Genomic DNA, 288358 nt, shown 5'->3' on the forward strand with positions numbered 1-288358 from the left:
AATATATGTGTTTGCATACATATGGGCACAGTTCAGTTCTCTCATAACACATGGGTTCTAGAGATTGAACTCAAATCTTCAGCCTTGTGGCAAACATCTTTACCTGATAAACTGTCCCACCAGCCGTGAGACACATTTTTTCTAGCTTGCTGTTTCTGTGACAAACACCATGAACCAAAGCAACTTGGGGAGGAAAAGGCTCTTTTCAGGCCTACAGGTTACAGTCCTGTTGACACCAATTAGCAATTGAGAAAGTGTCCTAGAATTATGCCCACAGGCCGATCTAATGGAAGCAATCCTCAACTGTGGTTCTTTCTTCCAAGGTGACTCTTTGTCAAATTGACAAAAGCTCACCAGCATACATATATTTTGAAAACTAAATTTTAACTAAAAGAGAGAAACATATTACCTATCTAAATAACCATAACTTTCACTGCTTCAAAGGCAAAATATTTTCATATAGATTTCAGATAGAGAGAAAATTTCAATATTACTTTGGCACAAAGTTATTGTTAACATTTTTCTTAAATCACTTACCCTTTTCTCTGTATAGTTTATATAAACACAATTACTATCACATGGGCCTAAATCCTGTTTGCTTACAAATAAAATGTTTTAATGCTTACTGCAAATAAATTTCACCTACATCTATAAAATAATGAAAAATAATCTTTGGATTATGAATAAAAAGCCCAGCAAGCCTGGTCTACAGAGAAAGTTCCAGGACAGAAAAGGCTACACAGAGAAGACTTGCCTAAAACAATAAAATGTAAAAAATGCCCCAAAGCAACCAAATAGTCATAAAGCAAAGGCATTCAACAGGTAAGAATTCAGATTCATTTTAATCACAAAAATCAACATTAAAAGGTCAATAAATTACAGAAACTGGTAGCAGCAGCTATTAAAATGAATAAATCTTCTTGTCTGAAACCTAATAGGTAATTTCCCCTAACATCTTGGTTTTACACACATAAACTCCTTAAGGAGACGGAGCATTTTGTTAATATATTAGAATTGTTTCCTATATAGTAGTTGCAGACTCTAAAACAAAAGCATGAACAGGAGCAACAGAAATCTTATTTCTAGTTCCAAAAACTAAGTCAATTATTTTAATACAACTCACGGCAACATAACGACAGGGTTAAAAGAGTCTGAATACACAAAGATTGAGATTGGGGCCTAGAGTTACTTCATGTTCATTCACAAAAAGTAAAAGCAAATAGAAAACAAAGAAAACTAAGTTTGACAGTTGGGCACATTTGAATGCAAGTCCCACACATCAAGTAGCACAGGGAGTCTGCAACAAGGTTGGCAATGTTTCTTGAGCTGTTTCTGAATTGTAAATGAGAATGATCATAGGCACTTCAAAAACTTAGAGAACTAGAATAAGAGATGTGTGTATCACAGTCTGAAAGCAGCATGTGTTCAAAGAATGGTAGCTAATACTTCCGTTGTGATCTGAATCATGAAAAATAAATAAATGGCATGACTACTCTTTAGAGAAAACTTAGAAAGATTCTATAAGGAGAAACAGATAAGAAATGATTCTCGGGAAAGGGAATATTTAGAAAACTAATGAAGATAAAAAGATGACAAAATTGAAAACAAAATCCCTGCTGTGGCACTATGAGGTAAGGAAACTCCAGAGATGACACTGGGCTCATTTCCTGTTGGCTGGGTATGAAACCCACCCTTAAGAGTAGCTTGTCCCCAGAGAGTATCCACTTGGAGGAAAAGGAAATTTTCATTTGCAAGTGGTTATCAACTGGAGATAGCTCTGCATCTATAGCTGTGTCTTTTGCCTTTTCTTGGGCTCTTATCCTTCTGTTTGTTTGTTTCTCTTAATCTTACTATATTTTATTTTATTATTATACCTTAAAACCTGTTTGTTTTCTAGAGACAGAACGGAGGTGGACCCAGATGGGAGGAAATGAAAAAGGTAGACTGAGGGGAAGCCATAATCAGAATATATTAAGAAATCTATTTTCAATAAAATGGGGGAAGGAAAATAATTAAGGTATCTTAGGTGACTTTTTTAATAATAAATGTTGGTGTACAGATTGGTGGGAAGACATTTCAGACAGAGAAGAGGTTTTGTTAAAGAAACATGTTAGATAACAATCTTTGGTTATTTTAACATGCTGTCACTTCATAGGAATGAGTTATAGGAGTTTTGAAACCAAATCAAAAAATATAATTTGATTCTTAACATATGATAGCAATTGGGAAGTTCTGAACAGATTAAGTATCATTATTAATCAATGTTTTGTTTACCGAGATCATTTCTGTCACAAAACTACTATGAATATCTAACACTAAATTTTCAGCAAGTGTATAAATTAAAAGTTTTCTATATTAACATTTTCTTAAAGCCTGTGGTGTTAGGAAAATGCTTGTGAAGGTTCATTTGTGCCTTAGCAATATTTCTATTAATAATTTCCCTACAATCATTCCTCTATCAAAAAGGACATAACAAGACGGATATTCAAAACGCTTTAAAAAATATTACAAAATTTGAGAATGTTACCAGAAACTCCAAAAGCATGAACTCATGATGAACCATGCTCCTTCTCTCTTTGAAAGGCCTCTGGGTCCCTTTGGAATACACAACACTTCCTTGCTACTGTGTAATAAAGACAGGATGATCCCCACACAGTAAACATTCCTTGGAAATAAAACAGCTGGAGTATGAAAGAGAAGCCTGCGTACATGTTTCAGCATAACTTCCGATTAGATGCATCTTTAGAATATTCTAAACCACAGTGTTTCTGGCTTGAATATGAAACAAATTTGTTCCTAGGAGTACTGTTTGGTTCTGAATGCTAAGCTGTGTTCAGCCTAGCAGAAAGGCTTCTTATCCCTGTGGGCTCCCACAGGCTTGTGGAATAAAAGTAAGCTGTGCATCGCTGGTTTGCTGTGGTCTTTGAGACCATATCAAACTGCCTATGTCATGCTCTTCATTCAACAGATGGAAAATATTGCCTTGCAGCTCAGTGTCAGGAAGGGAGGCTCATTGAGAGAGGTGAATGGGCCCCAGATCACCTCAGAGGCTGTGCACATTCCAGGGAGGGGTTGACAGTCAAGAAAAGTAGGAGTTCACTGAGGCAAGACAGAGGAATGGCTGGGTTGCTTTTGTGATTGATGGCCGATGGAATGCAAAGAAATAAGAGAAAGTTAGCAGAGAAAGCCATTTCAGTAAGGAGAGCAGGCACCAATAAATAGAAACCATCACAACCAACCCTAAGGATGATGTATAGTGTGACTCTGAGGTAAATCTCCTCATCTGGGGCTGCTAAGAATGTAGTCTGAAAACATTCTCAAGAAAGAGCAAAGTTCACAACCATCACAAAAGTCTTTTTTTTAGAATTTAGGGGCTTCTCTTGGTATTTTAGGTCATCATTCTGTATCTGTAGCCAACCATTTAGACACAATTGCATGGAAAACACGTGTGTAATGTCAGCCAATGTTATGCACCGCTCACAGCCATCTGCCCATTTCTCACTAGCCTCCAGGTAAATGAGGTCTTCATATCCCTATTGGGCTGCACTTTATTGTTCCTACTTTTGCACATTGTGACATAATTTGCTCTCAGTAGCTATCCCAGAGTATCACAAGGTGCCCAAGCCTAAGCAAGCCGTTTGACCTTTTACAAATACACATGGCGGTTCTCAGTGAACTCACCCTTCTTTATGGAGATGCTGCATAGAAGAAAGTGTGATTCACCCTACAGAGGTGCATTCTCCTCCCTGTGTCATCAACATATGATGCACAAATAACTTTAGGGGGCAGAGGCATGGATCCCATAAATCCAGCTCCATGCTAAAAATTCGTGAACACCTGAACATCTAATCATTCCCAGCTCTGTGTTTTGTTTTTAGTTTCGTTTTTACTTTGCTTGAACATTTTTTTTCTGGCAGGGAGGGTGTGTTTGTTTGATTTCTCATTTTTGCTAGAATTATTATATGCTCATTGCCTCTTGCAATGAGCTAGAAAGTAGGTGAAGAATAGCTTTGACAACATCAAATACATTTTGCAAAGAGGTTAAAAAAATAAATAGATGCTAAGTAGATAGGTAGGTAAGTAGATGGGTCAACTGATAAGCAGTTGACTACATATTTTCACTCAATATATTGTTACTTCTCAGGTGCACACCACAAATCTTAAACCTTATATTACTTCTCTGGAATGTTACTTAAGGCTACAGACTTTGGGTCTTACTGCAGTGTGTGCATGTGTGTGTGTGTGTGTGTGTGTGTGTGTGTGTGTGTGTGTGTGAGTGCCAGAGATCAATGTATGATGTCTTCCTATTCCATTGTCTACCTAATCTTTTGAGATAGTGGTTTCTCTCTGAACCTAGAGGCTCTAGGTTCTGCCAAATTGTATGTGATTACAGTTGTTTATTTAGTTGGGTGAAGGTGAGTTCCACAGTACTCATGGAAGCGAGAGGACAACTTGCAAATATTTCGTTCTATACTTCCATCATGTAGGTCCCAGGGATGAAGCTCAGGTTTTCAGGCTCGACAGCAAGTGCATTAACTCACTAAGCATCTTTCCTACATTGCAGTCTAAATACTGCAGACAAGTGCCCCATCTTCTTTAGATACCTTTCTTTCTCATCACGCATTCAAACACTAACAGAAAGACAGCTGTACATATACATACACAAAGATATACGGCAATTTCTGTACATGAAAGAAGAAATATTTGCCTTGATGAGTTTGACTTATTTCATTTAACATAATCTCTAGTTCATTCGTTTTTTTCCTAATGACATAATTGTTGTTTCTATGACTGAACAAAATTCTGGTGCAATACATATACCTTTCATTTATCTGTTGGTGGATCTCTAGGCTCTATAGCTTGATTTTATAACTTGGCCATTGTGAAAAGAACCACAATAAACATAGATTTGCAAGTGTTTTTGCAATGCTGACTTAGATTCCTCCATATCTACCTATGTCTATAGATATAGTTACACACAAACACACACACACACACAGTAGTAGTATAGCTGAATCACATGGTAATTCTATTATTTAGTTTTTTAAGAAACCACTAGGCTGATTGCATAATGATTACACTAATTTATGTCCCCCATATCAGTGTATAAGAATTGTGCTTCTCATCACCACCACCATTTGTTGCTGTTTGTTTTCTTGATAGTAATTCTGACTGAAGTGAGATGGAATGTAAATGCACTCTATTCTCATTTTCCTAGTGGTAAATTAGTTTTAGCTTTAGCCTTTGAGTTTAAACAAAAAAGCCATTTGTTTAGATGTACAGAAATGGAAATATGGAAAAAGAATGAGAAATAGCTAATGGAATGCTGCAAGTAGGCAACGTATTAACACGATTCCTTCAGTTTCTTTTCCTGGGAACTTCTACCTGTTTGATACAGTGACCCACACTTTATACAATCACTTGGCTGAAATAGGATAAGTATTCCACCTGTCTAAATGTGTTGCCTAGTTCCCTAATATAGCATTGAGCTTAATTATTTTTTTCAGGAGAAAAATAATACATCTTTTTACAATCATGAAAGCTGTAAACTTAATATGAACAATAGAAGCCTTCATAGTAAGAATAAACATGTGGTTTCAATATGCAAGCATTGGCATGCAATATGATAAAGATGTTTTAAGTTCAATTTGCTGTGAAATGGAGTAGTTAGTACACACACAGATACACACACACACACACACACACCTTTTCTTCTTTGGATTGTTTTCTGTCTTGCTGTACATTCAAACACTAGCAGAAACATAAAGGTATATATACAAACACAGAGATACATACATTTTGATACATAACTACCATTTCGTTCCTGTTCACTTATACTTTTGAATTATGAAAGGAAGAAAATGTCAAATAGACAAAGCAAGTCTGAAAGACCAGCAATCTGGGTAGGGGGTTAATAACAGAATAAGGTATTAGCATGTTTAAGCATAGCCACCTTATTGAATGATTCTTTTGCTTTCGATCTCTTCTGATAATATAGTCTTCCAAACAGAGACTTGCAGTTTCTGAACCATGAGCATCTATTAGCAGTGGTATTCCTCAACTGTTTTTCAGACCCAAGAAAGCAGGAACTCCACTAAAGCCCAGGGTCTGGTATTTTATCATGTCCTATAATTTATATCATTAATTTTCAAAAAGTAGCCAAGAAAATTATATTATTATTGCTATTATTATTTTTAAATTGAAGGCAAATATTTAGAATGGAAAAGACACATTATAGTATAAATTAATTTTGTGCATATTTTTACTAATTATTACTTACAAATGCCCAGCCTTAACTTTGATTATTTCTTGTCAGCTTTTATTAACTTAAATTATCCAGACTACCATTTGGCTCTGGGCTTTTTCCATTTCTTACTTTTTCATTTTCTTACTTCTGTATATCCTACTTAGTCTGTGGCTGGCTGGGTGGTTGGGTGGTTGGCCCTGATGTCCTCCTCCCCTTGTTCTCATGCCTCCACTACTCTAATGCTGTGAACTCCTCCATGCCTCCACTACTGTAATAGACTTATCCCTCTTGAACAAGAACCCAATAAATCCTCCTTCATTTAAGCTTTTGTTGTATATTTTGTCACAACAATGAGAAAAGTAACACTAACATTACCTACTTTATAATCCTGTTACTGGCTCAAATTATTGATCTGAATATATCATTATAAATAAGTTAATCTTCTAATGTACAGAGTTAAATGATGTTGTGTATTAACTAAGTAATTTATATTCATAGGAAGAAAAGTCAGCAAAAGCTGGGAAAAAAACCAAAGCAAAAAAGCCCCTGTAAAACTCATTGCTTTAATTCTAAGAGGAGAGATCTAAACTGGATTGATCCATTTCTGCTTTTTCCTCTCCCTTTTTCTCACTGATCTAATCTTAACACTGGATAACACACCAATATGTTACATGTACATATATTGTTCTAGAGTACATTTTTTCAATAGTAGGAAAAAGATTGTAACTGTAACACTAATATTACATGACCTACATCTTTTCATAAGGAGCATTCTAAATGAAGCTGAAGCGTTAATGGTCATGACTGCTTTTAACTCCATGATCTGTTTGTTACCCCCCTAGGAGGTATGTGTTTAATCTGTCAAGCATTGGTGAAACACCACAAACAAAGTGGCCTTTGACCTTGATCACTAAAATTGGCCCTCATTCTACTAGCTTTTTGATTTCACCCACCAGGTCCCATGCATTTGTATCATGCCTTATGAACCATTCAGGCAGAGTAAGCTCTTTGACCTCTGACCACCTGTGTGTCACACTTCTTCTGTGAAAGAAATAAAAGACAAGCTGGGAGATTACATTCAAGTATATTGCTAGCTGAGCTGAGTGACCCAAAGGTACCTTAATTTGTAATCTTTACCATTATAACCTGTAGAAATAAATGTGCTGCCGAAAAATTATCTTAAAATTCAGTGTCACAAGTGGATTCTATTCTTTGTAAAGAAGGTATGTGAATTCCGTAAAACATCTAACATTGTGCATGCATGCAGAGAAACATCCTGATTACTACATTTGTTTTACATATTAATACTATTAGAATTCTTTTTATTTAATCTAGGATCTTTGATATTTTGGAAAACTTCAAAGGCATTTAAAAGTGTATTTAGTGTATTCCAGACCTCTCTAGAGTAACATTGACAGAGAAAATCCTCTAAAGAAATGGAAAAAAAGACAAACCAAAAAAAATTGCAAGAAATAATTCAAACAGTGCAAGGTTTGAAAGGTGAAATAGAGAAAATTTAAAAAAAAACACAGTCTGAGGGAATGCTGAAATTAGAAAAAATTGGTAAACAATCAGGAACTACAAATACAAGCATAACCAACAGAATACAAGAGATGGAAGAGAGAATCTGAGGCAATGAAGATACACTAGGAGAAATAGATTCATTGACCAAAGAAAATCTTAAGTCCAACAAATCCCTAAGGCAAAATATTCAGGAAATATTGAACACCATGAAAAGACCAAACCCAAGAATAAAAGGTATAGAAGAAAGTAAAGAAACCCAAAACCCAACTTAAAGGTGAAGAAAACATATTCAACAAAATCATAGAAGAAAACTTTTCCAACCTAAAGAAAGACATGCCAATGAAAGTACAAGAAACCTACAGAACACCAAATAGAGTAGACCACAAAAAAATTCTCCTTGGCACATAATAATTAAAACACCAAACATACAGAATAAAGAGAGAATATTAAGAGCAACAAAGGAAAAAGGCCAACTAACAAATAAAGGCAAACCTATCAGAATTACACCTGACTGTATGTAAAAGCCAGAAGGTCCTGGATAGATATTCTACCACCACTAAGAGACCATGGATGCCAGCCCAGACTACTACACCTAGCAAAGCTTTAAATCACTATAGATGGTGAAAACAAGGCATTCCATGAAAAAAACCATATTTAAACAATCCATATCCACTAATCAACCACCACAGAAAGTACTGGAAGGAAAACTCCAACCTAAGTAAGTTAACTACACTCACAAAAACATAGGCAATAGATAATCCTACTTTAACAAAAGCCAAAAGAAAAAGCAGGGTAAATCCACACACAACACCACCATCAACAAAAAATCAAAAACAAACAAGAATTAATTTCCCTCAATATTAATGGTCTTAACTTGCCCATAAAAAGACACAGGCTAACAGAATATATATGAAGACAGAATCCATCCTTCTGTTGCATATAACAAACACACTTCAACTTCAAAGACAGATGTTACCTCAGAGTAAAGGATTGGGATAAGATTTTCCAAACAAATGAACCCAAGAAACAAGCTGGTATAGATATCCTAGTATCTAACAATCTAGACTTCAAACTAAAATAAATCAAAAGAGATGAAGAATGTCATTTCATATTCATCACAGGAAAAAATCCATCAGGAAGAAGTCTCAATTCTGAACATCTATGCCCCATATACAAAAGAACCCATGTTCATAAAAGAAACATAACTAAAACTCAAATCACACATAAGAACTCACGCAGTTATAGTGGGAGAATCCAACACCCCATTTTCATCACCAGACAGGACCACCAGACAGAAACATAACAAAGAAATAAAGGAACTAACAGAAGTTATGACCCAATTGGGATTAACAAACATCTATAGAACATTCCATACAAACGAAAGAATATACCTTCTTCTCGGCGCTGCATGGGACCTTCTCTAAAACTGACCACATATTGGGCAACATAGCAAACCTCCACAGATACAAAACAAAATTGAATAACTCTGTGTATCTTATCAGACCATCATGCTTTAAAGTTAGAATTTAACAACAGAAAAATGTAAAAAACCTAAAACTCATGGAAGTTGAACAATGTACAATTGCACCATTCCTGGGTCAAGGAAGAAATAAAAAAAGAAATTAAAGACTTCCTGGAACTCAATGAGAATGATGACATAACATACCCAAACTGGTTTCAACAGAGGGATGCAGAGAAGATTTAACATATGATAATCTATCAATGTTATCCACCATATAAACAAACTGCAAGAAAAACAACATAATCTCACTACATGCTAAAAGAGCCTGTGGAAAAGTTCAACACCCCTTCATTATAAAGGTCCTGGAGAGATCAAGGATAACAAGAACATACCTGAACATAGTAAAAGCAATACACAGTAAACCAACAGCCAACATCAAACTAAATGGAGAGAAAATCAATGTGATTCTTCTTAAATCAGGAACAAGACAAGGCTGTCTACTCTCTCCATGTCTCTTCAATATTGTACTTGAAATTCTTTTTTTTTTGTATTCACTTAAATCACGAGATTTTTGTTGTTTGCTTTTGTTTGTTTTTTTTTTAATTTTATTTTCCAGTTTAAATTTAGATAAGAATCAAGGTTGCTTCACAAGTCAGTTCCAGGTCCCTCTCCCCTTCCCTCCCTTCCTCCCATGCCCTCCCCCCCCCGTTATCCTCTCATTTCTCCAGGGAGGGTGAGGCCCTCCATGGGGGTGTCCATAGTGTGTCATTTCATATAGGGCAGGGCCTAGACCCTTTCCCAAGAGTTCTGGGTGAGAGTGCACCTCACATTGTTCTATTGGAGTCCAAAGTCCGTGTGTATACTTGGGATGGGTACTGATCTGCTGCCCAAGGCTCAATAGATTCCCTAGGCCTCTTCACTGACACCCAGATTCAGGGGGTCTTGATCAGTCCCATGCTGGCTTCCCAGGCTAATGCCTGGGTCTTACTAGAGTAATCAGACAACGAAAGGAGATAAAGAGGACACAAATTGGAAAGGAAAAAGTCAAGCTTTCAGTATTTGCAGATGATATGATAGTTTACATAAGTGACCTGGAAAATGCTACCAGAGAACTCCTACAACTGATAAATACCTTCATCAAAGTGGCAGGATACAAGATTAACTAAAAAAAATCAGTAGCCCTACTATACACAGAAGATAAATCGGCTGAGAAAGAAATCAGGGAAACATCACTCTTTACAATTGCCTGAAAAACATAAAGTATCATGGGGTAATGTTAATCAAAAAAGTGAAAGACCTGTATAGCAAGAAAAGAAAGTGATTAAACAAGATACCAGAAAATTGAGAGATCTCCCTTGCTCTTGGATAGGTAGAATCAACATAGTAAAAATGGCAATCTTGGCAAAAGCATTCTACAGATTCAATGCAATCCCCATTTAAAAATCCAGCACAATTCTTCACAGACCTTGAAAGAACAATAATCAAATTTATATGGAAAAACAAAAAGACCCAGGATGGCCAAAATAACCATGTACAATAAAGGAACTCATAGAAGCATCACCATCATAGAGCTATGGTCCTGAAAGCAGCTTGGTATTGACACAAAAAGAGGCAGGTAGACCAATGAAATAGAATTGAACACCCCAATATTAACCCACACACCTATGAACACCTGATTTTTGACAAAGAAGCTAAAATTATATCATGTAAAAGAGAAAGCATCTTCAACAAATGGTGCTGGCAAGACTTCATATAGATCCATGTCTATCACCATGCACAAAACTTAAGTCCAAATGGATCAAAGGCCTCAACATAAATCTAGCCACACTGAACCTCTTAGAAGAGAAAGTGGGAGGTACTCTTGAACAAATTGGTACAGGAGACTACTTCCTGAACATAACACCAGTAGCACAGACAGTGAGATCAACAATTAATAAATGGAACCTCCTGAAACTGAGAAGCTTCTGTAAGGCAAAGGACACAGTCAGCAAGACAAAAAGGCAGCCCACAGAATGGGAAAAATATTCACTAACCCCACATCTGACAGAGGGCTGATCTCCAAAATTTACAAAGAACCCAAGAAGCAAGTCTCCAAAACGCCAAAGGATCCAATTAAAAAGTGGGCTGCAGAACTAAATAGAGAATTTTCAATAGAGGAGTCTAAAATGACTAAGAGACACTTAAGAAAGTGCTCAACATCAGGGAAATGAAAATCAAAACAACTCTGAGATATCATCTTACTCCTGTAAGAATGGCTAAAATCAAAAACACCAATGACTTTTATGCTGGATAGGATGTGGAGAAAGGGGAACACTCCTCCACTGCTGGTGGGAGTGAAAATTTGTACAGTCACTTTGGAAATCAGTATGGAGATTCCTCAGGAAAATGAGAATCAGTCTACCACGAGATCTAGAAATTCCACTCTTAGGCATATATCCAAAAGATGCACATTCATACAAGAATATTTGTTCATCTATGTTCATAGCAGCATTATTTGTAATAGCCAGAACCTGGAAGCAACCTAGATGCCCCTCAACTGAAGATTGGATAGAGAAAATGTGGTACATTTACACAATAGAGTATTACCCAGCAGAAAGAAACAATGGAATCTAGAAATTTGGAGGCAAATGGATGGCACTAGAAGAAACTATCCTGAGTGAGGTAACCCAGTCACAAAAATAGAAACATTGTATGTACTCACTCATATATGGATTTTAGTCATAGATCTACCAGTCTACAATTCATATCAGCAGAGAAGCTAGGAAACAAGTAGGACTCTAAGAGAGACATACACTGTACCCCAGAGAAGGGGAAAGGGATAAGATCTGAGCAAATTTGGAACATAGGGTGAGGGGAGAGGGAACCAAGACAAAGAGAAGGGGAGAGGAGGACATGAGGGAGCAGGAAGGTTGAGTCAGGGGAAGAACAGAGGAGAACAAGAAAAGAGATACCATAATAGAGGGAGCCATTATAGGTTTAAAGAGAAATCTGGCACTAGGGAAATGTCCAGAGATCTTCAAAGAGGACCCCAACTAACAATCTAAGAAATAGTGGAGAGGCTACCTTAAATGCCCTCCACTACATTAATGAGATTGATGACTACCTTATATGCCATCCTAGAGCCTTTATCCAGTAGCTGATGGAAGTAGAATCAGACACCCACAGCTAAGCACTGAACTGAACACTTGAAATACAGTTTCAGAGATGGAGGAGTAATGAGCAAAGAGGTCAAGACCAGACTGATGAAACCCACAGAAATAGCTGACCTGAACATGGGGGAGCTCATGTACCTCAGACTGATAGCTGGCAAACCAGTTTAGGACTGATCCAGACTCCCTGAAGATGGGCGTCAGTGAGGAGACCTCAGCAATCTATGTGACTTCTGGTAGTAGATCAGTATTTATCTCTAGCATATGAATGGACACACAAGGAGGGCTTAGGCCCTGCTTCAAAAGATATGACAGACTTTGAAGATCCCCCATGGAAGGCCTCATCCTCCCTGGGGAGCAGAAAGTGGATGGGATAGGGAGTTAGTGTGGGTCAGGGAGGAGAACAGAGAGAGGCATCTGGGATTGGCATGTAAAATAATTTTGTTTCTAATTTAAAGAAAAATAGAAAAAGTAACAACAAAAGCATAAAATCTGTGGATAAATTATTTAATCAACTTTGTAATTCTCATCCAATAATAACAACCCATGACAAACCCTGTGCCTATAGAACTGTCACAGTCACATCACTGTATTGACTAAGAAAATGCTGCCCTTAGTGGGACTTGAGACACAGACCTGCCATCCTAGCATCTGAGGGGAAGAATCCAGTAAGTTTGAGGTCAAAGTGGACACTGTAAATAAATCTCTAACTAATTTTATAATGCTACTTTGCAGAAACATCCCCTTATCTCTATACTAGTGAAGGACCTTATGTTATTTGTTTAAATGTACAGGTCATCAAGTGTCTATGCAAATAAAATAATCAAATAACATGAAATTATAAACAATTCATTTAATGAATTTTGGTTGTGTAATATACATACAATTTCCCCAACAGATTTTGGAGTACAAAGGAGAAGTCATTTGCACAAAGTACAGTAGATATGGTTTGGGGATTCCCTGGCAGTTTATTTATACCCTGTAGGGCAAATGAGCAGGAAGGATTGAACTGTGGACAGGTTCTCAGACAAATAATAATTGGCCTGTGGTGCACAGTGATTGCAACAATCATAATCTGTCTGAACTGCTCTGGTGTGAAGATTACCACAGCTTGTTCTTCTCATCTGCCCTTAGGCACTTGCTGGAAAAACTGATCAGGATTAAGATGGCGAATTCTTAGTTCTACTTCTTTCCATTCCTGCCTGAAGACAGAATTTGGATACGATTCCAGGTCATTGCATTCCATGTCATGTTCCTTCTCCTTTTACTTTTATTGTCCTCGTTGGTTGTTTTGAAATCGGGTCACACTATCCCACACTGCTCTGGAACTCATGATCTAACTGCCCCTGACTCCCAGGTGCTGGGGTTACAGGCATGTGCAACCATGCTCAGTAAATGTTTTATAGTTTTACATTTCATGTGCTAATTGAGGAAACAAGCTGAGATCTTTTGTTCACAGACTGGAGACTGAAATCTGAGCTCCGTGCCATCCCAGCCCCTCAAATTCACCATATTTCATTCCAATATTAATCCTCAGGTTCCACATAGTCCACACATCCTGTGGTCTGTCTTACTCTGTCCTGGACTACTCTGTCCATATCTGACAGAACTAATAAAAATACACATGCTCATATCTCATCACAAACATGTAAATAATATGAAATCTGCCCCTCCCCCACACAAATCCACAAGTTCTATAGAAGTGTTCTATATAAGAATTACCTAGAGTTACCCCCAGGGCATAGAATTTAAAAGAACAATCATAGACTTCATCAAAGAATTCAAGGTATTTAAAGTATATACAAAGAAACAGCTTCATGAAATCGAGGAGGAAGAACTTACTGATAATAAACACCCGAGTGATGCCCATGAAAACACAAAGATATGGTTGATAGAAACAATAATGAAAAGCTAGGATTTAAAATCAGACTCCCACTAGGAGAAAAAAACATTAAAGAGAATTGAAGCTGAAATGAAAATGAAATTGAAAAACTCAATAATTCAACTAGAAAAAGAGAAGCCTTATAAATAGAATGAATTGAGCAAAATAGAATATTAAGACTCAAATAAATACCCACAACACAACCCCGTACCCAAGTCTTAGGAACATTGCAGAAGAGGGGACATATATTTATATGCATATTTTAGTGTATTTAAGATAATACATATATAGTAACTGCATAATAGTATATACATATTAACTTTAAAAGTGATGGGAAAGGACCTATACATTTGAAAAAACAAGAGGGGATGTGTATGGGAAGGATAGCAGGAAGAAGGGAAAAGGTAGGAAAGGATGTAATTACATTGTAATTTAAAAAATATTGATCAAAGAAGTTTTATTCTAATTCCAGAATATGTTTGTTGAATATATATGTGTGTGTGTGTGTGTGTGTATGTTTGTGTGTGTGTGTGAGAGAGAGAGATAAATTTCATTTTGACTGACAGGCCAATTGGCACACTTTAACCATTATTGCAAAACTTTAACATTATGGAATTAAAATTTTACTTCTCGTTATAAAGGCACTATCATAAAATGAATGAGTAAACATTAAATTCTGTCCATGCTTCGCACTGCCTTTTGTATCTTAAAACTATGATCTTGTTCCCTGTCTCAGGGGATGAAACCCTTGCCCAGCACAGTTTCTAGACAAGGCTTTCTTCATACCACCTTCAGCAACCACCATTCCTGGGCTCCTTCCTTTGATGCAGATGATGCAAGAAAAGGGAGACCACAGGCTCAGAAGTGGCTCAGAGGGCACGCAGCAAGGCTCTGCGTCTGGACTTTTCCAAGAGACAGAAAGCAACTGAATGTCTCCAAGGCTTTATTAGGAGGTTTTATAAGTCTAGACAAGACCAACACAGAAACGGCTTACAAGCCTGTAACTACAGGACACAGTGTATACAGCATGCTCTCTAAGACAGACAATAACTCCAGATAAACTCCTGGTTTGCAGAGATCATTTATTTGTTTGTAACTTTATTTTGATTCCAAATACATTTAGCCCTGAATTTAAGTTCATTCCATCTGAGTGCTTCAGAACACTAGCTGGTAAAAAGTCCAAGAAGATTGGCACCATTATCTTTATTTTATACTTACTCCATTTGTAGTAGAGTATCAACAATAATGACTTTTTATGTTTTTCTCTTATTTTTACAAACTTGATAATTTTATCACTTATACCATCTATTATACAGAAGCAACATTTTAAATGTTATACATATATTCAGAGTACTTATTTCAATAAAACAACCCACAACAACCAAGACTCCCTTGTAAATAAGCATTTTATTATTGTTATTGTTATTATTATCATTCCATTAATACATATGTTAAATCAGTCTCCTTGGCTTTTAGTAAACTGTAGGCTACATGTGTAACTCAGACAATATTATTGACTGTAATAATGCTCAAATATGTTTTCAGAAGAAAATGGTGCACTCTTATAGTAAAACAAATGGCAGATATCAACCAAAGCTGGCTTAGCAAGCCATGCGGAACAAGCCAGTAGGCGGCACCTCTCCTTGGGCTCTGCATAAGCTCCGGCCTCCAGGTTTCTGCCCTGCTTGAATTCCTGTCCTGACCTCCTTTGATAGTGAACTATGCTGTGGAAGCATAAGCTGAATAAACCTGTTCCTCTCCAAATGTCTGTGGTCACGCGGTTTCATCAGAGCAACGGTAACCCTATCTAAGACACCCACCTACCTGGAATTCTCCTGGGATGTTTCATGGTCTTTTCCTTCCTTATCGTCATTAAACCTGAAACAGCACTGCTCCTTGTATATCCCAGCCTTGTCTATTCCGTCTACATTATTTGCTTTACTGTCTTAGCTACCACATCCTCACTTACACTGAAGCACTAAGAATACAGACTCATTGACAAGTAAATGGAGGCATCACTGAAACACATTTTATGGGTATAGAGCCTGGGGAGGTGGAAAAATTATGTTGGGAGAACATTAAAAAGTATTGGGTTCTAATTCATCCGGGACAACCTATGAGTAACCTAACTTAAAGTTGGTGGGTCAGATTTATTTCAGCTGGCAATGATACAGGCGGTTGGCAAGTGTTCAGGGGGTCCAACTTTTATTTCAACAGGCAATGGAATGTATGGTGCTTGGAGTCAGAAGACCAAAGTTCAAATATTAGTGTTGCCACAGCATTGCTACAATGTTGTGAAAGATCATGAAGTAATCCATGAGATGCTAATAATAGATTCTTAAATACATGAAGGGACACATAAACAAGCTTCTTCAGATGCCTCTGCTTAATTACCAAAGAAAAATAATGGAACTTTTATCACATTTGTTTAGTAGCGAGGAGGTGTGTGTGTGTGTGTGTGTGTGTGTGTGTGTGTGTGTGTGTGTGTAAACACTACAAAAGAAAAGCTCTCTTTATGGGTTATATTTTCCTCTGTAATCAATAGCATAATAAGATAAGCACACAATTAAACAAATACATTGGCCAGATTTCCATCACTGCACCAAAACATCTGTGAACATCAACTTAAAAGAGGAAAGATTTACTTTTGTCAACTTTCGAGATTTTAGGCCATGTTTGGACCGTTCCTTTTCTACAAGTCCAACGTGGCCAAGCTGTATATATCTCAGCAAGAAGGGGGTAAGGGAACAAAGCAATTTGCCTCATGGTTAACAGGGAATTAGAGAGAGAAAAAGATCCAGGGACAAGATATAGTTCTCCAAGTGCACAATCCCCAGAGACTCATTCTTTTCAACATGGTCTGAAATTTCTATCATACCTAATGAGATTATTAAAATTATCAATGTATTAGCCCTGGCTGAGGCCAGAGGTCTCATGACCTAATCATTTCCCTAAAGCCCATCACTTGGCATTCAGGCTTTTAATACATGGACTGGGGAACTTTCTGGATCTCAATCTTAATACTTGCATGTAGAACCTGGTGTACTCTCATGACCTAATCATTTCCCTAAAGCCCATCACTTGGTATCCAGGCTTTTAACACATGAACTCTGGGGGACTTTCTGGATCTCAATCTTAATACTTGCATATAGAACCTGGTATAATTAGAGATACTAACACATTAATGTTTATAACTCTAATCGTGATGTAATTGTGAAAGTACAATAAGCGGGAACTAATAATAATAAGTATTTATGGGGATCACCATGTACTGAGCACTGAACTAAGAATTTTTCAGCACTGTCTCAGAATATCTATCCTAATTATAGAGAAAATGATTACTATGGCTGTAATTTTGCAGACAAAGACACTGAAGGGTTATGCCTGGACTCTGTGTATCTAAAAAACCCTTAGTGGCAGGAACTGTTGTCAATCAGCTGATGCTTGCACATTCAAAGTCGCATTATGGCTCTAACCCCATAGTTATGTATACTTTATGGACACACAATTTCTGTTTTTGCACTAAAAGCATGAATTTTGCATTAAAGTAAATACTTATTTGCTAGGGTCAAAGCTATCCAAAACATCAAATTTTTTACACACTAAAAAAATACTACCATGATTGATTCGGAAAACTATATAGTCAGGAATATTTCTGCAAGTTTAAAACAACACTATATATATATGGGGTTGGAAATATGGCTCAGCAGCTAAAACCATTTGTTGGTCTTGCAGATTGGATTTAATTCCCAGCACCCATATGATGGCTCAGAGCCACCTATAACTCTATAGGAAATCTGACCTTTGTGGGGACCAACCACACACATGGTACATATACATACATGCAGGGAAAATACTAATATACAAAAGTAAATAAATCTAAAAATAATTTAATAGCTCCAAAAGGATGTGCTTCCAATGAATCTTCTGATAAAAGTACACAGTGACTCCAGTCTAGTCAGTTACAAAGCCCAGAGGTTCATTGTTCCTCTCTTACACCATGGATCAAAGCAGCACTTCACCAGGCAAAGTCCCAGGGCACTGAGAGAGAGCATGCCATCTCACCTACAAAAGCATAAATATATGCACACAGATCCCTTCCTAGACTTAAGACTGGTTGGTCTGCCAGTTTAAATGAGTTTTCTACCACCAAAGAATCTATGAAATTGCTGAGAAGAATAATTGCACTTTGGCTCCCAGTACCCTGCAGGCAACCAGCTGTGACCTGGGGACTGCTACACTGCACATCCCATCCCGAAGGGAATCAGACTGCTCAGAGACTGCCAGACTGTCCACCCACGGAGCAGGCAAGGTAAGCATGGGACGTTTTCCGGCCTGCCTTCTGCTGCCCTGAGCGGAAGTACTGGAGACCTGGAGACTGCGTACTGCAGATCCCATCAATACAGGATTCCGCCTCCCAAAAGACTGCCAAGGCCTTGGTACTAGGGCCGCTTCCATCCACGCAAGAGGAAAGCCACCAGAGTATTGAACCTGCCTACACCCACAAGAAGGGAACCGCGGCCACATACCCACCAGGAGAGAAAAAGTCTCCTTCTGCACCCACTGGAGAAGTGATGGGAAGGAGACAATATGAAAACACACTCAGCAACAGATAAACCAATATGATACCACCAGATTCTAGAGACTCTGAACACCCCAATGCAGATGAAGCAGAAGAGAATGACCTTAAAAACAACTTCATGGAAATGACAGAGACCCTCAAAGAGGATATGAGAAAATCCCCTAAAGAAATGAAAGAAAAAACAAAACAAAAATGCAAGAAATGGAGGAAGGAACTGAAATGTATTGTCTTCCCACCAGCCTGGTTCCAGAGCTGCATCAGTCCCAAATGAACACATAGGAGGCTATATTAATTATAATCTTACTGACCAGCTCTAACTTAAGTATTTAACCCATAATGGTTAATCTAAATATTTCTCTTACCAGAGAAAGGGTCCGGACCTCTTACTTCTATGGTGGCTACATGATGTCTGCCTGTGTCTCTCTTTCCCAGAATACTCCTTGATTCCTAGTCCCACCTATCTTGCTTCTCTATTGACCAACAGTGCTTTATTCAACAACCAATAAGAGACAGATATACAGAATGGCATCTCCCATCAAGAAACAAAACAAAAAATTCAACAAATGAAAGAAAGGGAAGAAAAGACAAAGCCAAAGTTGCAAGAAACAATTCAAACAGTGCAAGGGTTGAAAGCTGAAATAGAGAAAATTAAAAAAAAACACAGTCTGAAGGAATGCTAGAAATAGAAAAGCTGGAAAAATGGTCAGTTACTGCAGATACAAGCATAACAAACAGGGTACAAGAAATGGAAGAGAGACTCACAGGTATTGAAGACACACTAGGAGAAATAGATTCATCCACCAAACAAAATCTTATGCCCAACAAATCCCTAACACAAAATATCCAGGAAATATGGGACATCACGAAAAGGCCAAACCTAAGAAAAATAGGTATACAAGAAAGTTAAAGAAACCTCAAGGGGACAGAAAACATATTCAAAAAATCGTAGAAGAAACCTTCACAACCTAAAAAAGACATGCCAATGAAGGTCCAAGAAGCTTATAGAACACCAAATAGAGTGGACCACAAAAAAATCCCCTTCCCAAGACCCCAAAAATACAGAATAAAGAAAGAATATTAAGAGCACCTAAGTAAAAAGGTCAAGTAACATACAAAGGAAAACCTATCAGAATCACTACTGACTTTGCCATGGAAAATCTGAAAGCTAGAAGGTCCTGGATAGATATTGTAACAACACTAAGAGACCATTGATGGCAGCCCAGGATACTATACCCAGGAAATCTTTCAATCACTATAGATTGAGGAAACAATATATTCCATGAGAAAACCAGATTTAAACAATATGTATCCACTAACACAGCCCTACAGAAAGTTCTGGAAGGAAAACTCCAACTCAAGGGAGTAACATACAACCAGAAAAACATACACAATAGATAATCCTACTTTACCAACAGCCAAAAGTATAAAGGGGTGAAAATCCACACACAATTCCACTGACAACAACAACTCCAAAGCAAACAAAATGAGCAGTCAATGGTGATTAATATCACTCAATATAATTGGCCTTAACTCACCCATAAAAAGACACAGGCTAACAGAATGGATTCAAAGACAGAATCCATCCTTCTGCTGCATACAAGAAACACACCTCAGCTTCAAAGACAGACATTACCTCAGAATTAAGGGTTCGGAAAATATTTTCCAATCAAATAAACCCAAGAAACAAGCAGGAGTAGCAATTCTAATATCTAACAAGTTAGACTTAAAACTAAAATCAATCAAAAGAGACAAAGGAGGTAATTTCATACTCATCACAGAAAAAAAAATCCACCAAGAAAAGTCGCAATTCTGAACAACTATGCCCCAAATACAAAGGCATCCACGTTCGTAAAAGAAACATTACTAACATTCAATTCACACACAAAATCTCACACACTTATAGTGGGAGATTTCAACCCTCAACTCTCACAGGACTACCAGACAGAAACTTATCAAAGAAGCAAAGAAACTAGTATGTTATGATGCAATTGGGTTTAACATAAATCTATAGAACATTCCATCCAAACACAAAAAATATAACTTCTTCTCAGCACCAAATGGAACCTTCTCAAGAATCGACCACATACTCACCAAAATATCAAACCTCAACAGGTACAAAAAAATTGGAATAACTCTATGTATCTTATCAGACCATATGCATTTAAGTTAGAATTCAACAACAACACAAATTGCAGAAACCCTACAAACTCAAGGAAATTGAATAATGCACCATGGTACCATTTCTGAGTCAAAGAAGAATTAAAAAAAGAAATAGAAAACTTGCTACAGTTCAATTAGAATGAAGATACAACATACCCAAACTTACGGGACACTTTGGAAGCAGTGCTAAGATGCAAGTTGATAGCAGTTAAGTGCCCACATGAAGACACTGGAGAACAGTCACACTAGAGAATTAACAGCACAACTGAAAGCTCTAGAACACAAAAAAGCAAACTCACCCCAGAGGAGAAGATGGCAGGAAATAATCAAATTGAAGCCTGAAATCAATAAAGTAGAAACTAGGAAAACAGTACAAAGAATCACTGTAACGAAGAGTTGGTTCTTCGAGAAAATCAACAAGATAGGCAAACCTTTGTCCAAACTTACAAAACAACAGAGTGTGAACATGCAAATCAACAAAATGAAAAATAGCAAGGGGAACATAACAATGGACACTGAGGAAATCCAGAGAAGCATCAGGTCATACTCTGAAAACCTTTACTCCAGAAAACTGGAAAATTTAAAGGAAATGGACAATTTTCTGGATAGATATCACTTGCCAAAATTAAATCAAGAACAGATAAGCAATTTAAATAGGCCTATAACCCCTATGGAAATAGAAGAAGTCATCAAAAGTCTCCCAACCAAAAAAGCCCAGGACCAGATGGCCTCAGTGCAGAATTCTACTAGCAATACAAAGAAAATCTTGTAACAATTCTCCCCAAAGTTTTACACACAATAGAAATAGAAGAATCTATGCCAACCTATTTTTATGAGGCTTCAATAACCTTAATATCCAAGCCACACAAAGATACAACTAAGAAAGAGAACTTCAGACCAGTATCCCTCATGAACTTTGATGCAAAAATACTCAATAAAATACTGGAAAATCGATCCAAGAACACATCAGAAAACTCATCCACCATGATCAATTAGGTTTCATCCCAGGGATGCAGAGATGGTTCAACATACGAAAATCCATCAATGTAATCCACCATATAAACAAGCTGAGAAACAAAAATCACAAGATCATCTCACTAGATGCTGAAAAAGCCTTTGACAAAATCCAACACCCCATCATGATAAAGGTCTTGAAGAGATCTGGGATAACAGGAACATACCTAAACATAATAAAAGCTATAGACAGGAAACCAACAGTCAATATCAAACTAAATGGACAGAAACTCAACGCGATTCCTCTAAAATCAGGAACAAGACAAGGCTGTCCACTCTCTCCATACCTCTTCAATATTGTACTTGAAGTTCTAGCTAGAGCAATAAGACAACAAAAGGAGATCAAGGGGATACAAATTGGAAAGGAAGAGGTCAAACTTTCACTATTTGCAGATGATATGATATTTTACATAAGTGACCCAAAAAATCTCTACCAGGGAATTCCTACAGCTGATAAATAACTTCAGCAAAGTGGCAGGATACCAGTTTAACTTCTATATACAAATGACAAAAGGAATGAGAAAGAAATCAGAGAAACATCACCTTTTACAATTTTTACAATCGCCCAAAACAATATAAAATACCCAAGGGTAATGCTACCCAAAAAAAGTGAAAGACCTGCTTCACAAGAACTTTGAGTCTTTAAAGAAAGAAATTAAAGAAGACACCAGAAAATGGAAAGATCTCCCATGCTCTTGGAAAGGTAAGATCAACATAGAAAAAATGGCAATCTTGACAAAAACAATCTATAGATCCAATGCAATCTCCCATTAAAATCCCAGCACAATTCTTCACAGACCTTGAAGGAACAATTCTCAACTTTATATGGAAAAACAAAAGACCCAGGATAGCCAAAACAACACTGTTGAACAAAGCAAATAACAGAGGTAACAGCATCCCTGACTTCAAGCTCTATTACATAGCTATAGTCCTGAAAACAGCTTGGTATTGGCACAAAAATAAACAGATAAACCAATGGAATTGAATTGAACACCCCAATATTAACCCATACACGTATGAACACCTGATTTTTGACAAGAAATGAAAATTATACAATGGAAGGAAAAATCATCTTCAACAAATTGTGCTGGCATAACTGGATGCTGACATGTAGAAGACTGCAGACAGATCCATGTCTATCAACATGCAAAAATTTAAGCCCAAATGGATCAAAGACCTCAACATAAATTCAGTCACACTGAGCCTCTTAGAAAAGAAAGTGGGGCGTACCCTTGAACAAACTGGTACAGGAGATTGCTTCCTGAACATAACTCCAGTAACACAGACACTGAGATCAACAATTAATAAATGGGACCTCCTGAAACTGAGACGCTTCTGTAAGGCAAAGGACACAGTCAACAAGACAAAATGACAGCCCATAGAATGGGAAAAGATATTCACTAACCCCACATTTGACAGAGGATTGATCTCCAAAATTTACAAAGAACTCAAGAAGCAAGTCTCCAAAACACCAAATGAGGGTACATAACTAAATAGAGAATTCTCAATAGAGGAGTCTAAAATGGCGGAGAGATACTTAAGAAAGTACTCAACATTTCTAGCCATTAGGGAAATGAAAATCAAAACAAATCTGAGATACCATCTCACTCCTGTCAGAATGGCTAAAATCAAAAACTCCAAGAATAGTTTATGCTGGAGAAGATGTGGAGAAAGGGGAACACTCCTCCACTACTGGTGGGAGTGCCAACTTGTATAGCCACTTTGGAAATCACTATGGAGATTCCTCAGGAAAGTGGGAATCAGTCTACCACAAGACCCAGCAATTCCACTCTTAGGCTTATACCCAAAAGATGCCCATTCATATAACAAGGACATCTGTTACACTACATTCATAGCGGCATTATTTGTAATAGCCAGAACCTGGAAGCAACCTAGATGCCCCTCAACTGAAGAGTGGATAGAGAAAATGTGGTACATTTACACAATGGAATACTATTCAGAGGAAGAAAAAACAATGGAATCTTGAAATTTACAGGCAAATGGACAGCACTAGAAGAAACCATCCTGAGTGAGGTAACCCAATCACAAAAAGATAAACATGGTATGTACTCACTCATATATGGATTTCAGACATGGAGCAGGGGAGTGCCAGCCTACAATCCCACTTTCAGAGAGACTGGGAAACAGAACCTTCATCCCAGTGACTGATGGAAGCAGGGACAGACACCTACAGCTAAACAGTGAGCTGAACTCCTGAATCTAGTGACAGAGAGGGAGGACTGATGAGCAAAGGGGTCAAGACTGGGCTGTTCACCCACAGAAACAGCTGACCTGAACAAGGGAGAGCATTTGGACCCCAGACTGATGGCTGGGAAGCCAGCATGCGACTGATCCAGACCCCCTGAATGTGGGTGTCAGTGAGGAGGCGTAAGCAATCTATGGAGCCATGGGTAGTAGATCAGCATTTATCCTTGGCATACAAATGAACTTTGGGCACCCATCCAACAATGAGAGATGCTCTCTCTGCCTGAACCCTTGGGGGAGGATCTAGGCCCTGCCCTGAATGAAATGGCAGACTCTGGACAACCCCCATGGAGGACCTCACCCTCCCTGGGTAATAAAGTGGGGATTGTGTGGGGAGCTGTATAGCCTGGTGGAGGCGCATGGAAGGGAGAGGAATCTGGGATTGACATGTGAAGCAAGCATGTTTCTAATTTAAATTAAAAAAGAGCTATTCCAAAAAAAAGAAATTACAGTTTGATCTTTTCTGATGCTTAAATAAATGACAAAGAAAGAGTCAACAGAAAAGCTATACTTCAAGTAAGTTTGAAAATTAAGGTCTTGAATATGGTGGGGTTGCTATCTTGATTTCCATTATGATCTGAAAGTTCATCTGTGGTACAAATACTTTTTTAAGTTTTATGAACATGAGCATTTTATTTAGATGTGATTTCTAACTTCAATGTTTACAGTAAGAAATTAATTAATGCTTTTAGGGGATGGAATAAACTATTCAGAAAATATCCATCTCAACCTTGTCTTACACATTCAGTAGGACATATGTCTCTTGTGTCAGAACTAGGAAAAGAATCAGGAAGATTTAGGGTTAGAAAAAATAGGGTTGGAAGAAAATGGGAATAAAGTTATTATTTCTCAATTTAGCATACTTCTTATTGGCACTGCACCCCTAAATTTTTCATTTTCATTTGAAAATGAGAAGCTGAAGAAACAACTCCAAAGTGATCAATGTTTGAGATAAAATGTGAAAGGCAAGATAAAACATAACTTACCATTGCCCCAAACAGTATGAAGGACATATCCTAACCTCTGCTAGAAAAGCAGGAAGGTACAGTAATATGCCCTGACCCTGAGGTCTTTGAAAGTGAGGAAGCCAGTTCAAACAGAGAAGACAGAGAAGAGGTAGCACAGAAACAAGACTGCAAATCCATGCCATCAGCCAATGGACAATAATCACAAGGAATGGCAGATCGTAACTACTAAAAATAAATTAGGGATTCTTGCTAATGAAGCAATTAAACATTCTTAAATACTGTAATCTGATGGGGGAAGTCCTGTGTATATGTCAATAAAGCACTGTTGGCCAATAGGGAAGCAAGATAGGTGGGACTAGGAGTCCAGGAGGACTCTGGGAAGGAGAAACACAGCAAGTCAAGATGTAACCGCCATGGGATAGGAAGCCCGGAAAATTCTCCAGTAAGAGAAATACTTAGATTAACAATTATGGGATAAATACTTAAGTCAGGGCTAGCCAGTAAGAAACAAGCAAGGCCAACAGCTTCATAATTAATACAGCGTCCTGTGTGTTTATTTGGGACTGATGCGGCTCTAGAACCAGGCTGGAGGGAAGGCTTCTCTTTACAGTAATCTTAAGTGATTTATTACATCATGGTTTATGCTGTGAAAAACTTTTAACTGATTTCTATGTTGACATACGTATATCATATATGTATAAACACACATGTGAGTATGAGAGAGATGGGGGAGGGAACATTATTGGCAAGAAAACTTTCATGGAAGAGGCAGGAGGGACAAAGGTAAAGGTGCGAAAAATGACTAAAATTTATTGCATACATATTTAAAGCGGTCAAGGAATTGTTTAAGTCTTTCAAATGTGCTGAAGGGATATGGATGTTACCTGCTGAAAACAAGGTAGACCAGCAGGTCAAGCAGAAATGAGTAATTCCAGGTACAGAGTATCACAATTGCTTACAATGTTATGATAGTGGTATAGGATAGAGTATTAGGAGAGACCAAGGATTGGTAATCAGGCAGCTCACATGTAATCACCATGTTAATAATAGAAATGAAGAGTGTAGGGGAGAAAGAGGATAACTGTACTTATTTGCATCATTAAGAGGGCAAACTAGAGGCTGGAGAGATGGTTCAGAGGTTAAGAGCACTGGCTGCTCTTCCAGAGGTCTTGAGTTCAGTTCCCACCAACCACATGGTGGCTCACAATGTGATCTGTTGCCCTCTTCTAGCATGTAGGCAGAACACTGTATACATAATAAATAAATATTTTTAAAGGGGCAAACTAGAGGACAGGGGAGCTGAAGAGACTTCATCTATGTATTTCAGGCAGTTATGGAAAACCATTCATCTATGTTGACTTTAATGTAATTCCTGAGGAAAAGGCACAGCCATGTTGCTTTACTTTGGCTCTTAAAACAAATCAAAATTGCAATTAAAGCAACACACATTGTTTTTCATCTTACAGATCTGGATATCAATGTGTCTTCCCGTGGTAAAATTAAGTTGTATTAGCAGCATAAGGCTGTGCTCCTTCTCGTGATCTAAAGGGAGGATTATATTTCTTTCCATTTAAAACTTCTAGAGGTGGCCAATGTTGCTTAGTGTAGAGGCCCTTCCTCTGTTGTATGATGTTTTACTCTTTTAGCTTTTTGAGGGGCCCACCAACCAGATCCCAAGTAAATTACACATGGAGGCTTATTATTACTTATGAATGCCCAGCCTTAACTTGGCTTGTCAGCTTTTATGAACTTAAAACATCTGGAGGCTTGGTTCTGCCTCAACTTATATGCCAGACATTGTTGACTCCCCAAGGGAGACCTTACCACCTCAGAGGAGTAGGTAGGGGGTAGGATGGGGGGAGGTGGGACACAGAAGAAGGAGAGGGAAGGGAAACTGAGGTTAGAATGTAAAGTGAAAATAAAATTTAATTTAAAAATTTACTTCAAAAAAACAAAACAAAACAAACAAAACAAAAAAGAAAGAAAGAAATAGAGAAAGAAAGAAAAAACAATTCCACATGACAGAATGCAGATTAAGAAAAATATGGGTTAATTATTAGAGTTAGTTGGCAAAAATCCTAAGATAAGGCCAAGCTCTCATAATTAATAAGAAGTCTCGACATCTTTAGTTGGGGGTTGGATCCAAAGATAGTCTGAAAAAAAAGTAGTACTACACAAATCTCTAGGTTAAGACAGTCACAGATGATTTTGCTTGTAGCGCCATTCAGGTAGCTCCTGTGGATCACCTTGACTATTCATGTGTTTTGGTAATATATTTTCTTATCATAATTTCTTCTTGATATTTATGAAGAACATTAAATGGCATTTTTTTCCTCAACAGTGTTTGTGAAGTCTATTTTCATATTTAAAAGATTGGTTAGCAGAAATATAAATTCTGGGTCAAAAAATTTCCCTTAAAACCTTTCTTCTTCCTTAATAATTTCTAAATGTACACCCTTATAATTTTTTATTAAATATGACTGTTATCTTAGCATATTATAGTTAATATAGTTTTTCTTTCTTCCTGCTGTATTTTAGATAATTTAGTTAATAGACAAACTTCATTAGCTAAGTCAGTCACCAGGAATAGACAGTAGAATAATATATCATAAAAAATAAATGAAACATGTTCATAACTGTAGTAAAATTGTCCTATGAGATTTTATAATTTTACTTTAAAACATTTTGTTGTTATTTGAAGATTTCCTACATTTTATTATATTATTGATGTTGTTATTATTGTGATTTGTAGTTATCTGAGAAACTATAAATGAATTTACCCCCTCTGCTTCACCCAGTTTGGGGGAACTGGGTTCTAGGTATTTGCATCTATAACATGTAACTTGTCAGTTCTTCACAGCTTACAAATCATTTTTCTGCAAATTTGTGATTTTATCATCTGCTATCTTCATGAATGAATTAGATGGACAAACCCAAGCACTATCCATGGGAAACAATTACCGGAGATCTATGTCCCCAGGGCTAATGTTTATTTCTAAGTCCACAGATGTGGGGAAACAGCAGCATGTCAAGAGGAACAAGGCAGTACACGCTGTCTTTGCAGAGATGGTTCACCCTCCTTGGGTGTCAGTTCCTCCATCAACAGAATGGTGGGGCCAGTCACCAGGACCTTCCAAGTTATCGTGTAGGGAGCACTAAATTGGACATATTGTTTTCAGTGAAGAAGTTTTCCGTACTGCAGCTCACTGGTGCTAGGTGACCTTTCAAACAAAGGAAGGCAGTATCCAAGATGCAACTATCCATGGAAACATCATGGATATGCACTGATTCTGAATTTGTTGTGGAGAAGAAGCAGATAAGTAGCCTTGCTAAGAAAAAACAAAACAAAGAAACAAAAAAGGCAAAAAACCCAAAATAATAAACCATAAAGATGTACCTATGGAGAACTACTCATGGGCCCTTATCGTGATAGGGAAATTTTTAATTTAAGCAACTGACTGTGCCAGTGTTCAACTATTAGATTGTAATAACTTGACGAACACCATCAAATTATTTCACATCGTGAACTTCAGTAGGTCTCAGTTAAAGAAAACCTGTCTGAAACTTTTGCCTGCCTCTTCCCTTTATACTTCTTACTGTAAGCTATTGGGTAATAAGGATAGGCACCTACGGTTGCCAGCTTGGAAGAACAGTTTCCCAGAATACAATCTGCCAACTGAAGGAGAATTATCTTAACAATCAGACACTAAGAAAAGAGGCCATTTCCCAACAGTTAGAGTTTCCTAAAAAAAAAAAAAAGGAAGTATGTGAAACATAATACATGATACATATTACCTATAAAATACTTGGAAAAAACTTACATTACTAACCTATACATGGAAGAGAAATTTTCCCTGAAGTGTTTTTTGTATATTTGTGTTATTTTGTAAATAATAACATTGGAGAAATATGTCTTAGCAGTTTAAAGCGATATATGATCCCACCTTTTCTGTTTCTACATTGGGTGTCAATAGGACACTCTAAAACATTGTTGGAGTGGTGTTCAATATAAGATACAAATGTCCCCAAGGAGAGTGAATCCCTAGAGTACTTTTATGCAGTGATGGGAGCTAAGATAGTCTATGTGGATATCTTAAACAAAAAATATAATGTGATTTTCCTAAGTTGATGAAGTCCAAAAATCTCCCAAGAACCCAGGGATGGAAAGGTTGGATCACTGACCCTCCCAGTGCAGACTCGGGTGCTATGCAGAGTTAAGAGACATCTATGGCCAGCTGATGAAGGTTCCAAAGGGTAGTGTACTGGCCTAACACCAAGGCTCCCTGCATTGCTGGTACATTTACACAGACCAGATAATACGATAATACGACCTCTGATGCTTTCTTTCTTTCTTTTTTTAACCTGCATACTCTGGGCAGTCTGCAGGGGAAGCTTTTCTCGTGGAAGAAAGACTCCAACTGGAACTTTGTTCGGACCTGAATCAAGGCAGCAGGAAGCATGCAGACAATCGGAGCAGGATCCAGCCAACCCTCCTGGCAAGAATAAAGCCCTGGAGGTAAAAGCCAGTCCAAAGGGCTTACAATAACCATTTTACTGTTGCCATTTACTTTGTCCTGGTGACTAAGGAAGCAACTTAAGCTGTTACAGATGGCTTCGTGCTTAGCCTGGAGAGATCATTTTACTCAGAAAGCAGGGCTTGCCAGAAACCCTTCAGTTTGCCAGCTTGAAACTTGCACATAATGAGACTTGATACATCCACAAGTTGGAACTCTACGATTTCAATTCACTGAAAAGCTTCAAGTACATATTTAAAACCCGTTCTTTCACCGTGGATATGCAACATTATCAGTAGCATAATTCTATTAAGTGAAGAGTGTGTGCTCTGCCAAGTCCAAGTACAACGGCCTAAGAAACACAGTATGAATGAGAATGTTCTCTCTGCTCCTAGTTCTCAAACTTCTTTCCCAGTAGAATTAAGTAAACTGTAGCCTATAGGAGAGTTAGATGGAATGCAAAGCCTCAAACTATCTGGAGTATCTTAGACTAATGGAAATAAACCAATACTCTAAATTGTGTTTAACGAAGTTAATGGCTAACAGTTGCATGAGGGTAATCCCTCTGTACACAGAAGGCAATATCAAAAGGCAAAGAACATAATAAAAATAACTTTATTCTTATAGAAAGAACCAATGAATAATGGGTGCAGGATAGATTTCCCCAAGTCTAAGAATAAAACATCAACTATGATTCCAAATACATAAGAGATCAAAGCAATGAACTTGATTACTGATACTGGCCATTGGGTTGCATGTCCAGTACAATCTACTATTAATTCTGCCAGAGCAGCATATATGAACAACAGACCCAAGTCTTTATCTTCCACATATGTGTAATTAATACAGAAGGATGCTAGGTGGCTTCTCTTGGACACACAAAGTGTAGCAAATCTGTGAAAACAGAGATTTGACAGTACTATGAGGTATGACGGGAGTAACAGAAAAGAAACCCAAATATTCTTATAAATGAAAGAACGGGGAGTGTTGGGAAAGGAAGAAAGAAAGAAGGGAGATAACAACAGAGAGACTTTCTTCATTCAACTGAAAGTATCTATAATCTTCACCCCCCTGCACTGTCTCCATCCTCTGGAAAAATTTAATAATGATTTGAAAAGAAATGGCTGCTAGTAATTCCAAAAATGGGCTGAAAATCTGAGTCCTCCCCAGAGAACTCTAATGGAAATCCTAAAATTGAAATCACTGATTTCAATGATATCTGTGAATCATGGCAGGTAGAGGATTGAAACACTGATTAGCTGGGCAAGGCATAGAGTTGGAATTAAGTTTAGATGAACCACATAATTAGAATGAGTAGAGAAAACTGGGGAATGGGTCATAATGAAAGAGAAAGTGGAGACTGAACTATTAAAATGGTTTATCGACTGAACTTTGCATTGTCTTCATACACCAATAATGGTATAGAAATAACATGACTATAACCTCATAAACGTGGCTTTTTATGGGAAACCAGTGTTTCAGTTCTGTTCCTTACACACCTATCAACTAAATCGGATTAGTTACTACCTCCTCATCACTCATCCTTCTTCCTACAAGATTGGGTCATTGTCAAAGGCAGGCAATGCTCTTTGGCTTGAGGCCTAATGGGTGGAGAGTTTTTGTTGTGAAGTTCAACTCCAAGGCAGTAGTGATGGGATCTGTTCCCACACATTTGGCAAGTGAGATGAAGCCAGGGCCAGGTCCATTGGGTAACTGCCTGGGGAGGTGATATTCTACTAGGATTCAGGGGAAAAGTCGTGTAAAGATGAAAATAGGCTTCCCTGTGTCTGTCCTCTGTTCCCACATATCTAAGACACATTGCATGTGCATGGGGTAGGGTGGGTTGTGGAAAGGATTCAGTCAGGTGGTTGACATCCCGGATGCTGGCTCAGATTCCATTTCTTTTTAGTCTTTAACGTGATTGATATCCGCCCTCATTTCTGGAGGTCATATACATGGAAGGAATTTGAAATTAGGAGGAAAGTGCTGCAAGCAAACAGGTAAGACTGCTGTCTGAGGAAAGGGCTCAGTTGTTCACATAAAATTGCAAGCACAGCTGTGCCTGTTGAGTAGCACCCCGCATGCAGGGGCCAGGGTGAGTGGGGATTGGGATTTATTTCTCCTCCCAGACAGGCTCTCCTGGGGACTCTAAATGGTAAAAGCAGTGAACTTCCATATGGGTTAGGGTAGGCCATAAGAAAATACTTTGGCCGCAAGTCCCTCACCTTGATTTGAACTCTCCTTTGCCTGCTGAACCTGAACACCATGATCGATAATGGATCTCTTGTAGGACTATATTGGCAGACTCTTGTACCCTATTTGAAATACATGTGAGTCATCCCATCCATCACTGGTCAGCCCATTACATAAAGCCTTATCTCAGAACTCTTACAAAAAGTTCACCAGAGACATGTGGAAAGAACACATTGTGTTAATGTGCATGAATTGACCACAGAATGTCTAAAGACAAACTTATTGCCTTCTTTTGTGTTGGGAACATATAGGATACATTAAGTGCCACCCACCATAGCTGTGGGTTCAGATAAATTGACTAAAAGATTTCATCACCTGAAGCACAGTTTTTCTTCTCAGACTTGAGTGAAATCTATTGAGAGGCGTTTATCCAGCAATGGTTGTTTTAGAATAAATGTGACAAAAGCACTCAAAGGTATAGCCTTTTAGCCACTGATATGCAATACCCGGGAAACAGACATCTAGAGAGTTTGGAAGCTCCTCTCTCACCAGGCTGTATGGTTTCTTCTCCTGATCTATCATCATTGCACATGTCATCACACCCCTTCTCATTTGGATACTAAGTGAGGGTTTGCAATTACATTTTCATACATTTGCATCATTGTCTCTTGCTCATAATCACCCCTACATAATTCTCATCCCCCCTTATACTTCTCCTTCAACTTTCATCCCCTTCATATATAGAGCTATATTCTACATGAGGAAAGAAACACACTCACATGCTCAGGCACACATTTACACACACACCAGCAAGTGTTATGGCGCATTGTGTTACAGACCCACAGACACTAACACTCTCATATTCTTTGATATGCTAGTAAAGGAAAAATAAAAGGCCCAGAGACTGACAATGGGGTTCAGGCTTCAAGCTGAATATCAGAAAAGCAAGCAGCTGGCCACTAGCTCTCTCCTCTAGCTCAGGATGAAAGCGCTGATCCACGCACAAGATCTTCACCAAGTCTCAATCTGCTGCCTCTCCTCAGTGTGGCTAGAGAAGAAATCTCTCTGAGACCTTGTGTCTGTCTTATATCCTTCCCTAATGTTGGGGTTAAAGGTGTAATCCCTAATTTTCTTTTAAACTGATTCACTCTTGTGTAGATCTGTGTGGGCTTGGGCTCACAGAGATACATCTATCCCTTAATCCTGAGTCCTAAGATTAAAGGTGTATACCACCACCTCCTAGCTTCTGGCTACTGAATAAAAGGTATGTCCTAGCTTCTATAGCTTGTGGTTGACTTTGCTTTCTAAATCCTCAGGCAATCTTTTATAAATCATAAGTACTATATCACTACAATTCCCCTTTTTTGTCTAATTCATTAAGAAGTAGGCTACAACTAGTATAAGAAAAACTATGAGCAATAAGTATATATAATATATGCAGGTAATAAGCTCATTAACAATGTCTAGTAGATTTGTATTTGATAAATTCAGGGAAAATATCTAGCACATTTACATTTCACAACTCAGAGAAAGTATTTCATTATCTATTCTATCTTGGTGAGTCCAAATTCTTGTACCTAATGTATTTCCTATTCTAATTTGCATTACCAAATTATCTTTTAATGTCTCTCAACCTTTTACACTTTACATATCTATAGTGAATTTCTTTTCTGAGTCTGGTAAACAATGAACAACTATAACTACACTATCTTTCCCTGACCAGCAGGGCACAATGGGATTTGAGCCCACTGGAACTTGGGATGAATGAGACAAGAAACACGAGAGAGATGGACACCAAGACAGACCTTCCGAACAAGCTGCTGTTTAATGAGAATTCTGTACAGGCTTAAATAGGGGAATGTGGCATTGGCCAAGGAGCAGAGATTGTTAGACCAGAGACGCTGAGAAGTGAGGCAGAGGTGAGAGTTTGATATGCCATGGGCAGGAGATCTCACTAGGGAGTGCAGGTGTTAAAGAAGTATTGTTAAGTGACGGGTTATCTCTATGGCACCAGGACATTTGTGGGAAGGCACTTGAGTTTTAGGAAGTGTCTTGGGGCAAGAAAGAGATTCAGTGACCTGGTCCTCAACATCCCCTCCCTTACTTTTTATTAATGAAGGAGAGGGATCTGGACTGTAGTTCTGAGAATTGGTAGAGGAATAGGCAGTAGGTGTTAGTTATTAGGATCTTAGTGGGAGTATTAAGATGGGTTTTATGATGTCACCCCTATACTAGGACCCTTACAGGTATGAAATAAAAAGGCCATGTGTGGAGATATCCATGAGGGGGCCATGCCTATCTTAAGTCAGGGGGTCTCATGGACCAGGGGTATTTAAAAGCCTCTCCCTGTCATTAGAGATTGTATCATGTGATGAATATTCCTGTCTATCAGCTATTCCTGTGAGCCCAGGTTTTACTCATAAGGGGCTAGGGAGGGGAAGAAGTCAAACTTTTACTATTTGCAGATGATATCATAGTCTACATAAGAGACACAAATAATTCTACCAGGGAACTCCTACAGCTGATAAATACCTTCAGCAAACTGGCAGGATACAAAATTAACTCAAAATATCAGTAGCCCTACTATATATAGACTATAAAGTGGATGAGAAAGAAATCAGAGAAACATCACCCTTTACAATAACCAAAAACACCGTAAAATGTTTTGGATTTACTCTAACCAAACAGGAGAAAGACCTGCATAACAAGAACTTTGAGTCTTTAAAGAAAGAAATTAAAGAAGATACCAGAAAATGGAAAGATCTCCGATGCTCTTGGATAGGTAGGATCAACATAGTAAAAATGGCAATCTTACCAAAAGCAATCTACAGATCCAATGCAATCCCTATCAAAATGCCAGCACAATTTTTCACAGACCTCGAAAGGACAATCCTCAACTTTATATGGAAAACACAAAAGACCCAGAATAGCCAAAACAATCCTGTACAATAAAGGAACTTCAGGAGGCATCACCATCCCTGACTTCAAGCTCTACTATAGAGCTATAGTCCTGAAAACAGCTTGGTATTGGCACAAAAACAGACTGGTAGACCAATGGAATCAAATCATTGACACTGATATCAACCCTCACACCTTTGAACACCTATGTTATTAAAACATTTTAAATGCCATATTCTGTAGATCTCTGAAGTGTTTGAAGACACCTTTCTTTCTAAAATATAGTCTTTGAAAACACACCTAATATAATTACAAGCTCAATTGTAATACCTGACTAATTACCTACATTTCCTTATTATTTTATACAGTTGATGACAATAATTTTCAAGAACTAGAAATTTGTATTACATTGATAAATGGGATGCATAGGTACAATGCCTTGAACAATATAAGAAATGTATATACAATGTCCTAACAAATAAACTCAAATTTGTATCAATATACAATATTTGTATGCAATATACAAAAGTACAATCCAAAGTAAAATATTTGAAGCCAGTAGTTACTTTTTAAGATTAAATTCAATAATCTACCTTTTATCTCATCATATATATATATGTATATATATATTTGTAGTAGATTCAATAATCTACCTTTTTATCTCATCATATCTGTATGTGCTCAGTTGCAGACTCACAAAAATCACAAAAGATGCATTCACACTTGTATATAAATATATACTCATACTTTAACGTATTAACACTCACATACACAATCTGACACTCACACAATCTGACACACACACTAATATCCATACTGAGTCACTTTCATATATACACTCATACATATACTGTATCACTCTCACTCTGACACTATCAAACACACAACCATACATTCTCACACACAAAATAAATACACTGCTTTATGCTCACACTAACACAAACATACAATCATATACCCTCACACTTCACACAATAATGTACTCACACTCATAGATACATTTAGTCATTCACTCATACATACTGTTACACATACATACCAAAATACACCACACTAACCTCACATATATACACACTCATTTATACCCACACACTCTCATACACATGCGCACTCTCACACCGACAAAATCCAACATGCACACACCCTCACAAAAACACATGCACACAAATATTCACATACTCACCCATGCTACACATATATACTCACACTCATGCTCATGAATACCTCTACTTTTTTAACCTATAGAGCAAATAAAGAAGAGAAGGGAAGAAATTTTCACACGAATACAAAAAGAGAACTAGGTAAGAATGCAAAGCAGGACTTTAGTCCTGACACTTTTATGCATTCCTTCTCATTTAGTTATACAATAATGACTCAAAGAGCCATTATAAGAAGTTAATAAAATAAAGTATGTCGCATTAACCCAATAACTATACACAGAGTAAGAATAGTTGCTATTAACATTATTGCATCAGATTTATAAGAGCAAGCAGTTTAAAATCTGATCTTTGCAGATATCCCCTTGTTTATTTGCAATGATAGTCCACTTGTCTCTTTTCTCTTTCTTCCTTTTCTTTCCCTGACTCACACTAGGAATAAAAAGAGGAAAAAATCTTATTTTGAGCTATTCTGTTTTCATCAGCAATTTTAATAATTTAAATGTTAAAATTGCTATTTCTTCTTCTAGTTTGTCACTGAGGATAATAATGATATAAACACTTGCAGGAACTTGATTAAAAGTGCAGACATAACCCTTCAGACAAATTTGAGAAGGGTTTCTTTTTTCCAGTTACATAGTCTTATTTCCTTTCTGAACAATATACCCAAATTTATGGTCCAGTAATGCTCTCATAAAGATTTTAAAAGTTATTTTATTTTATGAATTTATATAAAGAAGAAAAAATGGATCTAAATGGCAATACATTTTTTCTGTATATTCATATGAAGCGGAAAAAGATGAAGTTGATTTTTTGCTACTACTGGATTTTTGGAGATAGATGTAGACAGAGTTTCTATCCCACCTGGTCTCACGCCCATTTAGCCCCAACTAAACCCATGGCAGCTTATATTAATTAAAATACATTTGGCTAATGGATTGGGCTTCTTACTGGATAGCTCTCTCTTAATTATTAACTCATAACCCATAATCTATGTATTTCTACATGGCCTTATCTTACCAGAGAATGCCTGGCATTCTGTCTTCTCGGTAGCTACATGGGGTTTCTCTGGTAGCTTCTCTCTGTGCCCTCTCCCGAGAATTCTCCTTGTCTGGTAGCCCACTTATCCTTCCTGTATGACTATTGGCCAATCAGTGTTTTATTCATCACCCAATAAGAGAAATACATATTAATAACATACAGAAGGACCTCCCCCATCAGATGGAACTATTGACACACTAAGATTATTTGACAACGCAGGTCCTTTGAGATTCTGACACACATACTAACAAAAAGAATTCAGTAATATTAATATGTATCCACACAATTAAAGAAATGCATGTATGAATGAATATATCTATTAAAATCCATGAAAGTCAGAAATAAACATATATTATAAATATATTTTGAGAGGAGTGGTTTATCTATACATGCATATTTGGGAAAGAGGCAAGTGTTTCAAATTGTATCTAAGTTTGTGAGTGAATCTACCACTCAGCTTAGCTGCCCTGACCAAAAAAAAATTCAGGAAGTAAGCTATAGTCTGCTCCAGCTATTGCAGAGCCACGGCAAGTGTTGTACAGAAAAGTGTTGGAGCTGAATATCTATGTTTACATAAATATTAGAATTCATAACATGAACTTCAGTTGTTAACAATTAAAACAGACTTTAGTAACAGTGAACATTCAGTCAAACGTCACAGTGACCCAGTGTGGTCCGGTCTAGCTCTCCATGAGATACCCCCAAAAAATCAGTGGTCTCAACTCAGACTGAGTTTCTGGAAATTTGGGGTGTCGTCAGTGCTACGGGTATGTGATCTTCTCCCTACAGACATTGATTTATATCCCACAATGTTAGATAGCAACACAGTCAACATTTTGAGCCCAATGTCCCTGAATTTAAATGCTAGTTTGGCATTGATAACTGTGAGACACACTGACATTGAGACGCTTGATAACTATGAGACCTAAACAAACAAACAAACAAACAAAGCACTGGGGATGCTGAGTTTAAATATTGAGACCCTGATATCTATAACTAATACTATGACAGGTGTTAAAGAAATTTTAATACTTCAAGCTCATTTTAAATGTTCAACAAGTGAAAGTGTTTTATGGAGTGAGTGTGTGTGTGTGTGTGTGTGTGTGTGTGTGTGTGTGTGTGTGTGCATATGGATATGCACTTATATAAGCATGCCCGCAGAGGCCAGAAGAAGGTCCTCCCCTGGAATTGTGAATTGACCAGTGTGAATATCAGCATATACACTTAGGTCCTCTGGAAGAGTGGCAATCACTCTTAACCACTGAGCCATCTTGCCAATCCTGAAAAATGTTTTTTAAAATAAACTGATAAATTCTTAGGTAACTATCAGCACTGCAGTGTGCAATTAAAATTAAATGTTAAGATATAAATATATATAATGTAACATATATTTCTACAACTATAATTTTCCCCTCAATTCTCTTGAAGGGAAAATATTCACTGATGCTCTGCTAGATTATGCAAAACAACCAGCTATTCACTTAGGGAGGAGAGGTCATCAGCAGGCTGTGCTGGCTGGTTTTATGTCAACTTGACATAAGATAGAGTGGTTAGAAAGGAGGTAACCTCAATTCATAAAATGTTCTGACTGTAGAACATTTTCTTAAGTAGTGTTTGATGGAGGAGGGTTCAGCCCATTACATGTGGTGCCATCATATGGGTAGTCCTAGATTCCATAAGCCAGCAGGCTGAGTAAGCCAGTAAGCAGCATCCCTCCATAGCCACTGCATCAGCTCCTGCCTCCAGGTCCCTGCTCTGACTGAATTCCTGACTTCCTTAATGATGAACTAAAATGTGGAAGTGTAAACCAAATAAACTCTTTCCTCCCCAACTTGCTTTTGGTCATCACAACAATAGAACCATGACTAAGACACAGGCCCAAAGAATCATCCAGAATAAATCTATCAATCAAAACTAGTCATGAGTATACACATGGGTTGTGAACATCAGGGAAACTACAGCTCAGAAGCCAGAGAGGATGTGGAGAGAAAGATGACTGCACATTGAGTACAAGAGTAAGAAAAAGGGGAGAATTTCAAAGAAGATGGGAAAGGCAAGGCGAAGCATGTTAGGGATGCTCACCCACAGAGATGGCCTCACGTGGGTCCTCATCTTTACGGAGCTTATGATGGCCCCAAAAAGGAAACTGGAGGGGAAAGTGATCACCAACTGCACCAGCTCAAAACAGCTGGACACAGGATGTGACAGGAGAAACCCTTCTCTGGACAGCTGCCGAGAAGTATGCCTGTTTCTCCCTTGATATAGAACCTGTCACCTCTGAAGGCATTGATTTCACTTACTTTCCAACTACACAGTCAATTTTGAATATCAGTGCTATGGTAGTTGTTATAGCCCTCATCAAAGCTTCATTTAATCATTCCATGATATTAACATACATCGAAGTATAGAAGCTGGGTGCAGACAGATGCTCATACCTATGATGTCAGCACTTGGAAGCTAAGGCTAAGAAGTTCCTTAAATTCAAAGTGAATCTGGGCTACAGAGTGAAGCCCTAGCCACTACACCACCCCCAGAAAAATTCAGCAAACAGACAAATGCCACAAATGCATAACATATAAAAGTATTATTTCTCAGTTATCAATAAAATTTCAAATTACTAATGACATAATCCAGTAAATACATTTATTTGTTTTATGTGTAAAATGTTATTTTCTAGGAAGAAAGGTAATAGTACTCAATCTCATTATAAGGGAGGGGCATTTAAGGTAGCCTCTCCAATATTGCTTAGTTTCTCAGTTGGGGTCACTCTTGTAGAGATTACTACCTTAAATGCCCTTCCCCTATAATGAGATTGATGACTACTTTAAATGCCATCATAGAGCCTTCATCCAGCAGCTGTTGGAAACAGAGACAGAGATCCATAGGTAAGCACTGAGCCAAACTCCTGGAATGCAGTTGCAGAGAGGGAGAAGTGATGAGCAAAGTGGTCAAGACCATGCTGGAGCAAACCACAGAAACAGTTGACCTGGGCAGCTCATGGGGACTCCAGACTGACAGCTGGGGAACCAGCATAAGACAAAACTAGGTCCCCTGAATATGGGTGTCAGTTGGGGGGGGGGAGCAGGGAAGTCTATGGGACCTCTGGCAGTGGAACCAATATTCATCCCTAGCACATGAACTAGCTTTTTGGAGCCTGTTTCCTATGGGGGGACTCTCTCTCAGCCCAAATACAGGGTGTGGGCCTTGTTCCTGCCTCAAGTGATGTGGCAGATTTTGATGGTCCCCCATGGGAGGCCTCATCCTCTCTGAGGAGTAGATAGGGGGTGGAATGGGAGATGGTGTGGTAAATGGGAGGAGGACAAGAGGAAAAGGGAATTGGTATTGGTATGTAAAATAAGATTGTTTTTAATTTAAATAAAAAATTAATTTAAAAAGAAAGGTAATAGTACATAAAACCCAGCATATATGCATATATATGACTAAATAGATGACATTGTGTGTACATTACCTTGATTTATTTTCCTAATCACTGTTTTATGAATTTATCAGAAATGTCATTCATACCACCTCAAGTATACCATAATGTGGAATCTAGGTCTTAAAATGAAGCCATGGAAAAGGCTATCACATTCAGGTAAGAACGGTTATTTACTGACACATTCAAGTTTGTCAATAGATGACCTAGGAGCTCATCTGACCTCTATACTTTTCACTTCTTCATGTATAAAATTAATGAAAATCATACCACTGAAGTTTTAGAGTTTTTATAGGTTAAAAACTTCAGTTAACCTTTTAAAATCACTTAATTGTTACTTGGCTATATGCTTAGTACTTTTAAAAACATTCATTTTCTGACAAAGAGTATTTTTGTATCCTAATATATGCTGTTACCTCCGCTTTCAGGTTTTCTGATCAAAAATATTATAATAGATGTCACTGGGTCCTTATGTACAAAACAGTTCACCAAAGGTGCCATGATTAAATCCTGTACATGACTAGAGAGATAGCTCAGAAGGCAAAGGCACTTTCCATCAATATGAACTGAGTCTCCAGAACACACGCAGAAGACAGAGACAGCTGACTCCACAAATGTCCTCCTAACTTCACCTGTACACAGTCACAGCTGTAGTGCATACACATTCTTATATATATACATACATACACACACAAACACACACTTAATTAATAAATAAGTGCTAAAAATTAAATCCAGTGATAATACATGCATAAAAACTATGTGTTTGCTTCAATTTTACTACATATAGTCACCAGAAGCTATAATATTTTAATAAAAGATATGTATTGTGTTCTAATATTTTGTTGGGAACCCATAGTAATCAGGAATATCAGCCTGCAATTTTCTTTATTGCTATGAATTTGGTTTTGGTGTTAGGGCACTATTGACCTTACAAAATGTTTTCAGAAAAAGTATCTCCTCTTCACATCTTCAAATGCTTTATAAGAAATGAATACTAGTTCTTCCTCAGTGATCTAGAAGTATCCAGCATTAGATCTTTAAATCGCTATTAATGCTTTTTATTACTGATTTACTCTCTCTCTCTCTCTCTCTCTCTCTCTCTCTCTCTCTCTCTCTCTCTCTCTCTCTCTCTCTCGGTTTTCCAACACTGGGTTTCTCTATATTGTTTTGGAGGCTGTCCTGGAACTTGCTCTGTAGACCAGGCTGGCCTTGAACTCACAGAGATCATCTGCCTCTGTTTCCCAAGTGCTGGGATTAAAGGCGTGCGCCACCAACACCCAGCTCTGATTTAGTCTTTGCACTATTGGCATATTCAGGTTTCCTCTCTCGTCATAGTTCCATTGTTTTGTGTGTCCATTGACTCATAACAATCCACATTAACCCTTTGATTCAATATGATTGTGTTTCAGTCTTTTCACAATTATATCCCTTTTAACATTCTAATGTGATTTGAGACTTCTACTTTGTTTTTAGTCAAGTCAAAGGATTTTTAAATTTTAGTTCATAATTTTAAAAATGGCTGTTATCATAATCATTTGTAGTATTAGGATTCCTACTATTGGGCATATATCCAAAGTAATTCACAGGAGTGTCTAGAGGAGATGTCTGCACTCTCAATTCACTGTTACATTACTCATAATCATAGTATATCAATGGATAGATAAAGAAATATGATATGTACACAGATTGAGTACTATGTAGTAATAAGAAATAAAGTACGGACATTGTTAGTCAGCTTTTATCACTACTACTAAGATAATAAACTTAGAAAGAAACACGTTTCATGTGGACCATGGCTTTAGAAGTTAAGTTCAAATACATGTGTAAGGAGGCCTAAAATTTTGAGCCTGTGTTAAGGGCAGTCCATGATGTAGGGAGCCCATGATAGAATAAAATGGCTTCCACCGTGACACAGAGAGCAAAGGGGTACAATGGCCCTAGGGGACATATCCCTAGTAACTTAAAGACCACTTTCTAGACTCCACTTCTAAACCCCATAGCACCACTATGGAGACCAAGCCTCTGACACATGGCTCTTTGGAGGACATATATTTTTCCAAACTATGGCTCCAACATCTGTTAAATCATGCATGACCCTATATAGTATTACATTAACTGAAATAATTTTCATTAGAAACAAAAAACTTAAATGATGTCTCATATATATATATATATATCTTAGATATAGTTAGGGGATAGGAGAAAGTGTAGGAATGTTGGTAAAAGGTAACACAACTGTAGTTAGAAAGAATAACCTTCAATAGATTTGTTGTACTAACAAGAAGACTATAACTAGTTACAATATATTATGCTTTTATTATAAAGAGTGGGTACTACATGCTCTTGTCACAAAAAATGATTATGTGAGGGAATGCATTTGTTAATTTAGTAAATTGATTTAGCTATATATGTTAAAGTTAAAAATATACTGTGTTGTCTGTAAATTTTTCCTTAATTTGAAGAGTATTTATTACCAATAGTGCTATATCTTTAATAAAAGGTCTTTAAAACACACAGGAAGTTCTGAGTATTTCCAGATATTTTCCAACAGTCTATCTATTGTGTTAAGGAAAGTATCTAGGCAGCTAGCATTTATTATAATGAGATTTTCCCTAGATGGTAAAGTCAGAAGATTTAATGCAGGAAATAAATTATTAACCAGCTAGTGTGTATTTTTTTCAGGTATTACTCATAACTTTCCCATCTGTCATTTCATATAGCTATGTCTTACCTGTAAATTAAGCTTCACTTTTATCAAACTCAGCTGGGGATTATTATATCAGTTTTAATGCCTCTACAAACTGTACTAAATGTGAATTTATATCACAAATGGAAAATCTGAGAGTGGAGGACATTTTCCATGTGGCAGGCTCATAAAACTATCACTTTTAACAAACAACTTGAATTCAAGAGAAATTTGCAAGAATCTTTTGAGCACACTCGCAGTCTTAGGAGGAAGGGCTAATATGGAATCTGTCTGTTCTGCTGCAGCTGCTTGATTTATGAAAGCATAAACAAGCCTGACTCATTCTGAGGAAGTCGTAATTACCATATGGAGTGCTAAATGTACAGACACTTCTCAAGGACCAATGTGACGACTTAAATTATAGTCATTATGCCATTCCCACTCCCAAATCCTACTTTAATCCCTACTGCAGGAAAAACATTAGCTCTACTCAATACTTTTCACTATCAATTTCACTGCATCTTGAGAATACGTATATATCATATATCAACACACCTAATAAAATAGCTAAGTGAAAGCACATTCACTAGGTAAGATTTAAGTGATTGTTCCCTCGAGTGTTTGATAGTGGCATCGTCAATATGTTTACTGTAGGCTGTATATTACGCCGTCAAGTAGGGATATTCATAAGATGATTTTAAAGGAAGGCTTTTGGATGGTTCTACAATGAAATAAGAAAGGAAAATAATATATTGTGGCAAAGATATTTGGAATCTATTTCAATGAAATTGTAACAAGCATCATCACCCTAAAAGAAAAGCAAGATTTGGAAACTGAAATGACATCTTAAGATGAATAGAAATGATTGGAACATGAATAATTAAGGCAAGGAGAAGTTACACTTAAGCTTCCTATCACAGAAACATAATGGGGAGAGCATAATGGATGATAGTATAAAAACCAACTGTCTTTCTAAGTTCTATTCTTTTGGAGATTGGTATATATTGAAGACATATTTCACAGGACATTTTCAGAGGTATCTACTGATCTGGATTATTTTTGCAGTTACACATTTAAATACATATTCATGAGTCAGCAACTTTGTTGAATAAAGGTAGTTAACGTGCTTCTGGCTAACCAGTGTGAAAGGGCCAATATGGCTCATTGTTCAGTGACACCACACTTTTCTCTGTAATTTATCTATATTTGGTCAATTGCTTTTTTCTACTAGAAATGATTACAGGGCTGAACTCAAAGCAAGGTTAAGTGAGTCACAAAAGGGACAATGCAGCTACAGAAAAGCCAGGCACTGTCCAGGTGTCCAGGTGGTCCTCTAATGCCTAAGAGCACTGCTTCCTCCGGTTGGCATGAACATCTGTTCCACAGTGGAACGGTGTGAAGAAAATGACACAAGTGGTTGGCACTGACATATTCGGGAGAAAGGAAATGATTTATTTCATATTAAAAATTGTTACTGTTGTGAAAATAAAAGCACAACTTGAATATGCCTCTGTATGCCTTACATAACATATGTGTGTTTAAGAGAAAGGTTGTATATTTTTATTAAATCATAACACAAAAATACAGGGCTCTGAAAATCTAATTAGCACAATGAAGAAAATCAGGGAGACCTATAAAAACTATATTCTGAAATATAAGTCAGATTCTACCAAGAGTTTGGAATAAGAAGAGGGGAACCCCAAAAAGAATATATTTACTAAATTGATCATTTATCAGCTGGAAATGTTTGCAAAAGAACTCGCTAGAATTTATGAATTTAAAATTAAACAAAAATAATTGAAGACTGTGGAGATGATAAGTTATCTGCATAATAATTTGAAATGAACGATTAAACTAGATGTTAGAATGTGTTGCTGAAATTGGATACATTAATGAATATAACAGCATTTCTTTTTTATTTTTTTATTTATTCATTATGTATACAGTGTTCTGTCTACATGTATGCCACGGGCCAGAAGGGGGCACCAGACCTCATTACAGATGGTTGTGAGCCACCATGTGGTTGCTGGGAATCGAACTCAGGACCTCTGGAAGAGCAGTCGGTTCTCTTAACCTCTGAGCCATCTCTCCAGCCCCCATATAACAGCATTTCTAAAAGAAGCTAGTATCAATTATAAATCTTAATAGAGTAGGCTCATTGTATATAAAAATAGTCAACACCTAGTTGTTCTGTATCTCAGCCACTGTAAACAGCGTTACTTGAATATGGACGAGCAGCCAGCACTTCAAATTACTGATACATTTTCCTTTCAGTCTGCACAATATTCTTACATACATGGGATCCATGGCTCATGTTGTGGTGTTTTGATTTTTAAGTAATTTCTACATCTCTCAACTAATTAGCATTTTATTAAATATGAAGGTGTCATTCATGTCCGTGAGGAGCATGTCTATTGTTCATGTTTGTGAGAAGAGTCATTCCAATACAAGGAATGGAGTCATTTGGAGAGTCATCAGCGTTTCGAGGACCCTGCTCTGCTGGCCCATAGTCTGCTGCTATGAGAGTAGCCAGCTGTCGTAACAGGCCAGGGCTTCAGATGCGCATCATTCAGGAGCTTGGAGCTCCCGGGACCTCCTAACCGAGCTTTAGTGCTTCACCTCCTCAGCGAGGTTGGAGACAGTCTCGGGCTCGGTTACATCTTCTTCTTCCAGAGACAAAATAGTTTTTTCTGCAATCTGCTATTTGGAGTGGGTCAAAAGATGATGCGGATAGTGGAGAACTGTCTTCCTACTTCCTTCTATCTACCTTTCCTCATTTCTGTCCTTCCTGTTACTCTGACGGCTGACCTTGCATTCTAAGTTCTACTGAAGGGTTTTTCTTGTGCAGTTGTGTAGATTTATGTTTCTGGGACCGATATGTGCTAGAAAGGTTCCCTCTATCATCTTGTCCTGAATACTATTCTTGGGGAGTAGAATTAACCAAAGATACCAGCCATTTATAATCCCATTTTTCAAAGTTAAAGATTGCACATGCAAGTGAGTTAAAGAAGCTTTTCTAAGTCATGGAGGCACAGTGACCAAGAAGGAAGTCAGTTTTACAGATTTCTAGTGGTAGCAAACACAGAGCTTTACAACAGTGTAAAAAGAGAAAATAAGTTACTAGGAAGGTCTCCAAAATTATTATGGTTCTAGAATGAGAACCTAGGTCAAAAATGGAACCTGAGAAATAGGAAGATATAACACAAAACAACAACAAACCAACAGCACATATGAGAGGGAAGGATGTGATGGATCACAGAAAATATGAAGGGCCAGAAAACAAAATCACACCAAATCATTAAGAAAGCAATTTCATAAATAAAAATTCACTGTGATTATTCTAATAAGAAATAGGACTTTCTGAAAACGAGGGACACATTGAAGTCAATGGTACAACTTGGACATATTTTTAAAAAAGTCAAATATGTAGTCACAATTTCCTTCCCTCTGTGAATGAGAGAAACATAAAAGAACAAATAGCTGAAATAAACCATTTTTGGTAAGTTATTTTCAAATATCTTGAAGAAAGTAGGATCAGGAGGGGTTAGAAAGTCATTTTGTTCTTTGAAGGTTTCACTTTGAAATTCGGAAGCATTGAACTAAGTGAGAAGTAAATAATATGCTCAAAACAAAAATATTTCAAAATTATCCATCCTCAGTTATTGATACAGTAAATCATAGAATAAAAATCTCAGTTATAATATGAAATGACACACTATGGACACCCCCATGGAGGGCCTCACCCTCCCTGGAGAAATGAGGGGATAACGGGGGGGGGAGGGCACGGGAGGAAGGGAGGGAATGGGAGAGGGACCTGGAACTGACTTGTGAAGCAACCTTGATTCTTATCTAAATTTAAACTGGAAAATAAAATTTAAAAAATAAAAATTAAAAATAAATAAATAAATAAAATGTACCCATGGGACAGCCTGCAGAGACATGAAAAAAGAATCTCAGTTATAGCAGGGCTGGCCAGATAACTCAGTGGAAAAAGTTGCTGGCTGCCAGGCCTGATTACCTGAGTTCTAATCCGGGAACTCACATGGTGGGAGGAAAGACCAACTTCCACAAGTTGTCCTCTGACCTCTACACATGACACACAAGTGTACAAGTAAGTCGATAAATAAATAAGTTAGTAGATACTCAAATCTTTTTAAGATGAGCTGTTCTGAATCTTTGTAAAGTATAGTTTTCTCCAAGCTGACTGCAATCCTATGGACATCTCCCCTGTTATACCCATCCTGTTATGTCGTCCTATGGATATCTCTCCGTTTATACTCACTCTGTTATGTCGTCCTATAGACATGTCTCTGTTTATACCCATTCTGTTATGTCATCCTATGGACATCTCCCCTTTTATACCCATTCTGTTATGTCGTCCTATGGACATCTCCCCTTTTATACCCATTCTGTTATGTCGTCCTATGGACATCTCCCCTTTTATACCCGTTCTGTTATGTCATCCTATGGACATGTCTCCTGTGGTATCCATCCCACTTTGTTATCATGAATCATGTCACATATTTAACCCCTGTGTCCTTTAGCCATCCTTTTCATCACAGTAAATAGCTTGTAGTACAATCTCACATTATAAAAGTAAAGTAACCTTTTAAACACCATTTATTATATTTTATAATATATTATACTATTATTATAGAGCAGTACTAGCAGCACTATTATACAGTTTATGTGTGGCACACACTGTTGTGACAGTTGGGATGAGACGGTAATGCCATACAGGATGATACAAGAGTGGATGTTACCTTCAGAAATAAGGTCACCAGAGTTGATGCAATTGTTTCAAGGCAGGGAAAACAAATACAAACCAGATTTTTTTTCTCTTGCAGAATTGCCAGTGGGTAAGGCAAATGTTCAGAAAGACAAGGTGTCTAATATATTAACTACTCATTCAATGTCTGGCAGTAATTAGGAAAATAAACAGGATTCTGAGGCAAATTAACAGCACCAATTATATTTTTCTGTAAGCTCATTTATACCTAAAACTAGTGATTCCGCATCTGGAAAATGATTCACGAAATTGATGGCATGTATTCCTGATGTCAAACAAACAAAATGACCCCAAACAAGATTGAAACAGCAAATACATGGGAGGTACAAGCCTCTACCAAATGGGAGCTAATTCTCAATTTTGTCACAACTTAAAATTAAAAGAAAAAAATCAAACCTTGTTTCAAAGTTTAAAGGGTACAGTTACCTGCTAATCTATTTTTAAGGCAAAGGGCTATTTACAAATATGGGCCATCAAAGAAATTGAAAGTATTATATTTAAGCTAGGTATAAGCAATCAGAAAATTAAGTGTGTAGGTAAAAATGCTGTGCTTGAAAAACATATTAGAAAGCTGTTTTGAATTTATGAAGAGTTTATGATATCATCAAATTTTTATTTATAAAATAGTGTTAACTTTGATCTACAAATACTAAATACAATATAATATAAGTTATGAATGTGTTGATTAAAAGGTTGATTGTCACAAGGTGGTGGTGGTGCACACCTTTAATCCTAGCACTCAGGAGATAGAGACAGGTGGATCTCTGTGAGTTTAAGGCTAGCATGATCTATAAAGCAAGTTCTAGGACAGGTTCCAAAGCTATATGAGAAATACTGTCTCAAACAAACAAAAAGAATAAAAAAGGAAAAGAAAACCATAAAAAAACCAAACCAACAAACAAGCAAAAAAACTAAAAAAGTTCATTCTCAACTCTTTTAAGTTGAAGAAACATTTATCTACAGAAATCATGTTTCCAAAGCAGTATTCAATAGTTTTTCTTAACCCGTGTGCCATGAAACATTATGCCACTTGCATTACTTCCACAGACCTGATCAACAGTGAGAGATGCAATGCAAATTCTATTGTAGGAGTGGGAAGGTGCTTCTATTCACATCACAGTACCACACCTCTTTCCAAAGACCCACCTATGCCATTGTCAAGAAAGCATCCTTGAAACCATGAGCTTTTTATTTGGTTTTTGCTTTTCAAGATACTCTACTGAAGTAGAATCATAAAGGAAAACTGGGAAATTTCCAGACAACATTTTCTATATTTTCAATACTATTGTTTGTTCAACAAATACACAGTGAAATAATACCACATAAACAAACCAGGGTAAGTATTGTGTTATTGTGAGGATCATGCCCCAAATAGGAGGCATGCCTTAATAATAATAATCTATTCTGGGCTGGAGCACCCAAAACAGGCACAAGGATATTGTGAACACTCTATGCTATGTGGTTGGGCACCAAGGCAGAGGACTCAAATTTAATACAGAGGAATTTACTGTATGGGCACAGGTTGGCCCTTGTTAATTTTAAGGCAGATAACTGAAAATATCTGAGACAGCCTCCAGGAAATAATTTTAAATCCCAACTAAAATGAAGTGTAAAGAATGAGGCTGGTTATTTGGAAAAGCTGACATTGTAAGACCAGTTCCAAAAATCACAGAAATGGAACACATTAACCAAGACTCTCAGAAGCACTTTGCTCAGGAGATGAGGGGAAATGCACAAGAAACTTTGAAGAGCTTACTAGTTCTGTTGTGAATGAATGATGAGGAGTCGAGATGAGCAAGAACTTATAAGGGGCTCAAGGGTCTTATAAGGGACACATATGAAGAAGGAAATGCTCACTTTTCTCCTGGGGAAACAATGGGTATTTCACTCATTAAGATGATAGCAAAATAGAACTGGTGGTTGTTACATGAGTTTTAGTTACAACTTTAATATTAATTGAGATGATGGGACATCAAGTTCGGAAAACGTATATTTTTAAGCCAATGGGGAATAAGATACAAAATGCCAAAGAGCACCAAGTATTCCTTCATGCCATAGAGGAAAATAAATAGAATACTGCAGATACTTTGATGAAAAGAATTCCAACTATCAGCAGTCTTCAATTGGGAGTCCTTTATTCCTATGAGATTTATATTTATACATCTAAAACTTGTCTACATCTAGTTTCTTTCATTAAAAAGGGATTTTTTTCACCTTTGTCTTACCATAAATGATTGATAAAATAATACTTCACCGGTTTCAGTAAACAACGCTTTAATTTTAGCCCACTCTGTTCCTCACAAGTGTCTTGAGCAAATTGCCCTGCATCTAGACTTGCAGTCATCACTGAATAATGGTGTGGGTTAAATTAGAATGTCATTGTAGGGAAGGTGAGATGGTCCAGTGAGAAAAGGCCAAGCCTGGAACCCACATAGTGGAAAGAGACAAACTACTCCCATAAGCTGCCCTCTGACCTCCACACCCATACCATGGTAAATAGATTAGATACTAGACAGACAGACAGACAGACAGACAGACAGATAGATAGATAGATACATACATACATACATACATACACACATGCATACATACATGCATACATACATGGATAGATACATAGAGAGAAAGAAGGAATGAGGTTTGGGAAACAATGAAAAAGTAGAATAAAGCATCTATTTGGATCAAGTCTAGATGAAGATGTAATTATTATTATTATTGGTGATAGAGAAGGTTAAGATTACTGTAGTAGTTCAGGCCTGTGATCCCATTACGTGTGGACTGAGGAGTGAGAACCATGAGTGAGGGCAGTCTTGATTACTTAGTGAGTTTCAAGCCAATTTGAACTTCTTGTCTCAAAAGCTTGTGTAGTGTTGGAGGTGGGATAGAGAATTGGAGAGAAGAGGGGGGACAGGGAAATAAGTAGGACAAGACAATTTGGGGTTTTTGAAAATGATCTCATAGGTTTGCTAAAACATTATATAAAATGAAACTAGAGTGCTGGAGAGACAGCCCAAAGAGCATAGTGTGTTTTGCACAAGCAGGAACAGCTGGATTTGGATCTCCAGAACCTACATAAAAGCCAGGTACAGTACTTATAATATCAGCCCTAGGGGAGGAGGGTGAAGACAAGCAGATATCAGGTTACCCTAACCAAAACAATTAATTATAGACTCAGTGAAAGACCTTAGGAAACTGAGGCTGGTTGCTGATGGTGGGAGAGGCAAACTTCTTCAGATGTGGCTTTTGACAAGCTACCGAGGTTTCAGTGATGACCATATAACTATACATGTTCTGGAGGCACTAAGAAGATTCGGTGGCTTTCAAGAGGAATATGGGAAGTTGGGAGACAAAAGTGGTGGAGAGGGTATAGAAGGAATGAGAGAGAAAGGTGTCAGGGAGTGAAATTTGAAACAAAAACATTTTACTTATATATGAAATTTCTTCAAAGCAAATTTTTAGAAACATAGATATTTATAGAGGAAGACACAAAAATCCATCCTCTGACCTCTATATTCATATTCATGTACAAATGTGCACACCCCACACAAATACCTAAATGCATGCAGATGCACTCTAATGCTACACACACACACACACACACACATACACACCATATTATTAGAATCCACACATCCTTAAGTTTTTCATTCTTAGGTGTGTCCACTTTATCTTTACTTCATAATATTTTCTGGTCCATGATTTTATTTCATCAAAGTATCAATTTAAAAAGTCAGTTGTTCCTTCAAATATAACCCATGTCTTTACATATAAAATTTAACTCTAAAGCCTTTAGCTAATGAAAATCTACACATAGTAATTTTGAAATACTACCAAAAAAGATCTATGCCAATGTATGCAAAATATTCCTACAGGTTACCCAAGGCATATTTAATAAAAATGTAAATGCAATAAAGGTTTCCAATAATCCTGCTTAATTAAAATTGTGCCCTTGTATAATGAATTATGAGGAAATAATCCCTTATTTCGTCTTAACAACACCAAACACCATGGCTTTCTCCTCACCTCTGGCCCACTCCTACCTTGTTAATAAGCTATTTGTATTTCTGACAAGGTAAATTAAAACCAAGTTCTTCTGTTTTTCTGCCCTCCCTTTCACACTTAACCTGGACTTGGCAGCCTGACAGCTGGAGATGAGGGGGATGATGTCAGCTCTTCTCTGAGCTTTCCCGTCCCTTCCTTTCAATTTCCTCTTGTGCTTCACTCATCCTTGGTTACTTTCTTTGGCTCGTGACAAAAAGAAACCAGCATGATAGGACAGATGAGGTATGCAAAGGGTTGAACTTTCAGTCTTTCAAGCCAACACTTAAGCTCCGAAAGTGAATTTCAGAACAACACGGGAGAGTCCAGTAGTAGAGATCTTTATGCAGTTAGGAAAGATGCCCTGCCTTTTTGTTGCTTACTGTCTTCATTGGATGAGTCATATTTTCATACGTCTCGTCATGTGCGATGACTGCAGTAGAACTAGAGTGTTATTTGTGTTTCTCAATTCTCCACGTCCACCCCTGGCAGTTTGAATGCTTACTGGAAGTTCTTCTGAGACATTTTTAACTCTCATATTAGGATATTTTAAGTTCTTCTGAATGTTGCAACGCCTATGTAAATGTCCTTAAAATGGTACCTTAAAGTGAGGAAGCTTCTCTGATCTTCCTGAATGATCCTCTAACCCTCTCTTCGTAACTCCACTGATGGTAGGTATGAGTTGTGGCTTCAGTATGCTTTGACCTTAGTCCTCTTTTCCCCTTTTACTTAAGGAAAATACATCCTGTTACTGACCACCCACCTCCCTGTGGATCTTCTGGGTGGAGAGGCTCTGTGTCTCAGTAAACTTTTTACTCACTAGCAAAGTCATCCTGGCAATGATTGTTTGTTTAATTACAAAGTTGTGATACTTGTTTTCTGACTATTTCTCCCTCTTATCATGCCTGCCACCCAGTTCTGGATGGTCCCTTGAACGACCCTCTGCATCCCATCAATTTTATTAATGTAACACAAATAAAACCCAGAGACACACATTGGGGTTCAAGCTGAAGATCATAAAAGTGAAGCAGCTAGACAGTAACTCTTACCTCTACCTTAGACTAAATAGGCCATCCTGGTTTCATGAATCCTCTGGAGACTAAATGCCTAAGACTAAATATCACATGAGACCCTTTGCGTCTTCCTTATATACCTGTCTAGCACTGGGATTAAAGGTGTGAGCTTTGTTATTCTTTTAGAAAGACTCACTCTTGTATAGCCCAAGGTAGTCTTGGGCTCACAGAGATCCATCTGCCTCTGACCCCTGAGTCCTGAGATTAAAGATGTGTGCCACCACTGCCCAGCTTCTAGGACTGTGGCTAGCTTTACATTCTGATCTTCAGTGACTTTATATAGATCATAAGCAATATATCACCACAGATTAAGTTTTCTTCTACACGATGTCATTAAAGTATCAAATTTTCCATTTATCATTTTTGCTGTTAGTTAATTAAAATGTTTGTACAATGCATTATGGCCATATTCACCCATCTGCTACAACTCTTCCCAGGTTCAATCCCCATTTCCCATCCACCTAACTCGGTGTGTTTTGTTTTGTTTTTTAACCCATCCTGACCAATTGTGATGGCCGGATTTTGGGGTGGTGGGGATTCATGATCTTCCACTACGGAGCAGTCAGCTTACCAAAGACTATTCTCTCAGAGAAAACCATTCCTTCTAAACAAGTAACACTTGCCAATTGCTCCGTGTCTGAGGGCAGGATTGTAGTCCCAGCTCCCCCTCCGTGCTGGGGTTTGTTCTGGCTTGGGCTTGCACAGGTGGTGTGCATTTAACCATGACAGCTGTAAACATAAATGTGCAGCAGATCTGCTGTAATGAGGAGATGGTTTCTTTCAGTCACCCACTGTCTCTGGCCCCTACAATCTTTCCACTCCTCTCCTGCCATACCCTGGTAGCAGGTGTAGCACATTTGCTTCCTTAGGATTGAGAATTGTGCAGTCTTTTACTTACATTGTACTAACCCCTCTCACTTTTTGTGGTTTGATTCATACCAGTTGAATAAAAAATCAGTTGTACTTACCTACTACTCATGAGAAATCCTTGGACGTGACTGCCAACCATAGCCTCTGTAGTTGTTCTGGAAGCAAACCAGAAGAATTATCATGTTAGTATGTTTTTCATTTTTTATTTCATGCTCTTTTCTACTTTCTTCTTTCCTATTTCCCAGACCTCTCTCTCCTCCCTGACCCCCTCCTCTCTCTCTCTCTCTCTCTCTCTCTCTCTCTCTCTCTCTCTCTCTCTCTCTCTCTCTCTCTCTCTCTCTCTCTCTCTCTTACACACACACACATACACACACAATTACTTAAAAGCACATTACATCATAGCATTTTCAATTGGTGAAAAAACATGTATACTCAGCATAAATTACTCTAGAATTCAGTATAAATTACTCTATAGCTGGCAGCATACAATGGTCCATATCCTGATTGCCTTGATTTTCTTCTTTGACCCCTGGCAAGACAGCAAGAAAGAAGATATGAAGAAAGTCTTTATCATACTACTAGTCCTGCTGCAGACTTTCCACAGGATTGCCTTCTCCCAGTCCTCCACCACCAAGGGACAATGTCTTTTGGTTCAGACCTATGGTCCCCTTAGTACTTTACCATTTTCCCTTTCAACATTTCCTAATAGCCTATATCCATTTTATGTGACATCCACTGACCCACAGAAACATTCTCTACCAGGAACCAAATATCCACCATACTTGGCTAGGACCCATAGTGCACAACAGCAAAAATGAACAGAATACCCACCCAGTAAAAATGAAACCAGATATCTACACCAAGAAACACTTCAAATGTCATAACTCCAGATTCCAACACAAATCTGAACAATCAAGACAATATTCCTCCTCCAGAAGGTAATCCTAGCAACCCTACTGTAACACTCCCTGAGAAAAGCAATTTAGCTAAAACACAACAAGGATAGCCATTAAGAATATGTTTAATTTTGTGCTTTGACTTGTGTGTGTTCATTTTACCCAGATATTTATACTTCTGTATAATTTTCCCTATGCACATTATCCAAATAAAAATTTTAAAAGTAAAATACAGAACGTGTTAAAAAGCCTTAAGAAGGATATGAATACAAGCCTTAATAAAGACCATAAAAACATGGGCTAACAATTGAAACAAATAATGAAAACAAGAGAAGATGTGGAAGTAAACTTTAACAAGGAAATCCAAACTGAAAATGAAAAATTTAAGATGCCAAACAAGAAAAACCTCAGAGGTACATCTCACCAATAGATTAAAAGAATTAAAGAGGGGATTTCAGGTCTTAAAACAAGACAGAAGTAATCAATGGTTCCAGTCAAAGAATCAGTTAACCTAAAAAATATCCAGGCACAAAATATCAATAAATCTGGGACACTACAAGAATACCAGAACTTTGAACACTGTATATAGAAATAAAATATAAAAACCCAGATCAAAGATACAGAAAATATTTTAGCAAAATCATAATAAAAAATTTCCTCAATGTAAAGGAACAGATGTCTATCAATATGCAAGAGATATACAGAACACCAAATAGGCAGGAGCACAAAAGAAATTCCCCATGACACATAATAAGCAAAACACCAAATGTATAAACAAAGAAAGGATATTAAAAGCACCAAAGGAAAAACAGCAAATTACTTAAAAGGCAGGTACATTAGAATAACACTTGGCTTTTTCCGAGGAAAATATTTAAGTGGAAAAGGACTGGACAGATGTTCTACAAGCTCTGAGAGACCAAAACTACCAGCCCAGATTATTATACCTAGCAAAACTATCAATCACAATCAATGGAGAAATTATGTGACAAAACCACATTTAATGCAATTTCTGTCAACCAAAAGACACTAGAAGGAAAACATAGGTCTGAAGAGGTTAAGTATACCCAGCATGATACAAAGAATAAATAATAGAAGAGTAAATCAAGAGGGAGTGGGAAACCCACATCAGAACAAAATAGCAGAAATAAAAAACACCAAAAACACTGCTCATTAATTACGCTCAATATTAATAATCTCAATTCCTCCATTAAAAGACACAAGCTAACAGACTGGATTAGAAAATAGGATCCATCTATTGGGTGCATCCAAAATACATATATCATCATCAAGGACAGACAATATTTTAGTATTAAAGGGTGGAAAAGGGGATGCCAAGCAATTCTAAGAAATGGGCAGCCATAACTATGTTAATGTATGATGAAACAGACTTCAAATCAAAACTAACCAGAAGAGATAGGGAAGGACTATATATTCATTAAAGAAAACTCTATTACGAGTATATTACAATTCTAAACATGCATGCACCAAACACAAGAGAAGCATAGTTCAAAAAGAAATGCTACTACAATTAAAATCATGTATTTATCTTAACAGAGTGATAGTATGTGTCTTTAATACCCTCTCTCACCAACATACAATGGGATAATTTTCAGCTGTTAAGAAAAATAAGTTATGAAATTTGCAGGTAGCTATATGGGGCCAGAAAAATCATCATTTAGTAAAGTAATACAGACCCAAAAGGCAAATATTGCCTGTTCTCCCTTATGTGTGTGTGTGTGTGTGTGTGTGTGTGCTAGCTTTTAAGGTTTCTATTTTGTGATTCAATATGAATAACAACAGGGTTAGGTACCTAATAAGGTCAGGAGAAAAGAAGAGCTTCTATGAGGAAGGGAAAATAAAACATGGCATCATTTTTAAAGAAGGAGAAACTAGACCAGAGGATTAAATGGAAAGCGGAGAGGAAGAACATGGCGACAAAGGAAACGTGAGGTGGGACAAATAACACTAAAGGGTTTTATGGAAACACATGGGAACCTACTACTATAAAAGTTTCCTGAAACTTATATATGAAGGGAATTTAAATGGAGTCATCATACAATGGGGGAGAGAATGCCCAATGTAGACATCTTACAACACCAGGTAAAATCTCAAAGCCAGAATTTTTTGAGTTGTTGTCTTAAGGAGTCGAATTGCCTCATCCCAAATGTCACAATACATTGCCAAGGCATTTGGTTACTCTCTCTGTCTCCTAACAGTCAGGTCCTATTGCTGAAGAGGCCATTTGCTTATGTCATCAAACGTGGAAATGGAGCAGGTGTCCATGTAGAAGCTTCACTCCTAATGACTAACACTCCTAGTGCTAAAAGGTACTTGCACACCACTGGAGGGTAAACATAATTATCAGTATCACCCAGCTACAAGTCCTACAGTCTACAGCATTGAACTCCTTACAAGATATACTAGTACTAGTGGGAAAAAATGTTATGTGAATTAGCCAACCCCTTTTTGGTAGGATTTAAGGACTGCTCTATAAGATGGAACCAGATATTGGATAGGTCATGGCCTAAGGGAAAACCTAACAAAATCCCTGTACTGAGAACAAGAAGTAGACACAAAGTCCCAGTGCTGACTGAGAAGCTTTTTGAAATTGATACCTAATGAGAAAGGGAAAATCAGTTGTCTCTAATGGGGCATCACTGTTCATATCAACCACATTCTAATTCACACCCCAGGTCAGGAGTAGTAGAATAACACAAAATGAACTCCATGTTGCTCTGTAGGCTTATATACTTTTCCATGGGTTTTTGCTTACTTTTAGTTTTGTTCTTTTGGATTGGTATTTTTGAGGGGTGACATAAAGTTGGGTGGGTAGGGAAGTAGGAAGAATCTGGGAGAAGTTGGAGGAGGAGAAAAACATTGCAAAAATATAATGTGTGAAAAATGTTTCTAGAAAAGAAAAAGAAACCAATGCATTTTCTTAATTTCCAAAATCTTGAGAATCACTCAAGGCAATATTGTATTTCCTTAATCATTATTGCTATCTATGAAGTAAAACTACTTAGAACAATATTACAAGTAAAAAGCAATATACAGATTGTCCGTGACTTAACAAAAGTTTGATTTATGATTCTTAAACTTGATGAGTTTGAAACAGTTCACATTTTATGTAAACCAGACTTTCCTTTTTTATCTGTCTGGGGTGACGATAAGCAATGGAATACTTCCAGATAGCCACATGATCAGAAAAGTAAGAAAGCAACACTCTATTGTGTATTGTGTCACTAAAAGATGATGTTCATGTGCTAGGTAAACCAAGAATATTTTCAACCTTAGCTATTTTCAACTTACATATTTATCATGATTTGTACTCATAGTAAGTTAAAGAGTTCAAATTAATAATATAATCTGCTCTAAAAATGACATTTCTAAATTTTAATGAAAATGCAAAACTTCACAGGAGGATTATGTAAGTATATTTACTTTTTATTGTCATTGTTGTTTTGAGACAGGGTCTCTCTACATAGCCCTTGCTGTCCTGTAATTCACTGTGTAGTCCATGCTGGCCTCTTACTCAGAGAAATCTACCTTCTTCTGCCATCCAAGTGCTTAGATTTGAGGTGTGTGCCACCATTCCTGGCTTACATATGTTTATTTTAATATTAATTCATGTCTTTCCATTACTGGGTCATTGATGGCAGAAATCAGAGTTCCTGCTTCATGGAAGAGTCTACCAGACTTTCCGCAGGACACAGAAAAATGACTGATAGACTGCCGATGCAGATGGACAATTTGAAATTTCCTGCTTGGCTGAGAAGTCTTCCAGGCACATTGTGGCCTATGGGCTGAAGATGGATGCCCAACATTAGAGAGGAACTTTGGGTGACTTTTCAGGTAGCGAGGTTCTAGTGCTTATATATTATCCTACTGTGGTTTTTGATGGAGTTGAAGACAGATAGTTGTAATCATAGTTATCCTTAATTAGGATTAAAAATAAGTTACACATAAGACTTTAGACTCACAAAGATAGGATAGATGATATTTTCTTTAAATGTTATTAAATGTTAATGAACAAAATATTGTAACTATAGTTCTTGCTTGGTAATTGTTCTGTTATATATAATTCAACTGTGTTAAAGTTTAAGCCTTTCTTTTTATTTAGACAGAAAAGAGGAGATGATGGTGGAAGTTCTGTGTATATTTCAATAAATCACTGATGGACAATAGGGAAACAAGATAGGTGGAAGTAGGAGTCGGGGTGGATTCTGGGAAATAGAGTGAAGAGACTCATTTCCATGTGACCTCCCAGGAGGAGTCCTTATAAAATATTTGTTAGTAATTATGGATTAATAATCAAGTCAGAGCTAGCTGATAAGAAACTGAGCAAATGGCCAACAGCTTCATAATTTAAATAAATAAATGATCACAGAAAATTGTAGGAAAGGCTCTTAAACACATATGACAAGATTCAATCACTCATAGATATATTGTTTATGGTCTACTAAAGCAACCTTAGATCGAAATGGGTGATGTAGTCTCTGTGAAACTTCAGAGAACAATGAAGACTGCACTGCTCTCCACCAAGCCTCAGACTGCAAGCCTTGGAGGTCCTGTCTTCTCCCACTTTATATTCCTTTACCCAGCCATATCACTACTACTGTCTCCAACTCCCTAGTGGTGGGATTAAAGGTATGCTGAGATCACTTTTGCATGAGCTGTTTCTCTTTTATACTAAATCAAAATTGTGTAGCTCTGTATGACTTGAACTAACAGAGATCTGTCTGCTTCTTTTTTCCCAAATCCTGAGATTAAAGGTGTGTATCACCAGTGCCTAACCTCCGTAGCTAGCTAGTATGGCTGCTGAGATTACAGGTGTAGATCACCACTGACTAACTCTATGACTGTGGCTGTCTTTGCATTTTGATCCCGAGGCAAGCTTTATTAAATCCTAAAAAATATATTATCATAATAACCAATAGGGAAGGATCTTCACAACCTATCCTACAGAAAAGGAAATGAAGCCCACAGTCATAGTTTCCCTAAAGAAATGAAAGAGGATGGGCCAGTGTCCTGGGGACCGCCATTGAGCCTCCCCTCCGGGCGGGAGCTTACACGCCCCAGTTTCCTGGTCTTTTTCTCCACCCACGGGACCAGGCAATTCGGGGCCTGTTACTGAGCCCGCATTCCAGTGTCTGGAGACTGCCACTGATTCTTCCCTCCTAGCGAGAGTCTATGCCCCCCCAGATTCCTGATCTTCTTCTTGACCCATGGAACCAGGCCTAGGACCAGGAAGAGAAGAACTACCAGAGTGTTGGACTTGCTTGAACCCAACAAAAGGGAACTCTGGTCCTCTAACCACCAGGCCAGGAAGAGGCTCTTTCTGCAGCCACTAGAAGAAGGGATGGGAAGGAGACAATACAAAAACACACTCAGCAACAGAAAAATAATATGGCACCGAAAGATTCTAAAGACTGTTCACCAGCAAGACTCCAACATTCCAATGCAAATGAAGTAGAAGAGAAAGACCTTGAAACCAACTTCAAGAAAATGATACAAAGAATATATGGGAAAATCCCCTAAAGAAATGGAAGATAAAACGAACCAAAAAATATAAGACATGGAAGGAAATACAAACCAAAAAAGCAAGAAATGGAAGAAGAAACAAACCAAAAAATGCAACAAATAGAAAAAACAAAGCAAAAATTGGAAGAACAGTGCAAGGCTGAAAACTGAAATAGAGACAATAAAAAAAAACACAGTCTGAAGGAAGTCTGGAAATGGTTAAGTACTTCAGATACAAGCATAACCAACAGAATACAAGAGATGGAAGAGAAAATCTCAGGTGTTGAAGACATACTAGGAAAAAATAGATTCATCAACCAAAGAAAATCTTAAAGTCTGACAAATCCCTAATACAAAATATTCAGGAAATATGGGACACCATGAAAAGACCAAACCTAAGAATTGTAGGTATAGAAGAAGGAGAAGGAAACTACCTCAAAGGGGCAGAAAATATATTCAACAAAATCATAGAAGAAAACTCTCCCAAACTAAAGAAAGACATGCCAATGAAGGTACAAGAAGCTTACAGAACACCAAATAGAGTGAACCACAAAAAGTCCCCTCGCCACATGATAATCAAGGCCCCAAATATACAGAATAAAGAAATAATATTAAGAGCAGCTAAGGAAAAAGGCCAAGTAACATATAAAGGCAAACCCATCAGAATTACACCTGACTTCTACATGGAAACTGTGAAAGCTACAAGGTCCTGGATAGATATTCTACCAACACTAAGAGGTCATGGATGCCAGACCATACTACTATACCAAGCAAAGCTCTCAATCACTATAGATGGAGAAAACAAGATATTCCATGACAAAACTAGATTCAAACAATACATATCCACTAACCCAGACCTACAGAAAGTTCTGGAAGGAAAACTCCAACCCAAGGAAGTTAACTACAATGAGAAAAACATAGGCAATAGATAATCTCACCTTACCAACAGTCAAAAGAAAAAAGGGATAGAAATCCACATATAATTCCACCACCAGGAACCATTCCAATAAAAAGAAGAATGAGCAATCAATGGTCATTAATATCCCTCAATATTAATAGTTTTAACTTGCCCATAAAAAGGCACAGGCTAACAGAATGGATTCAAAGACACAACCCATCCTTCTGCAACATACAAGAAACATACCTCAGCCTCAAAAACAGACAATACCTCAGAGTAAAGGGTTGGGAAAAGATTTTCCGATCAACTAGACCCAAAAAACAAGCGGGGGTAGCAATCCTAATATCTAACAAATTAGACTTTAAAATAAAATCAATCAAAAATGATGAAGGATGTCATTTCATACTCATCACAGGAGAAATCTGCCAAGATGAAGTTTCAGTTCTGAGAATCTTTGCCCAAATACAAAAACGTCCATGTTTGTGAAAGAAACATTATTAAACCTCAAATCACATATAAAGCCCCACACATGTATAGTGGGAGACTTCAACACCCCACTCTCACCACTAGACAGGAATACCAGACAGAAACTTAACAAAAATGAGCAAAGGAATTAATAGACGTCATGACTCAATTGGGATTAACAGATATCTACAGAATATTCCATCCAAATAAAAAAGAATATGCATTTTCTCATCATGACAGGGAACCTTCTCAAAAATCGACCACATACTTGGCAACATATCCAACCTCAACAGGTACAAAAAAAATGAAATAACTCCATGTATCTTATCAGACCACAATGCATTTAAGTCAGAATTCAACAACAACACAAATTGCAGAAACCTTACAAACTAACAGAAATTGAATAATGAGCCATGGTACCATTCCTGGGTCAAAGAAGAATTAAAAAAAGAAATTGAAAGCTTCCTAGAATTCAATGAGAATGAAGACACAACCTACCCAAACTTATGGGACACTTTGAAAGCAGTGCTAAGAGGAAAGTCCATAGCACTTAATGCCCACATGAATAAACTGGAGAATAGTTACACTAGAGAATTAACATCACAGCTGAAAGCTCTAGAACACAAAGAAGCAAACTCACCCAAGAGTGATAGCAGCCAGGAAATAATCAAACTGAGGGCTGATATCCATAAAGTAGAAATTAGGAAAACAATACAAACAATCAATGTAACAAAGAGTTGGTTTTTCGAGAAAATCAACAAGAGGGACAAACATTTATCCAAATTTCTGAAATGGCAGAGTGTGAATATGCAAATTAACAAAGTAAGAAATGAAAAGGGGGACATAAAAATGGACACTGAGGAAATCCAGATAATCATCAGGTCAAACTTTGAAAACCTGTACTCCACAAAATTTGAAAATATAAAGGAAATGGACAATTTTCTGGACAGATATCACTTACCAAAATTGAATGAAGAACAGATAAGCAACTTAAATAGACCTATAACCCCTATAGAAGCAGTCATTAGAAGTCTCCCAACCAAAAAAAGCCCAGGGCCAGATGGCCTCAGTGCAGAATTCTACCAGAAATTCAAAGAGCAGCTAATACCAGTGTTTCTCAAAGTATTCCATGCAACAGAAGTAGAAGGGTGTTTGCCAAACTCTTTTTAGGAGGCTTCAATAATCTTGATATCCAAATCACACAAAGACACAACTAAGAAAGAGAATTCAGACCAATATCCCAAGGTAAATCAAGAGGATACCAGAAAATGGAAAGATCTCCCATACTCTTGGATAGGAAGGCTCAACGTAGTAAAAATGACAATCCTGCCAAAAGCCATCTACAGATTCAATGCAATCCCCATTAAAATCCCACCACAATTCTTCACAGACCTTGAAAGAACAATAATTTCCTTTATTTGGAAAAACAAAAGAACCAGGATACCCAAAACAACTCTATTCCACAAAGCAATGTCTAGAGGCATCACCATCCCTGATTTCAAGCTCTGTTATAGAGTTATACTCCTGAAAACAGCTTGGAATTGGCACAAAAATAGACTGGTAGACCAATGAAATTTAATTGAACACCTGCAATATTAACCCATACATTTATAAATATCTAATCTTCGACAAAGAAGCTAAAAATATACAATGGAAAAAGGAAAGCATGTTCCACAAATGGTGCTGGCATAACTGGATGCTGGCATGTAGAAGAATATGGATAGATACATGTCTATCACCATGCACAAAACTTAAGTCCAAATGGATCAAAGACCTCAACATAAATTCAGTCACACTGAACCTTAGAAGAGAAAGTGGGAGGTGCCCTTGAACGAACTGGTACATAAAACCAGTAGCACAAACACTGAGGTCAACAGTTAATACATGGGACCTCCTGAAACAGAGAAGCTTCTGTAAGGCAAAGGACACAGTCAATAAGACAAAAGGGCAGCCCACAGAATAGGAAAAGATACTCATTAATGCCACATTTGACAGAGAGCTGAGCTCTAAAATTTACAAAGAACTCAAGAAGCAAGTCTCCAAAACACCAAATAATCCAATTAAAATGTGGGGTACAGAACTAAATAGAGAATTCTCAATAGAGGAGTCTAAAATGGCTGAGAGGCACTTGAGAAAGTGCTCAACATCCTTAGACATCTGGGAAGTGCAAATCAAAACAACTCTGAGATACTAAGTCACTCCCCTCAGAATGGCTAAAATCAAAAACACCAATGACAGTTTATGCTGGAGGAGAAAGAGGAACACTCCTCCAATGCTGGTGGGAGTGTCAACTCATACAGTCACTTTGGAAATCAATATGGAGATTCCTTAGGAAAATGGGAATCATTCCACCACAAGACCCAGCAATTCCACTCTTAGGCATATATCCAAAAGATGCACATTCATACAATAAGGACATCTGTTCCACTATGTTCATAGTAGTACTATTTGTAATAGCCAGAACCTGGAAACAACCTCGATGCCCCTCAACTGAAGAGTGGATAGAGAAAATGTGGTACATTTACACAATGGAGTACTATTCAGCAGAAAAAAAACCAATGGAATCTTGAAATTTGCAGGCAAATGGATGGCACTAGAAGAAACTATCTTGAGTGAGGTAACCCAGTCACAAAAAGACACTCATATATGGATTTTAGACATGGTTCAAGGGAGTACCAGCCTACAATCCCACTGACAGAGAGTCTGGGAAACAGAATCTTCAACCAAAGACTGATGGAAGCAGAAGCAGATACCCGTAGCTAAACACTGAGATGAACTCAAGGAACCCAGTAACAGAGAGGGAGGACTGATGAGCATAGGGGTCAAGAATGGGCTTGCTTATCCCACAGAAACAGCTGACCTGAACAAGGGAGAGCTCTTGAACCCCAGATTGATGACTGGGAGTCCAGCATGGGACTGATCCAGACCCTCTGAATGTGGGGGTCAGTGAGGAGGCCTAGGCAATCTATGGAGCCTTTTGTAGTAGATCAATATTTATCCCTGGCATATAAATGGACTTTGGGTCCCCATCCCACAATGAAAGATGCTCTCTCAGCCTGGATAATTGGGGGAGGGCCTAGACCCTGCCCTGGATGAAATGACAAACTATGGACACCCTCCATTGAGGGCCTCACCCTCCCTGGGGAAAGGAAGGGGTATTGGGGAAGGGGGGTTAGTTGGTTGGTGGGAGGGCATGGGAGGAGGGTAGGGAGAGGGAGAGGGACCTGGGATTGACATGTGAAGCAACCTTGTTTCTAATTTAAATTTAAAAATTAAAAAAAGACAAAGAAGAAATGAAAGAGCCCAGAGTAGTAACCACACGCCTCTTGACTCCAGTCGTATCATATACGTGGCATTTTTTAAATCTTTGTATGCATTCTTATGCTTACAGAATTCTCTACCCCACTGCATACCAGAAACTTAAAATGTCAGGTGGGGCCATGGACAATTCATGGTGGGGCCATTCTCAAATGACTGTAAGAAAGAGATTGAGTTTCAGTGAAAATATCAATGCAGTGGATTTTGCTAACTCAGTCCTTCAGAATAATATACCATAAGCCTGCTGTTTCTTTAAAGAAATTGTCTTAATTTTAATAGCATGCATTAGCAAACACCCCACTTTAACTCTTCTAGGTATTAAAATGATGAGGAGGAAATAGCAGTATCTGTGACTTAATTTTGCTCATTTGACTCCTAGACTCACAAAGATGATTGCCATTTAATGCAAAATATGCTCTATGAGTTTACATCTATGAGGAACTGATCCCTGGAGACACAGCTGACTCTCCCTCTCTTGGCCATTGTTGATTACCTGCAGGCCTTCATATAGGGATGAACACAGGATTCTTAAACTCCTTAGGGTCTTTCATTATCAGTGCTTCAATCAGTTGATTTTTACACTTCTATGATCTTTCTGCACAGTCCACACACACACATGCACACACACACACAAACATACACACAGTGTATATGTATATGTAAACACACATACACATGTGCATGCACATAATATATATGTATACATATATACACATACATACACAACCACACACACACACACATATACATGCTACCTCCATGAACAATTGCACTTTAGTAATACTATCCGCTTTCAACACACCCTTGCTGTTGAGAAATATGAATGTGTGGAAGCTGAACTTCTAGGTGGTATTCCATAACCCAATATCTCTTCACATGCATAGATTTAAGTACTTATTATTGGTATTCTTTGTAGCCTAAGTGCCAGGTTCATTACTGTACAGACATAAATATAAGCTAGAAAGTGATCAGCCCACTAATTGATACCGACAGTCAATTAGTGCTTCAAAGGGGCTGGTTCAGTGCTTTGCACACAGGGAACATGAGAGAAAGACTCTAGTCTGTTGTGGTATAATCTCTGTTGTCTGATTGTGGAGCAGAGCTGCATATATTGTAGTATGGATTCCACAGAAACTATGCAGGGTTTCCCACTGGTTGCTAACTGGGATGGTTGCATATGGGAAACAATGATATAGTGTAATTTGAACCAATTAGCTTTCCCTTCCTAAGCTGTAGACTAAACCCATGCTGGCTCTGTTCAGGTCAAAAGTCTTCTTAATCTCTCTGTTATGCTGATCAAACCTCCAGCTGTCGGGTCAAATTATTTCCAATAGGCTAGTTCTATTTGTGACTAATTAAAATTTCTTCCTGATTGCATACAGTCCTTATAAATGTATAATCCCTTTGTTGTGTAGCGAATTGAGAATATGGTCCTAATTTAAAAACAAATATTCATGCAGGCTTCTCAGTATGATGTAAGTCACAAATTTCAGTAAAATAAATGAAAAAATCAAATATGTTACTATTTTTTGCATGTGTCTGTGTGCTGTTACCAAGAAACTATGCCTTATTTGCTTATCATTGTGTAAGATTTGATTAATGAAGATAAGTTTAATATAATGTATAATATAATATATATATTACCCAACACAGCTTTTGTTTTTCCTTTCATTTTACCAATATTTATTGACTGCCTGTGCAGGCTCCAGGACTTGATTCTGCTTTTTATGTTCTTTTTTCCCTCAATATATGTTTTTATTTAAATTAGAAGGCTTGAATGCTTCACATGTCAATCCCAGCTCTCTCTCCCACCCTCCTCCCTAGTCCCTCCACCAGCCCCACTCCAGCCCCCCACCCAATCACCATATCATTCCCCAGGGAGGATGAGGGGGGATCTCCAGAGTCTGTCATTTCATCCAGGGCAGGACCTAGGCCCTTCCCCATGTGTCCAGGCTGAGAGAGAGCATCCCTCCATGTGGAATGAGCTCCCAAAGATCATTCATACACCATGGTAAACACTGATCTACTACCCAAGGCCCCAGAGATTTCTGAGGTCTCCTCACTGACACTACTTCCCTGGAGTCTGGATCAGTCCCCTGTTGGCCTCTCAGCCAGCAGTCTGGGGTTCAAGAGCTCTCCCTTGCCCAGTCAGCTGTCTTGGTGGGTTTCAACAGCATGGTCTTGATGCCTCTGTTCATCACTCCTCCATCTCTGTCACTGGGTTCCAGGAGTACAGTTCAGCCTAACACAGTTTTGAAACAACCTAAAAGATGATCAAACTTTTTTTCATTACACTGGAGGCAATAAAAGAACGTATGAGTTTTCATTTGAGCTGTTGCATGATTAAATATAAAATAGTTTCAAGCATCAGACTTTTTCTCTTGAAGGGAAAGAAGCTTGTAAAACAACTATCCTTAGAAAAATAAGATTAACTATTCTCAAAATTAATTGCTGAGAATGATGAATTAAGCAGAGGACCAAAAGTTAGGCGCACTTTGGGTCCCTGTGTGAGGAGTGCTGAAGAGGGGAGAACAAAAATGGGAGGACAAGAAGAAAAAGGAAGAGCATCTCAGAGGGAGGAAGTCCCCAGGGCTAGAGAAAAGGGCAGTCTGAGGAGTGGTCAGAGGAAAGGGAAAAGAAGATCCTCTACCCCGGGATGCAATACTTAGGCTGGGTCTGGAGGTAGGGAATGGAAGGGTATGGAAGTAGAAGTCATGTGCTCAAGTCCTCAAGTGTGACTCATGCCCAGGCATGGCCATTAGCCAGGGTTGCACTGAGAATCATGTACGTATAGAATCATGTACGTATTAGAAAACAAATGTGTGGACCATTTCTTGATAAGATATATAGAAAACAGACTAACAGTGTAACCAGATGATAATGAAGTTCTTTACTTAAAAAAAATGTTAGCCCAGCTTCTGAACCTTCTTTTGGATCCATGTATGCATTTATACAACCAGTTATACCAAAGACTGCTTAGGCAAGGATGAACACTTAGCAGAGATCACTGTATTTAGTGCAGCTCCTGCTATTGTAGTGGATAACTGATGCTAGGTCTTTCCGTCTCAAAAGACATTTATTTAACTTCTAGTTCTGAAAGTCAAAAGGAATTGCACTGGCACAGGCTGGGAGTAAATGCAAGATGACACAGAAAAACAAGAAACAGAAGAATGACTAATGGCCAAGCTTCTCGATAACTAAACAGAAGTATATCAAGTCCTTCCAAGGACAATGTCTTCAGTGAGGTAGTTCTTTGCACTGATGTATCTGCCCTTAAGTCTCACCATGTTTTATCATTGCCATGCTGAGGACCATGCTTCTAACACACCAACCAAATCCAACTGCAACCATCTTTCATTCCTGGGTCTGATCTGGTCCCTCATTTTTCACCACTTTTCAGGAGCTCATGTGAAGTCTAATCTCTCTGGCCAGTCTTGAGGAAATATCCTGTCAGGCTGATTTAATCAGAGTGTCATTTACCACTTCTGTTTTTACACATAAAAAAGTAATCATAGCCTGGCATTGGTGGCACATGCCTTTAATCCCAGCACTAGGGAGGCAGAGGCAGGGGAGTCTCTGTGAGTTCGAGGCCAGACTGGTCTACAAAGTGAGCTCCAGGACATGCTCCAAAGTTACAGAGAAACCCTGTCTTGAGAAAAGAAAATCCTCATAAAACTGGAAAGATGGGTCTGTAGCTAAATGCAATTGTTATTCTTTCAGAGGACCAAGTTCAGTGCCTCATAGCTACATTGGGAAACTCACAATTCCCTGTAACTCCAGTCTAGGGGATCTGACACCCTCTCATGGATCCCACAAGCATATACACACATGTGGTACATATACACATACTCACACACACATATACATATAATTAAAAAGTAAATAATCCTAAGAAAATAACTATTAAGCCTGAGTAGTACTAGAAACAGGAAGTGCTGTGAATAAGTTATAAAGAGACGAGCTTCAACAGAATTTGGAGCCATTGTATTTGGAGAGTTATGTATCTTCAGAGAAAGCCACTTTAACTTCGAGTGCGGAATACTGGTCACACCAGCAAACATTTCCTAGGCATGTAAAAGAAGACATACTATTTAGTATATGAACATTTGTGACCCATATACATATATATATGTAAGTATGTATATATATATATATATATATATATATATATATATATATATTTGGTTTCTGGTTTTTCGAGACAGGGTTTCTCTGTATTGTTTTGGAGGCTGTCCTGGAACTAGCTCTGTAGACCAGGCTGGCCTCGAACTCACAGAGATCCGCCTGCCTCTGCCTCCCGAGTGCTGGGATTAAAGGGGTGTGCCACCAACACCTGGCCATATTTTTTTTTATTTAGACTTTTACAGTGGCCCTTTTCTTTGTCACAGGGAGATGTTAGGTGTGTCTTAAACGACAATTTTACAGGGAAGACGTACCATCTCTTCTTTTGCTGGAGTCAGGGGTAGTGATTAGAGAACAGGTAGAAAAAGGCTGACACCAAAGACCTACTTTCTGACTTTAAAACAACTCAAATAACTGTTTTTATATTTTTATTCCACAAACTTACATTATAGCTTATTTTGTATTCTATGGCTTTGACAAGAATTAGACACTGCCTGGTCCTCTTTATAAGCAACTTGTTGAAACTCCACTGAAAATTTTACTGTGTGCTTGTCAGGTCGGTATTTTCATAAATTGGATTGATTACAGATTTTGAAATATTGTAATGAAATGTCAATTGTGGATAATGCTGATTATTCTCTTTCAGGAAAGGTAATTTATAAAATAAATTGATTGTGTATGTGTGTGTGTGTGTGTGTGTGTGTGTGTGAATCTGTGCATTAGTTTCTGGAATTCACACACCACATCACAAATATGAAGGACAACATTTGGTGTTGGACTTCACGGTCTACTTTGAAGCAGTATCTCTTGTTAATTAGCTGTCCCAAGAGTTTCCTGGGTTTCTCCTGGTCCCACCTCCCATCTTACTGTTGGAATGCTGGAATTACAGATACATACTGCCATGCTTAGTCTTCTATGGGTTCTGGAGATCCTAACTCAGGCCCTCAGGTTATACTTTTCCCAGTGAATTATCTCCCCAGAACAGATTTTACAGTTTAAAGATATATTAATAATTTCTTTGAAGCATTCATACAATTTCTTTTGATCATATTTATATGCAACTCTTCCTTTTAAATACTTCCAGAAACACTCCCATCACACTATTCTCTGACCCCTCAGTTACATATCCTCTTTTAGTTTTAATTTAATAATGCATGAACGCCAATGTATACTGTCCTTAAATTTTCCCTTTATTTTCCATTTTCATTTTTGTGCTTTAGGAATTGAATCCAGGGCCTGGAGTGTGCTGATCAAGTGCTCTACCACTGAACTACATCTTTTAGACTTCCTTTTGTATACTTGTAATCAATCATGTAGTCGATTCAATAGTAGTTTGTCAGTAGCAAATAATCAAATACTTGTCAAGACCAGGCTTGTGAAACCCACAGAGACAGCTGATCTGAACAAGGGGGAGCTCCTGGACCCCAGACTGATGGCTGAGAGGCCAGCATGGGACTTATCCAGACCCCTAAATTTTAGTGTCAATCTATGTGGCCTCTGGTATTAGATCAGTATTTTTTCCTGGTGTACAAATGGACTTTGAGAGTCCATTCCACATGGAGGGATGCTCTCTCAGCCTGGACACATGGGGGAGGGCCTAGGCCCTGCCCAGGATGAAATGACAGACTTTGGAGATTCCTCGTGGAGGGCCTCAACCTCGCTGGGGAGTGGTGATTGGGTGGGGGGTTGAGGGGGGTTGGGGTGTGAGATAGGAGGGGAGGGAGAGGGAGCTGGGATTGACATATGAAACAGGTTTGTTTCTAATTTAAATTAAAAAATCAAAAAAAAGGAAACAAGCAAAAAATACCTATAAATCTTTATAAAATTGACCCCGGAGAGAACTCCCACATTCCTTTTCTTTTTCCAAGTGAAGTAATAACAAGGTGTGTTATCTATAAAGTGAGTCCATGTCAAGTATTTATCTGTAGGTGGAATTTTCTTTCCTGAACACCAGTCCCCAGTAACCCTAGAGAGACTTATACTAATTTACAAATGTCCAGCCAACATCTCAGGATTACTAGCTAATTCTGACATTTAAATTAACCCATATTTCTTATCTCTCCTTTGCCATGTGGTTTGGCACATTTTCTCAGTACAACATGTTCATCTCACTTCTCCCTATGTCTCTAGCAACTCCAGATTTGACCCCTCTGAACTCCCAGAATTCTCAGGACTCTGTCAATAGTGCAAAAATAACAGTGTTCAGAATAGGAAAATATCTTCTCCAATGCCACACCCAACAGACTGCTGATTTCCAAAATACATAAATAATTCAAACTAGATATCAACAAACCAAATAATTAAAAAAGGGAGTACAGATGTACATAGAAAATTCTCAACAGAATAATCTCAAATGGACAAGAAACACTTAAGGAGATGCTCAAAATCCTTAACCATCAGGAAAATGTAAATCAAAATGACTCTGAGATTCCAACTTACACCTGTAAGAATGGCTCACATCAAAAACACAAGTGACAGCTCATGATCAAAAAGATGTGAAGAAATGGGAACACTCCTCCATTGCTAGTGGGACTGCAAACTTCAACAGCCATTTTAGAAGTTAGTGTGGCAGTTTCTCAGAAAACTGAGAATCAATCTACTTAAAACCCAAGTATATCACTCTGACAAAGGATACTCAATCATACCACAAGGACACAAGTTCAACTATATTCGTATCAGTTTTATTTGTAAAAGCCAGTACCTGGAAACAACCTAGGTGCCCCTCAACAGAGAAATGGATAAAGAAATTGTGACACATTCACACAATGGAGGATTACTCAGCTGTTAAGAACAAGGACATTGGGAAATGCAAAAGTAAATGGATGTAATGAGAATAAATCATCGTGAGTGAGGTAACCCAGACCCAGAAAGACAAACATTGTAGCGAATACTCGTTTGTGAATATTAGCTGTAAAATAGAAGACATCTATGCTACAGACCAGGAAAGACTAGGTAACAAGGAGGGATCATGGGGGAATGCGGGGATCTCCTTGTGAAGGGGAAATAGAAGAGATTGGATGAGTGTACTGTGGACAAATGGGAATGGGAACATGAGCCATCAGGTTTGGGAGGCAAAGGGAGAGAGTATTGAAACAGACTACTGGGAAGGAGGCACATTTCACAGTCAGGTAAAAACTTGATGCAAGGGAATTTGCAGGTTGACCCCAGCTAAGACTACTAGCAATAGCAGACATGTAACCTGAACTTACTGTATCCTGTGACCAGGCAAGACTTCAAGTAGAGAGAGTGGGAACCAACCTATCCACACAACCTTTGACCTACAGTTTGTCCTGCCTATGGGATGTGCTGGGATTGATGCCTAGCCCAGTTGTCATCAGAGAGGCTTCATCCAGCAACTGATGGAAACAGACACAGACCCACATCAGAGCTTGGGAAATTCTGCAGAAGAGAGGGAGGAAGGATTGTAGGGGTCAGAGGAGTCAATGAAACCACAAGAAAACTCACAGAATCAAGCAACCTTGGGCTCAGAGAGGCAAACAGAGACTGAACCAACAACTACAGAGCCTGCATGGGACTGACCTAGTCACTCTGATGTATGTGACAATTGTGCCGCTTGGTCTTCTGGGGGGACTCCTAACAGTGTGCATAGGAACTATCTCCAGCACTTTTACTGACTTTTGGGCCACTCCTCCTTATACTGGGTTACCTCGCCCAGACTTAATACATGGTGAGGTGCTTAGTCTTACTGCAACTTGACATGCCACGTTTTTTTAATACTCATGAGAAACCTACCCTTTCCTACACAGAAACAGAGGAAGAGTGTATTAGGGAGTGGGAAAAAGGGAGGTTGTGGGGTGGGACTGGAAAGAGAGGAGGGAGGGGAAACTGCATATAAAATAAATGAATTAAAAATTTTAAAGAAGATATGCTGAAAAATAAGAAGAAAAAATATTTTGATACAAATTAAATAGGTATTTCTATGAAAGTTAAAAAGATGTCATTTTTGTAAAAAGGAAATATCTTAAATCTACTGAAACTACATTTGAATTGTATTTCTAGCAATAAATATTATTATAATTTTAAAAAGAAAATGAAAAAATACCTAGAATAATGTCCACCACATAGTTGATATCCAAAAGTCCTTGGCCTGTTGATCTTTCTTTTTGTGCTCTCAAAATTGAGTCTATTATGTGAGCACAATTGGAAGATCCATCAGGCCAACATCCAGGCCAGAATGAAAAAGGACTTGGGTACTATTCCTCACATTTAGTAAGGCTCAGAACACAATACCAAATATGCAATGTAAAATTTCCAGAGTTTTCTTAGACTCAGTTCCCTTTCTCCTCCTGTCTAAGTACATTACTAAATTTGAGTTTCCCATTTTGAATCTCTCCAAGTCCTTTTTATTCTTTTCTTTGATTCAGCTCCTAAAATTGCTTGCCACATCCCTACTGCCAGTGACCAAGGGCTTGAGTTATCCCAGCAAGAGATAAATGTCTGACATTTTTTCAATGAGGTAGCGAGAATCCTACTAAATAAACATATTCCTTTGGCTCATAAAGTTGTACCCAATTTTAAACCATATCCATAAAGCTGAGGTTTCCCAGCATCTTAAAGATGCTCAAGATTAAAAAAAAAATATGTAACCAACTGTGCAAGAAATGTTATCCTCTAACACAAACATACGGCTATGTTCCCTATCTTTTTCACACTGAGTCACTTGTCATAACACTTTTCATTTACTGGAATCCTCCATGTGGAGCTGAATTTAATAAATCAGAAAATTTAGCTAATTTTAAAATGCTATTCATATACAGGGAGACTGATCCAAATAATACATTCTCTATCTTGATGGCTGTTTGAAGTATAAAATATTGAAATTAGTATATGGGGATTTAGCTCGTTGGTAGGGTTTTCACCAGCACAACATAAAATCTATATGATGGTACAAACCCATACTCTTTGTGCTTAGGGTCTGGAGATAGGAACTTCAAGAGTACAAGGTCATCCTTAAGAACTAAGTGAGTTTGAGTTTGAGGCAAACCTGAGCTACTTAAGACCATATCACTAAACTAACAAAAATCAGGAAATACTAAAATTTAAACCTTTTTCCTTTTTAAATTTACTTTGTGCAACACAAAAAGATCATCACCAAATAATAAACTATATTACTCCTCTTGATTCTTACTCCAAGGAGAGCCTATCTCTCAACAATAATTTCCCAGCACACTTCAATTTTCTATAATATTCATGTAAATGCTCAAACTTTCATTATGTTCATAGTCTGAACCCAGAATTCTAGTCTGAATATCAATTTAGAATACAAGCCTAGAGTTGAACTAGAAATTGAGGAAGGGATTCCCATAAGGGTCACCAGCCAATCTGACTCTCAGACACTACTTCCCATTGACGGTCCAAAAATGTCCCAAGCACAAACTCCAGTTAAAGATGCCCAAAGTCATTTCCCTCCCTGTCTTCCTGTTTGTCTATCAGACATTCTACCTACAGTGCAATTCTAGCTAATGTGCCGATCTGGGGCCAACCAGAATATGAACTGTAAAACCCAGAGTGGGCTCTCTTATTCTCTTTCCCTCTTGGACTCTCCCTCTCTCTCTCTCTCTCTCTCTCTCTCTCTCTCTCTCTCTCTCTCTCTCTCTCTCTCTCTCTCTCTCCCTCCCTCCCTCCCTCCCTCCCTCTCTCTCTCTCTCTCTCTCTCTCTCTCTCTCTCTCTCATATCTTATCTATCTTGCTCTCTCTGCTCTGTAAGGGTTGGTTACCTCTCACCCCCTTTTCCCTCCCCGTCCACCAATAAACTCCTTGTGGGATCACTGAGTCACGGTTTGTGTCTCCTTACTGGATAAACCTAAACATTTTAACAACATTGGTTCCCTGACCTGGACAGGCTCTTTCTGCGGCTCTGCTGCCTGCCGACATGGCAGGTGACCACGCAGGTAACCTGCAACATCGGACCAACGGCCCACTTTCCATCGACCGGAATGCTACATTTTACATGCAACACCGGCTGTGATTTGGTAAGGACCCCCTTTAAGTCAGCGAAACCTTTCCCTAAACCCTAAGGGCTGACCTGAGCGTCTGCCAACCTTATGGTGTTTTTGGAAACGTGGGGAATTCATCCAGCCACGATCTTCAAGATCATGGTTGGCCCCCATTGTCTGACAATCATTTTTGGTTTGTTTTCCACGGGCACGGCCTATTGGTAATTTTTCAGCTCCTTCACGAGCCTATGGTGGCTCTTCGCCTTTCGGACACTGATTCCTTTTCGGGTGGTCTTTTCTGCCCTACCTAGACTCTCGGGCTGACGAGCTCTGTAGAGTTGATCTGGCCATTTTATTTTCCTTTAGACTGGACTCATGGGTAACAAACCAACAAAGTAAATTCCTCTATGCATTAAGTAATCCAGATTCACTTATCTCAGTATATTTTATGGGACCTCTCTAGTCACTGTCAGCGATCTGGTCGATTGAAGGAGTTGCCCTGTGTTCAAGCTTTTCTCTGCCTCTCTCCTAAACATTGTCGTCAACATTCTTTCTTCCTCTAAATCTCATTCTTCTAGCTTTAAAAACTCCCGCCAGTCACAGAGGCTTCCTGCCACATCCCATCTTGGCTAAACCTGCCTCGGGGCGGGAACCACCTTCCACCTGGGAGTGTCCTGTTTTGCCTCTCTCCTGTTGATCCCGGTTTAGTGTCTGCTCAGAGTTTTTCATTTTTTCCCCACAAATGAGGCTTGAGGTTTTCAGAGTTTTTACTGCTCAGACCCATGAGGGGTCTCTCGGGTTTTATACCCTGGCACGGGCCGTTCATTCATTTCTTAGACCTACGGTAGTCACATCTTTCTACCTCACTCGTAGAGAAAAAAAAGGCCACTTCTGCTGACAGACAGAAATGTGCCTATAGAGGCCGCCATCTTGGCGATCTAAACCATGGGGCCTACCACACGGCCTAGCTTTGAAACGTGTTTACTGAGTCCGCCATATTTACTGCATGACCTAGCTATACACACGCCCACTCAGACCAGCCAGCTTCTGCCGGAAAAGCCTACTGATAGATACAATTCATTTACTTTTTGTCTCTTTTGCACTTTTACTTTTGTCTCTAATTTCATCTTTCACTGGCCCTGTTGTGCATGGCTTGTTTATGGAATACTGTGCCTTTCCAGGGTTCCCTGTTCTATCTACAACAAATCTTCCTTCTCATCACTGTCTCTTTAAATCTGTTTACTACAAGTTTGGGTCAAACACTTTTACCCAATCCTGTTTAATGTATCTATATGTATGTGTAAAAAATAAGGTAACTTTAATTCAACTATACTAAATATCAAGTATTTCTAAATTGTTATATCTTTTAAATGATGATAAACATTTAAAGTTATAAAGGCCTATTTCAAATTAACAAAATATAACACCCAGTCCCTCCTGTAAGCTGGTTACAAAGGTAAAGCTTCTATTACTTCTATTCTCTAGCCATCTGTGTACTTAAGGCGAGTCACTAAAGATACATTTTGTCTACTAAAATATACTAAACAAACAGTCCTCAAATGCTCAGAGATCTAGAGAACATGGCACTTAAATGTTTTATTTAAAAGCTTTTTATAACAGACAGACAGGCCAGCTGCTGGCACCACCCCATTTCCTCCAAGAAGACTGGTGGACCCTCAAGAAACTCCGCCCACAAAAGTGGCAACGTTGGCCACTAAGCAACCCTGCCCTTCACCTCACCTGCTTCAAAGGACTCTTCAGGCCGTAAACAAGAGGACACTGGAATCCACTTTCTCCATGTTGCTCGGGTCAATGGTAGGAAAGTCTTCCTAAAAAGTCCCAATCCACAAGTCTCACTATCAGCAAAAGGCAGGTGTTCTTGGAGCCTCTGATTTCAACAACTGTGGAGGCCCTTGGGGGTGGCTGTCCATGCAGTTAGCTACTAAGTCTCTCATTCTCCGATCTCAGGTAAAATCTTATCCTTCTCAAGAACTCTGATGCTTTTGACGGCTGGTAGCTTTGCCAACTTAAAGTAGCAGACAAGGCAAAGCTCTGTCATAAAACAGATTTCAGAAATGAGTACTCTAAGGTTTATCTATATAAGATGTTTAAGTTGAGACATTAAAAAAATATGTTCCAGGTTTCTCTTTCATTATACTACTTTTCATAGTCTTAACATTAATCAATAAAGTTCTGATAAGCTACTAATCTAACTCTGACAGTGCTAAACAACTATACCACTATATGATCATAATTATAAGCTCAAAATTAAGGCGCTTTTCATTGTGCTAAAATATCTGTCAGTTTTAAAAATGTTAATGCTTTCAGCCAAGTCTTTTCTAATACAAATATGCTGCTGATATGTCTAATATTTATGTTTTCACAAACTCAAAGGATTCTTGTAAGTTTCAGAAAGCCAAATTGGACCCATCCAAACAGGTCAGATTCACTCCAGATATTATTCAACCTCTCCCTGGTCCTGGAATTCCCTTCCCTCATCTTGGGACCCCTCGGGAACCCCCTCCCTCTTCTTACAGTCTTTCCCTCAATTACCAGGACCTAAGAAAAAAAATTTTAAACCTAACTTTGTTCTCTACTCTGCTAGCATCTTGCCAGATCTACAGAGGCGCCAGGAAGCCCCATACAGCCTGGACTACAATAGAACAACCAGCGTGGCAACACCCCAACTTTCTCAGGTTCACCCAAAGATGATTGACACCCCCAGGTCAGCAGGACTTGATCCTGAACCTGCCACGTCTAACACCCCCATCTCTTTTCAATCATAAATAAAGGTGGGAATGAAAGGTTCAGGCATTACGCTGGCCTGCCCTGTTACATGGCAGGATGCACTCAGGCAACACTCTGGCCAGCCCACAGTTCTGTGAGAACCATGCAGGTGCAAAGGACCCCTTTAAAGGACTGACCCCAACCTACTTACTCTCTCTTACTCTCTTTCCCTCTTGCACTCTTATCTCTCTCTCTCTCTCTCTCTCTCTCTCTCTCTCTCTCTCTCTCTCTCTCTCTCATATCTTATATCTCGCTCACTCTGCTCTGCATGGGTTGGTTACCTCTCACCCCCCTTTTCCCTCCCTGTCCACCAATAAACTCCACATGGGATCGTTAAAAAAAAACCCAGAGTGGCCCCAAGACTAAATGCAAAGCATTATCTGGTAGTCTACAGTCTGATATATTGGGGGTAATATCAAACAAAGACTCAAACTCTACCCAAAAATGTAAGATAAGTTGCCTACACCAAGAAACACCATAAACATCCTAATTTTACATGTCTAGATCACAACACAAAAACAAGAATATAGCCAGGTAGTGGTGGCACACTCCTTTAATCCCAGCACTCTGGAGGCAGAGGCAGGCAGATTTCTATGAGTTCGAGGCCGGGATGGACCGACAGCCTCCAAAACAATACAAAGAAACCCTGTCTCGTAAAACCAGAAAAAAAATAAATAAATAAAAATAAAAATAAAACAAGAATATGAAAAGTCAGGATAAGATGACTCTCCAGAAACCAGTACCCGATTGCAGTAGTTACTGAGAAAAACAATCCAGCTGAATCACAAGACAGAAACTTCAAAATTGCAAATATGAATATTCAAGGAATTTAAAGAGGATACAAAGGAAGACCATAAAAACACAAATAGTTGGATGAAATAATTCAAGATAAAAACGTAATTTAACTAGAGAAAGGCCAGTTGAAATAAACTCAAACTGAAGAACTCAGAAAGTCCATAAGAAAAAGAAGAAAAATAGCTAAGAGGAAAGCCTCACTCAAAGGATTGGATAAAGGGGAAGAGAAAATATCAGGGCTTGAAGACAAAAAAAGAAGAAATAGATCACTAAAACAAACCAAAAGGAAGTATTAAACCTAAAATCCAAAAATAAAATATCCAGAAAATCTGAGACACTATGAAAAGATCAAACTCACAAATAATAGGTACAGACAAAAGGGAAAACCCTGAGTCAAAGGCACAGAAAATACTGTAACAAACTTAAAGAACAAAAATTCCCCAATGTAAAGAGATGCCTTTCAAGCTGCAAGATCAGAACAGAACACCAAGGAAACAGGACCACAAAAAGAAAACTCCTGTGACATGCAATAATCAAAGCACTAAATGTACAAAAAAAAGAGAGAAAGCATATCAAAATTAGCAATAAAAATGGCCAAGTCACATTAGACTAACACCAGCGTTTTAGCTGGCACTCTGAAAGCCAGAAGGTGCTGGACAACGTGCTCCAAACCCTGAAAGACCACAGATGCCAGCCCACACTACAATATGCAGCAAAACCACCAGTAACAATCAAAGAATATTTCATGATAAAAATAAGGAATTTATGACACCAAACTAACTTGATAGAGGAAATTAGGAAGAAAATTTCAAGACCCATACATGAATCCATACACCGAGGAACACCTGACTGTTGGTAAGGAAGCCAAGAATACACACTGGAAAAAAGGCAGCATCTTCAACAAATGGTGCTGGTAAAACTGAATGGCAGCATGTAGAAAAATCCAAATAGATCCATACTTATCCCCCTGCACAACACTCAATCCCAAATGGATCAAAGACTTCAACATAACACCAGATACACAGAATCTGATAAAAGAGAAAGTGGAGACTTTCTCATTAACTCAGCACAGGAAAATACTTTCTGAACAGAACACCATTAGCATGAGCACAAAGATCAACAAAAAATAAAAGTGGCCTCCTGAAACTGAAAGTCTTCTGAATGATAAAGGATATCACCATTCAGACAAATTGGCAGCTTACAGAATGGGAAAGATATTATGCATTATTACACTACCAACTAAACTTTGGATAGAGGTCTAATATCAAAAGTATATAAAGAACTCAAAAAACAAGATATCAAGTAATCAAAAAATTAAAAATAAGCTACAGATATAAATAGATAATTCTCAAAAGAAACACAAATGAGTACAAACTTGTCTAGCCACATGGAAATCAAAACTCAGGAAGATGGGAATTAATCTATCTCAAGAATCAGTAATATTACTCTTGGGCATATACCCAAAGGATGCTTCATCCTACCATAGACACACTTGCTCATATGCAATGCTATATAGCCTGGAGAATGATGTCACCTTTAATCCCAAAACTCAGGAGACATAGGCAGGTGGATCTCTGTGATTTCAAGGCTACACTGATCTACAAAGCAAGTTCCAGCAAGCCAGAATTATAACACATTGGTTTCATTGGTCTTGGACATTATGACTAGTATTAGATGAAATCCCAATGTTTTTATTTGCCTTTCCCTGATGGCTAAGGATGCTGAATATTTTTAAGTGTTTCTCCTCAGCCATTTGAGTTTCTTCTTTTTGAGAATACTCTGTGTATATATGTATTCTATTGTTTAATTTGGTTTTCTTGATATCTAACCCTAGCTTATATCCTTACTTAGGGGACATAAAAAAGAAAGATGAGGTCTGGTGTTGGTGAGCACACTTTTAATCCTAGTACTTGGGAGGCAGAGGCAGGCAGATCTCAGTGAGTTTGAGGCCAGCCTGATCCACAAAGCAAGAATCAAGACAGTCAGAACTGTTACACAGAGAAATCTTGTCTCAAAGAAGAAGAGGAGGAGGAGAAAGAGGAGGAGCAGAAAGAAGGAGGAGGAGGAAGAAGGAGGAGGAGGAGGAAGAGGAGGAGAATGATTCTATCACATCTGACAGCTACAACAAAGTACCATTCTTAAATTTGGATATTCTCTAAGATTCCAAGAACACAAAATCTTCCCCAAACAGTGAATGAGACTACATGAAATTGAAAAGTTTCTGCACAGCAAATGAAACTAACAACAAAATAAGCATCCAGCAACAGAACGGGGAATATCTTTGTTATACTTCAGAGAGAGGACTGATATATACAATACATAAAGATTAAATACCAAAAAGCTACCACTCAATAAATGGGCTTAAATGGACACCAGTTTTCAGAAGAAGAAACACAAATAGACACTAGTGTTTTTAAGTGGTCAACATCTGTTGTAGAATATTATTTTAAGATGTGTTACATTTGTTTATGTCGTGGAAAATTTGTTTAATGATGCAAAGACGTGTTTCATGCTTTAATGTTGCATTTGTTTAACTCTGTGAAGCTGTGTTACTTTGTCGGCCTAAAACACCTGATTGGTCTAATAAGGAGTTGAACAGCCAATAGCAAGGCAGAAGAAAGGATAGGTGGGGCTAGCAGGCAGAGAGAATAAAAGAGGAAGGAGTGAGAGAAGGAGGACTCAAAAGGTCCAGCCACCCACAGCAAGCCACAGAGTAAGAAGTAAAGAAAGTGACACAAAAACAGAGAAAGGTAAAAACCCAGAGGTGAAAGATAGATGGGACAATTTAAGTTAAGAAAAGCTGACTAGAAACAAGGCAAGCTAAGGCCCGGCATTCCTAAGAAAGAATAAGACTCCATGTGATTTATTGGGAGCTGGGTGGTTGAACCCCCAAAATACCAAGAGTAAAACTCAACAACAGCAAACATCTTTAGCCACTAGGAAAATACTCGAATCCACTAAACAAGTGATAACAAATGGCTGGGCTGTGATGGCTGTGCTGGGGGGGGGGCACTCACTGCTGGGAATTGTATAAACTAGTGCAACGTCTATGAAAATCATTACAGATATTCCTCAAACATTTAAAATAGAACTAACATGCGGCCAGCTCTATCATTAAAGGGCATGTGCCCAAAGGACACTCTATCCTACCACAAAAAAAATTATGTGCAATTCCATGTTTATTGCTGCCTTATTCTCAAGATGGAGGAAATAGGGCCAGTTTAGACATCCATCAATAAAGGAATAAATAATAAAAATGTGACACAGTTATACAATAGAATTTTAAGGGCAATGAACAGTGAAAATCGCTGGGAAACTGTGGAACTGGAAAGTATTAATTAAGATAAATCAGAAGACAAAAGGTGTCTGTTCTCTGCCACGCGGGGATCTTTCTAGTGTGTGGAAGGAAATGAGAATGGGTCTAGACCATGAGGGTAACAAGCACTGAAGAAGGGAGGGACAGCAACAGGACACAGGTGACATGAAAACAGGGAAGAAGCTAGACTGGGAGGGTCGGTAACAGAACAAATTTGTTTGAAAAACACCATAATGGGGGATAATACTAGTACTAATACAAAAGGATTTTTCAAATTAGATGGTCTATTAAATTGCTTAGTGACATTGTTCTAGGCCAATAAGTAGGTTTGAAAAATGAAGTGTTTCAAGCAATAGACACAAGAGTTACATGAGAGATGCCATTATTTTTCTTTACTTGATGAAGATTTTGTGATGCTATATGTAAATTATTCCTACTCATACTGTAGCAAAATTTGAAGTACTGTAACTATAATGAATACATATAGAAGTAATTTCTAAGTTGTACTTACTTATTTAATATCACTTACTTTATACAAATTTGTAAACAACAGAAAGAGATATGGATTCTAAGTCTCTGGGCTTAGGGGAAAAGTCGGTAAAAAAAAAAAAACTAAAGTACAATTACACATTTGTCTCTCCAGAATTCTAGTTTATATTGATTAATGCAACTTCACCATAAAATTCATAGGAAAATAAGCTTCTCCAAACAAATGCTACAAATAAATACATGAGTTATTTTTGACTCATGTCCTCAACTTAAGAAAATTTACTGCTCTCCCCTACTCACCCCCAGCAGTTCATGAGCATTAAGAACAAAGATCTGAATCCAAAAATGTCAAAAGATCATTTTTGTATGCTAGAAGATTCAATCCATGCCTCTTAAAAATGTAGAACTTGTTTTCCTCTAAGGCTGAATGCATTTTGGAATAGCTTTGCATCAGCTACAAATAACCATCTCTTCACACCCTAGCAACCAGTCTCTGTTTGAGCACAAGTTTTTTGAATAATTTCTTTCACTGACTTTTCTCCTTCTTCTCTGCACCTACCAAATTCCCTGGCATCACAATTTATGAAAGAAGGGACAGAGGAAGGGAGGGAGAGATGGAGGAAGGGAGGGAGGGAGGATGGGAGGGAGGGAGGGAGGGAGAGATGGAGGGAAGGAGGGAGAGATGGAGGGAGGGAGGGAGGGCGGAAGGGATGAGGGTGAAGTGGGAGAAGGAGAGAGGGTGACAGGGAGAAAGGAAGAAATCTTCATAAGTCACATAGTGCACTATTCCATGGATGAAAATATATGTAAAAGCAAAATCTTTGTTTTCTTTCCTGCTTTCTATGTGTCCCTGGCAATGTAATCTTTCAGTAAACAACAGATTTATTAGTTATAAATGCTCCAGTGAGCCTTCCTGCACAATTGTGCCTTTTCTGTGGATAAAAGAAGGGGAGAGTATCTGCCAATGAGCCACCTGTAAATCCCCTGTCGATGTGTTGCTACAGCAACCAAAGCTCTTGCTATCAATGAAAAGACAGCTGCCTTTATTTCCATCTGCATGCAATGCTTAGTGAAGGACAAGGGAAAGAGGCAATAATATAGATCGTCTCATTATTTTAAAATGTGAATTGCCCTACGCTGGCTCTGAGCCACAGTTCTAGTATCCTCTGATGAGTATTCAAGCCTTTCAATGTTATAATACTTCATTTCCATTAATTCAATAATTAGAACACATGATATAACATTTGGTTGAATTTGTTCATTGACAAAACAGTGGATAATTTATATAATGATGTTTGCATCATTCTGCAGGGTATTGATAAAGATAGTGTTTAACTTTTGCTAAAAGGAGTGGTTACAGCCAAAAGGATGGGGAAATGGTGAGAACCAGAAAAGGACTCCTAAGTGTCCTGTAGTTTTTAGCTAGATGTGGTTGTGATATTGTCTGTATGCAACGTATCTCATGCTGTGTGTCCTCCCCAAAATACACAACATAGCATTTCAGTGTTCAAACAACAAGGATGAAAATGCTGCAAGAAGAGGAAAAGGTATAAACGAGATACAAAATGGCCTTGAACTCCCAGTCTTCTGAAGTGATGGAATTAGACTTCTGTGCCACCATGAATGCAGGTTATGAAACTCAAGACTATAGGATACCTTTAGTGAAGGAAGCTGAGGGTAAGACAACAGTACCTTTAAGATTACATTTTGCTATTGTTTTACTTTTTACCTATAAAAGACAAGCTGCATGCACTTAACCTTTAACCTAGTATGTATTTAGAGGCATATACATTGTTCTGATTCTGATAACCCAAAAGTCTGTTCCCAGGTTGGACAGAATTAGTAAATAAATATCCCCTCAAAATCAGCCTCTCTTGGCCCCTTGTTCTCTGTAAGGAAGAACTGGGCATTCTTTCCAATTCACAGCTGTTTCTATTTTCAAATCCATCAATAATTAACTTGTACCCTATTATTTATAGAATAGCACACTGTAGTGACAATGGCAAATACTAGATCCATTAAAATGACACTGGCTTTCTGGAGTCCATTACTTATGGAGGGTTACCTTGCTCAGCCTAGATAGAACAGGGAAGGTCCTGGTCCTGACTCAAATGATGTGACAGACTTTGATGATTCCTTATGAAAGGTCTCACACTCTCTGAGGAGTAGATTGGGAGTGGTGGGGAAGGATGGAGTGGGGAGTGGGACAATATTATTAAAAACATGGCACTGACTCCAGCTACCAGTATCTCAAACGGGAGACACATCTTGAGAACAGATGCCCAGAACAGACAAAACCCGAGAATATTCATTTAACACTTTCACATGTCTCCGCTACTTGGCTTAATTATATACATTTTTCAGTATAATACAAATGTAATGTTACTGACACAATATTGAAGCAAATACTTTTTATTGTCCAGTGTGTTTCCAAAAGGGCAACTTTAAATAGGATAGAGACTGCAACTGTAAAGCAGCAGCTGTCTAAGGTGCTCTGAAGGATTAGAGCTGCAGCCATTGGAGTCACACCATTGGAGTTAAACAGTGAAATGCCTAGCTCAGCACAGGAAAACGTTTCTTAGAATGGATCTTGGAGGACCGTGTTTCTTGGAGTTGCAGTTTATTCACATAAAAAGACATTCCTCTATTCCGAAATATTTGAATATTCATTTGCATGTTATAATTGATTGCATATAATAAGCTAAAACTTATATGCCAATACACATCATGCTTATAGCCTCAGAGTTCATGACCCTGTCATACAGTTTTGAGATGTTGGAATTTATCTGTCTTTCCATGGAAATAATTACAATTTGGCTGTGTTTTATCACATATGGTATACTTAAAGAGTTGAGCAATATTAGTCACCTGTTTTATATTATACTTGTATTACTTAGTACACAAAATATTTTACAGTTCATATTTTGTTATGACTATTGAAAAGCTATGCCTACCATGTTTACTGCTGTAATCCAGGAGTGCTCTGTGAGCGTGCCAGAGGCCCCTTGGGAATTCCTCACATTGACATGGCATTCTGAACTGCCAGGATCTACATTTGGATATGTATGATTTTGCTACAAAAAATGTTGGAGTCCATGCAGCCAAGCCATTCTTTTGGCTTCTCATCAGAGGATCTGTGGATTGTGTGCTTCTCTTCTGGTGCTGGAACTGTTTACCTTTTAAAGACTACAAGGAAATAAACTCAACCTGTTTTCCAAACTATTACTTTGAGAGGGATGGAAGACACTCAACAAAACTGTTGATGGGCTACTTAACATTTATAACATGTTAAGAGGCCTATTATCATCTACTGCAAAGAAAACATTTAAAAGTTAGCAGAAATTCTTCCAGCATTCCCTTTCTGCAAAGACCATTGAACTCCTGTTCTACTGGTCAGAATTGACCCAGGAAAGACTAATCTGGACATTTCTCTTTCTGACTGGAAACAAGTTACATCACTGAGACAATCATTAGATCTGTGAAAACAGATCTAAAAGATATCCAGTTTGTTTGGTTTGAATTGACTAAAAGTCTAGTACTAAGATTTCAACATTCTTACATGTGTGCATGTGTATGTTCATGTGTGTGCATGTGTGTGTGCATACGGAGACCAAAAGTCAGCCTTAGGTGTTGTTCCTCTGGTGCTATCCACCATATTTTCGAGACAAGATCTCTCTCTGGCATCTGGGCTCACCAACTAGACTAGATTATCTGGCCAGGAGGCCACCAGGGATCTACCTGTGTCCACCTCTCTAAAGTTAGAGTTACAATTGTGTGTGCCACCACATCTGGCTTTCTTTTTTAATGTCTGGAAATCAAACCCAGTCCTCATGCTTGCAAGGCATCACTTTACTGACTGACTTAGCACCTTAACTTCCTAAATCTCCTTAGTTCTCAAGATCACCTCACATTATTTCTGTAAAATCTACTTGATCAAGTTTCATTTAGTGGGAAAATACAAACATACTTTTTATTTGTTCCAGTGCATACATATAAGTGATATTTTTACATAAAAATAAGCAAATGAAACTGGGAAATGGACAGAAGACAGAAAAACAACCAAGCATATCAGGATCTAAAGAATAAATAACAACAAGTCACCTGGCTTTTCTTATTCACCACACGTATACTAAACTTTATGCATAAGAAATTAGCAATCTAGAAGACAATGAGTGTTTTAGAAAACCCTGGGAAAACAGACTGTTCTTCAAATGAAAATATAAGCATTGGCAGTCTAGTTAAACATTTTCACACAGGAATGGATCTATGGAAGTCAAACATTACTACAAAAGTGGTCCTTATCCTAGATAGACTGGGAATCTAGAGACTGTTCATCTCACCCTCTACCTCTAAGGAGATGAGTGGACCATCACCAGCACTTTCATTACTTCTGAGAGTCTGAGGCACAACACCCAACTCTCCAGACTGGGAAGTGTGAATAGAGGTCTGTGAGGAAGCAAAGTCCCCCAGCCCGGTCCTGCAGTAATGGGAAACTTTCTCCCTTTATGTTACTAGGATGAATAAAGAATCTGTATCTGCGCCTTCACCTGCTATTGAAGTGGTAGCATAAATTCTCTCTCTCCCACTGTCCTTATAAGAGTGGTATAAATTGCCCCCCTAACGTGTATGTTTAAGTAATAATCAGAATTTTGAGAGCTTGATTGAAGGTTCTAGCAGGGGAGTGTAACTACTCATATATCCTTAAGTGAAGACCCCCATCCTCCCCTATCTGGGAAGGCAGTCCTCTTCGTCCAACCCCACCACTTAGGGAGCTTCACATATGGAACAGTGATGGAAGAAGGGGGTACTTGTGTAGCCAGATTGACCAAATCAATCCTGATGAGCAACGGATGACAGATGTCACAGCCCAATGAGGACGCTTACACAACTCATTGAAGAAGTTGATCTGGTGCCTACCTAGGGTCTTCACCCCCTTGGACTAGTGTTCATGGGCCTGAAAGCTATTCTGTACATTACCAAAGGGAAAAGGTGAACATTAACCCAGCCAATAACCCCTGGTCTACAATGATGACTTGACTGCAAGAGTCACTAGCACAGTGACAGCACAAAGCTGGTGGGAGCAACCAATCAATATTCAACCAGGTTTCACAGTAACTCCACGAGATAGAACCCATACACAGCACTGCTCAGGTGGCTGAGAACCAGAGATCAGCCGGGGTTGGTGGCGCTCGCCTTTAATCCCAACACTCAGGGCAGAGGCAGGCGGAGCTCTGTGAGTTCAAGGCCTGCCCTGGTCTACAGAGTGAGTTCCAGACATCCTCAAAAACAATACATAGAAACCTTGTGTTGAAAAACCAAAACCAACAAGGAAAAAAAAAGAGAGCTGATGAGCCAGAGACCTAGGAGAAAACCAAATACTACTGTTCTGCTTAAGGAATATACCCATAAACTGACTCCTAACAACATTCTTCTACACTCATAGGTCAGGACGTTGCTTAGCCATCAGCAGAGAAGCTTCCTCCTAGTGTGGATGGAAACAAATGCAAAGACCCACAACCAGACAACGTGCAGAGAGCGGGACACCTGGGAGCACTCAGTCCTATAAGGAATGTCTTCTCAAATCCCCCCCCTCAGGTTTTGGGGACCTCTGCAGAAAAAGAGCCATGAAGATTGTACAAACCAAAGAGGATGGCATTCAACAAGGAAACAAAGTCTTCCAAACACAGCAGAACTTACACACACATTAACTCACAAAGACGGTGACTGCATGCACAGTCTCTGCATGGGTCTGAACCACACAATGTCCCAGCACTGAGAGAAGTAGACACGACTCGCCATCACTAGCCCGGAAGCTATCTCCAGTTGACAGACATTTCCAAAAATTAGTTCTCTCCAACAGAGTCCCACTGGACATATAAACCATTCTTAAGGACAGGCCCAATTCCCACTAGTAGATGCCCAGCATAAATCAATGACATCCTTTTTTTCTTTTTCTTTTTCCTTTTTTTTGTCTTTATAGGTCCTTTATGTATATATTATACCTTCCAGTTTTGTGTTTCTATAGGATTCCTGTGTATAAGAATATGGATGTATCTATGTCTATATGCGTTTCTTGTCCTTTTTCTTTAGCTATTTTCCTTCTGTTTTTGGTTTGTTTTCATTTTATATTATCATCATCATCATTATTATTTAGATGCCTGATTCTAAGGAGAGACAGAAAGGGTATAGATTTGGATGGGAAGGAATATCGAGAGGACGTCAGAGGAGTTGGGGGATAGAAAGCAGTAGTCAGAATATATTGTATGAAAAATGTACTTTGAATAAAAGAAAAATAGGGGGGAAATTAAAAATAAAGCGTCAAAGATTTGCCAGTGAGGTGGTACATGCCCTTAATCTAAGCACTCAAGAGGCAGATGATAGGTAGGTAGGTAGATAGATAGAGAGAGAGAGAGAGATAGAGAGAGATATAAATAGATAGATGGATGGATAGATAGATAGATAGATAGATAGATAGATAGATAGATAGATAGATAGAGATGGATAGGAGATAAATGAGTAGATAGATATAATTCTGAAATTAAAAATAACATATTTTAACTGTTAACCCTGGTGCTTCTGACAAGTTCTTTTAGTGTATTTATTCCCAACATTCTTTCTAATGAAGCTACAGTTGCCAACCAGGTCAGATAAACCCCTCAAACTATCACTAATTATCAATTACAATGCACAGAGATTTTGAATGATAACTACTTAGAACCCAGATGTTAGTATTAACTAATTGGGAGCTGTGTTAATTTTCTTCACAGTACTCTTCTGTGTTTTTTCTTGTTTTTGATTGAAAGAAGTAATTATATAAAGAAAAATCCACATTTAAATTGGGTTAAATATTGTGTGACTTCAAACCCAGATCCTAGTATACATAACAGATGATATGGAAATAAGAATTTGGAAAAGCACAGAATGATTTTTGGGAAATCTGCCTACAATGTGATAATCTACTTAGGGTGATCACCATCTTCATGGAGACTGAACTTATTCTTTAATTTGTTCCCTTAAGTCATTTCCCACCTGCTATTTGCATTTACAGAGAAATGAGCTTACAAACACATGTGCACACATGCATATCCCACATACACAAATATGTCTGGTTACACATAGTCACACTCTATGGATTATACTAATTACTGTGGTTTAAAAGATTTAAATGCATAGTTTCTTCCCCTAACATTTGTTTTTAAAATAAGAACATAGGTATACAATTAAAATGTAATGGCTAAGACAATAAGATGACCCAAAATTTCTCAACATTTCCTTAAATACAAATCTAAACTTCTTTAGTTCTGTTTATCAAAGTCTAATAATATGGTTCAGATATTCTCCCAGTTTTTCACGGCACATTCTCTGCTCTGACAATTTTCTGGCAAATAACCTAGGTTGTAGTATAACTAATCATTAATTTCTTAAGTATCCTTTCCACACTCACATCAAAACACTTCAGGTGTGATCATTTTATAGGATATGTCAGTTGTCTTCGTAAATGCCAGTGCATTTAAATCTGAACTACATTTCCAAACTAGAAAAGACTCCACACAGTGACTGGTGCCTCCTTAATGGTCTTCAGTTGGGTGTGATTCTCCAGCTGCAATTCCCATAGTATGCAAACACCGGTCAAGAATGAAGAGAGGAGCAAGATCTTAAAATTGTTGATATGTCAACATTAACAAAAGACTAAATACTGCAGCCACGTGCCATGTAGAACCCAGCAGTGAAAGCAGGCACTTCCCAAATTATTTTAATGGGAGGACATGAAGAAAAGTGAAGAAGCTGGGTGAAAGAGGTTATAAACTGGTATGGAACGTTGGAGTGAGTGTGCTTAAAAGTACTTAACTCTTCAGTTGTGCTAATGGAGTAGACAGGCACAATTGTATGATTTTCATCTTATGCACAGTACAGAACTCAAAGGAAAGAACCCAGCAGAAGTTCACCGTGTTTTCTTTATGTCAGCCTTATGGGTGTTCTACATAAAGTTTACAAGTAACTTAGAAGTCAAGTTTTTCTTTTTAGATATAACCAGTCATTGTTCTGTGACTTCAGGACTGTTCTGCCCTGAAATAACAAAGACGCCAGTGAGCAAACAAGCTTGACAAATGCACTTAAAGTATTAAAATTGTTCCCACTGTTTGGCTATGCATTAAAGCAGAAGCGTCCTGGTACTCAACAGTCTGAACCAAAAAAGATCATCCAAAAAAAAAAGTGTGGCTACCAAGAGACCATATTGGATATCACAATCTTCAATGCACTTTAATTTTAGCTTGATTAAATTACAGTTCATACTCTTCCATGCTTTTAAGATAGACATCTGGTACAAATATTTATTTTGCACAAAATTTCATGTAGTCAGACTGAATTTAAAAATAACGTGATTTGTAATTTCTGCTAATATAAAACTAGGGCTCAAATAATTGTGACAATGTACTAGCAGATGGGAGGAGTGATTTAGCCAGCAGACTAGTAATAATTTGATTTCCCAAATCCAATGACTCAAAATATCAATGTGTTCACTTAGAAATTATATGTGAAGAAGGAAATGAAGCCTTTGATAACAGATATCTTCAAAAACACACGTTTCTCTCCTTACTGCAAAACATTTCTCAGATCATTCCACATATTTTGTCAAAAAAAAATTTAAGAACTACATCTGGAATCTATCCAACATATCATCAGATTCTGACTTCTCAAAATATTTTTCTGGTATGTTAAAATTACAAAGGGAAATTAAGAAGAATTATGGTGGCAAGTCAAACAGGAAATTTTTCATTATTTTTATTGATTGTAACTCTAGAGTTCAAACCCAGAACCTTGATGCATTCTATCACTGAGCTGCATCCCAGCCCTGACAGGAATCTTGGCTTTTTTGACACTTACACCAGTACTTAAAGTCAATAAGTTTATCTGTATTATTTCACTTAAAAATCCAGAATTTTGAAGCAAAACAATGGAAAGGAGGCTGTCAATATAGAAATACACAAAATATACAGAAAGCCATAACTAAAAATCCTATTACCTTTAAGTTACTAGAATTACTTTACTAAGAATAGCATTTCATATGTATCTCCATATGTGGTATATAAATAGACATCAAAATGGTATGTCAGCAGAAATATGACAGTCGAGACAGCAGAAATACGGATGAGTGGATTAATGAAGAAATGGTTTATCATGATTCTACACAACGTGTACAGATGAAGATAGTCAAAAACTTCAGCATGAGTGAAGAAGAGGCTTGGGATGCTGAGAGGGGCAGAGTCCATTTTCTTTTGGAATGTGGCCTTGCTCTGGTGGACAGCCCTACACCTGAGTACATATGTGTATGGCACTAGTTGGCGTCAGTGGGCTAGTTAAGAATAACAAAAAATGATGCGAACTTTTGAGGAGGATGAGGTGAGCATGGTGGGAAAGGAGTTTGAAGTAGTCAGACTGGAATACTGAGGGATGGATACAATCAAAATATATAGTATAGGCAGCCATGCTGATATAGCTTCATCGACATGGCTTCTCTGACATTTCTAACAGAAACAATATCATAGCAAGATTCCTATTCCTCTGGCTCATGCAATCAGTCTACCCCTCTTCCACAATGATCCTTGTGCCCTACATGCAAGAGTTGTGTTGTGGTTGCATCAGTTGGAACTGGGCTCCACAGCTCTGCATTTTGATTGACTAAGGTTTTATGTAATGGTCTCCATCTGTTGCAAAAAAAAAGTTTTCTTGATGAGGAGTGCAAACACTTACCAGTGGATATAAGGATAAATATTTACAATGTGGTTAAGGATTACAACTGTTTTGGTAAACTGGTAGTTGCAAGTTCTCCTCTAAGTTTCACACCTTCACTAGCCGTAGATAGTTTGCTAGTTTCCACTACCAAGTATGATTTTCCTTTAGTTGAGTGACCTTAAGTCCAATTAAAGAAATGCTGCACTGCCAAGATATGCATGCCATTATTAGAACTTCCAGGAAATCCTGCTGTGATGATTGCTATTGTGATTCACAAGAGTCATAGCTGTGTAGGACTGTGTAGGTTGCCTCCCTTTTTGGAAGCCTGCACAGTGGAAGGGGAAGGTTCATGAGGCCTCTACACCAGAAAAAGAACTGAAAGCAATTAAGGAATTGTAAGAATATGAAAAATAATATTCCCCATGGAGGAACATACCAATTTATTATCCAATACCAAATGCTCATGCCTGAAACATAGACATACAAATACCATTATACAGACTGAGCAGATTATGTTCACATATTTAGTATTATATTGTCTTAGGGTTTCTATTGCTATGAAGAGACACCACGGTAACTCCTTTTCTAATATTTTATTTATTTTTATTTTATTTGAGTTGGTGTTTTGTCTGCATGTATACCTATGTGAGGGTATTCAGATCTTGGAGTTACAGACAGTTGTTAGCTGCAATTCTTATGAAGGAAAAACACTTAATTGGGGTAGCTTACATTTTCAGAGGTTTTTCCATTATCATCATTGTGCAACATGGTGGTGTAGAGGAAGACATGGTGCTGGAGAAGTAGCTGAGAATGCTACATCTTGATCTAAAGGCAACAGGAAATTATCTGAATGCCACTGTGAGTGAAGCTTGAGCAAATGAGACCTCAAAGCCCACCCATATAGTGGCATACTTCCTCCAACAAGACCAACCTACTCTAACAAGCCATACCTCCTAATAGTGTCACTCCCTATGAGCTTAAGGGAGCCAGTTACTTTTGAACTATCACATACAAGAGGGATACTTGGGAGGGGTTGGAAGGAGAAAAAAAGAGGGAGAAATGTATAATTACAGTCTCAAAGAAAATTACACAGAATACATGTGTGAAATTCCCAGAAAGAATAAAATTACATTGAATATATTACAACATGCTACTATGTAAATTCAAAGTGAATTTCGACCACTAAAATGTTTATCACTTCAGAAACATAATCTTCCAAAATATAATCATTCTTTTACTACCACAGTTTAAAAAATACATTAATGATTTTGTTTCCTTTCCTCATATGAATTATATTCTTGTTCTTTTTTTTACTAAAAGTTCAAGCATCACAGCATCTAATGACAAACACCTGTACTCCCAGGGAGGGTAAGGCAGAAGTAACATGAGTGAAACAGTGAGAACATGTCTTAAAGAAAGGAAAACATTATTTTATTGTTTTAGGCCATAATTTCAACCAGGATTTCATCTTAGCATTTACTTCAGACTTCCTTGCCATATCTATTGCTTCTGACAGTTTTATTCACATATGCACTTTGAGACTGTATCTCATTCTTAAGTAATAAAGCTTCTGATGTAAGTGTGTTTGCTCCTTATGGTCAGTTTGATGGGACTTGGGGTCGCCATGGCAACAAATCTCTGGATATGTCTCAGATAGTCTTTCTAGATGAGGTACTCTGAGGTGGTAAATATGGGAGGTGCTGTTCTGTGAGTTAGAACTGGAGAGCTGAGTGAAAGGGAGGAAGAGAGCCAAACACAAGCATTCATGTTTCCTGCTGCTGTATCTTCCATGCCATCATGAAGGGCACCCCTGAGCCTGTAATCCAAAATAAAGCCCTCTATTTTTTTGTCAGATGTTTTGTGGGCATGTATTTAACATAACATCTGAGTTTAAAATCCAGTAAAAATTACATCAACTTTCATTACCTTAGTGCCTTGAGATTCTAGTTTATATCAAATATTTAATGCATGTTATTCAGAAATTCAGTCAAACTCAAGTTCCTCCTAAACATTCATCTTCATAGTTGCTGTGCAGAGTAAAGGAGTAGAATTCCTAAATTATATACTAAATCTTCAACCATGCAGACAGGGAAGGTGACCCTAGCCCTGTCCCCAGCAACCACTAGCTAATTGTCAAGAGTTCCTTACTCTTCATGAAAAAAACTCTCACATAGAATTTTAAAATGTGGCGATGGAGGTTTCAGTCTCCCTATAGAAATCAATAGACATTATATGGGGAAACCCATGATGGCAAGTGGTCCGACTCAAGGAGCTGTAAGAATGGTGTGCGCATATTTAGTAAAAGAACTTCAAATTACTTCCCCAAGAGAACCACTGAGAGGGAAGCATCATTAGAGCAGGAGATCCCTCTCGCAGCCATCCCTGAAGGAATGAATGCTGAAAAATCTCCACAGCAAAATGTATACTCTTTTTTGGCACTTACAAAACACGCGCCAAGTTAACCTTAATGTGGGCATAAATAAATAAACAAACAAACAAACAACGTCTGAAGCTGTTGAAAATGTATGCTCTGGGAACAATGGAGGTAAAAGTCAGGCACAAGAAAAATCTCAAAATATTTTTATATTCAACATAAATATTTTAACTAACGCACCAAAGAAAACCTGTCTTAGAAACTATTTATAGTTGATTTATGATGAAAATAAGACTAACCAAAATTTGCATGACACAGCTAAACAATTGCTTAGAGAAAACTTTATAAAATTAAATAATAATTTTGCCTTAAGTAAAGAAATTTCACTTAAGTAAACAAAAGTAACAAAATAATAAAGATTAACACTAACAGTATGGTTCAATGGAAAAGCGTGGCTTTGTGCCCCTGTGAGTAAATGTGTTTCTTTTGTTTTTCCTTGGCTCTTTAATTTTCTGGGGATTTGTTTGTTTTTACTATTACTTTTTTTCTTCCTAGAAGCCTGTTTGTTTTCTAGTGAAAGAGACTAAGACAGGGTGAGGCAGTGGGGAGGGCGTGAGAGGTGCCGAGGGAAAGAGCACCATAATCACAGTATATTATATGAGAGAGGTCTATCTCCAATAAAAGAATTTAAGAAATATGTATGAAAATATATAGCAAATATAACAAAATAAAAACATTCTATTGAGTGACAAATAGACAGAAGAAAAAAGAACCATCAGCTATCTTAGAGTTCAAACTTTTACAAATTAAATGTAAAACAAAATTATGAGCTTCTCCAACAGAATAAACCAAGCAGAAAATAATGTGGGCTTGAGTAGTCATAAAATATCTAGTCAGGTAGAAGAAGAATGAAAAGAATGAATAAAACCTGTGAGCCATAAGAAATACTATTGTGGGAACAAAGATTCACATCAGGGGAACTCCAGGAGAGGTACAGGGAGGAGCATGTCAAAATCTAGACAGATGACATAGTAGCTGAAAGTCCCAAGATCCTCAGACAGATATGAGCATCCAATTTCAAGAAGCTCAAGGGAGCCGAACTAGACACACACACACACACACACACACACACACACACACACACACACACACACACAAGAAGACAAGGAATTCTAAGTAGACTATCAGAAGATTTCTATGCAGAGATCTTAATGATCAAAAGAGAATGAGGTGACATATTCAACCTGAACGGAAAAGCAACAAACAAGCAAGCAAACAAACAAAACCACTGTCAAGAACACTGCATTTGACAAAGAAAATTAAAGAGAAATAAAGCATTTTACCAAAGAAGCAGAAACAGGTGGAATTTGCCATTAAAAGAGCCCTACAAGAAATTACTGAAGTAGTCCAACACCAAAAACAAGAATGATCACTACTATTAGATAAGCATGCACATAGTAGCAGAATAGATGTCAAAAAGAGGAAGAAAGGAGACTCCAACACCAACAGAATAAATAAGAAATATGGAAAGAAAGAATATGGAAAAATCATAGATGAACAAAATGTAAGTAGGATGCTGGTACTAATCAATCAGCTAGTCTGGAAATGGGTGGGATTCCTCAGAGAAAAGACAAAAAGCAGGCAGTGATGGAAAATCCCTAAGACCCAACTCTATATTGTTTATAAAGCTTACTAGAAATGCAAATTACCATTAAAGAGACAAGCAAGATGAAAGGAAGCTGTCAGTAAAAGATAGGCTATGCTGACAGAAACCAAAAATGAACAGGAGAGCATTACATAAATAAGAAAAACAGAACAGAATAAAAAAAACCATGACACTAAGCAAAGAGTTCAAATTCATGAAAAGTAAGAACTATCACAATTTAAAACATATGCAGCCAACTATAAATTAATTGCCTATATAAAATATTACTGGATTAAAGAAGAGAGACAGCCTCCAACGCAATAATACTCGAGACTTTAACAGCACTGCCTTCTGTGGATTGTCTAGATAAAATTTCACAGCTGATTTGAAGCAGAGTAAAAGGACCTACTTGGCATTTAAGAACATTTCATCCAACAGCAACTGAGCATACACTGTTCTCATTAGTGCATGATACATAATCCAGAACATATCACAGGCTAGGGCAAACAACTTCATCAGTTTTATTTTTAAAATTGAAAATATAAATTATACTGTGAATCTTCTCAGGCTACCATATAAAAAGACAGTAACTCAGCAATACAAAGAACAATAGGAAATGTACAAATGTATGTAAATTGAATAAAATGCTCTACATGGTCATTATGTATTTGAAACTACAAGGGAAAAATAAAAAAGAAGCTCCTGAAAATTTTAAACATCAAAGTGCAGTGTTAAGCCAGGCACAGTTTGTATGCCTGTAATCCCAGCACTCACGGGACTGAGGCAAGATGATGAGTGTGGGTCAGTTCCAGCACAGCTGTGGCTAAATGGGTATGTTTTTAAAATGTATTAAAAACAAAAGAAGACTTATAGCAATAAACTCATTTATCAAAAAAAAAAAGATTTCAAATAAACAGCCTTAAAAATGCATGACAAATATTTACTAAAGAAAGAAAATTAAAGACTGGAATATGGAAGGAAAGAAAGTCCAGAGTACAGATAAACAAAACTAAAACAAAAGATACAAATTATCAATAAAGCTAAATTGGTTATTATATACATATATATAGTCACCAATATTTAATACAAAAAACAAATAAATAAATAAAACCACGAGGAAAAATCACCACTATATAACACCAGCCATCAATTAGAAAGAAAAAATTTAAAGTAGTAACACTTTAAATATCACTAGATAGTGTAAACTACTTACTATAAATCTCAAAAATATGCATGAATTCTCTGCTAACATCTATCTGTGATCAAAGAAACTAGGAAGATATAGGTAAATGGAACGACATGTCATGCTGGTGAACTAGAACACTAAAATTACTCTTATCACTTCAATAATTGACTCAGTAAAATTGTTTGTTATAAAGTTTCATGAAAGACGAATCAACATGAAATGAACCACATATGATTGGGTTAAAGAAGAGACCTCCAGTGCAATAATAATTGAGACTCTAGCATCATAAATTTATGTATGGAATCAAAAATCTGGTTGCTCATTTAAATCTGATATGGGGCATTCAAAAATGGTAGAATCCTTCATTATCATAGCCCTTAGTTCATATTCAAGGATAATGTCTTAACATTCCTGGGTAAGTTAATAGTTGATCTAAGAAATAAGAAGCCAGGACAGTAAATAAACAAAGATTCCAAGTAGAAGAAGTAAATGAGAAACGAAAACAATTCATAGAAGCTGTATAACTTATAAAAGGGAGACATTAGACAATATTTACTTATTTTTAAAAATGTCAGTATGACCTTTAACATAATTTATTTGCATACTTCAGAATTTTTCAATCATCAAAGCAAGACTAGACTCTGAAATGACTATAAATACAGTTGGATTTAGTTCTAGAATTTCAAACAAATAATAACATCCAAATCAGCTCTTTACATTTGAATAATAACTGTATCATGGAAATGCTGAACTTCCCAAATACAGTCCAAGCATGTTGATTATGATTCTTCTCTTGAAAGAATGACTTTTATTTTCTGTAAATGAAGGTTTTCCCACATGTACATATGTGTACCATGTATGCGTCTGGTGCCTGTGGAGGTCAAAAGAAGCTGTTTTATCTTCTGAAACTGGAGTCAATGATGGCTGTGAGCTGTTGTGTGGGTGCTGGGAACCAAACCATGTACTAGCATGAACAGCCAGTGCTCTCACTGCTAAGCAATCACTCCAGCCCTTTGGTGATGATTTTTGAGACAGCTTTAAATTTAGTACCTGACAAGATAATCTAATTTTTTAATGTACCCGTGTACAAATAAGCAAATGAATATTGCATAACAATAAGATTGTGTTTCAAATCTATCAGTTCTGGCCATTTATTTTGTTACAATATTCTATAATCTAACCTATTTGGATTCGTGGATTAAAATCAATAAAATGTCTACATTTATAACACTGGTTCTCTCTACTTAAACTCATGATTTAACTAGTACTCAAGTAATATTAATTACCCTGTGCTAAAACCTGCAATGCAAAGATATACATATTACACATTAGTATAGAAAAGAAGGTATAATTTATTGTGATTCCCCCCATTCTCTGGTTCAAAGAATCTGGTGGAAAGAAAATACAATAAGCTACTATGAAAGCATAAACTAAGTGAGATGACACTTTCAATAAGAGCTTAATATGAACTAGTGATTATTAGATAAAGATATTGTCAAAGGCTTAACTGACAGACAGCTACTAAATCATGATCTTATCTGTCAAAGCATGGATAACAAAGCACTTTGCAAGGCAAACTAGTTGAACTGCATGCATTTGGCGCTGGTGTCTTGTCAGTAAAAAGTACTTGACAAATCAGATGCTGTCTAAAGAATCTATGAAGAAAAGCATTCATCGTATTCTTCTTCCTAACAACAAGCCATCAGCCACTTCAAAATCTTGTGTTTCTAAAATGAAACATAGTAATTCAATTCAGCATTGCTTTATCCTTTTTCAATAATTATTACCAAGCAAAATGTCAACCTATAAAACCCACATCAATACTCTTGAAATATGTGAAATAAGTAGCAAATAATTATGCTAAGTGCAATAAAATATGATTAACAAGGAGCATAAAACCTCAGTTTTATAAAAGGCTATATAACATACATAAATAAATTGGAATGTTAAAGATAACAATTGTAGATGAAACCTTGATTTTTTTTAAGGAAGGTGTTTTCTTGGTTGGTTAGAAAATGTCCTTCTTACTTAACAACAAAATACTATGTATTTTACTTTCAGGATATCATAAATAGAACTTGAAGCATAGTGTGCATATAACTTATTCTAAACATTTATTGACTTGACTTGCACATGCTTTACTTTTCTCCTTTGAACATTTACTAAGCAGAGCTGTTATGTTTAGAATTGATCTTGCTGTCTCCGCCACACTAGGGCTGAGAAGCCTCTTCACTTTTATTTGAAGGAACAGTTTCCTGGTTAGACACATTGGATTTGGGCTTGGATCAATAACAGCTCTACTGTGCCCTTTCTCTTTCCTTTTAGACCTCACAAAGAGAGTTAAACCTGTTCGTCATTTCACTTGCTACAGTGGAATCTTTAGCAATGCATTTCTGGTCTGCATGAAGAAACAGAGAGACTTGGCAAAGAAACAAACAGCAATTCTGTTTCCCACTCTTGCACCCCTAAGAGTCAGCTACTCTGGGTGCATTGTTGAATTTCAGCCATTTGTTTCCGCTGGGCTTTAAGAACACAGGTCCTTCCTTATCAAAGGTTTCTCAAAAATCCTACTGAGTCTCATGTGCATAACTCTTGAGTTGTCTGCAAAGAAGCCAATTTGATTGAATCCTAGTCACTTTAAAAAATTCTGAGTGGACTACGTCAAGGAGTTCTTTTCATATTTTGAAGGATGCTATTTTAAAAATAGAAAATAAAATCTGTAATATTCATGAACATATAAAAGAACTAATTTTAAGATATTTATCCTGTTTTATAGATTCTAATGGAAGAATCATGGCTATAGTCACACCAACCTGAATGTGTCCAATCTTTTTCAGTGTGATCCATGATTTCCTTTTATGTGACATATTCAAAGTAAAAATAACTAGTCTTAAATTGTTGGTAGGTCACTAATAGATAGATAGATGATAGATGGATAGATGGATAGATAGATACATAGATAGATAGATAGATAGATAGATAGATAGATAGATAGATAAAGCATGCTATGATCAGCCAGACTTTCACTACAGAAAAGCACAGTTCCTGCACAGAAAAGGTCTCTGTTTGGTGAATAAGTCCAACTGTGGTTGCATGCCTAAGATAGTAACAGATTCTACTTCACTCATAGCTTTATTGAATGTTATCAGCAAATTACTAGAAAGATTAATTCATTGTTTCTGCCCCAAGTTACTTTCAGTGATAAAATAATATGAAATGTTCATGAGACAAAGAACTAGCTAAAAGTGTAAGAAAATATGGAAATAATATTAAAAGATCAACAAGAGAAAGATAATGGTGAACACTGGATCAATTTGTAGGAGATGTGATCAAGAGTTTTTAAAAGTAATAAAAAGTCAAGTGAGTTAAATTACTAACAAACATTATGGGACTATTATCCTAGATTCCAAAATACAGCAATATGCCAATCAGTGGGTAAAGTAACACCAGGTTTCCACCTATATAACCATTCTATTCCAACAAGGAAAGAAAAAGCAAAAGCAAATGTGAGGTGTTGATATGCCAGAGACAGAAAAACAAAAATATGCAAAAATTGATAATACAATTTGTGACTCATACTCAATTAAGGGTAATGTTAGATAGATGACTATTACTAAATGTTTTCTGGGAGTTGAAGAAACATGCTCAAATGTCAACTCACTATTCCTATTAGATAAATTTCCTAGAATTTATATCCATGAAGAGGTGAAAGACCAAAAGTAGGAAAACACAGCCGGGCGGTGGTGGCACACCATGCCTTTAATCCCAACACTCAGGAGGCAGAGGCAGGCGGATCTCTGTGAGTTCGAGGCTGGGCTGGACCGACAGCCTCCAAACCAATATGGAGAAACGCTGTCTCGTAAAACCAAAAATAAAAAAAAAAAGTAGGAAAACACTGAACTTTGGGCTAAGGGTTAAAATAAATAAAACACTTCTACCACGCTAAAGGATTCTAACAGTGCTAACATAAATAGACCCAAAGAAACAAAAGATCATAAAGTTAGGCTGATAAAAATAGATCAAGGAAAGCCAATTTCTCATTTGGCAAATATGTGCTTATACAAATAGATGGGTCAACGCAAAATGGGTCATATTTATGCTTCAATCCCTCTTTCAGAAAGGTAGGTGTGTGTGTGTGTGTGTGTGTGTGTGTGTGTGTGAAGAAATCACCGAAGTTTTGCCTAAATTTCTAAAATACCTGTGATATAAGGTCAAATGAAATATTTTTTAAGTAAAGAATATAAGTGGAAACAGTTAATAGATACAGAATTCAATTGACAGAGTAAGGAGAGACACTTTAGCGATTTTTCTTAAGATGTGGGCATTTAAAGGGTGAGCACTTCTAAGGATTTTTTTAACTAATCAGGAAAGAGTATGCACTTCTGTCTCTCAAGTTGTCCGCATCACATCACAGTTCAGGACAAGTCAGTAGAAATAAAGCCATGTAATCACACTCAGTTACTGAGCACTGCCCATATGTAGGGCACTGTACTAAGTCTTAAATTCCGGCAATATTTTAAAAATATAGACCCCTCTTTGATGTAGCCATCCACCAGTTCATTAGAACCACTCCATAAGGCAGGATTTAAAATGTCAGGAGACAATGGCAGTGATAGACGTATGCATACGATGTCACGAAAGCATGACACTCAAGCTGTGAGTAGAACGCAGCCCTTGTCACTCAAAGTCTGCATATTCTCACTGCTAGTAGCTAAAAGCAGAGATGAAAGAAGAGTTGTTGTCCAAAGACATTTGGGAAAGAAATAAGCTGTTTGTTTCAATAATGTCACAGAAAAGAAAGAACTGCACCTCAAGGCTTAGGCGTATTCACCCAATCTACACGACCCTCTGAGACTGAGAAGACTGGGAATTACAAAATGAGTGAAACTGATTTTTAGCCCTCAAATAGCTTACAAACAAGGAAGAGTGACAGAGAAGAAAACCCACTTACTGTGGGATAGTGCATAAGTATGTGGAAATAAGTCAAAGTCAGCTGTAACTGGCTGACAGGAGGAGATCCCTACAATATCCTTTAGATTTGTCAGATGACTTTCCAATACAAAAGAGAAAGAACATTTGAAAGTCCAATAGGAGGGCTGACTTGTAAGGTCGGTTGTAGAGCATTGGCCCAGCATGTGTAAGACCCTGGCTGTGGTGACATCTTGCTTGTACAAATAAAACCTGTCTGAATATCAAAGCTTGGAGCTTGCCACTAGCTAACCATAGAGATTTGGAGGTCTGTACAGACAGACAGGAAGTGAGATGGCTGGGCAGAGAGAGGATCTAAGGAGGGAGAAGCAGGAACTCTCTCTCATGATGTCTATTGAGATGCTAAGGAGGTAAGGTGTGGCTGTGGCTTGTTCCTTCTTTTCTCTGATCGTTCAGCATTTTCTTTTATATCTGACTCCAGGTTTTTATTAATTAAACCCAGCAGAAAAATACAAAAGGAAAGCATAACATGTTGCAAAAAACTGCATACACCAATCATCAGGTAATACTAAAGGCAAATGAGGTACTTTCACTAGTCAGAAGTCATGCAAGTACCTGGATTGTCAGGGTTTTGTAAGAACTTCCTTATTACTTGAAATTTACATTTGGCTATAACATGAATTTTATGAAAAGAAATTATGAGGAAAAATACTGGAACATTCATTAGAACCAAATTTGTATGTGTTTTGAATGCTAAAAATACAAGTCTACATGTTACTTGGATATCAAGATGCCATTAGATAGTTTTAAGACAGAAAGTTTAGAGAAATTTTGGTCAATGACATCAGTACCAAAGTGTGTGTGTGTGTGTGTGTGTATGTGTGTGTGATATAACATATATATGAAGAATGTTTACACTATATTAGGCATTTTAAGCAAACTAGAGATGATTTATTATATAAAAGGTGTCAATATTGTAAATATTTATAGCAAAGTCTTCTTCACATAAAATTTGGTGTTTTCAAAAACATTTATTTCCCTTAACATTATAGTGCAATTTTTACTTTGTATTTTTATATTTTTTCTGCTTGTATGACTTTCCTAAAGAACCTTTCAGATATCCAAGTCTTTTACAATTACAGATTCCTACTTTGAAACATAGAAATCATGGAAACAAGCTCCTAGCACTGGGTGCCGGTCCCGTCACAGCTGTTCTTTCTCTCCACAGCACCTCAGGATGTGGTATTGGGCAGCACACCAGTGTAGGAAATAGCTTTTCCTTCCTGTGATATTAGCACTGATTCTAAGACAAGAACAGATGTTCAACTAGAAAAAAAATAATGAAGGCGTAGGAGTGTGTTTCCTCTGATGCTTCCATTTACTCTGACCTTCACAATACACAGATGTAGCTTGCTTCCCACAGAAACCCTGGCTCCAAGCTTTTAAGAGTATAAGCTAATGAGTGCAGAACCTTGTGCAGGGACTCTGAAAGACATATTACAGTAAGCAGCCTAGCCCCTACACACTGCCGTCTACTTTGCTCTGTTCAGTTTGGTGCAAGCAGGCCATCCTTGTTCAGAAGAAAATGAAGTCTTAGTCTTTCTCAGCACCAAATACATTGCATGACAGAGTTAGTGGTTAGAGGTGGGGGGGGGGTTACCATCCTTTCCTGCTTAAAGCTAATTTTATTCTCCAATGCACTATCCATCTTGTTTCATGACACCTTGATAGCAAACGGATCCTAATAATGATTATTCAAGACATACAGCACAGGAGATAAGAAGGAATACAAAATTGTCCAACCAAATGACATCTAACCAGTACTCCTCCATGTCCAGCATATGTGAGGTTTGGGACCATCCTATGAGGGTTACTTTTTGTGGGGGAAACATTTGAGTTTAGTGAAGGACTTTGATGAATCTAGTACAGCCTCATGTTCTGTTATAAAGATGTTGTTTTCATTTCATATGCTTACTTGAACATAAGAGACTTCAGTTTAGCCCTTATTGCCACCTGTAAATGTCCACAGAACTAAAGAGGTCATTGTTGTTGTTACATGTCTGTAAACTATGAGAAACATTTAGGAAGAATTATCTAGAGATTTCTTTACTCACAAAGCACTAGTCATCTAATATCTGTTTGTGTATCTTTCTCTCTCTCTCTCTCTCACACACACACACACATACACACATACACACCACATCTGGTAGAAATAATTTATCATCATATTATATGCTCTGGATTTTCAATGGGGAGGGAACATACAGAATTAGAGAACACTGTTTTGTGACACTTAAATATTGTTAGGTCCCACTAGGGTGATTAATTAACATTTATTAATACTTGTGTTCCTTGAGAGCAATGAAATAGTAAATATGGAAAATATTTACTAGGCTACAGTTGTATATCAATTCCAACAAAATGCAAAATGAATGGCATTATACATAAAATATTATAGTGAAGCTATTCATAGCAGCAAAGAAAGAAGACAAACTGTAAACAAAAAAACAACAAACTTTCTGTCTGAATTCGAAAACTATAAGCTTAAACATTATATATGAGTATATGTCAATGAGTTGGGGAGAGAAGGTTTAGTGGGTAAACTGCTTTTCGTATTAGAGTGAAAATCTAGTTGAAGAGAGGGAAGAGGGAATATATGAGCAAGGGAGGTCAAGATCATGAAGGGGAAATCTACAGAGACAGCCCAACCAAGCTTGTGAGAACTCATGGACTCTAGACTGACAGCTGTGGAGACTCCATGGGACTGAACATGTGGGAGACAGTTGTGTAGCTTGCTCTATCTGAGGGGCCCCTGACAGTAGGACCAGGACCTATCCCAGATGCATGAGCTAGCTTGTGGCAGCCCATTCCCTGTGGTGGGATGCCATGCTCAGCCTTAATTCAGGGGGAGGAGGGACTTGGTACTGCCTCAACTTAATGGGCCAGCTTTGTTGACAGCCCTGAGAGCCCTTACCCTTTGGGAGGACTGAATGGGAGTGGGTTGGGGGGAAGGTGAGAGGGGGTGGGGGAAAGAGTGGGAGGGAGAACTGTGATTGAAATGTAAAATGAAATTAAAATAAATTAGAAAAAATTTATGAACAACTTTTTAAAAAGACTGAGTTCCAGCAGACACACACAAAATAAACTCAAGAGTTATTTACATGATAACCTCGCTTTTGGCTAGAAAAGTGAGTGAATCATAACTACCGTTTGAAGATATATATCAAAGCATTTTTTACCCTTTGTAGATGACTAATGTCCGAATTGCCTGCTGGCAAAAATTAACACTGAGTTCTGCAAATAAAAGTGAGTGTTTTGGTTGAATTGGGAATTTCAAACTGAGTGCATGAGTTGGATAATCAGGGTAGTCCACATGTAGTTTAGAAACAAAACAATAGAAGTAAGGCAGGACACTAAAGTCTCCATTCTAGAAAAGGCACTGTCAACACGTGGGAATGGGAGGGGCACAAAGATGAAGAAAAAGACAACAAAGACAGGAAGAAAATGAATTGTTTTAATTACCCAAAGCACATTGGCCCAAACTGGATCTTTTTATTCTTTGATGATTAACTTTTAATTGACAGAGGAAAATCATGATGCTTTACATTTACAATGTGTTCTGAGATGTATTTCTATTGTGTAATGGGTAACTTGAAATAGTTAGCATATGAATTACTTCATTTGCCATTTCCTGTGTGGAGAATGCTAACAGCTACTCTCTAGTATTTTAAAAAAAGAATAACACTGGCCTTAGTTAGAGTCCCCGTGTTGTACAATCTTTTGAATTTACTCCTTCTAATAGAAATTTTGTATCATTTACCAAACATCTACCTAACCTGAACGTTGCCTGTAAAATGCCCTGTTCCTAGTCTTGTATGGGTCTATAAAGTGCTTGTTACAAGAAGTATTACAAATGTCTTTAATTTTTTAAGTAAGATAAAAATGGGTAAAAACTTGACATATGTAGAAGCAACATAACTACAAATATGAGCAAAAGTCTTCTGTAAGAGAGACACATTTTGAGTGGAGTCTAAAGCAAATGTTCAGTATACCAAAATTGACAAATATAGACACCAATATACAAAATAATATTAAATTTCCAGAAAAATAAAATTTAATCGATGGAATTACTATATTCGTGAAGTAATGCATAAAATGAAAAATTGTTGTAATAAGCATACATGAAACATTAATAAACTTCAGCATTCTTAGGTTGTCACTGAGAAAATACTTAAAATGACAAAACTTACTATCAAATTTGAAGAAAAGTTATACATAGTCTTCACAGAAGAAGACATTTAGACAAAGGTTAAATTTACAATATATGTGGTGTAGAGAGATTTCTACATAAAGTAGTCAAAAACAATGGAGTCATTAACATGAATGAAATTAAATGTAGACTTGATTTAAAGGTATATTCATCCATTAAAGGACAACAAAAGAAATGTAGAGGAGAAAAAGTAATAATTCAAATAAAGTGTATCAAAACAAAAGTAGCATTTAGAGTCACATTTTAATTGAACATATTATCAGAACACGGGTGGTTGGAAATTAAAAGCAAAGGATCCTATTAAGCATGTAAATGCACAATTCAAACTAGCAAGTGTTATTTTTCTGTTTTGGGATTAAAATATAATCACATCACTTTCCCATTCCCATTCTGCCCTCCAAACCTTTACATGCACTCGATTTTGCTGTCCTTCAAATTCATAGTCTACTTTACGTGTGCACGTGTGTGTGTGTGTGTGTGTGTGTGTGTACCTGCATGTATGTGTAGTTTCAGGGCTTACCCTTTTCAACACTGGTTCTGTTCAGCACATTTTTAATGTACTGAGAAGAATTAAATAAGTAGTGCTCAGAGTGTATAATCCCAAATGCATAATTAAAAAGAAAAGCTAATTGGATAAAAAAACCTGAATATTCAATTCAAAGATCAAAGAACAAAAGATCTAAAGCAATTTAAAATTCCTTTGCATGGGGAAGGAATCAATAATAATAATAGCAGGAACAAAACAAGTAGGAAACAGCAACAGCAATAATTAGAGTGACGATAGATAAATAAAAGCAACAGCTGGCTCTTTGAACATTCCTGTATAATAAGCTCCAGTTTCGAGAAAGCAAAAAAGAAAACATAAACAGTTCTGGAAATGAAAAGTTACATAATTGCAGATGTGACTAGTATCTAATAAATCCTGTGAGATTATCATACACATGTTTCACTCATGAACTGAGAAAAACATGCAGTAACCAAGTTGACTCAAGCAGAAAGAAAATCCAGGTCGTGGGAGAAAATACATCATGTAAATGTTCTTACACAAAGGTGTTAAGAAGCTGGCTAGCTCCACAGACAGTCTCCTTGCTGAAGGTACAAATATAAACTGTGTGTGCTTGGGCACAAAAGATAACCCATAATGTGCTCTCAGCTCAGCTTTCCAGCCTCATTTTCTCTCAAACCAATGCATGCACTTTATATCTCTGTCACTACAAACTCTTTGTCTGTTGCTCAGTATGAGTTAGATGGGCCTCCCTCTGCAGTACTGTTGAAGTTTCAAACTTACAATAAATAGGGTGAAGCATATCCATTAGGGGGTTGAAGAATAAAGGCTCTGCACAGGATGCTGAGGAGAGTTTATCAAATGAGCATCTAGAGCATGGAACACATACTGTGGAAACAGTACATATGAACTAGGAATGAAAGGCAAATTTTCTGAATTAAGATATAACTATAGATTGAAAAGTATATATTACGAAGCTATACGGACAAAGACAGGATAAGAAATGTATTTAACTTTAATCATCCATGAGAGATACATAACTGAATCTGCCAAGGCCACGCTGTATATCCAGCCAAGATAAATTGGTATAGAACCAGTTTAGGATGGAACAGTGATTTTTGATAATGATTATGATGATGATGATGATAAATCCTGATCAAGAACTAATAAAATCCAGTTTATGCCAAACTGAGGCAAAAATCGTAAGAGCAAAAATTAACCATTCAAACTGAGCCATGCCTTAGAATTGTTATATGTACTCCACTAAATTTCAAAGTGGTAACAGCCATGAATGATATAGTCAAAACTGGCCATTGGAAACAAGACATTAGAGGTAAGTCTCAGGATGAAGAAGGTTGGAAAGGGGGCAGAGAGTCATCTATAAAAGACAAGATGAAAGTTGCGCCCCCCCATCGAGGGAAGATAAGTCAGGACTCAGCTTCCTTCAGTGAACCAGGACAGCTTGACTGCACAAGAGCAGGCATCATTACCCAAGCTTGCATGACTGAAGAATAATGGATTGTAAAGCCCATGAAATAATGGCAATCACCTTTTTCCAGTCCCTTTGTGGGTTGGTAGGAAAACACTAGAGTAATAGTTGCCTCCATGTATCCCAAACAGGAGAGCACAGTGAACAGAGGAATAAATTAGCTTGTGATGAAGGGAATGTCCATCTTCCCCATCCTGTAAAACACGCATCAGACTGGACAAGATCAGTTCCTAGAGACAATTTTCTTTGTGCTCTGAATTCTGTAACACACACAGTGCTACAGAAGTTACATTTGGACAAAACACATTTTTGTATTTGGTTTATGTTTACGTCAATGAATTTAAGATTTAAAAGAAAGTAAGCACAAAACATTTCTCTTTTAATGTTAATGGAACATGAAGCCATATATAATAAATTCCTCAATGTATAAGGAACTATTCAAATCATTTTGTCATAGATTCCACAAATTTAAAATACTTGTATTATGTAGATTGGGTCAAAACTCTAGAATTGTATTTAAATTGTTGCTACATGACATGGTTGGATATCTTTTTTTATTTTTTATTTTTTATTTTTAAGTTTAAATTTAGAATAGAAACAAGGTTGCTTCACAAGTCAATTCCAGGTACCTCTCCGTTTCCCTCCCCTCCTCCCGTGCCCTCCCCCCAACCCCCCTACAATATGCCCTCATTTCCCCAGGGAGGGTGAGGCCCTCCATGGGGGTGTCCACAGTCTGTCATTTCATCCAGGGCAGGGCCCAGACTCTCCCCCCAAGAGTTAAGGATGAGAGTGCATCTCACATTGTTGGATGGGAGTCCAAAGTCCATGTGTATACTCGGGATGAATCTACTGCCCAAGGCTCAATAGATTACCTAGGACTCCTCACCAACACCCCCAGTCAGGGGGTCTTGTTCAGTCCCATGCTGCATTCCCAAGCATCAGCCTGGGATTCAAGTGTTAACCCTTGTCAGGTCAGCTGTTTCTGGGGGTTAAACTAGCCCAGTCTTAATCCCTTTGGTCATCAGTCCTCCCTCTCTGTTACTGGCTTTCTTGAGTTCAGCTCAGGGCTTAGCCTTGGAAGTCTGCCTCTTCTTCCATCAGCAACTGAATGAAGGTTCTGTTTCCCAGATTCTCTGGCCATGGGATTGTAGGCTGGCACTCCCCAGATCTATGTCTAAAATCCATATATGAGAGAGTACAAGCCATGTTTCTCTTTTTGTGACTGTGTTACTTCAATCAGGATGGTTTCTTCTAGTGTCATCCATTTGCCTGCAAATCTCAGGATTCCAATGTTTTTTTTTTCTGCTAAATAGTACTCCCTTGTGTAAATGTACCACATTTTCTCTATCCCTCTTCGGTTGAGGGGCATCTAGGTTGCTTCCAGGTTCTGGCTATTACAAATAATGCTGCTATGAACATAGTAGAACAGACATCCTTGTTGTATGAATGGGCATCTTTTGGATATATGCCTAAGAGTGGAGTTGCTGGGTCTTGTGGTAGGTTTGTTCCCATTTTTCTGAGGAATCTCCATACTGATTTCCAAAGTGGCTGAACAAGTTGGCACACCCACCAGCAATGGAGGAGTGTTCCCCTTTCACCACATCATCTCCAGCATAAATTGTCCTTGGTGTTTTTGATTTTAGCCATTCTGATAGGAGTGAGATAGTATCTCAGAGTTGTTTTGATTTGCATTTCCGGTATGGCTAAGGATGTTGAGCACTTTCTCAAGTGCCTCTCAGCCATTTTAGACTCCTCTATTGAAAATTCTCTATTTAGTTCTGCAGTTCACTTTTTAATTGCATCCTTTGGTGTTTTGGAGACTTGCTTCTTGAGTTCTTTGTAAATTTTGGAGATCAACCCTCTATCAGATGTGGGGTTAGTGAATATTTTTCCCATTCGGTGGGCTGCCTTTTTGTCTTGCTGACTGTGTCCTTTGTCTTAAAGAAGCTTCTCAGTTTCAGGAGGTCCTATGTATGAATTGTTGATCTCACTGTCTGTGCTACTGGTGTTATGTTCAGGAAGCAGTCTCCAGTACCAATTCTTTCAAGGGTACCACCCATTTTCTCTTCTAAGAGGTTCAGTGTGGCTGGATTTATGTTGACGTCTTTGATCCATTTGGACTTAAGTTTTGTGCATGGCGATAAACATGGATCGATCTGCATTCTTCTACATGCCAGCCTCCAGTTATGCCAGCACCATTTGTTGAAGATGCTTTCTTGATTCCATTGTATATTTTTAGCTTCTTTGTCAAAGATCAGATGTTCATACGTGTGTGGGTTAACATCAGGGTTTTCAATCAGCTTCCATTGATCTAACTGTCTATTTTTGTGCCAATACCAAGCTGTTCTCAGGATTATAGCTCTATAATAGAGCTTGAAGACAGGGATGGTGATGCCTCTGGACGTTGCCTTGTTGAACAGGGTTGTTGTGGCTATCCTGGGTCTTTTGTTTTTCCATACAAAATTGATTATTGTTCTTTCAAGGTCTGTGAAGAATTGTGCTGGGATTTTAATGGGGATTGCATTGAATCTGTAGATTGCTTTTGGCAGGATTGCCATTTTTACTACATTGATCCTACCTATCCAAGAGCATGGGAGATCTTTCCATTTTCTGAGGGTTTCTTTAAATTCTTTCTTTAAAGATTCAAAGTTCTTGCGATACAGGTCTTTCACTTGTTTGGTTAGCGTTCCCCCAAAGTATTTTATGTTGTTTGTGGCAATTGTAAAGGGTGATGTTTCTCTGATTTCTTTCTCAGCCCTTTTATCATCTGTATATAGTATGGCTACTGATTTTCTTGAGTTGATCTTGTAGTCTGCCACTTTGCTGAAGGTGTTAATCAGCTGTAAGAGTTCCCTGGTAGAGCTCTTTGGGTCATTTATGTAAACTATCATATCATCTGCAAATATTGAAAATTTGACCTCTTCCTTTCCAAATTGTATCCCCTTGATCTCCTTTTGTTGTCATATGGCTCTGGCTAGAACATCAAGTACAATATTGAAAAGGTATGGAGAAACTGGACAGCCTTGTCTTGTTCCTGTTTTTAGAGGAATTGCATTGTTTCTGTCCATTTATTTTGATGTTGGCTGTTGGTTTGCTGTATATAGCTTTTATTATGTTTAGGTATGTTCCCGCTATCCCAGATCTCTCTAAGACCTTCATCATAAAGGGGTGTTGGATTTTGTCAAAGAATTTTTCTGCATCTAGTAAGATGATCATGTGATTTTTGTTTTTTAGTTTGTTTATATGGTGGATTACATTAATGGATTTTCGTATGTTGAACCATCCCTGCATTCCTAGGATGAAACCTACTTGATCGTGGTGAATGATTGTTTTGATGTGTTCTTGGATCTGATTTGCCAGTATTTTTGCATCAATGTTCATGAGGGATATTGGTCTGAAGTTCTCCTTCTTAGTTGTGTCTTTGTGTGGCTTGGGGATCAAGGTTATTGAAGCCTCATAGAAAGAGTTGGGCAAAGATCCTTCTGCTTCTATTGCAAGGAATACTTTGAGAAGAATTGGTATAAGCTGTTCTTTGAATTTCTGGTAGAATTCTGCACTGAGGCCATCTGGACCTGGGCTTTTTTTGGTTGGGAGACGTTTGATAACTGCTTCTATTTCCATAGGGGTTATAGGTCTATTTAAATTGCTTATCTGTTCTTGATTTAATTTTGGCAAGTAATAGCTATCCAGGAAGTCGTCCATTTCCTTTAAATTTTTGAATTTTGTGGAGTACATGTTTTCAAAGTATGACCTGATGATTCTCTGAACTTCCTCAGAGTCGGTTATGTCCACCTTTTCATTTCTGATTTTGTTAATTTGCTTGTTCACTCTCTGCTGTTTGGTAAGTTTGGACAAAGGTTTGCCTATCTTGTTGATTTTCTCAAAAAACCAAGTCTTCGGTGTATTGATTCTTTATATTGTTTTCCTAGTTTCTACTTTATTGATTTCAGCCCTCAATTTGATTAATTCCTGGCATCTACCTCTCCTGGGGGAGTTTGCTTCTTTGTGTTCTAGAGCTTTCAGCTGTGCTGTTAATTCTCTAGTATAACTATTCTCCAATTTCTTCATGTGGGCACTTAGTGCTATGAACTTCCCCCACAGCACTGCTTTCAAAGTGTCCCATAGGTTTGGGTATGTTGTGTCTTCATTCTCATTGAATTCTAGGAAGTCTTTAATTTCTTTTTTATTTCTTCTTTGACCCAGGAACGGTGCAGTTGTGCATTATTCAATTTCCATGAGTTTGTAGATTTTCTGCAATTTTTGTTGTTGTTGAATTCTAATTTTAAAGCATGGTGGTCTGATAAGATGCATGGAGTTATTCCAATTTTTTGAAGCTGGTGAGGATTGATATGTTGCCATTTTTGAGATGGTTCCATGTGGTGGTGAAAAGAAGGTATATTCTTTTTTATGTGGATGAAATGTTCTATAGATGTCTGTTATTCCCAGTTGGGTCATTACTTCTATTAGCCCCTTTGCTTCTTTGTTGAGTTTCTGTCTGTTATTCCTTTCTAGTAGTGAGAGTGGTGTGTTGAAGTCTCCGACTATAAGTGTGTGGGGCTTTATATGTGATTTAAGTTTTAGTAATGTTTCTTTTTCGAATGTGGATGCCTTTGAATTTGGGGCATAGATGTTGAGGATAGACACTTCATCTTGGTGGATTTCACCTGTGATGAGTATGTAATGACCTCCTTCATCTCTTTTGATTGATTTTGTCTAATTTGTTAGATATTAGGATTGCTACCACTGCTTGCTTCTTGGGTCAAATTGATTGGAAAAATTTTTCCCAAACTTTAGCTCTCAGGTAATGTCTGTCTTGAGGGTGAGGTGTGTTTCTTGTATGCAGCAGAAGGATAGGTTCTGTCTTCGATTCCATTCTGCTAGCCTGTGTCTTTTTATGGGTGAGTTAAGGACATTAATGTTGAGGGATATAAATGACAATTGATTTCTCATTCTTCGATTTGGAATGGTTGTTGGTGGTGGAATTATGTGTGGAATTTCACCCCTCTGTTCTTTTGGCTGTTGGTAGAGAAGGATTCTCTAATGCCTATCTTTTTCTGGTTGTAGTTAACTTCCTTGGGTTGGAGTTGCCCTTCTAAAACTTTCTGTAGGGCTGGGTTAGTGGATATGTATTGCTTGAATCTAGTTTTGTCATGGAATATCTTGTTTTCTCCATCTATAGTGATTGAGACCTTTGCCGGTTATAGTAGTCTGTGCTGGCATCCATGGTCTCTTAGTGTTGGTAGAATATCTATCCAGGACCTTCTGGCTTTCAGAGTTTCCATGGAGAAGTCAGGTGTAATTCTGATAGGTCTGCCTTTATATGTTACTTGGCCTTTTTCCTGAGCTGCTCTCAATATTCTTTCTTTATTCGGTATATTTCAGGTCTTGAATATTATGTGGCAAGGGGACTTTTTTTGTGATCCACTCTATTTGGTGTTCTGTAAGCTTCTTGTACCTTCATTGGCATGTCTTTCTTAAGGTTGGGAAAGTTTTCTTCTATGATTTTGTTGAATATGCTTTCTGCCCCTTTGAGGTCGTTTTCTTCTCCTTCTTCTATACCAATTATTCTTAGGTTTGGTCTTTCCATGGTGTCTCATATTTCCTGGATGTTTTGTGTTAAGTATTTGGTGGACTTAACATTTTCTTTGGTTGATGAATCCATTTCTCCTAGCGTATCTTCAACACCTGAGATTCTCTCTTCCATCTCTTGTATTCTGTTGGTAATGCTTGTATCGGTAGTACCTGACCATTTGCCCAGCTTTTCTATTTCCTACTTTCTTCAGATAGTGTTTTTTTATTGTCTCTATTTTAGTTTTCAATCCTTGCACTGTTTGCATTGTTTCTTGCAATTTTCGGTTTATCTTTTCGTCCCGGTCTTGTTGGTGGAAGAGAAGTCCTGGAGTCTGGGGTGTTTGGCTCCCGCCGGGATTGGAAGCTCTGTACAGTTCCCAGGCACTGGAACCTGGTTGGATATCTTTTTTTCTATCATTTTTTATTTTAATTTTAAATAGCTTGTTTTACATGTCAATCCCAGTTCCCTCTCCCTCCCCTCCTCCCGCACTCCCCTTCCCCCCCCCTCCCTCCCACCCTATTGCCACATCCTTCCACATGGGGGATATCAGTCTGTCATTTCACTCTGGGTAGGGTCCAGGCACTCCCCTTAGAGTCCAGGCTGAGAGAGCATCCCTCTTTGTGCTATAGGCACACGATGACTGTTTGTATTCCAGGGATAGACACTGATCCACAGCTCAGGGCCCCATAGGTTGCCCAGGCCTTCTCACTGACACTCACATTTGGGGGGGTCCAGATCAGTCCCATGTTGGCCTCCCTACTGTCAGTCTGGGGTCCAAGAGCTCTCCCCTGTTCAGATCAGCTGTCTCTGCTGGTTTTGCCAGCCCATTCTTTGCCAATTTGCTCATCACTCCTCTCTCTCTGTCACTGGGTTCCTTGGGTTCAGTTCAGTGATTAATTGTGTGTTTGCTTCTGCTTCCATCAGTCACAGGATGAAGGCTCCCGGATGGTTATAGACATCAAGTTCATTATCAGGAATGGGCATTCAAGGTGGTCTCTCCACTATTGCTTAGCTTGCCAATTGGTGTTTTCCCTTTAGATCACTCGAGGTCACTCTGGTGCCTGATCTGTCTTCTATCCTATAATTGAGACAAATTGTAACAAATTGTGCCACTATTGGAACAGCCATTTCAATATAGAAATGAAAATCCCAATTGTAACACAGTACTTTAGTCACAGGTGCAGGGAAACGGGATGGTCTTGTTTTTGTTTTTGGACTTTCTATTTTTTGTATGAATACCACTATTACAGCACAGAATGATTAGCAAGAGGAATAAAATCATAGTTGTCACCAGCACTGATTGATGAGACGGCTAAATGAACCCCTACAACACTAGGGCTACTTCACTGAAATATCCATACTAGGAAGTTCACAGCTGGACAAGACATTAAGGTCACTGAGGCCGAGCCTCAGCCCAGTCTAGGAACGACTTGTCCCATGTCTCTGACAGATGGTCCCCTCGGCTTCAACTAAAGTTCTGTACCTTTAAAAAAAGGTGCCACTTGAGGAAATTATTGGAATTCATGTCAATGTATATTAAATTTTTATCATTACAACTTTGCTTTCCTCTTAATTTTGTCATGTATGAGACCCAGTAGATACACACTCTTTGCATAATAGAACTTCATATAGATATGCATACACATATACATATATATCTTCTTTGGACTAAACATTCCATGCTCGTGACTTCATGTTTGGCAATGTACCAGATTCTTCATAATCCCCATCTTCTTTATGCTAAATATGTTTACCTTTCCCAAACTCTGAGGTATCAGGAAAAGAAAGACCAGATGTCCAGCTGTTTGTACTAAGTGTCTTTGTTTTGCAAGTGCTAAGATGTATCTCCCTTGTAGGAGGCAGCAGCCTTATATATAGTCTTACAACACAGTAAAAAAAAAAAACCCCAGATGGAAGAGAGCGTGTTTTCCTTGTGCTAGATGTTGATGTCAGTGGGGCAATGCGTGGGCAGTAAGGCAGGACTAGAAAACAGACTCTGTGAGGGCTAGACCCCAACAGACCCTGCTTCAAATTATATGACAGACTTTGAAGATCCCTCATGGAAGGCCTCACCCTCCCTCAGGAGCAGAAAGGGGATGGGGTAGGGGTTGTTGGGGGGCAGGGGAGGAGGGAAGGGAGAGGGAACTGGGATTAACACTTAAAACAAGCTAGTTTCTAATTTAAATTTTAAAAAAAGAAAAGAAAATTATTTTAACAAAGGAAATGGGCCATATAAACCAGATAGGGTTTTTTTTTAAGTGTAATAATTTTAAAGCTGGAATGGATGTTTCTACAACAAAGAAATCAGTTTATAACCCTGAAACAGAAAGTGTTGGTCACACTAGAAAACAAATGAATAAAATTAAATATTTTTAAGATTAGAGAGAAGAAAGTGATTAATCCCTTACTCATTTCTTGTGGGATTATAAGATTGAACTAATCTCCTTAAAGAAGATTTTGGAATAACAAATCTTTGAATATATTCTACATTTCATACAGCAAACAGCTGCCTCAAAACACTAATAAAACATGAAGTGAGTTTCCAATTTGTGCTATCTCTCCATTAGTATAACTACATTATTGAGATTTCACCTTCTGCAGCAGGCTTTGCCTGTCCCTATCACAATATCTCCTAGTTTCCTATACTGAATTTCTCTCACATCTAAGAATATTCTAACGAATTGACTCTGTAAGATAATCTTAATTTTTTAAGTTCTGTTTTAAATACCTAGTTAATTCTGCTTTATTATAATTCAGTGTTATGGATGCTTTCTACTAAATCTGTCATACATTTTTGACATGAAGATATGTAGCATGGTGTAATTTTTCTTGTTTGTATCAAATTTGTCTTGACATTTTTGAATGAGAGAAAGTGAAAGATATAAAACATTTTAAGTTCTATGTTACTAAACAAATTTATTAATTCTGCTGTTTCTTTCTGCTACTAGTAGAGATGGATACTTATTTGCTTTTTATTATTTATTATTTAATATTTATTCATTTTTATTTTGGCCCTTTTATAATCACTGAGAAAAGTTGACTGCTACAATCACCTTCTCATTTTCATCCTGTATATTCATAAAATTCTCCAGGAAATAAGCCTTTGTCTACACTCTAGGTTTACTTAAGTTTCTTCCAATCAAACTTCTTTCATTCTTTCTCTTTAATTAGGGACTACATACTTTTTTGGTGTCTATCCTGAATGTTTTCCACTTCAACACTATTTTTCATGTACTTGTTTTCTTTATATGACTCTTTTTAATTTCCCATTATTCCTTGCTCTAATTACATTGGTTTCTTCTTAAGCAGACTATATTATCCTATCACTTCATATATTCCTGTTTCACCTTAGTGATTTTATTGGACCATTCACATATTTAATTTTTAATCATATACAAAACACCTGAATTGCAATGTTCTTACTTCCTGTAGGCTTACTACCATTCCACACCACTACAACCTACTTTTTGTGTGTTTTCTTCTCCTTTTCCTCTTTTCCTTAATTTTTAAAACTTTTTTGAGATTGTAATTACAAAATAGTTGCCTTCCCTTTCCTACTTCCAACATTCCCATACATCCCTCCTTGATTTCTTTCAAATTTATGGTCTCTTTGTTAAAAAAATAATTTTTTAATTTACTTTACATCCTGGCCACAACTCCCTCCCCTCCCAGTGCCCCCGTCATGCCCACTCTGTTTCTATTCCCTAATCTCAATCCACTCCTCTACCTCTATCTAGGAAAGAGCAGGTCTCAAGTGACTATCAGCAAAACATGGCATACCAAGTTGTAGTAAGACCAAGCACCTCCCTAGGTATTAAGGCTGGACAAAGTGTTCCAGTATGAGGAGTGGGGTCCCAAAAGCCTGTAAAGAGGTAGAGAAAGTTCCTAATCCCTCAGTAATACTACAAGAGGACTAAGTCACACAACTGTAACACTTAAGCAGAAGGCCTAAGCCAATCCCATACAGGCTTTCTGGTTATCAGTTCAATCTCTATGAGTCTCCATGAGACCAGGTAAGTTGATTCTGTTGAGTTTTTTTTTCTCTATGAGACCAGGTAAGTTGATTCTGTTGAGTATTTTTATGGTGTTCTTGACTCCCTGGCTCCTACAATTCTTTATCCTCCTCTTCTGGAGGATTCCCCAAACTCCACCTAATGTTTGGCTATGGGTTTGTATCTGTTTTCATGGTTTCTTTCATCTATTAATTGTAATTAAGTATATGTACATGTTCATAAATATATATTCTTAAATATAACTTCCTCAGTCTATATAATGTCAGTTCTATGTATAATTTCAGTAATAATTATTTGATATTGGACAACCAACTAGTGTGCTCTTCTTTAAGGAAGAGTATTTCTCCCACTCTCTGCACTCCTTAGTTGCTCTAGCTATTTCTATAGCATTGATGCCTAATGAACTTGGCCTATTTGCTTAGCATGACTACGGATATAATCCTTGCTCAACTTGTGTTTGGGCATTCATGTCGGTAATACTTTATGAGCATAGTTTCTGACATTACAAGATACACAATCTCACAACAAACTCCCCTGTCTTCTAATTCTTACAATCTTTCTGCCCATCTTCTGTGATGTTTCCTGAATCTCGGGTGCTGGGGTGTTTTGTAGATGCATTCATTGAGATGGGACTCCATAACTCTACATGTTGTTTGGGTGTGGTTTTCTATAGTGTTGTCTGTTGCAAAGAGCGGTTTCTTTGATGAGAGATGAAGACTGAACTTACCTGTGGGTATAAGGGCAAATGCTTCAATTTTTGTTAGGTATTATGGTGGTTTAGTAAATGATTATAGATTCTGTAATATCTATGACTTCACTAATACTGAGTAGTTAGTTATGTACGCAGTAGCAAGCTTGGCTTCCCTTTTGAGCAGTTCTTAAATCCATCAAGAAAGTTGTTGGCTACCACCAAGTTGTGAATGCCACTACTGCATTCTTAGGGTTTTCGTGTCATGAAGATCATTGCTGTGATTCATAGGTGTCATAGCAGGTTAGGACTATTGGATGCCTCCCTCCTTGGGAAACTTGCATGGTGTCTTCTGGTACATTGAAGGCTAGTCCGCATTGAAATTAAGTGCAGTTGCAGCTCAGTGGCTCTCTAAGACCTGTCTCTGTAGTGCATGGTGTCTTCAGCAATAGGGACTACCTTCCACCTCTGGGGGTAAACAAAGGCAATAGCAACATGCTATTTGTTTGGGGACTCCCCTGGACTGCCCTAGACAACAACTCAAAAGAATGCTTCTTGTGTCTGGTATTCGGATTTTTGTTAAGTGATCTTTGACTCTCAGGGGGAACACTGTTATCCAGATGAGAAATTTTCATTACAACTATGTATGTATATTTAAACAAAGAATTAAATGCATCATAGGATGTTTAAGGTAAATACTAATGATTCCTTATGTATTTTTCAGACATGCTTGTTATTTTATACTCCTCCCTTCTATATTCACTTCCACGCCCTCCCTATTTAAAGCCCCCCATTCAACTTCCCCTATTAGATCACTTGTACCATGATACCCCCCTCTCTATGTTCCTTAGCACCCCATCCTGGCAACACTCATGTTTTACTTTCCTGATTTCAGTAGTTACTCCAAGCGATGTACTCACTTTTGAGGGTTTAGAGCTAGGAGCCTCCAATAAGAGAACATGGAATATTTGTCTTTTGGGTCTGGGTAACTCACTCAATATATTCTCTAGTTCCATCCACTTACCTGCAAAATTCATGATTTCATTTTTTTCTTACACCTAAATCATATTCCACAGTGTGTATGTACCACAATTTTATTATCCATATTCATTTAGGTTGGTTCCATTTCCTGGTTTTGTGAATAGAACAGCAATTAACATGGCTAAGCAAATATCTTTGGAGATGAAGCTGAGATTTCAGGTAGACTAAGGAGTGCTATAGCTAATTTATGGGGTAGACTTATTTTAGCTTTTGAAAATGCTCAACGCTGATTTCCATAGTGGCTGTGCAGTTTGCAATCCCACCAACAATAAATAAGGGTTCATTTTATTCACATTCCCTCAAGCATTTGTTGTTGGTTGTTGTGCCTCTCTGACTGAAATAAGATGTAATCTCAAATTTGTTTTGATTTGCATCTCCTTAGTGGCCAGGAATGAACTTTTAAATTTTTCCTAGCCACTTTTTTTTTCTTCTTTTGAAACTCTCTCTTCAGGTTCATTGACATAGGATTCTTTTCTCTTGTCTTTACTTATAATTTGAAGATTCATCGTTTTCATAGTGTCCCACACTCCCTGAGTCGTTTTTCCTGTTTTAATTTTCCATATCCCTTGCTTATTTGGTCTGGAATCCCTATGTTACCTTTGACACTTGATGCTCTATCTTCTACTTAATTCATTCTACTTGTAAGGCTTTCCTGTGAGTTTTCTAGTTAAGAAATTGATTTTTTTTCAATCCCACCTGCATTTCAGCTTGAGTCCTCTTCAATGGTTCTGTCTTGGATTTTCTTTGTCATTTCCATCAGCATCACATTTTTGTTTCCTTGGGCATCACTTGGCCATTTATTTTTCTTAAGCTCTTTTTTCTTAAACATCTTTTCACAAACTCTCCAAAGAATGTCAATATTTGTGTACTAAGAATTCAAATATGTGAGCCAATGTGGGACAATTCTTATTCAAACAATTAGTTTCCTCCATTGGGTCAGAATGATATATAGAAAATCCATACACATTTATAGTTATCTTTCAAAGAAAAAACAATGGTTTTCCCTCTCTTGTATATACCAGTAATTTCCTCCCAATTTTCACTTTGCTTGATAATCTTATCATCTTTTTAAATAATTTTTACAAGAAAGCTGCAAAACACCCAGGGTGAGACTAGGCCACTTCTCCCATCAAAAAGCAAACATGGTTTATGTTCCAGTACTCAACTATTTTTTGTATTTCATTATCAGGAGTAAACAGCTATAGCTAATACATCCCTGTAAACACCCTATAATGATCATATGCTTGTGTTTATTTTATTTGTTTTATTTTCCTGATTCTTCGTGATTTCTTTCTCTGGAAATGAATAGTTTACATGAGAGAAGAGAAACTATTAGAAATAATGATATATCTCGATTACAATACAATTATTTCTCTTTGGTTTTTATCTGTATGTTTGTTTAATTTACAAAGCACAATAAAGAAGTCTATAACCTGCACAACAGTTGTGTCTGAGTATATCAAAAGCTTTTTCACCAGTAGAATAAATTGGTCTTTGGAAAAGTGTTTCTCCACTATGTGTATGCCATCTCTTCTAATAACTCCTGCTGCATAACATTTAGAACAATTGTTTTGACTGATTTTCCAACTTGTTAAACCATCACCTGTGATCTTTGGAAAGTACTGTTGAGATAGCTTTTTCTTATTACTTTCCATTGAATCTAAACCTTAAAGTAACTGTTCTTAGAAATTCTTCATATATATTAGCCGGGCGGTGGTGGCGCACGCCTTTAATCCCAGCACTCGGGAGGCAGAGGCAGGCGGATCTCTGTGAGTTCGAGGCTGGGCTGGACCGATAGCCTCCAAAACAATACAGAGAAACCCTGTCTCGAAAAACCAAAAAAAAAAAGAAATTCTTCATATATTAAAATACTCATCGATATTTCTGCTATATTAAAATCTGGATGCATTATTACAAAATTACAAGAATCCAAAAATGTTTTTCACCTAATCTATAACACAATTAACTTGTGTTTCTTTTTTTTTCAGTTGTTTGGATGCTTATTTCACTGAAAAAAAATGAGACTAATGACAATGTCTTTCCTAAAAATGCAATGGGAATGAACATTTTAGTATGTACTCCAGAAGTGTCAAGCTAAATGTGGCACTAATTGTTTCACTTGCAGCAATAATTCAGTCCCTACCCCACCCCAAATACCCTCCACTTCCATTGGTGCATGTCTTTTAGAGGGCAAGACAGATGTACCACACTTCACTGCTCCTCACCTCTGTGGCTTAGTATGTAATTTAATGCCAGCTCCTGTAAAGTTCAGGCTGTAGCAGGTATTTTTCACAATAAGTCATTCACACAGTGCTCTTTGTTTATAGGAAACATCAGGAAAAACAATAGAGCATATCTAGGCTGGTGTAGACTATCTAAGCATTCTCCATGGCTAATGGTAGACTCCCAGCCATAATTTATGAAGATTAATTATCAGATAGGTGAGAGGAAAAGAACTTTTAATAGATTTACTACCCTATATTTTGCAAAACATTAATTTTTCTTTGACTTCAGAATTTTCTATGTACCACACCTCACATCATCTTTTTAGTATTCACACATCTACTTTTATTTCCCTTAAATTAAAAACCTCAACAAATGAGTTAGATGATGATCAAGGAGTAGAACACAGGAACATACGAATGGTTACTGTCTCTGCCTGTAAGTAGGTAGTAATCTTGAACTATTGTTCCCTGAATCTTTTATTTTTTCACCTTCCATCGTTAAATATGAAAGTTATACTTAGTAACCAGCAGATGTTTTCTTTTAAAACTGTGTTTATCTGGATTTAAAGACAGAGTTAGTAAGATATATGGACAAATGCATATGCATTCATCTATGACAGACACGATAGACATGATCTTGAACAGTTTATATGATAGTTCATTAATCCAAGCTAAAATCTTCTGGAAGGTTCTCCAACAAAAAAATTGCAGTGGATAGTTACATCTTATAGTACCTCTTCCATACTTCTATTATTAACTTGTGTTTCTATAATATATATCCCAGTGGATCAAATGAATCTATATTTCAAATTCTTTGGTATTAAGAAGGGAAGAAAAGGCAAATATACAATTGGTATTATATTTGTTTTATTGTCTTATAAAGAAAAACAGGTAAGACCATTAGAGCCAACAATATGCTGATTTTCTAAAAGGTATAAAAAAACTCTATAAGGTCAGTGATATCTTTGACAGCCAAATGTAAACTCATAACTACTTTTCTAATTTTCTAATAGTCCCTGCACTTGAATATTCATGCTGCTGGTCTAGTTTTAATTTCAGTTTTATTTCAAGAAAGCCATTTCTTTTCAAGACCAAAGACATTAAATATTTGAAAAGTCTATATGAATAAAATAGGTATCTCCAGGGTATCCAGAGCATCAGGGGCTGGCTTTTGATTACTGGTTTGTGTAAATCAAACAAAGGTACACATTCATACAAAGAGACAGCACAGCAAAATGAGGACAGGAGCTAAATGTGTGACGTTCTTTGTAGCAATCCACAAGTTCACAACTAAGAATATATGGGGGTCACATTGCTATCATTCGCAAATGCAAAAGTCCATCAGTAAATTCTATGACGTATACTCAAGAACTGTCCTTCCAAATGCAATATGTATGCTCCTGTTGTGTATGTTGATACAAAAAGAACATCATGGTTCCTGGTCTCCTGCCCTTGACAAAGGAACTCAACCTCATTAATGAAAAAAAGAAAAAGAAAACTAAAATCAAAAACAGCTGTTTGGCCCCATAGAAGAAGAAAATTCCCTTGTGACAAATTTATAATAAAAAGGAAATCAGGTCCCAAAAAAAGAAGTGAGATGAAGGAACAGAATGGAATTGTTGAACTCATAAAATACTGTGTGCTGCAAACAGAAAGAGAAATGTCTCCATAGAACCATGGTAACTCTACAAATCAAGTGAAGTAAAAATGTAGGATGTACTTAAATATCATTTATTACTGAATGAACTGCCATGAAGTTTTAATGTACATAACTATATTGAAAATCACTTAATGGTAGGTCTTCTGTCTATCCACTCACGCCTTCAATGTAGAGACATCAGGTATGTCATATGATGTGACAAATATTCCTGGGATAATATGCAAAATACATGCCATAAATAATATGTATTTAAAGTGGATATCTTACTTCTTTAGAAACTACACTGAAATAAAAGTATGCAAAGAAATTATAATCAGAGATGGTAATAAAGTCTGAATCTGCCTTGACCTAGGACGACCTACCTTTGTCTTTGTCTCCACTGTTTGTAATCTATGTTATTAGATAAACAGTAGAAAGGACCAAAGGTTTCACCAATCTGTAGTGATTCAAATGGATTTCAAGATATGAAAATGACTTAACATTCTCAAAAATATAAACCCAGTGCCTTTGTTTAAGAAGTATATCTTACTTTACTCTGTTATGTTATCAAATCTCAATACACAATGTTCACTTTTAAGTCAAAAATTATCTCAAGTGATTTTAATATTGACTCAGTTTAGTTGTGTTGGAAGAAGAATTAAACATTAAGCATACTGATTATTTCCTTGAGACAGATCTGCTGGTGTTTTAGCCTCAATTCCTGTCATGCACCTTTCTCCTAACCTGCTGCAAACACTTGAAATGGTTGTGGATGCTTGGTTTCCTTGTCAATGAAAAAGAAACCTTGTATGATGTTAGAGTTGAAGCACGAAACACACATAACTAATGGAATGAAAGGTTTTAAGACTATTTTCCCTAATAAAGCAATCTTTTTCTCTTAGTTAAAACTTGAACACCAAGACCAGCAAGGCATATCTGTCCACCTCAGAATAGCCCTGGCACCCACTTAAAGATGGGAAATGAGAATGGACCCCACAAAGTTATCTTTTGACCACCACATAGGCACTGTGGCATGTCTAGCCTCTGTCCCCAAACACAAACACTAGCTCCTTAAATGTAAATAGAACTGTAAACTTGTTGACATAATCATTTAGTTACTCCTTAGTGTTGCTGAGCAATAAATCACAACTTGGAATAGTATCAAGATACTCACAAATATACAGAAAGAAATCCATAGATAAGACCCTCTATTTTTCTGTAATATTAGAAACAGGGAGCAATGGAATAAATGGTAGAACATCAGAAAATCATATTTAAAACTTTCTTTCCTGTTTCCAGTGATCATAAAAGATTTTTGTGAATAATGACAGCAACACAAAATAAATAACTATATAGTCAATATTCAGTATGCTTAAAACAAAAGGAGAAAGAATAAATGTAACCACATTCCAATAAAAGTGGAACTACAGATGTTATGGATCCCAGCCAGAAGAGGCCACATTCTAAGTAAGAAAACTCCCTGGTGTCCAAAACTGTTGAGCACATGTCCTAAAACCAACAGACACTAAAGCTGACAAAATTCTGGCATACTGAAAAGAACAAAACCAATTTCCGAACTGCAAACTTATTTCTCTGCCTGCTTTATCTGAATTTAAAATTATTCATCACAGAATTTCTTGAGTTTGCTAAGACAAATAGTTTTATATAGCTGAAATAAATTTGTTTTCTTTTGTGATTTTCATAAATTCATAATCATGAAGAAATAAGGGGAAAGATTTCTAGGGGCTTCTTCAAAACAAACTTCAGTACCTGTTTAAGAAAATACTTAGTATAGCAGTAAGTTTTGTAAATAGTTATTCTCATCCATATTGCCACAGAGGATGAGAAATGTTTCTGTGAGGGCATTTTAAAATATTGTTATTAATTCTTTGAGAACTTCATACAATATAATTTATCAAATTCACCTTTCTCCCCCAAACTCTTCCCAGACCTACCACCCAATTTTCTTATTCCCTTTTTGTAGTCCATCAGCTCCAATTTTTGTTCCCCAACACTTTTGGCATGGGGGTCTTCCCTGGATGCCTATCAGGATGGGATCGGGGATTATACTATTAAAGAAAACTGGCTCTCACTCTCCAGCAGCCATCAAATGCCAACATCTCCCCAGCTAGGGATGGAATTTCAAGCCAGTCTCCTTCTTTTCATCCTGGGACATTTTATGGATTGAGACTGCATAGATCATAGGCATTCAGTCACAACTTCCGTGAGTTCATAGTGCAACTTCTGAGTTGTAAGTTGGCTACCACCTCTGACTCTCACAATCTTCATGCCCCCATTCTACAAAGATCCCTGAGCCACGGTAAGGGGAGTGTGATAAATCTACCCCATTTAGGCATGAGTACTCCACAATCTCTTATTTACTGCATATTAACTAGATGTGGGTCTCTGCATTAATTGTCATGTCTCAAGAATAGAAATTGAGAGATGTATTATCTTTGGGAACAGCAATAAGTCATTGGGGGCCATTTTAATAATATGTTCACTTATAAGACTAATTAACATAGGCTCCCCACCCTAGGGCCTATGACCTATCTAGCCACAGGTTCTAGGCCACATTAGTGGAACCAAGTATGGGTTCCATCTCATGGAGTGGGCCTTAAATCCAATTATAAAGTGGTTGGTTACTCCCAAAACATTCATGCCACACCTGCACCACGTAATAATATTTCATATTTTAGTTTAAAGCTGTCAATTCAAAAATGTTTTTACTGATTTTGTGAAAAATTTATTACATTAACTTAAAATGTATTTCTCTTCATTTATACATGTTGTATGTGTTTATATACACATATATATACCATCTAAGAACAGCTTTAAAAAGTATTATAATATTTAGTTGATTTTGTATTGAGTTGATTTTGGTTTGCAGACATCTTGCTGTCTACTCCAGACTGGCTTACAACTCATTTTATAACCTGCTCAAGGTCACGGTCTTTGTGTGTTTCCAAAACACTGATCATAGGTATATGATACCATGATTCTAGCTAAGGATCAAACATTACATTGACATTGTATCTTTTTCCACCCTAATCAATAAACATCACATATTCCGAGTGTGTGTTTTCACATGTACATGGGTGCATACTAATTCACCTAATCTTGTTAGCGAGCTTGCTTCTTCCCTCAGCCTCACAAGGGGAGGGACTATAGACTGGACACCATGACTACTAGCATTGCAAACATTCTGGGGAATGGAACTCAGGACCTCACACTTGCACAGCAAACCCTTTATGTGCTGGGTCATCTCCCCAACCCTCTTGTGTACTTTTTATCCTGAAAATAGTTTTTTAAGACCATCTACTCTTCTGACTGTTCCATTAAATATTAGCTCAAATATTGAGAGTGTGTTCTTGGGTGCAACGTCACTACATTTGAACTGAACTGATTTTTTTATCATGTTTTATTTGTGTATTTGAATATTTATACATTTTTGTAAATGTATATGGCATAACTCAAGATAGCATTATTTATGATAGAGAAAATAATAATCTTTACAAGTTAGATCCAATATATTTAAAAACACAAATCATAAAAAATATATTCAGAATATTCATTCCTATAATTCTTGTGCTGGGAGTTTAGAAATGAGATGAAATCACTATTTTTAGTAAGTTAAAGTCAAACCCTAATGCCTTACAGAAACATCTTAACTAAACTGAATTTAAAAGAATTCCAATTTATTTTCTATCCCTAAGGAATAGTAAGTAGATTTTTAAGAGACTTAAATATTTAATCATGTCAAACAGTTATTTGAGCTTTATAAACTGAATATGACACGTGACAAATGAAAATTAAATCTCCTATCTCCCTACTCTGTTCAGAAATTGTTTTATCTATATTTTTTGAGAATTAGATTTTTAAGAAGGTATCTATGAATTTGATGTTTTTCTAGGAAAAAAAGAAAGAGATAAGTGAATTCAAAGTCAGTAACAAAGGGAACTATTAAGTTAACTGTGACATTGAACATAGTTAACAAAGAATCCTGTAAACAAGTTTGAGACAGATTAAAAATACCACCTTTTATTACTGGTTGGAAATTTTCATGCATGTATATACCATACTTTGATCCTAGTCACTCTCCATTCCCATCTCTTTTCTCCCTTCCACTCGTACGAATCCATTCATTTTCCCCAAAATTCTATACCTTTCATTTCTTCGTATGTGTATGTGTGTAATTTGCTGAATTTAATAAGGGTTATCTGCATGGGTGAGATGATGGTTTATGTACTGCAGCATGGGCATATAACCAATGGCTACATCACTGAAGAAAAAAATGTTTCGTCTCCCACCTCCCCCAACATCAGCTATCCATAACTACTCAAGGAGTATGGAGCCTCAGGAGTCCCACGTCATCTGATATTCTCATAATCTAGTATTTATTAATTCCATTCATTTGATTTCTATGACTTCTTATCTGCAATGACTTAATGAATAAGGTTAGAATTCGAAATTGTGTTATGCTGCATAAAGATAAAGTGCATATATGACCTCATTTACTTTTACTTCTGGAGACAGGGTCTTATTCTTAAATTAACCTGTAACTCACTATGTAGCCCATGGTGATCTTGAACTAGTGGTAACTCTCCTGCCAGTCTCCCAAGTATTAGTATAATATGCATGGGCCACCACACAACACTTTCAATGTATATTAGATAGGACTATTATTTTTTCTTCTACCTATAGCAAATGGAATTTTAATACTTGGAAAATTCAACATTTTATAAGGTGACAGGACTTCACTAAGCAAAATCTATTATACTGTAAATCTGTAAAAAAGAATTTTTATTGTATTTGGCATGTTGTATAGTCACATTCTCTCATTAAATTTGTATTTCTAGAACTGAAGTTTCAAGGAAACTTAAGGAAATTTTATTTACATATTTACGTATTTGTGTATTTTGATTTATTTTGGCACTAGGGATTAAGCCTAAGTTCTCTTTCATGCTGGGCAAGTGTCCAGCCCTGGAGAAATATTTTTATTATTTTCAATTTTAAGGTGAAGTCTCATTAGGTTGCCAAAGCTGGCCTTGAACTTCTTCCTCTGTAGCTCAAGCAAGCCTAGGTAGGGACTTGCAAACCTCTGGGTCTACACAGTAGATGAAAGAAAATGAAAAGACTATCTCAGTTACACAACAAGATTTGATTTACAGAAAATAAATTCCATGGTACACTGAGAATGCACACTAACTTGTTTTGATAATGACTCCATAAATTATGTCATTTTAATCAATATGCCACTTCTAGTGTTTACTAATCTTGTTGAACTTGTTTTATTCTTGTGGGATACTGACAAAATTCTGCAGTAGGCAATAAAGTACTCTACATTTGGAGCCATATGTTGTTCATCACTTACCAAAACTTACATGTGAAATACTCTCTTAGTTCAGCTCCATAGTGCTGTGGTGAGCCATCATAACAAAGGCAACTTGGGAAGGAAAGGGAGTATTTGGTTTATGTATCTGAATCACAGTCCATTAAGGTAAGTCAACTCAGTAACTAAAGGCAAGCCAGAACTTGGAGGCACGGGCTGATAGAGAACTCACAGAGGAGTGCAGCTAATTGGTTTCCTCAAGGATGGCTCTGCATGCTCTGTTATAGAACCCAGGACCACTAGAGCTCACAGGGCCCTCTTTTGTTGATTACTAATTAAGAAAATGCCCTATGAGTTTTCCTATTCAGTCCAAGTTTATGGAGGCATTTTCTCAGGGAAGGTTCCCTTCTCCCGCATGAGTCTAGTTTGGGTTCAGCTGACATAAAACTAGGCAGCCCAAAGACAAAAACAACACTTCTCCAGGAATGACTTACCATTACATTTAAACACACACCACATTTTTATTGATTTAGATGACACACAGCATGTTTTCCCAAACAGAAGATGGGATACATCTCTTACTGGGTGGTAATGACTTTCATAGTCTGCAAGGGAACCTGGGAGTGTAGACTTTCAGTAGGAACCTATCATCCCTAACTCTGGAAGGATATAAAAAATGCAGGGCAGGGCTGTTCTGCTGTTTTCTGCTGAGGAGGGTCTGTGTTGGGTGGGTTAGTTCGGGTCATTAAAGAGTGGGTCCTCTGGTCATGTGGTTGGGGCAGTGTCTAATAAGATGCTGTGATCAGGTGATTGCCATCCTGTATTCCAGAAGAGACTTGGAATACAATTATTAGAAAGCTGCAAGCAGATGATTTGGTTATAGAGTAAAACTGAGAGTTTATCTAGAAAGGTTGGAGCAGAGGGAGGAATGGAGATGGGAAAGACTAAGTCCATCCGTGAGAAAAAGTGAGCATAGAGTTGATTCAGGGTGACAGTGACTTGTCTCATTGCTGGGACTGTGGCAGCAAAATAAGCTAAAAGAAGTATCAGAGAGCTACAGATTGTTAAGGGAAGGGAACAAAAGAAAAAAATCAGAGGTCAATGTAAAGAATTGTATCTGGCCTGAAGTAAAAGGGATGAAGATCCTTTTTTAGCCATTTCTCAACAGCAATTGAAAGGCCTTTGCAGATACGTCAGGAACAAATGTAGGATGCGAGCTACTGGGAGAATTTATGTGGAAATTTTTATTTCGGTGAGGTTCAGTAAGTAAAACATTTAAAAGACAGGATAAAAACAAATATGAGAATAACAAGGAGGAAAAAGTGAACCATGAGAGAATCCAGAGTGGGCAGAAACCAGAAGCCCGTATACAGGAGGAGGCATGTGGCTCAATTATTGTACAGCCCCAGTCTGTAGATACCATCTTAAACCAGTGAGGGTTTGCTGGTGTGGAAGCAGCACCATCACAGGCAAGGGCTCAAATCATCAGTAGTCGGACCTACGCCTTTTTAATTTCAGAGTACATCAAGCTGACCCTTGTAAGATGATCTGAGCTGGGGAGACAGAGGTTAATGATGCAAAGGAGGCTTCAGTCCAAAACTAATGTGCAGAGTGGCAAGGACAGATTGATTTGGATGGCTTATGGCCTACAGTGCCCCTTTGCAGATCACTTTAGGGCGTTAGGGATGCTGATCCCTCAGTGATTGCTTCAAGGCTGCCAGAAGAGCAATGAGGAGTATAGCAGCTAGATTGTCTCAGAAGGTGGTCCATCAAAGGGGCTATGATAAACTTAACAGTTGACAAAGTTCCAAACGCAAGTCAAGAGGTAATAACTACAACATTGTGGGGAACATGACAAAGTTACATGAGGAAAACTTTCACATCAAGATTAATATGAGTTAAATGCAATTGTACAACTGGCTGGACCATGCACTAGAGTTCTGTAGAAGGATCAGGTAAGTGTAATCAGCTGTTTGTTTGCAAATGACTCCTGTATGGGGAATAAACCCCTGAAAACTTAGCATAAGAAGTCAGGTAAATTTAACATCTAAGAAGTGAGTGTGAACAGAAAATATATAAGTGATATCCCTTGCTTTTACATAGACAGCATTTTTATACTTGTTTTAAATATTAACAGTACCAGCTATTATTTAATGAACAGAAACAGAGTATCATAAGAGAAACAAAAGTTTTGATTAGAAACATTTTGATGAGGTGAAACTTTAAATGGTAAAATTTTAAAGATTGGAACTATTACCTTAAATGACCATATCTAGTATTGGAAAACATGGCAATTTGTTAACATCAAATTGATATAGTCTAAGATTATATAGTGAATATATTTTATTTCATCAACAGACAACTAAATTTCAAGTTGTATTCCCCCCAAAAGAAATCATTTTTAATTTTCTTTTTTCCTCAATATGTTTTTATTTAAATTAGAAACATGAATGCTTCACATGTCAATCCCAGCTCCCTCTCCCACCCCTTCTCCCTTGTCCCTCCACCAGCCCCCCAGCCCCCACCCTGTCCCCACATCATTCCCCAGGGAGGGTGAGGCCCTCCTTGGGGGGGATCTCTAAAGTCTGTCATTTCATCCAGAGCAGGACCTAGGCCCTTCCCCATGTGTCCAGACTGAGAGAGCATCCCTCTACTTGGAATGGGCTCCCATGGTAAACACTGATCTACTACCCAAGGCCCCAGTGATTTCTGTGGCCTCCTCACTGGCACTACATGTATCTGTCCCCTGTTAGCCTCTCAGCTATCAGTCTGGGATTCAAGAGCTCCCCCTTATCCGGTCAGCTGTCTTTGTGGGTTTCACCATCATGGTCTTGACTCCTTTGCTCATCACTCCTCTGTCTTTGTCACTAGGTTCCAGGAGTTTAGTTCAGTGTTTAGCTGTGAGTATCTGTCTCTGCTTCCATCAGTCATTGAATGAAGGTTCTAGGATGGCATATAAGGTAGTCATTAACCCTATCATCAAGGAGGGGCTAATTAGTTTGTCTCTCCACTATTGCTTAGTTTGCCAGTTGGTGTTATCCTTGTAGATCTCTGGAAATCTCACTAGTGTCAGCTCTCTCCTCAAGCCTATAATGACTCCCCAGCCGTAAATATAGTAATTTTAGTAAAATTTAGCCTGTTTCACTAAAGAATTAAAATTTTTGTAACCATTTTCTATATAATGGATTTTGAATATTATTTTACATTAAACAAATTAAGTTTACTGGACTTACTTTTTTCAGACTTTGACAACATAAATAGAATTCTATAAGATGGGAGATACCTTCAAGATGGAAGATACCTCCAAGCTTATCTCTGTAAATTACATTTGTCCTTAGCATGACTGACCACTAATATGATATATATTATATATTTATATATAGATAGAGATGATAGATAGATAGATATAGATATATAATAACATATATGTTAACTTTAAGAGTTTATATTTAGTTAACTTTTTATAATATTAGGATTTGAGTTTTATCCCTGTTAAGTTTAAGCCTTGAAAATTATAATTCTTGAATTAAAGATCCTTTAGTAACAAAATAAACTTTAAGCCACAAATATAGCTCACAGAGAGATGGCCTTTTCTAGTGAACTTTTACAAAATGCCAGTGTTTTTATTAGACTCACTTTCTCCAAAGAGCTAAAGCTTACCAAAGATAGTAAAAATCTCAAAGTTTTGTATGACCCAGTTTTAAAATAAGCCATGCTGGAAAACTGTTATTGCATCCTTAGTCTAAAAAAGGAAATACAATGACATGTAGAGGGATATTATATGCTCACCTTTACCAAGATTGCAGTAATATCCTGACCAGGTCACAAACCAAGATGGTAGCAAAACACATTGTGATGAACCCACTGAGCATGCTCCTTTTCCTAAACAAGAGCTGAATCCTAGTTGTGCACATGGCATATTATAGCAAATTAAAATTAAGATGTACATACACTTTTAAAATCACACTCAGTGAACTTACAAATCCTAAAATGCAGAAGGCTCTAAAAAATGCAGAAGGCTCTAGTTTCAACAAAAGCTTTAACAATACTAAACAACAACAAGGTAAAGGGAGAAGAATTCAGAGAGTTAAGCATCTTGCATTTGTAACCTCTATGAGGAACAATTCACCTATTTGGTATCAAGGGTGAAGTGTCTTCTTGGAGGATGTTCTGTTTGGCTCTCCTTCTCGTTGTCACAGAGTCAGGTGGCCCCCCTGACTCAGGACAGAGATTTTGGCACAAAGGTTTAAACAAACATGCTTGGGTCTGGAGCAGACAAGTCAGGGTTCAACTTGAGAGCCAGCTTTCTTAGTAGAGTAACAGCATGAGACAATTTTTCAGTGTTATTCATACCCAAGACAACTGACTCTCTGTAAGACTGAATCCAGACATCTACATACCTGTACCGAGTTTGCCTACATTCACAGATTGGAGAAGACAAGCGGAAACCCTTTTACCTCTTAGCTGTTAATGATATAAGCAGGACTTTCCAGGCTGGGGGAGGAAAAACCACAGGCCAAAAGCATAAGGTAAAAGAGTTCTAGGCTATCTCAGGAACAGATACAAATTTGGAGGCCCAACAGAAACAGAAGTGGGCATTCTGGTTCTGGGTAGAGTTGTAAGCTAGAGCCTTGAGGAAGATTTAAGTGAGCTAGGAGGTTTGTGGATTTTTTTGGAGGGAGGGGGGATTGGTCCATCTTATTGAGTTATTTCAATCAGTTTAGATCTTTAAAAAATCAAAAGTTTTGAATTTGGGCCAGTTTTGAGCTATGGGCCACTGGAGAATTCCAGGAATTCTTACCCAGTCTTGGCCTTTGGAAAGCTCTTGGAATCTTCATCCAAGTGAATATCTACAGAAATTTTGGATAGATGAGGGACAAAAGCAAAATAGAGATCAGAACCCAGTTGTTCAGAGCATCCTCTAAGTCTCTAAACGACCAAATGGGCCTGCAACGCAAGCAGTGTCCAGAACTGTTACAATTCCACGTTGCCAAGCCAGGCATTGGTGGCACACACCTTTAATCCACCTTTAATCCAGCACTTGGGAGATAGAGGCAGGCAGATCTCTGTGACTTTGAGGTCAGCCTGGTCTACAGAGCGAATACTAGGATAGATTCCAAAGCAATACAGAGAAACTCTGTCTCGAGAGAAAAAAAAAAAACCACAGGACCATTAGGAAGTCTTCAGGGCCTTTAACCAGTGGGTGTAACAGAAGAAGGTGCTGGTGAACTACCAGTCCTAACAAGGGCCACCCTGAGTTAGAGCCAATAGATTATCTTGTTATGGCATTGTGCTATGATCATGTGTGTTTTGGTCAAATAGAGCAAGGATGGAGAAAGCAAATGAAAATAAAAGAGAGCCTGGGAGAAATTGGTAACCAGGAGATCTTGTCTTAGAAAACAAAATGGAAGATTGCTGACAAATGACACCTGAGTTAACCTCTGACCTCTCATCAAGGCTTCCTCTTTAAAACAGCACTGAGGGATTAGGCGTTAGGTAGATTCTCTGTGGGACACACAGATAGGGAGAGAGACCACAACTAGGTAAGATGGCTGGCTTCTTACCTTCCTGACCTGAGACAAAAACTGGCAACCTTGTAAGCTTTTCTTTTCTGTCAGCAGGGCCCCTACCAATGGACTGGCTCAAATTCCAGGCCAGATCAGGACATGTTAGACAACTGTGGACCATTAGCCATCTTATTGACACAATCTATAGGTCTTATGATGTATACTGTCAAAGGGTCTCGAAAGGGTGAGTTTTCTAAGAAGAGAAAAATCTAAAGTGCGCCGGGCAGTGGTGGCGCACGCCTTTAATCCCAGCACTCGGGAGGCAGAGACAGGCGGATCTCTGTGAGTTCGAGGCTGGGCTGGACCGATAGCCTCCAAAACAATACAGAGAAACCCTGTCTCGAAAAACCAAAAAAAAAAAAAAAGTCTAAAGTGCAACAGACAGAAGCAGAGAAAATAAACAATGCGGATAGAATCAGCAGTTAAAGAAAGGTGTTTACTGGAGGTGAGAAGCACACGTTCACAACAGACACAAAGGGAAGGGATCCTCTAAAAACCAGAGGGGGATCCAAAAGCCAAAAACTCTAATCCACCCATTTCAATGAATATTTTTCTCTTTCCTAATTTGTTCCACTGTTTTTTTCAAATGCCTTATCTTTACCACTAATTAAAACAATATTACTTTTATTTAATAAACATTGTCTAGAAAACTGTTCCCACATCTACGGAGAAAAAAATATATCCACACTATAAAAGAAAATGTCTTTTGAAGAACTTACACCTAGAATATGCACAGCTGTGTGCAAACATACAATTAACCATAACTTTGTATGCACATCCAACTCAACTCTATACATGTTATGTTTTATTCTTGTCCAGTATCTACATTCATTCCATGGCAACTTCAAGCAAGAGTAAATATTTCAAACACAGGGCCAAAAACAGAGACAACTTGTTTTCAAGTCAAAGACGAGCTAAGTGAATCAAGGCTGATTTTGCAATCAATCAAAGTTCATTTCCTGTGGAATGTCCCTCATTTATCTCTAAATGTGTTTAATACATATGGTATTTTTTTCATTTTTGCTTTCTACTTTCTACTCTTAAAAGAATCTGAGATGGGAATTTGGAAACCATCAGTGGTCCCCATGGCAATGAGCAACTACGATGAGTGAGGGGGTCCCAGAAAATGTCAAGGGACCCCTACTGAGCCACAGGCCAGTGAATAGCACACCAAGTGACCTGCCTGAATCAACTATTTTGTCTCTAACCCCAGAAGAGAGACAGAACATCATTGTCCATTATGTGCTTTATTGTCTCTCTGACAGTTTCATCTTTTCACAGCACAGAACTGAGGACTTGCTTTTTCTTCTAAAAGGCCAGTAGAAAAGGAGGAAGAGCCTACCCCATTTAGAAATAAGAAATTTTACACTTCACATACAAAAAGAACAAAAAGATAATAAAGAAAATAAAAATGAAAGTTTCCAAAAGACCTGCACCTCAATACAGGCCAAGCCCCTGTCACTGCCTGCCTCTAGCCTGATTGACAGGACCAATCTTCCCTTTGGGAAAAACACACTCAAGACTGATAGCCTAAGATGCCACCAGAGCAAAAGTATGCTAATATTTATAATGGCAGCTTTCTATCATAACACTTTTAAATAAAATAGATACATTATACTCTAATCCAAATCATTTGATATGCTAGACTAGGTTGCAAACATGTCATTTATCAAATATTTACTTCCAAAGAATGATAGACGTTTAGGTGCCTCAAAGACTATAGAATACTTACAAGTTTCTTGTAAAGTAGCAAACTGTTATAAAAAGAGAAAGGCCAATTGCAGAACTGAGAAAAATGCTATTTTGAAAAACTGGTTATGGTGTTCTTTTGAATATATAGTAAAATGCAAAATAAATAAATGAGAACTCTGTGAAACCTTACAATGCCTTGCATAGCTTTTGCAGATGCTACAAATCACAGAGCAAGCCCTTTAGTTTAGGGGTGATAAGGCTATATGACTGACCAGTTAGCCATTCTAAATCCTGTCTTGCTGTATCTTTAATAAAAAAGCAGAATTAATTGCTCCTTCATGCTTATATAAACACTTCCTTAAGACACAATCATCACTGTAAAGCAAGCCCTCAAAACATTGCTTTATTACGTCTATAATCAGATACTTACTCTTTAACATCTGTCCTTCTCTGTGTTCATTTATACTTTCTTCTAAATAATTAAAGGCATCGTCTGTCTTCTAATTCTGTGGCTCTCTCATCTTCTATATGAGAGCTAAAGAGGACAGTGAGGTCACAAAAAGACGCTGTTCGTCCCTATGATTTCTCTTCTCATCACTCATGCTCTGCCCTCCTATCCTTCTTGGCATCCGTAATTTATAACTCTACATTTATAGCCTCAAGTTCCACACTCTTGTACTAATTTTACACAAACAGTCTGTCCCTCAGGCAAGACTAATGTGGTGTGTGTGTGTGTGTGTGTGCACGCACGTGCACACACGCACACAAGCGTGCATTCATCTCCCATCATTCTCCAACCATGATACTTACATCAGGAGATACCATCAGGTTGTCTTCCATTGGCAAACTTGGTGACCTGCACACACTATCAAGCATGGCCAGCACCATTACCCCAAATATACCCTCAGCACCAGCTCTCCTACCGTATCTCTAACCCACACCCCAGCATCTTTTGTCTACACCCAAATTTTTATACACTTTACAATTTTTGCATGCTATCTCCTTCAAATCCATTCTCTATGCAGCTCTATGATCTTTCTTGAACCATGATCTCTAAAGATTACAGTTCTTAGTAGGATTCCTTAACCTTGTCTGTCTGTCTGTCTGTCTGTCTGTCTGTCTCTCTCTCTCTCTCTCTCTCTCTCTCTCTCTCACATACACACACACACACACACACACGTTTCTATCTTTGTGTGTTTAGGAGCAGAATGAGCTCAGCTGGCCCCTTGTTGCCTTACATCTGTAACTTCTTTACCATCCATTTCAATCCCAACTGCAAACTTTCTCTAGTTCGGTGAAATGATCGTTGACTCTTGACCAAAACAGCCATACTTTCTGTTAATATGGCCATTCAGTTTTTTTTAATTTATCTTAGAAAGTTCCCTGCCAGAAGTCTTACCTAAACTTCAAAGCTGGGACTTTCATATTATCATGAAAGTAACAAAAATTTGGAGTTGGTTATACTTATGAAAATTGTACCTATAAACTCCCCCCCAAAAAAGTATATACACCCCTTGTGTACTGGAGGTATCCCCAAAATCCAGCAGACTGATTTTGAGGTCCATAATACACAATAATTTGGGGTGGAATCGATGAAAATTCTAATCCTGATAATATTTGTAATATGAGCTTTACTATCATGTGACTTAATTATCTCAAACATAAAATAAAGCAAATGTCAAACATCTAAGGTTGTTTGGAGGCATTTCAAATGAACTCATAAATTTTTAGCTGTCTTTCATTTGTATTTCAGAAAGGTCACATATAAATTTGTAGAAGTTTGTACCATTTCAGAATTTACTGAATGCTAAATTTAAACATTTTCTAAAGTTTGATCGTACTAACAGCAGGCCAGGTTCGTTAATTCCCCTAGACTCCACCTGTGAAGACTGGTTGCCTCAGCCTTCCAACTTGGAGAGATGGAATCAATTGGCTGGCATTTGGGTGGAACACAGCCTGACCTGTTCTTACCCACTTGGCAGAAGCAGAACTCCCCGTGTGGTTTACAATGCACTAGTGTTGACTTAATGAATGAGTAGAGATAGTTTCCCCAGAAAGCAGGGGAAATGATCGACACAGTCCCTCATGCCACCAAACTACTGCAAATCCCACCTAATAGCTGCACCACAACTTGGAAATCATTTCCTAAAGCAGCACATTGAAGTACCTGAAAAGGGAGATCTGAAGTAAGGGGCCACATTGAATTTTATCTAATGGTCATTTCACATTCATTTATAAAGTGCCAATTATTGACAAGAAACGATTTTCATAGCTTTTGTCCTCAGGTATGGATATTTGGACAGTGAAGTAGATGTGGAGATAAAAGTACAGATATAGACACATATGTATGTTACTTCTTTTATGTTTGCCTAAACTATTATACAGTTTCCTGGTAAGCTTTGCTAATATTTACTAGTATACTCTAATGTTTCTTAGTATAAAATTTCCTGTGAAATTTTATAAATAATAGTTTCTAAAAATTTTTAGTTTTTAAAAAATTTAGGGTAGGCTTAAAATGTATTTAGCAGAACTAAAGCTATTACTTTCCCTCATAAAAGTAAAGAAAACCTGCAGTTACTCTTTGAATGTTTGTTAACACATCGAAAGTGTGTATATATATATATTATATATATATATATAACGACCTAGATTCCTTTAGAAAAACTCAATGCTCAATGGTGTCATTTAGTATGTAACAGATATTTTCGCTGAAAGTTTGAGGTTTTACTGCTAATTTCTTCCTCTCGCACACCAAATGTAAAAGTTTTCTCGGACTTTACAGCTTCCATGCCCATTCCTGAACTTCAGCGACACACAAGCCAGATTTGAATGACTGTTGTTGCCTCTGGTACACACTCGTGTTTAGAAGTGATGCGTCCCAAACACTAACTAAATGGCAAGCTTGAGTGATGGCAAACAGGTCCAGTGAGTAAGTTATGATGAGTGAGGCTGCCTACTGTTCCACTCTCAACAGACCATCAGACACAGACATCAGTTCACATAAAAACCGGTATCCCCCGAACCAGTAAGGATGGCTGGCAGCCTTGGTAAACATGTAAATGAACTTGGTAACTCCCTTTGCTTAAAGAATTCATGAAAATACTCCCTGCATGTTTATTTGTCTGGGGTTGAAATATCACAAACTTTGCAGTGGGGTTGACCTTCTAAACTATGAAATTAACTGAACATATGCAACAATATCTGTTCAGTGCTGAAAGTATGGCACATATGGACCAGGATGCCAGTCTGAATATCATACTACCCAACCTAAGGGTTTGCTAACAGTCATGAGTAAGACATTATTGGATTTCCCCAACTATTGGGCACCATTATCCTAAAATTATAAGGAACTGACATCATGAAGAATTATTTTGTCTTAAGTTAGTGAGAAATAATGGAAAGCTTTATTTTCTAATATTTTCTCTAATTTCCAATTTCTCTATACCTCTTTACTCAATGCCTGACAAACTCTGATTTGGTTTATCTAATATTCAATATTTTGGAATGAAATATAATAGACACATGGACACAGACCAACAGACACACACACAAACACACACACACACCACACACACTTGACTTCATGTGCAAATAGTCTTAAATTTTTATGTGTATGCCCTTCTGGATATATGCCTTAATCTGACAGCCATCTCTACTACTCCAACTACCTAGTTCATTGTACAGTTTACTTATGGTAAATTTCATTACCCCCGCAGTGTAGAGAGAAGTAAAATCAACCTGATTTTTTATAAAGTAATTGTGTGAAATACTATCACTTTCATGAATATGAAAGTTTTATTATTTCAAAAAGGTAATATCCTCTTAATAAACTCATATGGAAACCCGCTACTATAGCAGCATCATAATATGTAACATATATGTACATAAAACTTTAAAATTCAGTTGCCCTGTAATAGGGGAGAAATCCCAAACTAGACACCACACACTACAAATAAAAAAGCAAAAAACTCTGTACCATAAATGGGCTTTCATAATACTGGGAGATGTTATACACACTACCATGAGAAAAAGTAATCATCAATGCTATCTATCTGTGAACGCTGTGAGCTACAATAATAACCTACCCGGCAAAATACACATATTGGCACAATTGGGATATGATTGTTCTTGGAGTAACCAACTAGTTTTTTTTGTATTTATGGGTGTTTATGGACACATGCATGCAGTGTCCTGGGCATCCAGAACAAGGCATTGAAACGCCAGAGTTACAGATGGGTGTGAGCCACCAAGAATCAAACATGGACCCTCTGGAAAAACAGCCAGTGTTCTTAACCACTAAGCCATCTCCAGTCCCCAAACCCAATTTCAATTGAATTTAAGGCCTGTTCCATAAGCTGGAACTTTTCATAGAGTAAATAAATTTCCAACTCTCTGCAAAGTTTCACGATAACCTTTTTACTCATCCTTGCTTTCTTTACGCAGGCTTATCCTGGAACCTGGATTCTACCCCTCTCCCCTCAGGAATTCTTCGATGTGTAAAACCATGAATATACTCCCATATAACAGTCAGGGCTGTGTTTGAATTACAAATTTACTATGGTTGCAAATGATTCAATACCTTTAAAACTCACTTTCCTCAACTGTCAATTTTTATAAAACATAAACGTCTGTAACTTAAAAGCTCTGTGACTGAAATTGGAACATACCTGCAAATAACTGCAAACATTGTCTGGCTCTGCAGTAAGGACTTAATACACATTAGCTATAATTATCACATTTTATTTTGAAATCAAGGAAGGAGACTCTAAGCTTTCTATAATTAAAATACATGAGTAATTAAAAATTGTTAAGCCTAAGGCTGGTGTCTCCGCATACTTATTAAGCGCAAAGTCTTGGAAACAAGCCAGTCTTAGGCCTGGGTTTGAATCTTTAGTTCTTCCATTTACTTGTCATAGAAACTTGAAGTCACCATTCAGTCTTTTAAGTTTCTTCATTTTAAAAGGTTGATATAATACTTCATCAGATTGTTGCAAGGATTAAAGATACTTTGTGTATCTTTAATTCAGTATATGTTAAGTTTTTACTATTCAAAGTACTATTGCTCTGACAATTCTAGAGAATTTGGTTTTAAAATGAAATGTATTGACTGGACTCCTGGTTGGTGTGGGAGTGAGGGACTAGATGTCCACGGAATCAAACAAGGAAAACCTATTTGGGATATACAGGAGAATTCTACATAGTTCTACGGGCATTTACTTCTAGAAACAGTCAGTCCTGATGAAGAACATCTCAATTGTGTTTTCTTAAATGGAAGGACTCCAAGCTAAAATAGAGGACTATTATGACAATCTCCTCCTACATGCTGGAATGCATGCCATTATCCTGGTTTAAGAAGATTGAATTTACTATGGCTTACTAGAGATTATTTTCCATAAACTCATTTTATAATCCACTATTTTCCCTTCTCTATGGTTACACTGTGCTGGACTCAGTAAATGCACACAAAAAAATTCTCAAAAGGTGTGCATCGTATTTACCAAGGACTCACTAGCACCTAGAGTCATTCTTCCGTGTGTATACATGCTTCTGAGGAACAAAATGAAGAAGCTTCAAGGACAATGCAGTGACTAACATGTCACAATGAAAAAGGACAGCATTTTATCTAATCAGCTAATTACCTGTAGACAAAGATTTATTTATCTAAAGCATAGTTAAAATTCTCAGGGCCTGGAAAACAAGCAATCAAGATAGCAGAACCAAAGCAATTATGATGTATGATGGAACTTCCTATGGAAATGTACTAAATTTCTCAAAACCTCAACAGAAAATACTCTTAAATCTCCACGGCACTCTTCTGAAATAGGCTTTGTAGACTTGTGTTGCAGATGGAGGGGAAAAAGTTATTTATATTCAGTGGAATACGTGTAGTGTACTGGTTGCAAAATTATAGACTGAAAACAAAATTTCTTAGTATAAGTCCAACAGAGACATTTATAGATTACCTTTTTTAGAATTTCTCACTATGATACTAATTTTTGAAAAAAGAAAAAGCTGAAACTCACATTTTTAGGAGACATTTAAACATGAAGCATAGCCTTGTAAATTTGCTAAACAATTTTCCCATACTGATATATACCCACACTTCCCCCAGAAATCATTATTTGAGAATTTTTTGTATTGTTTTTATTTATATTTTAGTGATTTATGTGTTTTCTTTTTTGACAATTTTTTATTTAAATTAGAAACAATCTTGCTTGACATGTTAATCCCAGCTCCCTCTTTCTCCCCTCCTCCCCAGCACCCTGCCAACCACCCCACCCTTTCCAAATCCCCACTCCATTACCCCTGCACTCCCCATGGAGAGTGAGGCCTTTCATGGGGGAATCTTCAAAGTCTGTCATATCATCCAGGGCAGGGCCAAGCCCTCCCCCATGTGTCCATGGTGAGAGAGCATCCCTCCATGTGGAATGGGCTCCCAAAGTCCATTTGAACACCACGGATTTTAAATACTGGTCTACTATCCAAGGTCCCATAGATTGCTGAGGCCTCCTCACTGAAACCCACATTCAGAGGGTCTGATCAGTCCCATGCTGGCCTCTCAGTCACCAGTCTGGGGTCCAAGAGCTCCCCCTTGTTCAGTCAGATGCCTCTGTGGGTTTCACCAGCCAGGTCTTGACTACTTTGGTCATTACTCCTCCCTCTCTGCAACTGGATTCCAGGAATTCAGTTCAGTGTTTAGCTGTGGGTGTCTGCCTCTGCTTCCATCAGTCACTGGATGAAGGCTCTAGGATGGCATATAAGGTAGTCCTCAAACTCATTATCGGGGGAGGGTATTTAAGGTAGCCTATCCACTATTGCTTAGATTGCCAGTTGGTGTCACTCTTGTAAATCTCTGGTCAGATCTTCCCTCAAACCTAGAATGGCTCCCTCTATTATAGTATATCTCATCCTGTTCTCCTCTATTCTTCTCCCAACTCAACCTTCCTACTCCCCCATGGCCTCCTCTTTCCTCTTCTCCCCATCTCTTTTCCCAGCTCCCTCTCCTCTCCCTTGCCCCATGCTCCCAATCTACTAGGAGATCCTATCCTATTCCCCTTCTCTGGATACCATGCATATCTCTCTTAGGGTCCTCCCCGTTTCCCAGACACTCTGGAAGTGGGGTTGTAGGCTGGCACTCCCCCAATTCATGTCTAAAATTCATATATAAGTGAATACATACCATGTTTGTCTTTTTGGGACTGGGTTACCTAACTCAGGATGGTTTCTTCTAGTGCCACCAATTAGCCTGCAAATTTCAAGATTCCATTGTTTTTTCTCCATTGTGTAGATGTACCACATTTTCTCTATCCACTCTTCGGTTGAGGGGCATCTAGGTTGCTTCCAGGTTCTGGCTATTGCAAATAATGCTGCTATGAACATGGATGAGCAGATGTCCTTACTGTATCAGTATGTATCTTTTGGGTATATGCCTAAGAGTGGAATTGTGGTAGGCTGATTCCCATTTTCCTGAGGAATCTCCATACTGATCTCGACAGTGGCTGCACAAGTTGGCACTCCCACCAGCAGTATAGGAGTGTTCCCCTTTCTCCACATCCTCTCCAGCATAAATTGTCATTAGTGGTTTTGATTTCAGCCATTTTGATGGGAGTGAGATGGCATCTTGGAGTTGTTTTGATTTGCATTTCCCTAATGGCTAAGGATGGTGAGCATTTTCTCAGGTGTCTCTCGGCAACTTTAGACTCCTCTATTAAGAATTCTCTATTTAGTACTGTGCCCCACTTTTTAATTGGATCCTTTGATGTTTTGGAGACTTGCTTCTTGAGTTCTTTGTAGATTTTAGAGATCAGTCCTCTGTCAGACGTGGGGTTGGTGAATATCTTTTCTCATTCTGTGGGATGTCGTTTTGTCTTGTTGACTGTGTCCTTTGCCTTACAGAAGCTTCTCAGTTTCAGGAGGTCCAATTTGTTGATTGTTGATCCCGGTGTCTGTGCTACTGGTGTTATGTTGAGGAAGCATTCTCCTGTGCCAATTCATTCAAGGGTACTTCCCACTTTCTCTTCTAAGAGGTTCAATGTTATTGGATTAATGTTGAGGTCTTTGATCCATTTGCACTTAACTTTTGTGCATGGTGATAGATGTGGATCTATCTGCAGTCTTTCACATGTCAGAATCCAGTTATGTCAGCACCATTTGTGAAAGACCCTTTCTTTTTTCCATTGTAAAAATTTAGCTTCTTTTTCAAAAATCAGGTATTTGTAGGTGTGTGGGTTAATATCAGGGTCTTCAATTCGATTACATTACCTGTCTATTTTTGTGCCAATACCAAGCTGTTTTCAGGATTATAGCTCTATAGTAGAGCTTGAAGTGAGGGATGGTGATGTCTCCTAAATTTCCTTTATTTTACAGGATTGTTTTGGCTACTCTAGGTCTTTTGTTTTTCCATATAATGTTGAGAATTGTCCTTTCAAGGTCTGCAAAAACTTGTGCCAGTATTTTGATAGGCATTGAATCTGTACATTGCTTTTATAGGATTGCCATTTTTACTATGTTGATCCTAACTATGTAAGAGCATGGGAGATCTTTCCATTTTCTGGTATCTTCTTTAATTTCTCTCTTTAAATACTCAAACTTCTTTGTCATACAGGTCTTTCACCTGTTTGGTTACAGTTACCCCAGTATATTTTATGCTATTTGTGGCTATTGTAAAGGGTGATGTTTCTCTGATTTCTTTCTCAACACATTTATTGTCTAGGTATAATAGGGCTACTGATTTTTTTAGTTAATATTGTATCCTGCCACTTTGCTGAAGGTGTTTATCAATTGTAGGAGTTCCCTGGTAGAATTCTTTGTGTCACTTATGTAGACTATCATATCATCTGCAAATGGTGAAAGTATTACTTCTTCCTTTCCAATTTGTATCCCCTTGATCTCCTTTTATTGTCTTATTGATCTAGCAAGTACTTCAAGAGCAATATTGAAGAGATATGGGGAGAGTGGACAACCTTGACTTGTTCCTGATTTTAGAGGAATTGCCTTGAGTTTCTCTACATCATTCATAGTATTTTGATCATATTTTCCTTCCACTCCTCATCCAAATTTTTCCAGAACTCCCTCACCTCCAACCTCCCATCCTCTGACTTCAAGTTCCATTTTTTTAATACTAACCCACCAAATCCAGTTTGTGCTATTCATATATTACTAGGTGTGAGGTCATACACAAAGCATGGTTGACCTACCAGGAGCCATGTGCTTGAAGAAACAAGACTTTCCCTCATCCAGAAGCCACCAACTATCTATAGTTATTCTGGGTTTTTAAGGAGGGTTATGAGCCCTTTCCCCCTCCACACTAAAATGTTGACTCGCTTCATCTTGCATAGGTTTTTTTTATAAGCAACCACAGCTGCTGAGAGTTCATGTCTATAGAAGACAGCTTTCTTCTGGTCCCAGTTTTCTGGGCTGGAACCTGAGCCTTGAGGACGGTATAAAATATAAATGTCTCATGTGTGGTTGATAACTCCTCTTGTCAGAGTATTTTGTCACAGCAACAAAAATTAAACTAGAACAGCATTGGTCCACTCATTCTACCCAAAGATCCACAATACTGAGATAACTTAATGTTTGTGATAAGGAAAGCAAAGAAAAGCATATTTTTCTTGAGTCATTCCTTCTTTTCTAACACATAGATTTGGGGAAAAGCATTTTGGAAAGTTGGAAAAAATATTTCTATTACTTTATAAAAGTTTGTATATTTAAATATAGCATCTAGGAAACTTTCTATACATCTGGTCTGTGACCCTCTAGTTTCCCTAATCTTTTTAACCATATTCGTTGATTTAGAGTTACACATTGTGTATGTTTCTGGGTATAACTGATGTGGTTTGTCTCATAAAACCTTGTATTTTCCTTCATTCAGGTGGCACTGTATTTGTGCCAGAAATCCCTGGGTGGCCATCTTGCCTATTTAAATGTAAATTATGTATGAATGTGGGAGAATAGAACTGCAGGCACCATTACAAGTACTCACATTAAATAATAGCCCAAAGTCTAAAAAGCAAGCACAGGAATTTTCTGTTGTTTATAGATTACCAAAGTGTAAAATGTCATCAGATGTTGTCATTGACTGGTCATCCCATAAAGGCAACACATAACAGTAAAGAAAAATTTAGAAAATTTGGATAAGTTTACAGGAAGAACTTCAAAGCACAGATGGAGAAATTAATTGATTCTTGGTAGGTAGCTATCTCCTTTTTTGTTCCTTCTCCACCTTAAAGTCTACAGTTTGAAAGTATATTCCTGTTTGCTTCCATTGAAGTCAAAGCCTTATATAGATTACTTTTTGAAATAACACCATTATTATTTAATCCCATTTCCCACTCTCAATCAGTAACCTGGACGTCTTGCTATCTGAGTTCCAAGTAAGATTCGCTATTGAACAAACGCCTGATAGAAAGAATGCTAGGTAATGATTTATCTGTGATATGTATGGTTCTGTTCCCCAGCATGTCTAAAACTGCCATACTCTAGTCTCCTACTTTGACCTGCTGAACATCTACTTGCTTAGTTTAGCTACCAGCACATTTCAGTGAGTTGCAGTGAAACACAATGGACATAGGGAAAACTGAAGTTGCCTTTTGTTTTTTTGCTTTTTGCTTATAACAATAAAAACACAATGGACTACGAAGACAAAGATGTAGTTAATAAATATGTGACCAAGCATTGGAATTGAGAATTGCAACATGTTATAAATTAACAAAATGTGTAAAATAAAACTAGTAATCTTAAAACATATTCCAGGGACACAGCAATGCCCTTGTATTAGAAAACCTTGTTTCGTATAAAAATACAGACAGATGTTTGATGCAATGTGGTAACTTTCATAAGCATAGGTGATCTTTGGACATTAAGGGTTAGAAAGATTATGCTGGTATTCCCAAAAGAAAGGGTAATTACAAAGTGAATGATTTTTATATTTGTTTTCCTTGTTTTCTTTACATATTTTCTACATTGTTTCTAAAATGTTAAACAAGAGACAAGCATTCCTGCTCAGAGAAATCCCATAAAAACCCCAAACTAGAACCCGTGATATATATGCAATAGACCTGTAAGGTAGAAAGAAAAAAAACAATGCCCTGACTTCACATTATGAAACAAAAAAAAAACCCAAAGATGCTTTTGAGCTTGTTTTCTCTTGGACATCTACTACTGACCATGGAGGATTATCCTTAAGAGTGGTTTATTTCCGCAGTGACACTCCCTTAGACAAAATGAAATTTTTCTTTGCAAGTGGCTATCAACTGGAGGCAACTTCTGGGGTAGGGATGGGCTTGTGTCCACATTGCCTTTCAGCTCTAGGATTCTATCTGGTGCCTTCCCCTGCAGGCCCTGTGCATGCTGCCTCAGTCTCTGTAAGTTCATAAAAGTGCCAGTCCCACTGTGCCTAGAAGGCCTTGGTTTCCTGGTGTCCTCCATGCCCTCTGACTCTGACACTGTCTCTGCTTCCTCTTCCACAAACTTCCTGGAGCCCTGAGAGGAGGATTTGATGAAGACATCCCTTTTAGGGCTGAATGTTACAAGGTCACTCACTCTATATATTGTCGGGGTACAGGTCTATTTGTTCCCATCTGTTTTAGGAAGAAGCTTCTGTGATGACGGATGAGCAAGGCACAGATCTATAACTATAGTGTAATGTTTTTAGGAGTCTATTTTGCTGCATCCTTTTAGGGAAGCGGTAGTTTCTGGTTTCGCCTCTAGATCCTTGTTCTTTCTAGCCTCCGGTTTTTGAGCACCACTGGGTACGGGTTTAACCTCATGGAGTCAGCCTCAAATCAAATCAGATCCACAAGTTTTGTGTCATGATTGCACCAGCCTATTTTGCAGATAGGTCACTCTTGTGCATGGAAGGGTTTGTAGTTGAGTTAGCATTTATTTTTTCCTTTGATAGAATGCTGAATGCCTGAAGGTTCTTCTTGAAAATGGATGGCATTGTGATTTCTTACAAAGGAGTAGCATTGTGATTTCATGAAATGGGATGACACTGTGATTTATTGCCATTGTAATACTTCTTGTTTATTCTCACATGCTGATGTTTGGTCAAACGATATTTCAGTTCCTTTAAAAATAGTGGTTGCCAACCTTTCTAATGCTATGACCTTGACCCTTCAGTACAGCTCTTTGTGTTGTAATGACCACAACCATAAAATTATTTCATTGCTACTTCATAACTTTTCTACTGTTATGAATCATAATGAAAATTTCTGGTATGCAGGATATCTGATATACAACTTCTGTTGAGATCATGACCCACAAGTTGAGAATCACTGCTATCTTTTAAAGATAGCATAATGTTTGGTAGTTATAAGTTAAGTATATAAAGAAAAGATAATGATAAAAATGAAGAGAAATCAGAATATTAAACCACTTAAAGGTTTTGTAGCTGGGTTGGTATTTATGTTTTTCTTTAGGTAGCCAGCAGAGTATCTTCCCTTACCAAAGGCATCACAATGTAGAAGGAAAGGCTCTAGGCAGACACCAGGTTCAGCTTTGCCATGCTCAATGAGTTGTGAGCATGTTGTCTTCAGCAAAAGAGCTTCACTGTCAGTTGTCCTAAACTGCTGTCCTGCCTGCAAAATATGCTTGGACAATGGTGGCACAAGGCATATGGGAGTAACCAACCAATGTCTGATTTGACAAAAGACCCAGTATTGAAACCCACACCCAATATTGCTTGGGCAACCAAGTATCAGAGACCAGATAACACAGAAACCAAGGGTAAAACCAAAACCTACTTGTCTACAAAAATAAGTAAATAATAGTAGTGATAAAATGACTCCTAAAGATATTCTGCTATACTTACTCAGCTATCATCAGAGATGATTCCTCCTGCAGCAGATGGGAACAAATACAGAAACCCACAGTCAGACATTATGCAGAAAGGAAGAGACCTTGGAACACACAGCTCTATCTGGGATGTCTCCAAGAAATCCCACCCCCAAGAGCTCAGGGAATTCCATGGAAGAGGAACAGAAGAGGAGGCAGAAGAAGTGTAATAGCCAGAGGGGACAGAGGACACCAGGAGAACAAGGCTCTCTAAATCAACTCTGAAAACCCACATAAACTCACAGAGACTGAACAACCAAGCATAGGGGCCTGTATGGATCTGCACCAGGTCCCCTGCACATAGACTATAGCTTTCAGCTTAGTATTTTAATGGGACTGTTGAGTCTACAAATAGTGGGCCTCTGATTCTTGTAACTGCTCTTGGGGCTCTTTTCCTTCTGTTGCATTGCCTTATCCCAACTTCAATATGATGGTTTTTGCTTTATCTTATTATATTTTATTTTGGTACATGTTTTTGTTATCTCTTAGAAGCCTCTTCTTTTAATGAGACAGAAATGGCATGGATCCAGATAGGAGAGGAGGTGCAGAAAAGCAAGGAGGAGTAGAGGGAGAGGAAAGTGTAATCAAGATATATTGTATAAGAAAATAATAATTTTCAATAAGAGAAAAAACAAACTATAAAAATTTAAAATCATAAACAACTTAAATTCCAATAGCTACCATATCATAAAGTGATATTAAGGCAATAACTGGAACACTGAATCAAATTGTTCTTCCATGTATGATATGTTATGACATATTACATTTGGAAAAACAATGTAATCAATTCTATCTTCTTTGAAACTCTCATATCATGACATCAGTCATGAACAACCTACATGTTCTCCATATACTAGTCTATTCACTAAACTTATGGCAAATTTTGTTCAATATGAACTTTAGAAAACATGACTTTTTGCTGCCACCATGCATTAGTTTTTGTGTCAAGAAGGTGAAATATTATTTTGTCAAAATGTACTTGTTCTAAGTACATTTTATGTAGGTACTAAGATATTAAGAACAATATGTGGAAAAAATAGAAAGAACAGTATATGGGAATGATTTAACATGTACCTAGAAAAAATTAAAAACTTGCCATATTATAAAAATGTTCAATCATCAATTCATAAATTAAATAAATATGTATATTTTGTGCATAAGAGAAGTTGTATAATTAAGAAACCACTTTATATTCATGTGAATGAAAAACAATAAACACCTGCACTTAATGCACCCTTGTGTTCAGGTGGGCAGCATCTTTAACATGTCCTCGTAAGTTCCTGATGATGTGTTCTGCTCTATAACACAGTGTAAACACGCTCCTCACTCACTGAAACGTCCCCCCCTTACACTCCATATCCCCTTTGCCTCTTTCCATTTCAACTCCTCACATATTTCCCTGAAGGCAATATGAGTCTTGGCTGTGATTAGTTGCTGCAACTAATGCATGGTGGCAGCAAAAAGTCATTAGCTAGTACAATTTGGCCTGATATCAACAGTGCCGGTTACAATCTACGTCTTGGTAATGAACTGGATTTTGTTAAGAATGAGAAGAGCCAAGAATCAACTAGGGTAGCCATAAACAAAAGTGTGAGATGTGATTAATGCAAAAAGCCCTTCTGACTCTAAGCCCACACCTATTTAGAAAAGCTATTGTTCACTCATAGGTTGCCCCAGGCTACAGGTAGAAAGTCAGATTTAATACAGAGACCACTTCCAATTCGTAATGCTCTGTTGATAAAGCAAGCATGTACCATGAAAAGAATGTCCAACAAGAGATCAAGAAACCTGGGCCCTTCCCAGACATTTCAAATTCATATACTTTTACTGAAAAGTAGCTCATGGAACTGCACATGTACAGGAAAGATGAAAGTTCCTTTGACCCGAAGGAGCTTACACTCTGTTATTAAAAACTGGTGTGGCTATTGCTAACCTCACAAGGTTCCAATATCAACCAGGAAATTGTATCTATCTCCACATGCTTCACAGGCAAACTGTAGTATGCATGATGCTCACAAATGAGGGAAGAGAGAACACATCCTACAATAAAATTCCACTGGTTGTCAATATTTGAGTCCACATATTTGGTCACCAAAGGCTGTTAGAGTGAATACATTGAAAACAGATCAATAGTTGATGTTGATTTTATTTTTCTATAAATTATTTTTGTTTGCTGATATTTGTTATAATGATTTTGTTCCTGTGAAAAGTTATTAGAAACATATACTACATAAGTGTAGTAAGGAGAGAAGAAAGGACAATACAAAAACCATAAATAAGTTCCCTTACCAAAAAGTCAAGCCTACCTCAGAATACTTGTTAATAGTCATCAAATTAAAATAAAATTTGAAGAAAACTAGTCTATGTGAGAAGCAAAACTGAGACAAGTAAAGAAAGGGATTCAAACCTGAGGAGTAAACATGGTCCTGCCCAGCGCCATTACAGACTGAGCAGGACAAGGGGACCCACACACAGGCATGGAGTGATCTGCCTCAAGCTCTGAGTAGAAAGCACGGGCCTGCCCCAGAGCCCAGCAGATGGTCCTAGTAGAGTGAACAAATGTCTGGTGTGGAATAGCACAGCCGGAAGGAGGCAGAATGGTTCATGTCCTGTGGACAGAGGCCTATCTGAAGAGGTGAGCGTGGGGAGGAGTAGGCAGAAGTGAGTGACTTGATAGCCACCCAGGGCCATCAAAAAGCCTGGGCCTGAGCTGATGATGGGGCCCCTGTCTGGGTTCATGGCCCTGATGCAGCCATGGTCTGTGCTGATGTGCCTGGCTCCTGATATGACAGAAGGTTGAGAGGATAGGGCTGTAGAGAGTTGGCCCCACCCCCTCACTGGCTGCAACACATGGGAGAGCTGGTCCTACCCCTCACCAACTGAAGCGCTCAGGAGAGAGGGCCCTACACTCACCTGGGCAGTACAACAGAGCTGACACTGTTCACAAGGACATTGGTCAGCTGAGCTGACACTGTTCACAGGGACACTGGTCAGCTGAGCTGACACTGCTCACAGGGACACTGTTCAGCTGAGCTGACACTGCTCACAGGGACACTGGTCAGCTGGTCCTGAGGGCGTGCAAATGGGAGAGCGGGTAATGCCCCTCTCACCCACCATGGGTGAAGGAAAGATGCCCTCCTCCCTTCACCTCACCACCTGCAGCAGGTGTGGAACCTGACCCCACCCCTCACCAGCTTCAGCACTAGGAGAACAGGAGAGTTGATCCTGTAGATAGGGGCGTGGGTAAGCCAGTCCTGAGGGTATGAGGGGCCATAGCTGGTACCACTCCCCTTGTCTGCAGTGTGGTGTTGGGAGTGAAGGGAAAATGTCCTCCTCCTTGACCTAACCTACTGCCTCCAACTGGCAATGGAGCTGACCCTCCCCTCCGGAAAAGGGGCCCTGTGCCTCGACTGGGCAGCACGGTAGAGCTGACCCTGTTGAATATTGACGGGGTGAACCAAGCCCAAGAATCTGTGCATGAGAGATCTAGCCCACCCTGCTCCACCACACACACCACTCTATACCTGAGTGAGTGGAAGAGCTGGCCCTGAGGTCATAAGAGCTGGAGGCAGTCCCTGACCCTCACCAGCTGCAGCGCTCAGGAGAGCAGGCCTCACACATCATCTGGGCAGCATGGAAGAGCTGGCCCTGTGCACAGGGATGCAGAAGAGTATGAGCTTGAAAGATATGGCCCCGCCCTTCATCTGCCACATGGTAGTGTGAGCAGGGTAGAGATGCCTCCACCCCCTCTGCACCTGTGACAGCACTTGGGAGATTGGCCCCTACTCTAGACCTACATAACACAGCAGAGCTGGCCTGAAGGTGTATGTGTGGGAGATCCTACCCTAAGGACAGGAGAGCAGAACTGGCCCTGCCCCTTGTGCATCGCTGCAAAGGGTGAACCAGCCAGGACAGTACTGGAGAGCTCACCCTGGTGCTGAAGACAGGGGCCAGCTGGTGTGCTGATCAACTCAGAACCAGGGTTATGAGTTGGTCCTCCCCAACTCCACGCCATCTGTGATCTGCTGGAGCATGTGAAGGGACCAATCATGCAAATCCAAAGCTGCAGGGTCTCCACAACACAGGGACACAGCAGGGTAACCAAGAGGCGTCCCAATGAGGGTCCAGCATCAATAGTGTAGCAGAAACCAGAGGCCTTGAACCAGACCAATGACTCTGCAATGAACACTTGCAAGTAAAGATATATGGATGAAAGGGTTTGCTGCAAGACTCATTATGTCACACTACAGCTTCCATGATTGAATTTTCCCGAGGGTTTTTTTTTTGTCTTTTCTTCTCTTAAAATTTTATTTTATTGCAGGGGGATGGGGAGGTTCAAGGGCAGAGGGAAGATATGAAGGGACAGGGAAATGAATGGGATCCAGATGCAAAAGACACAAAGAATAAAAAAAAATTTTTAAGCGATTAACTAAAATTACATTTTTTCTCTTTTATCCTTCCCCTGAAGCTTCTCATAAAAGGACTCCAGGACTGGCTAAAAAAAGTAACTGCCTCTGTAAAGTGACCTGAAGAGCTTTCTAAACTTTCTGAAGAAAAACTATCTGTCATTCATATTCTACAGGATATTATATCCACACCCACTTTGGTAAAAGGCAAATAAGAAACTTTGTTAGTATACTTATTATTCTGCCTGAGCTATAATGTATTTGTATCAAACAGTGTATAGTATAAGCCAAGCAAATTCATAAATGAGCTAAGTAGAAGTACATAGGAAGTGAGTGTTGATGGTTGGGGGTATTTAGGAAGGGAAGTTTGGATGTAGTTATTTGTGAGGAAAATAGACCAACAAGAAGCACCATGAAGACACGGTTCTACTATACAGTGCCAGCACGAGAGAAATTATGGACAAATAGATATATGGAAATCAGCCAGTAAACTATTTCATAGAGTTTCTTGGTTAACCTGCTACTATAAGTTGCTTATGTTTGCCAGGTATGGGTACAGAATGCCTATAATTTCATATCCCAGGAGCCTCAGCGGAAGAAGTGTCATGAATCTGAGGCTATACAGGATTACACTGCAAGACAGTGACTCATGGCACCCAAGAAAAAAGCCCTTCACTTATGACTATGAAACTACCTATAGCAGTGGTTCTCAACCTTCCTAACAATGTGACCTTTCAATGCAGTTCCTCATGTTGTGGTGACCCTTTGTATCTGTAATGCTGCTACTTCTTATCTGCAATTTTGCTATTGTTATGAGTCATTATGTAAATGTCTGTGCTTTCCAATAGTTTCAGGGTGACCCCCATGAGTGAGTCATTTGATGCCCAAAGGGGTTGTGACCCGAAGATGAGAACCACTGGTCCATAGAATGCTTTGAGAGTTGACAGTCTCGGCAGTTTAATCTGACAAAGACCTCAATCACTGGTTCATCAGTTACTGACTGTCTGAGAGTAAGAGAGTCTGAGATATTTAGGGACCTGCCCACCTATGGTTATTCCATACAGACTACTAAACAGGCAAAAAGACGAATAAATGAGAGAGAAACTAAATACTATGAGCCAAAAAATATGTAGTTGGAGCGTAGATGAGCAAGGAAAAGACAATACAAACTCCAGAGAGCAGCACATGTAAATTAAGATCTGCAAATCTAAAGCGCAGAGTTTCAGATTTCAAGTGGTCAGGAGGGAGGTAACCTAGAGGGCAGATCCAGGGCATCAAGAGCCCTGAAAGAGTTTGGAAGTTGGAGAACAACTGAATGATTATATGTTGATTAGTGACGAAACTGGGATTGGAGAGTGATTCTGCTGATAGGGATAACTATTTTGAATGAGTTATGGGGCTGAATTAACATATAACGAAAGAGTAATGATTATCACTATAAGTAACCACATGAACAAATGAAAAAAATGGCACAAGCAAAAACAATCCATCTTGGAGAGGCTACTAAAATGAGACCAAGTTAAATAAGAAAATGAGGCAAACAGGTGTATGTTCCAAGCAATAGGAAAAGACTTCCATATGAGCTTAGGCTAATGATAAGACTGCAGCATGGTGACAAAGAAAAGAGCAGGATATCTTTACATAGGCCAGAGAAAATTCCTTCTTCTAAGATTTGTAGAAAATAAACAGAATGGGTCAGAAATAATACCAATTGAGAATACACATTGTTACAACTTTTTCTCTAGCAATTAAATTTTTCTGCAGTAACTACCTTTTTATCCAAAAATTAAAAGATAAAATATGTTTAATTACCAGTAATTAAGACATTGATTAGATGAAAGGGGCTAAAATGAAGTAATTTGACAAAGGTAGTGTTATTTTTCATATCTGCACTGGAAAAAGTTAAAAAGTTAATTAGACTTGGCAAGGAGAATTGTAGGACAACTAGTAATATATACTCTATTGTAAAGGGAAGCTTTTTCTTTGAGAGAAGCCTTCCCTCCAGCCAGGTTCTAGAACTGCATCAGTCCCAAATAAACACACAGGAGGCTATATTAATTATGAAGCTATTGGCCTTGCTTGTTTCTTACTGGCTAGCTCTGACTTAAGTAATTACCCCCTAATTGTTAATCTAAGTATTTCTCTTACCGGAGAAGTTTCCGGGCTTCCTACCCCATGGCGTTACATCTCGACTCTCTTGTGTTTCTCCTTCCCAGAGTCCTCCTGGACTCCTAGTCCCAACTATCTAGATTCCTATTGGCTCAGCAGTGCTTTATTGACATAATCACAGGACTTCCTCCACACTCTATAATTCTGTATCCACTCAAAATGAGAAAACCCTAAGACACCACCTTTCTTAGACATCTATGGAGAAACTTAAAAAGATAAAATATTCAAAATATCATATGCTCTATTTGAACTTAATCATTCCTCAAGATTAGTTTGACCCTGGGTAAGAATAAACAGAAATGCCTAAAGTGAATATGGGAAAAATAGACATGGAATTAAGAGGCAAAAGGGCAGTCTGTACAGAGCAGGAAAAGAGTAAAGCCTGTAGGCAGTGGGCACATACTTTGCAAACAGTGATTTTTGGCAGTGATATACATTTTACCTGTAGTTATCTGATTTCAGGTAGGGCCAGACAGGACACTTACAAAAGTATTCATACATATAGAATATTTGATTTTTCTAGCAATCTTCATCACCCCAGAGCAGGAAAAAGATATATCATATTGAAGTAACTGAAGGTTGGAAACCAGCTGGATGACAACATTGGAAAAGCAAGGATACACAGTGGTCCAGCTCAGATAGAAGTAGACCTGACACAAGTCTGACAGGCAAGAGAATAGAAAGCTAGATACATGGCTGTCTTAAAGGAGCTGAAAGTGGGGGAAGTGTGTGTGTGTGTGTGTGTGTGTGTTCCAAGACCACTCATACGATGAAACAGTTTTTTAAGCATTTGAGGGGTGCCACAGCACGCATGCGGGATCAGTGAACTTGCAGGGGCTGCTGTCTTCTTTCACCTTTACTTGGGTTCAGCTGTCGCTTGGGTTCAGCTGTTGCCAGCACCTTTACAATGTGCTCCATGTCACCAGCTCCAAATGTAGCTTTTCAGAGTCATTTTAGAAAAGGCCAATGACTCAAAACTAAAACTTAGCATATGCAATTAAAATAATAGGACAGACAAGGAGAATAAGATACTGTTTGTATTTCTAGGTTTTTCAGACTGTCCAACTATAATAAAAATCAAAGTATGTGTGTCTTTAGGAAACAAAGTTCTATATCATAAAATGAAAGCATATCACAAGCAAGACACATAATTTTATTTAAATATTTTGATATGAGTTTCTTTTTCAGTACCCCTTGAAGCACTATCAACCTCAGTAATCAATCCAAAACAAACTTCATTTCATTTCATAGAATTTTCTATTTATAGTGCCTTTTGCCAGTTCATGTTAGGTGACTCTCAAACCTAAGTGGGAAAAGGAAAATTGACCCACATCTCACACCAGCGTACAGATACAGAAGAGTATCGTGGGCCACACACTGCAAACAGGACTAAGAAAAATGAATCCTAACAAGTTATACATGAGATGACTAGATTCAGTTTCTTTGTGGATAGGTAGTTGGACCAGTACTTTATTTTCTTCATGGCACATATGCATAAGCCTACTAAATTAGGCTATGAAACTACATTGTTACTACAAGAAAATACTGTCGTTTTTACTCATTAATTCTGTGTAGGCATAACTATGTTTTTGGTGGTTTATTATGGTTATACTAACTATAACTGTAACTAAGGCTTAACTGAAATTACTACTTATGAGAGACTATCTGTTGATTTCCTACCACCTGACATAGTAAACTTAAGGTTTTATCCAAAATACATGAATCATATATTGTGTGCTCACATGCTTTTGCTGAATTCACTGATTCAACAATATCATGGTGTAAAATGTCAAGTATTACAACGCCCTAGGGAAATTTGGTGAAATCAGTTGAGTATAATTTGAATTCTTTGTTTAGTTAATTATCAATGGCTCCAAAGTGGCCTACTGTAAAAGGTTTCTCAGTAAATTGCTTTCAGAGCCAAAGGCAGTTTGTAGGAATTATAATTCTCTCACATTCCACACAAGGTTCTTTTTGTTTACCAACCTCTGTGTTATACCTATCCTTGTATCACTTTCCACAAATGGTGTATATGAAACCCTGACTCATAGTCTAGCTACAATGACAACTTAAATGCTCTTCCAGTTTTCTCGGGTGGGTTTAAATTTGAACATGAACTCTTTATTATCTTAATAAATATACCCGTCAGATTACCATGGATAAAGAGTTAAAACATGCAAGCCTCCAAGTCCTATTACTCAATATCTTTCTTAAAGCTTCCAGGCCCCAGACTGACAATTACCACATCGTATGCCTGTTGCTTCCCTTATTATCCTATTATCTACTCTTAATATCCTTACCAATTAAGATCATATCCACTGTGTCTGGAGGAAGGGTGACCTGGACCAGACTTCCTGAGATGTTATCTGGTACAGGCACTGAAGCTGTGATGAGAATCTGATGAAAACATTCGGGGGAAAAAAAGCTATTGAAGTCTTTGTTCCAGGAAAGAACTGCTGGGGTTTGTTATTTGCACTGTGTTTGCTCACCTACATTAAAATTAAGACCCCTAGGATCATCCTTGTCCATTTCTTATGAGCCAAAAAGAGGTGAAATTTGAAAGGTGGAAACCAGGCAACACCCATAACCTTTTACAGGGGGGAGGAGGGGAGAGGGTCAGCTCAAGACATCGGGCACCATTACAACTGGGACATGTTTTGTTTTGATGGACTGGCTCGGCTGAAACGGGGCATGTGCTGCATGTGGATTCTCCTGCAGCTTCCCTGAATCCTGGGTCAATGTGCACAGATTCTGTATCAGCAAGTGAAGATGCTAATTTCAGCTTCACTTTGAAGTTACCAAGTGTACAGATGATATAGTCTGGAGGTAGCAAAAGAACAACCTATGCTCCAGCTAACGCTTTGTGTGATTTAACCTGTCCTAACCATCCTCTGAATTCTCCTTTCTCAGTCTGCCCTGTTGACTTCAGGCCAAAACCCAAGCTGATATAACTCTTTAATCCACTCCACAAGTGTATAAAGTAAAGCCCTATGAAAAATGTCTTGTTTCTCTCACTCTGATGGACTATTTCTCTCCCTCAAAATTGACTTATAAAATATAAATGTGAATTCTTACTAAGTTATCACATTTAATAAAGCATATAATAAATTATTTCATACTATGTATTAAAATTTAGCTTAATAAAGGGGAAATTTCTATATTTAATGCATTAAATCAATTGGTTTTTTCTTCTGTCCAATAAACATTTTTGATTAAATTTTTTCAGCAAGGGTTAAATGTCAATAGTATACAATTACTGAAGATGCAACTGTGGTGATATATTGTTTCTGATGTAATAAAGCTTTCCTGGAGATCAGAATGCAAAGCTAGCCACAGCCATAGATGCCAGGTAGTGGTGGTGCACACCTTTAATCCCAACAGCCATACTAGTTAGCCATAGAAGCTGGGCAGTGGTGGTGGAAACCTTTAATCCCAGAACTAGAGAGGTATATAAGGCAGGAGGAGGTCTCAGAGCTGCCACTCAGTCTTAGGCAATTAGACCCCAACCTTGGTAGAGGTAAAAGCGCTCTGGTGACTTGGCTGCTTTGCTTCTCCGATCTTCAGTTTGAACCCCAATATCTGTCCCTGGGTTTATATTACACGTGTTACATTTAAGATAACCTCTGAAAGATTATTCTCAAAGCCCCATTTCTACATAAGTTAATAAGAGAACACTGATCTCATGATTTTATGATTTCAGTCATGGAAGCAGTTTACAAAAATTAACAACATGAAGAACTGGTACTTTTCACACTTCTGAAATTAAGATAGTACTTTTACGTTCAAGACATGCCACTATTTCATGATAAAGGCATCAGCTACAGGCTAGTGAAACCATAACAGAACTCATAAACTTATTTATAAATGTCTTCCCTTAATATTTTCCCTATATAAGCTACTGGTATTATCCTTATATTTTGGGGAAGTCTTTTGTCAATAAAGCACTGTTGAGCCAATAGGAATCTAGATAGGAGGGACTAGGAGTCCAGAAGGACTCTGGGTAGGAGAAACAAAAGGAGAGTCAACATGTAACCACCATGGGGTAGGAAGCCCGGAACTATTCTCCAGTAAGAAACATACTTAGATTAAGAATTATGGGGTAATTACTTAAGTCAGAGCTAGCCAGTAAGAAACAAGCAAAGGCCAACAGCTTCATAATTAATACAGCGTCTTGTATGTTTATTTGGGGACTACAATGTGGCAGAGCCCAGGCAGCTGGCGGGGGATAAACCAAAGCAGCTATCAAAGAAAAAGCTTCTCTTAACACTTATAAAATGCTAAATTATGCTTTAAAAATAATTTAACATGTCATAAGAAGGGCAGAATGTTTTAAGTGTAAAAATGGGGGGCTGGGGAACATTAAGAATTGCTGAAGTACCTTAAAAACGTAACATGGAAGTTTGGTACGTATTCTATGATTCCCTACATTTGTTTCTGTTGTATATATCCTGCCTAACTATGATGGAGTAATAGGATATTTAATACTGAGTCACCCAGTGTTACTTAACAAGTCAAATTAAAGGAGATATACTTGATGTTGCAGAATTCAGGAAGACCCATAGAAGGCCTGAAATCCAAAAGAAATTTGGAGGGAGGGAGGGAGGGAGGGAGGGAGGGAGGGAGGGAGGGAGGGAGGGAGGGAGGGAAGGATTAATGATACTGGCCCATAACAAGGCTTCAGAGAGAACTCACTCAAGGCAAGTGGTGGAAGACCGGAGTGTATTTCAATTATGCATCTGTAAAAGGGTTAAAGGAACAGAAGAAAAATGTTAAAGTGAAGAAAGATCTATGTCAAGATTATTCCTGGTACAAAATGTCAGATCACACATGGAGGGCCTTACCCTCCCTAGGGAATGGAGTGGGGATTGGGTGAGGGGCTAGGGGGGGGCTGGGGAGGAATGGGTGTAGAGGGGAGGGAGAGGGAACTGGGACTAACATGGGAAGCAAGCTTGTTCCTAATTTAAATATACAATAAAAAAGTGTAATTAAAGAAAGGTTATTCCTGGCACAACAAGTCGAGGCCAGGGTACTGCACACTGCAGCTTCCACCCCAGTAGGAGCCAGCCCGCCCAGAGTCAGCCAGCATCCAAGTCCCATTCTCCATCCTCAGGACAGGCAAGGTAAGCATGGGACTGTCTCCAGCTTGCCTTTGGGTGCCCTGAACAGAACCACCAGAGACCTGGGGAATGCACACAGCAGATACCATACTGACAGGGTCCAGCTTACCCAAAGATTGCCAAGACCCTGATACTAGGACCGCCTCAATCCACCCAAGGGGAAAGCCACCAGAGTATTGGACCTGCTCGCACCCACTAGGAAGGAACCATGTTCACATATCTGCCAGGAGAGAAACAGACTCCTTCTGCACCCACTGGAAGAAATGACAGGAAGGAAAAAAATGTAAAAACACACCCAGCAACAGAAAAAACCAATATGACACCACCAGACTCTAGAGACTCTATTCCCACAAGACCTGAACAGACCAATGCAGATGAAGCAGATGAGAAGGACCTTAAAAACACCTTCGTGAAAATGATAGAGGCCCTCAAAGAGGATATGAGAAAATCCCTTAAAGAAATGGAAGAATAAACAAACCAAAGAATGCAAGAAAAAACAAACCAAAAAATCCAACAAATGCAAGAAAGAGAGAAAAAGACAAAGCAAAAATTGCAAGAAACAATTCAAACAGTACAAGGATTGAAAGTTGCAATAGAGAAAATTTTAAAAAAACACACAAACTGAAGGAATACTGGAAATAGAAAAGCTGGGCAAATGGTCAGGTACAACAGAATACAAGAGATGAAAGAAAGAATCTCAGGTGTTGAAGACACACTAGGGGAAATAGATTCATTGACCAAAGAAAATCTTAAGTCCAACAAATCCCTAACACAAAATATCAGGAAATATGGGACACTGTGAAAAGACCAAACCTAAGAATAATAGGTATAGAAGAAGGTGAAGAAAACCACCTCAAAAGGGAAGAAAACATATTCAACAAAATAATAGAAGAAAACTTTCTCAAGCTAAAGAAAGACATGCCAATGAAGATACAAGAAGTTTATAGAACACCAAATAGAATGGACCACAAAAAGAAATCCCCTTGCCACATAATAATCAAGACCCCAAACATACAGAATAAACAAAGTATATTAAGAGCAGCTAAGGAAAAAGGTCAAATAACATACAAAGGCAAAGCATGGAACTCATCCAGACCCTTTGAAGGTGGGTGTCAGTGAAGAGGCCTAGGTAATCTATGGTAATCTAGGTAATCTATGGGGCTTTGTATAGTATTTATCCCTGGCATACAAATAGACTTTGGCTGTCCATCCCACAATATGGGATGCTCTCTCAGCCTGGACTCTTGGGGGAGTGCCTAGGCCCTGTCCTGGATGAAATGACAGACTCTGGAGATCCACCATGGAGGGCCTTACACTCCCTGGGGATGGGAATGGAGATTGGGTGAGGAACTGGGGTCCTGGTGGGGAGGGTGGGGGAAGGAGGGGAAGAAGAGGGAACTGGGATTGACATGTGAAACAAGCTTGTTTCTAACTAAATTTTTATAAAGGAAGAAAAAAAAGATTATTCCTACATCTGAAGTCCTCAAAAATGGTGTGTTTACAAATGTCCCAAGAAAGACTCACTTAATATCTTGATCAAAGTCCTGTTTGTGACAAATAAGTTACTCAAGTGATCATACAAAAATTGAATAACTGTTTATTTTCCATTATGTGGTATAAAGTCTGTGCTAGTCAACTGCAAGTTAGAATCTAATTTTTTAAGGCAAAAAAGGCTCTAAATAATGTCAGAGCTATAAATTTAGGTTGTGGGTAGATGAGCACAAACACACCAGCAACCATAATAGAAGACAGACCACATAGTACAGCTGACTTTATGAAAAGATGAGATTATTTCAATAAGTTTACAAAAAGCAGTCATACTTGTAGACCCTGAAATATTAGTAACATTTCAAATGTAAAAATATAACAGGTATTGATAACAAAATAAGGAAAGCAGTTGGAGGAGAAAATCAAGAGATGAAGCTTGGTAAGCAAGCTATGGATTAGATGATCCTGAATTCTAACTTAATATATATATATATATATATATATATATACATAGAAATGTTTACATACACATACTCATGTGTGTGTATGTGTGTGTGAGTGTGTGTTTGTGTGTGTAAAAACATCTATTTTATGTGGGGAACTGGGAATTAAACCTCAGGCCTCATACATGCTAGGTACATGCTCCACCACTCACTGAGTATGTCACCAGTCCACCACAAAGATTCATTTTATTTAATGGTAGAACCACACTACTTCCCCATCTCTCTGTCTTAATGGGATTTTTGTTAGTATATGTTCCCAGTACAAAAGAGTAGATAACACTTTCACACATGACTTAGGCACACTTTCATACACAACAGTTTGATCATATTCATCTCCTTGCCTTCTCACCCTCTTTTTCACCTCCCAGCATTCCCTTCCTCATCTCTAAAGTCTTTCTATTACATCTTTTTTGTTCCTAGATAATAAAACAAACAAACAACAAAAACCAGAAACAACTCACAAATTTGAACATCATCCATATATAGGGCCTTAATCTCTACGTTTTGGTCCAGTTTTACTATATGTGCTGCCAAAATGAACACATGAATAAATTTTATTTTTCCCTTACTGACTTACTGATAAGGATTCCAAGAGGCCCTCTTCCAAAGACAAGTGACAAAGAACTGTTTGTTAAGGTCTCTCTTTCTCTCCTCTCTCTCTCTCTCTCTCTCTCTCTCTCTCTCTCTCTCTCTCTCTCTCTCTCTGTGTGTGTGTGTGTGTGTGTGCGTGTGCGTGTGCGTGTGCGTGTGTGTGTGTGTGTGTGTGTGTTGAATACAAGCTTGGCACTATAAATTTGGTCAAAAGCCCACAGCTAGGGAAGTCACAAGCACTGTGGAGGAATCTACTACTGATTTCTTGTTATATGGTCATATAGTTAAGCTATCTTATAAATATTCACGTTTATACACCTAGCCTGGGTGCAGCCCCTATTCTTGGTCAGAAAAGCCTCTTCTGGTAGTGGGCAACAGTCAAATCAGAGACTCAAAACTATCCTGAGTGCTGAGAAGAAGGGGTTTCAGAGTGATGAGCCCAACACCTGGCACTGGACTAAGGCGCAACCAATGCGGGTATTAAAAGAGTTTTCACAATGGCCTAATGGCCTACTTTTTAAAAAAGTGAAACCATTGTGTTTCATTAAAAAGAATGAGTTTCAAATGGAACACCGAACAGATACGATTGATACAGGTAAAAAGAAATTACTTTAAATAGGTTCCTAAAAAAATAGTAAACACAAGATATGGAAATATAGAATGAAGTTCCCCATTTCCAGCTGTTACTGAGGACTGGTCCTATTCCCAGTCTATGAGATATCCCAGAAATTGTAATAAATTCCTCTTGTTGTTTAGCCTGTTTCAGTTGATCTTCTGATCCTTGCAATAAAAGTGGTCATTATTAATAATAACTCTTTATCCCAATGGAGAATTTTAAGAGTGTTGACTATGGAGACATTTAAGCTTAGCCAGATACCATTACTATATCCAAATGAAATTTTAGACTATAAATAATTAAAATCATTTGTTTCATATAAACAAATTAATTCTACTATTTTAATAACCAATGTATGTGTTTTTAGTGTGCATTGGCAGGGAAACATCCACACATAATCACTCAGACTCTACCTTCTAGGGTCTTCTCCAATCAATCAAGCCAGAGGAGAAAAGGATAGAAGAAACAGGTCAGGAAAAGTTTAATGGGGCAAGCACAGAAGAGGAAAGATCATTGCTTACTCTCTCAATGTATACAACTCAATTACAATGTTGCACATAACTAGGAGCAGGTCTGGGCAAGAATCCCACCAGGACCAAAAAGATATAGTCCACTGACATCTCTTGACTTAGAAAATGGAATAGTCATTGGACAGTTAGTCATCTATTTCACAACAAATATTACTTTGTCTTTTGTGAAATGGATACACTGAATATAACTTGTATCTAAATATTAAACAAATTAAAACATTTCAAGAGTTTAGGAAAGATACGCAAGTATCAGTAATTCAAACATTAATAATCTTTGATTAGTTACTGGTATTTGTGTCCTCAGTAACTTATTCTAAGTTCTTTAAGAACCCAGTTTTAAGAAATTGACAGCACTAACATTTCAAACTTTAAGAAAATGTGTTTCGTGGTGCACAATTTTAACATCAGCACTGAGGAGTCTGAAGTAGGAGGATTACCATGAATTTGAGATGAGCATGGGTTGCATAGCAAGTACCAAGCCTTGTTTATTAATTAATTAGTTAATTAATTAATGAGTAAATAACATCCATACCTAAACATATCGTTTATTTATAATAGGCTTCTCTTTGCCACTCAAATAAACTCAGATGCCATATATACAATGAAATCTGAATAATTTATCTCATCATTGCCCACATTTATTTTTATATGAAAAAATTAATCATGTTCTTTCTGCATAAATCTGCTTCTATTCTCTTGACATAAGGAGATAAGTATAATTAGGGGGTCGTGGATATCTTGAAGATCAAAAATTCAGATTACAAGCCACTACCTAAGCACAGTGCCAGCACTGGGTTATACACTACAAAGTCAATATTTCTGCTATTCATTCGCTGCTCTTTCAAGAAAAACAAGACATTCTTTTGAAAGATAATTTGGTGGCAATCATCATTATTAACATGTATTCATTACAAATATCCCTATGCTACCAAAAATAAAATAAGAATATTATCATTTCTTTACATAAAATTCTCCATCTACATTTTCAATTAATTCACTAAAAAACAGTCAACTCCATGAGGTAGAATTACATAGTATATATAGATGATGCTAGGGCCTTATGTTACATGAATATAAAAAGGAGGAAACAGCTATGACGCCTCACTTTTGGTTTTGTTTTTTTTGTTTTGTTTTTGCTTCCAAGACAAGGTTTATCTGTGTAGCTCTGGCTGTCTTAGAACTTGCTCTGTAGACCAGTCTGGCCTTGAATTTACAGAGATCCACCTGCCCTTGCCTCTGAAGTACTGGGATTAAAGACATGTCACCAGCACCTTTCTAACTGACACTAAGATGCTTACTAAGAGATTTACAGAGAGGGAGGACTGATGACCAGAGGGGTTAAGTCTGGGCTGGTTTAACCCCAGAAACAGCTGACCTGACAAGGGTTAGCTCTTGAATCCCAGACTGATGCCTGGGAATCCAGCATGGGACTGATCAAGACCCCCTGAATGTGGGTGTCAGTGAGGAGGCCTAGGTAACCTATTGAGCCTTGGATAGTAGATCAGTATTTAATCCCGGGTATACAAATGGACTTTGGGCACCCATCCCACAATGAGGGATGCACTCTCACCCTGGACTCTTGGGGGAGGGTCAAGTTCCTGCCCTGGATGAAATGACAGACTGTGGACACCCCCATGGAGGGCCTCACCCTCCCTGGGGAAATGAGGGGATATTGACGGGGTTGGTGGGAGCATGCGGGAAGAGGGGAGAGAAAGGGAGAGGGACCTGGAATTGACATGTGAAGCAACCTTGTTTCTAATTTAAATTTAAAAATAAAAATAATAAAATATAAAAAAAGAGATTTACTGAGGAGAAATAGTCTGGAGTACGGTTGTTGTATGATCACTAACATTAAAGATAAAAAGTATGTGCTAGTTTCTGTGCTAAGTGATTTAAACTTCATATCATTATTTTTGCCAACTCACAATCAGGAATGTTAAATATCTTGCCCAAGATCACCTTACCAGGAAGCAGAGAAATTGTAGGCTCTGCACTAATACTTTTGTTGTACAAGATTCCCATAAAACATATCAGTGCTTGCTCTCCAGATTAAGCACAAGCTTAAAAAGAGAATTTCATTACAAATGCAACTATCATATTAGTACAAGGACAGACAACACGCTTATAAACACAGCTGAAAATTTTCATATTAATTACCCCCATTGGATTGTTTTAATGGTGGCTCTAAATTGTATATTTTTCTTCCCTTTTCTATGAGACAACTAAAATGTAGAGAGGTTGGATATGTGAATAAATAGTACATCAATGAGGAGCAGAGCCAAGACCTTTTCCTAAGCTTTTAGAGTTTATATCATTGCTCCTTCTGTTTATTACATGGGCCTTTTAAGACACATTGTGTTCTTGTTGCATAGTTTTATTTGTTTCTGATATGCGAGTTTACCTTGTTTTCAACTTGAGCAATTCATTATATACAATTTATCACTGGCTTCTGAAACAAGGCAAACAATCATGTGAACCTTCCTTGTTCTCCTAGAAAACAATAAAACGCTAGTCAAAATATAAGCCTGTGTCCTTGAAGTAATGGTTTCTATTAATCTGTTTTCTTTGAATATGATTTTATTATTCTGTTGTCACACAAAATGATTTTCTTTTTATTTTCAAGCCCGTGTAGCACTGACCTTTCCTTACACCTGTACCTCATGGCTCTCCGTAAAATAAGCACAGTCAGAAGAGAAAGGAAGCAGGTGCAAACCTGGGAAATCAGGTTTGTTGCAGAAAAACGGAAAAAAGACAGGAAGTAGTGTCAATGATGGCAAGACAGCAGTAAGGACAGTCCCATACTCGACTAACACGACTGTTAGGAGCATGTCATGTAGCACGACTGTTAGGAGCATGTCATGTAACACGACTGTTAGGAGCATGTCATGTAACACGACTGTTAGGAGCATGTCATGTAACACGACTGTTAGGAGCATGTCATGTAACACGACTGTTAGGAGCATGTCATGTAACACGACTGTTAGGAGCGTGTCATGTAACACGGGCTAAACGAGAAACAAGCTACGTGATGCAGATCTTCATGGAGGAGAACAAGGAGAGGACAGACTCTCAGAAGTAATGACAGGCTACTAATAAACCAGCTGTGAGAGCAGACAGAGGGCACTGTAATCGCAGGGAGAATTTGCAGACATAACACCTTCAATGACAGAAGACGGTAGAAAAATTTAAAAACCTTTTATTGAAGAGGGAGCTCAATAGCTAAAGGTAAACACAGTCATTGTGTGAAAAAATTACAAAGGAAAAGCAAACATTAGGTTTAGAAGAACAATGATAAGAATTGCAATACAAGAAACAACAAAGTAAATAAATAAAAGTGAAGTACATTCTTCTATTCTAAATCTGGCATGAAATCAGACATTTAAGAAAAATAGATTTAAATGTAAGTGCTGTAAAAAGAAAAAAAATTCGTAACACAAACATCTTTTATCATTTTAGCCATCTTTTTTATTAACATGGTAGTCAAATGTACAATCAGAAATACACTCAAACAAGCAATGAGAATGATGATATAGACTAATACATTTTTATTGTTACATGACATGTTCTACCAATGTACAACCATAAACTTATTTTAAAAAGTAACTTGTTAATACTTGCTTTCATGTTTTTCCAGACAACTGGGCAGCAGAAATGTCACTTGATCCATGCTTGAGTTCTTAAAAGAACCAAAGACATAATAGGCTTTAAAACACCTTCTACTGCTGGCATCATGAATGCTTTCTGGCTAATTCTGTTGGACAACAGAGACAAAGTATGCCTGTAATTACATCCCAACTTGATCTGTGCTTGCAGTCATGTAATTAATACTTCCTCTACAAAGCAATGGAATAATTAAAAGAGCAGATATTTGTCTAAAAAAAACCAACAAGGAGGGAATACATGTGCATTTTAGCTTCAAGCAGCCACTCCTGGGACTCCATTTGCTATGGGAAACTGTAACTAGATTCTCAGAGCTTTCATTGTACCAAGAGATGAAATGATACTTCCTTCCTGCTGAAAGCAATAGCGTGCACAGAAGAAAGGGTGGCTGGAGCCTGTATGTGTTCCATGAGGTCTATGGAAACGGTAAACATAATCTCAGTTCCTGGCTACCTAAGCCACCTCACTACACTGCCAACCACATTTCAGTCTCAGCCAGGAAACTGGTGCAGAAACCTGGCACCAAAGGTTAGACCTCAGCTTACTCGGTAGAAACAAAACCCCGCACTCCAGCAAATTAGAATGACTCTCAATTCCACTTACAGCCCCTAAGACTATTTCTATAGAGGCATTCACAGCAGTAAATGTAGATGCTGTAGAACTTAGAAATCCTATGGAATTGTTTCCTGATCCAACACTAGAAAAAAGTAAGACTAGACTTAGCAATATAGACTTTATTACTAGGAATCACTCTTCAGAACCTGACCCAGTTTTAAACGCCTTGACATTTCTTTTTCTAAACTGTTTACACAATGCCCAGCAAAACTCATTATTTTCAAAGTCCCTCTCCATTTCCAATCAAGTAGAAAATAATTTAACGTAAATCATCTTTTTTTTCAATTGTTTCTGCCAAATATTTAAAATATACAACAGTGTTAGAGTCCACAGAACAAGAGATGGTCATTTCTGATTCTTCCCCTGACTTCCCACAACTAAAATATTTAATTCTTGATGATAATAACACATTTAAAAGGAAGTCTCCACATTATTCTGCAGGCATACTATATAACACCTGATTTTGAAGATTTCATTTATAAACTTGTACGATAATAAACTTGTGAAAATAACAAGAATTTGAGTAGGCACTAATATTCCGTACACAAATACACACAAAATTTAGCTGCCCCTATCATAGTTCAGAGCACACTGCTTAGTAATGTGACTGGCTTACCCTGATTATTATAGAGGTGAGCTGTCCTATTTTGAAAGAATACTGTTCTCAACTGCTGGCAACCATTAACCACTTCTAAAACAACCTGACTTGGGCATCTTCATTCTAGTGGCTTGACTGATTCCATTTTGGATTCATGAAGTTAATTGGTCTTCTCATAAATTATAGAAGCTCTTAATTCTAATCTATAAATTATGGCAGCAAAACATGAAAATGTTAATATGTGAATCTGCATGAATATTTAAAGGCAATAAATAAGATTTATATTCCATTAAACATAAAATAATCTTAACAAAAGAACAAAATTATTGACAGGATACACCATGACCACCTTCTTGGCAGTGATTCTGAGCTCACATAAATAACCTGTTTTACAGAAAAACTTGCAGAAGAGGGAGTCCCTCTCCACTGGAGATCACTTCGTTTTTCCACTAGAAAACAGCATATGTGGTTTTTAATATATTTTTGGCTTGGGAACTCAGAAATTCAATATGTGCTCCAATTTACAAAAACTGGACGCACAAAATAGAGAATGGCCCAACTCCAAGTGGACTCAGTTTTCTAGAGTTGGAAACGGAAGTGTGAGGACAATACTAAGAAAATTCTGACTAAATTTGCCAAGGGCAGAGATGTCTAAAATCAAAATTGTATTCACTAAATCATCACTTTTTACTTCATTTACCAGTCTCACCTCGAAGACTGAGTTCACTTTAACATAATGAGAACTGATTTATATAATTTATGTAGAAGTGAGTAGCTGCCTGCCCTGTGCATATTGTCACAATATTCAGTCCATTTTCTAAGAGTGATGTTAACAAACAATAAACATAGGAAAGCAACCCTAGTTATATAATTTTTGTATTTGATGATAGCAGGGCTAACACCAGCTGTGTCCATAAGAATGTCCTACAAACCACATTCAAACATGGTTTCATAAAGGAAAAAACAAATTATGGGCTAATGTGAAAAATGCTGAGTCAAATATACACCCAAAGAGAGATTATTTTGAGAATTCAGAATTAAATTCTAGCTGGAATTTCTGTTCTACGATATAGGACTGGCTTAGAATGAGTTAGGACCTAGATTTAATCCCCAGCCCAGAGAGTGGGGAGAAGGTAGTCTGAACTTATCTGTAACCCAGCCCTTGAGATGCTGAAGTCTGGGCATCACATGTTAAAGAGCTGTAGGCCAGCCTGCACACACATAAAGAAATGTCTCCCAAAAGGGGAGGGGGTATAAGTCAATGTCAGAAACTGGAGGGAATGGAATGTGCTGTGCCATAGATAGGATGATAGAAACAAGACAAGCAGAGCAAATGTCAGCCAAAGTCAGAACCCCAGGAGCAGGACACTTGTAGACATAGCACCTGATGAAGGGGAACTAGAAACTGCGTGGGATTGGAATAGTGTGAGCATCCACGTTTTTCTATTATAACAAAACATCATTTTCTAAATTCCTTTATTTGTGTAATTCAAGTTTCCCATATATGACTATGACGTTAAATATGAGTGTTTATTACTAATTACCTGAAGTGTTGACTGATTTTTCAATGAACATGTCTTCCTGTCTTTTTTGCCTCCTTTAAAGGACAAGGCACTTATCTTTTAATCCTGATAATCATATGTAAATGAAAAAATAAATGTGATAATTTGAGTGTTTGATTATTTCAACATGTGTTCTTGAGATTTCTAAATTGAATGGTTAAAAGTAATAAAAATAGGGCTTGGGGATATAGCTCAGTGGTATACTGCTTATGAAATATACACAAAGGTCATGGGTTCAATTTCCAGAACCATAAAAAAAAACAGGGGTAATATCTGAAGAAAGGGAAAGAACCTGCCAGAGGGAGCAAGGGACAAGAGAGGGCAACAAGAGAAGTGGAAAGAATGAAAATAAAGTGTAAGGACAAAGATGAAAATGCAATGACGATACTTATTACTCCATATGCTAAAAGAACTAAAGTGTTTTTAAATATTTTTAGAAATAATTTCACTCCATTATGGCTCCCTTTTAGCTACCTCTTCAGATATTGATGACTATAAGTATTTACAATAAAGAGAAAATTAGTGAATTTTCAAGATTAGCTGACTTAGTAAAAACCTTAAGTAAAAGCCCAAAAGGAGCATAGATTTAATTCAATCTGTCAGCATAAGTAATGCAAATCCATATATAGAAAAATGCACTTTACTAGAATGAACATATAATAAGATACAAAAACAAGAATCTATTCACAAATCAGAATATTTGTGAATATTCTCTTCAGATTCCTCTGGTGATATGTTATTTATGATTTAATAAAGAATGCCTGAAATCAGAAAGCAAAGCAGCCACACTAGTTAGCTGTAGAAGCTAGACAGTGGCAGCGTACACCTTTAATCCCAGGACTCAGGAGACAAGCAGATGAATCTCTCTGAGTTCAAGGCCACCCTGGCCTATACAAGAGTGAAGAATAACAGAGTTCACCCCTTTAATCCCAGTACTAGGGAGGTGGAGACAGGACCATATGGCTGGGCAGAGAAAGGAATATAAGGAGGAGGAGACAGGAATTGAGAGCTTTTGTCTTTGAGGATTTGTGGAGACAGAATTGCCATTTCAGATCTACTGGCTTGGCTGCTTTGCTTCTCTGATCTTCAGCCAATCTTTATTAAATCATAAATAATATATCACCACAGACTCCCTGAAAGATGAGAAGATGATGAGAAGTAAAGAATAGAATATAAAATATGCAAGAAAGAAAACCATAATAGAAGCCAAAGACTCCATTGTGGTACTTCAGAAGCTTATGAACAGTTAAATTTCTAAGTATGGAAGATCCGTCAGGCAAAACAGGCCTTTCCAGAGAGCAATGTCAAAAACAGAAGATGGGAGCTTGCACCAACACAGCCACAAACAACTGTCAAACTATTTACAAAACAGGAACTATCCAGAACAACAAAAACAGGCACTAAAGAAACATACATTCGCTTACATTTAACCAAAGACACTATAGACTGACTACACCTCTAAAATGAAAGACTTGTTACACAGTAGTGTAGGTTCCTTAACCCAGGACTGAGCCAATGCAAGATGAATCAACTGATGCAACAGAAACTCCAACAAGAAATCTTTAACAGGCAGACTTCCCAACTCTTCCTCCAGAGTTTAGACCATTGCGTTTCCCGGCCCCTGCCCCTACCTCCTCACTCCCCCCATCTAAGACAGCTCCCTAACCTACCATATCAAACTGAGTCCCACATCCAATGCCCTGGACTACTCTAGCAATCCCTCCTGCACCACAAACAACCTCTAGGATTCTGCAGGTCCCCTACCTATTTATCTCTCAATCAACAGGATCCTCCCACACCACATAATACCTTTCTGCACAGCCAGACCTATGCCAACAGGGTGTAGGCTTGAACCAAGAAGTACATATCACATACCAACCCCAGACTCATCTATTCACCTGACTTCATTCCACCCAAAATCTGTCTATATATCCTATCTTCTGGCCCAATCTGCTCTGTTCACATGAACTAAGAAAAATCCACAGGCCCAGATCTCACTGAGAAAGTACCAATAATATTAAAGATGAACCCCCAAACATACCAGTCATATAGTTATGTTTACCAATGAGAACTGCCAACATGTACACCAGAACACATTATTTTAAAAGAACAATCATGCACTTCATCAAAGAATTTAAAGAAGTCATTGAAAAAAGCTCCATGAAATTAAAGAGAAGGAGCTTAAGAATAAACTCTTGAGTGATGTCCAAGAAAATACCTTAAGGCTGATGAAAAGACTAAGACAACCCAGGAGTGGATAATGGAATTCAACAAGGAGACAGAAACACTGAAGAGGACCCAAGCTGAAATGAAGATGGAACAAACGAACGCCAGTAACTAGACTAAAAACTCAAAGGAATGTCTTACAAGGAGAATGAATTAAATAGAAGATAAAATATCAGCACTCAAGATCTAGACCAAACAAGAAGGCCGGGCAGTAGTGGCGCACGCCTTTAATCCCAGCACTCGGGAGGCAGAGGCAGGCAGATCTCTGGGAGTTCGAGGCCAGGATGAACCAACAGCCTCCAAAACAATACAGAGAAACCCTGTCTCATAAAAAAAAGAAAGGAATATGAGCAAAATTTAACAACATAAGACAGAAACACAGAAGAAATGTTGGACATGATGAAAAACTTAGCCTTAAAATTACAGGTTTTGATAAGAGAGGAGAGCACAAAGTCAGTGGCATAGATCTGATCTTCAACAAGGAAACTTCCCCAAACCAAGAATAAAATATGAATAAAAGAAGCATGCATAACACCAACTGGATAGGGCCAGAAAAAGAAAAGCTCCACAGCATATCATAGCTAAAATACTAAAGACATATCAAAGAAAGCATATTGAAAGCTAAAGGAGAAAAATGCAAGTCATATGTAAAGGAAACCTCATCAGAATAAGAGGTGATTTCTCAATGGAAACTTTGAAATCCATGTAAGCCTAGAACAATGCATTCCAATTTCTAAAGACTGTATGACAGCCAGCATAGAAAAACTATCTGTCGTAGTTGGAGAAAGACAAACATTGCATGATATTAAAAAGCCTTAAAACCTTTATGTCTAACAAACCAAACCTAAAGAAAATACAGGAAACAATACTGCCAGATGAAGAGAGTAATGAGCACAGCAGAAAGATTATGGATAGAAATATGAAGCCAAAATTATTCAAACACAAAGTACCACTAAGAACGAAAACAACACAACAATTAACATGATAACTGCAATTAGCATACACATTTCAATAACTTCAAATATCAATTTTCCAATCAAAACACAAGTCTGACTGAATGAACCAAGAAACAAGAAACATCTGTTCTAAGAAACACATCTTCCCTTTAAAGATGGAAGCTGCTTTGGAGTAAAAGAATGTACTTTGGACAAAAGTAAGTACTTTAGCCACTGGTGCTGCCGCCTGGGTCACGGAGGTACGGGGTCACCATGTTTGAGTCTGTGTCCCTGCAGCTGGGAAACAGGGTGATTTCTTGGCTCCTCTTACCATTAAACACTCTGCAGATGCCCAAGGTCTGATCAATCACCTGAGATTTATGTTGGTACTGGAGGCCTTGCTGCTGCCAGCAACATACTGATCTGGGCGGCCTGTGCTGCCATTGGGGTCATGGTGATGTCTGGTGCCAAGATGCTGCCTAGGGCCATGTCCGAGTCCTTGGTCTCTGATGCTGTTTGTGACCCATGTTAGCACTGGCAGGGGAGGGCACTGAAACCATGAGCCAGGCCGGGAGCACCACCTTCAATGGCCCAGGGATAGCTGGCCTGCCCTTGCTTAATACCGGAGCAGGAGAGCTGGCTCTGCCCCTCAGGAGAGAGCCCCCCCACCTACACTCAGGAGAAATGGCCCTACCCCCTCACCACAGGTGTACATTATTATCATAGTCCATAATTAATTCCCTAATCTCTTTATTGTCTGTGTATCATTTCCATGAATCTCGACTACCCTTTGTTGTAATTTAAAAAAAGAGGTGTGTGAAAGAAAGATGCCATGCATCTGGGTTCAAGCAGAGGGGTTTTTACTAGAGAAAGGGATCCTAAAAGGGGGAAAGGGGAGTGGGCACACCAGCCTCCAGGGACAGGAGCAGCAGGAGAGAGGAAAAGGGGGAGAGAGGCAGAGAGAGGGAAGAAAGGAGGGAGGGACAGAGAGAAAGGGAGGAGAATCAGAGGTGGCCAGGGCCCTTTTTAAAGGGAACACAGCGAATGTGCACAGGTGGCGCTCTCAGTGGCTGCAGCTGAGAGCATGAGGCCAGTACAGACGCTGAATACTAACACCTTTACTCTGTTATCACTTCATTCACCCACTCATAAAATTAATAGTAAACGGTTAATTTTTTAAAAAGACTCCAATCAAATGGGACCAAAAAGACGACACCTCCATCCTAAAATCTATCAACCTTCAAACTAAAAGTAAATAAAGAAGCTAAAGAAGGATATTTCATCCTAAGGAAGGGACCAGTTAACTAAGACATTGCTTTGCTAAACATCTAATGCATCAAATTCTTGAGCACCCAATTTCATTTAAAAAAATACTGCTGGAATTAAAGACACAGATTAACATCAATTTATTCATACTGGGTGATTCCAATACCCTGCTTTCTCCAATAGACAGGTTATCAGACAAAAAAATAAACAGAAACATCAGGATTAAATGACATCAAACATCAAAGGGACATAATAAGTATCTATGGAACATTCTACTCAGAAGCACAGGAAAGCTTCTCTAAAATAGACTACATCCTGGAACACAAAACAAATCTCTACAAACTCAAAAAGATTGACATCACTCCTCAGACTCTATCTTACCACAGTGCAACCAAGCTTAAAACTGACAGCAAGTAAATGTCTAGTAAATATACAAATTTATGGAGATTAAACAACTCATAACTGAATGATGAATGGGTAAAAGAAATAAAGACAGAAATTAAAGAATCCTGGAATTAAATGAAAATGAAAACATAACAAACTAGATGCAGTATCACAAGGGAAACTTAGCTCTAACTGCCTGCATTTTAAAAAAATCAGAAAGAGCACAAATAACTTAATGATGCAACTCATAAATTTAGAAGCATAACAGCCAAATCCAAGCCCATTTGACATCAAGAAATAATAAAAATAAGAGCGTAAATCAATGAAATAGAGGCAAAGGAAAAGCTACCCAGGGAAGGAAGCAACTAACAGTACTAATCAGCTCTAACTGGACTTAAAACCAACTCAACCAGGGTGAAATCACACCTGGTATTGGAAACCTAGCCAACTACCCAGGGTACTGTAGTAAAGTCATGGCTCTTCAAGGAGAAATTTACAAGCACTTTCCAAAACTAGCATAATCCCTAACTACACTCCTAAGTATTTTTTTCCTGACACCCCAGATAAGGGTGGTTATTACCTCTCATCAATGGAACTCACTTCTCCCATAGGTGGAAACCATTATAGAAACACACAATCAATCACAATGCAGACTGCAGAGTCCAGGCCCGGTGGATACAGCTACAAAACAATTCCTGCATCTAAGAAGGCTCGGGGAACACTGTGGAAAGGGGGACAGAGAAAGGACCAGAGAATTAGGAAGTAACATCAGAAGCTAGACCTATAAAATCTCACCAACATAACTGTCTAACCATCAGCTGATCAAGAATACCAGCAGAAACAGACAGGGAAGATACTGAGACCTCAGCTCTACACAAAGAACCATGGGAAGTGGGAGAAATAAGTCTTCCCCAGAGAAGCACCCACTAATTATCCAATACTAATGGTCAGCCCTGAAAAAAATATATATATATATGATTGACCAGGTGATATTTAGGAATACATATGCATATGCAAATGTGCATGTAACAACAATTAATGAAAAAGAGACCATGAATTTAAAAAACAAGTACAGGGTAAAAAGGAGTTTTGAGGAAAGGGAGTGGAGAAAGTATATAATTGCATAATCTTAAAAATAAACCAAGAATTTTTAATAGAGTAATGGCTCAGTGTCATCAAGAAAATAGAACAAAACAAATGGGATGAACTCTGACCTTCAAAATTTCATGAAAGAAGAGCTGATAAAATGAATCAATGCCAACTTTAAAATAAGTGTAACACCAAGGAGGGAATACATGCACATTTTAGCTTCAAGCAGCCACTCCTGGGACTCCATTTGCTAAGGGAAACTGTAACTAGATTCTCAGAGCTTTAATTGTACCAAGAGATGAAATGACACTTCCTTCCTGCTGAAAGCAATAGCGTGCACAGAAGAAAGGGTGGCTGGAGCCTCTATGTGTTCCTTGAGATCTATGGAAATGGTAAACATAATTCCTCCAGAATATGGAGTTCAAGACCATCCTCAGCTATATATCCAATGTGACTACACTTCGGCTTACGAGAGACCCTGTCTCAAAAAACTAAGTACAATATTAAAAAAGGAAAACACTTGTACAACACTAAAACAAAAATTTACTATAATACTTTTAAGAGAAAAAAAAAGCCAATCCATCCCCAATCCCAAAGGGGAAAAAAATCCAGCCATCCACTATCAATCCATAACTGTTTCCTTAAAAAAAATCTCTCAATCTCCTTCTCTCCCTTTCTCCCTCCCACTTCCCCAAATCCATCTTCATAACCAATCTCGGTTTCCAAACTGGAGAACTACAGAAGGAAATAATAGCACTTCCCGCTCTTATCCCAACTAGGACAAAGCATTGTCTCCCCATTATACTCCTTACTAACAACCACTCATTTACAATTCACCTTAACATATTATATGTAGTGATATTGTGTCTGTGCTCTAACAAATAAAGCTTGACTGAAGATCAGAGAGTGGAGCTAGCCACTAGCTAACCATAGAGGCCAGGCAGTGGTGGCACACACCTTTGATCCCAGTCCTTGGGAAGAGGAAACGGGAAGTAAGATGGCTGGGCTGAGAGAGAAATATAAGACAGGCAGAGACAGGGGTCACCCTCTTTCAGGCTGAGGAGTTCTCTAGGTAAGAGGTGGTTGTGGCTTGCTCCTTTGTCTCTCATCTTTCAGCATTTACCCCTGTTTCTGACTCCTGGTTTTTATTATTAAGACCAATTAGAATTCACACTACAATTATATCTAATTGAGTTAAGTCATTCTAACAGTCTAAAACTGGTACATAAAATATTGTAAGTTTCAGGAATTATTTCCTGAGAAAACCAGCCTTGTCTGTCTCTTGGTCAAATCATTTCCTCCAATATCAAGAAATACTAAGGGGGAATGCAATCCAACCTCAATGATTCTACCTTTCATAGGTGTTGACATTCTGAACGGATTTGTTGTATTAAGAAAGGAAATGGACACCATCAATCAGACTTTTATATCATGTTTTAATCAGAATCTACTCAGGACACAGTCTAAGAGCCAGACCCCTGGATGCCCTTGTTCAAAAAGGATTTTTTCCTACCTGACTTGCAGCCCACAAAGGAAGAACAAATACTGGCAATGCTTTCTACTTAATTTGGTATAAGCTCATAAAACAAATTGCCCAGATAACTGGACATGTCTTCAATACTATACTATATTTTCCATAGATGTAAACCAGATTTATAACTTAGAAGTGCAGCAATAAATGAACACTACTTATTATAGATTTGTGCCAAGTCTTATGTCAAAGTGAAATAAAAAATGAGACAGCCTACTTTGAGTAATGAAATCTGTCAGCTCAGTTAACTCCTTTTAAAGTATTGATGAGGAACTTTAAGGTTTGAAAAAAAGTTAATTATTTTTAGTAATACAAAACTATGTAAGTTATTACATGTACTCGTTTAAATACTTTCCTTAAAAATAAACTTATCCTAAATCTTTTGATTTTTGCAAGATTTTTTTTCTACTATTCATTTTTCTCCTTTCCACTTGCACATGGAAACCACTACTATCTTGAAATTAAATTCCTATTTCCCTCTAAGGAGTTTCTCCAGCCCCACTAAAGTCAGAGTTGGCACTTATGCTTTTCTAGACTAGATGGTCTGGTCACCATTTGTTAAATCCTTTGTCCAAAAAGAAAAAAAAAGTAGGGGCTAATGTTTTCTATGCTGTGACACACAAAGTGGTTTTTAGGCACATCTGGTCATCCTGTGATAACAAAGTAATCCAGCTATTATAAACAAAACTTAAATCTAAAAGCATCCTTATTAATTTTTTCCTGTTTGTGGCCAAGATGTGGGGGAAAATAGTAACAGTAATAAAATGAGGAAAGCAGAACTTCCATCTGCAAAAATTCCCTGTCTACATACTTCTTCCTAAAGCTCTTTGCCAAAGGCACCGTTTGGACACAGGAAGTTTTAGTAATGCTCATTACAGGAATTAGATGATATATAAGATATGTGGAGATTGACTGCTATTAGTAACACACACAAACCACACACTTCCACTACTTTTTTTACAAAAGGAAAAGAATTAAATTTACAGTTAAAAAAAAAACATTTTTCAAAAAAGTCTTTGTACTCATTGGGCTCCACATAGCTAAAATACCCCGGTGCACTCACTATCTGCCCCCTCTTAGTCTTGTCCTCTCTTTACTGGAGGACTAAAGTCCCCAAAAGTTTGGATTCAGTTTCTCTTCCATACCTCTGCACATAATGACTGCAATTTGATAACTATTATTTCTTAATGCTAATCCAGTTTGTACTCACTTTGCTCTCAGCTTACAATAAGCAGGCCAGTTTTGGAAAACAGGACCAATTTTGACACATCGCTAGACTGCATGAGCTGTATCTTGACAATGACTCATGAGTGCAACAGATTCAACAACTTAACTAGCTTAGTTTTTGTCTTTACAGTTGGTTCTGTGTTCCATGTCTGAACTGTTTATTTATTTATGTTACCTTTGGCTTTAAAATTCAGAACTGAGTAGAGCTACAGGGTTTATTTCCTTTGTAATTTATGAAATTACACATCAAATGCTTAATATTTTCCAACAAGAAAAGCGTATATATACAGTTTCATTTCTTTTTTGCTCAATTTTACAAAAACTCATCAACTTTCCCTCTCTTTGTCATTTTTGCTATGCTTTTGCTTTCTATGCGCTGCAGTTTGAGTAGAAGTGTTCATTGTAGATTTGGTTTCCAGCTAGTAATGCATTATATGAGGTTCTAGATATTTTAGGTAGCACTACTGTGAAAATGTGGGCCGCTGGGAGGGGAGCTTGTAGTTATATACGGCCTCTTTTTCTGCTTCCTGCCCACAATGAGGTGAGTAGTGCGCCACTCATTCCCACCACCATGGTATCTGGCCTCACCAAAGGCCAGATCAACAAAGCTAAGGACTCAAACATTTGAAACCGTCAACCAAAATTTATCCTTCCTCCCATATATTATTCAATTAAGGTCGCAGTAATAGAAAAGTAATTAATACACCAAAGCAGTAATAGTTTTTATTCGTCCATAACACACACAAATTTTGTAAAGGCAAAAAGAATTTATGCGAAAAGTTCAATAAAATATGCTCAAGACTTTTTCTGTATGTTTTCCTTTAGCTGCATGTCTACCAGCACATATCCCATGAAGTTAGCCCTCAGAATTCAGAACTGCCCTGTAAAAACAGTGACCTATCTTCACTTTTACATTGAAACTCAGTTTCAGGGGAACGCAGCAGGTTCTAAGAAGCACGGTACTGGACTGAGCCAGACAAAGAGACAAACACGATGTCCTAGGGCTGTATGCCCCAGGCTCCGAGGAGAAAACACTGGCACTGTCATGGTTAGCAGATTTACAGTGTGTTACGGGAGACAGACAGAGAGTGGTTCGTGTCCAGTGAACGGGCATAATATCTAAGAGGTGAACGTGATGAGGAGTAAGCTGAAGTGAGTGACTTGATGGCCACCCAGGACCATCTTGGTGCCTGGGCCTGGGATGCTGCCATGTCTGGGTTCACGGTCTGTGTTGATGCCCCTGGTTCCACTACTCGTCTGTCATACAGAGGTATGGGCAGGGGAGGAGAGATGGCCCCCTTATCCTTCACCCCTCACTGCCTGGGACACACAAGGGAGCTGTTCCTCTCCTGGTCAGCAAAGTAGAGCCGACCCTGTTGGTGAGGCAAGGGTGAGCTGGTCCTGAGAGTGTGAGCGTGGGACAGCTGGCCACACCCCACTCTTCTGCCATGTAGTGAAGGTGAGGGAAAGAGGCCCTCCTCCCCTTGTCCCTGCCCCGTGGGGTGGGCAAGGCAGCTGACCTCCCCGTTAAACCGCAGCCCTGGGGAAAGTAGACTCTCAGCTCACCTAGAGAGCATAACAGACCTGAAGACCTGGCCAGGTCCCTCATTTGTAATATGGTAGTGTGGGCGGGGTAGAGCTCTGCTTGCCACTTGTGGCAGGTGGGACAGCTGTTCCTGCCCCTTAACCAGCTGCAGCACTCTGGAGTGGCCTCTGTACCTCTCCTGGGCAACTCAACAGAGCAGACCCTGAGGATGGGAAAGCAAGAGCCCCCCTCCCCTGCCACCACTGCTCATTGCTGCCAAGAGTGAACTAGCAAAGACAATGCTGGAGAGCTTCCCTGGCGGTAGGACAAGGAAGAGCTACCAGGCTACCAACCCTGCAATCAAGCAGGCCTAGAACCAGGGTTATGAGCTGGTCCACCCCAACATCTACCCTATCTATGATCTGCCGGAGCACATGAAGGGGTTGGTCCTGCAGACCCAAAGATGCAGGATTTACACAACACAGGGCAACAACAGGATAACCAACAGGAGTTCCAGTGAGGGCCCAGCATTCAGTGTAGCAGAAACCTGAGGACTTGAAACAGACCAATGACTCTGTCCTGCAAGTGAAGATATATGGATAAAGGGGTTACTGTGTGACTGTCACACCGCAGCTCTCATGACGAGATTTTTCCTTTTCTTTTTCTCTTAAATTTTATTTTGGGGGGAAGTGCAAGGGCAGAAGCAGATAAAAGGACTAGAAATGAATGGAATGGAAATGCATGATGTGAAAGACATTAAGTATAAGTAAGAAACTAAATTTCAGAATTGTAGTTTTTAAGAATTGAGGCCAGTCTGGTTCCAATTTAGAAAATATTTACTAGTCTTTTATAATCATCTTGCTTTCAAAATTTATACTTTCAACATTTACTCTGAAATTAAATTTTCATTCAATCTTTTTAGTTTTAAAATGAAAATTTTATTTAGATAATATAAGCATGTCACTGTGAAACAAATTTCTCTTTACTGGGTACTGCATAAAATGCAAAAAAAAATTAAGATATTTACAGTTTCCTCCCAGTTAGACACAGCATGGAAAAAATAAAAACAAAAATGTAAGAACTTTGAAAAATAAATGAAATAGCCATATCTGTGTATATAGTTTACATACACACAAATTTCTTGTCAATCAGACTTATTTAATTCCACAAACTCTTCTTGAAGTGCTTCAGTAAAAACTGGACATCAAGGTGAAATCCATTTCTCCCCTCAAAACTACCATATGTAGGTTTTAATATGTCTTAAACACAGCACCATGTATTTCTGAATTTCTTGAAATAACACTAATAAAGGGGTGCTATACGGGAAAGGGGGCTCTAAAGATAAGGAGGATGGGGGTGCAAGGAAGGGCGTGTTGAACAATAAATATTCTTTCTTATCTTAAATTCAAGCTTAGTTACGTTTTTACGTTTTATAAATGACATCATGTGATGATATTAGAGACTGCCTGGGGAGAAGGACGGACCAGCTTAAGTATGAGATACACATGTATGAAACCGTCATAATGAAATCTATTATTTTGTGTATTAACTTGAATCTTTTTAAAGATAATATTCATGAATCTGGCTCTTAAATTTGGTTCTAAGCCAACAAAGTTAGGCACTTTTTATATGAATTTGCTCACATAGTTATATATGCTGTTCTTGGCAAGTTTTGCTTTAAATACTTCACAATGAAAATCTTAGTATTTCCCTTATTGCATTTCAGGGTCAACGCTAGTGTTAAAATTGTGTTGAAAGTTTTAATTTTTCAAAGTTAAAATTGTGTTGAAAGTTTTAATTTTTCAAAGTTTCATAGTTTCACTTTCAATTTTTCATTGGTACTCGAATGTTAGGATTGTTATCCAAATGCTGAATGCAGTTCTCTTTAAAGACCAAGGAACTTTAGATCTAACAAAAACAGTGAGAGGTCTTCAGATCTTCAAAAGCAAACTGGAATAAAGAATGGTATTTTTCTTAGTTTATGACAGAATACCTTCCCAACAGACAATCCATAGACATTGATAACACAGCGTATCTTGACAACATTTAACTTTTGCCCAAAATCTAAAGTATGGCATTACTACAGTAATATTGACAGACTCCTAACAAGCTCAAAAATACTTTTAAGTAGTAAAATACCAAACTCATGAAAATGTACTGTTTTGAAAGCCTAATTTTGAAGCAGTTTTCCTCATTCTCGTGTGTAAGTAAATTCTCAGCTAACAGAAACAAAGGAAGAACTAATGTTTCCTAAAACTGAAGTTTGACCGTCATTAATTCAAAACAAATTGGGTGAGGGGTGCATGTTAGGAAAATAAGTAATCTTCCAAGCTACATACCGAATTCTAATTCTAAGACTGAACCAAGGACGACACTAGAAATTCCTTAATTTTCCCCCCAAAACTGGGGGCAGCACAAGGTCCTACAGGTTTCTCGGGGGTTCCTTTTGCTCCTTGTATACCTGAAGCACTTATCAATGGCACCACATTGTGATTTTGTACAGCCTGGAATCTAGATACACTATGCTTCTACTTCACAGAAGAGCATCAGGGCTTCCTCGTATTTGGAGCACACGCTTTGCTCGTTTCACGGACTACGGCAAATCTGGCGAATTATGTGGACCATGTTGGCCAGCTGCAAATTGGGGCGAAAGCTGCGACTTGGAAAGGTCCTTCGGCACTGTGGGCAGCTGAAGATCTGTGGAGAACGCCGTATGCGGGCGTCTGGATAGAGCTGCCGTCGCACAGGGGGATGCGGGGGTCCTGGCCTGAAGATGCGGCGGTGGCGGTAGCGGCCGCGGTGATGGTACTGGTGGCCGCTGGGATGCTGCTCGTCCCTGTCTTCGGGAAACACCCGAATTCTCAAGTCGTGCACCAGTCCTTGTACGTTGTTGCTCACATCTTCTTCCTCGTCATCCCACGTGGAGCCTGCGGTGTGGCGAAGCCTTTGGTGGCTAGGAGCGACCCAGGGTGGGGCAAGCGCTGGGGGCTGGAGCACGCCCTCCCCCTGCCCGTCCGTGTCCTGTGCGCGCCTGTGATACAGGACCTCTCTGACGACCTGGTTCTCTGGGGCGGGCTGGCCTTGGTCCCGTTCGTCTTCCTTGCCCCACAGCTGGGTCACACATCCCCGGCAGAAGTTGTGACCACAGCCGATGGACACCGGGTCCTTAAAGTAATCCAGGCAGATGGCGCACACTGCCTCTTCCCGAAGGGACTGCATGGGGCTGGGCGGCCCGGGAGGGGCTGCCATCTTAGAGCAAGCAGGTCCTACGGAAGCTGAGAGGGGGGTGGGCGGAAGGCCTGGCCCACCCGACGCCACCCAGGCGCCCAGAGGCGGTGGGCGCCGCCGCTACCCGGCTGAGGGGCGGGACGGGGAGGGCAAAAAGGCCTTGCTACCCTCCCGAAGGGTGGAGAGGTGCGGGCCTCGCTGCCCCACGGGGTACGGCGCTGCCCGGATGAGGGGCGGGAAGGCGGCGGCCTGGCTGCCAGAACGAGGGACTGGAAGGCGGCCTCGCTGCCCTACCCGGGGCGACAAGGTGGTGGCCTTGCTGCCCGGATGAGGGGCGGGAAGACGGCGGCCTGGTTGCCCCGCTCCGGGGGCGCGACCCCAGCCCGGGTACGACCTCCGCCTTCGGCCTCGGCCTCGGCCCTGCCTTCCTGGGCTCCCGGGGAAGCCTGCAGCCCCGGGCAGGGACACCAGCTCAACTCACACGCAGGCCGCCCACCGACGGCGGCGCCGCGGCCCACAGCCCGCGTCCGCCTCTCCCGCACCGCGGAGCCCCAACTGACTGCCGCCGCACACGCTGCTCTTTATAACAGAGGCTCCAGGAAGTGACGTCAGCGGGCTCCGGGACCTCCCTCTCTCCTAAAGGGAGGACGCTCTGGGCCCTGGGCGGACCACCGTCTCGATGGTGTTCGAGGCGGGGGGGGAGCGGTCCAGCCACGTGAATGCCTGTCATCCCAGCATGGCAGACCTGAAAGATCGGAATTCGAGACCACCTGCGGCCACACAGCAGCGTGGAAGCTCATACTGGTCACAAGACTGCTCTCTAAATAAACAGATAGCTAGGCAGACAGATAAAATACAAACAATACAACCAGACCGGTGGGCCCAGGCTCTTAAAAATGAGGACTCATGCTCCAAAAGCTGTTTTCTTTTTTGATTGTTTCTTCTATACAAAGAGAGCTTAATTCTTTCACAGACAACTGCTTCTCCTGACTGACAACGAAATACCATTTCCCATCAAAATTCACATTAAATCTCTGATTCCATTCCAAGAAATGTCAAAACTTAACCTCTTTACTCTCACTACTCTCTCGCCCCACAGGAGAAGGTTGTTACAAAACTTGATGAACATAATCAAGTCATACTGGAAAGAATGTTCTGGACTGGGAATATGCAGCTGCACTGAGGAGATATTTTGGCCCTTCCTGCGTTATAAAAGTTAAGATGATTAATAAGTATGGAACTGGTCTACCGAGAGTACTGCAGTCCCTTCACGGTTATTAGGAGATGTGTTAAGCACATGAAAATAGATGTATGTTATTTGTTATTGAAGGGTTTGCTTTTAACATTTTTAAAAATTTAAGCCGTTTGTGGGGTTTTTGTTTGGTTGGTTGATTTTCAGTTTTGCAGAACATTCAACACTGGGGATTTCCATGCTTAGGTCAACATTTTAAAATAATCCCATTTGTAAAAAAAAAAAATTTAAAAACCTAAATATTCCAAAAGGCCTAAATTGTTTACAGCTTACAACTGAAGCACATGCTTGCTTCCTCCTAACATCTCACTCAAGTCACTGAGCAGATTTTTAAATTACAAGTAGCAAATGTCATCCAAGGAAAGATAACAGCCACACAAACTTGTAGAGACAAATAGTAATTGATGCTAAAGAAAGGTAAATCAAAAGACTTTAAAATGAAAATTAAAAGGAAAGATAAAAGCAACCATAGAGGGGCCGGGCGGTGGTGGCGCACGCCTATAATCCCAGCACTCGGGAGGCAGAGGCAGGCGGATCTCTGTGAGTTCGAGGCCGGGCTGGACCAATAGCCTCCAAACCAATACAGAGAAACCCTGTCTTGTAAAAACAAACAAACAAACAAACAAAAAAAGCAACCAAAAAGAAAATTCAGGAGGGAAAAAAAAAAACCCAAGGTTCTGAAAACAGTCACTGGCAGTCCCAGGTATCCACAGCAAGAGAGTTGAACCTCTACAAGTAAAGAAATAGATACATAATTACACAATAGCTGAGCGGTTCCTCTTAAGAAAACTCCGGTTTATCTGCTACAAAGAATGAGTCAGAGAGAAGTGCCAAAAACACAGACACAGAGAATTCTCTTATGGGGTGCACTTGCAACCACGAGAACTCTCCAACCTTTCTTATCTAATTCTAATGTCAGCAGCCAGTGGTAGACACTCATGGGAGGAACCGGATTTAATTTTTCTCCAGAGAACCTAAACAGATTAATGAAAATGTCTGGGTGGAAAAAAATGTAAAACATGGTCAAAAGTTCACTACCCAAGCAGTGGAAGTACGTTACCCAACAAGGCAGAAAACCAGTTCCATTCTGCAAGTGAGTGGTTCATTTTTACATATTTATTGACAGTTAAGATTCTGTAAGTATTTGAAGAAAGCTTCCAACATAAGGCAGCCTTTTTTTTAATGGAAAGAAACAATTTTTGGATAAAGTAATAGCATTGGAAAAATCAAGCATATATGTGTATAGTTAAACTTCTAGCCCGCAGACATTGGTTTTACTAAATAAAAACAATCTTATTTAAAAAAGACACAGAAGTTAGATAGACTAGCATTTAAAAGCACATACTGCTCTTGTAGAGGACCTGAACAGTTCCCAGAACCCACATAAGATAGCTCACAAGCACAGGCAACCCCAGTTCCAGAGGATCTGACACCTTCTGACCCTCTACAGCACCTGTACTCACCTGTGTACATACACCCACAAACACACAGGCATGTATATTTTTGTAAAATAGCGAATCTTTAAAAAGATACAAACAAGCAATGAAATGTGGGAGGGGAGAGGAGACAGCATCAAGTAAGTAACACGCTGTATTGAAGCAAGCTTAGGAGGATCTCCATGTAAAATTAGCCAGCTGCTGCAGTTTGCTTTTCTGTTGCTGAGATAAAACACTGACCACACAATTGTCAGAGAAGGAAAGGGTTTATCGGGGTACAGTGCATCATCAATGGAAGCCAAGGCAGGAACCCAAGGAGGAAACAGAAGTAGAAACCGAAGCAGGAAACCGGGGAGAAATGCGATTACTGGCTTGTCTCCTCTGCCTTGTCCACCTGCTTCTCTTACACACATACCACAGGCCTAGGGATGACACCACCCACGGAGGGCTGGGGTCGGCTACAACAAGTAGTAATTAAGAAAATGCCCAAGACATGCCAACCATCCAACCTAATGAAGCAATTCCTCAGTTAAGTTTCTGTCTTCCCAGGTGACTCTCGTTTGTGTCACGTTAACAAAAGGTAGCCATCACACCTGGTGTGAGACTGCTAAGTGCTGATGTAATAACAAGTGATGAATGTTAGGAACCAAAACCAGACTCAATGCAAATTTTTTTCCCAGATGGATCATTTCTGATGCCAAGAAAATAATCAGGGACAAAGTGACAAAAATCAAAGTTTTGGGAAAACAAAAGTAGAGATAAGAGTACACTGAATTATTAATCAGTATGAATCATGTTTCCCGTGTTGAGCACGTTTGTATATAACTACGTAATGCTCTCGGGAATTAATTTTTAAGCAGAACGTGCTCCATTTTCATGTGTGTCTGCGTGTGGTACGTGTGGTGTGCATGCCTGAATATGTGTCTAGTTGCTCATGCACGTGTGTGTTGATAGCTGTAAAGACCCGAGGTTAACACCGGGAGTCATCCTCACTCTCTTCCACTTCGTTCACTGAGGCAATCAGACGTAGACATGGCAGAGATGGCTACCGCTGGGGACACCATCTCTGCTCTCTGCCGTGCTGTGGCTCCTGGCATCCATCTGGTTCTGGGAAGCTCAGCTCCATTGCTCAGGTGTGCATTGCTAACGCTTTAACCACTGAGCCGTTTCCCCCCAGCCATTTCCCCATAACCGACTTCAAGAGCAATTCGTGTGTTCCCCTCCACACACACTTCACTTAGCAAAGTTTTAATCTTGATATAAATTTGGGCCTGCCGTTAATGATGCTGTCTGTGTAGTCTGGCTCTGCTGCTGCTTGCTAGAAACGACTAAGATGTAAACGCAATTAGAACGCCTTTCCGATTGTATGTGTTACTAGATTAACCAAGAAAACCAGGCTGTACCTCATCTCTAATCGTTCCTACTGCACACATTATGCTGGGGTCTCCTTCACAGCCAAGCTTTCAGTATGATGGTCTGAAATCAATGGTCCTTCTTCTTCACATAGATCCTGCAAGGGACTTAGGAAAAGGCCCCGCCCCCGCTACGGCATCAGTGAAGTCACTGCTTTCTAGTTATTTATAGCCATCACTTCACGCTACTGCTACCTGCTTTGTTGTTCCCTTTCAGCATCTATCTGCCTCTCTAAATACCCTTCTGTCTTCCGTTTACCAAGTTTTTACAACCTAAGAGACCCCGGCAGGCTGTCTTTGGTCTTCTCCTGTTTCCTTTAGACATTCGCACAGTCTCACCCACGCCTTTAGCTCCATGAACCGTCCAACCATCAACTGTTCCTTTTTAACCAGAGCTCTTAAAATGGTTATAACTGTGCAGTTTTCCCACACAACAGTTGATGCTTCTGAGTTTCCTTTTTCTTGAGAACGCCGTCACTAACACAGAAACAAAAGACAAAGCTTAAGAAAATTCTCGTGTCCCCCTTCAATTTTATCCTAACCCTTCTTGCGTTACTTGTATGACACGGCCAGAATCTTTCCTGGACGCCACAGTACATCTCCTAGACTGCTGGCAGAGGGACCTCAACTAAAAGACGAATCTTATTTCACTCAATGGCTTGAAATCGTTCAATTGCTTTTCATTACCTTCAAAGTGAAGTCTAAATCCATCCGTGTAGGAGGAGGCCAACAGCCGGCCAGTCCAGCTTGCGCATTAGCGATTTCCCTATGAGCCAACCAGAAGTCCACAGCTGACGTCATGGTGACCTGGGCCAATGAGAGAGAGAGACAAGCAACAGTCCAGATTGGCACCACCCCTGGGTCCGCAGCATGTGGAAGAGGCTTGCCCACACTTTCAATAAACAAGTGAGCTTTTGCTTTTTCCCGGCCTCTGAAGTCTGTGCCGTTGATTCCTCGCCTTCGCGCCCACTCCCCCAAGAGGCTACGACTTGGGCTCGCCCTCTGCAACACATCAGGACACAGCCTCCTGGGCAAGCGTCTACTTCAGTTTACCTTCTACTGTGCGCCCCACTCATCTAGACTACGGTATGACCTCAATACATTTCCTCCACTTCCTAGGTCACGCCATCCTGGTTGCGTCACCATCCAGTTATTCCCCCGCCACACCCAGCTGGGGATATCTGTATGTTAGTAACGCGTGGCTGCCGTACTTAGATATCTGAGATTGAATTTATGAGGAGGAAGGGGTGGTTTTAACTGGTTTGAGCGATTCCACCTGCGATCCGTTGATTCTTTGGGCCCGTGGCAAACAGCCGGTCATGGTGGTGTGTAGTAGAACTCTACCCCTCACTTGGTGGCCAGGAAGAGAGACTTGAGGGGGCAGGTAAGGAGACAGCTGGGGATTCATATCCCTCTTCTAATCACACCCTCAAAGGGTTTAAAAGTTTCTTACTAGACTCTACCACTTAAAGGGTTAACTGCCCTCACAGCCTCTGTGGAGACCAAGTACCCATCACATGGTTCTTTAAATAAACGTAAAGCTCAAACTATAGCAATCTCCAGATTCTTCTTCAAGATCAGTTTTCGTAAAAGTCAGCTTTCCAAGCGCATCTAACCACTGTCTTACTAGGGTTTGCTGATTCCACTGGACAAGACAGATTCTCAGTAATTACAAGTACTTTTCTGGGTTGGAATATGTGCTCCGTTAGGCCAGATTTTATGGCCTTTTTTTTTCTTTTATGCCAGAATTTTGAAGAGTTCCTGTAACATGTCAGTGTTTCCCTAGGAAATCCATAAAGCTGTAAATTTAAGCCCAGCACTCAGAAGGCAGAGACAGGTGGATCTCTGTGAGTTTGAGACCAGCCTGGTCTGCAAGAGCTAGTTCCAGGACAGCCTCCAAAGCCACAGAGAAACTCTGTCTCTAACCCCCCTCCCTCCCAGAAAAAGAAATCCATAAAGCTTTAAATGAATGTTTTCTAAATAGCCAAATGTTTCATTGACAAAAACAGCCCTTGAGAATTGTTTGTATTGAAGGGTTTTGTTTTTTCCTCTGCTGTGGGAATATGACATCCACATCATAGATTAGGTGAAGCAAACAGCCCTTTTCACATGGCAGTCTGGGAAAGCCCTGGTTGGGAAAGCTGCTGTGTTCCGTAGAAGCTATACAGGGTGATTGTCTCCTCTTTTCCTCCTATGTTTGTTTGGGGTTTTGTGTATGAATGTTTTCCCTGCCTGTATGCATGTGCCTTTCTCTACATGTATGTATGTGCCTGTCTGGTGCTCCTGTAGCCCAGAAGAGAGCATCAGATCCTGCAGCACTCAAGCTGCAGATGGCTTTGAGCCACCGTGTGCGTGCCAGGAACCAAACCTCTCCAACCCCTATACTATAGTTTTCTTTGGATGTTAAATCTCAAAAACAAATAGGAGGAGCAGATATAGTTATTTTAGTAAAATTGGGATCAATAGAAAGTACTGGACAATGGCTGTTGTTGAATGGCTGAAAGAGGGAGGAACTTCTAGTGCATAGCAGGATGATGGATGCTGTTGGACGACAAGTAATATCACTTAGAGCAAAGGGGTGTTAGGTCCCACATACAAAACAAGGCAAGCGATGTTCCAACTGGCTACATGGCAGCTGAGCAATTGCCACATGGCACATTTTGAAAGTATTCCATGATCACAGATGGTCACCGAAATTTCACAGCCTGGACTTATGTAATAGATTATGAAATACAAGCGTTGATGGCATTTAGACTATTTTATTATCAGGGAGTTTCACAATTTTACATTAGAGATACACAATCTATTTATTGAAGAAAAGGCATACTAAATTCCCAACTCATATTTTCTGCATGAGCTCTAGTTCCTTCGGGGTCTTCTCAGTTAGGTCAAGAACTGTTACTTACTCTTAATTTGCTTTAAATTTCCAGCCTTGAACTTAAGGCCTTGCTTCCCTGAAGTCCAGTTTACACGCTGTTAAACAGACTCCCCTGTTTTTCTGTCTCAATACCTAAGTATCAAAGTTGGAGATAACATCAGATCCAGCAAACTTAAAAGGCAGAGAGAGAAGGTAACGAATGGAATAACGCCCACAGGAATTCCAGAATAATGGGAGTGTGGTCATAGATGTCATGTAATGAAGAAAGAGTAGGCAGAATATAGCAGATAAAAAAAATGTCTTTTCAAGAATGTCAAAAGCACACATTAAGAAAAAACAACCTCTTTAACAAATTGTGCTGACAAATTGCATGTCTACAAATGCAACAGAATGAAATTATATCTACATCTCTCATCCTGCACAAAAATACTCAATTCATAGTACATCAAAGACATTACTGTGTAACCCAAAGCTTTAAAACTACTATAGGAAAGCATAGGCAAAGCTTTCACAAACACAAGCAAGAGTGTTTTGTGAAAGACTCAAGTTGAACAGGAAATAGTCCCCCAAATTAACAATTAATTAATTTCTTCCTTCTCAAAGGAAGACATACAAATGGCCAACCAATGTTTGAAAAAGCAGGACTGGGGAGATGGTACAAGTAAGAAAGCACTTGTCATGCAAGCATAAATACTGGAGTAGATGCCCCAGAACACACATTCATTCAGAAACAATGTGGGGAAGCTCTGTGGTACAGGCTTGCATTTCCAGTGATAGGGAGTTGGGGCAAAAAAATACTTAGGGCTTGAAAGCAAGTGTGGAAAAATTAATGAATACATGCTGTGGGATAATCCTTCTTTACAATTTGGATGTGAATTACTCTCATTGGTTAATAATAAAGCTGATTGGCCCCTAGCAAGGCAAGATAATGATAGTGGGACAATAAAACTGAGGACTTGGATGAAGGATGGCAGAATCGAGAGAGACACCAGTCTGCAGCCCAAGAAGCAGGATGCTAGAGGTAAAGCCCTGCCCAGCCACGTGGCAATACATAGATTAATAGAAATGGGTTAACTTAAATGTAAGAGCTAGTTAGTAATAAGCCTGAGCATTGACTGAGCATTTTGTAATCAATTTTCAGTTGTGTTACTTCTGTTTATGCTCGGGAACATTTATTTAATGATGCAAAGATGTGTTTGAGTAAATAAAATTCACCTGCAGTCAGAAGACTGGCTCAGCTACTACCTGACAGGAAGTTGTAGGGAGGAGCCAAGTGAAAAAGGGTTCGTAAGGAGGGTCGTGAACAAGCACAAGGACTTCTTGGGAGAAGCAAGGAGCTGAGGTAGGTGAGCTGCTTGCTCTCCAGCCTCTCTGGGAAGCAGGATTCTACATCAGCCTTTGAATCTTGAATTCTTTAACAGGACATAGATTTAAATAAGCTTCCTCAGTAGCTTTGAAAGAGTTGGTATCTGAGGGAACAGAATTCCCTCAGGCATTGGCTCTTGCGCCTAGCCACTGCTAGGTGGTGGAGTGGCAGTTGCTGAGCAGGATAGCTGTAGCTTAAAAGGCAGGCACAGTTTAAAAAAATGAAAGAAACAGAAAAGCATGTGTATGCCAACAGGAGTATGAATTATATAAACTGTTAGAGCAGTCCCTCGAGATGGTGCAGAGCTGAGGCACTTGTTGCCAGTTCCCAAGACCCACATGGTGGAAGGAGAGAACTGGCTCCCAGAAGGCATCATCTGACCTCCATATGATGTGAATAGTGGTACAGTCATACCCACCCTCCCGACCTCCATATGATGTGAATAGTGGTACAGTCATACCCACCCTCCCGACCTCCATATGATGTGAATAGTGGTACAGTCATACCCACCCTCCCGACCTCCATATGATGTGAATAGTGGTACAGGCATACCCACCCTCCCGACCTCCATATGATGTGAATAGTGGTACAGGCATACCCACCCTCCCGACCTCCATATGTGAGCAGTGGTACAGGCATACCCACCCCTCCCTACCTCCATATGTGAGCAGTGGTACAGGCATACCCACCCTCCCGACCTCCATATGTGAGCAGTGGTACAGGCATACCCACCCTCCCGACCTCCATATGATGTGAATAGTGGTACAGGCATACCCACCCTCCCGACCTCCATATGTGAGCAGTGGTACAGGCATACCCACCCTCCCGACCTCCATATGTGAGCAGTGGTACAGGCATACCCACCCTCCCGACCTCCATATGTGAGCAGTGGTACAGGCATACCCACCCTCCCGACCTCCATATGTGAGCAGTGGTACAGGCATACCCACCCTCCCGACCTCCATATGTGAGCAGTGGTACAGGCATACCCACCCTCCCGACCTCCATATGTGAGCAGTGGTACAGGCATACCCACCCTCCCGACCTCCATATGTGAGCAGTGGTACAGGCATACCCACCCTCCCGACCTCCATATGATGTGAATAGTGGTACAGGCATACCCACCCTCCCGACCTCCATATGATGTGAATAGTGGTACAGGCATACCCACCCTCCCGACCTCCATATGTGAGCAGTGGTACAGGCATACCCACCCCTCCCGACATGCAATAAATAAATAGCAAGCTGTGACAGCTACGATGACATCAATATGAAACTTCTCAAAACACTCAGAACTACCATGAGACCCTGCTATGTCAGTCCAAAGGACTCTAAAGCAGCATACCTGCACATCCATATTTACTCAAGCAACATTGACAACAAGCAACATATGATATCAGCCTAGATGTCCACAAACAGATGAATGCATAGTGGAAACTGTGGTACATTCCCATGATGGAATTTTATTCAATTATAATTAAAGATGAAATTATAACACTGGCAGGAAAAAAAGGATAGAACTAGAAATAATTATGTTAGGCATAATGAGTCAGACTTAAAAAGAAAAATGTCAAACTCCAATCTGGTGAATCCAGTGAGTTTGTTGAGGTTACAGGAGTATGGGTGAGAGGTTGCCTAACAGGAACAGGAATGATTCCACAGCTGCATCACTGAAAAGCCCACCCCAGTGGGATGACTTGTGAAAACTGAAACGCTTTCAGGAAACAAAGTAGGCCACATATATATATATATATATATATATATATATATATATGTGTATATATATATATATATATAATCTCAGGTGAGAGAGTCTCCTCCCTCCCCAGCAGCCCTTTCTGTTTTTATAAACTTGGAAAAGGAATGGGCCTTGTGCATCTTACACATTTTGGAGGGCTTCAAAGTCTTTAGGGGTATATATATATCCTATTCGTAATGAGCCTTCCTCCAGGGTAGGAATGTTTTAATTCAGAAGGTACTGATACACATTAGGCACAATATCCTGACATATGTAAGGTTTGTGCGTGTGATTTTATCACATTAGCAGATGTTCACTGTATGCAGGAACATGCAGGAAATACACTTATTGTAATGTCTATTGTGATTTCATTAGGGCTGTCTACGTTAAATACTATCCTAGCCTGTTTACATCTTGTAAGCTTCTAGTTTGTATTTTCTTATAACATATAAGTGTATATGGTGAGTGTCACCAACTATCTGCCAAGTATTGATATTTGTGTTTTTCTAATATGGTGATGTCCTAGAGTGAGCCAGTGTTTCTAAGAGAGTAAGTATCAGGGTAGAAAAACATGAATAAAGATATTTTTCACAGCTATCTTGTGAACTGATTTAAAAAAAAAGAAAAATACTACATTTTCTCTAACATATGGAGTCTAGATTTAAACATGTATGTGTGCTTGCATGTGTGTCTGTGACATGAGAACGGAAAATGAGACTAAAGGGAGGGCGGAGAAGCAGAATAAAAGGGAAATAGAATTCTATGTGACATGAAAGCAGAAGCAGAGACTACTCAGGAAAAGGAACGGGACTAGCATGAGATGGAGGGCTAGCATGAGGTGGGGGGAGACTAGCATAAGATAGGGGGACTAGCATGAGGTGGTGGGGGAGACTAGCATGAAATGGGAAGGACTAGCATGAGATGGAGAGGAGGCAAAGAGGACAGGTGGGCAAGTAAAGATGTATATTTTATGTACATATAACAATGCCATAATTAAATCCATTACTTTGTATGCTACCTAAATCTTTTAATTGAAAAGCAATAGTAATATTTTTAAAGACGACCTTTGCTTTAAGATATCTAATATATGTGTTGTAAGAAATAACCCAGTGTAAGGGGAAAGCAGACATTGAAACAGCAACTTTTACAATCTTGCGTCTAAATTATTAAAGAATTATTAAAGAATCCTAAAGGTCAAAAGATGCTAAGCTGTGAGTTTCCTGAGGTATATGTGAAGCTTCGTTACTGTTAGGCATAAAAACAACCTATAAAAAAGATTCCATTCATGACAATATCTTTACGCATTGAAATTATATTATTTGGATATACTGGGTTGAATAAAATGCCATGAGACCTAACAATACCATTTCTTTCCCCTTTTTATTAATATGGCTTATGAAACAACAGAAGTCACACAGCATCTTAGTTCATATTATGTATCTACTGAGTAGTACTGGCTTAATAGTGAATAGAAAAACCTAGTATTAGATATTTTGGGCATTTTTTCACTTCTTAGAATTACTACAATTAAAAATAATTCTAGGGGCTGGAGAGATGGCTCAGTGGTTAAGAGAACTATCTGTTCTTCCAGAAGTTCCAGGTTTGAGTCACAGCACCCACATGGCAGGTCACAACTGTCTATAACTCAAGTTCCAGGGCATGTGACACCTTCATACTAATGCACATATAAAATAAATTTTAAAAAATAATTCCAATAGCTATTATCCTTATATCCCAGATCTCAAAAAAAACTCCATAATATCTTTTACTTAAAATTTTAGGACCATATGGATGGATGTGTCAATAGATAAGAGCATTTGTTTCAAGTCAGGCAGTGGTGGCGCATGCCCTTAATCCCAGCACTTGGGAGGCAGAGGCAGGTGGATCTCTGAGTTCGAGGCAAGCTGGTCTTTGTAGACTGAGGTCTAGAGGTCTTTTCAAGTTACACTTGGTATATCCACCACTACAGGACAGGCCTCATTCAGGAGCAGTGATCAACATAAAATAGACTCCACAAGATTTTTATTTGGTTATAGTTTAGTGGTTTGGATTTGGGGGTTGTTTTTTTTTTTTTTTTTGAGTGGATGGTTTGTCTTGTTTTGATTTGTTTTTCTGTTTGTTTGGGTTTTTCCTACTTATTGTTTTATTTGTTTTTCTTGGTTGAGGTGATTTGTCATAGTGTTTGTCTGTTTGGAGAAAACAAAGTTAGGTGGGTAGGGAGGGGTAGAGTATCTGGAACTTTGTAGCCAGTTCCAAGATAGCCAGGACTGTTACACAGAGAAACCCTGTCTCAAAAAAAAAAAAAAAAAAGCAAACAAACAAACAAACAAAAAACACCAAAAAAAAAAAAAAAGAACACTTGTTGCTCTTACAGAGTATGGAGTACTCAGGTTCAATTCCCAGCACAAAAATGATGGCTCACAACCATCTGTAACTTCAGTTCCAGGAGATCCAGCACTCTCTTTTGGCCTCTGAGGGTACCAGATACACACACGGTGCATGTACATACATGCAGCTAACACTAATATGCATAAAATAAAAAATAAACAAGTCTTTTTTAAAGTTAAGATATGAGTGAAATTAATAGTAATTTTATCTAAAGTTTCAACTCCTAATAGGTAAGCATTTAGCAGCAGCCTAAGACACGATGACAAATACAAGGCCTTCTAAGTGATGAATGTTACACCATCAGTTACTGAGGTCTAGAGGTCTTTTCAAGTTACACTTGGTATATCCACCACTACAGGACAGGCCTCATTCAGGAGCAGTGATCAACATAAAATAGACTCCACAAGATTTTTATTTGGTAATAGTTTAGTGGTTTGGATTTGGGGGTTGTTTTTTTTTTTTTTTTGAGTGGGTGGTTTGTCTTGTTTTGATTTGTTTTTCTGTTTGTTTGGGTTTTTCCTACTTATTGTTTTATTTGTTTTTCTTGGTTTAAGTGATTTGTCATAGTATTTGTTTGTCTGTTTGGAGAAAACAAAGTTGGGTGGGTAGGGAGGGGTAGAGTATCTGGAAGGACTTGAGGGACAGGAAGAATCTCATGGAAATATATTTAAATTTAAAAATTGTCATAATAATAATATTTTTAAAAGACTGAGCGAAATGACGATCTTTCAAGTTCTCATCCTAAAGAAAGGAAAATTTACAGTGATAGATGGACAAATTCTTCTGTGCTGACCATTGCCCAGTAAACACAGAAATCAAAACATCACATCGCCTGCAGAGATACACACCTTCATTATAGGTTCAACAGAATGTAAGTAAAACAAGATGAAACAGTGATACTGTTCTCTGCTCTGCTAATGTGCATTGAGATAGCCTGTGGACAGACCTCATCCCGCCCTTCCTGGATTTGTTTAATCGGTCAGCACTGTCTTTCACTGCTGTATCTTATTTCTTCTAGCATCTTTAAAAGAAGCAAGTGTTCTTTCACCGAGAAAGCTGAAATGCCTCTCCCTGATACAATCAGATGCTTTCCAAGCCCTTTCAAAGGAGAGGAAATTGCTTCTCTGGCTTCCAGCCACTGAGCTGCTGAGAGCATGGCTCTTGCAGAAGGGAAGGCACCGAATGAATGAGTTTCCTCTGAAAACCAGGCAGCCCCCATGCTCGTGCCATACAGGCTGCTGGAATAAGTAAAGATAGATAAAGAAGGCACAGTTTCCCCTGTGTACCTGTCAGAGAAGTAAAGGTAGGAACCCATTTCCAACCAATCAGAAGGTTAAATTTACTTATTTAAAGGAAAGTGACCAAAACCTCTTCTTAGCAATTCAATGTTTTTCTTATATGTATGACCCACCTATCTCTAGGAAAGAGAGGAGGGTTGTTCCTAGTGCACACACAGACACACACATACACACACACAGACACACACACAGACACACACACAGACAGACAGACACACACACACAGACACACACACACAGGCACACACACACAGAGACACACACACACACCTCTTTTGAAATATATTTTATTCAAAAAATGTCTTCCTTTATTTTAATCATCATAAAAGCCATGGATATTATTTGGTGTGTTAGTGACATTTTGCTCTAAGTGTCATTTGATACTTGTTTGCTCCACCTCTTTTTTTATTATTATAGACAGTAAGGAGCTTAGTGGGATATATGTTGTAACTCTCATGCTACTTTTATTGCTTTAGAACAGGTTCGTGAAGCTGCCTTAAGGTCTGAAGTGGTTGCATTCCCATTCTCTTCATTCCTCTGTTGCTTTTATTCGTATCCACTTCGAGCCTCTATTGTCATAGTGGCTCTCTCTGGGGTTTGGCCACAGGACTACGATTTTACCCATTTTGGGTAGAGTTGAGACAGGTTTAGAGACTTGATCAATGGCACCACAGACTTGTGTGATCTAGTGATTTGTACAATGCCATGAATTCAAATGTCAAGTCGTAACAACGCTGCCTTTCAAAATCACACTGACAGTTGCAGAACTTTATCGGACTTAATCTTGAGATATTTTTCTCGAGACATACAAGGTGGAATTAATTCAGTTACAGCTCTTGTGTAACCAGGAGATTACTCTGTGAAGAAACACCAAAACAATGCATTAGGTATGATTCTCTCCCTGAAAGACATGCGAGGTCAGAGAGAGTAAAAGAGTTGCACCAAGTATTGCTGCATGCAGATCCATTCCAGTACTCGGGAGCTCAAAACAGCCTGTTCTGTGTTACTCACAACTTTGCAGGTCAGGAATGTGAGCAGGGTTCATAGGACATGTCTCATCTCTTGCTTCATGGAGTGTTAGTGGGGTCTCATCGCAAGGGCTGGGGGATCTGAGAAGGTGCTCTCACAGCTGTGGGGCTGCCGTTCTAGGGTCGTTCTCCACATCACCCGTCTGTCTACTTGGCGTTCTCAGCCTGCCTTTTGTCACTTGCTAATCCAGACTAAGACTCTTTGCAAGGATGGAAGTGGGAGCTCCAAGACTTCTTGGGCCAGAAGCCACACCTTGTATCGCCGTCACTCCCCGTGGCAAGTCACAAGTCTCAGGATCAGCGTATGTGGAGGGGAAGGGAAGGAGACTTACCACTTAATAAAAGCAGCTGTGAGGTCACCTCACTAGGGGCAAGGGATAACTGGAGCTATGCTTTACTTTTTAATTAGCGTATAGAGTGGCAAGTTTCCTCGTGACGTTTGCTTCCATATGTGAATTTGGGTAGTCCAGCTCTCCCACCTTTTCCCCCGTCACTCATCCCAGCTGTGCTATTCCACTCTACTTTTCTACACACTGTATCACGTGTGTTCTAGTACCCTCTCCCCATGCTTCCCTTAAGTCCACATGTATAACATGCAGCTAGTCTTTAGAGAAAACATACGCTGTTCATCTTTCAGAGTCTAAGGTGCCTCACTTAATGAACTGCTCTCCAATCAGTTCCATCAGTTTGCCCACCAATTTCATCTTCTCCCATCCAAGTACTGACCAGGACCGACCCTGCTTAGCTTCCGAGATCAGACAAGATCAGGCGCGTTCAGGGTGGTATGACTGCAGACCAATTTCATTCTCTTTATGACTAAATAAAATTAGTGTCTGTTTACTCCTCTTCTTCATTTTCCATCATTCATCTGTTGTATCTGTCTTATGAAATATTCTGCCAAAAAATTTCAAAACAAATAAAGAGCTAAAGAATGGATAGGTCAACACACAGACATAAAAATAGATCTTTTTTGAAAGAAATATTTAACACATGGAGTGAATATGTAAAATACAGACTAATGTCATATGTCTTGTTAACAATAAAACCTTTTGAAAAATGTAAAGTGAAAGATATATATAAACATCGAGGTATCAGCAATGTGTATAAAGTCCTGTCTACACACATTTGTTTACAAATTGTCAACTGGAAATACAGTTCTCTGGCAAAGAAACAGCTTAACATGTACAAAACCTTCAATGCTAAGAAAAAATTCACAAAGAAAAGCAAAGGAAATGTATCAACATTTAATATTCTGCTTATTTTGTACAGGAATATATAACACATGAAGTAATTTGAGTTCTTTGCATGAAGGACTTGACAGTGTTGAAATAGAAACTTTAGTTTTCCCAGGAAATATTTAATAGATTCTAGAAAATATGCATTCTACAGACACACTTTGAGAGACACGTGTTTCTTCTTCATGCAGCAATGTTACAAGGGTCTTTAGAACATGAGAAGGTTCAATGTGGATACAATTTTTCGGTTATTTCCTGTCAAATAGCTGTAAGACTTTTCTTCTCATTGACTGTTGGGAGATGGTGAAGGTCAGAGGACCTGCAATGTTTTGGGAGTGGTTTGTCCTCAAGAGGTTTATGTGTTTAAAATTTGGTCTTCAGTTTGCCAGTGTTTATGTAGTAGAATCTTTAAGAAAAAAATAGAACCTTTATGGAAAGTAACTGAGTCATCCAGGTACCACTTTCATGAATACTTGAATGCTGGGTCTCACAGGTGGCGTACGTCTAGTAAGTAGGGTACCAGTTTTCCCAAGAGAAGGTTGTTATACAAAGAGGGAACTGGCCACACCCCCTTCTTTTGCTTCTTCTTTCACCATGTGAACACTCCTTCTAATATGGACCCCACGTAATGTCATCTTGACATGCTGTAATATAGCCAGAAAGCCTTCAATGGAGTCAAGCAGCGGCTAGCACCATGTTTTTTAGTCCTCTAAAGCTGTGGGTTAAACATAATTGCTATATGAAATTCCGGGCTTTAGGTATTTTGTTATAGCCAAACAAAATAGATGAAGATACCCACAATGTATAATTGCATATAAGGATTATATGAGCCAATTTCCATCTGTAAATGCTCTCCTTGCTTTAGACTGTTATTATGTAAAGAAATAAATTGTGTTTCATGTGTATACAAACATAACCCAAAGGAAATAAAACAACTACGCTGAAGACATTTATATACTTCTGTTTTCACTATAGAATCATTTACATTAATGAAGGGGAAGAAACACCCTAAGTATCTACCAGGAAATGAATGAGTAAAGAAATGTGGTATATATACAAAGTGAAATACAATTTGGCCTTAAGAAGAAGAAAATGCTGCCATTTGTGATGAACAATATAGGAATTCATATGTTGAGTAAAGTAAGTCTGACATAAGAAGATAAATACTGTATGAACTCACTTATATGCAGACGCTACTAGTTCATAAAACACATAAGAATGGAGAAGCTCATCACATAGCCCAAACTTTCAGTTACAAAATGAATGCATTCTGGAGATCTCAAGCTCAGCATAAGGAGAAATGCATGTGTTCACTAACTTTGTTTTTGCGCATATCAAACAATTGAAATGACTGTCTTGAGAAACGGTCTAAATACTTTTTATGTTCATAAGTTGTGTTTTACTAGCTGTGTGGTTTTATTCCAAATCCTCACATAGTATAATCCCTACTGAATGAAATTTTTCGCAGTGTCTGAATGAAGAACAAGGTTTAATGTTCATACAGAGGAAGCAGGCAATTCCTTAGCACCTGTTCTAGAGGGATCTCATAGGTATGAAGAGTAACTAAAGTTTGATGGACACTTACGAGATTGACAGGCAGATGAAGGGACAAGCAAAGAGGAGTAGTTGATGCCCGACCAAGACTCAACTAAGCAGCAATAAACAATAAAACTCCCTTGTTACCGTTACACACAAGGGCTAGGAAGTGCTTTAGCAGAAATCATCCTGACCTACTGACAAAGTCCACTGGAGCTACATGGGAAGTATTGTCCCTTCTTCAACAAACAAACACTCGTTTTCACAAATCACAAGCATAAAAACGTGTTCATACACAGCATTTTAGGGATAAGCCAAGACACCTGGATGTTGAGAGCAGCGGTGCTGTGCAGTTGAAGTTCACAGGGTTTACAAAAGAGCCTACAGAGTGTGGCTCCCCTCTCCCTTCCACAGAACACACATTTTGAGACCCTTCTGCCTGTGGTCTTGGCAGCTACTTCATCTGTCTGTCTCTTTTCCAGGGACTCTTTCCTGCTTCAGCTTGCATACCTCTGAGTGATTATTTCAGCCCCCTCTACACAATAGCAACACTTCATACACACATTCGATACATGTCCCTAAGGTTAACTGCCTTAGGCAGGTCTGTTTCCAAATTCTAAATTCCGAAGGCATGGATCTGATGGGCTATTTTCCCAAAAAATATTTTTATTTTGGCCAGGCTATGCAAGCCATAGGTTTCTTGCTTTGCTGAAACAGGGCCTTGGGGTAGATGCACCTCCCTGGTCCAATAACCATCAGCCAGATGGTGTAAGTCACAGGGTGCCTCACCATAACAGATCTACTCATTAGTTAGCGAGGGCCTCAGCAGCTGCCCTTAGAAGGGGCTGAGGAAATAGCAAGTCATTACATAAACAAGTCTAGTAGAGCTTTGATAATTTTGCTCAACTGAGAAACCGTTCTCAGCTCAGATATTAATCAAGAAACAATTCTTTCTGCCAGAAGCAGGATAATGAAATAAGCTGGCTACAGAGGGAAAGAATACAGAGGCAGCTGGCCAGGGCCCACGGAGCAAAGCCCTGGAGTGTGCAGAGAGACTAGTGATACTAGCAGAGAAAGAAGAACTCTGTATCAGAGAGCATTCATTAGTTTCAGCATAAAAAAATTTGCTCTGGCCATATCTGATGTTTTTTAAAAAGGATAATTCGTTAGATGAATATATGGGAAGCGCTCAGGACTTAGAAAAACTCAGGGGGGGGGTACTTTCAAATAATCTACATCAGAAAGGACAATGTAATACGTTCATCCAGGTACAATACATCTAGAATGAGCTAGTCCAACCATTCTAAGTTCGCTCAATCACCTATTCAAGTCTAGCGATTCTGGGAATGCCCATAGGAGGAGAGAAAGATACTTCATTGACAAACGATGTAAGAGTGAAAAGCTATGAGAAAGTGAAAAACGGTATGTGTGTGTGTGTGTGTGTGTGCGTGCATGCGTGTGTGTGTGCGTGCATGTGTGTGCACATGTGTGCATGTGTGTGCGTGCCTGCTGCGTATAATAAGGGGGATGTATGTATGTGCCCATGCATTTTCATGTACATACACGTGGAGGTGAGAGGTCGCTGTTGAGTGTCTTTCTGGATTGCTCTTCACCCTATTTTTTGGGTGAAGCCTCCTAGCGCTGAGAGTATAGCAAGCATGTGCCACCTCACCTCTCTTTTTATGGGTGCCGGGAATCCAAACTCAAGTCCTCTTGCTTTCTATGCAAGCAGTTACCCACCGAACCATCTCCTCGGCATTTGCACGAATGCTTTGTAAAAATGAGACAGGTGCCTAGGAGAGATTCACAGGAGAAAATTATTTGTAACCAGGCTGAGGAACTTGAGTTTGACTCTCAGGACCCCACATGATGGATAGAAAATAGACTCCCTCAAGTTGTTGTCTCACACATAGACACACACGCACACACACACACACACACAGATAAATCTCAACACAAATTCTGACATATAAAGTGAAATAACTACTGGACAGAAAAATGCACAATATATATTACAGAAACTATGTCCTGAGCAATAAGCAATTTATAGATGAAGTTGTACGAATAGGATGGGGAAACAGCCTCCTTAAGAATACTGTTGAAAACACTAGTTATTAATAACGTAAAATCTGAACAAGTGCAAATAAAACGAAATCAAATCTACTGGAAAAAAGCTAACAGCTAAGCTGAACAAAATGCTTCTTACAGGACGGAAGCCCCCAGCCCAACCCTGCTCTCTTTTTAACTCCGTTAGCCTTCACATCAACACCACAAAGATAGCAGGTGAGGCCAATGTATAGGAATAAATGTGGCTTACATGAAAATCTGTCGAGGAGATAGCTGTGTTGTAATCAAATCCCTGGCCTCTGGTTTTATGACACATTCCCTCTAAGACCCCATTGGAAGAGGCAGGACCGAGGATGGAACTAGCAAAATTCACACAAAGCAAATGAAGAAATCTCTGACTAGGAAAGAACTGTATCTCTCTTACCATATGCCAAGCTAAGGAGTCCATAGATCAGAAGAGGAATCATGCGAGCACTGGGGAGCACCTGGCCATAACTGTCGGCAGCCCATCATTGGTCAACTGTTTATGTTGTGAAGTTTAAGCATCCCTTCCTGTTTGTCTTTGTGGATGAATCCAGTGGAACCCGAATTACAACTGTTTGTAAACAAATGAAGAGTATTTGGTTGGTAGGAAAGGCTTGTCTACAATTTTAGATAAACTTAAGTCATGTGTACTAGAAAAAAAGCCAAACATTAGTTCTAAACTAACAAATGCACCATGTTTTTGTCTCCCAGTCAGGTTTGATGCTTATAGTATGGCTGATTGCCCACTGACACCAGACTAAACTGTGTACAGTCGGGGAATTCCACCAGCCTTGCACACTTAACCATATGGCAAATTGGAGTGGGAATTTCAACTTGTTCTGTTTCCTAGTCCTTCTTCCTTCCTTTTTTTCTGAGTTTCTTCCTACACGTGAATAAAACCACATGGGAACCTTCTAGTATAGAAGCTTCTGAATATATGTGAAAGTTAAAAAGGAATCACCCTATGACAGGTTGACAATGCCTCCACTAAACATCACAAGCTAACAAATACAGAGCCTTCTGCTAAGAACAGGATACCTCTTAGGGAGCTGTTGGCCAGTTAGATCCCATAGACTCCCAAACATTACAGACTATTAATGGTATAAGCTACACTCCAGCACTTGATGGTAAGACCCTATTGCTGAAGTCACCACATACTTGAGTTATAGAGCATGAAGAAGTCAAGCTGATACTCCTCCCAATAGCTATCTGCGATAGTACAGAAAGTACTACATAAGCCCACGGAGGAAAAGAATAATCATCCATCACACTGAGCGTGAATCCTGCAAGCTACCATGACTAACATGGCAAGACATACCCTGGAACAACAAAAGCATGAATGTCACGTGAGCAGCCCACCACTTTCTGATTGGATTTAAGGTCAACTCCAGAGGATAAAAGACATATCTGGCATCATTATCAGGACAAGAATCTGTGGCTAGATAGGAACTATTTGAGAACCTAATATAATTATAGTATTAAACTGACTCCTAATAACTTACTGTTATACCCATAGATTAATGCACCTCTCAGACTTCACCAGCGAACACTCAATTTGTGGGAGATCGTGATTAATAGAGATACACAGCTGATCAAGGTGCAAAGAATAAATGGAACATCTGTGTCACACAGCCTCCTCTCAGGACTCACTGGTCACGGTGGAAGGAGGGGCAGTAGATGATGGAGGAAACAGTATCTTCTGAACACAGCATGGCAGTTGCCCCTGTGAGCTCACAATGGTAATGACATATTCACAGACCTGTATAAGCTCAATCCAGACAAAACCCTGGTATGGAGAGGAGAGGTGGACATGAAACCCCACATCTAGTTGAGTTAACTACTGGGAGAGAATGAATCCGTTTTCCTTAAGAGGGCAACCACTGGAAGCTCAACCACACTCTAGTGAAAGCCCACACATCCAAGAAGATAAGAGCAGCATGAATTGGTTTTTAAAGGGAAAAAGAGCATTTGATGGGTAGAAAGGGGGGCTTAGTCTTACAGGAGTTTGGGGAGAGGTGACTATAATCAAAAAACGTTATATGAAATTCTCAAAGAACTAATTAAAAATGAGAACAAAACAATTGAAAGATCAAACCAAGGACAAAACCCTACATACCTATGAACACTTGATTTTTGGAAAAGAAGCCAGAAATACACAATGAAAAAAAAAAAGAAAGCATCTTCCAAAAATGATACTAGCCAAACTGAATGGCTGCCTGTAGAAGAGTCCAAATAGATCTGTATTTATCAGCCTACACAAAACTCCAGATGATCTTCTGGGCTAAGAGAAAGTGGATTGTCTGTATGTATACTAAAGGGGGATGCCATTGGAGAACTTTAAGCAAGGAACAGATATGAAATAATTTAAAATGTATGATAAAGGATTGATTAATAAAGATAAATATGATAGAGATGGTAAACAGATAAATGTTAAATGTGCATATGATAAGTAGATGATAGCTAAATAGAAAGAGACATGTTGATTAAGATAATAGATAATTGATGACAATAGATGATTTAGATACATAGATAAAACTGATGAATGGTAAGTAGATAACATAGCTATATATAAATAGATGATTGATTACAGACATGTAATAACTGATGAATTTGATGACAAATGATTGATATGGTAAGTGGATTAAATGGTAAATAAGCAAATTGACTGGTAGGTTGTAGATGTATAGTAGATACATGTGTTTATAGGAGGATAGAGATAGAGATGTATATCATTGTAGCTATTGGGTTGCAAGGAAATACAGAGAACAAGAAATGCAAAAACCTACTAAGATTCTTGAAGTATCCTAGGCTAGTGATGCTGGTAGCTTTGACAGGGTGAATAGTGAGAAAATGGTGTTTTATTACTAGCCTATTTGGATAGCCAACTCAGGAGAGCATCTAAAGCCTAGAAGTGATTCGAGAAAAAGAATTGCCAGTGCCTTTCAGGTCAGGGCCAAGTGTTTGACATCTTGGCAGTATCTGTGTTTGGGCTGTGAAAAGCAGCTGCTGACATCTGTGTCTTAGCAATACGGATCAGCTTCTTACTTCATTATGCCAGGGACTTATGAAACACGGAAAGACAAATGAAAAGGAAAGTCTAGTTACATCCTTACCATGACAGTGTGACCTGGAAGAATTCACTTAGCCTTTCTAAGACTTAAGCATAAAATGACACTGAAAGATTAATAATCCCCTGGTACCATTCATACAGTAAAATCCCTGCATCATAACTCACTTCTCACACTGGTGCTGCAATACCTCTAAAAAAACAGACTAACGCCTATTGTGTTTTTAACTGAAAGTTTCAGGAAGGCAGAGACATGAAACTGTATCATTAGCAACTGTGACTCCTCATAACAAATCTGTCTGTAGAACACCAGCATGTAAAAATCCCATTGTCAGATACATCCTATGACTGTCCCTTTTAGGAGCTGTCACCACTGTGTCTCCCCTTGATTCTATGAGTGACCCTCCATTTCACCTCCTCCATGGAAATGGCCTCCTGCCTGCCAGGACATTTACCACCTCAATAACTGCTAGATTACTGCATGACCTACACAATCAACTCTACTTTTGTTCAGAGGGCCAAGCTTTACATTATTCTTAAAATTTTGCAATAAAATGTCTTGTCTTTATTTATTTGTCAAATAAACTTCTTTGTGAAATAAAGTGAATATTTGGAGTTATATATAAACATGCTATTGAAATAGAAAGTCATCTACATACGAATGATATGGACTGGAAAATTAATTTTAAACATTGATATCATTTAATCATGTTTAAACTACAAGGAAAGAATTAATGATGGCATACTAAGTTCTAAAATGCTATACTACCAGCTTAATAAAATTTGAGGGATGACAACTTTTCCTGATTAACTAGATTTTTTAAAGTGCTAACAACATTCACTTTATATTATTTTATGAAAATATATTCCAAATAAATTAAATAGAAAAATATAAAAAGCAAAAATATAACAGAAAAAGATGATACAGGATAACAAGGAATAACTTTGGAGCTGGCAAGGCTGCATGATTAACATATAAATCAAAAATTCACAAAATATGGTAAATTTTATCACATTACACTTTTTATATTACAAAACGACCTAAAATGTTATTTTAGAAAAGTAAACAGTGAATGAAAAAATCAAATACATAATTTCCAAGATCTTAAAATTATGATATAATTAACCCACTTCAATAGCAAAAAATATATACATGGAAATGTTAAGTAGAAGAAATATAAATTCCAATAGCCATAAGAGAGTACTAGCTAGGATTAAAGAAGTATATTTAAATATTTATCATTTTCATATATAAAGTATATTTTATATGTAAATTTTAAAATGTATATTAATATTTTAAATATATGTATATACATATACACATACCAAGTATCAAACATACAAGTATTCAAACTGGAGTTTTGATGGCTGTGAAGACATTGGGGTATATAAGAACTTAATAGGAGTATATTTAAGTAATATAATATTAAAGAGTTATTTGGATTACACTAGACAGTTGCCACAGAAATGTATACCTTATAGGTAACTATAGAAACTATGAGAAACTTTACTACAGAATTTATCCTTGAAGGAATCTTGTGATTTGTTTTTAATCTGAGCCATGGATATGAACATAAGCCACCTGCTAGAATGCCAAAACACATCTTCAAAGCTGAGAGTAGTGATGCTAGTCTTCAATCCCAGCTCTAAAGAGGCTGAGGTTGGAGGAGCCACAATTAGATGACAACGAGGGCTGCATGTCAAGACCCTGTCTCAAAAGCCAACAAGGAAGTAACTATAAGCTGAAGGGGGTGGGAAATCACGGTCTGGGAAGACTACAAGTATGACTAGGAACTCAGACTATGAGTATTTACTTCATAATCCCTTTCTAATTATTTCTGGGAATAGTTTCCTATAAAAGCTATAGAAGGAGATTCTCAAATACCTATAGATTAAGAATTCTAGGAATCTGTATACAAAGTTTGGGCCAGTCACAATTTAATCAAGCTTCCTATTTATTAGTGACAGAAAAATCCCACAGAAAGAAGTAAAAGTGGAATATGGTACATGAATCTCTCTGACTTAGTGTGAAAAGTTAATGGGCTCAGGGATGTAGCTCGGTGGTAGAGCCCTTGCAACACTCAGAGAGAACGTGTGTGTCAGTGGAAAAGAGAAACAGAGAGTCAGAAAAGAAATGCCTACTATTGTGTAGGTCTGTATAATACATCTGGGCTCTTTTCACTCCTTACATAATCTCTCTGTCCTATTCAACTTCAACCCATCACAAATGCCTTCTTAGGATAGTGCTGTCCCCCACCCCCACACACACACACATACATCATGCTCCTTAGGGATACACTTTAAAAGAGAGTTCTTAAGCCTCAAGGAGTTATCCTTTGTCCTATAGCTAATCTCTTAATAAGACCAATTTAGCTGTAATATAAATGGTAATTCATAGTGTTCTATTTATTTATTGCACAATTCTCAACTTGCTCAGAGATTGCCGCAGCTGCTCTTACCCGTGGGCAGAGTCAGTTAAGAGATATTTTGGTTGCCTTTTGGAACCACGTTAAAGGCTCAATTTTTGACAATATTGAGTGCTCTGGGAAGAGGTATTGTAAGACTGTGTGTCTGTCCTTAAAGTTTCTACTATATATAAGAGCTACATTAGACACAGTGTGTGCTCCTAAAATCTCAGTGTCACAGTACTTAAGTATGAATAAAACACAAAGTAATAATGGAGATATTTTTGCAAACCAGCAAATCAACATGGAAGAAAAGACAGTTTGATAATAATTGGAGTCACATGTGAGACAGACTATAGATATGAACATATAATTATACTATCCCATTGTAACTTTGGGGTTGTTTTCAACAGAGTCATATTGAGATTACAGCAGCAGTTTCATTTGTAACATCTTCCCTTCTAGCACAAATGCAGAATTTGCAGTGGTATTAGTCTGCATTCTCTTAAGGATTTAAAGTGTCAGTAGTCTTTAATTTACTCTAGTCAAAGATTATTTGCCAAGATCCTACCTGATGCCAATTTTCATTCAGTCTCCATAAATGTTTACTAATACAATAGTGCACAAAACTCCTGTGTGGATTGAATATGCCAAAGGAGATATTTGCTTTTGTGCTTCTCCATGCCCATATTTAAGCATATTACGTAAATATGTCCACACCTAAATCTGTTCCATCTTGTTGATCCGTTTTTAAAATTCACACCCTACCTTGTATAAACGCAACCCAACCATGTAACTGGTTCATGAGTCATAAACTTACAAACACTGAAGTAATCATAAAAGCATTTTTGTTAGTTTACAATTAGAGTATTAAGTTCAATATCATGATATGCTATGTTTTGGGGGAAAATCATAAAGGGTTTTATTTCTTAATGCTCAATAACATTGAACAGACACAAATACAAAGCAAACTGTATATCCCTTTTAACCCTTACAAAAACAATTAATTTTCCTAGTTACATAATGGCAGATACTTCTGTTTTATTTTTTTAAAAATGCTTATAGGATATGCAAACCAACCAGGCACCTATAGGTGTATGGGTGATATAGAAGAATATTCTGCTTACTTAAAATAATGGTTTTAAATGAAGTCCTCATCCCTTATATGAGAAAAAAATTCTCTGTTGTATAAATATGATTTTCACTAAAATATGCTTTAGAGTTCATCAATACCATATCTATTTTAAACAGGTGGAATATTGGGAAGTATCCATATTCTGTCTGTGTGGGAAGTATCCATACTCTCTATGTGTTACTCTATGTTGAACCCTGTTGATTTGTGCTGTAACTGAACCCTGAATGTTTTTGCTGATTTTTAGCTTAGAAGACCAAAGGATTAAAAAATTACCACTATTATTGTATCTCACCTTTCATGCCTTTTAATGTTCACCTTGTGAAACTAATTAGGACCACAGCATTTAGTGCATACATGTTTACAGTTGTTAATCCTTGTTGATGAAGTGTTCCCTTGCTAAAATGCTGCAGCCTCACTAAGGCCAGAGAAGCAGGTAGACTGACTGCAGATCTTCGCCTCTGCTTCCTATCCTCCAAACCCAGTCTCTCCATCTGACCCCCACCTCTGTAACTAAAGGCTTGCTATGGCCTCTCCTTCCTCTCCGCCCCCATCTCCAGCAGATCACACGGAGTCCTCTACTCCAACCTCCTTTCTCTCTGGTCAGTTCTTTCTCCGAGTCGCCAACTCCAGCAGGCATTCTCTAGGGACCTGCCAGGCAATCCTGCTAGAGAAGCAAGTAGGCTGTAAAGTAGGCAGACAAGCTTCCCTTAATGCTCCCTGTTTTTCTCCAAATCTGACCAACAAGTCTCATGTCTAGCTGAGTAGCAGACTACCTGTTGTGGCCTCTCCAAACTCTCTGCACCTATATCCAGGTAACTAAGCAGATCTTGGTGGAACACCTGCTTTCCTTCCTTCTGTGGACCCCTTCATTCTCCCTTTCTGAGGCCATCCAATTCCTGTGTCAGATTTTATACTCAGGAACACATTGTACCCAGAACTCTCAGGGGCCACAACTATCAAGAGGGATGCATCAGTCAAAGTAAATGTTAAATCTTTTTTTTAAAAATCCCAAGGACTTTTGCTTGCCCTAGTTGGGATCTCCTGACCTGGGGAATGTGGGCAGGTCCACTCATCCAGGTGAAACAAACCATGCAGAGTCAGCTAACATAGTTGTGTGAGTTTTGCCCCCACTCATGGGAGAGGTGAGCATGGGTACCAGTCTCAGTCCTGACTTCCAATTGCCCTCTATGGAATCTCCTGATCTGGGAACTGCAGGCAGGTCACATTGCCCCATATTGACCAAACCATCCAGACTCTGCTGACATTGCTGTGCTAGACCCCCTGTACCCATGGGGAGAAGGGGTGTCTCCAACCTGACTGCACCCATCATAAGACCCATTGGAGAATTGGACCTGCTTGCACCCACTGGAAGAGATCCTTGGACCTGTAGCCATCAGAAGAGGAAGAGACCCTACCTGTACCCAGTGGAAGAAAGGATGGGAAGACGACAATATAAGAATACACTCAACAACAGAAAAACCAATATGACATGCCCAGAGTCTAGGGATTCTACATCAGTAAGACCTGAAAATCCAAATACAGAGGAAGCAGAAGATAAAGACCTTAAAAACAACTTCATGAAGATAATAGAGACTCTAAAAGAGGAAATGGGAAACTTCTTTAAAGAAATGGAAGGAAAAACTCACAAAAATTTGAAGAAATAGAGGAAAGACAAACCAAAAATTGCAAGAAACAGTGCAAGCAGGGCAAGGTTTGAAAGCTGAAATAGAAACAATTTAACAAAGAAATCTGAGGGAAAGCTGGAATTAGAAAACCTGGGTAAACAATCAGGAAATACATATGCAAGCATAACCAACAGAATACAAGAGATGGAAGAGAGAATCTCAGGTGTTGAAAATACACTAGGAGAAATAGATTCATCAACCAAAGAAAATCTTAAGTCCAACAAATACCTAATACAAAATATCCAGGGAAAAGGGCAAACCTAAGAATGATAGGTATAGAAGAAATGAAGAAAACCAACTCAAAGGTGCAGAAAACATATTCAACAAAATCATAGAAGAAAACTTTTCCAACCTAAAGAAAGGCATGCCAATGAAAGTACAAGAAGCTTACAGAACACCAAATAGAGTGGACCACAAAAAAAGTTCCCTCGCCACATAATAATCTAAACAGCAAACATACAGAATACAGAAAGAATATAAAGAGCAGCAAAGGAAAAGGGCCAAGTAACGTATAAAGGCACACCTATCAGAATTACACCTGACTTCTCCATGGAAACTCTGAAAGCCAGAAAGTCCTGGATAGATATTGTACAACACTAAGACACCATGGATGCCAACCCAGACTACTATACCCAGCAAACCTTTCAATCACTACAGATGGCAAAAACAAGATATTCCATGACAAAACCAGATTTAAACAATATGTATCCACTAATTCAGTCCTACAGAAAGTACTGGCAGGAAACGTCCAACCTAAGGAAGTTAATTACACTCACAAAAACATAGGCAATAGATAATCCCACTTTACCAAAAGCCAAAAGAAAAAGCTGGGTAAATCCACACACATCAAAACATCAAAAACAAACAAGAATTAACACTCAATGGTCCTTAATTTCCCTCTATATTAATGGTCTTAACTCATTTTTAAAAAGACACAGGTTAGTACATACCATGTTTGTCTTTTTGCGACTGGGTTACCTCACTCAGGATGGTTTCTTCCAGTGCTATCCATTTCCCTGCGAATTTCAAGATTCCATTGTTTTTTTCAGCTGAGTAATACTCCATTATGTAAATGTACCACGTTTTCTCTATCCACTCTTCAGTTGAGGGGCATCTAGGTTGCTTCCAGGTTCTGGCTATTACAAACAATGCTGCTATGAACATAGTGGAGCAGATGCCCTTGTTGTATGAACCTGCCTCATTTGGATAAATGCCTAAGAGTGGAATTGCTGGGTCTAGTGGTAGATTAATTACCATTTTCCTGAGGAATCTCCATACTGATTTCCAAAGAGGCTGTATGAGTCGGCATTCCCACCAGCAGTGGAGGAGTGTTCCTCTCTCTCCACATCCTCTCCAGCATAAATTGTCTTCGGTGTTTTTGATTCTAGCCATTCTGACAGGAGTAAGATGGTATCTCAGAGTTGTTTTGATTTGCATTTCCCTGATGGCTAAGGATGTTGAGCACTTTCTTAAGTGTCTCTTGGCCATTTTAGCCTCCTCTACTGAGAATTCTCTATTTAGCTCTGTACCTCACCTTTCAAGTGGATCCTTTGGTGTTTTGGAGACTTGTTTCTTGAGTTCTTTGTAAATTTTGGAGATTAGCCCTCTGTCAGATGTAGGGTTAGTGAATATCTTTTCCCATTCTGTGGCCTGCCTTTTTGTCTTTTTGATTGTGTCCTTTGCCTTACAGAAGCTTTTTAGTTTCAGAAGGTCCCATTTGTTAATTGTCGATCTCAGTGCCTGTGCCACTGGTGTTATGTTTAGGAAGTGGTCTCCTGTACCAACTCGTTGAAGAGTATCTCCCACTTTCTCTTCTAAAAGTTTCAGTGTGGCTAGATATATGTTGAGATCTTTGATCCATTTGGACTTAAGTTTTGTACAAGGCGATAAACATGGATCTATCTGCAGTCTTCTGCATACCATTACCCAGTTATGCCAGCACCATTTGTTGAAGATGCTTTCTTTTTTCCACTGTACAGTTTTAGCTTCTTTGTCAAAAATCAGGTGTTCATAGGTGTGTGGGTTAAAATTAGGGCTTTCGATTCGGTTCCATTGGTCTACCTGCCTATTTTTGTGCCAATACCAAGCTGCTTTCAGGACTATAGCTCTATAATAGAGCTTGAAGTCAGGTATGGTGATGCCTCCTGAAGTTCCTTTATTGTATAGGGATGTTTTGGCTATCCTGGGCCTTTTGTTTTTCCATATAAAGTTGATTAATGTTCTTTCCAGGTCCTTGAAGAATTGTGATGGAATTTTGATAGGGATTGCATTGAATCTATAGACTGCTTTTGGCAAGATTGCCATTTTTATTATGTTGATCCTACCAATCCAAGAGCATGGGAGATCTTTCCATTTTCTGGTATCTTCTTTGATTTCTTTCTTCAAAGACACAAAGTTCTTGATATACAGGTCATTCACTTCCTTGGTTAACATTGTCCCCAGATATTTGATGCTGGTTTTGGCTATTGTAAAAGGTGATGTTTCTCTGATTTCTTTCTCAGTCACTTCATTATCTGTATATAATAGGGCCACTGATTTTTTTGAGTTTACCTTGCATCCTGCTACATTGCTGAAGGTGTTTATCACCTCTAGGAGTAACCTTGCGGAGTTTCTTGGGTCACTTATGTAAACTATCATATCATCTGCAAATAATGAAAGTTTGACTTCTTCTTTTCCTATTTGTATCCCCTTTATCTCCTTTTGTTGTCTTATTGCTGTAGCTAGAACTTCAAGTACAATATTGAAGAGATATGGAGAGAGTGGACAGCCTTGTCTTGTTCCTGATTTTAGGGGAATTGCTTTGAGTTTCTCTCCATTTAGTTTGATGTTAGCTGTTGGTTTACTGTATATTGCTTTTATTATATTCAGGTACGTTCCTGTTATCCCTGATCTCTCTAGGACCTTTATCATGAAGGGGTGCTGGATTTTGTCAAAGGCTTTTTCAGCATCTAGTGAGATGATCATGTGGTTTTTCTTTCGTAGATTGTTAATATGGTGGATTACATTGATAGATTTTCTAATGTTGAACCATCCCTGCATTCCTGAAATGAAGCCTACTTGATCATGGTGGATGATTTTTCTGATGTGTTCTTGAATCCGGTTTGCAAGTATTTTATTGAGTATTTTTGCATCAATGTTCATGAGGGAAATTGGTCTATAGTTCTCTTTCTTAGTTGTGTCTTTGTGTGGCTTGGGTATCAAGGTAATTGTAGCCTCGTAGAAAGAGTTTGGCAGTGAGCCTCCTGCTTCTATAGTGTGGAATACTTTGACGAGTATTGGAATGAGCTCTTCTTTGAATTTCTGGTAGAATTCTGCACTGAAGCCATCTGGGCCTGGGCTTTTTTGTTTGGGAGACTTTTGATGACTGCTTCTATTTCATTAGGGGTTATAGGTCTGTTTAGATTATTTATCTGTTCTTGATTTAGTTTTGGCAAGTGATATCTATCCAGGAAATTGTCCATTTCCTTTAAATTTTCAAATTTTGTGGAGTACAGATTTTCAAAGTATGCCCTGATGATTCTCTTGATTTCCTCAAAGTCCATTGTTATGTCCCCTTTCTCATCCCTGATTTTGTTAATTAGCATGTTCTCTCTCTGTCTTTTGGTTAGTTTGGACAGAGGTTTGTCTATTTTGTTGATTTTCTCAAAGAACCAACTCTTTGTTTCATTGATTCTTCTCAATATTTTCCTGGTTTCTACTTGATTGATTTCAGCCCTCAATTTGATTATTTCCTGGCATCTGCTCCTCCTGGGGGAGTTTGCTTCTTTTTGTTCTAGAACATTCAGCTGTGCTATTAATTCTCTAGTATGACTGTTCTCCAGTTTTTTCATGTGGGCACTTAGTGCTATAAACTTTCCTCTCAGCACTGCTTTCAAAGTGTCCCATAAGTTTGTGTATGTTGTGTCTTCATTCTCATTGAAATCGAGGAAGTCTTTAATTTCATTTTTTATTTGTTCCTTTACCCAGGGATGGTGCAATTGTGCATTGTTCAATCTCCATGAGTTTGTAGGGTTTCTGCGATTTGTGTTATTGTTGAATTCTAATGTTAATGCATGATGGTCTGATAAGATGCAGGGGGTTATTCCAATTTTTTTGTATCTGTGGAGATTTGCTATGTTTCCTATTATGTGGTCAATTTTAGAGAAGGTTCCATGTGGTGCCGAGAAGAAGGTATATCCCTTTGTATTTGGGTGGAATGTTCTATAGATGTCTGCTAAACATGGTATGTACTCACTCATATATGGATTTTAAATATGGATCAGGATAGTGCCAGTCTGCACTTCCACAGATAGAGAGTCTGGGAAACAGGAAAGAACATAAAAGATATGCATATATGCATAGTACCCAAGAGAAGAGGATGGAGACAAGATCCTCTGAATGGATGGGGAACACGGCGAGGGGGGGTAGTGGGACCTGGGAAGAATAGAGGGGGTAAAGAGGAAGGGAGTTGGTCATGGGGGAACAGGAAGTTGAGGGTGTGGGGGTAAAATGGGGGAAGAGGGAATCATAGGATCGAAGACAGATCAGGCACCAGAGTGACCTCGAGTGATCTAAAGGTATAACATCAATTGGCAAGCTAAGCAATAGTGGAAGGACCACCTCGAATGCCCATTCCTGATAATGAACTTGATGTCTATAACCATCCGGGAGCCTTCATCCTGTGACTGATGGAAGCAGAGGCAAACACACAACTAAGCACTGAACTGAACCCAAGGAACCCAGTGACAGAGAGAGAGGAGTGATGAGCAAATTGGCAAAGAATGGGCTGGCAAAACCAGCAGAGACAGCTGATCTGAACAGGGGAGTGCTCTTGGACCCCAGACCGACAGTGGGGAGGCCAGAATGGGACTGATCTGGACCCCCCAAATGTGAGTGTCAGTGAGAAGGCCTGGGCAACCTATGGGGCCCTGAGCTGTGGATCAGTGTCTATCCCTAGTATACAATCTGTCTTCATGTGCCTATAGCACAAAGAGAGATGCTCTCTCAGCCTGGACTCTTAGGGGAGTGCCTTGACCCTACCAAGAGTGAAATGACAGACTCTAGATATCCCCTATGTGGAAGGATTTGGCAATAGGGTGGGAGGGAGGGTGGAAGGGGAGTGCGGGAGGAGGGGAGGGAGAGGGAACTGGGATTGACATGTAAAACAAGCTATTTAAAATTAAAATAAAAAATGATATAAAAAAAGACACAGGTTACCAGAATAGATACAAAGACAGAATCCATTCTTCTGCTGCATACAAGAAACAAACCTCAACTTCAAAGACAGATGGTACCTCAGAAGTAAAGGTTGGGATAAGATTTTCCAATCAAAAGGACCCAAGAAACAAGCTGATGGAGCTATCCTAATATCTAGCATATTATACTTCTAACTAAAATCAATAAAAAGAGATGAAGAAGGTCATTTCATATTCATCTCAAGAAAACTCCATTAGGATGAAGTCTCAATTCTGAACATCTCTGCCCCAAATACGAAGGCACCCACAATCATAAAAGAAACATTACTAAAGCTCAAATCACACATAAAACTTCACACACTTATAGTGGGAGACATCAACACATCACTCTCACCACTACACAGGACCACCAGACAGAAATCTAAAAAAGAAACAAAGGAGCTAACAGAAGTTATGACCCAATTGGGTTTAACAAACATCTATAGAATATTCCATCCAAACACAAAAGAAAATGCCTTCTTCTCAGTGCCACATGGGACCTTCTCTAAAATCCACCCCATACACAGCACCATAGCAAACCTCAACAGATACAAAAAGAAAAATGGAATAAACCCGTGTATCTTATCAGACCACCATGCTTTAAAGATAGAATTCAACAACAACACAAATTGCAGAAAACCTACAATTGAACAATGTGCAATTGCACCATTCCTGGGTCAAGGAAGAAATAAAGAGATTAAGGACTTCCTAGAATTCAATGGAAATGAACACAACATACCCAAAGTTATGGGACACTTTGAAAGCAGTACTAAGGTGAAAGTTAATAGCACTAAGTGCCCACATGAAGAAACTGGAGAATAGTCCCACTAGAGAATTAACAGCACAACTGAAAGCTCTAGGACAAAAAAAGCAAACTTAACCCAAAAGAATAATGAAATTATTTGCCTTTGACAAAATTCAACACCCCTTCATGACACAGGTCTTGGAGAGATCAGTAATAACAGGAACATACCTAAACATAATAACAGCAATACACAGTAAACCAACAGCCAACATCAAATTAAATGGAGAGAAACTCAACATGATTCTTCTAAAATCAGGAACAAGACAAGGCTGTCCACTGTCTCCATATCTCTTCAATATTGTACTTGAAGTTCTAGCTAAAGCAATAAGACACCAAAGAAGATCAAGAGGATACAAATTAGAAAGAAAAAAGTCAAACTTTCACTATTGGCAGATGACCAGTAAAACTCTATCAGGGAACTCCTTCAGCAAAGTGGCGGTGTACAAGATTAACTAAAAAAATCACTAACCCTAGTATATACAGATGATAAATGGGCTGAAAAAGAAATCAGAGAAACATCAACCTACATAATAGCCACAAACAACATAAAATAGGGTGATGGTAAACAAACAAGAGAAAGACCTGTATACCAAGAACTTTGAGTCTTTAAAGAAAGAAATTAAAGAAGATACCAGAAAATGGAAAGATCTCCCATGCTCTTGGATAGGTAGGATCAATATAGTAAAAATGGCATTCTTGCCAAAAGCAATCTACAGATTCAATGCAGTCCCCATCAAGATACTGACACAATTCTTCACAGACTTGAAAGAATATTATTCAACTATATATGGAAAAACAAAAGACCTAGGATGACCAAAACAACCCTGTACAATAAAGGAATTTCCAGAGGCATCACCATCCCTGACTTCAAGATCTGTTAGAGCTATAGTCCTGAAAACAGATTGGTATTGGCACAAAGATAGACAGGTAGACCAATGGGACCAAATATAAAACCCTGATATTAACCCACAGACCTATGAACACCTGGTTTTTGACAAAGAAGCTAAAATTATACAATGGGAAAAAAGAAAGCATCTTTCAACAAATGGTGCTCTCATAACTGGATGCTGGCATGTAGAAGACTGCACATATATCCATGTCTATTGCCATGCATGAAACTTAAGTCCAAATGTGATGGGGGGAATTCCTTCTGTATATATGTTGTCTTATTGATTGATTACTGTTGGTCAATAGGGAAGTAAGATAGGAGGGACTAGGAGTCGAGGAGGATTCTGGGAAACAGGCACAGTCAGTCACGATGTAGAATGCGGGAGAAGTAAGAGGTTTGACCCTTTTCTCTGGTAAAAGACGACCACATGGAAATACTCATATTATCAGTTATGGGTGAATAATTAAGACAGAGCTAGCCATTAAGAAACCACAGCAACGGCCAAGAGCATTATAATTAATATAGTGTCTAGTGTGTTATTTGAGGGCTGAGGCAGCTCGGTACCAAGGTGGCTGGCAAGATGACTACATGCTACACAAATGGATCAAAGACTTCAACATAAATCCAGCTACTCTGAACCTCTTAGAATAGAATGTGGGAAGTACCCTTGAACAAATAGGTATAGGTAACCGCTTCCTGAACATAATTCCAGTAGCACAGACACTGAGACTGACAATTAATAAATGGGACCCCCTGAAACTAAGACGCTTCTGTAAGGCAAAGGACACAGCCAACAAGACAAAACGGCAGCCCACAGAATGGGAATATATATTCACTAACCCCACATCTGACAGAGGGGTGATCTCCAAAATTTACTAAGAACTCAAGAAGCAAGTCTTCAAAACACCAAAGGATACAATTAAAAAGTGGGGAACTGAGCTAAATAATGAATTCACAATAGAGGAACATAAAATAGCTGAAAGACACTTAAGAAAGTGCTTAACATCCTTAGCCATCAGGGAAATGCAAATCAAAATAACTCTGAGACACCATCTTACTCCTGTCAGAATGGCTAAAATCAAAAACACCAATGACTGTTTATGCTGGAGAGGATGTGGAGAAAGAGGAACGCTTGTCCACGGCTGGGAGTACAAACATGTACAGTCACTTTGGAAACCAGTATGTGGGTTCCTCAGGAAAAGGGAAATCAGTCTACCACAAGATCCAGCTGATGTACCCAAAAGATGCATATTCATACAACAGAACATCTGTTCAGCTATGTTCTCGCAGCATTATTTTTAATAACCAGAACCTGAAAACATTCTAGATGCCCCTCAACTGAAGAACAGATAAAGAAAACCTGGTACCCTAATACAATGCAGTACTACTCAGCGGAAAAAAATGGAATCTTGAAATATTCAGACAAATGGATGGAACTAGACTAAACCATCCTGAGTAAGGTAACCCAGTCACAAAAAGACGAACAGGGTATGTTCTCATTCACATATGGATTGTAGACATAGAGCAATGGATTACCAGCCTACAATCCATACTGCCAGAGAAACTAGGAAACAAGGAGGACCCTAAGAGAGACATGCATGGTCCCCTGGAGAAGGGGAAAGTGACAAGGTTTTCTGAGCTAATTGGAAGCATGGAGAGAGGGGAGAGGGAGTTAGGAGAAAGAAAAGTGTATGGGTGATAGGAGGACATGAGAAAAGAGGAGTTAGGGGAAGAATAGAGGAGAGCAAGAATAGAGCTACCATAATAGAGGGAGCCATTATAGGTTTAAAGAGAAGTCTGGCACTAGGGGAATTTCCAGAGATCTACAAGGTTGACCCCAACTAACAATCTAAGCAATAGTGGAGATGCTACCTTAAACGCCCTTCTGTGATAAGATTGATGACTACCTTATATGTCATCCTAGAGCCTTCATCCAGTAGCTAATGGAAGCAGAAGCAAACACCCACAGCTAAACACTGAGCTGAGCTCTGGAACCCAGTTGCAGAGATTGAGGAATGATGATCAAAGAGGTCAAGACCTGACTGGAGAAACCCACAGAAGTCGGTGACCTGAAAAAGGGGGAGCTCATGGACATCAGACTGTTTTCTGGGAAACCAGCTTAGGACTGACCCAGACCCCCTGAACATGAGTGTCAGTTAGGAGTCCTGGGCAATCTATGGAGCCTCTGGGAATTGATCAGTATTTATCCCTATTATATGCATGGACTTTGGGAGCCCATTCCACATAGAGGGATACTATCTAAACCTAGACACACAGGGGGAGGGCCTAGGCCCTGCCCTGAATGATATAACAGATTTGGAAGATCCCCCATGAAAGGTCTTAGCTGTTGGGGAAGTCGTATGTCAATAAAGCACTGTTGAGCCAATAGGAATCTAGATAGGTGGGACTAGGAGTCCAGGAGGACTCTGGGAAGGAGAAACACAGGAGTCGAGATGTAACGCCATGGAGTAGGAAGCCCGGAAACTTCTCTGGTAAGAGACATACTTAGATTAACAATTAGGGGGTAATTACTTAAGTCAGAGCTAGCCAGTAAGAAACAAGCAAGGCCAACAGCTTCATAATTAATATATCCTCCTGTGTGTTTCTTTGGGACTAATGCGGCTCTAGAACCAGGCTGGTGGGAAGGCTTCTCTCAAGGAAAAAGCCTCCCTTTACACTTACCCTCCCTGGGAAGCAGAAAGGGAGTGGGATAGAGGGTTGGTGGGTAACCGGGGAGGAGAGGATGGAGAGGGAACTGGGACTGATATGTAAAACAAGCTTGTTTCTAATTTAAATTATTTTTAAAAGGAAAAAATTCCAAAACAAAACATCCAGAAAGTCTGGGCTACTATGAAAAGACAAAATCTAAGAAAAATAAAAGTATGGGAAGGAGAAGATACCCAGGTCAAACAAAATATTTTCAATAAAATTATCAAAGAAAATTTTCCTACACTGGAAAATAAAAATTCCTATCAAGGTATGAGATGTATACAGAACATCAAAAAGACTGAACCAGGAAAGAAATGACACAGCACATAATAATCAAAACACCAAATGTACAGAGCAAAGACATACCACTAAAAATTGTGAGGGAAAAGGACCAAGTAGTGTACAAAATAACATACAAAGACAGATCTATTGTAATAGTACCTGACTTCTTTATGAGACTATAAATGCACAAAGGGGCCAGAAAGATGTGCTGCTAACTCTAAGAGAACCCAGTGGTCATACAAGACTACTGTACTCTGTGTGCTGGATAGTTTTATGACAACTTGACAAAAGCTGAAGTCCTCTCAGAGAACCTCAATCAAGAAAATGCCTCCATAAGATCAAGCTGTAGGTAAGCCTGTAGGGAATTTTCCTAAGTAGTAACTAAAAGGTGGAGTTAAGAAAAACATGCTGAGTACTCCATGAGAAGCAGTGCAGTAAGCATCACCCCCTCCATGCCCTCTGTAACAAATCCTAACTCCAGGTTCTGACCCTATTTCAGTTCCTATCTTGACTTCCTTCAATATTGGACTATGATGTGTAAGTGTAAGCCAAATAAGCCCTTTCCTTCCCAAGTTATGTTGGTCATGGTGTATCATCACACCAATAGTAACACTAAGATATCTAGCAAAACTTTCAAACACAATAAATTAATAAAATACAGTCCATAAGAAAAAATTTAAGAAATATCTATTATCTGCTGCTCTGTTATTCAACGCAAATGTTGTGCTCAGTGTTTATAAAATAAGTTTCAAATAAATTAAATTTCATGAAATAAAAAAAGAAATATCTATTTAAAAATCCAGGCATATGCAATGATCTAGCCTGAATACTACAACCTAAAGAGGCTAGCCACACACCAAGGGAACAAAAGGAATAAATAACCCCATAGCAGCAAAATGAAAAGAAGGGAAAATACACACACAGAGGGGGGAGGGGAAGGAAGGAGAGAGAAATAGGGACAGAGAGACAGAGACACAGAGAGAGAGATCAACAATGAACTACAAAGAATGAAAAAAACCACTGCTCACTGATATCTTTATTAATTAATGGTCTCAATTACCCAATTAAAAAGGCACATACTAACAGAATGGATGTGAAAACGGGACCCATCCTTCTGCTGCCTTCAAAAATATACCCTAACATTACTTCAGGGCACAGGATGGAAAAAATACTCCAACAAAATGGACCTAAAAGTCAAGCTGAGGTATCCATTTTAATATCTGACAACATAGACTTCATACCAAACTAATCAAAAGAAATAGGGAAGGGCGCTGCATATTCTAAGGAAAAATCCACCAAGAGGACATTGTATTCTTGACATGCATGCACCACACACAAACATGCACCTATGTTCATAAAGCAAACACTACTGCAGCATAAGTCACATATTGACCCTCACACACTAACAGCAGAAGACTTCAATACTCTACTCCATATGGAGCTTTTTTATGGCAAATGCTGGCCATTTGAGAAAAGAACTGTCCTTCACTCAATTGCTGACAGTATGCTGTCCAAAGTGGAGCAGCAGGATGCAAAAAAAGCAGCTGCCAAACTTTGCCAAGACAAGGTAACACAGTCCTTAAAAGTTCCCTGCTTTTCAGAAATGTCTGTCAGATACAGCAGGCCTTTAGGCCAAAGTTCGATGTACTAATGTTACAGAAGCACTATGGGTGACGATCTAGGCAGCCCCTACTGACCTGGACTTGCTATATAGATGAGGCAAGCTTTAAACTCACAAATATCTGCCTGCTCTCCCCACACACACAGGCAATGCTGGACTTAAAGGCATGCACCATCACACCTAGATGTTGTGACCTTATCTCTTGACAAAAGAGAGGAAAGGTTTCTTCTGGCTCCCAGCTCCCCATGGCACACCAGTAGGGGTGTGAGCAGATCATCATATCACATCGGCCATCAGGAAGCATGACACTGGTGCTCAGCCTGATAGCTTTTTTCCTTTCTGCACAGTAGAGGACCCCAGCCTATGGAATGATGCTCCCAACATTCAGAGAGGTCCTCCATGCTCTGTTACACCTTTCTGAAAACGTCTTCAACAGTGACCGTAAAATCCAGTCAAATGGTTGATGAAGATGAACTATTCCTTCTGAGCCTGTGTTGGGTTCATACCTGGAAGGGGGAATACAAATTGAGGAAAGAAGTACACAAGAAACAAGAGATAGAGTCAGTATCGCATTCAGTGAAGGCTGAGTTTGCCCAAGTTTATTCTGCAAAGGACTTTTATACACCCATCAAAAGAGGTGGGGGAAGGCAAAAGACTCCCTTCCCAATGATACACAGAACAGACAGAGTAATTACCTCTTCAACACCTGAAACACAAAGTAACTATATCCTAAGTTAAGTATTCTCTTGTTATGCAGGGAACGCATTCACCACACCTTTGGCCAAGAAGCCTGTTGTATTCACATCTTCTGACTGGCTTTGGTTTAAGATTTGATAAAGTCTACTTTATCAACTATGAAAACAACTGTGCCAGCTTATTTGGGACATCTACCTGCTTGGAAGATTGATTTACATCACTTTTACTCTCATTTGGAGACTATCTCTGCTAATGAGAGAGTTCTTTTCATCTCTAGAGAGATTATCTATGATACAGAGAAGGAATAACCCAGCCAAAAGCTTACAAAGGGAAATATAATATTATTTAATAAAATCTGAAGCATCTTTCTACTTCACAAATAAAAAAAGGCTAGCACCTAGAAAATCCTAGAACTCTGTGCAGTAGCTTAGCACTTAGCAAGGTCTATATTATCTTTCAAGACCATCCTGATCTTGCTAGATCACAGGTCAATTAGACCTTTCCTTTTATGTATGTGTATGGTGAATGTGTATGTATGTTCATATGTGTATTCACATGTGTATTCATGTGTGCATGTGTTAAAGCCAAAAAACTGACTTCAGATGTTTTCCATTGCTCTTTTTTGAGACAGGATTTCTCACTGTATCTATAATTCACCAATTCTGCTAGACTGGCTGGCCAGTGAACTTCATGTATGTACATGTCTTTGCCTGCCCCTGCCCCGCCCCCCACCCAGTGCTAGGGTCACTAGGCTAGGGTGCTGCATTCAGTTTTTTACCAGGATTGTGAGGGTTCAAATTCAAATCCTTGCGCTTGTGCAGCAAAGATGCTACTGACTGAGTCATCCCCGCCACAGGTTTGAATTAAGACTCTCCTAACAAAAGAAATACCCCTTCTGTGTTTTTCAACACAGAAGATGATACTCACCACCATTTCTCATTCATTGGACATTCATAACCTGCATTATTCCCTATGTCACCAACATGTCCCTAATTGAACCTAGCATTGTGATCATTTATTAAAATGTTTCCTAGCTTTCCAGTGGCCTCCAGTTTAATTCCAATTCATTTGCCACTCATTCAAACACAAGTTTAATCATGCCATTACTACTTAAGATATTTGATGATCTTTTCAATAATTCCGTGACTCCTTTTTTAGCAAAGGGACTTCAAATTTCGCTGCTGTCAAGGCTTATTTTCCCTTACTATATTTTGTGCCTACACTGGGACACATGCTCTTCCAATGTCTCAGTCCTCTCGTTTTCAGTTTTCTCTGGAGGTTTCTCACAAGACATGCACTGAAGGAATGTGGGATGTGTTAAAATACTTGCTCTGTAAAGCAGCTGGTATGTTTAACTTCTGGAAACTATTTGTGGTTCTCCTGATCGTTAGATGATCCAGGAAAGTGATCCCTGCGCATTTACAGTCCACCATGACTATTGTTCCAAAGCTGATTCCATATAACAGAAACAGCAGCTCCAGTTTACATACAAGAGGTTGTTAGGATCTGCACGCTTACTAACTGTGATGGCTAGTTTCCTGTCAACTTGACACAAATTAGAGTCACTTAGAAAGAGATAGCCACAATTGGGTAAATACTCCCACCAGACTGGCCTCTGGGAAAGCCTGTGGTACATATCCTTAATTACTGGTTGATGTGAGAAGGGCCAGTCCATTTGGATGGTACCACCCCAGAGTTGCTGGTCCTGCTTGGCAATATTTGCAGATGTAATGAGTATGTATTAAAGACAAACGTAATTTCTTTCTTGACATTATTCCCTAAATAATCCATTGTAATTACTATCTAGAATCTATAATTATATGATTTTATATGTATTTACAAATTATTTAAAGTGTATGGGTGGTATAGGATGTCCTTATGTATGTTGTGAATATGTGTTGCTTTTATTGGCTGATAAATGAAGCTATTTTGGCCAGGCAGAATAGAGCCAGGTGGGAAATCCAAACAATATGATATGGAGATAAAGAAGACGGAGTCAGGGAGATGCTGTGCAGCCGCCAGGGAAACAATATGTGAGGTAACAAGCTACAAGCTTTGTGCTTAAATATAAAATGATAGAAATGGGTTAATTTAATTGTAAGAGCTAGTTAGTAATATGCCAGAGCCACTGGCCAAACAATTGTAATTACTACTAAGCCTTAAGGTGGTTATTTGGGAGCTGGCAAGCAGAATGAAAAACCTCCAACTACCTAAGGGAGGCTATATATGGGTAATATGCTACTAATACCCATTTGTTTTTGATATTGAATCTGTAGACTTTAGTCCCTTTAAGAGCCCTGTGACAAAGACCCCTGTGGGCACAGATGAACTAGTGCATACCTATAGACATACTTTTGGTATAAAAACACCCTGTGCACCCACAGCAGTTCTCTGTCCAGTTCTTATTGGATGAAGCTGTATTGCTCCACCTTTTCCTGAACTACTATTCCTCCTGGCCCCTCGTCTTAGAATGAACCATCTGTTCCATTTGAGTCACGTTAGTATACCAATTACCACCTACGGTATACATAATGTATGCCAGGCAGGACACAAGGTACTTCGTATACAATGCTATTTCATTTTTTTACATAATTCCAGAAGGAGCTGCTGCTAAAGCACTTTTTTTTTTTTTTTTTTTTTTGGTTTTACGAGACAGGGTTTCTCTGTATTGTTTTGGAGGCTGTCGGTCCAGCCTGGCCTCGAACTCACAGAGATCCGCCTGCCTCTGCCTCCCGAGTGCTGTGATTAAAGGCGTGCGCCACCAGCGCCCGGCTAAAGCACTTTTTTTTAAACTTAGGTTATATTCATAAGCATAAACTTAACTCTGTAATCCAGCTAGACTTGAGAGGAATAAGGAAAATATGGAACCCAAAGAATTTCAGTGAGAGCAGAGATTACAGGGCATTATGAGCAGATGGGGTGGAGGCAGGATGCTCTCCAGAGCTACAGAGTGAATGGTCTGGTGGGTAATAGGCCCGCGAGTCAGAAGAATTAGAGTTGCCCACAGGCGGAAATGGTGATCTTCTTGCTGGTCTTGCCGTTCCTGGACCCAAAACGCTCCATGGCCTCCACAATGTTCATACCTTCTTTCACCTTCCCAAAGACCACGTGCCACTTAATCTTGGCGGTGCAGATAAAAAACTGGGAACCATTTGTGTTTGGTCCAGAATTTGCCATGGACTGTCACGACCACCTCGACCAGCAAGGAAGACGCGACTCAGGAATCCTTCTCACAGGCAGTTTATTCAGGACCTTGAACAAATCTTCTGACCCCAGGGAGTGCCCGCCCACAGCTTAAAAAGGCCCTTGGGCGGCCAACCCCGGTAAGCCATGTGGCGACAGCAGATAGGTCCACATACGAGGAAGCAAGCCTGATATCCAGCCTTGACCAAATAAGGAGTTGTTTATCACAGAGAGCACTTGCTGTCGGGCTAGCAGAGGCGGAAGCCAGCACCATCTTAAGGGTGCGGCATTTCGCAGCTCTCTACAGTTCCCCCTTTTTTGTTTAAAATGCAACAGGCAAGAGTAGAGGTCTGATCTCTGACAATGACAGGGACATTGTACTGATTTTTGTTTGGCGTCATCCACCCAACAAACATCAGACCCGTCCGATACCCTTTTTTCCAGAGGCGGGACTCTTGGGTACCAACCCGCATGCAATCAGACATGCTCTTCTCTGGGTCATTATTAGCTGACTCAGAGTGCAGTGCTCTGCCTCGCATCCTGAGCGTATTTAATTAGTTTTTAAGGTGGCTAACCATGTCTGTGGGGGACTGTCCTGCTTCAATATCGGTAAAGGCCTGAATGACCATGGCTGCATTGCGTCTTTGTGCGACTCTAATCTTACATAGAAACCACAAGCAAACCAGGGAGACCAACACCAAGAGACCTGTTAATGCTCCTACACCCGCCCACTCCTTAAGATGGTTCTTTGTAGAAGTCAGCCAGGACGATAATCCCGATGCAAAGGAAAGGTCCACTCTGGTGGAATTCACATGGACCACTGCCAACCTCAACTCCTTCAAAGTATCTTCAAATTTAAGTGACCAATTCTGTAAAAGAAAACTGGACAAATACTTGGACAAATTTGTAGCTTTTATAAAATTGGCATAATCCTTGCATTTTCCATTCGCAGCCTCCAGGTGCCAAGATTGTCACTCACTTCTCCTTAATTTGGCAATGATTTCCAAGCTTTAATGGCTATCTGATCCACCTGTTCAAACACCTGTCCTGGATATCCTGTCTGCATGTTTGCAAATCTACCTTCTCATTGCTGAAAGGGGGCACTGTTCATACCATGGGGATCATGACAATAGTTTGGAGTTCCTCCTCCTCCTCCTCGGAGTCCGTAGACTCTGAGTCTTCTAGAGCTGAGTACATCTTTCTTTTTCTGTTTTCCTCCCTTTTCACCGTTTGCCTGCTCTGATCTCTCCTCTTGTAATTGTTCTAAAGCATTTCTCCCCTTTTTAACTGCCTCACTATACTTCTGATCCTCAAGGGAACTTTTTACTAGTCTCTAGACAGGCCAAACACCACCTCTGAGCGTTTGAAATAATTCAGCAGCATTTATCATCAAGTGTACTTTAGCAGTTGTTCCTTCCTGAGCAATCAAAAAAACTGAAAAACACAATAGTATACAGTATCCAGAATTTCTGTGTATTTTCCATATTGTTTCTCAGTCCCATGTAAAATCAAGATCTCTCCCTAACTTTCAAAAATCTTAAATTCTTAGAATGAAGCAGCTCATTCAGAGCCAAAAAATTGGGTGCAACTGAGAAGCACCCATAGCCAAACTAACAATGTTTTTACTTTCCGGTTTGCTGCTAGCCAAACTAACAATGTTTCTTTCAAACTTCTAATGTTTCTTTTTAGCTTTTACTTTGGGTTCCCTGCTAGCCAAGCTAACAATGTTTTTACTTTCGGTTTGCTGCTCCAAGAACCATTTGTCCTGCTCTCTCTTTACCTTCAGAGAGGAGCAAACCAATTGCTCTTGTCCCAGTCCTTTTTTTGCCCCGCTCTTGTCGTGGTCCCTTTTTTAGTCTAAGATTCTTTGATTGAAGCAACTCGTTGAGTGCCAGAAAAATTGGGCAGGATGTGGAATTACCCATGTTTTAATAACAAACAGTGAAAAGAAAACCCAAAAAATAAAATTGAATACCACCCAAAGGGCCAAGAAAAATAATAATACCCTTTGTTTCACTTTTACTCCGTCCGCTTTGACGCGGCTCTACTTACTTTCCTTTTTGTCCCGTCTGCTTTGACGCGGCTCTGCTGCTTTGCTTTTTGTCCCGTCAGCTTTGACGCGGCTCTACTACTTTCCTTTTTGTCCCGTCCGCTTTGACGCAGCTCTACTACTTTCATTTTTATCCCGTCCACTTTGACGGCTCTGCTGACCGTTCTCCCCTTCTCTACGGGTGAGAACAATAATCCCGCTCTTTTCGCGGATCCCCGCCTTACCTGGGGACTTACCGGTGCACCCCCTGACCGCTGTGAGTTCTGAATTCCTTTCTTCGTACGAGCGTCCCCGTACGGGCCACCAACTGTCACGACCACCTCGACCAGCAAGGAAGACGCGACTCAGGAATCCTTCTCACAGGCAGTTTATTCAGGACCTTGAACAAATCTTCTGACCCCAGGGAGTGCCCGCCCACAGCTTAAAAAGGCCCTTGGGCGGCCAACCCCGGTAAGCCATGTGGCGACAGCAGATAGGTCCACATACGAGGAAGCAAGCCTGATATCCAGCCTTGACCAAATAAGGAGTTGTTTATCACAGAGAGCACTTGCTGTCGGGCTAGCAGAGGCGGAAGCCAGTACCATCTTAAGGGTGCGGCACTTCGCAGCTCTCTACAATGGACAAGATGCCAGGACCTGTGTGCTTCAGGATGAAGCTCTCATCCTCAAACTTCTCTCCGTAGATGGGCCTGCCACCAGTGCCATTATGGCGTGTGAAGTCACCACCCTGGCACATGAATCCTGGGATCATTCTGTGAAAGGAGGAACCCTTATATCCAAATCCTTTCTCTCCAGTGCTTAGAGCGTGAACGTTTTCTGCTGTCTTTGGAACTTTGTGTGCAAATAGCTCTAAGGAGACACGGCCCAAGGGCTCGCCATCGGCAGCGATGTTGAAGAACACGGTGGGGTTGACCATGGCTGCAAGGAGAGGAGACAGGGGGACGGCAGAGTCTGCAAAGCGGGCGCTAAAGCACTTTTTAATAGCTCAGAAAATTTCAGCAGAGAAGTTGAGTCCTTGTCACATCAAGGCTTCTAAGCACAATATTGTTGTATACTCATACAAGTCAGTAGAAAAGACAGGAAAATAGAAATTTGTGTGTGTGCTTGAAGCTTGAAGAGAGGGATAAACAGGGAAGACAGGGAAGAACAATTTGGAGAGCAAAGCTCAGAGGGCCTTAGAGGCTGAGCACCCTATACTAAACGTCTGACATGATCATTGTGTTCAGACTGCAACCTCCTACCCATATCTTCCCATCATATCTCGGTAGTACACCCTCAAGCCTGAAAGGCCTGGGTTCTCACAGGAACATCTCCTGCTATCCAAACAATCAGGATTATACGTTGCATAGAGGAGAATCGAGGTCTCTCAGTCCTCCATGATAGAGGACAAAGATGGAGTCTGGGAAGTGGGGATGGGATCAGAAACTGATGATGGGGGTTAGCTGCTTTACTCGGAGAGATTTACAGAAAAACATATTTTGGCAAGAAATTTTCAAAGAAGTTCTATATTAACATAAACAGCACTTTGAGGAAAGAATTAGAAATCATGTAACAGACTGGAGAGATGGCTTAGCAGATAAAGGCATTTACTATGCAAGTATGATGAATTAAGTTCTAATTCCAGCACTCACATAAAAAACTAGAATGGCTACATACACCTATAACCTTATGGCCAAGTCAGGTAGGACAGAGACTTGCTGGCCACCAACTTAACTCCAGCTCCAGTGAGAAACTCCATCTCAAGGAACAAGGCATCCCACAAGGTCCTTCTCTTTGCTTTCTGGTATAGGCAATGCACATATACATGCATGCATGTGCACGAACACACAGAGAGGGAGGGAGGGAGGGAAGGATGGATGGAGGAGAGAGAGAGAGAGAGAGAGAGAGAGAGAGAGAGAGAGAGAGAGAGAGAGAGAGAGATCACAGTTAATATCAGAAAGTCCTGCCAAATATTGGGAAGAAAGGAATGGAGAGTGAACTAACAAGAATTGTCTGCTGTAAGTTTAGAGCCTTGAGCTCCATTCTTCTTTCAATCAATCTCAGAAAATTTTACATGGCAGATAAAAACTGTCTTCCTTTTTGTGTTCATTTCAAGTTTTTCCATTTGTATTTGTAGTTTGAAAGAAACAGCTGTGTGGAACAATCAACTGAGAGAATTCTAGCCCGAGAAAGATGACTACCACCTGCCAAAGCCAGTCTGTTGGTATGGAAGAGGTATTTCTGAAAATGAAGGGATGCATCTAAACTGTTAATGAATGCCATGCCATGCCTATCACCTTCTTCCAGGGCACAGATGGTTTCGAAGTCTTATTCTTAGAAGGCTCTAAATTGTGTTTCTATGACATTAGAAGAGGACATCATTAAGCTACCTACCTATACCATAGTTTCTGAGCAGCAGATGCAATTCTCTATCCTACCATGCTACTTTGGCCTTCCTCTAAATGTTTATGTTCATTCTGTAAAATACAACTCAAGAAGTTTCTTAGTTTGAGGATAAATGGAATAAGTCATAACCCTTGAGATACCAGAGCTTATGCAACTACTGTATTGAACTAAATTGGGCCTGCTAGAGTGTGAATGTGGTAGATGGATGATAGATAGACAGACAGACAGATAGACAGACAGATAGATGATAGATAAAAATGATAGATGATAGATATATAATAGATGATAGAACGGGATAGATGATAGACAGATAATAGATTATAGATACATAGATGATATATAGATGATAGAAAGAGATAGATAGATGATAGAAGAGAGAGAGAGAGAGAGAGAGAGAGAGAGAGAGAGAGAGAATACATACATATGGCTGAAAGTTCTGTGGAACTAACTAGAGAGAAGCTTTAAAATTTTCTTCAGCATCAGATGATTCTGAAAGTGACAAAACACCTTGATCTAGCAAAGAATAAGTACATCCATTGGGAGGCAACGATTTCATGTTGATGAAGCGTCTGCACCTAGTCATCATTTGTGGTAATCCCATCTATCTAAAAGATAATTTAAGGTCATGTACACCATTTGTCTGCTTTGAAGAAATTTCCAAGTCAAACAGGCCTGGCTAAGTGTATTTGGCCATGGTTGTTAGCTTCAGGTAAGTATCATATGGAAAATTATACTTAAAATAGAAAGCCCATAAACTCAAAAGTCAACACATTACTAAATATGGAATTGCAGGTTGTAGCTATAAATTTATATAATGGTAAATCAAGATTTAAAATATGTAACATCACCTATTCATTAAAGAGAATCTTCGGTACAAATTAGTCAATTTGGATGGAGAAATGGATCTCAGTGCATCCCTCTGGACCTGGCTCTGTCATCTGAGATATGACCCAGGTCAATATCCTTGAGTTTATTTGTATGTAAAACTTAAGAATAATCATTACTTTGTACTTAAGATGCATGCTATGATGGTTATATAGAAAATTATAACAGGAGAAATTAGGTAAGAAAACATCTTCGGTAACAATAGCAAGAACACATGAGTGGGGAGTTCATAGGCCCAGGAATGAATCTACTACTATTATAACCTGCCTTCTAAATTCATATTTCTTACTTATAAGTTAGTGCAATTCTCAGTCCTCATCAGAGAAGTCTCTTCATGCAATAAATGGTGACTAATGCATAAAGTCACAATTGGTCAAAGTGCAGAGAATGTGTGACTATGGAATGCTCAACAACAAATGGAACATAGATATCACTTCCACTTCCCAAGGCTCAGAGACAATGACAGAAGAGAGAGTATAAAGATTTTAAGAGACAGAGGTCTGGAAGGACCGACATAATACAGTATATTCTACATATAACAGAACCTGTATTCATGAACTCACAGCAGCAGTGGATACCTGCACAATATCTGCTCAAGATCAAGCCAATCGACACCCTAGTATGGAGTGGGAAAGGGTTTGTGAACCAACCCTAATTGAGAAGCTATGGGGATGGCTTCTGGAAGAGGGAAAGTCAATTTCTTTAAGGGTATGACTCCTGGTAGACTAACTATACTCCAGTGAATGGCCCCATACCCATAAGTACATGAACAACACAAATTAGAGTTGATGAGTTTTTAAATTTTGAAAAAGAAAGCTGGGCAGCTGCATTCAGAATGCAGGGCAGACAAATCTCTGAGTTCAAGGCCAGGGCTACACAGAGAAACCTTATTTTGAAAAACAAAAAAGGAGAGGGGCAGAGGAGAGAGAGAAAACTCCCATTTGAATGAAGATAGGGCAGTGAGTGTAGGTCTGAAAGACATTAGAGGAAAGAATTTGTGGTGAATATGATTAAAATATGTTGTATAATATTCTCAAAGAAACAATTAAAATTACTTTTGAAACAAAATATGCAAAATCGGGTTTATGGATCTAAAAGCAGTAGAAAAATCTAGAACAGAGAAAAATCAGTGTTTATATGTTAGAGACGAAGGAGGTACAATAATAACATAGATGAACAGGGGGAACCACTTTCAACTGCTACCTGGTACCTATTGCCTTCCCAGGAGACTGTGATGAAAAACAAAAATACCCTCACATAGTCAAAAATATATCACTCCCTATACTTGAGCATGTTGAAGTAGGTTCACTCGTTTTCCACATTTGAAATGACAGAACGGAATAGGAACCCCTTAAAAATGTAGAGATGCAAACAGGAGGAGATACAAAGAAACAAGCGATTGCCCATATAGGAGTTATAAAAGTTTGAACAAAGAGACATGGAAATATTTCCAAGACACATTTTTGCAGTGAGTCAAATGTCAGGGTCATATGATGTAAGCTTTGGAAGCCCTACAATGAATTATTTGGGGAAAAAAATCAGAAATTCAAGTTGTAATTTGTAATAACATTCTTAATAGAAGCCAAAAATAAATACTGTTTACATATTACATTAGGAGTAAAGTATCTGCTGCAGACAAAAGCTTTTTGTTGTTGTTTAAAAAAATACAGCAAAGTTAGAATTCAATAAATAACCTAAGGAATCCATTTGAAGGCAGCACAAAACTCAGGGAATGATGGGACAGCTAAAATAAGTCAGCTATGCAAATGCATTCTTAATCCTTTGGCCACATAAATCTCTAAAGAAAGCAGAGTCAGTCAGAGGAATAGCAGCTTGCAACAGATGCTTCACCAATTTCTTTTCCAGGTGGCTCTTTTTGTTATGTAGATTTATGTACTTGGAATCAAGAAATAATGGAGACATAGTCGTAAAGGGTTCTTTGGGAAGGTATGGTAAAAACCTAGAAGCACTGTAATTACATTGGTCAGAAATTATGCGTCTTCTACTGTATTTATAAAAGAAACTAGTAACAATTTCAAAGCATTCCAATGGTAGTTTTATGGCCATATTATGAAATGGAAAGTAGTATCATGCTTGAGCACTATAACTTTGATAAAGATTCTGCAAGAGAAGAAAAAATGTAGTAATGATTCCTTTTAAAGGGTTCTAATATTCAAGTGTGCCTGAGACACAAAATTGAAAGAAAGAACCATGGTGGAAAACTTGGAAGGAGGAATGCTCCAAAAATGGATGAATCACCTCAGTGTTTCACAGTCTCAAATCACATCTAGACTGCTGTGTTGAGGACTGACCATACACAAAATTACTCAAGGGCACTGTAGATTAAAACTGGATATGAAACTTACTCAAGGGCACTGTAGATTAAAACTGGATATGAAACTCAGCTGTACTGACTTTGAGCTCCGTGACAGCTTAAAGTTACCCATTGCACGCTTTAAACTTCAGTTTCCATATTTAGGAAATGAGGATAATAAGATCTTATAGTGATTCAAGATTGAATGTCACATTTCTTCCTATGACAGTATAATTGTTTGCATGGGCCTCCTGTTTCGATCAATAAATATATCTTTAGATCCTCCCACAGCTAGTACAGCTCTGCCTTCATCGCTTACCTGCCATGTAGACTTGAGTGGGTTATTTGCCTGTACTGTCAATTTTATCATCTCTAAAGGGGGAGTTAAAATAGCACACATCTCAAAAGAAGAAGTGGTAAAACGATTCATGTGCTAACAAGAGTAACGCATCGAAGGAAAGGATATTTTATATGATTAGAAAAACAGTAAAGGTCAAAACTGTTACTGATACTTTTCTCCTCTATTCTTCCATCTCCTTCATTTTCTTGTCCCTGGAATGACAATCCTGTGTCAGGCATTCTGTCAGAAAATACCCAGTTAGGACATGAAAACCTCTTGCTCGGTGTGTGGTGACATTAAGTATACACATATTTACCCAAATGCCAGTTCCCATTAACAGAATCTTTGGTTTGTAAAGGAAAGGAAGTCAACCCAAACTATCTTTATTCAAAAGGGGATACTTTGAGTAAGTAAAGTGATCCGAGGTAAGGCTGATTACAGATTCATGCGGACACACCCCAGGTTGATCAAGATGTTTCTCCTCCCAAGTTCTCATCATCTGAAGCACAAGTTCCATTCACTCCTTTGGCAAATGGCTTCCCCTGGGAGGCACAAAATAACCAAAGTGGGAGTCTTCAGCATGTTCAAGTTCCAAGGCTGTTTTGCTGGCAGTTACAACATGTATGGGCAGCTTAGTGATTTGCACTCCAGTTTTGAGCTAGACATGTGAAGGAACTTAGAATAAGAAAATGCTTAACAAGAAACCTGGAACTATAGAAATGTTCAGGAATCTACAAGGATGACCCCAACTAAGAATCTAAGCAATATTGGAGAGGCTACCTTAAATGCCCTTCCTGTGTAATGAGATTGATAGCTACCTTAAATGCCATCTTAGAGCCTTCATCCAGTAGCTGATAGAAGCAGAGATTCACAGCTAAACAATAAGCCAAACTCCTGGAGTCCAGTTGTAGAGAGAGAGGCATGATGAGCAAAGAGGTCAAAACCATGCTGGGGAAACCCACAGTAACAGCTGACCAGAGCAAGAGGGAGCTCACGGACCCTGGTCTGACAACTGGGAAACCAGCATAAGATCAAACTAGGCCTCCTGAACGTGGGTATCAGTTGGGGGGCCCTGGAAAGTCTATGGGGCCCCTGGCAGTGGAAACAGTATTTATCCCTAGTACATGAATGGGCTTTGGGAGCCCATTCCCTGTGGAGGGATACTCTCTCAGTCTAGATACACAGGAGAGGGCCTAGGTTTCTGCCCTAAATAACGTGATAGACTTTGATGATCCCCCATGGGAGGCCTCACCTTTCCTGAGGAGTGGATGGGTGTGGGATGGGAGGGTTGGTGAGGGGAATGGGAAAACAGGAGGGAGGGGGAACTGGGATTGATACGTAAAATAAGACTGTGTTAATTTAAACAAAAATTAATTTAAAGAAAGAAAGAAAATGAACTGCTCAGGTAAGCCAAGACTAAATCATTGATCTTCAGCCTTATAAACTAAATAAATATTATTTTATGCTATTTTATTGTGGCTATAGAAATCTGATCATTTCATGCAGAAGTTACTTAAACCAGACCTGCATCAGTGTTATGTTCTTATGGTTGGCCACCCTTTACTCTGCCAAGTTTGAACCGGTGTTTTTCATAGACAACTCACAATGATGATTGAAATACCTGCCAAGTTACTTGTGTTCTCCATCTGGCCCTTCTGGTCCATTTGAAAATATGATGCTAAATATTGAAGCAAACACTCTGCCATAAGCAGTCTTGTGTGCTTAGTGACTTGGCAGGCTGCTACAAGCAATAAGACTGGAATGTCAAAGAATTCTTAGAAACTTCTCAGCTTGACCAAACATGGGCAAAATTGAATTCATAACAACCAGGAACTAACAAAATAAGACTGTGGATAATTTTTCATAGTTGCATAAATCATCCCAGACCTTGAAAAAGAGATACATTTTAATTGATAATAATTGAAATTCTTATTCTTTAACATCTTATTGGACATTTTGTTTCCAGGTAGCATTGATACTGTAAAACTATACATCCCCAAATACCTTTGTGTGAATGCATTGCATGCCTGTGTACATGTGTACTGTGTGTGTGTGTGAGTGTATGTGTGTATGGTGTATGCATGTGTGGGGAGGACATAAGCATTCACAGAATCTAGAAGAAGATGTTGAGTGTCTGAATGTATCTTTCTTTTGTTCTTCTAATACAAGGTCTCTCAGGAACCTGGATCCAGGTGGAGCAGCAAGCAAGCCTGGACAATCCTGCCTCCATCTGTCTCAGAGTTGGGGTTACAAGGGCATAGCTGTGACTTTTTCCAGAGATTCTGAGATCCAAATTCAGGTCCTCATGATTGCACCGTAAACACTCTTATCCATTAAGTCATGTCTCCAATTCCCAAAATATCTTTAATCAGGAAGTTTCAGAAAGTATTCATTGTAACACAAGTTCTAATACGTCTTAGTAATAAAAGGCCAGAGTCAGATGTAGGGGAAAATGCTGAGAGATCAGAGACACGAAAGAAGCAAAACTACAGCCACCTTACCTACTCAACTTCCCAACTGGAAAGAGACTGAGCTCCTGTCTCATCCCACCTTATCACTTCCTCTTTCTGCCCAGCTATCTCACTTCCTGTCTGTCTGCACAGACCTCCAGACCTCTATGATTAGCTAGTGGCTAGCTCTGCCCTCTGATCTTTAGGCAAGCTTTATTTGTTAGGGCATAAACAAGCTATCACCACAATTCATTGTGTTTTTCATGACATTTTACATCCAAGTAAAACATATTTGAAACAAATTCCCTTTTTTTTTCAATAAAAGTTAAGGCAAAACTTTAGAGTTTGAGACTAAGGTCAGAATTGGTAAGAAAGACTTCAAGAGACTGTGCCCTGAAAGTCTTTTCAAACTCAGGGGACTAGAAGAATATACTGTAGACTTCCCCAGTGAAAATACATCTTTATCGTTCTGGTGGTTCTTTAAGAGCTCCATTTTAGCGAGTCCTGACCAATTACTACAATGCTGGCATCACTTGGCAGTCTAATTTAGGCTGTCTTTGCTGAAGCAGGAAGCGCTGTCAGCCGAGGCAGCTGGAGGAGACTGGAGTGGTACTTGGCTGGCTCCAGAAAGGAATCTGGCAGCCCAGTAGATGGAGAAGAATTGTCTTTCGTACTGCATTCCCTAACAGTGACTGTCGTTCTTACCCCATTCCACACGTGAATCAGAAGATGGACCCAGCATGACAATGCTACCTAACCTTCCTCTGTCCTGTGCAGTCCTGACTCTTGTGTCATGCTGTTCTTTCCATACCATTTGACCCTGAGCCTTCAGGGGAGGGTACGGTCTTGAAGAAGTTGCCACACTAAGGTATAAGGGGCAGATGTAACTGAAAAGAACACCCCTCATGCACACATCTGTATTATTATTTGAAGTGAGAAGAACTGTCTTTTTTTCATTTCAGATATCCATGAATCATAAGCACAATTCATATATTTCATGAATTACCAATTCACACATTTTGTTTTTCTTATGCATACAGCTGCCACTCAGGTTGGGATGGAGATGTCATTGGGGGTGATAGCTCGTGAGGACTAGCGTATCATCTGTTATGAAACTATTAAATTGCTACTTTACCCTTTCATGTTCTTACTGTTCATGTTCTACATTTCTTTCAGACCTATCCCTTCATTTCAAAACTTCATTCTCAAACTTTAATCTGAAGATTCAAAGTCTTTCACTTTTGGCATCAGAAGCACCCCATTCATTAAACTCGTTGGTGGCAGATGGAGCTGATTCTTCAGACGACACCCCTGATCCAATTGGCTTATCTGTTCTGAGTCTTAGTCACCCCAGAACATTTTTCTCATGCTCCCCTAGAGTATTGTGTAAGGTTCTGTCTTTAGATGGAAATCATTTTATCTTTCCAAAATGCTCATATTTTACCTCTTTAAACGTCTGGTAGCGGAAATTACAGTGCTGAAATGTCTGACTGCTCATTTTATATTTCCAGTTAACATTTGTCTTTTTAAAAATCTTAATTTCTAAGCTGCACATATTTTTAGGCAAGCTGTTTTAAAACTCAGTGCATAAGCAGTTGCCCATTTATGAAATTTTAGCTCAAAAAAAGCAGATAGGTCCCAAACTGTGGTGTTTTGAATGTCCGCCGTTGGTTCATACAGTTTGAATACTTGGTATCCGGTTGGTAAGTAGAAGTTTGGGGAAAGGTTAGAGGCGTGGCTTTGAAGAAAATGGTGTGTCACTAGATTGTTAGGTTTCAAAAATTCACGCCATCCCCAGTTAGTTCTCTTTCTCTCTCTCTCTCTCTCTCTCTCTCTCTCTCTCTCTCTCTCTCTCTCTCTCTCTCTCTCTCTCTCTCTCTCCCCCCTCTTCTCTGCCTCCAACCTGTGGATCAGACATAAGCTCTTAACTGCCTCTCCAACACCATGCCTGCCTTCCGTGCCCTTCCACCCTTTGCCATGGTGGTCACGGATTCTAAACCCCTGAATCCACGAGTCCCCAAGTTAAATGCTTTCTTTTGTAACTTGCCTTGCTCGCTGCTTTTGTCATAGCAATAGAAAAGCAAAAAAGACTCAGACCAAAAGCCTAGATTTCTCATGAAAAAATAGCATGGCTCCAAGTCAATCATCTTTGCGAGTGGTTCTCAACCTGTGGGTCACGACCCCTTTGTGGGGTCAAATGAACCCTTTCCCAGGGGTTGCCTAAAACCATGTAAAAGCACAGATACTTACATTATAACTATATACATTGCGGCAGCTAAATTACAGTTATGAAGTGAAAATGGAAGTAATTGTGTGGCTGGGGTCAGCACAGCATGGGGAACTGTATTAAAGGGCTGCAGCATTAGGAAGGTTGAGAACCACCTTCCCTGTGATCCTCCTTGTCCCTGATTTCCTGTTGCCAATTATGATGTAAAGATTTAATTTTATTTACATGAACACTATCTTTTGATGTTTTTCTACTCTTCTCAAACTATTTAAATCTATTTAGTTATATTTGTTTATATCTCATTTTCTCAAAAATCCCCTGATTATGGTTATCCTTTATTATTATTATTATTATTATTATTATTATTCTCTCATATATTACAACCCAACTCCATCCCCTCCCCTCAGTCACCTCTTCTGTTTCCTCTCTCCTCAGAACATCCCTTTCTTTCCCCTCAGAAAAGAGCAGGCCTCCCAGGGACAGCCACCAAACACAGCATAATATGTCACAATGAGACCAGGTACAAACCGTCTCATCAAGGCTGGGTGAGGCAACTTCGTGAAGAACGGGGTCCCAGAAGGAGGCAAAAGAAATAATGACTGCACCAACTTCCTATTAGAAGCCCCACAGAACAATATGTTACTCAACCATAACATACATGCAGGGGACCTAGGTCAAACCCCCACAGCCTTCCTGATCTCTGTGAGTCATAGTCAGTTGATTCTCTGGACCCTGTTCTCCTGGTGTCTCTGACCCCTCTGGTTCCTCTGATCCTTCCTCTCCCTCCTCACAGGACTCCCTGAGTTCTGCCTACTGTTTGCTGTGGGACTCTGTATTTGCTCTAGTCAGTTGCTGGGTGAAGTCTCTCTGGTCTCTTTGATGAGGACTCTGCTGAGCTCTGATCCAAGAACACTCTGCAGACAGGACAAATGGTAGGACGAAGGTTTTGTGGCTGGGTTGTATTCACCTGTGTCACCTTCCAGTAACTTTGACCAAATCCTCGCAACCAGCGACTTATGGAAAGAAGGCTTATTTCGCTCACAGGTGAAGTTCACAGTTCATTATGGCAGAGAAGGCATGGTAGGACAATGGGGACATCTGTGCACAGGTCAGGAAGCAGGCAAAGTGGGACACCACCACATAGTTCCAGTAAGAACAGAATCATGATGGTTGATATCTTTCTTCTTTCTTTCTCTTTCTTCCTTCCTTCTCCCTTCCTCCCTCCCTTCCTTCTTCTTTCTCCCCCCTTTTTGAGACAGTGTTTCTCTCTGTACCCTTAGTTGTCCTGGAACTCACTCTGAACGTCTGGTGGCAAAGTCCCACCACAAGTAACCATCTGTCCAGGTATAGGCTCCATCTCAACTTCCCAGATAGCACCACCATCTGGAGCTTGACTGTTAAACATGGGAGGCCATGAGAGACACTTCACATCCAAACCGTGACAAAGTGAGAGACCAGTACCTTTTAAGTAACTCATAAATAATGACTTGTTTCATTATGTTTTAAGCACATAAGAGAATTTTTCTTACAGAAGCACAACGTTACAAAGAAATTTAAGGGGCTCAGTGGTAAATGCAAGTACTACTTTTGCAGAGGACCCATATCTAGTTCCTAACACCCATTTCAGGTGGCTCACAACCACCTATAACTTCACTCCCAATGGCTTTGATTCCCTCTTTTGGTTTCCACAGCACCTGAATAATGTGCTCGAGTGGACACACACACACACACACACACACACACACACTATTAAATAAATCTTTTTCTAAAAAGAGAGAAACCTAAATCTATTCTAATTTTCTACAATGAAACAAATACAAGAAAAAGGACAGTAGGATGCTTATTGAAAAATAGAATATCAGCTGGCAGTGGTGGAACACGCCTTTAATCCTAGCACTCAGGAGGCAGATGCAGGTGAACCTCTATGAGTTCAAGGCCAACCTGACATTCAGAGTGAGTTCCAGGACAACTAAGGGTACAGAGAGAAACACTGTCTCAAAAAAGGGGGGGGGAGAGAGAAGAAGGGAGGGAGGGAGGGAGGGAGGAAGGAAGGAAGGAAGGAAGGAAGGAAGGAAGGAAGGAAGGAGCAAGATATCAATCATCATAATTCTGTTCATACTGGAACTAGGAACTTGCTTAAATTTATTACTTGTTGGTCCCTCTGGCATCATCAGGTAAACAGGCCGGCTTTCCGGCCTGTGTTCCAGAGCCTGCAGATCGCCTGGGAACTGCACAGAGCTCCCAATCCCGGCAGGAGCATCAGGTAAACAGGCCAGCTTCCCGGCCTGTGTTCCAGAGCCTGCAGATCGCCTGGGAACTGCACAGAGCTCCCAATCCCGGCGGGAGCATCAGGTAAACAGGCCAGCTTCCCGGCCTGTGTTCCAGAGCCTGCAGATCGCCTGGGAACTGCACAGAGCTCCCAATCCCGGCGGGAGCCAAGCACCCCAGACTCCAGATCTTCTCTCCCACCAACGATTCCAGGAAACGTGAGGAGGCTGGGAGTACAGGGAAGTAGCTGTCCCTCCTACAGCATCAGGTAAACAGGCCAGCTTCCCGGCCTGTGTTCCAGAGCCTGCAGATCGCCGGGGAACTGCACAGAGCTCCCAATCCCGGTGGGAGCATCAGGTAAACAGGCCAGCTTCCCGGCCTGTGTTCCAGAGCCTGCAGATCGCCTGGGAACTGCACAGAGCTCCCAGTCCCGGCGGGAGCCAAGCACCCCAGACTCCAGATCTTCTCTCCCACCAAAGAGACCAGGAAACTACAGGAGCCAGGGAGACCAGGGGAGTAGCTGTTCCGGATCAGGTACAACAGGACCCAGCATAGGGTCCAGGGGACCAGGTAGGAGGCTAAGCGCCCCAGATTCCTGTTCTTCTTCTCTACCCACGGACCAGCATTTGGACAAGGTATAGAAGAACCACCAGATTACTGGACTTACTAGCACCCACCAAAAGGGAACTCTGGTCCCCAGACCAGGAAGGGGCTCTTTCTGCACCCACTAGAAGAAGAGATGGGAAAGAGACAATACAAAAACACAGTCAGCAACATAAAAACAAATATGACACCGCCAGATTCTAGAGACTCCACACCAGCAAGACCCCAATATTCCAACGCGAAGGAAGCAGAAGAGAACGACCTTAAAAGCACTTTCATGAAAATGATAGAGGCCCTAAAAGAGGATATTGGAAAATCCCTCAAAGAAATGGAAGAAAAAACAAACCAAAAAATGCAAGAAATGGAAGAAAAAACAAACCAAAAAATGCAAGAATTGGAAGAAAAAACAAACCAAAAAAGGCACGAAATGGAAGAAGAAATGAAGCAAAAAATGCAAGAAATGGAAGAAAAAGCAAAGCAAAAAATGCAAGAATTAGAAGAAGAAACATACCAAAAAAGGCAGGAAATGGAAGAAGAAACAAAGCAAAAAATGCAAGAAATGGTAGAAAAAACAAAGCAAAAAATGAAAAAAATGGAGGAAGAAACAAACCAAAAAAGGCAGGAAATGAAAGAAGAAACAAAGCACAAAATACAAGAAATGGAACAAAAAGCAAACCAAAAAATGCAAGAAATGGAAGAAAGAACAAACCAAAAAATTCATAAAAGGCAACAAACGGACGAACAGATAAACAGAAAATTGCAAGAAACAATGCAAATGCTGCAAGGGTTGAAAACTGAAATAGAGACACTAAAAAAAAAACACAATCTGAAGAAAGGCAGAAAATAGAAAAGCTGGACAAACAGTCAGGCACTACCAATACAAGCATTACCAACAGAATAGAAGAGATGGAAGAGAGAATCTCAAGTGTTGAAGATACATTAGGAGAAATGGATTTATCAACCAAAGAAAACCTTAAATCCAACAAATCCTTAACACAAAACATCCAGGAATTATGGGACACCATGAAAAGACCAAACCTAAGAATAATAGGTATAGAAGAAGGAGAAGAAATCCACCTCAAAGGGGCAGAAGGCATATTCAACAAAATCATAGAAGAAAACTTCCCCAACCTTAAGAAAGACATGCCAATGAAGGTACAAGAAGCCTACAGAACACCAAATAGAGTGGACCACAAAAAAAAATCCCCTCGCCACATAATAATCAAGACCCCAAACATACAGAATAAAGAAAGAATATTAAGAGCAGCTAAGGAAAAAGGTCAAGTAACATATAAAGGCAGACCTATCAGAATTACACCTGATTTCTCCATGGAAACTCTGAAAGCCAGAAGGTCCTGGATAGATATTCTACCTACACTAAGAGACCATGGATGCCAGCCCAGACTACTATACCCGGCAAAGCTCTCAATCACTATAGACGGAGAAAACAAGATATTCCATGACAAAACTAGATTCAACCAATATGTGTCCACTAACCCAGCCCTACAGAAAATTTTGGAAGGAAAACTCCAACCCAAGGAAGCTAACTACAACCAGAAAAACATAAGCATTAGAGAATCCCTCTCTACCAACAGCCAAAAGAACAAAGGGGTGAAATTCCACCCATAATTCCAACAACAACAACCATCGCAAATCGAAGAAGGATGAGCAATCAATGGTCATTAATATCCCTCAATATTAACGGCCTTAACTCACCCATAAAAAGACACAGACTAGCAGAATGGATTCGAAGACAGAACCCTTCCTTCTGCTGCATACAAGAAACACACCTCACCCTCAAAGACAGACATTACTTGAGAGTTAAAGGTTGGGAAAAAATTTTTCAATCAAATGGACCCAAGAAACAAGCAGGGGTAGCAATCCTAATATCTAACAAACTAGACTTTAAAATAAAATCAATCAAAAGAGATGAAGGAGGTCATTACATACTCATCACAGGTGAAACCCACCAAGATGAAGTGTCTATCCTGAACATCTATGCCCCCAATACAAAGGCATCCACATTCGTTAAAGAAACATTATTAGAACTTAAATCTCATCTAAAGCCCCACACAGTTATAGTGGGAGATTTCAACACACCACTCTCACCACTAGACAAGAATACCAGACAGAAACTCAACAAAGAAGCAAAGGGTCTAATAGAAGTAATGACCCAACTGGGATTAACAGATATCTATAGAACATTTCATCCACATAAAAAAGAATATACCTTCTTCTCACCACCACATGGAACCTTCTCAAAAATCGACCACATACTTGGCAACATATCAAACCTCAGCAGCTACAAAAAAATTGGAATAACTCCATGCATCTTATCAGACCACCATGCCTTAAAATTAGAATTCAACAACAACACAAATTGCAGAAAGCCTACAAACTCATGGAAATTGAATAATGCTCAACTGCACCATCCCTGGGTCAAAGAGGAAATAAAAAAGAAATTAAAGACTTCCTCGAATTCAATGAGAATGAAGACACAACATACCCAAACCTATGGGACACTTTGAAAGCAGTGCTACGGGGAAGTTCATAGCACTAAGTGCTCACATGAAGAAACAGGAAAACAGTTATACCAGAGAATTAACATCACAGCTAAAAGCTCTAGAACACAAAGAAGCAAACTTCCCCAGGAGGAGTAGACGCCAGGAAATAATCAAATTGAGGGCTGAAATCAACAAAGTAGAAACCAGGAAAACAATACAAAGAATCAATGCAACGAAGAGTTGGTTCTTTGAGAAAATCAACAAGATAGACAAACCTTTGTCCAAACTTACCAAACAGCAGAGAGTGAACACGCAAATTAACAAAATCAGAAATGAAAAGGGGGACATAACAACAGACTCTGAGGAAATCCAGAGAATCATTAGGTCATACTTTGAAAACCTGTACTCCACAAAATTCGAAAATTTAAAGGAAATGGATGACTTCCTGGACAGCTATCATTTGCCAAAACTAAATCAAGAACAGATAAGCAATTTAAATAGACCTATAACCCCTATGGAAATAGAAGCTGTCATCAAAAGTCTCCCAACCAAAAAAAGTCCAGGTCCAGATGGCCTCAGTGCAGAATTCTACCACAAATTCAAAGAACAGCTTATACCAATTCTTCTCAAAGTGTTCCACACAATAGAAGCAGAAGGGTCTTTGCCAAACTCTTTCTATGAGGCTTCAATAACCTTGATCCCCAAGCCACACAAAGATACAACCAAGAAAGAGAACTTCAGACCAATATCCCTCATGAACATTGATGCAAAAATACTCAATAAAATACTGGCAAATCGGATCCAAGAACACATCAAAACAATCATTCACCACAATCAAGTAGGTTTCATCCCAGGGATGCAGGGATGGTTCAACATACGAAAATCCATCAACGTAATCCACCATATAAACAAGCTGAAAAACAAAAATCACATGATCATCTCACTAGATGCTGAAAAAGCCTTTGACAAAATCCAACACCCCTTCATGATAAAGGTCTTGGAGAGATCTGGGATAACAGGGACATACTTAAACATAATAAAAGCCATATACAGTAAACCAACAGCCAACATCAAACTAAATGGACAGAAACTCAACGCAATTCCTCTAAAATCAGGAACAAAACAAGGCTGTCCACTCTCTCCATACCTTTTCAACATGGTACTTGAAGTTCTAGCTATTGCCATACGACAACAAAGGGGGATCAAGGGGATACAAATTGGGAAGGAAGAAGTCAAACTTTCACTGTTTGCAGACGATATGATAGTTTACATCAATGACCCAAAGAACTCTACCAGGGAACTCTTACAGCTGATTAACACCTTCAGCAAAGTGGCAGGTTACAAGATCAACTCAAGAAAGTCAGTAGCCCTACTATATACAGATGAAAAAAAGGGCTGAAAGAGAAATCAGAGAAACATCACCCTTTACAATTGCCACAAACAACATAAAATACCTTGGGGTAACGCTAACCAAACAAGTGAAAGACCTGTATCGTAAGAACTTTGAATCTTTAAAGAAAGAAATTAAAGAAGCCCTCAGAAAATGGAAAGATCTCCCATGCTCTTGGATAGGCAGGATCAATGTAGTAAAAATGGCAATCCTGCCAAAAGCAATCTACAGATTCAATGCTATCCCCATTAAAATCCCAGCACAATTCTTCACAGACCTTGAAAGAACAATAATCAATTTTGTATGGAAAAACAAAAGACCCAGGATAGCCAAAACAACCCTGTTCAACAAGGCAACGTCCGGAGGCATCACTATCCCTGACCTCAAGCTCTATTATAGAGCTATAGTCCTGAAAACAGCTTGGTATTGGCACAAAAATAGACAGGTAGACCAATGGAATCGAATTGAAAATCCGGGTATTAACCCACACACGTACGAACATCTGATCTTTGACAAAGAAGCTAAAAATATACAATGGAATAAAGAAAGCATCTTCAACAAATGGTGCTGGCATAATTGGAGATTGGCATGTAGAAGAATGCGGATCGATCCATGTTTATCGCCATGCACAAAACTTAAGTCCAAATGGATCAAAGACCTCAACATAAATCCAGCCACACTGAACCTCTTAGAAGAGCAAGTGGGTGGTACCCTTGAACGAATTGGTACAGGAGACAGCTTCCTGAACATAACACCAGTAGCACAGACAGTGAGATCAACAATTAATAAATGGGACCTACTGAAACTGAGAAGCTTCTGTAAGGCAAAGGACACAGTCAGCAAGACAAAAAGGCAGCCCACAGAATGGGAAAAAATATTCACTAATCCCACATCTGACAGAGGGTTGATCTCCAAAATTTACAAAGAACTCAAGAAGCAAGTCTCCAAAACAGCAAAGGACCCAATTAAGAAGTGGGCTGCAGAACTAAATAGAGAGTTTTCAATAGAGGAGTCTAAAATGGCTGAGAGGCACTTGAGAAAGTGCTCAACATCCTTAGCCATCTGGGAAATGCAAATCAAAGCAACTCTGAGATACCATCTCACTCCTGTCAGAATGGCTAAAATCAAAAACACCAATGACAATTTATGCTGGAGAGGATGCGGTGAAAGGGGGACACTCCTCCATTGCTGGTGGGAGTGCCAACTGGTTCAGCCACTTTGGAAAGCAGTATGGAGATTCCTCAGAAAAATGGGAATAAACCTACCACAAGACCCAGCAACTGCACTCTTAGGCATATATCCAAAAGATGCCCATTCATATAACAAAGATGTCTGTTCCACTATGTTCATAGCAGCTTTATTTGTAATAGCCAGAACTTGGAAGCAACCTAGATGTCCCTCACCCGAAGAGTGGATAGAGAAAATGTGGTACATCTACACAATGGAGTACTATTCAGCAGAAAAAAATAATGGAATCATGAGATTCGCAGGCAAATGGATGACACTAGAAGAAACCATCCTGAGTGAGGTAACCCAGTCACAAAAAGAGAAACATGGCATGTACTCTCTCATATATGGATTTTAGTCATAGATCTGGGGAGTGCCAGCCTACAATCCTATGGCCAGAGAGTCTGGGAAACAGTAACTTCATTTACTGGCTGGTTAAGTACTGAGCTGAACTCAAGAAAGCCAGTATCAGAGAGGGAGGACTGATGATCAAAGGGATTAAGACTGGGCTGGTTGAACCCCCAGAAACAGCTGACCAGACAAAGGTTAACTCTTGAATCCCAGGCATCAGCCTGGGAATCCAGCATGGGACTGATCAAGACCCCCTGAATCTGGGTGTCAGTGAGGAGGCCTAGGTAATCTATTGAGCCTTGGACAGCAGATCAGTACCCATCCCAAGTATACACACGGTCTCTGGACTCCCATAGAACAATGTGAGGTGCACTCTCACCCTGAACTCTTGGGGAAGGGTCTAGGCCCTGCCCTATATGAAATGACAGACTATGGACACCCCCATGGAGGGCCTCACCCTCCCTGGGGGAATGAGGGGATAACGGGGGGGGGATGGGGGAGGGCACGGGAGGAGGGGAGGGAAAGGGAGAGGGACCTCGTACTGACTTGTGAAGCAACCTTGTTTCTTATCTAAATTTAAAATGGAAAAAAATATTAATAAAAAGAAAAAGAAAAGAAAAAAATTATTACTTGTTACTCATGTCTTACCTATTAACTGATTTGTGGTAAGTCCCTAGTAAAATATCCCTCAAACTTGTTATGTACCCAAGGCTGACCTTGAACTTCTAATCTTTCTGCCTCTACAGCCTTCCAGTTAAAGCATGTGTCACTATACTCATTTATCTACTTTTATTTTAATGCTGCTAATAAAGGTTAATGGCTTTTTAAAATTTGTGTGCAATGACTATTTCTGAAATTGAATTTCCTTGAGTCTCTAGCTGCTAATTAAGTGCTAATGTGAATAAGAAAATGTGGTTCAATATGTTTCCCTCCACCAAATAGCTTTCCTCATCCACCCACCTTGGAACAGAAGAAATAGTTCTTTAAAGAATTTTCCGACGAAAGTAGGTTATTTCAAAATTTGTCATTAATCAGAGACAGTCCCTTTGACGTTTTGGATGCATGTGCTTTTTTTTGTTGTGTTCTGTTTTATTTTCCAGTTGTAATTTTGACAGTGGATGCTCAGGGAAATGGCTAGCAATAACAACATAACTTTATATTCAATTTAAATATCAAATAAATAAAAATAAAATTAATTTGGATGTAAAGGAATAAGAATGTAGTCACTTGAGTACAAACCAATAAATTTTTTTTCTCACTAAAAATATCATAATGGATTATTTCCTAATTTAGAACACCTCTACTTCTGATTAGTATTATTAGCATTTTCCACACTGTGGTGGCTTTGGATCATTTACAGAAAATAAGAAACAGGGCTGGTGAAATGCCTCAGTAAGAAGAGGTACCTGCCACCAATCATGACTGCCTGATTCTGTTCACAGGACTGACATGATGGAAGAGAACTGGCACCCACAACTTGTCACATGACCACCAGGTGAGAGGACAATTTGCTGGCGTCATCTCTCTCCTTGCACTATGTGAGTCTTGGGGAAAGAGCTCAGATCACCAGGCTTGGTGCAGATACCTTTTCTGTCTGTGCCACCTCATCATCCAGCTGTCTTTTAGCAATGAAAACGAACCTGGCTTTCTGTTTTAGTTGAAAGGAAAGGAGAACTAAGTGTTGGTAAGCCATACTGAGTTGTTTTCAAGTACAGTAACAAAGAAAGCAACTTTATAATAGAAAATAATCATGTAGACGTCGCCTTAAATAGGCGGTCATGGTTGTTGAGCATCCATGCTTAATAATGCTGATAGTAGATGTTAGAAGAGCATCTGGTCAATACTTTTAAAAGAAGTACAGCCTGGTCTAACTATGTGATATAGAGGGAAATCCATTCGACAAAGCAGCTGCCCAGTAGGGCTTAAAGCTGTCAACAACTGAAAAGCCCACAGAAGACTAGAAAGTTGTCACAGGCCAGAGGGAACTAGAACACAAGATAAGGAAATGTGTCCTGGCTTGGATCCTAAGGCAAAAACACCACACTGATGTAAAACTGGTGATGTCTGAAGGTTATTTGCTGGAAAATACTAATGATGCTTTTCATCATTTTGACAAGTACAGTAAATTAAGGACATTAACCTCAGGGGAGAACTGGATAAGGGACATATAGAAACTGAATTCTTCTTGCATTTCTTCTCTGTACATCTAAATTCATTCCAAAATAAAATGATTTAAGAGGGTGATGAAAAGGAAAATAGTGTGCAAAACACAGACATTTCTAGATGAAATTAAATCTTAATGTGTGTAACTAACCAGACAAAAGTAATTAAACATTACATATGAGAAATTAGCCTAGCATCATATAAGAATTTTTAAGAAATGCTCATTTTTCTCCTAGTTTCTTACATGGTATATTTATATTCTAAGCTATGAAATAAATTTCAGTTTGACCACTCACATTATTTTATATAAAGTAGAAGGCAGAAAGTAGTAAGCAAAGGCATGTCTATAATTGGTTACCAGGATATAGCTGATATTTGTGTTTTAATTCCCGTTTTGTTCTTTGACATAAGTCAATGCTGTCCAGTGTTTTTAACTGATAGAAATGACTCATTCTTTTTTCTTCTTCTTACTCTTTTGAAGTGCTAGGCATAAAACCCAAAACCTTTCACTTAATAAGTAAATTTCCCTACCATTAAATTACACTACCAACCTTTGGGTTTTTAGTTGGCCTGGAAGTCATGCCTCTACCTCCTATGGGCCACAATGCCTGGGTTTCAAGACCTCTTAAGTAAGGAGTGTCAATCCTCAGTGACTCTCACAGCATCACAAATACAATACACTGGAAATACGAAGCGTAGGGGTCCACGATCCTGCAATTGTCATTGCACTCCACTCCACAATAACAGCCCTGTGTCTTGTGACTCAGCGTACTTGTTCCTAGCTAAAATGATTATGTCCTTTCTTGGCCCATCTGTTCTATAGTATGGAGAACGCAAAACAGAAAGGGGTTAGTTCCAACACCAGATTTAGCATCAGCATTCTTCATAGTCTACTGAAATATTCCTCCTTTGGCACTAAATTGCTTAAGCCAACGAAACTGAAAGTTCAAGAGATTCATAATGGGCAATTAAATCCAAATGTTAGAAGCACAGGCTCTACTTGTGATCCTTGGTTTTCAGGTCCACATTTTATGTTTTAAAATCACAAAAAATCAGTGCTACATAGAAAATACTTCGGAGAAATCTAAGTTGTCTTGCAAGTATTTAGGCCCTTCCATAAGGCCAACTACTTCTGAGAGATGTAATGCATAATGATACAAGGAATTCTTTGATAGTTGGACTATTATTTCATCTTGCTATAAAAATATTTAGTCAGAAGTGATGTTATGCTTGTCATAATAACAGTGCATTCAACAAGGCCATAAAAACCAATGCTGGAAGTATAAAGGATGAATATGTCAAATGCACACCCAAAAGTCTACCTTTCTGAACACAGTCACTCCATCTGTTATAGAAAATGTCTCAAAATCACTTTGTCAAGGATATATTAGTCTTTCCAGGAAATACCAGATCAGGAATCCCAGTTTCATTTCTTACTTATTTTTAGTAAGTGATGTTTCATTTGTACTACAAATAAGATGAACTTCAGTATGGGAAATTTTGCATTGGTAAAGCCAAAATGACCTAGTAAGTGTTATAACATCTGTATTCCTAAGCCTGTTTAGTAAGAACTGGATTGGTTAGTGAACTGCATGAATGATACCCACAGCATTCCCCATGACCTCTGCTTGCTGGCAGCTGTAGTTTCAGAGAGTATACCATTAATGTGGTATAATCTTTACTTACCATTTTGTTAGCAGAGTCATGCTCCATAGGCTCCCATAAAGCCCTTCAGGTTCTTTTCTAGTCTTGTTTTATGAATACATACTCATATTATCTACACTGCAACTGTGCTGGCTAGGCTTATGTCAACTTGGCACCAACTATAGCCATCTGAGACGGGGCAGCCTCAATTAAGAAAATGCCTCCATAACACTCTGGCCAGCCCAGAGTTCCGTGAGAACCAGGCAGATGCAAAGGACCCCTTTAAAGGACTGACCCCTGCCCGTTTACGCTCTCTTACTCTCTTGCTCTTTCCTCTCTTGCCCTTACTCTGTCTCTCTCTCTTATCTCTCTCTCTCTGCTCTGCATGGGTTGGTTACCTCTCACCCCCCCTTTTCCCTCCCCATCCACCAATAAACTCCACGTGGGATCGTTAAAAAAAAAAAGAAAAAAGAAAATGCCTCCATAATATCCAGTTGGGGCCAGCTTGTAGAGCATTTTCTTAGTTAGTGATTGATGCAGAAGGACCCAGCCCATTGTGAGTGGTGCCATTCCTGAGCTTGTGGTCCTGGGTTCTATAAGAAAGCTGACTGAGTAAGGTATGAGGAGCAAGCCAGTGAGCAGCATCCCTCCATGACCTCTGCATCAGCTCTTGCCTCCAGGTTCTTGTCCTGACCTCCCTTCATGATGAACTGTGGTAAGGAAACATAAGCTAAATAAACCCTTTCCTCGACAAGCAGCTTTGGTCACAGTGTTTCACTGCAGCAACAGAAACTCCAGCTAAGACAGTAACGAAGGGTGAGAATTATAGTAGAATTTTGGGGACAAATTGAATTGAACTTGAAGTTGTCTTGGAACAAAATTATTATATCAGCTGACATCCTCTTGACCAATGGCTTTTAGTGACTTTTGATTCATGAGCAGTAGTCACAGGCTCAGTTTATACCCCGTAAGTCTCATCTGGATATTTCATTTGTTCTTCTCAGTGCACAATATTCACCAGTCTCCTAATGGACACCCAAAAGAAATACTTAAGCAAGTGTGTGGCAGTACTCACATCCCTGCACCGTTTCAAGTCAGACAAGGTCTCAGCACTGAGAGAGGAAGTGGACAACAGGTCCCACCCCTAAGCAAGAAGGTAATTGATATGCCTTCCAAGGGGAAGCAAGTTTTCCTCAATACAGTGTCATTATGTATTTTCACCACATGCCAGGGCAGGCCCACACCCAGGAGATGGCCAACACAAAATGAACGCAGTGCTTCTTTGTGGACTTTTTGTTTCACTTTGGTTTTTGTGCTTTGTTTTGTTTTGTTTTGTCTAATTGGTCTTTCACCTGTTTGTTTCTTTTGAATTTTTGTTTTGTTTTATTTCTCTTTTTGTCTTTGTTTTTTTGGAGGTGAAAAAGAGATCCACCCGCCTCTGCCTCCCGAGTGCTGGGATTAAAGGCGTGCGCCACCGCCCGGCTGACATTTGGGTTTTCGATGATCAGTAAGTACACAGAAAATTATGTCAAAATGAGTGAATGAGATATTTAGTAACTACAAAGGAAGTAATAGTTCACTGTTGGAAAGAAAAAGAACTATAGAATATCTTGGGTCTCACCTCTGTGGTTTGTATTTACACAGAGTAAGGTAAATTCTAAATATTGATCTAACTAAGACTTTTGTCTAGCTGTAATACGAGAGTGGCAGAATGAGAAGAGAGTGTGGGGAACAAAACAAGCTTGATTCTCATCTTCCATATCAGCATAAAGCAATTATACTGAACAATTGTAAAACAAAGTCTTTTTAGTAATAACATGTTTCAAAGATCCTTTGTATACTTGCATGCAATAAATGAGCAACAGAAAAAAAACAAGGTCTTTTTTTAAGGCAACTAGAAGACGATTTTTTTTTAATAATTAAGTATAAAAGTTCAAAGTGGTCACCGACAGCAGGAGGATGAGAAAGAGTGATCGAGGAAAATCATGAGGCAAGCAAAACTTACATATAGAAAATATGGACACTTCAACCACAGATAGGAAGAAACTTGACAGGAGTCAGTTCCCTTTGACTAAAGGGAAAAATTACTATGAACAGGCAGAAAACGGGTGTCTAAGATTTGAGTGCCAGGTAAATTTCATCTCTTCTAGTCTTACAATGAGTGTGAAATAGGCACAATTTCCACGTGGCACATAAGACGGGGCCCCAACGGTTTGTAGTGGATCCACAAACTGAACGATCTGGCTCCAAAGTCCTTGTTCCTCCTAGTCTCACGTACTACCCTCAGTAAAATGTCTTTATGATTATAAAGAGGTCCTGAGCTTGGCATACAATAAATAGCCTTGAAATATTTGCAGGAAAATGCAGTCATAATGCCAGCATAGGGAACAAGGCAAAGTGTGCAGAGGAATGCTGATGTTAGTAACACCCTGTTTGCCACGAGACCGGGTGTTTCGAAACAGGGAAGTCTGACGTTGTTTGCCTTTAATGTAGAAATGGACAAAAGGGTTCCTCATTGATATCAGGATGTAGAAGGGAATAAGAGACACTTTGACTACTATGATAATCCCCTTATAAAATTAATTATTTTCACAGAGCAACAAACAGGCATCCATTGGGAAAACCGTTGTGCCTTAAGAATGGCTGTCTAGATGATCCAAAAAAAAAAAAAAAACAGAAAAGCAAATACAGAATAAGATGTCTCTTGCCTAAGCAAGTTATTAAAGCAGAAGTATTGGGTTTATGATGGTATAACCAGGAAACAGTTTACTCGATGGACATAGCCACAGACAAAAACCTCAGACAGCAAACGCAGAGCTCATCTCCACGCATTAAATAAAGCTTTGATGGGACACAAAAGAAAAACAGAAACACAAATGAAAACATACTTACCACCTCCTCCAGAAGGTCTAACAGCAATGTAAGCAACTGAGTGGGGTGTTTTGTTTTTCTTTTTTGTTTGTTTGTTTTATGACACAGGGTTTCTTTTTGTAGTCCTGACTGTCCTGGGATTAGCTCTGTAGGACAATCTGGCTGTGAACACAGAGATCTGCCTGCCTGAGCCTCCTGAGTGATGGAATTCAAGACACTGCACCACCACTACCTGGCTCAGCAAGTGAAATTTTGACAAAATGTCCTTGTCAGAATTTATCTTCAAGTTTATGAAAGAATAAAAATTTTTTGAGTTCTTTCCAACATAGACTTCTAGTCTAAGAATTACTTTAAATACTGCTTTTCTCAAGTCTATTGGTCTAATTTTGACTCTGTGACATCATCATCTTTATGGGGAAAACACTCTGTTACTGTGGGCTTAGACTATATTCCTTGATATAATATTCCTTGTGAGCACACTTTTTAAAAAAAAGTTTTTCTATTCTCATATTTCAATTTCCTCAGATAATTGTAATGTGAAAAGTATAATGTATTTTTATGAAAATGTCATAATTAAACTCATTACTAAAAATCATATTTCAGTTTCTTCAAATAACTAGAATGTAAAAAGTATAATTATTCATTTGTCTAAAAATGTCATAATGAAACTCATTAAAAATAAGAGAAAAATGTATTGTGCTAAGAAAGCACTATCAAAGCAAAGTGTGTAGACAAGAAAGAAAGTAATGAGCCACAAATTACCCAAAGTATGGTCATAATAAACCTGTAATGTCTTGGACATTTACATTAATAATATACTGAAAGAAAACTGTTTTTAAGTCACTAGTTTGAAGTTCTTGTAGTACTATGACAGTTTTAAAAGACTGTCTTCATTTCTCGGATTTGGAGTTTGCATGCCAAATAAGAATACATTATTCAAAGATTTTGCCCCTGGCCAATTTTTAAAGAAGGTGGTAGTAATTTCGGGCATTCAAACAGATGAGAAGTTCCACTGTTTACGCGTGAGATGTCCTAAGTCAGCTGTTACCTAGACTTGAACTGGAAGCCCAAATTGAAAAGAAATTACCTATGCTAGCCAAAACTAAGTCACAGTTCTGTAGCACAGTATACAAAGTCATTAGAGCCAAAACGACCACACAGGACAAGTATATTTGTAAATTATGGTCCTAATAGAAGCAGATGAAGGGTAACCTTGTACCTCCATGGCAGTTCCACGACTGCTCAAATTGCTTTGAAGAATTAAACCCAGTTCCAGAGTCACCCAAGAAACAAAAGGTTAAAGTGTCTCAGGAAAACTTTTGCAGCCCTGTAGCAGAACTAGGCCAGGTATCACACACTAACCAGAAGGTGATGGGTGGAGTCACATTCCAATCTGGCAGAGTAGTCTCTGACTCACAAAGAGGTTCGAAGCTAAGTTTGAGTTTTCCACACCCATACGTACATAACTCACTGGCTTCTCCTAATGTCCTATTAGTCAGACTGTTGGAGAGGACAAGAAACAGAGATATGACAGATTTTCCCTGAGTGATGGGAGCTTTCGTAAGAAGACACAAAGAAGTAGGTCAAAACTACAACAAAAACTTCCGAGCAGTCAGATGGGTTTGGCTGTTCTTAATCTCCTTGGGTTTCTAAGAAATCCACTGTGTGATTAATTTATTTCAAAATTCCTCTAAAGAAAATGCCAGATCTTGTGGATTAGGCAAGAACTCATTGATGGAAAGTCACTGTAAGAAACTATCTGGATCTAGACCACCTTCTCCGTCACCAAATCTTCATGTAGTCTGTGGTAATCAATAAGAAAACAATTGCCTAGCATATTGAAGATTATGATTCCCAACTACTATGACATAGAACCTAAATCACTTTAAAGGTGGGCGTTGTCTTTGGGCTCTGTCTTCAGGTGGTCTGAATTAAATCTTGAATTTACTACATCTAACATCAGTTGGTAAAAGTTCTCTGATCTTCCTGAGGCTCTATCAAAAAGGTTCGGTGTATTATGTGTGTCTATCTGGGGTATAGATTAAGTTGTATAATCCATCAGTGCACGTAGCAGAGAGATGAGATGGTATCATTGCTTAGAAAAAGCCATGAGATCATACCTGACAATTAGTCATCTGAATACCATTTGCTTATCATTATAAACCTCAGGAGTATACAAACGTGATCATGTATTTACTGTATTTCCTACCAGTGTGCTCCTCCATGTTGTATCAAGTGGGTTGAAAATTTATATTCACATAACCTAACCACAGATATTCATAGCAGCTTCGTTCAAGATTGCCAAAACTTGAAGTATATAAGACGTCCTTCAGAAAACACATGGATAATTGAACTTTGGTATATCTCACAAACCAGATATTATTCAGAAGTAAAAAGAAATAAGCTAGTAAGCCATAAGAAGATATGGAGGAAAAGCTAAATTATCGTTTCTGTGTAGTTTGGAAAGTTACAGCATGGCTTCAAATATATAACATTCTGGAAGAGAAAGCCACTATTGAAGTTTTTCTAGGTGGACATGTAGTTATCTGCCTTCTAAATATTTATTTTTATACCCAGAATAATTCAGGTCTCAAGTCTAGACTAGAGAACTTACCTTTAGCAGAGAGTGATGATCAAAGTGGGGACCTGTAACTGACCAAATTGTTGAAAGGAAGCAGTTGCTAGGTGCTTGGTTCGAAATGAGATGGTACAGAAGACATGGCATCAATACTGAGAACCAAAGAAGGAATCTAGTTGGGTACTGTCTTCTAGGTACAACATGGTCATTGTGTCACAAACACACAGAAACTATAAATGCATACATGGTAATCAGGAAGGAAGGGAGGGAGGGAAATAGGAAAGAAGAGGGCAGGAAAGAGGGGAGTGAGATTAAATGAAAGCATATTGGAAAGAAGGAAATTAAAGGTAATGAGAAGAGGTTGAGACAGGGTTGTGGTGGGTGAACATAATCGTGCTTCATTGTATACATGATATTGTTAAAAATTAAAACAAGAACGCCAAGAGCCACTTGTTAGCCTCAGGATTTGGCAACAATTATTTAAAAATACTTCAAATAATGATCTTGAAATCCTGTGTCAATCTTTTTGCTAAGTAAAAACATTATTTGATTTGAAGGTAAGTTTATTTGGGATTCTATATGAAATTCATGTTCACTGCACTTACAGAAAATAGAGTTACAGTATAATAAGTCTAAGTGCTTCACGGAGTTACAAACTTGTGCCTCTAAACAATAATATGAAACAGACATGGCTGTTCACACCTGTTCATCATGTATGACATCACATCTTCCAATGTTTGTTCTTATTCAGAAACTCTTCCCTCTATGACAACAGAAATAAATAAGAAACCTTTTATGGTGAACCTCAGAGTCCCAGGGAGAAGCTACTTAGCATCTGCTACCACACAGCATGACCAATACATAAACAAAGTGGGTAAACATGGGCCTTGGTGTCAGTCTGGATGAGGTGCCCAACCCTACCTATTTTGTACATAACACTAGGGAAATTATTCAATGTTTAAAAATCACGAGAAGAGAGAAAGGTAAAAAATGAGGGTGGGGTATAAATATGGAGGGTAATACAGAGGGAGAGGAAGGGATGGGGGATAAATAATGCTAAGGATGTATGTAAAAGCCATATGGAAACCTGTTAATTATAAGCTTACTTTAAAATATAATATATATATATATTTGTGTATGTGTTTATATGTATGTCTATGTCCATAAACAAAATTTTTAACGGAGTTGGCATTACCCCACATGGGGTGGTAATGTTCCCCCAGGAGCCATGAACTATTCAACAAAACAAAGAAAATGGCACCAGGGAAGGGTTATTCCCTTTAAGTTATTAATCAAGGAGTAAAAGAAATCTGACCCCCAGTAATATAGGATACTGATGTTACCCTTGATTGCCTCACAGGACTTGAATAATATCTCTGTTATAGAAGACATTGTACACTTAGGACACATGACTTGGAGGAATCGAGTTGGAACTGGCCTAGGAGCCTCCTCTCCCAGGACAAGCTCTCATAGTATCAGAAGATGCTATGTAAGCTGCCAAGGGAAAAAAGTAATTAGTACCTAGCTGCAAAGCCTGCAAAAACATAACAATTACCAGCCTGGCAAGATATCCCCAGGGGAGCAATAATGGCACTTATAACTTAGAGGTAACAAGCAACAGAATAACTGGACTTCAGGTCCACTCAATAAGGGGATCTAATGTCTGATTCTGGAACTAGACAAGAACCCACAGTTAGAGAGAGGCCATAGAGAAGAACCTATTGCTATCATTTTGCAAAAGTAAAGTATTTCCCAACTGTATTCTAAGGATTTATCCTTGTAAGTAAGTGCAGCTCTCACTTCTCATGAAAAATCAAAAACAAAAAAAACTTCTTTTTGCAGCAGGTAGAGACAATTGCAGAGATCCACAACCAGTCAATGCAGAGAATAAGTGACCATGGGGTGCTCAGACTCAGTTGGGACACTAAAATACGACCCCCACACCTAAGGGTGAGAGAACATTGTAGAATAAGGGGCAGAAATGTTGTAAGAGACAGAGGATTGGGAAGACACCTTGGCGACAATGTCCTTTAGATGTGTCAGGGATGCTTCAACTCTGAACTCTTGACGACAAGGTTGTTTGCACTAACGCTTCGCAAGACCATGCCAGTTAGATAGGAGAAAGTGTCATAAGACCGTGTCCCTAGATGAAGAGTTACCGGTAACTGATGACGTCTTCTAAAGGAGAAAAAATATCCAGTTTTTCAGGGATGAGAACCGAGATAGGTTATCCAATCGTAAGTGGTCATCTCTAAACACGTGCTTATATGCGCAATGTTAACTGGACTCAATAAGTTGTAAGAGTGTGTGTGTGTGTGTGTGTGTGTGTGTGTGTAATAATAAGTATGAAAGAATAGCTAATGAATTTGTGTGTGTAACAGTAAGTGTAGAAGAATAGCTTATGAATTCAAGAGGTAAAGGGGGTATGACACAGAGGAGTTGAAGGGGAAAAGGGAGAAGGAGAAATGATGTCAATGTATGATGATATAAATAATGACAATGACATAGGGTCTTCATGTATGAAATTCTATAAGCAAAATTAAAATCAAACACACAAAAGCATCCCAGTTTCTGCTGACTAATTAGGCATGTCTCCCAGGATGGTACCCAACTATCATATTTTACACTCCCCAGGAATCTATAGTGAAGGTGTTTAGAAACCCCTGTTTCCCAATCTGAAGAATGTGCCACATTTGTTGACTTAGAGGGCTCAGTTAACTCAGGGCTGACATCTGCCAGAGCACCTGATCCAGGATGTCTAGAGTGAGGTGCAGGTTTAGCGTTCTGATATGTTCTATATGATGCCCCAGGAACTATACATAGAGAACCAAGCTACAGTTTCATAAATGGCTTCCCTCTTGCAACCACAGACTGTTTTAGTTCATCACCAAAAATCCATGCTCTCTTAATTTTCCTTCTGAGTCTCAATTTCCAACAGATCTTATCTGCACTAACACTCCCCGTCATCATCAGACACTATATAATAATTGCTACTTCTATTACAGTGCCAAAGGCCAAGCTGCACAGTGTTTGTTTAGAACTCTTGTTGCCCCCAGCATCTAAATTCTCCAGAATCAAAAATCAGGTTCTTTTCATGCTTTGCCACACTAAGCTTTGATTATATAAGCCTGGTATATAAGGAGAGGAAACGTGTTTTAGTGAATGAAATACTCTTCAGGCCAAAGGAACCGTGCATCCTATAAAGTGGCAGGCTCATTTCTCTGAAATAGATCAGCTTGAGACATAGACGATACCTTGTCATCACTTTCTTGTCATCATATACTGAGACTGTCCTGTGTGCTAGAGAAATATATACAGTGTTTTTGCTTTGTTCCAAAAGGCTTGTTTGTAGTCTTGTTCTTGTGAACCTCTTTTTTACACCTCTAAAACTCATCTGACCACAGTCCTCTTCCACCAGCCTACACACACTAGCCCTGATAACCACAAACCTCTAACTCCCATTGCATTGCAATAAAAATACTTAATTTTCCACACGAAGGTTTCTCACTTTTTATACAATGTGAAAATAGAAAACAGGAAGGTAAAGGTTCACCCTGTACAACACCGCAATCAGAGAAGCATACAGGCAGGAAAGCACCCCAAGAAACCTCAGAGATGCTGCTGATGTCACTCACCAGTGTCTCAAGAGCCTTCTCAGTGAGGTGGAGGTCAGTAACACTGCTTGCTGTCTTTGAGTTCCGTTTTTAATTTCTTTCTCATCAAACTATGAACTCTTTACTGGAAGTGCTATTGCCTGTGCTCAGTTGAGTAGGTTCAAAAGCCCTTGTCTACTGTTTTGCCCTTCCTTCAGGCAGATTACCACCAAGAATTTAAAAGGATAAATGTATGATAAAAAAATTCAAAAAAGTGCACAGCAAGAAAATAATAAACCAATTCAAAAATAGGGTACACACATAAATAGAGAATTCCCAAAAGAGGAAACACAAATGGCTGAGAAACTCTTAAAGAATTGAACATCCTTAGTCCTCAGGGAAAGGAAAATCAAAAGTACTTTGAGATTTCATCTTACAGCTGTCTGAATGGCTAAGTATAATAAAACAAGTGACAGTTCATGCTAATGAGGATAGGAATAAGTGAAACACTCATCCTTTGCTGGTGAGAGGGCCAACTTATACAGCCACTATGGAAACCTCAGGGAGACAGGAATCAGTCTACTGCAAGATCCAGCTATGCCCTGCTGCTGGAAACGATGGTGGTGTCCACAATCCATGCTGCTGCCACCAGAAAGCATGGTCATGCCCATGATCTGTGCTGTCACTGGCTGCCATGGGCAGAGAGGTATCTTTTGCAGTGGCATCAATGACTGCAGACTCACAACCGAGAATGGAAGACATTGAAGGCTGCTGTGACAACCCTCCCACCCCCAAAGTTTTCTTTAAGGGACTGACCACTGGGACTTTGACCAGGCTCCAATGTGTATACAGGAAACACAATTTTGACTTAGATTTTTTTCTTTTCTTTTTTTGGGGGGGTTGGGGGAGTGGACCTGAGGGGAATGGGATGTGAGTTTGTATGGGGTGAACTGTATAAGATTCCAAAATAGCTAATAAAACAATTATGTTTGGGGTATGGGAAGAAACAACAACAACAAAAATTCAGCTACCCCACTCTTGAGTATATACCCAAAGAATGCTTCATCCTAGCACAGAGAACTTGCTCAACTGTGTTCACTGTTATTCTATTGATAATAGCAAGAAACTGGAAACAACTTAGATGTTCCTCAACAGAAGAATGGTTAAAGAAAAGATGTTACATTTATGCAATGGACTATTACTCAGCTGTTAGAAAAAATGGTGAGGGAGAAATAAAATCATGAAATTCACAGGTAAATGAATGAACCTAACAAATATAATTCTGAGTGATGTAACCCAGACTCAGAAGGGCAAATATAGTATGTACTAGCTCATGTATAGACATTAGCTATTAAATCAATGAAAACCAAGCTACAATCCATAAAACCACAGAGGTTAGGCACAGAGTGAGCAACTAGCAGTGGATTGACAGATCTTCCTAGGAAGGGGAAATAGAATAGATAGTTGTGGAAGGATAGAAGTGGGGAACAGAATTGGAGAACCAAACACAGATGGAGAGGTTAGAAGGGGGTAAGGGAAGGCATGCAAGGAGGGACAGCTGAAACTCAGGTCCATCGGAGGGTTCCTATGGAAGCCTAATACTGTAGAATTGTCCTAAATTATATAGGTATATGAAAGACATCTAAATTGGAGTGACCAATTTAGGGGAGGAAAAAACCCCAACTAGACTTCTCACACCACCAAATGAAACCTCCAGTTCCAGGAATGGGTTCCATCTAAGCAAGTTGTTGACCAAAAGGGGCCCCATGGAAACCCCCAAACAATACAGGCTACTGCCAAAGCAATTGGTTGCTTTCTGGAAACTGAAAAGCAACATCGTACTGCTGAAGACAACACCAATATAACTCATTGAACACAGAGAAGTCAAGCTGATTCCTACCTAAACCTTCACCCTGTGGACTAATATCCATGGTACTGGAAGGTACTCCCCACACAACCAAAGGAGAAAAGTAAACACAAACCCAGATATAGGCCCTGGGTCCACAAGGGAGGCGTACGTGCAAGACAGGCTGCCACAAAGCTTGTGGGAGTAATCAACCAATACTTGGTTGGATTTAAGACCCACTTCATGAGATGGAACCCATACCCAGCACTGCTCAGGTGCCAAGAATCTGAGAACAGATAGGTCAGGGATCTAGGGGAAAGCTAAATATGACTGCTCTGCTAAAAAGAATGTAGCTATAAAGTGACTACTAGCATGTATCAGTGCCTTGCTCAGCCATCATCAGAGAAGCTTCCTCCTGCCGTAGATGGAAACAAACACAGAGACTCACAGTCAAACAAAACGTTCAAGACAGTGAGACACCTTAGAATACTCAGTCCTAAACGGGATGTCCCCATCAAATTCCTGCCCTCAGGGCTCTGTTGAAGAAGAGGCAGGAAGATCCCAAGAACCAAAGGGGATGAAGGACAACAAGGAAACAAGGCCTTCCAAACCCAGAAGAACTTACACACAAATGAACTCACAGAGACCGTGACAGCATGCACAGTCTCTACACACGTCTGAGCCAGATGGTGTCCCAGCTCTGAGAGAAGTAGATGCAAGTCCCTGTCACTAATCCAGAGGCTATCTCCAATTGATAACTACTCACAAAGGAGCAGTTCTGACACTTCTCAACTTCTTATGTTCTGGAAAGCAATGGCCCAGGCTTTGCTTGCTTGTTTCCTTTCTTTCTTGTGGCAGCATCCCCGAAGGACAACATCTGGCCTCACTCCTGAGTGTTAGCACCTAGGCCCTAATCGATTTTTTTGTTAAGCAGATACCTTTTGTTTCTCTTGCTGTCACGAAGAAGAAGAAGAAGAAGAAGAAGAAGAAGAAGAAGAAGAAGAAGAAGAAGAAGAAGAAGAAGAAGAAGAAGAAGAAGAAGAAGAAGAAGAAAGAAGAAGAAGAAGCCTGAGCTATTGGTCAAACAGTTTATAATTAATATAGCCTCTGTGTGTTTATTTGTGACTAAACAGCAGTGGGACCAGGCAGGACAGAAACTTCCACCAACAGTCACTCATGCACACTCGTGCACTCACACAATGCACAAACATATACACACATTCACATACATGTGTTTATTCACATAGGCACACAAGCACATACGAGCAAGCACTCATACATATATACACACATTCACACACACACAAGCGCATACAAATGCACATAAACACACACACACACACACACACACTCAATTCAGTCTCTCCTCTAACATTCTTCAGGTTCCAAAAGAACTAGTATTTTAAAATTTTGCATTACAATCTAGACCATCTTTATCATCAAGACCTTCAGAATAAAGACTAAAATTGATGCTGGGCGTTGGTGGCACACACCTTTAATCCCAGCACTTGGGAGGCAGAGGCAGGCAGATCTCTGTGAGTTCGAGGCCAGCCTGGTGTACAGAGCAAGTTCCAGGACAACCTCAAAAACAATACAGAGAAACCCTGTCTTGGAAAAAAAAGATTAAAATTGATGACATAAATTAAGTATGTTCTTTGCTTTCTAATAATGGGAGAATAGTAGAGACACAGAAATATAGGCACTGTCAATCAGTGTCACTTCTCAAAGGGACGTCATTCCCATGTCATCTTCTTCAAACAAGATTTCTAGAAGTCCCAGTAGAGCTAGTCAGAACAGAAATTTAAATTGCTATGCTAGAGTTGTTTGAGGTGAAAACTTTCAGGAAATATTTCTATATATGTTCTTTATTTTTCTAACTTAACATCATTTTTAATTTTTTCATGTGTGGTCATTTTGGCAGTGCATCTGCTTGCGTGCCTGTTGACAGAGAGGCTGGAGGAGAGTGTTGGTTTCTCCAGAACTGAAATGACAGACAGTTGTAAGGCAACATGTGAGTGGTATTGAACCCAGGTCTTGTGGAAAAGCAGTCAGTGCTCTTAACCACTGAGCCATCTCTTCAGTCATCCTCTTTGTTTTCTTGATATGGGTCAAAATAAAATATTAGAGAATTAATTGCTAGGGATTTTTGGAGACTATATTACTTACATTTTGTTGTTGTGTAAGAAACAGGACTATGGTTTTCTGTCCTAGCTGGAAACAACAACTAGTCTTTTTAAAAAGTAAGTTTGTTAATCACAAATTGCAGTGTCACCAATGAATGTCAGTCACGTGACACACAAATGCTGTTGGAAAAGCAATATTCTGCTTATCGAAAATCACCTGAAGAATGGCGTTCTTCTCTTAAAGTGTTGTCCTTAACTCTGAACACGCATCTGTATACTCCTGTTTTCAGTACTAAGAGTGTATATGCCTAACCCTGATTATTGTGTGATATAACTTCAGTCTAGCAATGTTTGAGTTGTAGCCAAAATTCTGTACCCCAACATGCTGCATATCAAAATATATCATATCACTCATAACAAGTAGACAAGGGTGCTTTTTATCAAACATAGAAAAACCTTTCTCAGTGTTGTTTTGGGGTATCTCAAAAACATGCCTCTGCTGTCTAGCATGGGGCTTGATTAGTCTGTGATTTCTTCCTCAAAATTAGAAGCAGGAATCGAGAGGACAGCTTAATGTTTTTTATTGGCTCTTCTTTCACAAGCATCCAAATTAAACCTAGCTTCTAAGACCTGATTAAGTCACCCCTACATCTCACTGCAGTTATTTCCTCATCGCAGGAACTTCAGCTTGTTTTGCTGAACAGGACAATCTGGACACAACAGCAAAGTGAGGCACGCTGTGGAAGAGAAAGAGCCTCAGTCATGCTTCTGCCATGTTCCCGGAAGAACCCAACAGCACTAATTAACAACAAATGTCAAGAGGACCAGTTCATCGTGATAGTCACATTTAGAGATGCCGCTTGGATTTCTGAGAGCTGTATGTGTACCTAGAGTTTTCTAGCAGATGGTCAGTATCTTGAAAAAGGAGAATCTTTCCAAAACACAAGGTCAAAGGTACTCATCATCTCCCATCATCAACTTATTTCAGACACTGACCACACCTTTAATTTACCCCCATGGTCCAACTTCAGCAGCACAGCATACACAAACACAAGTTTGTTTCCCAATCATCAGTCCAACACTTAGCTTGGGAGATCCTGAGTATTCTACCAACACAGACAGAACCACATACAAGAAGAACATCTGGGCATGTTTATGAGAGAGTTCCAAGATAGGGCTTTGGGAGGAAGACCATAAACATAAATAGCATCATCCCTTGGACCAAATAAAAAGGAGAAAGCTTAGTAACTGCATCATCGCTCCTGATGCCCGGCTGCAGACCCAAAGCGATCCCCTGCATGAAGCATCTGCTGCTGTGACTTCCCTACCACGATGGATTGGATATCCAAACTATGAGACAAAATGACCCTTCCTCGAGTCACTTTTCTCAGGATATGTTATCACAATAGGAGTTTTCAGCATTGGAAACCTCTTTGTAGCCCCAGGAGCACCACAGACTTTTATTTCTACTTTGGTTTTCACAATTTACTTACTGTGACTTTGAGCAAGTAATGATTTTTCTGAATCTCATCTCTTTATGTGTAAGATGGGATTAAAATAAAGTGGCAGGATGCTCAAAATAAAACAAAAAGGAGGACCGGTTCAAGCTTTTAAAAAGTTATTGATGATTCACAGAGCCCAGCCAGGAAGACACTAGTTACTATTGCTTTTATTTTATTTTATTTGTCTTTGAATTCCTCAGCAGCATAGCATAAGAACAGTCCATACTCTAGCAAAAGCAGAAGGGCTGCAAGACTTTAAAGGCCAACCTGAGCTATACAGTGAGTAGCAGGCCAGCTAGGGCTACACAGAAAAGATGCTGTTTCCCACTCCTAAAGATACACCTAACATAAAATGAAAAGTTAAGAGAGGGTATAAGGTTTCATTATCCATTGTATCTAATCTCAGGCTCATTCTTATTGTAAAATCAATCTGAAGCAGAGATTATACGTAGTACACATACACACAGTTATTTTTGTGGGCTGGGGGTCAAAGCGAGGACTCTGCAGTGCTAAGAAGCTCTCACCACTGAGCTACACGTCCAGCGCTGAACTAAACTTCTGATGGCACTCATGTAGAAACACATTAAAGATAATAATTGTCAAATATGAACATTTTTCAAATTTGTTTTCATTTATCAAATGATATTCATGAATTATTTTCAGATGCCAAATATATCTGGCTATTTAGAAAGTAGATAACACCTGAAGACTACTTTGTAATATAGGAAAAAAAAAACCAAAACACCCGTTATGAAAATCATTTGAGGGTAAAATCGATTCCTTGAACACCATAGAATTGCCTCCCTCCCCTCTTCCTAAGATACATTCTCCTCTGTTAAGGCAGTGCCAGGATAGAGGCAGCCATATACTTAACTGAATGTGGTAGGAACCTAATACACAGAACACTAAGTTTCCTTCTGCCCAAAGGTTAACATGGAGGGTCTCTTTTCTGCATTATAATTATTAGACAGCTGACTTAAATAAACTGATTCTAGGTGTCTCGGAGTCCTGCGAGACCCACAGACCATTGTTCGGTGTTCACTGAGGCTGGCCATTCTCTCTGCTCTTTATTGTGTAGTTACCTTGTTCTTGCTTGAGGGCCATTTGGTTTCTGTTACTCCTTGGTTTAAGAGAGACTCTGGGGCTGGAGAGATGGCTCAGTGGTTAAGAGCACTGCCTGTTCTTCCAGAGGTTATGAGTTCCATTCCCAGCAACCACATGATGGCTCACAACCATCTGTAATGAGATCTGGTGCCCTCTTCTGGCCTGTGGGCATACAGACATATGCTGTATACATAATAAAGAAATGTTAAAAAAAAAAAAAAAAAGAAGAGAGACTCTGCATCCTGATCCAGCACCCGTGATACTGAAATCTCACATCCCCAGAGGTCTCTGAGCCTTTCTGGAAAGACCGTGCTCATTAGTCTTTTGTTGGTCCTAATCCTGGGGAGGCGTTTGAATGACTGGTGGACCCTGTTAAAACTATAACTCCAGTTCAGTGGGTCTGGATAGGTGCCTGAGGTTCCCAGGTGATGTCATTACTTGTAAATGAACAATAGGTGAAGAACTAGAATTCTAGCTGCCTACTGACTTTTGTCTTGGAAATTCTATTCTCAATAAGAGGCCACATGGACGGCTAGAAAGGGTGTGTGTGGATAACTGAATGAATAAATGAAGTACGAGACAACCTAAACTTAAAAAAGAAAGTCTTCCAAAGTGTTTAGATGCAATATGAAACTCAAACACTGGCCCAAATAGCATAGACAAACCGTCTGGAAACTGCGCTTCTGTCCTCCAGGGCTGTGCAACGTGTGTTTATTTGCTTTCTCTCAGTCACTGCTCTCCTGCCTGCAGTGATCCATGGGTTGGCTTCTCTCCATCGGCTTGACCCTGGAGTGAATAGCCATTGTGACCTGTGTTAACCTCTGTGTCATTTGGAGAGCTGGAATGGTGCAGTTAAAGAATACCAGTAGTTCTGGAGTCAGGCGTGTGTTTCCTTAGGGAACCTGTGTATCTCAAGGGAGCCATGACCTCTGTTTTGCTTTGTCCATGGCATGCTTGTTAAGAGAAGCTTTTTCTTTTGCTAGCCGCTTTGGTTTATCCCCCGCCAGTCGCCTGGGCTCTGCCGCGCCAGCCTGGTTCTAGATCCGCATGAGTCCCAAATAAACACACAGGAGGCTATATTCATTATGAAGCTGTTGGCCTTGCTTGTTTCTTACTGGCTAGCTCTGACTTAAGTAATTACCCCATAATTGTTAATCTAAGTATGTCTCTTACCGGAGAATAGTTCCAGGCTTCCTACCCCAATGGCGGTTACATCTCGAACCCCTCGTGTTACTCCTAAACCCAGAGTCCTCCTGGACTCCTAGCCCCACCTATCTAGATTCCTATTGGCCAGACAGTGCTTTATTAGCATAAGACTTCCCCAACACATGCTGATGAAGATCTGCGGTCTGAAGGGAAGATCGACCCTAACGTGACCATGGTGATAGCTCTTAGCCAGACCTGGGGAGTAAAACCAGCCCACAGAACGCACTGTTTCAAATGGCACCTTGGCTATTTCATATTCAAGTCTAAACTTTGAATTTCCTGAACTCTGAGGAACCAAAAAAAAAACACGCTTTATCTTGTCAAACACAGAGTTAATACCTGTGTAAGACTTCCAAAAATATAAATCAGATTTTGTAAACACTAAAGTTATATGAATTTTTAAAAGTTAGATACATTTTGTTAAGTACTTATTAAATCTTAGCACTGATATTTTTCCATGTGTACTATTACACCATTTTGAAAAGAACACATTTATCTCTTGTTTCTATAATAGATCTTCAACCTCAAGCTAACTTGAACTCCATGGAACAGTCCTAGAGGTAGACATGTCATCAAAAACTCCAATCATAGTGCTGCCCAGGGTTGATGTATAAACTGTGGATGGGGAATTCTCTTTCCAGTTTTCCTTGCAATTTAGAAAAAAGTGTATGAATTCAAAGAAGTGTAGGGAAAGGAAAAAGATACTAAGAGGGAAGAGGAAGAGGAAGAGGACTGGAGTGGGAAGGTGAGAAGAGAAGTCCCTGCTGTTAGGGTCTTTTCGTGGAACACACACACACACCCTTTAGAAATATACATGAATATCTCTATGTATATGTTGATAATCAAACCTAGGCCAGCACACATACTAGGCAACCACTTTACTTCTGAGATACAGTCCTAGCTCCTTAATTCCTGCAGTGTTTGTTCGTGTGAACTACCACAGGTATACCTTTCAAACTAAAAGACAAAGAGTGCTCTTCTTTTGGCTAATCTAGTTCAACTCACAGAGTTGTGGCTAACATGCCACAGGTGTTCAAAGTATCTTCAGTCCATGGCATTTCAGGTGTGCTTTGTTTGGGGAGTTTAAGGGGGAAAGAGCACTGTATATTTATTTACTGAATTGCTGGGGTTATTTGCACCTGTTCAGTTCCATTTAGAAGTATCATGTTTGCACATTTCTATAACCATTCTCATCATCTTCCTCTATAGTCTTAGAAGTATTTAATATTATGACTCAATGGTTTGGGGAAAGAAAATTTTTGTTTGTTTGTTTTGTTTTTCTAAACAGAGTTTGTCCATGTAGCTTTGGTTGTCCTGGAACTCACTATGTAGACCAGACTGACCTCAAACTCATAGAGATCTGACTGCCTCTGCTCCCAAGTGTTGGGAGTACAGGCATGCACCACCACCACCCAATCATAGTTGATGTTTCATTGCACTGAACAACTTTACTTGAAGGCAGTTAGTGGAATATGCTTGTCGGTTCCTCTGAGACTTCTTGGTGAACGCTATAATATCAAAATGAACGAGGAATCCCAAAAGCTCTACTTCTATTGACCTATTATGAAACAAGTTGCCCAATCAGAGTCCCTGCATACAACAGAAAGCAATGGGATATTAAACTCAAGAAAGTAACTCCACCACAAGCTACATTTAAGTACTAAAGCCCTTGCTGGGAAAAGGGGGCTTATTGTAGTAAAAGGTTCCACTTCTTTGTTTAATTTGGATAAAAAGTACATAGTTAACTCTAAAATATATCTCCAAAATATGAATCCATTTAATTCTACCTCCCTTCTTTAGGGCTGTAAATCATCTCTCCAGTGACACCTCTGCCACAGCAGCTCCACACAATTGAATGATTTTCTAAAGATGAGTCTCCTCCTTCTACTTCTATCTCCCTTCTCTCTGGGAGAAAGCAAACCTTCTTCAAATTGACACAGAAATGGTAGTGTTGCTCCTCCCAGGAAAATTCCACTGACAACAGATCCCCCAGGGCTGGTGTCTTATTCCCCAAGCATTCTTAGTTCTCTCTTGGGCCATCTCTATAGAGCTGTATGCTGCTGCATGGCCATCTCCGATAGACCATGCTTCTTCCTTCTGGAGTTCTCTCTCCAGAAGTGATTTGCTTTGGCTTTTTTTCCTTTCAGTAAAAAAACGTAGGGATTGAGAGGTGACTGACTAGTTAATGGCACTTGCTCTTATTGTAAAGAACCAAGATTCTATTCCCAGTACCCACTCAGTGGTTCACAACCATCTGTAAGTCCAGTTCTAGGGGATCCAGTGCTGTCTTCTAACTTCTATGGGCACCAAGGATACACATGGTGCAACCAACTCACATTTAAAAAAAAAGAAACAGAGAAGAAATCTGATAAAAAATAAAATAAAGATAGATCCTTTGTGGTTTCTCTAAGCATATATATATATATATATATATATATATATATATTGGTTTTTATGAGACAGGGTTTCTCTGTATTGTTTTGGAGGCTGTCGGTCCAGCCTAGCCTCGAACTCACAGAGATCCGCCTGCCTCTGCCTCCCAAGTGCTGGGATTGCATATATATTTTTTTAAAAGACAGGAAAACTCACTCTCTGGTTACACTATAGATTATAGTTGGATCTTAGTTGAGATAGAGGAGGACAGTATGATCCTCGTGGGGGTAAAGTTTCATCTTTACCTCTGGGTAAAGCTAGTAGCAATTCTGTGAGCACCAAAGCAATGATACCTCCAGCGTGAAGCAGTGGTGACAATTAAAATAACTAATGTATGTAGAGCCCTCTAGAGAGGGCTGCACAGTCGGCTCTTATTATTCCTCCCAATAATTCTCCTTTCTTTATTCCCTGTCTACTATATCCCTGTTTACACATTCTCTCTCTCTCTCTCTCTCTCTCTCTCTCTCTCTCTCTCTCTCTCTCTCTCTCTCTCTCTCTCTCTGTCTGTCTCTCGGTCTCTGTCTCTCTCTTTCTCTTTCTGTGTGTGTGTGTGTGTGTACATAAAGAGACAGACACACACACATGCACACACACACACACACACACACACTAATGGAAAATAAATACTTTATCAATTAATGGAAATTTTCTGCCAGCAGTTTTAGGACGTCTGAATGTATACTGTTTTAGTTTAGGTTTTTTTTTGTTTGGGTGTTTGGTTGGTTTTTGGGTTGGTTTATGTTTTTTGGTTTTTTTTTTGCTTTTGTTGTTCTTTTAAACAAAATAAGACTTTACAAATTAAAAATAAAACCTTCCTTATTACAAATTTCAGTCTAGAATTAGGAGGTCAGCACATGGGAATTGTTTTGAAATTTGTACAGCTAGTATAATGTTAAACATAGCTCTGTCTTTAAGAAAAGAAAGAGAGGGAGGGAAGAAGGAAGGAACAGAAGGAAGAAGAAAGGAGGGAAAGAAGGAAGGAAGGGAGGGGGAAGGAAGGAAGGAAGGAAGGAAGGAAGGAAGGAAGGAAGGAAGGAAGGAAGGAAGGAAGGAAGGAAGAGTGCCTGCAGATGCGGCTAACCAGTCCAGTCTTTCCCTAGAATATACAAATCGCTAAGTTCTATCTATCACATAAAATAGGTTTGGTGGTGCACGCTTGTAAATTCAGCACTTGGGAGACTGAGACAAGAAGACCAAAAATTCAAAGTTGATCTTGTCTACATAGTAAGATTGAGGCTAGCCTGGCATACAAGGAATTTTGTCTCAAAAAAATAAAAGTGAGGAAAACAAAGGCAAAGTTAGACAACTCTAAGGAAAATCAAAATTCACTACTAATTCCATGAGAAGTTTCATTTGTCCTGATGAGAAAAACAGATGATAGAAGAAGAAAGAAAATAAACTTTTAGAACTAAAACAGAGAATGAAATGCCAATGGTGTCGTTTTGAGACCCTCTAATATGCTCCTGTATCAGGCAGGCTGTAGCCTCCAAAACACCCCCTTTCCTTCTTACCCACATGACCTCCAGCCAAAAGGGGCTCCATAGAGCTTTTAAAGCACGCTGTGTGGTGCCTTGGGGGTGTGTCCATGTGAGGGCAAGTGTGTATTTGTGAGTGGGCCTGAGACTGGGAACACTGAGGCTCATTCAAGCCCACGAGACAGACAGCATTGACCCAGGATGCTTTGCCAGCCGTGGTGATTCATCTTCTGCTCAGGCACAAGGACGCCAAGACCTCTGTTTTGCTCTTGGTTCACATTTGTGCTCTTTAAACCAGTGAGTCATACATTGGAAATATGTATGAAATAAGCAAGAATATGTCACTGAGTTATTTCTGGTAGTTCAATACACACGTCCAAGGACATCACGTGTTTGAAAGGCAGATCTTTAAATGTGACAGGTTTATACATAGCAGACACAGTTGTTTTCCATAAGGAAAAAAATAATCTGGTGTAAGAAAAAAGTGGATGCTGGTAAAGTGATTAAGTTTAGGTGAAAGGGATAAAATATTTCTTCTTGCTCCCAAAAGGACAGTTTTCTTCAGAGGAAATTGCACAAATTCTTAGTCACTAGAATTAGCACAGAGCTATTCTTGCCAAAGTTTAGTATTAGGAAACAAATGGCATTCAGTCTGTTGTACAGCTGTCCCACCCCTGTAGCAAATATGAGCTTTCTACCTAATTGCAAACAAAATCTGTCATTTTTATTTTATTATTGCTTGGAGACAGGGTCTCCCTGTGTAGCTCAGGCTGGCCTTGAGCTCACAGTCATCCATCTATCCTAGTCTCCCCAGAGCAAGCATTAACAAGTGTGAACCACACTCTGAAACTGTTTCCTTCAAACCAACCTCAGTGACTTAAGAAATTAGATGAAATAATTGTGAAGTTTTATTCTGAGAAAGCTAAGTCTTAAACAAGTCACAAATAATTCTTAGTCTGATAATTGCCAAGGAAAGACCATGTCACTTACAGTCACTCAATCGTTTGTTTAGCTTTCACCAGTTGCACACTTAAGGCGTCTCATGTGTAAATGCCTTACACACCGAGGAAGCGGCAGGGCACCCAGCTAAACCCACCACACACACATACAGCTGACTGGTTAACTGAAGCATGGCAGAATTCAGCAAATGATAAGCAATGTCGATAATGAAGGGCACAGAGGCCAACACAGGTGGGAATCTTCCTCGTCCGGGTCGAGGGAAATGGGTGACAGAGACCTGAAGCTTTGAAATTCGGTTGACAATGAGGAGGGAATGATGAGACTGCAGTCACGAAAAGTATTCACGCAAAAGGAAGATGGTGCCAATGACCGAGGCCAAACAGGAACAGGGTTTCTGGGAAGCTGGCAGAGGAGCACAACTCGCGCACCAAGAATGAGAGAACGGCACAGCAGATGAGGCTGTGGATGCAGAGCAGACATGGGAAAGGCAAACTGGACATTACGAGCTTCCTCCTTATTATTATTGCAAATCACTGTGAGCTGGACGGAGGCCTGATCGGACACATGTTTTTAACTAGCTCTTACGGCATTGTGTAACAGTTTCCTCTGAAACTTACACATTCCATCCTGCAGGAAGTTCCTTAAGCAGGAAGGTAAACAACTCAGAATAGCTTCAGGAAGTCCCTGAAACTGATCAGATTCACTGCACCCTTCCATGATGGAGTTAAGTAATAAACGCTCAGAGACCCTCTCAGATGGAAGGAAGCAGATCAGCTGCCTGGAAGAAAAATTAAAAACAAAAACAAGAAAACACCGGAGCTGCCCGAAGAGGTTTAGACCAACTGAGGTTCCTGGAAAGGGCATTCTCCAACATGGTGAGTTACCTGCCGACTGGACAGTGAGCTCCAGGTTCTTGGCTTTCTGAGCTGTCACCAGTGCTGGGGTGGGATTTGGCAACAGCTGTCTTTGGAGCATTCCTGCTCCTGTAAGTAACCCCTCACCCATGTTCCTGTAGGTAACCCTAATAAAATTCTTTGGCTCACCAAGTTGTACTTCGATGGTAGCCATCGTTTGGTCTGTCTTAGGTTCCTGTTTGGGGCAACTAGATGTGTGTGTGTTGTGTCTACCCAGAAAAGTTTTGTCACACAACATATGGAAAAAAATTGACAGGAAGAAAAACAAAGAAAAAGAAAACATCTTGAAGCTTTTGATGTTCTGCGACATGTTGATCCAACTTGATGGCTGTGGGAAATGGAATACAGATCAGGTTGGGATGAATTGCAGTAGGCTTATCAATAAGTCAGAGGTTGTTTCCAGACAAGTGTGGAGCATCTGGACAGGAAAGAGGACATAGGATGGGTATAAAAGAGGATATCTGTTAATCTTCTTCTGCAAATTATTTTTTGAAAGGTAATTGGAGGGGAATGAGACTTTTGGGATAAAAGTAGCATGCATTATGTATGTGAAATTTTAAAGAACAAAATTTTTAAATATCAAGAGTAAATGCCTCTTGATTATATACAATATATACTTATGTTTATGTATGTCATATATATACATATATATGTATGTATGTAAACACACACACATTAATCACTTCTATACTTTAGAATTCCTGCTCATTTGTTTCCTGTGATGGCTGTCCTTGGTTGCCAATTTGACTACATCTGGAACTAACTAAAACCCAAGTGGCTGGGTATACCTATGAGGGATTTTTTTATTAAAAATTTTAAAGTGCAAGCACCCACTTAAACTAGATCTTTTGAGGTGGTATGATATACCTTTAAACTGGGCTATGCCTTCTGCCAGTAGCTTATATACAGGACATGGAAAAGGAAGCTGACTCTCTTTGCCTGCTTGCTCTCACTTTCACTGGCAAGTCTATTCCTTCATTGGCAGTGGAGACCACTTCTTTAGAATTCCGGCATATACTAAAGACCAGCTAAGACATTTAGTCTCATGGAATGAACAACTATTGAATTGTTGGGTCTGCCTTTAGTAGACACTCATTCTTGGACTAGCTGGACCACAGCTTGAAAGCCATTCTAATAAATCCCATAGAAGATAGATAGATAGATAGATAGATAGATAGATAGATAGATAGACAAATAGATGAGAGATTCATCTGGTAAGTTCTGTTCCTCTATCACAGTGTCCTAATAGGCTCTATAATCAAAAGGTTTTCTGCTTAGGATCACTGCAGAATAAAAGAAATTGCTATTACTCAGACAAACATAATAACTAACAAGCTAAGGTCATCTCCATTTTGCTAGGAGATCAATGGACCCTCAGTTTTGTATGTAATAGTCTTATTATGATGCATAGAAGTAATTTTCTTTTAGAAGTATAAGAATAGAAGAAAATGCTGTTGCTTTTAAGCAACCAAGGGGTACTATATGCCTTGGTTTTATCTTTGATTGCCTAGTACCCACCCTTCTGAACATTTATGGAGTATCGTAACTGTCCAAACTTGATAGGAAAAACATCTCCAACAGGCATGATGATGTCTGATATTCACCACCCCCAGACATTCTGTGGGGGAGAATAAGCACATTTCTAAAGCTGATTAACCCAGCTTGTATTACAAATCAGGAATTAGTGACAAAACATAAATAAAGAAGAGTCAAAACTGCTCTTGAGCACTAAGATGGCAGCAGCCCCCAGCATCTGCCTTTCATGACCAGCAGAACCTACAGCAGCAGCAGCCAAACCTAAACATCACCGCACTGCTATGGACAGGATGCTTTGCAGGTGTGCCTACTGTGTTTTCTCCAGACGAGTGACAAGGTCCATTTGGAGCTTTGATTCCTGATATATCAAATCAAATCTCTCCCTTCTGCCTTCTCTGTAATTTTAGGCTACACAATATCCTTTCAATTGATCTCTACATATGCATATGGCCTTTAAACTAAAAATCTTTGATAATATAATTTAACAACAAAGGATGAACCAGTGGGAGGATATCAATGTTTCAATGTTTGTGTGACCAAACAAGGCAGGGGTGGGAGGCAGCCAGGATGTCTCACAAAGTCAGCAGGATAGTGACACAATCAAGATTAAATACAGGCTGTTCCAGGGCATCAGCTCTCTCTTTGTCTCAAAGAAAACTGTTCTTCTTGTGTGTAGGGAAGGCATTTTGTTCAAGAAATAGCAACAGTTGTCTTGGTATAATTTAGATATGAAAGGGATCTAATCAAGCCAATAAACAATGCCAAGAAGTTTTTTTAAAAACAAAGATGATTAATACCACTGGAATGTCAAAACCATGAAAGACATCTCAATCTATGGCCTCTCTATGTGAGGTATAGGAATTGAAGATGCTAAATTTTCTATTAGGATTCTGACAAAGTCATTAAGAGTGTCAGCAATTCCCTTCCCAATAACCAAATTTCTTGGGCTGATCTTTGAGGAATGTTGTTCAAACACATTGTTTCTATTAGGAAAATCCTTTCAAATTGTTCTACATCTTGACAGAAGTCACTGGAGTCTTTCAGAATCCAATTTCCAGACCAACAGACCCATCTTTTGTTGTTATTTTTGTTTGTTTTGTTTTTGAAGACAGGGTTTTTCTGTATAGCACTGGTTGTCCTAGAACTAGCTCTGTAGACCATGATGACCTCAAACTCACAGAAATCCACCTGCCTCTGCTTCCCAAGTGCTAGAATCAAAGGCATGTTCTACCAACACCCAGCAAACAGACCCATCTATTCACTCTGTAAGACTGTCATTAGATTATGAACACTATTAAAATATCACACAATCCATTTATCTACCAATTTCAAGCATTTTTTTAACCCACCAAATGAGTATGTTTTTTTCAAGTACTGGAGTTTGGTCCTATAGCCTCATGCATGCTAGGCTTGCAAGCACTCTACCCCTGAGCAATCTACCCAGCCCAAAGGGCGATTTGAAAGTTCACACTGAAATTATTAATCAATGTACATATTCCTGTTTGAGTTTAGCAACTGCTTATGCAACTTTCTAGATGTTCTTTGTGAAAAAGCTACTCCAAAGTTCATAGATAGTTCACAAAATTGGCCCTAAAGTATCTTCTTTCATATAAATCATTGTTACATCACATCTTTAAACAGGTACAAATCTCCATCACAAGATATTTAACATTTTTAATTAAATAATTTAAGAACATTCTCTAAGAGTAGTTGGCTAATTTAGCACTTTGCTTTTCTGTATTTTGTATAGTTGAGATGATTGGCTTCCTTAGGAAACCCATATCTTCATTTAGATATTTGGTTTAATCACATTGAGGTTTACCACTCTAAATACAAAAAAAAAAAAGGTGTGGCTTCTCACCCAAACACACAAACACTGCTGTCGTCAGTCTTTGAGAACATGCTGAGTAGAGACAAACTCTAATATGCATCGAGATTCTTTGACCTGGCATTTCATTGATATGCATACCAATAGCATGCTCCCATTCACATAGATAACTTAGAGACTTGCCAGAACTGACAGGACACAACATCTGGAAGGATGAAGCCAAAGATGACTTGTTGGGCCAAAGAAAGGCTCAGATGTGAGGCCCAGTGTAGGCTCCTGAGCCTGACTTGAGTTTGGCGACCTGTCTCTAACCTGTAACCTCCACGTGGGGGTGACTCAGGCAGACCTGATGCAAGATTGCCCTCTGCCTCAGCCACCTGCCTGCCTGGTGGAATACTATTGGCCCTTAACTCCTCACGTCACCTTACCCCATCCTAAGATTCCCATCCCCTACCTCAGCCTTACATAAGTTCCTGCCTGTTGGAATTAATCGAGATCCTACTTCGACAGACTCCCGACTCAGGGGAGGGTCTGATTCGTCAACACTCACCATCCGGCCCTTCCCCTGCTCTACCTGTCCGGGAGGACCCAACAAGACTCAAGAACAGTGCTGTGGTCTGTATGTGTAACATTCCCCAAAGTGTGTATGATAAAGGCTTGGTTCTCAGTTTGGCACTATTGAGAGGTACTTTGGATGTTTAGAAGTGGGACCTTAAGGGACATCTTCAGATTATTGAAGGACAATCCCAAAGATCATTTTTGGAGCCTGTAATTTCCTTCCCTCCCTCCATCCTTCCATTACCTGTTTTATTTCTGGGCCATGAAGTAAGTAGTTTGCTCTCCTTTACATTTTGTGCTATTGCTGCTGGCACTACCTCCAGAGGCCTAGGTAAAGGGTCTCCCTGATCATGAAAACTCTAAATCTCTAAATTGTAAGCCAAAAGTAAGCTTTATATCAACTTTTTTGGTTAAATATTTTGTTACTGTAATGAGAAGCAGGCTAACATCATTAAGGAAGAAAACTTAATGTTACCAGAAGTAAAATGTAGAAAAGTAAAATTGAGTAATGCCGGACTCCAACTTCCATCTGTCCCTCACGTGATTCTCTTTTGATATAATCTATATATCAGTCAGTGAGCAAGACTGGTTCATCTACCATAAATTATTGCAGTCTTGCCTGGAAATCCTGCAAGTATTGCCCCAAAGTGTGGTAGGCAAGACTGTCACCAACATGACATTGCACCTTCTCAGCAGAGCAGTCACTGAAATGACTTGGTAAAACTTCATGACAAAGTGTAATGAATTTCATCTTCACACAAACTAGGTTTCTGATAATCCATTAGCTTCAGCCTCTAATGCCTCTTGCGAACCCCACAGTGATCTCACAGCAACTCCACGGCACTGTGACTGTCAGTAACATGGCATCGCTGGAGCTCACGGCAGCATAGGGGCAAACTGAGAGTAACTACGTTAACTGGGGCCAGCCTGCTGCAGGAAGCACTCACAGGGACGGGGCTCTGACATGTCCACTCATTTCTGAACCCCATACTGGCCCCACACTCTCATCCTATAGTCTAGTTTCATAACTTTAATTGATGCATACACCTGGATATCTGTGCAGGTGAAATGTGTCACGTCTGCTGCGCGACCTGTGGCCGAGAACGTGCGGAGGGTGTCGGGGATTGACAACACAGAGACTCGTTCAACGATATAAAGAAAACTTTAAACAGGCTCCAAAAAGGTTCAAGAAAACTTCCTAAGAAAGACTCCCACCAGAGAAGCTTCTGCTCTCTCCTCTCCCCTGGCTGGTTCTGCTCTGACACCAGAGGTGGATGTGTGTGGGTTTGAAGGTGCAGTTAGTCTTTGGACAAGGTCGAGGTCAGGGCAGTTTCCATGGGAAGGCCTTTTCCAGGAACTTATTGTATCGTTTTTAGTAAACATGTTTTTACTAAACATTGTCTTACAGCTGCCTACTCCCAGGCAGAAGGGGAAGTGGGTCTCTGCTCAAGGTCTGGTGTTCCCACAAAATGTAAATGAAGAAAGCCAAACGCTGATGCCCAATACCTCCCCCATGTACTCCTTCAGCAATAAACACAAGAAACGACAAGGAAAGAAAGAAGGCACTGAGGCCTTAAAATTCTTTGAGGAAAATTTTCAGTAGCAACAGGAAGTAAGCAATAGAAGTGGAATATGGAGTTATTCTGGACGTTTTTTAAAATTGTATTTTAATATTACTGGCAGTAGGTTATGCCTATGTGCTGCAGAGTGTGTATGAACAACTTGCGGGAATCAAACTCTCTTCTTCCACTCTGATTCCAGGATTGAGCTCAGACAACCAGGCTTGCGTGATAAGCACCTTTCCATGCTGAGTCATCTCTGCAATGCTACCTAGGACATTTGTGTTCCAAATGCCAGAGATAGTAGCATTCAGATTCACGTGAGAGCAATTATGATCATGAAGGAAAATGTAATAGTAATTTGTATGTGTATGTATGCACATGCATACATACACGTATATACATGAGTACTCAATTCCAATGCTTCTTGCTAACTCAAAGACATCATTCTTGATTCTTATTCCTATTCCATGTTTGAAGATCATTGCTTGGTTAATAAACTAAAAATTCAAAACTTTACTTTATTTTATTTTATTTTGCTTCTTTGTTTTTGTTTTTCAAGAAAGGGTTTCTCAGTGCAGCTTTGGAGCCTATCCTGGAATTCACTCGGTAGACCAGTCTGGCCTCAAACTGCTTGCCTCTACTACCCAAGTGCTGGGATTATAGGCGTGCACCACCGCCACCCAGCTTCTGTTCCACTTTTTATCACTTTTTCTTTACTACATTTGTAAGCAGTAAGTTCACTACACAATCAGATATGATCAATGACTCCATTTGTACATGAAGCATATGCTTAGCTTACTGGTGTTTGCCACATATTTCATAGCAAAGAAATTCTGCTAATGATAGCTTCATTGTCTCAAAATGTGTCAAAGGGTCATGAATAGAAACCACAGTCCACAGTGTGACAACAAAAAGTGGGTGTATAATATCGCATGAGAACAAGATCTTTGAAAATAAGGTCAAGAACACGATGGGTCGGGACACTGAAAATACCTTTAGAGAAGCAAACTGAAATTACTAACAATTTGGCATCACTATAATGTCCCTAGGTGGTTGCCCCTAGAAACGTGCAAGGTGGAAAACCTACTTGTCTGAAGTCATTTCAATTGGGTATTCAGACTTTGCGTGTCCCCTCATGCCAGATCTTGACAATACCTGTCAATTTTATGACTTCTTACCATTCCCACCAGTAACTAAAGCATATATCCTGTGAGGCTCCTGGGATCACACAGCATCTTTGTGATATGTTTATAAGAGTGTAATATATCCAAATTTTAATTTTTTTCTCACAGCTTATCTCTTAAGAAAGAAATATCAACAGCAGTTTCAAATTTGTATCTCATCCCATACATCTAAAAATTGAATTTTTCCATTTTTAAACTGTATTTATCTATTTATTTAGTATGTATGTATGTGGAGAGAGAGAGAGAGAGAGAGAGGGAGAGAGAGAGAGTGGTGTGTGTGTGTGTGTGAATAATTACAGGTGCATGTGCGTTGTGACATGGTTGGAAATGGTAAAATGTAATTTCAGATGCTTCTGTTACATCTGCTGCACAGCATTCTCCTCCAGGTTAACTGACTTGAGAGCTTCCAAACCTACAGGTTCCCCGGTCTCCACCTCCCACATCACTACAGGAAGCTGGCATTAAACATGCACCTCGCTGCGTTGTTCTGTTGTAAATGAACCTAGCAGCTTCTTTTAACTAAACTCAGGTCACCAGGCTTGAGTGGCATGGCGGGTGTTTTCAGCTGCTGAGCCCTCCCCACAGCACTTGTTTCTACTTTCCGTTGCATGCGTGGATCTCCCTATTCTATCACCCTTGTTCCGCAAGTTTGCTTCCAGCTGCTGTGATTTCCAGTGTGGGTCTTCCTGACAGCCTTCTACCTAGTACTTCCGCTGTCTTTCTCCCTGCTGGCTTCCATGCTGAAGGTTGATGACAGCAGAAATGACCAGATGGCTAGGAGAGGTTACTAGCTGGACATTTTTATCACTGTCATTATCACTATTATTATGATGATGACCCAATTTTTAATATTTCCAGCTTAGGAGAAATGACATGCGTATTAATTTTCAGGGAAGCAGGTGCCGTGTGTGTGTCAATCATGATAAACCAGAAAAGAGCAGGTATATTTTTCCTATTAATATCTATGGCATTACCATATGTTATCAAACTATCTATTTAATACTTTCACTTGGAACTTTCAGCCTTGAAGAAGCAGTGTAGAAGGAGTTGTAGTTGTGGCACTCAACAGTAGCACTGTCTGGGGCAGGGAGTATCCCTCGGTCCAGAGATGACGATGAAACCTGCTGTAGTGGTAGCATGCTAGGAATATTGTTCTGGTCCTCCACCTTGGCTGTGACTCTAGCTGACTGGACGCCATTGGCTCTCATAGACTTTCTGATTCTGTTTCTTCGACTATCTTTTTACTCATGGAAATGTTTCTATATCTGTGGGAAATCACAGTAAGCTAGTTAATTACGTACCACTGCTGATATTGCCAGTGCGAATTGATATAGGTCAGTAAACAGATCATTATAGTAACAGAGTTTAAAAAAAAAAAGAGTATGGCTATAACCAAAACAAAAAGAACACGATAGAAAGGAAAGGGTTATTTCATAGTGAGGGCTTAAAGTTCAAAAGAATTGGCTGCTAACTGAGATTTAAAAGGATCTAAGATGATGGTTTATGGCCTTAGTGAAGGAGATTGACTTTTTGCATATGCAAATATAACAAAGGATAGAGAATAATAGCAATAAAGAGTTGGGCAGAAGGCTGGGCTGGGTGAGATTTGTGGTCGTGAGAATAATTACTGTTTTTCAGACGTTGACTAAGGATTCGAAGATAACGCTGTGTGAGCCATGGAGCAGACAGATGGATGAATGTGCACGAAATGTCAAGGATAAAGATAGAGAGCTGAAGTCATCAGGAACTGAAATCATGGGAGGAAATGAGATCACTCTCAAAGAGTTCACAGCATGAGAACAGTGGGTCGAGGATGGACATCTGGAGGATGCCATAATTTAAGAGATGAGTTTAGGAAGAGCGGTCCAGAGGATAAATCACATCTTTCTGGACCAGTTTCTCTCCCGATGCGACAGCTTGGCTTTAATGATTCCATCACCCCCGTGGACGTGCTGTGCTGTTTGAAAATCGATTTCTGTTCTGCAGAAGCCCCTTGCCTCAGAACAGTGATTTTGAATGATCGTTGTCTACCTAAGATTGAAGCCCCACATTCTTTTCTGGAAGCCTCTAAGAGTCATAAATTTCTCTGCCTTTTCGCCAAGCCTGTCAGAGGGAAAAACCTCCAAAGGTAACACAAAAGACTCGCCTGATCCTAACAGCCCCACATAAATCCTCGAGTTTGTGGAGTTTCCGCTTTCCCCAGGGCTGTGCAGAGAGTATAAGGACTGCAATCCTAATCAAAACCCAGTATGGATGGTTGGAGCAAGCCACGGGGATATTACTAGTAATTCCCTAAACACCGGGCATTATATTTTCCTCTGTTGTCTTATAGCAAACAAATGTTGTCAGCTAAAGATGGGGATTGTGTCGAGGTGGAGTTTTTTCATCTGCTTTCTAGAATGTATCTGTTGCTTTAGTACATACGTCTCCAGCTGACAAATAAGAAGTGATTTTTAACAGAAAAGAACAGAAAAGTGTGTTTTTCCCCTTTTTATGGGGGCGGCGGTGTTTTGACTTGGAGAAGGTATGTGGGGACTGGAGGACTGAGGAGAGATTGTATCTCACGAATGCAGCAGGTAAGAAACAGAAGGTGCTAAGCACTCCGATACAAAAAAAAAGTTCGAAGAGCCAGAGATGAAAATCATATATAGTCACTAAGTCAGACTCAAAGATATCCTATTGGGACTGGAGAGACGGTCAGCAGTTAGAGCACCAGGGTTAGTTCCCAGCACCCACGTGGCACCCACCCGCTAACCGCAGCTCCAGGGGATCCAAAGCCCTCTTTCCGGCCTCCACAAAGACCAGGTGTAAGGATTCAGGCATTATGCTGGCCTGCCCCCGTCACCTGGCAGAATGCGCTCAGGCAGTGCCCTGGTCAGTCCAGGGTTCCATGATTGCAAAGGACCCCTTTAAAAGAAAAATCCCTACCCACTTAGGCTCTCTTTCTTGCTGTTTCCCTGGGGCAGACAGGACTTTTCCTGCCTCCCTCTTCTCTTCTGTCCTTTCTCTGTCTCTGTGTCTCTTTACCTCTTTTCTCTTTCCTACCCCCCCTTCCCTCCCTTTCTAATTAAACTTCTCACTAAGCTCCGTCTGCCTGGCGTGTTTGTCCCTCCACCTCGGTCACCCTCACCTGCCATGGAATCCACCAAGGTCCCGCAAGCACTTTTTATCATAGCACCAGGCACTCATGTGGTTCAATGACATCCTTCAGGCAAAACACCCATACACATAAAAATACTAATTTTTTAAAAAAAAACAATAATACTAATGGAAAGGGGGGCGCATTCTTGGGATTATCACTAACATAGTTATTCATATTTTACATACCATTTTATAGTAAGGCTTACTTCACTTAAATGAAGGGGAATGGTATCAGTGAAATTCTGGGAACCATAAAGGAATAAAGAGAACAGACAAGCTTTTCGGAATCACGTAAGCTTCACTGAAGCCAGGTCTGTAAAAAAGGCCAAGGTATAAAAAGCAGGGGAAAGGATCGTTGTGCCCACTGACACCAATGGAGACTGAATGGGAAAAGAGCCGAAGCATACTCACCGATGAGGCTATTGTCCAACCATTTGAGTCCTTGGCAATAGCTGTGTCTGTACAGTGATAAGGGGAGAAGGCAGAATACAGCGTGGTGTCGAAAAAGAGACAGAAGAGAAATTATAGGGATTAATCAAATACTGCTTACAACAAGATAAAATTTGAAGGGGTTTTCTTTCCTCAGAAGGATTTGACCATTTATGTGACTGATGTAAAAAGCCATCTTGAGTTGCTGAAAAATAACTTACAGAGAATGTACTGACTCTATATGACCAAATAGTCTAGAAGTCTTAGGAATACTATAAGAAGGTTGGTTTTTCCCAATGAGTCTTATTCGTGAGGAAATGGTAAGATAGACTTCCCAAAGAACTGAGGTTCCCTTCAGCCAGTAACTGTGGCTTGAATAAAGGGGAAGACTGATAGATGATGAAACAGTCAGCAGGTGATTCCTCAACTGTCTTTACTGTCCATCCTCTAAACATAACCGCGTGTCTATTTGAAATACACTCCCTCCCTCCCAAATGCAATGATCTCAACGTCCTTAATGGTTTCTAGTTCTAAGACAAGACTGGTGTGCCACTCTTCATGTCAGGTATGGTCTTTAACTATCACTGTCTCCAACATACAGCATTTTTGAGTGGGGGAAAAAAGCAGGGCCATAATGAATCCACTTTGTGAGACAAAGCAGCATTAAACTCAGAAGTGTTCTCTAGTCATTCCCAGGGAAACTGTCCTGGAGCAGCTCTCAAGAAGAGTTTCAGTGGTCTGTTGCCCATCCCCCTTGCGCGTCTGAGATGGGCAAAGGTACAGCTGCCGCTTTGATAGCCTGCTTTCTGATGATGTGAAATAGAAAGAGAGACAGCAAAAACTTGAAGAGCTAAGTTGATTTTAGCCAGGCTTAGTTGGGTTTTGTTGGCAATACTCTTCACTTAAAAGCATGAAAGGATGCCAGAGAGACAGTTCAGTTGCTAAGAGCATTTGTCATCCTTCTAGAGAGCAGGAGTGGTTCTGAGACCCCTGTGGAACAGCTCGACGCAGCCTGGAACTCCACGCCAGGGTATTGACACATTCTTCCAGCCCCTGAGAGCACCTGCACACTCATGGCATACATTGATATGCATGTATACTCATAAAATATTTTTTTAGTTATGAAAGATTTTTTTTCTTCCAACCTATATCAAGGGTTAATAGGTAAAGGTGCATGTAGAGTGTTGTCTTCCCGCCAGTCTGGTTCCAGAGCCGCATCGATCCCAAATGGACACACAGGAAGCTATATTAATTATGAAGCTGTTGGCAGTTTGCTTGTTTCTTACTGGCTAGCTCTAACTTAAGTATTTAACCCATAATTGTTAATCTAAGTATTTCTTTTACCAGAGAAAAGGGTCCAGACCTCTTACTCCTCTGGCGGCTACATTGTGTCTCTCTCTGCCTCTCTTTCCCAGAATCCTTCTTGACTCCTAGCCCCATCTATCTTGCTTCCCTATTGGCCAACAGTGCTTTATTCAACAACCAATAAGAGACAGATTTACAGAATGACACCTCCCATCAGGTGTAGCCTTTAATAAAGTTTTATATGAGCTGTCAACAAAACTTGACCTGAAAATTTCATTTCTTAAGCATTTCAGCTTTCGCGATCTGCTCATGCCTCTAGCCCTCTGCACCATCGATTCTACACAAAACCTTATGATTTACAAATAGAGTATGCTTCTTGTGTGCAGGGTACAGAGACCTTGCATTCCCCCAATATTCTCTGGAATTTAGTTGAATCTGTGATTGCTACATATCTACAACTGAGCCAACTCCCAGGTCAGAGTGAGAATATGAGCTCAGGGAACACACTTCATCAACATTCCTCAGGACTAAGTTCATCCTCTCAAGAGCCACCTGGATTCTCAAAATGAAAAACCAGAAGCTGGGGACATCGTAATGAAACAATAAATTTGAAGAATAATTACCAACGTCACAATATCACTTAATGGAAACTACCACAGAAATTAGAGGAAGAAGGAAGACTTTTCAATTGAAAACATATAAACCAGCAATAAGGCAGGAAGGCTTATCTTTAGGTGCAAGGATATATCACACTGTAATGTATTTATAATCTGAAGTGTAGTTGTTATATCACCACTAGCTTTCCAAATAGAACACCATTGAGAAAGAGACCTCACTAAAATTTTCTTTTAGTAATTTTTTTCAATAGCAGTAGGTTTATAAGCAGGTTTGTAAAAAACATTCCAGGGGCCAGTGTGACTGCTCAGAGTAATTACAGGCACTTGCTGCCAAGCCTGGTGGCCGGAGAATGATCCCCAGAACCCAGAACTCACATGGCAGAAGGAGACAACTAGCTCCCACAAGTTTTTTCTGGTGGAAAACAGAAAACAGGGACTCATGCATGCACAGTGCTCACAGAGAGAGAGAGAGAGAGAGAGAGAGAGAGAGAGAGAGAGAGAGAGAGAGAAACAAATAAATAAAATTGAAATTAATAGCCCAGAGAGACAAACTCTATGCTTTTCCCAGTTTCACCATTACTAACTTTTGTGTGTGAAATTCTACTAAAACATAGCAATCAAGAGATAGACATGGTGGTGCATGCCTTTAATCCCAGCACTCGGGAGGCAGAGGCAGGCGGATCTCTGTGAGTTTGAGGCCAGGCTGGACCGACAGCCTCCAAAACAATACAGAGAAACCCTGTCTCGTAAAAACCAAAAAAAAAAAAAAGAAAGAAAGAGAGAGATAGACATGGATGTAATCACCACTTCTTTCTTGGACGTCAAAAATTTAAGCATAGTAGAATTGGGACATTCCGATCATAAATTAGAAGATAAAAGCATAAAAGTTCAGTTGAGTACAAATTTTTGTCTAACAGTATTCTAAC

At 39.0% G+C, this 288358-nt stretch overlaps 2 protein-coding genes and 2 long non-coding RNA genes across 6 annotated transcripts; all 4 read right to left on the reverse strand.

Moving 5' to 3' along the window:
- Positions 1-54049: 54049 nt before the first annotated feature.
- On the reverse strand, positions 54050-189766 carry LOC121141316. Its single transcript, XR_005878194.1, has 3 exons — positions 189673-189766; positions 189307-189426; positions 54050-54106 (listed from the first exon to the last, which is right to left on the reverse strand). It is a non-coding gene; the product is annotated as an uncharacterized LOC121141316 (long non-coding RNA).
- LOC101837681 (E3 ubiquitin-protein ligase TRIM52-like) lies at positions 182207-185067 on the reverse strand. Its single transcript, XM_005070315.3, has one exon. The coding sequence runs from the start codon at positions 184538-184540 to the stop codon at positions 183878-183880; it is 663 nt and encodes a 220-aa protein (XP_005070372.1). The 5' UTR covers positions 184541-185067; the 3' UTR covers positions 182207-183877.
- An 8794-nt stretch (positions 189767-198560) lies between the features above and the next one.
- On the reverse strand, positions 198561-205850 carry LOC121141327. 3 transcript variants are annotated; one of them, XR_005878205.1, is made up of 5 exons: positions 205680-205850; positions 204578-204748; positions 203759-203879; positions 200042-200209; positions 198561-199144 (listed from the first exon to the last, which is right to left on the reverse strand). It is a non-coding gene; the product is annotated as an uncharacterized LOC121141327 (long non-coding RNA). The 3 variants fall into 3 exon arrangements; XR_005878203.1 differs by having other exon boundaries at positions 198561-200209; XR_005878216.1 differs by lacking the exons at positions 198561-199144; positions 200042-200209 and adding an exon at positions 200545-201265.
- Positions 205851-227651: 21801 nt separating this feature from the next.
- On the reverse strand, positions 227652-230832 carry LOC101837947 (peptidyl-prolyl cis-trans isomerase A-like). The gene is made up of 2 exons (XM_040739906.1): positions 230533-230832; positions 227652-227864 (listed from the first exon to the last, which is right to left on the reverse strand). The coding sequence occupies exons 1-2, from the start codon at positions 230830-230832 to the stop codon at positions 227676-227678; spliced, it is 489 nt and encodes a 162-aa protein (XP_040595840.1). The 3' UTR covers positions 227652-227675.
- Between the last annotated feature and the right edge of the window lie 57526 nt (positions 230833-288358).

Source organism: Mesocricetus auratus, unplaced genomic scaffold, assembly GCF_017639785.1.
Source record: "Mesocricetus auratus isolate SY011 unplaced genomic scaffold, BCM_Maur_2.0 Super-Scaffold_2245, whole genome shotgun sequence".
Lineage (NCBI taxonomy): Eukaryota > Metazoa > Chordata > Mammalia > Rodentia > Cricetidae > Mesocricetus > Mesocricetus auratus.

Bases quoted from the DNA above. Each gene is read 5' to 3' on its own strand.
- LOC101837681 (XM_005070315.3), bottom strand. From the start codon at position 184,540: ATGGCAGCCCCTCCCGGGCCGCCCAGCCCCATGCAGTCCCTTCGGGAA.
- LOC101837947 (XM_040739906.1), bottom strand. From the start codon at position 230,832: ATGGTCAACCCCACCGTGTTCTTCAACATCGCTGCCGATGGCGAGCCC. The intron at 227,865-230,532 runs GTAGAGAGCTGC...TGGTCGTGACAG, and splicing joins GTCCTGGCATCTTGTCCATT to TCCATGGCAAATTCTGGACC.